Below are 214,405 nucleotides of genomic sequence, written 5' to 3'. Positions count from 1 at the left end.
GCCATTGAAACAGAAAGAACATGGTAGATTCCTCGTAAAGTTTTTGCAGGACCTGGTTGTTGGCATCTGGATAAAAATAGAGTAATGGGAGCCACAGAAACATCCCAAGGAGGAAGGCAGTCTGGCCAGCAGGATGGAGGGCATAGCGGAATGTGGTGGCGCCCTGTGGTCCTTCCCCCCCGGGGCGGGGGGCGTTCCCATCCCTGCGCGTTGGATGCTCTCCAACCCCGTCCATGCGTGTGGGCCAAGGGTTAAGCCTCTGTTTGGTCTGTTAAAGGTAATCAATGTTTCAGAGATAAAAGTTTGACTCCAGAGCCCTTCTTCTTCCTTTTTAAAATCTGATGCTGAAAAATTTTATGCTGAAAAAATGCTCTCAAATCCAGGAAGCCTGTCTTGGGGCCTCTTTAAAACCAGATTTTTCCTAATTGACTTCACATCTGAGATTAAAAACGCACAGTGGGGGCTTCCCTGGTGGCGCAGTGGTTGAGAGTCCGCCTGCCGATGCAGGGGATGCGGGTTCGTGCCCCAGTCCGGGAAGATCCCACATGCCGCAGAGCGGCTGGGCCCGTGAGCCATGGCCGCTGAGCCTGCGCGTCCAGAGCCTGTGCTCCGCAACGGGAGAGGCTACAACAGTGAGAGGCCCGCATACCTCAAAAAAAAAAAAAAAAAAAAAACGCACAGTGGGCAGAGCCAGACACTAGGCTGTTTGGAGGAAGGACCGGGGGAGCAGCTCATCGTGCTCTTGGGCTCGGTGGCTGGACCTGAACTCTGTGTCGGTGATGGTGCTGTTCTCCCAGGGGGCTTTGGGGCCAACGATGGAACTCCATCTTCTCCCTGGTGGTCAGGATTCTTTAACCTCCCAGGTTGGAAGTGGTTTTGGTAAACAATCCGGACAGCCAGGTCAGGTCACCATTTCTGTGTTTAGGACGCTGAGGTAGCCTTTCAAACTGGTGTTGTGAATTCCAGCTTCCTAGCAGAATGTGTTGAAGGACAGCTATTAGGATGTGTGGGTTTTAATGTTTACATTCATTTAAACTGTTGACTGTCATTGTCTTAAGTACTCACATGGCTTCTCATCTCATCTTGTAGAGCCCTTGTCACCGTCCAGGATCAGGTGTGATACCCTAGAGACCATTTAATGTCTAGCTTCCCTTTTTTTTTTTTTTTGCAGTGGGAACCATTTAATCTGCATACGGAGACTTGTATTTACTGTGATTGTTTCTACCAGAGGAACAAAGGGGGCCCTGCAGGAAGGGCTTCTTTTTTAAAAAAGATTTATTATTTTTTTTTATACAGCAGGTTCTCATTAGTTATCCATTTTATACATATTAGTGTATACATGTCAATCCCAATCGCCCAGTTCATCCCACCCCCCCACCCTAATGTCTAGCTTCTTAGTTGCTTCTTATTTATATCTAAATTTAACTTGTACATGGTTTTCTTTCTTGGCCTTGCAAAGACTATTAACAGACAATCCACCATCAACTTTTTGCCTCCTTCCCAAGTTCCTGTACCTTTACAATAATACTGTAGGTCTTTAGCAGCAAGTGGTGGCCTGTCATTTGCGTTTTCATTAAATCCAGGCTCGCTTTTTGCCTGTTTCCTGCTGACCATTAAGGCTGCGGGCTTCAGTCCCCATCGGTAAAGAAAACAAACGTTGCCGCTAGAGGGAGCTGTCAGCCATTGGTCAGCTGGCCATACGGAGGCTGGAGATGGCCTGGACAAGGAGCCCACCTAGGCCTCTGTCAGCATCCAGGGATGCTGGAGACAGGGCGCTGTGGTCAGCTCCAGGTGTGCCAGTCAGACTGGCAACGGTGCATCCACCTGGTGTGTTTGACTATCAGTGGCGATGGTTTGGGCTTTCTGTCATTTCCACTGTCTGTGATGGCTCAGGATGGGTAGTGAGAGTTCTGCATTGGAGATACTCTTAACAAAAACTCAGTCATTTCTGTGTGTGATTTTTAAAGCAGTACATGCTTATTTTAAGAAAATTAAAGGAATATATGACTTAGAACAAGAACCCTTAGTCACTGATTTTGTGGTTCTGGAAAATCAGCTCTCAGATAGATCTGTTTCCAGGACAGGTAGACATGAAAATGAAAAGATTCTCCAATTCTAGGATTGATTTTATTTTGTGAAGACAGGTAGTTCTGTTTCCATCTGTCCCCCGATAGGCGTTGGGGGCAGACACCACTGTATCCTCTGAGGCCCCAGATTAGAACTGAGGACTTAGGAAAGGGGAGACGGGTCGGTGAACTGCCTCTTGAGGTGCCTTGGTGTTTGAAAAATCGGATCCTGGAAGTAGCTGGCCAGAGAGGACATGGGGGTGGTGGGGTCCCGGCTGCCGCTCCTGGGGTCCCTGTGACAGGCGGGTCCTCACCCTTCTGGGCACTCAGGTTTCTGCCCGACAGATGGCGAGAGGACCGAGGGACGTGGGACGGTGATTATTAAAGCGTCTGGTAGTTGTTTCCCTTAGATTTCGTTGAGGCCATGTCGTGGTTAAGGCAGCAGGCTTTGATGTTGGAGCTCTGAGTTCACCTTCTGGCTGGGCCACTGGCTAGCAGTGTAGCTCTGAGGGCGTATTTAACCTGAGCCTGTGTCCTCTAAGATGGGCGGATAGCGCTTCCCTCGGGGCCCCTGCGTGAGGAGGGCGAGAGGCGTGTCTACAGCAGGCGAAGCAGTAACTCTTAGCATGCAGCCTGTCTCTAAGGGTTGTAAATCCAGAAGGCAGGACCACGATCGTATCCCTCACAGTCACACTGGGACAAAGCAGAAACTGTCGGCACCGGAAACCATCTTACCCGGCAGTCCCCGGGCAGGTTTCCCTTAACAGCGTTCTTCCTGCTGTGGGTCCTGCCCAGGGCTCCAGAGAGGAAGGTCCCAGGGCTTCCACCGATCACCCGCTCCTGGGAGTTTCTCATAAACCCTGCTAACTGCTTTTAAAATTGTGTGACCAGTTCACCCATGTAGGAAATGATCCTGAAGTCCACCGCCGCGGAATCCCTGTGGATGCTGTGATGCTGTCTCGTCCAGTATTTTTCTAAAATGCACGTGTGTGTTTGTTTTATAAAACTGGTGTTCAACTGTATGTGTGGTTTCTATCCAGCCCTTTTCACTTAATATGTGAACTTCTGTATCATTAAATATTTTTGAGAATGTGAATTTAATTGTGTGATTTTGTTACGTACATAGATAGACCATTTTATTCTCGGAAATTATTTAAATGTTTAGGAGAAGTTATGGGGAAAACATCGAAAGGGGGTAGTGAAATCTGGGCGCCATAGTGGGGAAGACAGGAAACCCCAGCAAGTGCCCTGCACCTTTTCTCTGTTTCAGTATTGAGCGGGATAAACTCCAGTGGGAGTTCATCTTCATTTTTCCTTTTGGGCCCATGTATGTAAGTTAAATGGTTTCTGGACTATCTTTGAGAGTATATTAGCAGGGAAAAGAATTTTGCTCCCAGAAGAGTTCAAATAGAAAGAAAGCTAGCCAGCAAGCCGGGGGTCTGTGTCTGTAACCGCCTCTCCGAGAGCGAGAGCTCAGCCCCTCGGCCCTCGCTCCCAGGGTGGGGCCTGGTAGAGGCAACGAGACTTGGCTGACAGGCCAAGCCTGAACAGTGGCTAAAATAAATATGGGGGCCATCTGTGCAGTAGGGGAAGAGCCACGTGAGGTAGGGCCTCCAGAAAGCCTTGGCTGAGTTAAAGTTATTTCCAGGGCTTTGCCAGGAAAAGAATGGGGCAGAGGGTGGGCCGCGGGGTGAGGGAGCAGTCTGAAAGGAGCCGCACTTGGAGTTGAGGGGCAGCAGGTCCAATCTGGAGATCCCGGGAGCTGAGTAAGCAGTCTTGGGAATCGGCAAACAGCCGAGCCGGGCAGACAATGTGTTGGGCTGGGAAGCCAAGGGTTGCCATGGCGACTGGCCCCGATGCTGCTGGCTGCTCGGCGGACTGTGGCGTGGGTTTTTCTAATGCTTCGGACCTGGGCTTGTCTCCGGGCTGTGAATGTCGGCCGGGCGGGAAGAAGCCACCAAACTTGCAGGCCTTCCTCCTGACCGAGGAGTCCAGCCGGGGGCTGCTGCTGGCTGTTGGCATTGCAGAGACGAGGGTCTTCGTGGCACTGCTTTCTGGGAAAGGAGGGAAGGCACCCTCTGAGGCAGCCAGCGGTGTGAGAAGTGCGTGCCAGGGAGCATATGGGTACTTGGGGGTGGAAAATCCAAGGGGAGGAAACCACCAGCAAGGAAACAGTGCAAACCGCGGCCACAGAGTCCATACGTTAAAATATACAGCGCCCAGGGGGCCTGTGTCGGAGAAGAGAATTGGCAGGGCTGAGAGCTCGGTGGTTTTCTGTGCAGACGATTCAGCTGGAGAAATTAAGGTTGGGGCTGAGTCTGGGAGAAGCCCTCCAGTGTTGGGACTGCAGCTGGGCAGAGAGGGACAGGGACTGTGGGTCAAGCACGTGGCTCAAGGGCCAGGCAAGGTGCCACCACCCCAGAGGTCAAACATGAATTCAGTCCTGACAAAATACGGGTCTCCACCTCGCGGCTGGCTCAGCCTTCGTCCAGGAAGCGGTGAGTATGTTTTCTTCCTCTTCGGTCCAGAAAGGAGGGTGGACGGCAGAGTGAGAAGAGGAGATTTTTGTGGGTCTTGGAGGGGCTGCTTGCTGAATTCGCCTGGGCCCTTTAAGAACCCCTCCTGCAGGCTGGCCACATTTTCTCCTTCACAGTGATTTAATGAATTTGAGAGCGTGGAAGACAGGGGTCGCCTGGTGAGCGTTAGCCATCATCTCTGATCTAGGTGCAGATGGTGGTGTCCTGTCTTCTGAGAAGGCAGAGGAAGGAGGCTTTCGGTTTCAGCCTTCCAAGCCCTGAAAGAAGAAAGAACAGGGTCCCGTGTGAAGAGCTATTCCCCTGGCAGCTGCCGCGGAGGGGCCAGTGGCGGGGTCGGGGGTGGGGGGAAGCTGCTCCCCAGCTTCCTCTCCTGCGAGGTGGAAGGTCGGGGTGGGGGAAAGGGGTCCCTAGACCTTGAAACCTTCAGTTTTGTGCATTAAAGTTGTGTCCCCCTCGCCAGGATGGTCAGGGATAGGTTCCCAACCGTGCCTTTGTACCTCTCTCAAGAAGGGCTGTGAAATTCCTCCTAAACCGTCAATATTTGTAAGTTCACTTTTGATTCGTGCCATGACGCGTTTTGGCAGAGGGGGTCAGGAATGGCGTTCATGGAATCAAACAGCCTTCCAGCGCCCCAGAATCAGAGCCCTGGCCTGGAAAACACCCCATTCCTGGCCAGAGAGGAACGGCCTGAGGGTGTGTTAGCCACTGACCCCTCTGCGCTCCCATAAGAGCCCTCATTCCGACCTTCATCTGTCTCCCCCTCCCCCCCAGCCCCACGGTTGGCCCAAGACAGAGTTAGGAAGCAGTGAGTCACACACAACTCCTAGCACCCACCCAGGCCTCACTGCAGGGTTGTCTCCACCCCAGGAAGGGTCTGAGCTGCTGGTGTAGCCCTCCTCTGGCTCACACCCCCAAGTGAAGCTTAACTACCACGCTGGGGTCTCCGCCTTGAGTGGCCAGAGAGTAAGACGAACGTGTGCCATTCACTTTAGCGGGCCTGTCACCCTAATACACGAACCCCAGTGACCGATGTCCAGTTAACTCAAGGTCCATCACTGCTCACTCGCCCCAGGGAGATTGTTTCCAGGCTTGGGTGAAAGATGGGCTCTAGGCCTTTTGGGGGGGTCCCCAAAATCATGGCTACCACATGGACATCAGAGAATGGCCATCTGTGCTGCTTCAGCCTGATTGTGTCATTTAAAAAATTTTGGGGGGGGCCACACCATGCGGCTTGTGGGATCTTAGTTCCCTGACCAGGGATCGAACCCTGGCCCATGGCAGTGGAAGTGCAGAGTCCTCACCATTGGACAACCGGGGAATTCCCTGATTGTGCCTTTAAGCCCTTTATTATTATTTTTCTTTCTTTCTTCCTTTCTTTTTTTCTTTTCTTTGACAGTAAAAGGACAACTAGTGGGAATTCCCTGGCGGTCCAGTGGCTAAGACTCTGCACTTTCACTGCTGAGGGACCAGGTTCAATCCCTGGTCGGGGAACTAAGATTCCACAAGCCTTGCTGCTCAGCCAAAAAAAAAAAAAAACTAGTTTTGCTTGTGCTGTATTTCCAAGTTTTAAAGTTTAATAAGCTTCAGTGTGTCATAGTTCCTCATGTAATCAATGTCCAAATAGTTATTGAACACATTAATCACTGGGCCTTGTGCCAGGGGCTGGGGAGATGGCCGGGAGCAAGATACACGCCCATCCTTCTAGAATCTCACTAATGAGTGACACAGACGTGTCAGCAGGAAATTGAAAAGTAGTTTGATGTGTGTTAAATAGAGCAATTGCGGGTTAATGGGTTCACACGTAAGATTCCTCTTACGACACCACCAATCTTGGGGATTTTCTGAAGTGACATCACCTGAAGGATAAACTGGAGTCAGCTGGGTAAAGAGTAGGGTTAGAAAGGTCATTTCAGGAAGAGAGGAAAACAGGGGCTAGAAACGCCATTTCGTGCAGCCTGACTGGGACAGTCAGTGGGATGACTGAGGGGTGGGAGAGCGTTGTAGGAGCTGCTGGAGGGGAGAGCTCTAAAGAGACGGGGCAGAGGTCAATCCGTAGAGAGGATGGTCGAGCATCTTGCGGACTTCAGATGTCATCCTTGGGGTGATGAGCATTTAAGCATTTTTAGCAGGGTAGGTAGCATTTTCGGACTTGCATTTTAAGAAAATCCTTTTCGATAGCAGTTTGGAGAGTGGGTTTGGGGGAGTTTGAGAAGGAGAAAATGGCAAATAAAGAGCCGAAGAATCAGGAGGCTTTTACAACAATGCAGGTGAAAGGTGATTGTTTAAGCCCTTTAAATGAGCATATGAATATATATATATACATATGCACACACATGTATGCCTGTGCTTACTTTGTTCTGCTTATACAAATAATACATTTTCATTCTCAAACAGTACACAAATAATGAAGATACAAGTCCTGATTTTCTGTTATTTCCAGTTGCATTTCAGATTTTTTTCTATGAATATGTACACAATGCACATACCGAAATATGTGTCTATGTAAAAATGTTGAAATGAAATCGAAGAAAATATGCATTTTTTGCAATTGCTTTTGCCAATTAATACTATATTTTGGACATTAAAAATGCCAATACATGAAAATCTACCTCCTTCTTTTTAATGGCTTCATGGTTCATATGGATATACCTTACTTTTTTTTTTTTTAATAAATTAATTTATTTATTGGCTATGTTGGGTCTTCGTTGCGGTGCACGGGCTTTCTCTAGTTGTGGTGAGCGGGGGCTACTCTTTGCTGCAGAGCAGAGGCTCTAGGAGCGCTGGCTTCAGTAGTTGTGGCACATGGGCTCAGTAGTTGTGGCTCGTGGGCTCTAGAGCACAGGCTCAGTAGTTGTCACGCACTGGCTTAGTTGCTCCGTGGCATGTGGGATCTTCCCGGACCAGGGCTCGGACCCATGTCCCCTGCATTGGCAGGCGGATTCTTAACCACTGCACTGCCAGAGAAGTCCCTATACCTTAATTTTTAAACTAGCCCTTGAGTTTCCTGGTTGCCTAGTGGTTAGGATTCCGGGCTTTCACTGCTGTGGCCTGGGTTCAATCGCTGGTCGGGAATCTATCCTGCAAGCCACGTGGCGAGGCCAAAAAGAAAAAGACTCTCTCTTTAGGGAATTCCCTCCAGTCCAGTGGTTAGGACTCGCTGCTTTCACTGCTGAGGGCACGGGTTCAATCCCTGGTCAGGGAATTAAGATCCCACAAGCCGCATGGCAAAAAAAAAAAATTAATTAAATAAAATAAATAAAATAAAAGGTGCACTTAATCCAAAAAAAATTTTTTAATAAAAAATAAATAAATAAACCAGCTCTCTATGAGTGGACATCTGGGGTTGTTTCCAGTTTTTTACTCCTGTAAATGATGCGGTAGTGAGCATCCTTATACCTGTATCTCTGTGGACTTGCGAAAGAGTATCTATAGAATAAATTTCTGGAAGTAGAATTGTTGGGTGGAAGGGGCTGAGCATTTTGCATTTTAACGGCCATTTCCAAGTTGTCATCCAGAAAAGCCAATTATTCCCCCATCAGCAGAGTATTTCAGTCCTTCTTTCTATGTCTCCTGGTCATCATTTTTCATGAGCCTGTCCCTGACACATGAGGGTGGGTGGCTGGGCAGGTGTCCCCTTACATGGTCTCAGGCACTTCTCTTCTCTGTCCACCCCTATTACTGAAATGCTGTGGCTCTTGGCCAAGGTGCAAGGGCAGCTGCCGGCTCTGACATCATGCCTCTAGAACTTCCATGGGACAGCACTCTATGGTCCTCCTAAGGACCCTCTTGTGTAGTAAGTTTTTAACAGCACAGATTACAGAAGCAACTGACCTATATTCAATCACAACTCTCTTACTTACTAGCTGGATGATTGTAGGCAAGTCACTAGCCTTCTGAGCTTTAATTTCATTATCTTTCAAGTGGAGTCAACAGCCGTATCTACCACCCAGGGTTTTGTGGAGCTCAGAGGAGTCAGTGTTTGAGTCTGTGTCTGGTAATTCAAGTACCTTAAGTCTCTGTGTTTCTGTTGGTTCTCAGACACGGGGTCTTAGTTACTTGTGTGCCTGGTTATCTTTGACTGTGTGTTGGACATTGTATTTTTAAACTTATTTGCAAGAAAAATTTGAGGCCTAGGATGACACAGGATGTTCATATGCTTCTGTCATATGCTTGGAAACGCTACCACAGTCTGGGATGACTTCGATCCAAACTCAGGCCTGAGGTTCCCTGGACTGATTTTTTCCCCTAGCTCCGTAAAGCTGTTAGAAGTGAAGCTGTTTCCCACCTCTTTCTTCAGAATGCATAAATACCCTGAGAGCAAAACCATCTGTTTATCTCCCTAGATCCTCCTCTTTTGTGTTTCGTGGGGTTTGATGTTTTTAAGATTAAAAACAATTTTTTTTTATCCAGCTTTTTTGGTTGTCCCAAGAGGGAAGTTTGGTCTGATTTACCTAATCCACGATTGTAGGAAGGAGAGTCTCCACTGAAGGAGCTAAATGTTCAAAGCATTTAGCATATTGTCTCTTTATACCTGTTGTTTCCAAAACCATGGTGTTTTTTTTTTTTTTGCTGTACACGGGCCTCTCACTGTCGTGGCCTCTCCCGTTGCGGAGCACAGGTTCCGGACGCGCAGGCTCAGCGGCCATGGCTCAGGGGCCCAGCCGCTCCACAGCATGTGGGATCTTCCCGGACCGGGGCACGAACCCGTGTCCCCTGCATCGGCAGGCGGACTCTCAACCACTGCGCCACCAGGGAAGCCCAATGGTGTGTTTTTATGAGTTTTTTTGTAAACTATTTGTATGAACTATATCTTTTTTTTTTTTGGCCGTGCCAGCTGGTATGCAGGATCTCAGTTCCCTGACCAGGGATCGAACCTGTCTCCACTACAGTGCAAGCATGGAGTCCTAACCACTGGACCACCAGGGAATTCCCCATGATGTGTTTTTAAATATTTGTTTATTTATTTGGTTGCGCCAGGTCTTTGTTGCGGCATGCGGGCTCCTTAGTTGTGGCAGGCAAACTCTTAGTTGCAGCACGCATGTGGGATCTAGTTCCCTGACCAAGGATTGAATCCAGGCCCCCTGCATCGGGAGTGTGGAGCCTTACCCACTGCGCCACCAGGGAAGTCCCCATTGTGTGTTTTTTTTTTTTTTTTTTTTTGCGGTACGCGGGCCTCTCACTGTCATGGCCTCTCCCGCCGCGGAGCACAGGCTCCGGGCGCGCAGGCTCAGCGGCCACGGCTCATGGGCCCAGCTGCTCCGCGGCATGTGGGATCCTCCCGGACCGGGGCACGAACCCGTGTCCCCTGCATCGGCAGGCGGACTCTCAACCACTGTGCCACCAGGGAAGTCCCCATCGTGTGTTTTTAAAGCACAGGAAACTAAAGTTTGTTAGAATCATAATGAGGTAAGGCAGAGGCTTTCTGTGGCCAACTCAGAGCCACAACAGGATCGGGAGGTCCCTCGTACCCTCGTAGAATCCCCTCATGTTCATAAGCTCCTCGCATTTCACCTGGGATAACAGCCTCTTAAAATCTAAGTCAGATCATGTTCCTCCTCTGTTAAAAAAAAACTCCGATGGGACTTCCCTGGTGGTCCAGTGGTAAAGAATCCACCTTACAATGCAGGGGACGCGGGTTCGATCCCTGGCTGGTGAACTAAGATCCCACATGCCGCGGGGCAACTGAGCCCGCTTGCTGCAAACTACAGAGCCCACGTGCTATGGAACCCACACGCCACAACTAGAGAGAGAAAACCGGCACGCCACAACTAGAGAGAAGCCCGAGCGCCTCAGGGAAGATCCCATGTGCCGCAGCTAAGACCCGACGCAGCCAAAAATAAATAAAACAAAAAACAGAAACAAAACCCCCACAAATCCGATGGTCCCGTCTCCCTCAGAATGAAAGGCAAAGTCCTCACAGGACTGTGCAGGACCCGATGCTCTGTCGCCTCTCTGACTTTATCTCCGCCCCGTGCTTACCCTGCGCCAGCCACAGTCGCCTCCTTGAAGTCTCTTCGCTAGGGTGACTGACTTATCCTGGTTTTAAAACTAACAGTCCTGTGTCCCGGAAATCCTCTTAGTCGGGGCGAGGCAAATCGCATCAGTTGGTCACCTTAACTAGAACACAATATATGTCCCTACCTCAGGGCCTTTGCACTTGCTGTTTTCTCAAATATCTGCATGGCTAGCTCCCTCACATCATTCCAGTCTCTGCTGAAAGTCACCTTCCTCAGAGAGAAGTATCTAAAATAATGTGCACACACATACACGCACGCACGCACACACGCATGGTCACTCTCTGTCCACTACCTGCTTTATTTTTCTGAGATACAAATGAACAGGACCCAGGCAACACCTCTCCAGGCCCAATGGGAGGCTCACCAGCATCTACTACAAAGCCATGACAGGCTAAGACCCAGCGGCTGCCCTGCCCAGAAACTGCCTCTGTAGGCTGGGCCTACATCCTGGGCTTGGGAGAAGGAGGGGTCTCTGGCCTCCGAGGGCCAACAGGGAGACAAAACCTGTCCCAGGCAACCTGGGTCTCTGCTGGGGGTGTCCAAGGGGACAGCAACAATAGTTTCCAACCATTGGGATTGGTGTTCCAACAATGGGTTAGATATTTTGAAATTCCAGCTGTCCTGGAAGGCTGGCCAGTCTTTTCTGCGGTTGGGAGCCTGGCTCAGAAGCCTTTGTTCCTTGGACAGACTTGGCCCTCGAGAAGGCCCAGCCTCTCAGACTGTCTGGCCAGGTTTAAAAGTCTGCAGTGGCCAGCGGCTGGCAGCAAGACTGGAACGTGGCCATCCTGCCATCACCACAGACAGTCCTGGGGATACAGGCAAGCCCCCACTTCCTCCTCTCCCCCCTCCCCAGGCTGGGAAAACCCTGGCGCACCAGCTGACAGAGTGCCTGGGTCTAGCGGGGTCTCTGCTCCTCCCGTGGGGTGGTCAGATCTGACCCCAGGCCAGGTGTCCAGGCCTGTGGGCTGCCCTCTGAGCTGGGATCCTCCCTGCCACCTTTACTGGACTGAGTTTTGAGGTATTCAGAAGTTGACCCTGCGAGAGATGGTTGGTTATGGACTGATCCAAGTTCAAGTCGATGAACATTCTCCTGGCACCTGCTCTGGGCGAGGCTGGCCTGGGCCCTGTGTTCAGGGGAGAATTAAGCCAGTAGCTGCTTCAAGGGGCTCCCAGTCCAGATGGATCCAGGCTGCACCTTTCCGTGTGGTCACCTGCAGCAGAGGCAGAACCAAAGGGCGGCCTGGCTCTGTGGCTGGGGGATGGCGCCATCAGTCCGCCAGGGAGCTGTGGGTGGAGGCAGGTCCGGGAAGGTCTGAGCAGCCATGACAGGGAGGGTGGCCTTGCCCCACAGTGGGTGGGGAGCAGATTTTTAATTACAGCAGGGACATTTTCAGATTTGCTTTTTTTTTTTTTGGCCATGCCACGTGGTTTGCGGGATCCTAGTTCCCTGACCCAGAGATCGAACCCAGGCCCTCAGCAGTGAAAGCGCGGAACCCTAACCACTGGACTACCAGGGAAGTCCCTTGCTTTGTACTCTTTTTTTTTTTTTTAAATTTTATTCATTTATTTTTTGGCTGCATTGGGTGTTTGTTGCAGTGCGCGGGCTTCTCTCTAGTTGTGGCATACGGCTTTCCTCTCTTTAGTTGTGGCGTGAGGGCTCCAGGGTGCATGGGCTCTGTAGTTTGTGGCACACGGGCTTAGTTGCCCCATGGCATGTGGGATCTTAGTTCCCTGATCGGGGATCGAACCCACGTCCCCTGCGTTGGAAGGCGGGTTCTTTACCACTGGACCACCAGGGAGGTCCCCGTGCTTTGTATTCTTGCCATGATTGTCAGTCACCGTCCGTGGAGCTCCCACCAGGGGCCTGAGTGTGGAGGCCGCTCTTCCGGATTAAGTCGTTTAATCCCCACAGCAACCCTGGGAGGTGGTCCTGTGAGTACCCTCACTGGATAGACGAGGGAACTGAGGCCCAGAGAGGCTAAGCAACTTGCCCAAGGCCGCACAGCCAGCAGGAGCTGGGATCTGAACCCAGGTGCCAGGCTGCATTCTGGAGGCTTACTTGGAGGGACAAGAGCGAGGCAGGGGCCCCAGACATGGTGGTGGTCGCCTGAGCGGGGGCCAGGGCATTCTAGTGGCAGAGCTGAGAATGGCGTGGGCGGCTGGTCTGTGGCCAGCCCGCCCCAGGGTGTGCTTGTCCCCAGGCCGTGGTGGGTAGATGGGTGGGTGAGGATGGCCAGGCCAGATGCTGGGCAGTGACTAGGCCTCCCACCCCTTTGCCTCTGGGGAGTTGCCTGGGTCTGAGGGGCCTGTTGTCTGGCTGCCTCCCCCCTCCCCGCCCCCCCCCCCGCCACATACACACTCAGGGGAGCCCAGGAGGGGGCCCATTTACTTCCAGGATCGTGATCAGTGGGCTCAAAGGTCAGGGAGGGGCTTCCCTGGTGGCGCAGTGGTTGAGAATCCGCCTGCCGATGCAGGGGACACGGGTTCGTGCCCCGGTCTGGGAGGATCCCACATGCCGCGGAGCAACTAAGCCTGTGAACCATGGCCGCTGAGCCTGCGTGTCCGGAGCCTGTTCTCCGCAACAGGAGAGGCCACAACAGTGAGAGGTCCATGTACCGCAAAAAAAAAAAAAGGTCAGGGAGGCTTGTTTAAGCCTGAAGGGCCCCCAGAGTCCTGAAGCAGGGGTGCATTTGGGGAAGGGAGGGTCACTGTGATGGGCCCCCGAGATGGGCCCCCTGAGCCCCTGTGGCTCAGTTCGGGAGGCTGGCGGAGACGGGCAGGGAGGGCTATTTGTTGACTGGATCCTCGTGGCACGTGGAACTTGAATATCTTGGCCACAGAGGGAACCGAGGGTGGCATGGAGTTGGGGGGTGGTGAGGAGACTCTGGCAGTAGCACCCGCCCACTTCCCGGCTGACCTGGTCAGGTTTGTAGGCCCCCCTGCGCCTCAGCTTCCTGCTCTGGACGATGCGGGGATAGTAACACGATGACAGCATCATTAGCCAGCTTAAAGGAGCTCCATGTCGAAGGCTCTGGGTCCAGGGCCTGGCACACAAGGGGACTTGGCTAATGTCAGTGTCCCTCCTGTGTGCCCAGCCAGCAGCTGGAGAACCAGGACTGAGACAGGGTCCCTGGCCGAGTGGGAGCCTCTGCTTCTGAGGGGTTCGTGTTGGAGTGCCAGGGTGTAAGCAGCACCGGGTCCCCGCCCAGGGCCGCAGGGACCCAGCCTCTTCAATGCCGGGCACAGGGCTCCCTGCCGGCAGAGCTCTGTCCCCTGGTGGTGGTGACGGTGTTGGCTCACACACATCCACACTCCGAGCGCTGGCACAGCGCAGCTGTGGGGGGCACTGCCGAGGAGCTACCCGTGGTGCCCACCCTGGGGATGGGGAAGAAGCCCACCGTGGGGCCCTGCCCGCCTCAGTCCTGGGCTCTGCACACCCCTCCTGAGCCCTGGGCCCTGTTATGTCCGACATCTCACAAGTCTCAGTCTCAGCCCCTGGGGCCCCCGAGGGTTTGAGAAAGGGCTATGTGGGCCCTGCAGGGGTGTGGGGAGACCCACGCTGTGACAGGCCCCTCCGGGCATGGCGCACGCAGCCTGCTCTGGTGGGCGGTGGGCCGCAGTAGCTGGGGGCCGTGAGGCGGTGTCATGGGAGAGGGCCTGGGGCAGCGGCCTGGCAGAGGCTTAAGGGCCAGGCTGGCTCTCAACCAGGTGACCTCGGCCCAGGTTTACACCAGCACCTTCCAAACTGATGGACCCACAGGCGGCTGAGGCTTCAGGCCTGTGTATCCAGCCTTCAGAACGGTTTGGTCTGTGTGTGTGTGTCAGGCGGCTGGGGGTCTGTGCCGCCCATGCCAGGCCCCACTGTTCACCCCTCTTGCAGGTGCCAGCCCCAGGTGCGTGCCTGCTGCCTGGGGGTGGCCTCCACCCCACAGGGCCCCTACCAGGCTGTGGCCCTGGAAGGTCCTTGGTGCGTGCCCTGGCAGGTGGGAGCAGATCCTTTTCACCTGGAGCCGGAGGTCTGGTGTGCTATGTGCATGGGGCGGGTGGACGGGGGTCAGTGGGACACGTCTCCTCTCAGACTTGGCCAGTGGGGCAGCGGCTGGGGAGCTGGGGAGCCGGGGTTAGGGGTGGCTAGTGCCTGCCCTGTGCCACGTTATATAACGGGCCTCTGGCTGGCCGGCCAGACATAATTCCTAACAGGCTCTGCAGTCTGACCTGGGAGCACTTCAGCACAGCACAGCCCGTGCGGCCGCTTCTCACACAAGCTGCAGAGCTGGCACTGGGCACCGCCCTGCCGTGTCGGCTCTGTTACACGCCACCCCCCTCCCCCCCAAAGATGGTGCTCCCAGTCTGACCTGGGGGTCCAGACAGTCCTCCCCAGACTCCGGAAGGTGGAGGAAAGATGTGGTCACCTGCTACTGGGGGAGCTCAGGGCACCACAGAGGGTCACGGAGGACCTTACCTGGTGCGGGGGAGGGGCAGGGCCTCTTAGCAGAAGGCAGGGACCCCCCAGGTCTTCATCCCTGTGGGGCAAGCACTTGCTCTCTGCCTAGCCCCAGGTGAGTGGGATCTTTTGGAGACAATACCGTGGTCGGGGGGTGGGGGCGGCCTCTCTCCTTACCCCATTTCACAGATGTGGAAACTGAGGCTTCAGGAAGTGTCAAGCCCGGGGCTACCCAGCTAGTGGGCCAGAGGCAGGAACCTGGACCACTCTACTCCTCAGGGAGCTGCCCTGAGTCATCCTGGTGGGAAAGGGGTCAGCCAGGGCTGAAGGGGGAAGGGGCATCTAGGGGGCCCAGGGACCCCTGGTTGGTGAACTCAGGAAGGGAAGGTTCCCCCCAAGGCCAAGGTCTCTGTCGGCCGTGGCTGGCTGGGAGGCAGCTGGCGTGGGGGTTGATGGCCGGCTTGGGCCACCAGCCCCTCTTCCTCTCTTAGCCCCTCACTCCGTGGGCCTCTCGGGGCTCCTGCTTGGCCTCCACATGGCACTTCCGCTCTCAAGGAAACAGCTGCAGTTTGCGGAGGGCTCGACCCCCTCCCCATGTCCAAGGCCATTGCCAGGAACTGGATGAAGCTGCCTCGGGTCTCCAGCTCCCCGGCCCTCTGCCCGTCCTAGCCCTGGCCCCTGGCCAGTGGGGGCTCATGACAGTGGGGACAAACCTTTGGGTTTGGGGTCGGACATGCCGAGAGGAGGGCACGAGCCATTGGTCTCCTGGCTCCCCGGGATGGTCCCGTGCAGAGGTCATGAGCTTCCAGGAGGAGCCAGGCAGGAGAGGTGGGCCTGGGACTGTGGGAGGCTGCGCTTCCAGCTCGGGGCCGCCCTGCCTCCCTCTGGGCGCTGCGTCCCCATCTGTACCCGGTGACTGACTGCGTCCCCATCTGTACCCGGTGACTGCGTCCCCATCTGTACCCGGTGACTGCGTCCCCATCTGTACCCGGTGACTGCGTCCCCATCTGTACCCGGTGACGACTGCGTCCCCATCTGTACCCGGTGACTGCGTCCCCATCTGTACCCGGTGATGACTGCGTCCCCATCTGTACCCGGTGACTGCGTCCCCATCTGTACCCGGTGACTGCGTCCCCATCTGTACCCGGTGACTGCGTCCCCATCTGTACCCGGTGACTGCGTCCCCATCTGTACCCGGTGACTGCGTCCCCATCTGTACCCGGTGACTGACTGCGTCCCCATCTGTACCCGGTGACTGCGTCCCCATCTGTACCCGGTGACTGCGTCCCCATCTGTACCCGGTGACTGCGTCCCCATCTGTACCCGGTGACTGCGTCCCCATCTGTACCCGGTGACTGACTGCGTCCCCATCTGTACCCGGTGACTGCGTCCCCATCTGTACCCGGTGACTGGGTCCCCATCTGTACCCGGTGACTGCGTCCCCATCTGTACCCGGTGACTGACTGCGTCCCCATCTGTACCCGGTGACTGACTGCGTCCCCATCTGTACCCGGTGACTGGGTCCCCATCTGTACCCGGTGACTGCGTCCCCATCTGTACCCGGTGACTGCGTCCCCATCTGTACCCGGTGACTGACTGCGTCCCCATCTGTACCCGGTGACTGCGTCCCCATCTGTACCCGGTGACTGCGTCCCCATCTGTACCCGGTGACTGCGTCCCCATCTGTACCCGGTGACTGCGTCCCCATCTGTACCCGGTGACTGCGTCCCCATCTGTACCCGGTGACTGCGTCCCCATCTGTACCCGGTGACTGACTGCGTCCCCATCTGTACCCGGTGACTGCGTCCCCATCTGTACCCGGTGACTGCGTCCCCATCTGTACCCGGTGACTGCGTCCCCATCTGTACCCGGTGACTGCGTCCCCATCTGTACCCGGTGACTGACTGCGTCCCCATCTGTACCCGGTGACTGCGTCCCCATCTGTACCCGGTGACTGGGTCCCCATCTGTACCCGGTGACTGCGTCCCCATCTGTACCCGGTGACTGACTGCGTCCCCATCTGTACCCGGTGACTGACTGCGTCCCCATCTGTACCCGGTGACTGGGTCCCCATCTGTACCCGGTGACTGCGTCCCCATCTGTACCCGGTGACTGCGTCCCCATCTGTACCCGGTGACTGCGTCCCCATCTGTACCCGGTGACTGCGTCCCCATCTGTACCCGGTGACTGCGTCCCCATCTGTACCCGGTGACTGCGTCCCCATCTGTACCCGGTGACTGGGTCCCCATCTGTACCCGGTGACTGCGTCCCCATCTGTACCCGGTGACTGCGTCCCCATCTGTACCCGGTGACTGACTGCGTCCCCATCTGTACCCGGTGACTGACTGCGTCCCCATCTGTACCCGGTGACTGCGTCCCCATCTGTACCCGGTGACTGCGTCCCCATCTGTACCCGGTGACTGCGTCCCCATCTGTACCCGGTGACTGCGTCCCCATCTGTACCCGGTGACTGCGTCCCCATCTGTACCCGGTGACTGGGTCCCCATCTGTACCCGGTGACTGCGTCCCCATCTGTACCCGGTGACTGCGTCCCCATCTGTACCCGGTGACTGACTGCGTCCCCATCTGTACCCGGTGACTGCGTCCCCATCTGTACCCGGTGACTGACTGCGTCCCCATCTGTACCCGGTGACTGCGTCCCCATCTGTACCCGGTGACTGCGTCCCCATCTGTACCCGGTGACTGCGTCCCCATCTGTACCCGGTGACTGCGTCCCCATCTGTACCCGGTGACTGACTGCGTCCCCATCTGTACCCGGTGACTGTGTCCCCATCTGTACCCGGTGACTGCGTCCCCATCTGTACCCGGTGACTGCGTCCCCATCTGTACCCGGTGACTGCGTCCCCATCTGTACCCGGTGACTGCGTCCCCATCTGTACCCGGTGACGACTGCGTCCCCATCTGTACCCGGTGACTGCGTCCCCATCTGTACCCGGTGACTGCGTCCCCATCTGTACCCGGTGACGACTGCGTCATCAAGGGCCAGAGAGTGTAGCCTAGCAGTGAGAGCACAGCTCTGGAGTTCACCCTGGTTTGCCCCCTGCCCACTCTGGGTGGCCCTGGGCAAGTAAGTGGCCCCTGGCCTCAGCTTCTCCATCTCGGATGTGGGGCTGATGTGAGGCTTAAAGGAGCTAACGTAGGAATGGTGCTCAGTGTGGCATCTGGTCCACAGTAACTGTCATCACTCTGTCCACCTGGGGCTGGGAGCACAGCAGCATACACGACGGCCATGCCGCACCCCAGCTCCCTCAGAGGCGGTGAAGAGCCCTCTCCCCACGTTTGTAAGCGGCATCACTAGTTGGCTAGCTTCCTGGTTTCCCCCAGACCCAGTAAAAGGCCCAGGTGTGTCCACCTGCCTTTGACACCTGCAGCATGGTGATGAGGGCTGCTGGACCCCCCTGGGACACCCTGGGGGCCCTTTTACCAGCCCGGGTGGGCCTGCCCGGACCCCCTTGCTCTCCTGCACAGGGAGGATGGAGGCAAGGTCGGGGATGCGGGCCTCTAGCCTGGACAGGAGGAGGGTGGGTGACTCTCCGTGGGAGCCAGAGGAGGACACCAGGCATCAGGACTGCCACAAGCCAAGGCAGGGTGGTAGGAGGCAGAAGGCACATTTGAGGACAGAGAGAACCTCTGGGAGGAGGCTGTATGTGCCCCGGGGTGGGGGTGGGGGCGGGAGGGAGGGGCACAGCCAGGCTCAGCTCTGCAGCATCCGGGGCTTGAGCACAAGCGGACACTGAGTAGGGCTTCCGCAGGTGTGTGTGTGTGGTCGGGGGGCTTCTTGTGTTCACCCAAAGCAGGGGTCAGGAAGAATCTCCCACCAGCCTCCGGGCGGGGTGGGTTTGGGGCTTGCAGTTTTGAAACCACAGCCAAGTGTAGCCCCTCCAGGCCTAGACGCAGAGGCATCTGGACTAGGTAACTGCTCGGGGAGCACTGCTCACTCTGCAGCCCTGGCCCCTCCCAGTGGGCGCCGAGACCAGCCATGGCTGCCGGGGACAAACCATCTCGCTCCCCAGAGATTGGTCGGCACCCACACACTGGCCACTTGCCTGTAAACACGAGCCAGGGTGCCCCCCACCTCGTGTGGGCCCAGGCTACATGGGTGCCAGTGATTAAGGACCAGAGGGCCCGGCCGCATTCGTCTGGCCCTGGCCCTGGCCCTGGCCCTGGGCCGGAGGAGGAGGGTGGGCAGGCGGGCAGGCAGGCAGGCGTCTGGTTTGAATCACTTGAGCTGCCTCTTGGCACCTTAGCCCTCAGCTGGGGGTGTGCAGGCTGCCTGGTCGGCTACCCCTACCGGCCTCCACCCCGCCACAGCCCTGGGGTGCCCCCCACCCAGAAAGTCGAGCCTTCTGCTGCCAATTCCCCTTGTCTGGGCCTCGTGCCTCTCTGTCGCCAGGCAACTGGTCGGGCCAGGGTGGGGGGCGGCCAGCTCTGCCCCCACCCAGGCTAGCTCCTTCGGGACCCCGGAAGGTTGGGGAGCCGTGGCAGGGTCACACAGAGGGCGCTCAGCAACGTGGCAGAGGCAGGCTGGGAGGACGAGCAAGGTGCCCTTCCCCCATCCGGGCTGGATTCCCACAGGGCCACCCCTTTGCCCTCCGACCACCAGGCCTTCTCCCCCAGGTAGCTGTTTGGGTCCCCAAGCTGGCTTGGAGACTAGATAGTCCTGGGTTCAAATTCAAGCCCTGCTGCTTGTCAGCTGAGCCAGTGTCTTCCTCTGTGCCTCATCTGTGCCCTGCACCAGCTGGCCCCTCCAGCCCCCGGCCTTCTGACCTCCCTGCCCGCACCCCACCCTCTGCCCACTGAGCTGGGGGCTGTGAAGCTCTGTGACGATGCCCGAGGCCTTTGAGGCCTGCCCAGGGCTTCATGTGTGGTGCAGCCGTTGGTGTAGGTGACACAGTCTGGGGAGGGAGGCGGGGTGGGTGGGTAGCCTGGGGAAGCTTGGCCAGCCCAGCGAGGGAGGGCCCTTGGTGAGAGCCCAGAGGGCAGATGCGGGGCCTCACTGACAGCTGAGGCTGAGGCCTGGCCCGCAGCTCCTGCCCTCTGACCCTTGGAGGCCTCCCTGGGGCCTTTGCTCTGGGGAGCTGGGAGCCACGCCTTGTGCTTCCTGGGGAGGGGGCCCAGCCAGGCAGCTGAAAACAGCTCTGGGGTCATTCCACAGCACCCCATGGGTGCTTCCACTCCCCACTGAGAAATCCTGCAGGGCCCCGCCTGGGGCTGGGGGCTGGGGTCAGAGGTCAGGAGTGGGGGGCTGGAACTGCTCCTGGAGCAGCACATTTTTCTCCTCTGAAAACTTATCTTAGCACAGAGATCACGGAACAATCGGACTCTTTTCCGGGCCTCTGCCGTCCCCAGACGGCCAGCCCATCCCCTTGGGGGGGAGCTCCGAGGGGGCCGGGAAGTTGAAATTTGTAAAATGTCTGTAGGAGGGGAAGAAAGGCGCTTTGTGTGGGGCTGGGGCCCTGGCCATTGGTCAGCTCTGAGGCCCCCGGCCGCTCCCAGCATGCTCCCCTCCCCAGGGAGGGCCGTGCTCGCCGGCCTGTGGCCAGCCCCAGGGTCTCTACAGCCCCTCTGCAGTCCCTGCACCCACTGTGTCCAGGCCTCGGGGACCCGGGTCCCCGGGGCCGCCCAGCCTCTGAGGGCACGGGCCCGGCGGGGCGGCTTCCCCGGCCCTCAGCATGTTTCTCTACTGGAAGAAGCGGGGTGCCTATGCGCTGGAGGCCCTGCCCGGTGCCCTGGCCGAGCTGGAGCTGGGGGCCGTGGAGCGCTTCTCCTGGAGTTCCACCCTGGACATCATCAAGGACTTCGGGGGTAGGTGCGGTTCCACTTTCCCGGGAGGGCTCGCAGGAGGTCCGGACAGCTGGTCTACCCGGCCGCCTCCCTCTGGCCGGAGCCTGCGGCCTGCTCACCATGCACATGCTACTGCCCGTCACATCAGCAGCGGTGGGGGGACAAGGCCCCTCCTGAGAGCCGCTGCTGGTGGAGGAGAGGGTCCTGAGCACGAGGACCCTGGGGGCCTCGGGGGCAGACAGGGCAGGCCGAGCCAGGCAGCGTGGGCCCGGCAGCTGGGCTGGGAGCAGGGCAGCAGGGTCTGGCTCTGGGCTTCAGGCCTGGTCTCTGCCTCGGTCCTCTGCCTCCAAGATCAGGGCCAGGTGGTGGGACGAATCTTTCTGGAATGTTCATGTTCGAGGCCCCAGGACATGTGCCCTTTCTCGTATTATCCCCATTGCAGGTAAGGGAACAGAAACACAGAGAGATTAAGCCCCCCGAGAGGCAGCACAGATGGTGCGGGGTGCTGAGCCCGGCGGCCGGGGTTTGGAAGCTGACCTGGCCGTGTCAGTGGGGATAAAGATACAGGTGGTGTCGTGCGGTGGCTGAGAGGACTTGCTGGGGTGACACATGGAGCCCTTCAAACCCCGCACGCCACAGAACAAGGGTGTGGTCCATGCTGGCTGTTATCATTGCTGTTTTATCATAGCTCCGCTAATGAGTGGCCCAGCAGAACGTTCAGCCTTGGGTTGGCGACTCCGCTTCTGTCAGGACACCAGTGCCAGTGATGGAAGCCCAGGTCTGGCTGGCGGAAGCCAGCAGGGCGCGGCGTCTCGGGCCTCATTTCTCTCCTCTGTTGGCCTCATCTGGGGCCCCAGGCTCTGGCATGCCCCCACCCCAGGCCGCAGGCCTAGAGAAGCAGGAGCCTCTCAGGGACACAACTTCCCAGCCTGGCGTGGTCCTTCCCTGACCCCTCCCTGCAACCAGAGGGCACGGAAAGTGATGGCTAGGCCTGGGATCCACCACAGAAAGAGACCACGTCGGGCACGGGTTCCACAAAGCAGGGCAGGCAATGCTGCTCTCAAGGGGGAGAATGGATGCCTGGTGGGCATAAACGACAGCTGTCGAACCTGAGAGGGGGCCCCTCTGGGCAATCTGTCCCGTTGGCCAAAGTGGACGGAGGGATGTGGCTGCTTGGAGGGGTGGGGTGGGCACAGCGCCCACCTGTGCAGGAGGCTGGGCAGGGCGTGGAGCAGGGGGAAGCGCGAGGACGGCATGGGGCAGGCGCGGGCCAGCCTGGCAGAAAGCTCCCCCTCTCTTTCAGCCGGGCACTGTTCTGGAACCAGAGGGTGGGTTGGGGGAGTGGCCTGGGGGGCAGACTGAGTCCTGTCTGCTTGTACAGCTTCACCTGGCAGGTTCCTGTCTACTGAGGGAGGGAAGGTGGCTGAGGTCCGGCATGAGGTCACGCAGCCAGTCCCAGACACAAGCCAGGGAGGCCAAGCAGGGGTCTGTCCCCCTCTTGCTATTTGTCCTCTTCATCTCAGTCACTGCAAAGTGCCAAGCTTTCCTGCTGCTGGGCCCTCACCCATCCCCGGGGCTTTGGGGCAACCCCTGTGAAGCGCGCTCCCGCTCCCCTGCCCCCAGCCTCTCCAGGCAAGCAGTCCCTGCCATCTGTGGGGCCTCACAGCTCACAGTTAGTGGGCACTTGCCCCGTGCCAAGACTTCCCTTGGCTCCTAGCATCTTCACGCCCACCTTTGGAGGCAGGGACCATTCTTGGTGGCCGCTTCCTTTGCTCTGGAAGGGAAGGCAAGGCTCAGTGGGGTGGTGAGCGGTGGTACCCAGATCCACAGTTCCCGCCCTCCGCCTCGGAGCCACAGGACCAGGCCCACCATCACGACCCCGTGCCTCTTGGCCCCGGCTGGGAAAGAGGTCCCAGCACACGGTGCGTGGGTCACGGCGCGTGAGCCGGCCTCGGGGGCGAGCTGAGGCAGGCGGGTGGGAGAGCGGGCACACAGCTGTCTATGTGGGCTCTGTCCTCTGCACCCTGCCAGCCCCTGGCCTGGGCCCAGCATGGGTGGGTGGTGGGTCCCAGCGCGATGGGGTGGGGCTCGTGCCCGGACCGTGATTGTCCCGAACGGGAATCTCGCCCCTTTCCGCAGTCCTGCCCTTGCTTTTCTCACAGCCACTCTCTGTTCCTCCGAGGAGCCTGGGGGGAAGCCCGTGGCAGTGGGCAAATGGGCAGGTGCCCACAGCAGCCTCGGCCAGAGGAAGTGGCTGGCGGGCTCCAGGCCTGTGGGCAGGAACTGTGTGGATGGTTTCTCGGGCCCCGGAAAGGGACTCTGAATGTGTCCTCCCACCTCTTCTTACTGAGTCCGAGGCGTGTGGGTGGGCGGGGCAGTGCTCAGGGGTCTCTAGGCTCCAGGGGACGATGACATCTTTAGTCTGGGCTGCAGGCAGGGACAGCATCAGAGACCGTGGTCCGGGCTCCTTCCTCCAGCTGGGTCCCCACTTGACGGCCCTACCCCACAATGCTACATGGGGCTTTGGGAAGGGGACCACATTTCTTTCCCAGGCCACCTGTGATGCTCTGACCAGAGTCTGGGGTAGGGAGAGGTGGATGGTTCCTGGGGTCAGCAGCCATTTGCCCAGGACACACCCCTCTGGCTCTCGGGCAGGTTTGGGTCAAATCTTGCCCTTCTGCAAGCTGCCCTGATGACGGGGTTCAGCCCTAGCACAGGCCGCAGCCGCTGCCCAACCGTAGATAGGCTCCCAGGAGGGCTGGGTTTGCGTGGGAGGGGGCATTCAAGGCCAGAGCTGCTTCCTGGGAGGGGCAGCCTTTGCCTGGCCAGGCCTGGGGTTGGGAGGTGATGGGCAGGGAAGCTCTGTCTTCTTGAGGTTCATCATGCCAGGGGGTGCTCAGAGGTGAGGGGCTCCCCTGAGGAGTGACAAGGGTGGTACGCTTGTCTCAGCCTGCAGCCAGCTGGGAAAGGGGGTCTTATGTGACAATGGGGGGATCATTTTATGTGTGCCAAGCACCTAACCACGTCAGGAACCATGGGGGCGCCATAGGGGCAGTGTGGCCTGTTGGTTGGGAGCACAGACTTGGGAGTCTTCCAGTCCTAGGCTCAAGTCCCAGCCTCATCACTCACTAGCTGCATGACCTTGGGCAAGTCGCCCAACCCTCTGGGCCTCAGTTTCCTCATCTGCAAAATGGGCAACAATCAACATACTTTCTTCTCTCAGTTGTTTAGAACAGTGCTATCCCCTAGAACTTTCATCATTTAAATTTTTTTACTAGCCACATTAAAAACGAAAAGCAAAAAAACAAAAAAACCTAAAAACAAGCAAGTGAAATGAATTTTAAGAGTATATTAAATCAATCCAGTCTATTTCAAAAACATTACCATTTCAACTTGTAATCCATATTAAAAAATCCTCAATGAGATTTTATTTTATTTTACTTTTTGGCCGTGCCGCACGGCATGTGAGATCTTGATTCCCCAACCAGGGATTGAACCCACGCCCCTTGCAGTGGAAGCACGGAGTCTTAACCACTGGACCGTCAGGGAAGTCCGCATCAATGTGATTTTACATTCTGTTGTTTTTTTTTTTTTTTCTTGCACGAAATCTTCAAAATCTGCTGTGTATTTCACATGTATAGCACATCTCAATTTGGATGAGCCCCATCGCACATGCTCAGTAGCTACAATGGCCAGCAGCTGTCCTTTGGGGTTAGCCCATGCTGCAGAGGGTTTGACAGTGAAATGAGACCATGTGTGAAAAGCACAGGGTGCCCAGCAGGTGCTGAGTAGGTCAGAGCTATGGGTATAGGCAGGTGTCTCTGGAGCAGTCTGGTGGGGAAGATAGGTCCAAAATAACAGGTCAATTCAAAGGCCCATCCCAGGACAGTGGGATCTAGGAGGGAGCAACTCATCTGGAATTTGGATATTCTGAGATCAAGAGGCCTTCCGGAAGGTCGCTGCATTCAACTTGGGCCTTAGAGAGTGGGCAGGATGTCAGTTGACAGTAGACAGCGATGGGAAGGATGTGGCAGAGGCAGAGGAACAGAACCAGGAAGGGCTGGGCCGCGGTCAGAAGCTCAGTTCCGTCCCAGGGGAGGTAGTGAGTAACAGAGGGAGGGGGCTGGAGTGAGGCGATAGGGAGTGGTGGGGACTGTGGAGGGTGGAAGGGTGTGTGCCAGTCTAAGGCAGACACAACTGGGGAGCTGGAGCCATCAGGAATATGGGTCCAGAGCTGCCAGGCTCCTCTGGTTTGTCCATGGAAGCCAGAAATCTGGATTTTTATGTGAAATCTGACTTTTCAAAGTTGGCAACCAATTCAAATTCTTTTGAAGCACTGTGCTTTGCCAAGCAAAGCATGTCTGCCGGCCGGCTTCTGCCCAGGCGCCCTGTCGGCCAGTTGTCGTAGAGATCGTGTTGGAGAAGGAAAAACGGCACCGTGTGACTAAGATAGAGGGTGGGGGACGCTGGCATGTGGGCTTGTCTGCCTGGCTGAGGGGCCCTGGCTTTCCCCAGGATGCTGGGAGCCGCAGGGGCCCGAGGAGGCCAGGAGGGCAGCTGGGCTGCTTCAGACCCGGAGAGACAACATCTGGCACCCTGGGGGTGGGCAATTTCCAGGTTCCAGGTCTGCCTGGGGCTGGCCAAGGGCCAGCAGCCAGAGGGGTACCCCGGGGCGGGGACCGTGGGGGGAGCGAGGGCAGGTGGTAGAGGCGGCCCCTGGGAGCGTACCCACTCGGACTGACTTTCTGTGACCTCAGGGCTCCAGGGCCCAATAGGAGTTGCCCGTCTCAATTCAAATTCTCAAGAGAGCAAGTCTAATTGAACAGACTGGCCCAGGCGGCCACTTCTGGCCCAATCAACTATGCCCAGGGTATGTACCACCTGGTACGACATCTCCCCCTTACCACGCCCACCCATTCTGCAGGGCTGCAAACCGGGCAACTTGTCAGAGGGGAGCCCATGGCAGGCCTGGGGTGGGGACAGCCCGTCCCGATGCCTGATTCCTCCCTGGCCCCCAGAGGCCCGTCTCTGGGCCCTGAGAGCTAGCAGGGTCCTCAGCGACGTTCCTGTGTTTGGAGTCTCTGGGGAGAGAAGCATACCTAGGGGCTCTAGGAGGCTGTAGCTTTCATGTGGAGTGCAGGGAAACTAGATTCCAGAGGGGCTGGGCCTGAGCAGTCCGCAGAGGGGGCGTCTAGAAAGCAGACTGAGCACCTTGAGGGAACTGAAAATGGAGGGGGGGCTGGGGGAGGGTGGGAGGGCGGCGGGGTGGGGGGGATGCTAGAGGCCAGAGAGGTTAGCCAGGTAGAACTCCAGTGCTTGGAAGAACCAGGACAAAGAACTCCAGACCCCACGACCACCCCACGGTGGCCGAGGGGAGTCTGGCCCTGCAGTGGCTGTGGCCTGGGGCGGTCATGGCAGGACCCAGAGGGCTGGCAAGGCAGCTCCAGGACCCTGTGGTGGCGTAAGTAGCCCAGAGCCTGCTGAATTTAGGACCAGAATCCAGAAGTCTTGGGACAAACGGTGTTAGAACCCAACCCCCAGGCCCTGAGTTGTGAGAACCCAGGGACTCAGGGTTACAAGCAGACCTCATTTGGCTGAGTTCCCCAGATTCAGGCAGGGTGCATGGGAAACTCCCCCAAAGCTGGCTGCCGTCTCCAGGTCCCTGGAAACCCAGATGGCAGAGGAGCTGCTGCTGGGTGGTGGAGAAGAGCCCTGCTTCCCACCCGACCCTTGAGCCAGCTACGGCTTGACAGGCAGGGCTGGGGCAGGGCCAGCAGGATCGCTGACCCCAGGGACCCCGTCAGGGTCCTCACAGGGCTGTTTTCCCCCTCAGCTGCCCCTGCCTCCGGGCTAGAGGCAGGACAGGCATCCCTGGCCCTTCAGACAGCTGAGATTCCGAGAGGGAAATCAGAACTGTGTGATTCTGTGAACTGAGTGAGGCAGGGCCCGCCTGAGAGTCCTGAGAATTAACAGGGGCCCTTCTCAGAACGCCAGGTTCCCACTGCACAAACAGCAGACTGGGGGACACTGGGGGACACTGTGCTGTCGCTTCCCTCTCAGCCTGGAAGCTTCGGAACACTGAGCAAGGCCTCTTGTGCAGCTGCTCCCTCAGCCTCCTCGCCCCGGCCGTGCTGGGCCCTACATGAGGCCCTCAAGACTTGTCAGGGTCACCAATGGGTCCCCAGTGCCCAGCTTGAGGCTAGATACATGGTGAGCCCTCAGAGGACCCTTGCTGTATGTTTGCTGAGTGAATCCAGAGAACCCAGAAGACTTGGGATCCATCACAGTTCCCTCTGTCACAAGTCCCTGAGGGCAGGGATGGGGTTCTGGTCACCCCTGAATCCCCAGGGCCAGCTCATGAAATAGATGCATGTAGAAAGGCAGGCACCCTACTCTGGCTGGGGAAGGGGCCAGGGGACACTTTGGGAGAGAGACCCGGGTCCCATGGGAAACTGGGTCTTCCATACCTGGATCTCATCTACCCGGAGCCTCCCAGCACCAACCTGCAGGTGGGATGGGGTCTACGCAGGCTCAGGAGAACTCTGAGTCCCTTGGGAGAGTCTTGGCCACCTCCCCCAGGCTCCATTTCTGAAGTGAAAAGTGTTTTGTAAACACTAAAATGTTGTCCAAGTATCTCGCGGTGCCATTTACATAAAGTACAAGACCAGGCAAAACTAATTGAAACAGAGGTCAGGACAGCATCCCCTGGGGGGTGGGGAGTGGCTGGCAGCTCCCATGAGGGAGACTTCTGCAGGGGGGCTGGTGGTGCTCTGCTTCTTAACCTGCGTGCTGGTTATTTTGTAAAAATACGTTTTGTGAAAATTTTCTGAGCTGTGTACTCACGAGAGCTGCATTGTTCTGTACATATTTATTTTATACTTCCATAAAGTTTTTAAAATGCTAACCAACACAGAGATGATAGTAATAAAACAACGGTAGCCACCAAGCCCACTCCATTTATGGAACCCTGACCCCCACAGCCGACAGCATCTCTAAATGAGGGGAGGGTCCTCTGCTGGGGGTGGAGGACAAAGGGTGCAGAGATCTGTCCTGACCTGCATGCCTATCTACAAGAAGGCACCGTTTCCACTTAGACGGTACCTTTGGGGCCAGGAGAAATAGCAGAGTTGTCTAAAATGCCTTCATTCCCACTTTCCAGGGGATTGAGAAAATGTCTCCAGACCACATCAAAAACAGAGGTGTTTTCTTTTGAGGTGGCTGGGAGGCTGAGGGAGTTGAGGGGCGGAGGGATGGCCTTTGGTCACACCCACGACTTTTCAGAGAGGAGGGGAAGGCTCCCGTTGTGGGGAGGGAGGATGGGTCGCGTCCTCCCCGCAGATGCCCCGCACCCGGGGGCAGGCTCTGCCCAGCGGGGGTCCAGGCTGAGGGGCGCAGGGGGCGGGGCACGGAGTCCCGCCCTCCGAAGGCGGGGCCGCCGCTCGGCTCCTCCCACCGCCCACCTGCCCCGCCCCGCCTCTAGCCGCAGAGGGTCCCGCGGCCGCGGCGCTCCGGCCTCTCCCCCGGCGCTCGGCCGGCGTCCGCCCCACGCCGCCGTTGCGCTCGCCCCCGGCCGGCCCGCGGCGCCCCCCGCACCGCCCGCGTTCCCGGCCTCCCGGCGCCTCTTCCATGGGTGAGTGCGGGGGCCCCCGGCCGGGCCTCGCCATGCAGGCCGGCGGGCCTGGCCGCCTCCGCCCCGGCTCGGGGAGGGGCGCGGGCGAGGGGCATCGCGGGCAGGCCGGGGAGTTTGGGGCGGGGGAGGATCAATGGGAGGGCAGGGCCAGCTCCTTCCCCTCGGCAGGCGGGGGCTCAGCCTGCCGTCTCCTTCGGGGAAGGCCTGCTCGCGGTGGGAGGTAGACGCCGGTCTCGGAATCAGGGATGCGGGGGTCCAAACTGTGCCCCGTGTCGGGGCGCGCTTCATCACCCCTTCCCCTGGCCCTGCAAGCTGACCGGGGCGGGCAGCCTCTTTTCCCCCCTTCCTTGTCCCCTCCGCTGCTGCGCCCCAGGAGGAGAGGCAGCTAGCTTGGAGGAGACCAAATGCTGGGTCAAAGACGGACAGCGGGTGAGGGGGACCACCCCAGGATTTTGCGGGGGAGACCATCAATAGAGGCAGCGATGTGGAGGACAGGGGTAGGAAGGGATCTTGGGCCCCTGGCATCCCCCTTCCCCCCGTAGTCTTGCAGGGATCCCCCAGGAACCCTGGGGCCCCAAGGTCACTGAGCCACCCCCCTCCCCAGACTAGTGGTACAGAGAGAGGGAGCTGCTCATTTCCAAAGACGTTTTCTCCCCCTGGAATCTGGATACTTTCCCTGGGGAGCTGCTACAAGAAAAGGGCTCTGCTAACAGATTCCCGTGCAGATAAGTTGGCATTTAAAAGAGAAAGGGACACTGCCCTCCTTTGAAGGGTGCATTGAGGAGACAGCCCCACCCATCCTCTGGTCAGGAGGCTCCTGGGGCCCCGGGGAGCCTGGGTGCCCCAGCCTGGGGCGCACCCTCCCAGGGCCCCGCCCGACTAGTAACCCTCTTCTCTCCTTTGCAGAAGACCGGAGCCTGGCTGAAGAGAAGGGACTGTGCTGTCAGAACCCCGACTGCATGGACAAGGGGCGGGCGGCTAAGGTAGGGTGGCCGGAGGGCCTGGGAGCAGCTGGGGGCAGAGGGGACAGGGCTCTAACTGCACTCTCTGTCCAGGCCTGGAAATCCACAGGGCCCTGGCAGGGGTGCAGCTGGCCTGGCTACAGGGTCGTGTGGGTTCAGGGGTGGGCAGGGCCACAGGGTGGCTGGCTTAGGAGGCAGAGGGGCTGACCCCAGTTCAGAAACAGTGGAGCGGGGGGGGGGGGAATTCTGCAAGGGCAGCTGGAGCAGGGGTGCCCCAGAGCCCTTTCCTGCACTGCAGTCCTTACAGCCCTGAGGTGACAGGAGCTGCCGCTCTATGTCACAGATGAGGAAACTGAGAATCAGCAAGAAGGGACACCCCCCCCTCCCGCCCTCCACCAAGGTTCCATTCCAGTGCCCAACGGGCACTCTTCCTGGGGCACCAGGCCACTCTTCAGGCCTGGGCATGGGTCAGGGACACTTTGGGACTTTGTGATAGTGACTATGGGCCTGGGGATGACAAAGGGAAGAAGGGACCAACTGGTCGTGGAGTGTCAGGACTTGGGAGCTACGAGTGGACAAAACAAGAGGGATAAGGATGGCAGTGATGGCGGGGCACTTCTGCCTGGTTTGTGCTGGGCTCTGTGCCTTCTGTGCTGTGGCAGCTCTGCTGGGAAGGTGTCGGTCATTGCCCTGTTTTCCAGATGAAGATACCAAGGTTCAGAGAGGTCCTGTGACTTGGAGGAGGCCCCACAGCTCAGGAGAGACCGAGCAAGGGTTTGAACCCAGGTTTGGCCCTTCCCAGCACGCATTTGAGTGACAATAGTTGTAACTGCCACAACTCACTGTGGGCACTGAGGACTCTGTCTCCTCCCTCTGGCCTTCTGACATCTGTCCTGTCATTATTCTCATTTATAGTTGAGAGGTAGCAGCCCACCTAAGAACACATCGCTAGGATGTGGTAGAGCTGAGATTGGAACCCAGAACCCAGATCTGTATGGTGCCAGAGCCCTGTTTCTAACCACTGTGTAGCTCAGCTCTGCCAGCTGCAGGAAATTAAAAATGCCACCCTGTTACCCCCCTCCATCCAGACACACGCGCTTACATTCTGCACAGGAAGACCACAGTTAGAAGGAACGTGGAGGACTGTTCCGCGGGCGGGGAGAGGAGGGGGAGGCTTCCAGTTGCCGTGGTCACCAGGCAAGGGGGTGGCTGTGATGTCAGATGCAATCTGCTGGCACGGATGGTGCCTGGCATCGGGGCTCTGGTGTTGGCTGGTTGCCTCTCCCCCATATGGGGGCTCCTGGCAACAAACTGGCCTCAGTTACATCCTGCCAGGGGCCTGCGAAGCCTTGGGCCCTCTGCCTGACCCGCAGGGATGACAAAGGGGGCCAGGCCACACTGTTGCAGCCTCTCCTGTGGGCAGCTGCTCCTCCTGGGGCGGGCCCACAAGCTGCCGCAGGAAGGGCGAGGGGTGAGGCCTGTGCGATGAGAGCTGGTGTCAGAGCATGTGTGGGCCCTCTGCAGCTTCCAGGTCCCAGCCCTGGGCTGCCTGCAACTCAGCATGGCTGACATTGGCATCAGCAGCCAGAGGGTCACCCAGCCTGCAGGGGGAGAGCCCAAGTCCTATCACTGGTGGGACCCACCCTGGGACAAATGACACAGACTTGGGGGACAAGGATGCCTGAGCCATCAGAGGGAGAAGGGCTAGTCAGGGAGGACATCCCGGAGGAGGTGACCTCTGGTGGAAGTGAAAACGTGGATAGGCAGAGCAGAAGGCAAGGGCCCTCCAGCAAGGGGGGACTGCCACAGGCAGAAGTGCAGAGGCAGGAAAGAAGGGGTGGGAGGCAGGTCTTGCCAAGGGTATGAGCAGGCTGGAGCAGAGGGTGAGAGGAGGTGAATGACACCCAGGTTTGGTGAGAAGGAGGAGAGAAGAATATCCTATTGTTGTCTTCTATTTTCTGGCCACACGGTGTGGCACGTAGGATCTTAGTTCCCCGACCAGAGATCGAACCCGTGCCCCCTGCAGTGGAAGCGCGGTGTCCCAACCACTGGACCCCCAGGGAAGTTCCAGAATATCCTATTGTTAGTGATAATAATAACCAGCAGGCAGGTTGTTGGGCCCTCATGCTTGTCTCACTGAACCCTCGAGGGAACCTCAGAAGAAATGCATTATTATTATTCCCACGTGAAACATAAGGAAACTGAGGCTCAGAGAGAGGGAAGAACTTGCCCACATCACACAGCATGACTGGCACAGCTCGGCCTGGAGTGAGACGGAGAGCATCGTTCTCCCTCTCCTCCCCAGCCATTCGAGGAACGGCTAGCAGGATGTGACTAGCTTTCTGAAGGAGATGACGTCATTTATTCATTGACCAAATCAGCTTTAAGCACCTGCTGTGCCAGGCCTGGTTCTAGGCCCTGGAGATCTCCAGGGAACAAAGGTTCTGCCCTCCTGGAGCTGCATCCCAGCCCCACTGGAAGGAGGAGGGAAGTGAGGACTTGGGTTTGTCAAACTGGCCCCCCAGGCTACCCTGAAGGGCCACCTTCCAACAGGGCTGGACCCTTCCACTTCCGGGACCACCCTTGAGGGTTTTTTTGTTTGTTTGTTCGTTTATTTATTTATATTTTTGGCTGCGTTGGGTCTTTGTTGCGTGCGCACGGGCTTTCTCTAGTTGAGGTGAGCAGGGGCTACTCCTCATTGCGGTGCGCAGGCTTCTTATTGCGGTGGCTTCTCTTGTTGCGGAACCTGGGCTCTAGGTGCGTGGGCTTCAGCAGTTGTGGCACGTGGGCTCAGTAGTTGTGGCTCGCGGGCTCTAGAACTCAGGCTCAGTAGTTGTGGCGCACGGGCTTAGTTGCTCCATGGCATGTAGGATCTTCCCGGACCAGGGCTCAAACCCGTGTCCCCTGCATTGGCAGGCGGATTCTTAACCACTGCACCACCAGGGAAGCCCTACCCTTGAGGTTTTATTTGAGCCTCTCCTGGGTGCTGGGGCTTTTGAGATAAATCAGCCACCTCACCCCTACCTCCTGTCCCTGGAGTTCACTCTAGAGGGATGGGGATAACCAGGATGGGCTTCCTGGAGGAGGCTGCTGGTGTCCAGAGAAATGAGGGGGTATTGAGCTGGAAGAAAGCTGAGTGAGCCAGGAGGCTTTCTGAGGATGTAAGGAGCGAGCAGGGCTGAGGAGGGGCTGGGGAAAGGGAGGCAAAGCTGAAGAGGGAACACCCTGATGTCCAGGTGAGGTGTCTGGATTACCTGCCTTGGGGATGACCGGAGGGAAGGTGTGTCCCTACCCTTCCCGAGGATGAAGATGTATAGAGTAGCCCACACCTGGGAGCTCCAGGGTCACAGCCCGCCCCTTTCCCGCTGCATGACCCTGGGCAAGTCACTACACCTCTTTGAGCCTCAGTTTCCTCATCTGGAAACTGAGGCTTCTCAAACTGCAGCAAGGGTGAAAGAGGGCTTCCGTGCCAACTGCGTAGCACAGTGTGGCTTCCTGCAGGTGTTCAGGAGGGTGCTATCTGCAACCACGTGTCCATCTTCCTTGCAGGGGGAGAGAAACCCCTAGACTTCGAGCGTGTCCTCCTTCCCCTCCCTGAGATCTGAGACCTTGGGTTCCATCCCAGACCCCAGCCAACCCCACCCAGCCAGACAAATGCTTATTGCACGTCTGTCCGGTTCCCAGGGCAGGTGTCCTGTCGGGGAGACGGAGGAAGTGTTTGCTCCCTCTGTCCCAGGGTGCCGGGTGATGACACGGTGGGTGACCCCGCCCTGCTGCAAGTTAACCACGGGGCAGAGTCTGGGCTCCCTTGAGCTGGGCACTCTGATGAAAGTCTGTACAGGGCGCCTCGGGTCACAAGGGGACATGGAGGAGGGCTGACACTGGCCTAGGGGACCACATTTGAGGGGACAGAAGACTTGGGGGTGTTTATCCTGGAGATGGGACCCTAGGGCATCATCCTTAAATGTATTAGTTCTAGCAGCCGCCATTTACTCAGCACCTACTGTGTGCCAGGCCCTGCTTTAGTGCCTCACCACAGGGACCTCATCTAGTCCTCACCCGCACCCTGTGCAGTAGGGACCACCCCATCTCCATTTTAGAGACAAGGCACTGAGAAACAGGGAGGTGCGATGACTTGCCCAGGCCAGGCCAGAACTCAACCAGGTCTGTCTGTCCTCAGAGCCTACCATGTCTAAGGAACTGTCAGGAGGAAAGGGAGGTGAGTTTTTCTGCGTGGGTCCCAAGGGGCCTGGCAGGGAGGTGAGCTTTGGTTCAGTATAGGCAAGAGTTTCCAACGGCTGAAGCTGTTCCCTGATGTATATAGACAGTGAGTACCCCACCCCTAGAAGTATTTAAGCGGAGAGAGTGGAGATTCAAGTTGATGACTTCAGAGCTCTCTTCCAGCTTAACAGTGGGCTGTGAGGTGGCAGGGATGAGTCGGGAGGGTGGTGTGTGTGTCTAGGGGAGGGGTTGTCAGATGAAGACCAGTGGCCACAGGGCAGAGGAAGGGGTGGATCTGAGGTCCTTGTGGAGAAAGAATGGGCAGGATGTAGTGAATAATGGGATAGGGAGTGACCTATTCTCCTGGGCAATGCTTTGGGGGGTAGGAGGTGGGAGGCCAGCCAGGGTGCCCTTGAGAATGGCCAGATTCTGGGGATCTCTGGAGGTGGCTGGTCTGTGGAGATGCTAGTCAGCTGTAGACAGGGGGCAGTCCAGTGTGTAGCTGGAGAGCGGGGCAGGACCAGAGGAGCGACGCAAGGGGAATTTGGGGGCGTTGGCTAAGTAATTTGGAGGGGAGAAGGTGAAGGCCTGGTGTGCGCAAGAGGCAGAGACAGAGGACCCACCTCGTGCTACCTGGCGGACATGAGCTGCTCTGGTGTGGACCAGCCCCAGAAAGGTCAGTGCTGACAAGGAGGGTAGCTCCCATTAGGAGGGGGCTCCAGCAGCCTGGAGGCCCAGGCCTGGTGAGGGGCCTGACGGAGGTGGTCTAGAATTGGCAAAATGCAGGTAGGCCTTAACCCAGAGGCTCCCGCGGGGGTCCCAGTCCAACCACGCCCATCTGCTAGTAGGGAAGCGGGGAGGTGTGCCTGGGGCTGGGTGGCCTGCCTTCTCAGTGGGATCCCTGTGTCCCCGGACACTATCTCCACCTCCAGTCCAGAGGGCAGAGTTATTCTAAACTCAAGATGCTGGGAACCACCAAAGGGCGGAATGGCCCCCTTTTTCAGGACCTGCTAGGCGTGGGCCAGGAAAAAAGAGGGAGGCACGGAGCAAGGCGGGCCCGTTTCTCAGGCGCCGTGGAGGGCGCCGTTCAGAATCCAGCGGAAGCGAGCCTGGCTTGGGGCGATTCCCGGGACGGGCTGGGCCTGCGGGTCCCCCCCACCCCCGCCTGGACCCCGGGGGGCAGCGTCCCACCGCGGGCCCTAGGCGGGGGTGGGCGAGCTCGGGTCTCAAGCCCAGGTTAAAGACTACAGACTTTGAACTTTCCGCAGGTCTGTAAAGGGCAGCCCCCTCGGAAACGGTGACAAGCGCCTCCTCCCCTCTGTCCACAGCGCGGACCCTAGATTAGCTCCAAGCGCCGGCCGGCCCTCCTGCCACCCGCCTGGGCCGCCGGGTGGGGCGCCGGGCCCTTCCCGGGACTGCAGACCCTCCCCCGTCCCAGCCGGGCGCGCCGATGGTACGTCCCGGCCCGCCCAGGTGGTAGCGCCCGCGCCGGCCTACCGTAATTCCCCTACGCCCAGCGCCCCTAGCCGGCGCAGAGCGGACCGAGCCCGCCGGGCGGCTCCGGTCCCCCTCTGCCTGCGGGCCCGTCGGACTCTGGCAGCCTTGGCCCGAGCCCCAGCCACTGGGGAGGAGAACCTTGTCCCTAGGTGAGTCTCACGGGGAAGCTGGGGTCCGGACGGGGGTGGGTCCGGGCGCCAAGACTCTCCCTGAATGAATGGACAGAACCCTGGGTGGAGGGTCCCGCACAGTCCTTGGCCAGCAGGTGGGTGTCGATGGGCGCCACTGGCCCTGCCTCCGCTTACTTGAGGGTGGAATGGGCTCCAGCGCCCTCCTCCACAGTGACTCTAGGGTGCGGTCGGCTGGGAGACGTGGTCGTGAGGAGTCTGCAGGGCCCCAGCCCTGGTGTGAGGGCTGCTGGTGGGGCGAGGGCATCTGAAGGGGCTTTGGCGCGGCTTGGTTGGGCGGTTTCGGCGACCTTGCCCCATCTGGGCGTCCGAGTCGGTCCCAGGCGGAAAGCCCTCTCGAGGCCGGCAGGGGGCGCGAGAGTCTGCACCTCAGGCAGCCTGGGCCAAGCCTGGCCCCCGCTAGGGGGAAGGGCAGAGGGACAGGACCCATGAAGCCAGGAGAGGCCCTGGCCCACCTTGATGAAAGACTGAGCACTTGGAGGCCCAGGGGGCCCGGGGCCCCACAGATTCCTCCATTGCCTTCCCCAGGTTTGGGGGGCTCTAGGAGGATCTCACTATTTCTCTGCCCCTTTGCCAGAGTCCAGACACACAATGGGACCCAGCAGCCATCCCTAGATAGAAAATTCTAGAGAACTGGCCAGTGCCCTCTTCACACAGGTGGGGAAGGGCAGAGGGGTAGATGGGCCCCAGAAGCAGGTCTCCCGCAGCCCAGGCCTGTGCTTTCTGCCCCACTCCTTCCCAAGGAGCCTTTTGTGTGGCTCTGAAGAAAGAGGCGCCAGGAGAAGGGCACAGGCTGCCACGCCGGGGTCCTGGCTCCAGGATCTGGCACATCTGTGCAGGGACTGGGCAGGAGGTGAAGTTCATGAACCACAGCCTTTCCTTCTCCCCCTAGCACTGACCAGTCCCAGCTGTTCGGCTCCCTGGGGAGGAAGGGGCCTTGCTGGCTTCTGCAGCTGGTGCAGTAGGGCTGGCCTGCAGAGAGGTGCTCTACACCCCTGCCGTCTGCCCTGCATAGGGCAGGGCCTTAGGGCAGGCTCTGCATCCGGGTGGACCCCAGAACCCGAGGATGAGGGGTGAGGCCGAGGCCTAGGGGAAGGGAGGAGCCAGTTGGGCTGCTGGGAGCAGGAGAGCAGCCTGGCAGAGCTGGCTCCCCACTAGCCGACGTGCCCACGTGTGCGGCCTCCGCCCCTGGATTTCCAAGGTACCAGATGGGGCCCTGGGGCTGGTAGTCTCCCAGGGGAGCTTAGCTCGGATAGGGAGACCCTGGGCAGGGGTATCCCCCTGGACAGGGAGCCCCAACTCCTGGTTCTAGGCCAGTCTTCTGTGGACAGAGCACAGAACTGGCTCCAGACCTTGGCCCAGACCTGTGACCTCTCCTAGACAAGGAGCTCCCTCTCCCACTGCAGACCAGGCTGGGGCCCCAGCCCACTGTGGGGGAGGGGATGCCCACAGGCCTCTGCTTTTCTGGGGCTGGGGAGGTGGTGCTGGGCGGGAGTGGGAGGGGGGCTCCTGCCTTGGCGACTCCATTATTCATCAGCCCCAGCATCTGGTTTCTGGGTATCAGTTTCAACAAGCCAGTCCTGACTCATGAGCCTGGAGCTGCGGCTGGGCTGGGGAGGGGCCCCCTCCCCAGGGAGTCAGGGGCCGGGACCTTTTGGGCCTGCGCATGGGCCATTTCAGCTCTCTTGTGTAGAGAGGAGGTGGGGACCTCAGAGACTGCTGAGGCCTCCTCCCTCCCCTGGTGCAAGGGCCTGGGGTGCCTTTCCTCCCCTGCTCTGCAGGTTCCTTGACCCTGCACTCTTGGCTCTGGGGCAACAGGGCCCTGGCTTTCTAAGGAGCAGCCCCAGCCCTGGATGGAGGACCCAAGCAGGAGCATGATTCAGGGTGGCCAGAACCTGGTCACTCAGGTGACCTCTGGTGACCTGTCCTGGCCGAGCCCTGATGGTCTCCACTTGATGCAACCTGGTTACCCCAGGCCAGTGGGCTTGGGGATCTGCCCTGTCCCCAAGGGGGTGGACCTCAAGGCCCTGCTGCCCAAACCACCACTTGGCTGGCCTTCATGTCCCCATGCCTTCCCTGTGCCTGAGGCACATGGGTAGTGGTTCAGTGGGCATCTGCTGTTAGTACAAGTCACTTTACCTTTCCGAACCTCAGTTTCTTTGTCTGTTGAATGGGGGTAGTACCAGTGTTTCCTCCTTATGGTCTTTTAGAAGAGTGAACAGGACTTGGCACAGGCCTGGGCACTTGGGACTGCTCAGTGGCTGGCCACGGGGGGCAGCAGTAGGGGCAGGGGGCATGTGCAACTCCTCCAAGCTTTGAGGTGGAAACGGACCTGCCTGGGGCCAGCAAGCCAAGGTCATGGATGCTAGGAGGAAGGAGAGAACCTGTGGACAGGCAGTGGGGAAAGCTTTGTTGACTGTTGGCCACAGAAAGGGACATCCTGGCCAAGACCTTTCAGGCCCCGGTGGCCTTCTCTGGCACGAAGCCCCTTCCTCCGCTTTCATTCATCCATTTATCATCTAGTCTGCACGGAGCACCTACGGTGGCCAGGACTATTCTAAGTGCCGAGGATGAAGCATGGGCCAGACAGCCAAGACTCCTGGCCACTGGAGAGGATAGTCTAGCAGGGAAAAGTGATAATCAAGAAGTGAACAAAGAAATAAAATAATTTCAGGTAGCAATAGCTGCTTCGGAGGAAATAATTCAATGTAAGGGGTTTGAGAGTTCCAGGGTAAGGGGCTATTTATTTTGAGAGAAGGGTGAAGGCCTCCTTGGGAGGTAGCAGTTAAGGTGGGGCCCAGTGCCAGCTGTTGGAAGATCAGGGGCACATTGTGTCCCAGACAGAGAATGCAGAGGTGCAGGCTCTGAGCTTGGTGGGTTGTAGGGATGGAGGAATCCAGCACGGCGGACCACCCTGTGGAACTGGCCAGACGGCACGGTAGGAGCCAGGCCACGGTTGGGATTTTATTTTAAGCAAGATGGGAAGCCACAGGAGGGTTTGTGGGGGAGTGAAATGATCAGGCTTTAGTTTACAAGAGATCTGCCAGTGGTGTGGACAGGGGGATGGCTCAGGATTTGGGAGCAGAGGGGGTCCTGGAAAGCTCCTGGCCCGAATAAATTGCTGCTCTCCCACCCTCTTTCCACCCAGAACCAGATTGAGGGGGAGCTGACTAGGGGATGGGGGGGCTGATGACAGCATGTCCCCCTCCCCCATGGGTCCTGGGGAGTTCCCCAGGGAGGCCATTCCAGAACCTCAGGGTCAAAAGTCTGGGTGTCAGTCCTGCCTGTGGACTTTTCCCTCGCTTTATCCGCCACGCGATGGATGAAGATAACAGTGCCCGCCTCCGCCTCCCGGGAATGAGTGTAAAAGCGCTTTGACAACCTACAGTGGGGACCCCGGCACCCCAGTCCTGGTCGGCGTCCTCGCCAGTCTCCGATGAGCGCCCCCTGGCGGTAGGGCACCCGGAAGCTCCCGCGCGGCCCCTGGGCCGGAGGGACCAGCCCGCAGCAGCAGGGAGGGGCCTCACAGAAAGCTGAGTTGGGCTGCGGGGTTTTCCGCGACACCCCCGTCTCACTGTGCTCCTGGAGGCTCCCCAAGGACTACCCTCTCCGCCCCGCGCGCCTGCCTTCCGCCCGCCGCCTCCACCTGTGGTCACTGGCGCCCCTCTGCTCCTCTGCCAGCACCACTGGCCTGGGCAGTGGGAGCGGGGGTCCCCCGGGCTCAGGCTCTGAGCCGGGGATCGCTTGGATTGTGGGCGGGCACTAAGAGGACCCTCAGGAGGGCCTCTGAGCGCCGGCTGTGGCTGAGGCGGGGAAGTCAGTGGTCAGAACAGAGACAGATGTCCTCGGGGCTGGACAGGGAGCGGGCGTCTGAGGACCCGGAGAGGGATGTGTCCCTGGTCCGGTCCCCCCTTTTCTGCCGCCAGCATTAAGGGAGCTCCCTCAGGGGAGGGGGAAGAGGTCCCCCGGGCTGAGGCTCTGGGGCGGGGGTCCCCAGGGCTGGGGGGAAGGGACCGAGATGCCCTTTCGGCCGGGAGGGATCTCCTGTGCCCCAGCCGTTTGCGTTGGGGTCGGGATGGAGGTCTGAGCAGAGTGGGGCGCCCGCGGGACTGGGCGGGGGGCCGGGATTCCGCAGTCAAGGCGAGGGCGTTTGTCGCCGGCGGGCCCCCTGCCCCCAGCATCCAAGGAGTTCCCCTGGAGGAAGGAGGAGGTCCGGGAGGGACCCTCTGAGCCCGGGACCTTTGGGCCGGGGGTCAGAGCCGGGCTGCGGGCGGGAGGGTGGGTGTTCCCCGCCCCCGGGGTCCCGGCGCGCTCAGCGGGCGGGCGCGGCCGCACAATGGCAGGAAGCGGGGCTCCGCGCTTTGTCCGGCGGGCGGCGCAGACCGCCGCTTCCTCCGGCCGCCATGGGGACGGGACCCGGCGTCTCCGGGCGCCGCGCGGCCTCCCTGCCGAGCCCCGGGCTGCCCTCCCGGGACTCCGAGCCCGGCTGGGCGGGGGGTCGCGGCCGCCACGGGGAAGACCAGGTAGGGGAGCGGGGGGCCGGGCGGGGAGGCCGGGGCGGGTGCGCGCGCCCTCGTCCGCGCGCGTCTCTAAGCGGATGGGCAGGAGGCGGCCGAGACCCCTGCCCCGGGTGCACACCGCGGGGGTGCGGGGGGCGATGAGGGGCTGGGAGCCTGGGATGTGTCCCCCACCCCGGCACCAAGGGTGCCGGCAGCGGAGGAGACCGCCAGCGCCTGGCCTTTTGTGTCTGGGGCTGACTCCGGACACACCTGTGGGTCCCAGGCCCTGGACTGGGCCACCCCTCCCCCTTTCCTTCCTCTGCCCAGGCCCTGCCCACACCCCTCCTACTCCTGCCTCTGGCCAACACCCTGGTGTGACTGGGAAGACTGACTTCTTGTGCCCCCATCCCTGTGGGGATCAGCCTAGACCATGATCCCCAAAGGGCTCGGCCCCCCGTTATTTGTAAAATTGTGGTCCATTCTTTGCCTGTGGAGATGCAGCGTGACCTGGCTGTTCCATCTGGTGGGCTCGCCCCTCTCTGGCTGAGTCCTGGGGACTTTTGGTCCTGGATCCTGCTATCCGTCTCTGGCTGGCCGGGGTGCTGTTACCCTCAGAGGGTGGGCGTGGTGGGCAGCAAGGAGGTGGGGAGTAGACCCTGGGTCTGAGAGGAGAGGCCCAAGAATCTGGCTTTGGGAAGGGGCTGCCCTGCTATAGTGCTGGGGAGACCCCCAACCCTGGAGGGGATGGAGGTGAGAGAAGGGGTGGGGAGCAAACAGTGTGGGCTCTGCCCGCCCGAGGGGGGTTCTCGGAACTTCATCCTCAACCACACCTGCTGAATACTCACCTGCTTCAGATCCTGGGCCTGACTCACATCGCCCCTGGTGTCCCTGAGCCTGGGGACTGCTGGGAGGATGGGAGCAGAGAGGGTCAGCCATCAGCTGGGTTCCCGTCGTTATTATTAGCATTAGTGTCTGGTAGTAATAGTAGTAGCAAGAGGAGAAGGAGAAGCTGTGGCGGAGTTAAACAAGGCCCACCACGGTGCTGGGAAATGAATATTCCCGAGTCTCTCCAGCCCAGTGTCTTTGCAGGGCAGGGTACATAGTAGGTGCTTGATAAATATTTGTTGAATGCTAAATCTGCCTTAAAGAGTGAATCTTTGTGAAATCTGCCATCTATATACTGGATTGGTTTAAAAACGAAATTGTGGCACAGAACCAGGGACTTGGGCTGGAAGGGTCCCAGAGACCGCCCCCCCCGCCCCAAACCCTTACAACCTAGCATGGCTCCTGCCATGTCCAGGCAGGAGACCAGGGCCTGGGCAGCTGGTAGGTCCGCAGTCCCACTGCCCAATGCCAAGCCTGGAACCAGAAGAATGAAGCTGTCAGGGAAATGGCGAGAGGCCTGGAAGGGGTCAGGGGGGCACCTGTGCCAGCCTGGCTGCCAGGCTGGACACAGAGGGTAAGAGGGCTGCCGAGCTAGCAGGCTGTGGGACTCCTGGGAGGAAAAGACAAGTGCTTTCCCCAGATTTGTTGTCAAGAGGTGATGCTCACGGCCGTGGGTCCCAGCATCTGCAAAGCTAGGCCCTGTGTCAGAAGTGCCCCGGGGATGCCAGAGGGTGGGGGGCAGAGCCATGGAGGAGAATAGGGGTTTTCACACTTTTTAAAAAATGTTTTGGGGGCTTTCCTGGTGGCGCAGTGGTTGAGAGTCCGCCTGCCGATGCCGGGGACACGGGTTCGTGCCCCGGTCCGGGAAGATCCCACATGCCGCGGAGCGGCTGGGCCCGTGAGCCATGGCCGCTGGGCCTGCGCGTCCGGAGCCTGTGCTCCGCAGCGGGAGAGGCCACAACGGTGAGAGGCCCGTGTACCGCAAAAAAAAAAAAAAAAAGTTTTGGTTTGTTTGTTTAGTCTTTTGGCCACACCACGCAGCGTGCAGGATCTTACTTCCCCGACCAGGGATTGAACCCGTGCCCCCGGCAGTGGAAGCGCGGAGTCTTAATCACTGGATCGCCAGGGGAGTCCTCACACTTTAGCAGTAGATCAAGTGAAGATAGAAACAGCTGCTCTGCTTAGAGTGCCCCTCACCCTGGCCTCCAGCCCCGAGAACACACTTGAAGACCCCTCAAGAAGGGTGTGGAAGTGTGGGGTGCCTGGTGCTCAGGCTGCCATCGGGAATATGGGCCATAATGCCCAGGGTCCAGCCCCCCAGAAACCAGACCCCCCTGGAGCAAGTGGCTTCTGTAGTGCGCCTCCTGCCAGCTGTCATTTCTGTGTCCGTGTTCCCTTTCTGTGTGATGGAGGAGTGGAAGGGACACAAGAGCCAAAACATCAACCGTAAAGCTATTCAACGTAACTGATTTCCTCTTGTCTCCTTAGCCCCCCAGGCTGGCCCGAAGCCAGCCTCCCCCACTCCTCGCTCCCTTCTCCACTACCCAAGAGACGGTGTGAATGTGGTGAAAACGTGGGCTCTGAAGCTACATACCCTGACTCCACTGGCTGTGTGACCTTAGACAAGTTACTTAACCACTCTGAGCCTCACTTTCCTCATCTGTAAAGTACAGACAATCGTAGCCCCCACCTTCTGGGATGAGGATTCCCCCAGTGCAGCCCCAGGCACATGAGGACCATGTTATCAATGATCAGACTTTTTCAGCTCCCTCTTTCCTCCTCTCTCGGGCCACTTTCTCTGCTGTCTAACCCATCCTCACCCTGTCTGTCATCTTGAAAATCTCTGATCGGACTCTCTCCAGCCAAGATCTCCAGTGATCCTCCATCACGCTACTTAATAATTGAACCAGTATTTATTGAGCGGCTAGGACTGGCGACCAGGCAGCCAGCCCGATGGGCCAAAATTGCTGTCCTTGTAGTGCTGGCGGTGTGGAGGCAACAAAGTGAAGCGCGCGGACTGTCCACCAGTGGGAAGCCTGCAGGAGAGAAAGGCGGCGGGGTGGAGGAGGTGACCGGGAGTGCAGAGGAATGAAACCTTAGAAGGGTGAGACGAGGACTTGTGAGTGAAGGTCTGCAGGAAGGGAGGCGGCTGGTTGGTTATCTCAGCATCTGAGGAAAAGCATTTCAGGCTGGGGGATTAGCAGAAGCCCAGGCTCAGCGGTGGAGCATGTCCGAAGAAGCACATCGGAAGGCGGGAGGCTGGTGGGCGCGGTGGACAGAGCCAGGATGGGAGAGCAGGACCAGAGGCCCCTGAGGTCACCAGCCTCGGCAGGAGATGGGCAGCCGCTGCGGGGTTTTGAGGAGGTACGTGTGACTCCTCTTTGACCTGGGTCCACTGTGGCCGCTCACGGAGAGCAGACTGGGGTCAAGGGCGGGAGCAGGGAGAACAGCTCTGAGGCCTTGTCACCCCGCTAAGAGGCCCTGGGGGCTGGGGCCTGAGGTAGCCTGGAGAGGGTGGCCGGGTTGAAGCTACGGATTTCATATCTGCGGGTGGAGCCCGGAGAAGTGTTTACCCGAGTGGGGGAGTAACAGAAAGATCATGGGTGTCCCCAAGGTGTTTGGCCTGATGTATTCTTTTCCTGGGGCTGCCGTAACAGATCAGGGTGGCTTTAGAGCAACAGAAGCTTGTTCTCTCAGTTCTGAGGCCAGAAGTCTGAAATTAAGGCGTGGGCAGGCCGTGCTCCCGCTGAAGGCTCCAGGGTAGGATCCGCCCTTGCTTCTTACAGCTTCTGGCACGTCTAGGAGCTCCTCAGTATTCCTTGGCTTGTAGGTGCATCAGTCTCGTTGCTGCCTCCATTGTCACATGGCCTCCTCCCTGGGTGTCCCATCTCTGTGTCTCTTCTCTTCTTTTAAGGACAGTAGTCATACGGTTACTCCATACTCTATGCTGTATGACTGCATACCCCAGTTTGACCTCAACTTAACGAATGACATCTGCAATGCCCATCTTTCCAATAAGGTCACGTTCTGTGGTGCTGGGGGTTAGGACTGAACCTGTCTTTTTGAGGGACACAATTCAACCCATAACATCACCACCCCCGGAAGGCGTTGCTAGTAATTGAGATGGACGGTGCTGCGTGGAAAAAAGTTCAGGAGCTCATGCAGACGTTTTATGTTTTTAATAAATGTATTTATTTTTGTCTGGGTTGGGTTTTCGTTGCTGTGCATGGGCTTCCTCTAGTTCTACGCGAGCGGGAGCTACTCCTTGTTGCAGTGTGCGAGCTTCTCATCGCGGTGGTTTCTCTTGTTGCGGAGCATGGGCTCTAGGCGTGTGGGCTTCAGTAGTTGTGGCTTGCGGGCTCAGTAGTTGTGGCTCGTGGGCTCTAGAGCGCAGGCTCAGTAGTTGTGGCGCATGGGCTTAGTTGCTCCGAGGCGCGTGGGATCCTCCTGGACCGGGTCTCCATTGGCAGGTGGATTCTTAACCACTGCGCCACTAGGGAAGTCCCTGTGCAGACGTTTTAAGTTTGAGATGCTTGGTCCCGACTGGAGAGTTCACTGTGGGAGCCCTCCCCATGAGAGTGACTGAGTCACTGGAGGGTGGATGTGGATAAAATGAGAAGGGGTCCACGGATGGTGTGAGAGCAGGAAGCAGGCAAGGGGACTGAGAGGGGAGGGAACCAGCAGAGCACGGGTCCTGGGGGCCGAGGAAGAAATGGTTCCCAAGAGACCACCTGTGTCAAATGCTGGGTCCTGGGAGAACAGACGAGAGGACTCAGAAACGTGGACATCATTGGGGACCTGAGAAGAGTGAGTTGGGGAGGGGGCCAAAGCTTGATGGGAGAGGGTCTGAGGGAAAATGGAAGAATTAGAAAATCTCCAATTGCAGCCATCGTAGTAGTAATTGATTTAGGCAAAAGCCATCAACAAGGGCTAAAGCCCTGGAGTGTGCGATTGCTGGGGAGCAGGGTATCTCAAAGTGTCACCCCAAGATGACTTCCTCATTACAAAGAGAGAATGCGACTTTACAAAGTACAGCAAGATCCCCAGGTGACCTGACACCAGGGCACGCTGAGGAGGACACAGTCCACCCTCTGGCGTCCTGGCCCAAATGCTCAGCCTGAAACTACCCCAGACCTCCAGACAAGTCCACGTGGAGGACCTTTCTGCCAGCTGGCCTGGCTGCTTCAAATATATCAGTGTCATGAAAGACAGGGGAAAAAAACTAGGGCGTTCATTCTTTTTTTAAAAATATTTATTTATTTATTTATTTTTGGCTCATCGGGTCTCAGTTGTGGCATGCCGGCTTAGTTGCTCTGCAGCATGTGGGATCTTAGTTCCCTGACCAGGGATCGAACCCGCGTCCCCTGCATTGGAAGGCGGATTCTCAACCACTAGACCACCAGGGAAGTCCTGGGCATTCATTCTTTTTTTTTTTTTTTTTTTTTTTTTTTTTTAATGTTTATTTATTTTGCACCGGGGCTTAGTTGTGGCAGGTGGACTCTTTAGTTGCGGCTTGCCAGCTCCTTAGTTGCAGCACGTGGGCTCCTTAGTTGTGGCGGGCAGGCTCCTTAGTTGCGGCATACAGGCTCTTTAGTTGTGGCATGCGAAGTCCTAGGTGAGGCATGCATGTGGGATCTAGTTCCCTGACCAGGGATCAAACCCGGGCCCCCTGCATTGGGAGCGTGGAGTCTTATCCACTGCACCACCAGGGAAGTCCCCGGGCATTCATTCTTAAAGGGATAAACAGACAAAACCAAATGTACATGTGAACCTTGATTGGATCCCATGTGGGAAAAAAAATCTATAAAGGACATTATTTAGACAGTTGGGAAAATGCCAAGGTAGACTCTAGGTGGGCTAAGTATCATTGCTCAGTTTCCCAAGTGTGACAGTTGTGTTGTGGTTTTGCATGAGCAGGTCTGTGTTCTCAGGTGGTGTCATGATTTCCTCCCCAGGGGAAGGGGGGTCATGAGCCAGTGTGGCAAATGTGAACAACTGGGGAAGCCAGAAGGGTGTGTGGATGTCATTGTACTATTCTTATGACTTTCTGTAGGTTTGAAATATTTTGAAACAAAAATTCAGGGAGAAAGAAACTAGAGGGTAATGGGAGGAAAGACCAGGAAGGGGTGAGTTTAGCTGTAAAGGGAAGGAGAGAAACAGGTTAGTTTGCCCGTGGGAATGATCCAGTGAGAGGGATGAATGCTGAGCGGGGTCCTGGTTCTTAGGCTGGAGAGGGGGGTTTCGGTGGAAAACTGGCCTGGGATTGGAGCAGGGCAAAGCCCCTGTAGCCCGGGGCAGGGGGATGGATGTGGTGGTAGGAGCTCATGGACCGCCTTCTGATGGCTTCTGTTTCCCTAGAAAAGTAGGCAGTAGGGTTGGTGGGGAATCAGTTAGGGAGGGTTGGGGGATGGAGAAGATAGGACCGTCATCCATGGTGGCGGGGATGAGAGTAGCCTGGGGCGATTGGGTAAGTCTGGGATCCTGTCACTAAGCGACGGGCCTTGGGTACCACATAGGCACCCAGAAGCCAACAGCATCCCTGAATCCTCCATAGCTCCCTTCACACCCTAACTTAGAAATCCAGGTGGGGTCAGCTGTTCGGGGGCCACACAGGTCATAGAATCGAGGGCAGAGGCCCTGGGCAGGGAGGGGGGGAGGTATTCTGTTTCAGACACTGAGTTGGGCAAACCAGCTGCCAGCCCCAGCTCCACTTTTTGGTGCCCTTTCTGCGTGCGCTCCGGAAGAGGCCCTGGGAGCACCCGCCTCGTGGTTACCTACTTGAAGTCTCCCCTTTGGCATCGCGTTGCTTGCGGGCAGGGCTTTGCTTTCTCTGTATCTCCCAGAATGGACACCTAGTAGGCGCTCGGGAAGCGTTTGACGGGCACTCTGTGGGGCGTGGATGGTCGGACCTGAAGAGTCGCCCCCATAGGGGCCAGGAGCCCTGTGTACTGCAGTGGTCTGGGTCCACCCCACCCCCCCATCCTTCCCCTCACAGATATGCCACCACGCCGACTGCCAGCAGCTGCACCGCCGGGGCCCCCTCAGCCTCTGCGAGGCCTGTGACAGCAAGTTCCACGGTGCCATGCATTATGATGGGCACGTCCGCTTCGACCTGCCCCCCCAAGGTGAGCACGGGGAGGGCGCCCAGCCCCTAGAGCTCCCTGCCTGGGGGCACAGTGGCCTGCTAACTGTCGGCATCACGACAGGGCCATCAGAAGGACACGAGTTGACTGTAAACGATGAAACCCAAGTCCACTGCCGTCCCTTTTGTTCCACAAGTTTTTTAACAAGAGAAAAAGTTGGGGACCGGCCCAGCTCGAAGGCAGGTCTGTCTCCACCAGGTGCCGGGTCCTTCTCGATGGGTCTGCACCTCTCACAGCTGCCCCCGCCTCTGTCCCTGCCCTCTTGTCCTCAGGGCAGGGGATCTCTGGGCAGATTCTCCAGCCAGGCAGCCAGTGAGCAGAGGGGTGGAGTGGGGATGGGCAGGTCGGAAGGAACTTGCAGCAGGAAACAAGAAACCCCTCCTGCTGAAAAGGGACCTGGCCCCGGCCTACTGCCAACTGACTGTGCTGGGGTGGCTCTGGTCTACTTTCCCAGCTGGTCAGAGGGACCAAAGGACTCGTCCCCTCTGCCAGGGCCTCCTGGGACTTTGGGTGTGGTGGGGGAGGGGACGCCTGCAAGAAAGAGCCATGGACTTTTGTTCCTTCCTGCAACAATCCCAGAGGCAGGGCTTCTTTATCCCTGTTTAATAGATGGGTAAACGGAGGCAGACTTGTACTGGGGGCAGGGCATCACCTGGGGTGTCATCCCAGGGCCCTTGTGTCTTTTTGAGTCTGGGGGTGGATAATGATAAGCAGTGACTGAGTCCCTCCCCTCACAGAACTGAGGGGCCCTGGCTAGTTTGGGGTGGGGTCCGAAGGTCGGTAGCAGGCCCTGGTCCCTCTGGAGTCGGTTGTGTTGGGAGGCTAAGGAGGGGGCCAGGGAGGGAGCGGGCACAACCCCACTCCCACTTTACACCGAAGGCTCTGTCCTGGCTCGGAATGTGTCCACCCGGTCATGCCCCCCACGCACCAGCCCTGCAGTGGACATAGAGGAGGAGGAAGAGAGCTCTGTGGATGGCAAGGGGTAGGTGAGGGGTTGGTGGGCACGGCAGACACCCGGGGGGTCCCAAGGCTGGGTCTCAGATCACAGAGCCAGGGACCAGAGGCTTCAGCAGAGCTGACTGGAGACCCCGCCTGGCCCCTGCTGCTGCCCGGATTCCTGGAGGGTGAGCCTCCAGGGCTTCTGGGATCAGACTCTACCTGACGAGGTACCGCTGGGTGTGACTCCCAGGTCGGCCACCAGAGGGCGAACAGCCCCTCGTGAGTCCTGGCTTGCCTGAGCGAACCTGAGTTACCTGGTTGTCCTAGGGCCAGCAAGGGGTGGGCAGCCAGCTGGGGCCCGCCCATATCCCGCCCTGGTGAGCGCCCACCCACGCCTCCAACCTCTGCCCTCACCGGCTTCCTTGCAGGGACCGGAAGAGCACAGGCCTGAAGCTCTCCAAGAAGAAAGCCTGGAGGAGACACACAGATGTAAGGAGCCCCCAGGCTGGCAGAGCAGGCGCCCACAGCCTCTGCCCGTCCCGGGCCCTTTCCTCCGTTCCCGAGGCTGGGCCCGGCTGCTCTAAGTTCCAGGACCAGGGAGGGAACTTGTCCCTGGTTCACTCACCAGGGAGTGAACGTGTCCCTCCCTTGCCACCCAGCCCTGTAGCCCAGCCCTGCTTACCTTAGCCCAGGTGGGGGATGCTCCAGCAGCCCCTGCCTCCACGGAGGGATGCTGGGTGCCTCCCTGGGACGGAAGAGGGCTGGGAGATCCCTGCGTTCACTTCCCTGCTGGGGCTCCCATCCGGAACCCTGGGGTGGGGAGGCTAGGGGGCGAGGGGTGCAGAACTGAGACCCCCTGTCCTGTCAGGACCCAAGCAAGGAGTGTTTCACGCTGAAATTTGACCTGAACGTGGATATTGAGACAGAGATCGTACCAGCCATGAAGAAGAAGTCGCTGGGGTAGGGCTTGGTGGGGAGAATGGGGCTGGGGGGCAGGTGTGGCCTCCTGCAGGTGTGACTGTGTGTGTCTGTGTGGTGGCCTGTGAACAAGCATGTTCCCCACCTGTGGGCACCCCACCCGTGTGCAGTGAGGGCCTGGGTGCCGTGTTTGTGTCCCAGCCCCTGCGCGTGGCCTAGTCCTGCGGGGGTGAACGGGTGTCGACGGACACGCAACGGTGTCTGTCTGCCCTGGTGTGCAGACGTGAACGTGTGAGGGCAGTGGCGTGTTGTCTCGTGTGTAGACACACGCAGGAGCGTGAACCTCTGTGGACAGGTGTGTGTGTGCGCACGGACCTGTGTGTGATCCCCTGGGTGTCTCCCTTTCCCTTTGGGCGGGCGGGGTGGCACTGGGGACAGGGTGGAGGTTCACGTGACTGCCCCCAGCACACGCGCACCTCCGGTCCCGGGCAGGGAGGTGCTGCTGCCAGTGTTTGAAAGGAAGGGCATTGCGCTGGGCAAAGTGGATATCTACCTGGACCAGTCCAACACGCCCCTGTCCCTCACCTTTGAGGCCTACAGGTTCGGGGGACACTACCTGCGGGTCAAAGGTGAGCAGATGACTAGATGGGCCGGGTAGCTGGGGCATGGCTGGGTCCCTTGGGGAGGGTGGTTCTTCCCAGGCTCAGGTTCCCATTGGCCATGGCCTCTTGAGCAAGCTCATTACCATACAGGTGTCTCTGCTGGGCGGCAGTGCCAGGCGTTGGCAGGGCGGGGCTTCAGGGGAGGGCAGCCAGGCTTTGGTTTGGATCCTTGGGGGAGAGGGTACTGGGGCCCCCTTCTCCACTGGGCCTGGGCGTTGAGGACCTCTACTTGTCCCTAATGCCACCCCAGCCAAGCCAGGGGACGAGGGGAAGGTGGAGCAGGGGGTGAAGGACTCCAAGTCCCTGAGTCTGCCAATCCTGCGGCCAGCCGGGGCCGGGCCCCCCACCCAGGAGCGTGTGGACCCGCAGAGCCGCCGGGAGAGCCTGGACATCCTGGTGAGGAGGGGCTGTGTCTGGGCTGGGGACGGCGAGGGGCCAGGGGGAGGTCACCTAGGCGCCTCGCTGCTCCCTCTGGGGGCTTTACTTTCCGCTTCTGGGAAATGGGGCTGGCTTTGAGGATACGGGGCCCTCCCTGGATCTAACCCTACCCCTCGGTGATGGGCCTCGTCTCTGAGAGTCTGCTTGTGCCCAAGGAGTCTGTGTATGTGTGTGTGTCTAAGCAGACATCGCGTGGGGAGCGCGACTTTGTGTGTCACTGGCTGTGTTCATGAGTGTGTGTCGGGGATCCACTTGGACCTGGGCTGCTGAGTGCGTCTGAGTGTGTGTGTGTGTGCCTCTGTGTGTTCTCCCCACCTGCTTCATGCTGCTGGCTGGGGCGGCAGGCGGGAGGGGGATCCGGCTGCGTCTGTCTGGACCTTCCGGCCCCCAGAGCACGTGTAGGTCTCAGGAGAGGCGGCGTCCCCGGGTGCGGGGGTGTGCAGAGACCCTCCTGCCTCCCAGGCTGGCGGAGGTCCTGGAAACCCACCATGGGGTGGGGCTGTGGGGGTCTGACCCTGACGCCCGCTCCCTGACCAGGCCCCTGGCCGCCGACGCAAGAACATGTCGGAGTTCCTGGGGGAGGCGAGCATCCCTGGGCAGGAGCCCCCAGCACCCTCCAGCTGCTCTCTGCCCAGCGGCAGCAGTAGCGGCAGCAGCAGCAGTGGCGGCAGTGACAGCTGGAAGAACCGGGCGGCCAGTCGCTTCAGCGGCTTCTTCAGCTCAGGCCCCAGCACCAGCGCCTTCGGCCGGGTATGTGGGCCCGTGGGTCCTGGGGCAGGGCAGCTGGCTGGCCTTGACCCCTGACCCTGACCACAGGCCTCCTTTCAGGAGGTGGCCAAGCTGGAGCAGCTGGAGGGCAAGCTGCACGCCTACAGCCTCTTCGGGCTGCCCAGGCTGCCCCGGAGGCTGTGCTTTGACCATGACTCATGGGAGGAGGAAGGTGACGAAGAGGAGTACGAGGATGACGCCTGCCTGCGGCTGGAGGATAGCTGGCGAGAGCTCATCGATGGCCACGAGGTGGGTGCCGCCCGAGGCCTTCCCCTCCCTCCTCAGGGAAAGGGGCACGTTGTTCCCCTGCTCCACGGGGCCCCTCCTAGGGCGACAGGATGTTCCACGGGACAGCCCTGCCAGGCTGCTCTCACCGTTAACCCGCTTTGGAGGAACTCAGGCAAGGTGAAACTGTGCCTGGCCCAGAACTTGGGGGACCTCTGTGTCTCAGCTGGGAAAAAGGTTGCGTGCAGGGCCGTTCACCCTTCTCCCCCTGCTCCGGCCATCCCGGCACACGTGGGGGCTCCTGGAGATACCCTGCCCTTCCCACAGAAGCTGACCCGGCGGCAGTGCCACCAGCAGGAGGCGGTGTGGGAGCTCCTGCACACAGAGGCCTCCTACATTAAGAAACTGAGGGTGATCACCAATGTGAGTATGGGGTGGGCCCAGAGCCACTCCGCCTACCCGCCCCCCCCCCCCGTGGCCTCCTCTGGGTGCCCCTGAGCAGAGTTTGGGCCTTTGCAGAAGGAGGAGGTGCCGAGCGACAGAGGGGAAGGAAAGTGGGAGAAGGGCCACACCCTGGGGTGGAAATGATTCCCAGGGGCCCCGGGGAACCTGCGAGGGGGCTTGGAGCGAGTTTGCCAGGTTGAGCTGATTAATACAGACCTCATCCTTTGACTCATCCTTTCGTCAGCTGTTTCTAAACACCTGCTATGTGCCAGGTGCCCAGCAGCCCACACCCTAGACGAGGAGGCAGAATGGGTAGGCACTGGGGGCTGTGTGTAGGGACTTCGACACACACAGGTGCTTGGGGGAGCACCTGTCCTGGGCTTGTGGGTTCAAGGAAGGCACCCTCCGGGCAGAAACTCCAGACTGAGCCAGGGCACAGGTGGAGAGAGTTCCGGGTGTGGCTGCAAGGGCAGTGTCCCAGAGCTTCCCTCCAGGAGGGGCCTGGGCAGGGGCACCCCCAGGTGGGCCGTGGGGAACGTCTTTTCTCAAAGCGTGAACCCTCTCTGTCCCATGCTGCCTCAGGCACTCCCAGGATGGGGAAGGGGTAGAGGGGAGCCTAAGAGTCTGGGTGGGGCGTCGGGACTGGGACCCCCCCCACCAGCTGCAGTGCTCCCTGCCCCCCACAGCTGTTCCTGTGCTGCCTCCTGAATCTGCAAGAGTCAGGGCTGCTGTGTGAGGTGCGACAGGGCCTGGGGGTGGGGGGGACAGTACCGGAAAGTAGCGGGGAGGGGGGAGGGGCTGGAGCAAGGGAGGGGACAGACGGGCGGGGGCTGACTGGTGGAGTAGGTGAGGGGTGGGGCCTGGCCTCAGGGGGTGGGGCTGGGGCTGCAGAAAGGGTGGGGCGGCCGGGGGGCGGAGCCAACGACGGCATACGTGAGGGGGCGGGGCCTGGAACCAGGGGGTGGGGATGGGGGCGTGCTGAAGAAAGGTGGGAGCGGGGCCTACGGATGGTGGAAGGGGAGGGGAGGGGGATGGTTAGGGGCGGGGCCCGGTAGAGGGGCGGGGCCGAACGTACCTCCCACCCACCCACAGGTGGAGGCGGAGCGCCTGTTCAGCAATGTCCCGGAGATCGCGCGGCTGCACCGCGGGCTGTGGGGCAGCGTGATGGCGCCGGTGCTGGAGAAGGCGCGGCGCACGCGGGCGCTGCTGCAGCCCGGGGATTTCCTCAAAGGCTTTAAGATGGTACGGGCCGGGTCGGACGCAGGCAGGGACGCTGAGGCGGGGCTGGGGAGTCGATGCTATCTGCCCACCACCCCAGCCTCCCCCTGACCTATGGCCCGAATGACCCTTAGTGGTCAGAGGCGTGGAAATTCAGAATCGGTTGCCCTGGTGTGAACCCCACCTGGCCGTGTACCGTTGCTACCTGGCCGAGGGTGATCGCTTTCGCTGAGGCTCAGTTTCCTCACGTGGAAAACAGGGATAATAAGCTTGCCCCCTGCGGTGGTCGCGAAAGGCAGTAAGGAAGAGCGAGTGCCTGCCGGGCCCAGCCCGCGGGGAGTGCGCGGTAACGGGTGCTGTGCTTGTTCGCCCTGCGCCAGTTCGGCTCCCTCTTCAAGCCCTACATCCGATACTGCATGGAGGAGGAGGGCTGCATGGAGTACATGCGGGGCCTACTACGCGACAACGACCTCTTCCGGGCCTACGTCACGGTGAGGGCGGGTGGGGCTCGCTGCTGGGCCCGGGCACCGGACGGTGGGCCCACCTGGGCGGCAGGTGCAGGGGGGGGCTGGCGCTGGGCGTGGCCTGCCATGAGCCCCGCCCCCGCCTCCCCGCCGCAGTGGGCCGAGAAGCACCAGCAGTGCCAGCGGCTGAAGCTGAGCGACATGCTGGCCAAGCCCCACCAGCGGCTCACCAAGTACCCGCTGCTGCTCAAGTCGGTGCTAAGGAAGACCGACGAGCCGCGCGCCAAGGAGGCCGTCGTCACCATGGTAACTGGGGCGGCGGGCAGGGGCCTTCCCTGGCTTGCGGCCCCTCCCGGCCCTGTACCTGAACTGCCCTGGCCCACCCGTAGATCGGCTCGGTGGAGCGCTTCATCCACCACGTGAACGCGTGCATGCGGCAGCGACAGGAGAGGCAGCGGCTGGCGGCCGTGGTGAGCCGCATCGACGCCTACGAGGTGGTGGAGGGCAGCAACGACGAGGTGGACAAGGTGGGCGCCTCCGTCTGTGCGGGGGTCGCTGGCCCTGCTGGGAGCGAGGAAGGGCCAAACTGGCAGACAGACGGGAGGCTACGCTGGGAATCTCTCTGGAGGACTCCCCGCTGAGATGAGGAGGCAGACTCTGACCTCTCCTGCACCTGCCCCCCCCAAACCCCCAGCTCCTGAAGGAATTTCTACATCTGGACCTGACAGCACCCATCCCTGGTGCCTCCCCTGAGGAGACACGCCAGCTGCTGCTGGAAGGGAGCCTGAGGATGAAGGAGGGGAAGGACAGCAAGGTGACTCCACCCCACACCCAGGGCCCTCGCCCCACCCCCTCTCACCCTGTGGGTTTCGAACACTCCTTCCTTGGGACCGCTTGTGATTCTTAGCTGCCCAGTCACCTGGGTGGCAGTTTAAGAACTGGTGACTTTTGTGATCGTCTGAGGGATGATTATCTGGCTGCAGTTTACTCTTTACAAATACAACCGCCGGGTCCCAGCCCATCAGGTGCCATTCTAGCCCACTTGCCAGTGCCACATGTGTTCCTGGTGGGAAGGAGGGGGCACCTTCCGTGAGCAGCACAGGGACAGCCCAGCGTCTTGCTACTGAGCTATGAATGTTTCAGGCACTGTGTAACCCGGAGCCTACAAAGCGTGATTTTAAAACCACCTTTCTGGGCTTCCCTGGTGGCGCAGTGGTTGGGAGAGGCCACAACAGTGAGAGGCCCGCATACAGAAAAAAAAAAAAAAAAAAAAACCACCTTTCTTTTCCTCTTTAATGTAAACTTTTAACGGGCATAAATCACAAGTATATAGCCTGATGAAAGAAAATCGGCTCGCCCTTCATTTGAAGTTTACTCTCAGATTCGTGGGGAGTGGGGGAAGGGAGGTGTTTGACACCAGCACCCCCAGGAGAGGGTGTGGCCCGCAGACAGGCTGAGGGTCCCTGCCCTGGCCCTGACCTCTGGCTTCTGATCCCGCGGCCTCCCATCCCCCAGATGGACGTGTACTGCTTCCTCTTCACCGACCTGCTCTTGGTGACCAAGGCAGTGAAGAAGGCAGAGAGGACCAAGGTGATCAGGCCACCACTGCTGGTGGAAAAGATCGTGTGCCGGGAGCTTCGGGACCCTGGTGAGGAGCCCGGCCCCGCCGGCCCTGGGCAGGGCCTGGGACGGGCGGGGGCCGTGGTCTCAGCCAGCACTGAGGCAAGCCCTTCCTAACCAGGGTCCTTCCTTCTCATCTACCTGAACGAGTTCCACAGTGCTGTGGGGGCCTACACGTTCCAGGCCAGCGGCCAGGCTTTGTGCCGTGGCTGGGTGGACGCCATCTACGATGCCCAGGTGAGAGCAGAGCGGTGGGCAGGCTGGCAGGGCAGCCTGGCGGGGACCACTGCTCACAGCCCGCTGGGGCCCTGCGCACCCACCCCCGCAGAGCCAGCTTCAGCAGCTGCGTGTGCAGGAGCACCCAGGCAGCCAGCAGCACCTGCAGAGCCTGGAAGAGGAGGAGGACGGGCAGGAGGACGAGGACGAAGAAGGAGGGGAGAGCAGCGCGTCGGCTGCCAGTTCCCCTACCGCCCTGCGCAAAAGCAGCAGCAGCCTCGACTCGCAGCGCTGGTACGTTCGCCCAGGACCCCCCAGCAAGCCAGAGCAGGGCAGGTACTCCAGCCAGGACTCTGGACCCCGAGGCCATTAGCACTGGACAGGGCTGGTCACACCCGTTTCCTCTGAATGGCTTTATGATGTGAACCCAGTGTGGGTGGGGACGGGGGCTCTGTCTCCCACCAGAGTCCACGGGAGGATGGCAAACGGTTTTCAACTTGAGTGCCAAATCTCATAACATCAGTGGTAGCTGCCTGGAGCTGAGCTCGAGATTCTTAGACTGTATCCAACAGGAGATGCTGTGGTCGCGACAGACACCATTACTGATACCTGTGTTGTGGGCTCAGGTGCCACCTGCTCGCCACCTCTTGAGCCTTGAGCTCCAGGAGGGCAGAGGCTGTAGACTTCTGCAGTGCCCAGCATGGGCTGCATCAGGCCATCGCGGTTTCCTTTGGCTGGGCTGACTCTCCTCTCGGCTCCACAGTGTCTCGGATGGCTCCACGGAGACCCTGGCCGTGGTGGTGGTGGAGCCTGGGGGGATGCTGTCCTCTCCCGAGTTCGAGGGCGGCCCCTTCAGCTCCCAGTCAGACGAGACCTCTCTCGGCACCACCGCCTCGTCTGTTACGCCCACCAGCGAGCTGCTGCCCCTGGGCCCGGTGGATGGCCGCTCCTGCTCTATAGACTCCGCCTACGGCACCCTCTCCCCGACCTCCCTGCAAGAATTTATGGCCCCGGCCCCTACGGTGGAGCCAGCACTCCGGCCCCCAGAGTCATCGCGAGCCCCGTCACCCCCACCCTCGCCCCGCCTCCGCCGACGCACTCCTGTCCAGCTGCTGCCCTGTCTGCCCCACCTGCTCAAGTCCAAATCTGAGGCCAGTCTCCTCCAGCTGCTGTCGGGGGCCACCACCCGTGGAGCGCCCCCAGCCCCTAGCCGCAGCCTGTCGGAACTCTGCTTGGCTGCTACCGTCCCTGGCACCAGGACTCAGGGCTCCCCTCAGGAAGCTGGGCCCAGCTGGGATTGCCAGGGGGCACCAGGCCCTGGCAGTGGCCCCAAGCTGTCAGAGCTGGAGGGTGGAGCCGGCTGCCCAGCTGGGGAGCCCAAAGGACCCACCAGGAGGAGCAGAGAGCTGTCCTCGGGGGCCTCGCCCAGGGTCCAGCCTGAGCCCCCCCCAGGGACCTCTGCCCAGCACAGGAAGCTGACGTTGGCCCAGCTCTACCGAATCAGGACCACCCTGCTGCTAAACTCCACCCTCACTGCCTCGTGAGTGGCCTGGCCTGGGACAGGTGGCCCAGTGTGCTGGGGGCACTGTCATGGCGGGGAGCAGATGGCATTTGGGGACGGGTGTGGGAGAGGGAGCCTGAGACCAGCCTCAGCACCTGGTGAGGATGAAACAGTGGGCAGTGGTGAAGAAGAGGCCTGAGGATTCCGGTCGGGAGGAGAGGGTGGTTGGAGCCCCTCCAAATGCCTTCAGCCAAGGAAGGACCATCTCTCCCCTCCTCTCCACTGCAGGGAGGTCTGAGCAGAGGGAGGCTCCCAGGGGTGCCACTGACCAAGGGACAGCAGACAGCACGCCTCCAGGGGTGTGCCGGCCCCTGCTCCAGCTGCTGCCTTATGTGTGCCCCAGCCAGAGTGCTGGGCAGGACCCCTGCCACCGCCCCCAGGGCCCAATTTGCACTTTGCCAGACTGGCTGGAAGTGGAGGAGGGCTCAGCAGAGGCCCAGGCCCAGGCTGCAGGGCCCTGTTACAGCCACCACTGTCACTAACCAGCCTGCGCCTCCGCCCCCCAGCCTAGGCAAGGTCCCTTGCCCAATACCCCCGGAGTCACCAGCTCCAAGCCTCTGGGCTGGGCTCCGGGGCTGGGATCCTAGGCAGCCCTTCCCACCTCCACCCTCATCTGGCCCCAAATGGGACAGTTCCCCTGCCCTCGCCTCCCTCCCTCCCTCCCTCCCTCACTCACTCCCACCCACCCACCCTCCCACCTACCCACCCACCCAGACCTTGGGTTGGGCTCTGTGTAAAGTTGCATATTTATTGAGCTTTTGATTCTTTTATAAAGACTTGTATATACTCCACCGGAAAGAGTCCTTTGCTTCTGGAACGCCCCCCTTTCCGGACTCAGCTGCACTTGGGCGCCTCCCTGGGCTCCCGCCCCCTCCCTCTGGTGGGGCCCCGCTGGAAGAGACTGTGGGAGCAGAAGTGAAAGTCGGGCAGAGATCGCCTGACCAGTACTCCCAAGATCAACCCCTGTCCCCTGCCGCAGACATGAGGCCCACCACTAGAGCCCCCCACGAGGTGCCCTCCCCCACGTGGTACCTTAGAGAGCCCTGCCCTGAGCCACCCGTCTGAGCTTATGCCAGGGTGGGCCATGGTCTCAGGCTCTGCTGAAAGTGCCCCCTAGGACTCCCCTCCAGGGCGGGGGGACGCCACGCAGTACGTGGGGAGGGTGGCTGAAGGCGGGCTCTGAGGCCCAGAGAGGGGAGGTCGCCTCCCTAGGAAGCGGTGGTCTCAGGGTTGAAGCTAGAACCCAGGCGTGGGACCTGGCTGCAGCCCTGTGCTGTGTGCACCTTGCCCACCAACCGCCTCAGGTGAGCTCAGGTGCGGGCTTCGGCCTGGGGGCTCGCTTCCTGGTACCGGCGGCCCCGCCCTGCGCCCGCCCCCTCCCCTCCCCCTCCCCTCCCCTCCCCCTCCCCTCCCCTCCCCCTCCCCCTAGGCGGGCTCTTCGGGCGGCGCGGGGTGGGCGGGGCGGGCCTGCGGGCGCCGGCCTGGGCCCCACCCGCGGCGGGCGGAGCGGGGAAGCCCGGGTCGGGTCGAGGGCCCAGCGTGGCGCCCAGGGCCATGGAGCCGCGGCCCGGGGCGTGTGCGGCGGCGCTGGCTGCGGTGAGTGGGGTCGCGGGGGCACGACCTCGAGCCTGGCCGGGACCTGAGTCCCCGAGGCGGCGGAGGAAGGGGACGCGGGGATGGGGTGGGGGTGGGGATAGGAGCCTCCGATCCTGCCTCGCTGGGGGCTGGGCCGGCCCCTCTTCCGACCTAAGTTAGAGGTTCAGCCGGGGTGGGGGCCCTTCCGCCGAGAGGAAACACCCTCTCGGGGCGGGAGGGATCTGGGGTCCCCAGGCAGAGAAAGATCAGGGCCCCCCACCTTAGCAAGGGCGTGGGTGGGGGTGGGGACCGCCTGCTGCCTAGTCTTGAGGGAGGGGCTGGCGGGCGCCCTCTTCTCTGCCCCTCCCAAGCCTGGTCTGTGCACGGGGGGAAGGAAGTTAGTCCAGAGCCCCACCGATGGGCACCCCTTTGGGGCAAGAACCTGAGAAGTGGGCTGCTCTGTGGGCAAGTGCTGGGGCCCCTGAAGGCTGGGGAGACCGGGTAGAGAGAGCCCCCCGCCTGGGCAGCCAGGCTGGGAGCCAGCAGCCCCTGTCCCCCAGGCCCTCCTCCTGCTGCTGGGTGCCCAGGGCCAGGGCAGCACTCCCAGCCCCAGGTGTGACTGTGTGCACAGCTTCCAGATGAGGAGTGGTCTGGTCTGCTGCGGGGGCTGCCCAGCAGGTGAGCGGCTGAAGGAGTGGGAGGGACGTGGCAGGAAGTGAGGACCGATGGGGCAGGCGGGGGTCAGGAGGGCTGGGGAGTGATGGTAGGCAGGCCAGGGATGGGGCGAGGGGAGGCTGGGAGGGAAGTAGAGAGCCCGGGATAGGGAGGTGGCAGCCCTCTTTGACCCCAGGCTGGGTTCCACAGGGCACTACTTGAAGGCCCCCTGCACAAAGCCCTGTGGCATCTCCACCTGTCTCCCGTGCCCCCGGGGCACCTTCCTGGCCTGGGAGAACCACCACAAGACCCGCTGTGCCCGCTGCCAGGCCTGTGATGAGGAAGGTACGGGGCTGCCTGGTGCTTGGGGGCAGGGCGGCTCTGGAGGACAGGCCCTGGCCGGGGTCCTTCTGAAGAAAGTGGCTGGCTCGAGCCCAGCCCTTGGCTGGGAGAGCCCTGTGCACACCCCACCCTGGGGCCCTCTACCCTGATCCTGCCTCCGGATGCCTTTGTGCCCTCTCATCCTGGTGACCTTCCAGCCTCTGCTCTGTGGTGATCTCCACATTTCTCTCACTTTGGGGGTGGCCCTGTCTCTGGTCTCCTCATCTCCATTCTCCAGGGGACCTGTCCTGCCTCTCTGTGGGGCTCTTTGGCTCTGACAGCCTCTGCTCTCCCCCGTCTCCCCTGCCAGCCTCCCAGGTGGCCCTGAAGAACTGCTCGGCGGTGGCGGACACCCACTGCGGCTGCAAGCCAGGCTGGTTCATGGACTGCGTCGTCAGCCAGTGTCCCCACAGCTCTCCCTTTCGCTGCCACCCGTGCCCAGACTGTGAGGCCCTGCACCGCCGCACACAGGCCCCCTGTGGGTACCCCCGATCCGGGCCGTCTACTCCCACACCCCCTTCCCCTGCCTCCTCCTCTCCCGTCCTGACCCACACCATCTCCCGGACCGCAGGTTACAGCGGAGACACTCACTGTGGGACCTGCCTGCCCGGCTTCTATGAATACGGCAACAGCTGCATGTCCTGTCCCACGTAACTTCCTGGCTGCCCTGGGCTGGGAGAAGGGAGGCTGGGAGCAGAGTGGGGATCGAGGGTAAGGGAGGAGGGGGCTTGACCCTATGGTGAGTGGGTCCCACCTCAGGCAAACACTGGATGGTAAAGAGAAATCTGAATTCACCTTACGTCGGATACATAAAGGGGCATATCTTCACTTTATGTCATACTTTGCTTTAGTAATCCTTCCAGCCCTACGTTAAGGATAGGATGGTGTCACTTACAGAGAGAGTCGCCTTAATATAGTTTCAAAACTTGGGCTGAGACTCAAGATCTGCCCCTTGTTCTCCTTGTTCTCGGAGGGATCTTGGGCGAGTTACTTCCCCTCTCCAATCTGTGGGCTCCCCCTCTGAACATGGGAGTGTTAGTGGCTCTCCCCAGGGCTCGGATTAAGGGCTGACTAACTTTACTCACGCATCTGCTCCGCAAGTGTTTCTGGAGCTTCTGTCATTTCCAGACACCGTTCTAGGTGCTGGGGAAACAACAGGGAACAAAACAGGCAAATCCCAGAGTTGACATTCTGGTGACCCTCAGTCTAGTCTAGAAGAAGCTCAGTAAGTAGTGTTTGTTGTTACTGTTATGGACACCAGTGACGTTTCAGCAGTACTTGGGGAACATTCTTGGGTAGAGTGAGGCTCTCAGCAGGGAAGGGCCTCCAGGATGGAGAAGATGTCAGGTGGTCCGGAGCAGTCCCACCCCCTCCCCCCGGCGTGTACTCCCTCACCCTCCACCGCGTCCCCTCCCCTTGCAGGAGCACCCTTGGGGGCTGTCCTGGGCCCTGTGTGGCTGTCTGTGGCTGGAGGCAGGGTAGGTGGTGAAATGGACACACCAGTGGGAGAGCTGGGATGGGCCGAGGGGAGGGTGGGGGATGGCTACCACCCGCCACCCACCATCTGCTCTTTCAGTGTTCTGGGTCCAGGTGCTCCTGGCAGCCCTGGTGGTCCCACTCCTGCTTGGTGCCACCCTGGCCTACACATACCGCCGCTGCCAGCTTTGCAAGGCCATAGTTCCTGGTAAGCGCACGTGCGCGCGCCGCGCCCACGTTCCTAGAGGCCTGGGGTCAGGATGGGTAGCCCAGAGCCCATTCAGCCTGATCCAGTGGGGGAAAACTGAGGCAGGGAGCGCTGGGAGTGGGTGCTGAGGGACGCAGGTTCCGGAGCCTTGCCTGGTTGCCGGTTGCCGATTAAACTCTCTTGGTGTCTCTCAGCAGGTGAAGCTGGGGTGGAGGCCCTGACCCCGCTGCAGGTAAGATTCTCAGTAGTGTTCCAGGATGAGAGTGAACAAGCCTTCCGGAGCTGAGCGGTAGGGCCTTATTATAACTCGTGATCCCAGCGCGGTGCCTGGTAGCTGGCACGGAGTAGACCTCACGAACACATGTGCTGAGTTATCAGTGAGTGAGAGCAGCTCAGGGCCCGTCCTCAGGTGGCTCTGAGTCTACGGGGGTCCAGACAGGTAAACAGGAACGAACAGCTCAGTAGGAAGAGTGTCACCACGGTGAGGCCTCTACCAGGATTGGCGGAACAAGGAGAGGGCAGCAGGGGCAGGGCGTTCCAGGCAGGATAGCTCCTCTACTGGGTCACAGTGAGAGAGCATGGCCACCGGGGGATGTTTGCTGACTGAGCCAGGGATGCCCACCCCCGGCCAGAGACCCCAGAGTCAGGCAAGTGGGGCTGACCTGGGGCCTCTCTTGGCTTCCAGGCCACCCACCTCTCACCCCGGGACAGCAGCCCCACCCTTCTGGTAACACCCAGCAGCAGTGAGAAGGTCTGCACCGTCCAGCTGATAGGCAGCAGCTGGACCTCTGGCTCTCCCCAGGCCCAGGAGGCGCCCTGCCCAGAGGTGACGTGGTCCTGGGACCAGCTGCCCAGCAGAGCTCTTGGTAAGGGATTTCAGGGGCCTGAGGCCTTGACCCCATTCTCCTGAGTCCGAGGTGATAAGCTGTGCTTTCCTGAGGCCACTTGCCCACTTCCCGTCCCCTAACTGACCAGGCAGACCTCCCTGCCCGGCGGGGCCCCTGCCCGCGTTCCCCATTGGCTCTCTCTGGCCGCAGGCCCACCGCCCCCGCCCTCGCCGGCGCCCCCTGCAGGCTCGGCGGCCGCCATGCTCCAGCCGGGCCCGCAGCTCTACGACGTGATGGACGCGGTGCCCGCGCGGCGCTGGAAGGAGTTCGTGCGCACGCTGGGGCTGCGCGAGGCGGAGATCGAGGCGGTGGAGGTGGAGGTCGGGCGCTTCCGCGACCAGCAGTACGAGATGCTCAAGCGCTGGCGCCAGCAGCAGCCCGCGGGCTTGGGCGCCGTCTACGCCGCCCTGGAGCGCATGGGGCTGGACGGCTGCGCCGAGGACCTGCGGAGCCGCCTGCAGCGTGGCCCGTGACTCCGGGGCCCACCCGCCACTTCGAGGCTCTGGTGGCCCTTGCAGAAGCCCTAAGTACGGTTACTTATGCGTGTAGACATTTAATGTCACTTATTAAGCCCCTGGCACGGCCCTGCGTAGCAGAGCCAGCCAGCCTCACCCCTGCGCGCCCCCAAGGTTCCGGTTAAGGCGAGGAAGCGCCAACGACCATCAGCTGTTTCTCGGCCTGTGTTTGGCTGAGGCCTTGGTATTATTAAAAATCTATGAAGAAAAGCTGCTGCTTGGTGTTTCCGCGGGACTGGGGATGTTAAGCGGCCCAGGCTGGGTTTTCCCAGGGGCGTCGAAAGGGCCAGAAGTCTTGCCACCCACGGCGGAGGCCAGTGTGGCCCTTAGCCCAAGCCTGCCCCTCCGGCTCCGCCGTGGCCCAGTTACCCCGAGGAGAGGAAGTCGCGGTGACGACGAGTTAGAGTGAGCATGAGCCCCGGGCGGCCGAGAGAGCTTTAATGCGGGTGTGAGATGGCAGGGACCGGGGAGGCAGCAGTTGGAGACACAGCTTCAGGATCCCTCGTCCTCCACTCACTCCACCAGGACCGTGAAAGCGTCCGGGGAGTGTGGGGCCTGGCTGGGGACGGCGCGCAGACTTGGAGGTGGGGCGCCGGGAGCGGCAACGCTGTCCCGACGGGCAGTTTGCAGTTTTCATCGTTTCTGGTAAACAAATGACTGAGAGGAAACCCTCGGCGGGGATGGGAAATGCGGCCGGGGCTAGGCCGGGCCCTGATCTGGGTCAGGGAGAGAGGAAAACCCCTTCCCCGAGCGCGGGGCCTGCCTCCGCCCAGGATGCGCCAGCGACGCGGGTTCCGGGGTGCAGGGGAGGGGGCGGCAGCAGGGCGCGCGACCCGCAGGAAACCAAGGTCACCACCCACGGGGCTGGGGAGAGCTCTGCACACTTTGACATTCAACGAACATGCAAATATATGTAAGTAGGCATGCAAATAAGCAGCGTCTTTTTGCGTCAACAGCTTGGGCACTTTCTCTGGGCGACTGCGGCGGCGGGCGCGCTCCAGCGTCGCCCGGGGCTGGGGATGCGGGTGCGGGGGAAGGGGGGGTGCCCGGGGTAGGGGTCAAGGAGGGGTTCCAGCGCGGGAGGGGAGGGCGGCGCGGCTCCCAGCCTTCGGCCCGGGCCTGGCAGGCTGGGGCGGGGTCTGGGGGCGGCCCCAAGCTCGCGAGGCTGCGAGCAGGAGGGCGGCGTCTAGTACTTAGCGATGTCCCCCTTCTTCAGGATGATCTGTCGCTGCCAGGGCGCCAGCTTGCTCTCGTCGTAGCCGAGCGTCCGCAGCTTCTCCGACTGCTCTTTCTCCCGCTGCATCTCCTCCTGCTTCTGTCGTTCCTCCTCTTTCCTGGGCATGGGGTGGGGGGCACAGTCCCGGGCAAGGGTGAGAGGGTGGGCCAGGCCCCATTTGGGGGGGGGGTCACCGGTGACAAGGAGTGGGTTACTGAGGGCAGGGGCTGGGTTGCTGGGGACAGAGGCACTCATGAATGGTAGGCAGGGCAGTGGGTTGTAGGGGTAGAAGGTGACTGGGGACAGGGGGTGGGTTAGGCGGCATGTGGGCGGGATTGCTGGGGACAGAGGAGCTTGACTGGGGGCAGACTGGGGTCACTGGGGGACACACAGGAGCTGGGAAAGCGAGAGGCTGTAGCTGGGTTATCGCTGGCTGGGGGTGTTACTGGAAACAGAGGTGCCGGGTCACAGTGTGACGGAGAGCGAGGAGGGCGTGGTGCAGGGGCTAGGACCCAAGTTCGTGGGGACTGGGGTTGGGCTGCTGGGGAATAGAGGGGCCACATCATTGGGAGACAGGGGCTGGGTGATTAGGGACAGGTTATTAGACCATGGCTAGATCTGCACTGGTGATGAGGTAGCCGCTAAGTACGTGTGGCCGTTTGATGAGCGCACGAACTGTTGGCACTGAGATGCCCTGTAGGTGCAAATGCTCATCGCATCTCGCAGACTTACTTTTAAAAAAGAGTGTAAGACATCTCAATGATTTTCATAATTATTATTATTGGGTTAAGTAAGATAGACTAATTAAGTTCACTCATCTTTTTATTTTTTCACCGTGGCGGCTAGGAATTTAATATTACATATGTGGCTCAACTTATACATCTATCAGACAGCACTCGGCTAGATTACTAAGGGCAGAAACTAAAGATCTGAGGGACAGATGCTCTAGGTTATCGATACTGAGGTTGGGTTAACTGCAAGGCAGAAAGGCTAGGTTAACGGGAGATGGGGGCTGGGTAATTGGGGACAGGACATTACAGCGTAAGAGCAAGACTTTGAGGTGCAGTGGGTAAGTTCCTGGGGGAGAGGGGTCTGGCGGCATTACTGGGAGCAAAGACACTGTGCTAACAGGGCTGAGTGACAAGGGGATGTGCTCAAGATTGGGGCTGGAGGAAGGGGCCAAAGGACTGTGACTGGGTGGGGGGAGGGGACACAGGTTGGGCCCAGCCCCACACTCACCGCTTCTGCTCCCTGGAAGAAAAGAGATGGCGTTAGTTGGTGCCACCACCTCAGGGACATGCTCAAAACACCCTGCCAAGCCCCGCATCTTCCTCAGCTCACCTCTCCTCTTCCAGCTTCTTCCGCAGGATGTCCCGCCTCCAGGCGGGCATGCTGGCCAGCCAGGCCTCCTCCTCCTTCTCCTGAAACACAGCACAAGGCTTCAGGGCCAGCATGGGCTGGGACACGGGGGTCAGCGGGGGTGGTCCCCCACCCAGGGGAGCTGCATGAGTCAGGGACAACGGGACACAGATGGGGTCGCAGGAAGAGACTCTTTTGATGTCCTTCTATAGGGCAAATGGATGAGGACTCAGGCCCCCGTGTCCCAGAGGCGGCGCCAGAGAGGTCAGAGCTGAGTGTAGGAGGCGTAGGAGAGGAGCAGAGGGGGAGACTCCCCAAGGTGCGGGGGTGGGGGGCAGGGTGGGGTGGATAAGATGGCTCCAGGCCCCTGGCCCAGAATCTCTGGGCAGACTCATACGTGGGCCTCCACAGATCCTGTCTGCTCAGAGAGGCTCAGGCCGGTCCCTGGTTCCACTGTGAAGGACCTTCTCTTCCATGCCTGTCCTATTCTGAGAGCGGGTAGACGCTAGCTCTACAACCGTGTGGCTGCAATGACATGGGGGTGGGGGCATCCAACACAGGCAGCTTACAGCAAAGTGTTTTATTACTTGCACGTTACAGAGGAGAAAGGGTCTGGACACGTCACACGAACACTGCACATGTGGCTCCCTTGACCTCAGCCAAAGAGGTAGCTATGAACTCTAGTGAAAAACCAAAGAAAGAGAGAGAGCCACACTGCCCCAAGGGGGACCCACAGTCCCGCACTCGGAGGGGCTGCTGCTTCCACCTGGCTCCACACGGAGCCAGGCATCGCTGGAGAGCCAGAGGGGGACACCTGGTTGGCTCTGTGCCATGCCCTGCCCATTCCGGCCAACACCCCACAACCGGCCACCGTGGGATCTCAAAGGCTGAGGCAGCCTGGTTCTGGGCACTCTGGCTTTTCCAAGGCCACTCGTCCTGTCCTGGTTTCTTCCTGCCGTATTCTGACCTCTGGAGGGCATCAGACAGGCATCCAGGCCGGGTTAAGACGCTTGAGGGTAAATTCCGAATTCTGCGGCTCAGATGTCAAAAAGCTCTGCCTCCTTCTCCTTCCAGAAGGAGAAGCTGCGGTCGATGTACCGGCAGATGTCCTCATTGCTGAACTCGCCCATCTCAGATACCAGCTCCAGGGGTTCTTCGGCGGGGGCTTCGGAACTAGGAGGGTCCGACGTCGGGGGAGGCGCGGCTGGCGGGGGTGGGGACGGGGGCTGCGGCTCAGGGGCCGGCGCCTCTGGCTGCCCTTCTGGCCAGTCGCCCGTCTGAGCTGGAGCGGCCTCTTCGGTCGGCTCCCTCTCTTCCTTATCTGTCCCTTTCTTTTGCTCTTTCTCCACCTCTTCTTCCCGGGCCGGCTCAGCCTCCGGGGTGTCTCCGAAGAACTGGCGCCTGAGGTCCTCGAAGCCGTCGCTCCAGCCGCGCCGGCCGGCCTCCACCTCCTCGAGTACCACGCGGTGGAAGAGACGGATGAGCTCCCAAGGGTGGCTGCCCAGCCGGTCGAACATCTCGTAGCACAGCAGGTGGCGAAACTTGCGCTCCTCGCGGCTCAGGCCCATTTCGAGCAGCTGGAAGTAGCCGAGCATGAAGAGGTCGAGCGTGAGGCTGTCGTAGCGCCGGGGCGCGCCGCCGTCGAGGGGCGGCAAGAAGTGCTCGGGCCAGTATAAGCCGTGTGACAGGCCCGGGCCGCGAGGCGGGCGCGCCGGCACCTGCCGCAGCAGGCTCCGCCAGTGGCCCAGCAGCTTGCCCACCACCTGCCGCTGCTTCAGCAGGCGCAGCAGCCGCTCGTCCGGGCCATCGCCCGCCGGCGGCTGGGAGGCGTCGGCTGCCTCCGGGCCGGGGTCGGCGCCGGCGGCCACCACGCGGGGCAGCAGTCTGCGCAGGCGCACCTGGGCGTGGCGCCCGGGGCCGCGGAAGGTCCACTTGCGCCAGTGCTCCAGGAAAAGGTAGACGATGCGCTCCTTGCGCATGTCGATATAGTCCTGGACGCCGCGCAGCTCGGTGGAGGGTGGCGGCCTGCGCGCCAACTGCTCGGGCTCGGGCAGCGCCGCCTGGCGTCCTGGCGCCTCGGGTGGGCCCAGGACGCCCAGGGGCTCCCCCGCGGCCGGCAGGCCGTTGGCGGCGGCGGCGCTTGGCTCGCCGGTACCGGCCACCACGTAGTCCTCCTCGAGGATGGGCTCGCGGCGCGGGGCGCCGGCGGGCAGAGAGAGCTTTCGGGGCGGGCCGCGCGCCGGCGCCGAGCCCTGGGCGCGCCGCTCGTAGGTGGCGCGGAGGTGCCGCACCGAGACGCCGCACTCGAGGATCTCGCGCGCCACGGCCTCGCGGCACCAGCTGAGCGAATGCGAGCGGCCCAAGCAGAGCGGGCCCGGCCGCCAGGGGGCGTCGGTCAGCGGCGGCAGCGGCTGGCCTGTGTCGGCGGCAAGTAGCTCGGCCAGGTACGCGGGCCGTCCGCCCAGCGCGGCCAGCAGCGTGGCCATGCTCTTGAGCAGCTTGGAGATCTTGCTGCACCAGGCAGGCAGGCTGGCTGCGCGGCCGTGCATGCGGCGCGGGTCGACGGTGAAGCGCGGCGCCGACAGGGCGGCCGAGATGGGCAGCAGCTGCTCCAGCTCCAACTCCAGCTGCTCCAGGCGCGCCTCCAGCTTCTGCGCCTTGTGCAACACTTGCAGGTTCTCGATTTGCTGCTCGATGCGGAGGATGTCGGCCTCGGTCATGAGCTCGCCGAAGGGCCCGAGGATGCCGTTGTACTCGCGGGAGTACCTCCAGCCCTCGCGGGGGTAGCAGCACGAGCTGGCGGCCGTCAGCTAAGGCGGGGAAGACAAGAGAGGGGAGGGAGGCGCGTCTCCCTCTGGCCCGGCTCCCGCAGCGGCCGCCGGGGGCGCCTTTTGCATGTCCCGGGTGGTGTAATGGCTCCGCGGGGCTGCGTTTGCAGGGACGGGCCGCGCCTGGCCGGCGGGCAATTACACTGGGACGAAGCTTCGGCCCAGGCCGCCGCTCCAGGCGCTGGGCAGTGTCCACTCTGGTCGCTGGCAGGGACACAGCCGGTCGTTGGGCGCTGTTGCAGAGGCAGGGCCGGCAGATGGGGTCTCCACACCTGGCTTGGTCGCTCATTACACCACCAAAGGAACATGCAAAAGGCGTTGAAGCTGCGACAGACGGCAGCCCTCTCCCTCCCCATCCAAGGTCTGCGATTTCGAGGCCAGATCCCAGCGAGGCCGCACCTCACCCCAGGCAGATGACCCCTAATCAAACTCCCCTGAGGCCCAAGACCTCCCTGTGCGTGCTGTCACTTTTACTGCTGAATGAGAGGCCCTTAAAGTGGCTGAAGCTGTGGCTTTCACCCCTCTTCCCACCCTCTCTGACTCCTGGAATAATACTACAGCTTTCAGAGCTAGGCTTGCCAGGCACTCATTGTCTCATCTGTTCCTCATTTTAGTGCCGGGTTTTTCCAGCCCAGGTGGAGGGGAGGGGCTGCCGCCACCTCCTCACAGGCCTCCCAGTTCATCCCGGCCCACCACCGCCCCCCACACAAAGATGTTTCCCAAATACAAATATGACGATGCCAACTTCTCGGCTTAACCCCACTCCCAGGCTCTCCACTACTCCAGGAGAAAGTCCATTGTCTTCAAGGCCAGGCCTTAGTTATCTGGCCACTCCTGACATCTCCACTCCACCCCCTTCAGTGGTAGTGTCTTGGAGCTACCACACCCACTCTGACCGTCAGGCCTCCCCGGTCCTTCCTGCTCGCTCTTTGACCCACTTCTTCCCCTGTCCAATTCTTCCTCACCTTCCCAGTCTACCTGAGACATCACTCTCTCCTCCCCTACCACCACCCCAAACCCAAACAGGATGGTCGGTTTAGGGCTGCCCCAGCCCTCCGCCCTCCCCATCAGAGCACCTGCACACCTGCTCACTCTCACATTGCCCTGTTTTGTCTCCTTGGGGGCACTTATCACCCGACTAACGTGCTGTGCTTGCTTGTTGGTTGACACCCACCCCCGCCCCAGCCCCCCGGCCCTGACATATTCACCGTGAATCCCCAGAGGCGACAACAGTGTGTAACACATAGACGGCGCCGGGGGGGATGTTTGTTGAGCAGATCAATGGCAAACTATCCTGCCAGCCAGGGATGATCAACCCATCCGACAGATGAGAAACCCGAGGCTGGATGAGGCTCAGCATCAGTGGAAAGTGGTAGTTCAGGGAAAGAGCCCAGGCCAGTCTGACTACGACCAAAAGCCTCTTGGCTACTCATGGGGTCCCTTGGATGAGACAACCTCACCCGGGAGCTTGTCAGAAGCGCAGAATCCCATCCCCACCCAGAGCACCTGAATCAGAAAAAGCATTTTAATAAGATCACGGGCGATTTGAGGGCATCTTAGACTTTGATAAACACTGCCGTCGCATTAAAGGACAGGCTGTTGTGGGGTGGTGCTGGCGGTGGAGACTGGGAACCATCCCAGGAGAGGGGTGGTGGTCCGATCGTGCTTTTTCCCCGAAGGTAATGGGAGCCGTCTGAGGCTGAAAGGCCCCGGGCAGATTGGGGGATGATGTGGGGCATGGGCTGCGGACCCAGCTGCGGACCCCAGGGCCCTCTGGGAGCCCAACCCCGCCCACCTTCCGCCTCTGCTCCTCCTCCTCCCGCATCTTCAGCTGCAGCTTGCGCACCATGACCTGGCGCTTCCACTCGGGGATGGGCCGGCCCTGCTCGTCGTGCGTGGGGATGAGCGCCTCCACGTCGAGCTGCACGCCCGGCGCAGGGGTGGCAGGCGGCGCCGGCGCCACGCTGCCGTTGAGCAGTGGCTGGGACCCCGCGGCCGGCGGGGTGGGGCTCCGGGCCCGTGACGGTGCCGGCGAGGCCGGCGGCAGCGGCGAGTCGGGCTGCGGGGGAGAAGCGGCGGGGCTGAGTGCCGGGTGGTTGGGGTCGAGGGGCTGGGGCGTCTGTCGCATCGCCTACCTGGGAGGCCGGCTGCCCACTGCCCGAGAACACCGTGGTCAGCCCCTTGCTCTGCGGCGTCGGCTTCAGACTCTTGCCCGCCTTGATCTCAGCCAGTAGCTCTGAGTTGTCGCCCGTCGGGGACATCATGTTGAAAGACTTGGTGCCTGCGCGGAGGCAGGAGAGGAGACGCTGGCCTGGTGTGAGGCCCGCGTCCCCGCCACCCCCTACCTGCCCTCCGCTGCCCCCTTCCCCAAGTCAGCGCAGGCCGGGGCCTTCCCTTGGGCTCAGAGGGCAGCTCTCCAGGTCCCGGGTCCCGCAGGCAGCTCTCCGGGACCCCAGAGGCGGGTCCTCGGCTGGCAGCCCGCGCAGCCCCTCCATCCTCCCGACCCTACTCACGGGGTGTGGAGCCCCCGCCTGGAGGCCCCTGGGAGTTCATGATAGCTCCTGGGCCGGCCCTGGGGCCTCTAGCGTATATCTCTGCCCAGCGCACTGAGTGCCGAGCTCCAGAACACTACCTGGGGCCAGCCACCCGACCTTTGTCCCGGCTTCCCCGGCCCGGCCCCGCCAGGGTGGAGCCTCTCTCTGGCCATCTCTCTGCACCAGCAAACCCCAGCGACCCTTGGACTGAGTCACCTGGGGCTTCCATGGCTATAGAGTCGGGACCCTGGATGCCAGAAGCCAGCTGGCCCCCTTCCCCCCACCCCCACCCCCACAGACAGACACGCGCGCAGACGCACTGGTTGCAAGCCCAGACGGAGCACACTTATGGCAAAGCGCAGCGCAGCTCCGGTGGACCCGGGAAAGCCGAGACCTTACTAAGGATATAGGGTCGGGGCACTCAGGACGAGGGGCCAGGCGGACGACACGCAAATGCGAGGCGCGGAGTTTGCATTTTCCGACGAGGCCGGCGGAGGTGAATGGAGTTGGGGGAGGGTTGTCTTTAGAGACTGAGGAAGGGGTCAGGGCTGGGTGAGGGGGAAGAAGGGGGCCAACAGCTTCTGGGTTCCCCGGGCTGGGGATCCCAGAGCGCGGTAGTGGGAGGGGAGAAAGGGAAAAGTGCCGGTGGGCGCCGGCTGCGGGCTCATTTCTTTAGGCAAAACCGTCTGCCCGGCACAGAATGCGGGTAGAACCTGTAGCGTCCAGGACCCCTCGCCTGCCGGCCCCTGGTCCCGTCCTTTCCTCAAGACCCCAGCCCGTCAGCCTGGCTTTTCCTGAGCGTGCCCTGTGCCCCGCCCCCGCGCCTCAGCCAGGAGCCGCGCACGCAGCTACTCACTCTTCCTGTGTCTCAGCACTCTCACTTCTAGGGGCCGACGGGAGAGAAGTGACAGCGCAGTTAGGAGAGGGAGGGGGCCGGGGTGAGGCTAGGACATCACAGAGAGCAAGAGAGGGCCAGGGAGGACAGGAGGAGGGGAGATGCGCGGGGGCAGGCGGGGCGGGGGGGTGGTGGTGAGAGGAGGAACTTGCCGGTCCGTCTGACCCTGGCTCAGGCTGCTCTGGGGCTCCACAAGGGTGGTCCGCTCAGTTCCCAGCTTTGTTGGTGCCCCTGAGGGCTGGGATGGGCTGCCATTGGCCCTGGCCCCCTAGCAAGGGCCTCAATCTTGGCATTGGGATGGGATAGGGCACCCAGCCCAGGCTCTGCTGCGAAGGGGTGTCTGGAGAAGCCCAGAGTCCATTTTTCTTCTGTTCCTAGTTTCAGCCTTGCTCCAGGCTGCCAAGAGAAGGCACTGACCTCAAAGCTGGGGGCCTTTCTGGATGCTCAGCTAACGGTGGACATGCTACCATGGGCTGTGGTCTGCAGGGGCTGCAGCTCCATAGGTACCCCAAGGAGCCCAGGCTGGCCCTACCCTGGACGCTACTGCAGCCTTGCATCCCTAGCCAGGGAAATGAAGCTTTGGATGATATCACTAAGCATGGTCCCCAAACCGAGTGGCTGCGTGAGGGGAGCAGCTCGGCCACCCCCTGCCGGGCTGGAACGGGGGCATCAGCGCCCAGATACCGCCTCCTGGGCCTCCCAGGAGCCCCGGCGTGCAGGAGGCTGTCCCGCATTTCAGAAGAGAAGCCCAGGAATCCCGGTCACCAGTCTAGCTCTTAAAAAGGATGCTCGGGGATTCAGCAGGAGGGGGAGGGCAGCGCACGGTGGGTCACTGGCCTGGACCCTATAGCCAGGCCTGGGGCCGTGGCTAGCTTGGGAGAACAAGGGAAAGCAGCCAGGAGTGGAAGAGTGACTCAGGATAGATGTGGGGCAGGAAGAAGGTTGGCCAGCAACCCTGCCTCCTTGAAGCTAATTCTACTTCTCTGAGTTTCCCCCTAGCACCACCAGCTCATCAGAAACAGCAGCCAACAGAGCTGGGAGGCCTTCCCTACTGGGTGGAAGGCAGGGCCGGAGAGGGAAGGGGACTTGCCCCAGGTCACACAGCCCTGTCCTGCTCTGGCAGGACCTAAAGCAACCCCAAGCCTCCCCTTAGGGTCAAGTCCTCATTGGGGTGGGGCTGCAGAGAGAGCAAAAGAGGAAGCACCAGGGCAGTGGCAGCTGTCCGGGGCGGTGGCGGGGGCGGGGGGGGGGGGGGGAGGAGGGGGTCTTGGTTTCCCTCCCCCTTCAGGGATAGCGCCGCCCCCCATCCCTCAACCCGCCCCTACTCACTGCCAGTAGACGAGGAGGAGCGACGCTGCCCGCAGCCAGGGCCAGAGCCCTCGAAGGGCAGAGGAGGAGCGGGCGGCGGCGAGCTCAGGGCCTCGGGCAGGGGCGGCGGCGGCGGGGGCGGCGGGGGCAGCTCCCTGGACGTCTTGGGGTCCGCGCCGCAGCCGTTGTGCACGTGGTTCCCGGGGAGCAGCGCCGCCTGCGGGGGAGCGGAGGGGCCAGCGAGTGAGACGCGGGCGGCCCGGCCGGGTCCCGGGCGGCCGGCGGGTGCGGGCTGGCGGGCACGCACCTCCTCGCTGTGCGCCATGCCCGGGCGCGCGGCCAGCGGCTCCCCGGGGTAGCGGCCCAGCTGGCGGTAGTAGTCCCCCGTGCTGGGCTGCTTGCTGAAGGCGCGGGGCTTGCGGCTGGAGTCCTGCCTCCGCAGCCCGTTGCGGCCGTCGCGGGAGCTCAGCTGCGGGAAGACAGCGGGCGAAGTGAGCTTCGGGCACTTGTCCCTTCCGCCTCCCACATCCCTCTCCCCGCCTCCCCAACTCTTAACCTTCCGGGGGCTCGTGGCGAGCCGCGGTCCCAGACCCTCCTGTTCTCAGAGCGGGGATGGGGCGAGGGTCCTGCGGGCCTCGGTGAAAGGGCACTCTCGGTCGGCCCCACAGGGAGGGGCTCTGGGCGCGGGCCAAGGGGCGTAGGGGCCCCCACTGTGGCTAGAAGGGGCGGGCCGAGGGGCGGGGTGGCCCAGCCCAAACGCCAGGGGGAGCTGGAGAAGGGGTAGCTCGCAGCTTAGGCAGCGCTAAGGCCTCAGCCGTACCCCACTCCCGGCGACCAGACGGTCCCACGCGAAACCAAGGCTTCGCGCAACCCTCCTTTGCGGGAGTTTCGCCCCGAGGAAGTCCACTGCTTGCCCAGGGCCCTCAGCCGCCCGGCCCCGGCCTGGGGCTGCTCCTACCTGCGACCGTGCCGGTGGCCCCCGCTGTGCACCTGGCAGCGGGGGCGGCATGGACTCGACACCTGCGCTACCTGATCCTTCCTCTCAGGTTACAGCCCAGCCCGCCCGCCCGCGCCTATGAGCGCCTGAGAGCTCTGTCGGCCTGACATCACCCAGGGCCTGCCAATCCCGGGCCGAAACCCCCAGCAGCCGGGAATGCCACGGGGGCGCCCACTGCTCCGCCAACACCTGGCTGCTGCGCCGCGCCTACCCCACAGGCCAGATGTGGCCCCACCCCCCTGCGCCTCTCTCCCTCCGTCTGGGCTGAGCACCCCAGGCTTCATCCCCCCACTCACTCCCTCCATCCGCCAGAGACAGAATTTGGGCCTCACCACGGGCAGTGGAGCCCCCCACGTCTGGCCCCCCGGGTTCCGGGTCACGCCCCCGCCCTTTCCCTCCCGCATCTGGAAACCATCGCCGGCTGCGTAAGGGACACCGACACCCGCGCCCAAGCCTCGGGTTTCAGGGGCGGCAGGCCGGGCTCGGGTGACAGCGCGGGCAGCCCACTCCGTCGCATCTGCCCCCCACTAAGCCCAGCCCGGGAAGAAAGACAGGAGGCGCAAGGGCCAAAGGCCAAGTCACCTGGCAGGGGCTGTCCCCTGCCCCACCCCCAGTCCGAGCGTCCCCACGGTGGCCCCGGACCCTCCAAGCCCCACCCGGCCGGGCTCACGTTGCAAGGAAACGCGACACCGCGGGATTTGTTTTCTGGGCCAGCCTGCCCCCTCGGCGCCCCCTGCATCCCCGAGGCGCGGACGCCGCGACCCTGCTCCTGCCCGCGGTCCGGAAAAAGCCGGGGAGTGGTGGGGGGGGGCGCGGGGCACACAAAGGGCCCTTGTGGAGCGGCCCAGCGCCTGCCGCCGGGCACGCACACAACGGGAGAGGCACGGCACCTCGCAGTCCTGGTGTTCTGGCTCAGGGGAGGGGCCGCCTGTCCTGTGGCTTGGGGCAGGGCCCACTCGCCTGGCCTGCAAAGTCCGCTGGCCCTAGGCCCCCTGCAGGCCTCTCCTGGGCCGCCTTCACTTTCTGGAGATGAAAGAGGAACCCACTGAGAGCCTGGTCTGAGGTAGCAAGAAGACTTGCAGTGGAGCTGTGTCCTCCCCTTCCCCCAGCCGGTGGCCCTGAGATGTGGGTCACCTGTGGGAACTGTTTACTGAGCTTGGCCCTGGAGCAGCTTGCCTTGGGCTCGAGAGAGAACTACAAAGTCAGGGTTCCCACAGGACCCTAGGGGGGCTCTATCCCACACTCAGCCGCCTGGGGCCTCAGGCTGCCCTCCCCTGCGGCCTCAGACCGGCCTCCCTCTGTCCTCTTGACTAGAACCCCAGGGCTTCCTCTGGGCCTCCTTGCCCAGGACTCTCAGAGCTGTGCAGACCAGCCCTCTGCCCCCTCCCCTGCTCCAAAGCCTCGGCCAGGAACCCACAGGCCCTGCACCCGGGCACCCCACACTCAAAGTGCCCGCACCGGATTCGGCCCCTTCTTACAAGCATGCTTCTCCCCAGGGCGCCCATCTCAGGACTGGCTTGTCTACCCACGTGGGAGCTGAAGCCCCAAACTGAGGAGCCAGCCTCCATGTTACCCCCGCGTCCAGCCCCCAGTGCTGAGAGGGTGCTGAGTCCTGCGGGTGCCCCCTCCCCTGGCCTCCACCCTCCTCCCAGCCCTCACCTTCACACTGCCTGCATCTCCCACCTGAAGACACTCCCTTGGGACCCTTTCTCCACCTGAGCCCGGAGCTGGGCACGAGTGCGCCTGTGGAGACGCAGTTTGCACATATGCTCTGCCGATTCCATGAGCTCCCTGCCACTCTGTGCAAGAGGTGATGAGGACCCAGCTCCCGGGGAGGCATGGCTATCTGGGTATATGTTCCTTCCCCCCGCCCTGCCCCCCAAGTTCCCAAAGGGTGCTGGCTTTGTCTTCCTCATCTCTCTGTCCCCAGTGCTCAGCCCTGAGTCGCCATGGGGCTGACCGGAAGCTTTGACTCCTGAACAGGCCATTGGACCAGGGACCACCTCCCCCTGCCCCCGCCGCCCGCCCTGTACCCACGAGCCGGGCCACCCGTTGGCCTCTGCTGCCCCCCCCCCCCATCAGCCCACTCCCGGGGCCGGAGGGCAGGCAGGTTGGGGAGGGTTCACTACCTCCTTCTTGAAGGCCTCGGTCTCCACATGGCGGAGTTTGTTCTTCGTCTGCATGTAGATGTCAGCTGCTTGTAGCCCCGCGGGGGGCTTGGGAGCTGGGTAGCCTGGCGGGGGTGGGGGCATCTGGGTGCCTGGGGGTGAGAATGGTGGAGGGAAGCTAGGTGGTGGCGGTGGTGCTTTGGGTCTCTCCATCCTGCTCCGGGGCAGGCCCGGCTCTGGGCTCAGCATGTCCATGTAGCTCTGTATGTCTGCAGCTCTCGTGCTGGGAAGCCCTGGGACAGAGGGAAGGCTGGGTTTGCGAGTTTGCAAAGAGGCTGCCCCCAGGCCCAAGACCCCCTCCTGCCCGGAAAAAACCTGCCACGGGAGCAGGCAGGCTCCGGGTGCAGACTGACACGGCCCCACCGTGGGCCCCGCAGGACCGGGCCCACGCTCGCCCTGGCCCTGCCCACCTGCAGCCCTGCACTCGTTGGGGAAAGGCCTGTGCTCAGGTTTGAGCGGAACTGGCAGGGGGCCGCGGGCTCCAAGACAGGGCTGTGGAGCACAGCCACCTGGAGGGTGGAGGGGTGGCTCCTCGGGGCAGATGTGGCCGGGCAGGCGGCGCGGGTACCGACGGCCACACCGCATCTTTGCAGGGGCCCAGCAGCTCTGCAGGCCGCCACCTGGCGGCGTAAAGCAGGCATCGCAGGTGGACAGACACCTAAGCTCAGGGCGTGGTCAGCATGTGTGAACATGTGTGCCTGGCTTCTGCCTGAGTGTGCATTCGTGTATGTTCCTGAATGTGTGTACGTGCTTCTTTGTACTTATTTTTTATTTTTATTTTTTTTGCGGTACGCGGGCCTCTCACTGTTGTGGCCTCTCCCGTTGCGGAGCACAGGCTCCGGACGCGCAGGCTCAGCGGCCATGGCTCACGGGCCCAGCCGCTCCGCGGCATGTGGGATCCTCCCGGACCGGGGCACGAACCCGTGTCCCCTGCATCGGCAGGCGGACTCTCAACCACTGCGCCACCAGGGAAGCCCTTCTTTGTACTTGTGAATGTGTTTGCATTGGTCTGTGGACCTGGGGTGCAGGAGCGCGCACATGTAGCGTAGGTGTCTGTATGGTTCTGTACATGTGGTCGTGCATTCATACCTGTGTGTTGTGTGTACACGTGTGTAGGTGTGCACTCGAGTGTGGGCAGGTGTGTGACGTCTGGGGAACATTTCGTGTGTGAGTGAGGATACTGAATTGCGTGTGGGCTGCATGCAGCTTTTGTTGGCGGGAGGGTACCTGTGGATGTACGGGCATGTCTGTGATGGACACCCACAAGCCTGAGTGTCACCTGTCCTCCACAGAACCAGCCCTCCTGGTGACCTGGGCAGCCTCCAGTGTCAGCTGCGGGCAGAGTGGGCTCAGGGATGGTCCTCAGGGCGCAGTGGTCTGGCTCCAGTTGGCTCTCCCTCCCCCCTCTCCCCAGGCCCACTCACCACGCGGGGGGCGCCGGCCCTTGATGCTGGAGTGGCTGGAGGAGCAGGACCCGTAGTTGGACAGGGTGCTGGCCGGCGAGCTGAGGTCAAAGTTCGGTGGCTGGACCGACGTGGTGGTGTTGGGTGAGGACATGCCCGAGTCAGGCTGCTTGGTCTCCAGGTCAGCGGATGGATCCCGTGACAGCACACGGTGCTCCACGCTCTGAGCGGGAGAGGGGGCTGTGAGGGCAACCCCGCTCCAAAGACCAGCACACCCTGGGCCAGGGTCCTGCTCAGGCACACCCTCGCTGTGTGACCTCGGTCAAGCCACTTCCCTCTCTGGGCTCCCTTCCCCATCATCTCTCAGGTTCTTCCCAGGCTAAGATTCAAACCCAGCCCCGCAGCGGCAGGACCACGGATTCCTGGGAAACTCCCAGCCCTGGCTGGTCTCTGCTCAGCGGGGTTGAGAGGCTCTGCTCAGAAGAGAGAGAGCACGCTGGGCTGGACCCCAAGCGAGGGCGGCCACAGCACCAGCCTTACTCCTTTCTCATCAATGGGCAGAGGGCCAGGCTCCACCGTGGCGAGGAGGCACCGGCGCTGCTGCAGCGGGTGGGAGCATTTGCAGCAGCTGGGGATAGGGGAGGGGTGCACGGCACCTCCAACTTGCAGGAAAGACTGAACTCCCGACCTGGCCAGCAACCACGCTGTCTCTCCTTGCCGGAGAGACGGCAAGGAATCCCAACGGGAGCCTAGCCCCCGTCTCCTGATGGGGCCTTTGGGGAAAGGATGGGGCCCGGGGTGGCCCAGCTGAGCTGGGGCGGGGGCAACCTGAGCTCAGCCATCCCCCACCACTGCCTCTCCCCTGCCCACAGGCCTGACCCTCCCTCCTGGGAGCGGGCTGGGGTGGGGGCCATGCTTACGTTGCCCATGCTGGCCCTGCTGCCGGCAAGGCTGCGGCTCGCCTGCTTGCTGCCTGCTGCCCAGGCCAGCTCCTCCCTGCCTGAGAACTGTCACAGGTCTCCCGGGAACGGAAGGCAGGCCTGGCACCAGGTAACGGCTGGTAAGCGGCCATGCTCATTGGCCCCGTAATTAGGGGCTCTGCGGGAGTGTTTGCCTTTTCTGGGCCAGTGTCCTCCATGGCTTGAATCCGTCACTGCCGCAGCTGGGCCCGCCTTGTGAGGGGGCCAGGTGCTCCACACTCCACCCAGTTCGGGGGGGCCAGGCCCTGCTGCCTAACCCCTGAGACAAGGGGAGCCATAGGAGCTGGGCTTGGGCGGGGGGCAGCCTGAACATGCTCTCTCCTTGGCTGGCTGAGGTGGGTACTTGCCCAGCCCTAACAGAGGTTAGGGGCAAAGGCTTTGCAGCCTGGGGGGATGGCTTCAAATTTCATCTCCTCCACTTACTAGCTACATGACCTTTCCATCACTTGTCCTTTCTGTCTGTACCTGAGTTTCTTCATCTGTTAATGCGTATAACCGTACTGCCTGCCCCGTTAGGTTATAACAAAGATTTTCAAAGTTAGTGAAGTGCCAGGGCATGGTAGCCAGTAAATGCCTGGCTATGTGTCAGCTGTTAGTGTTAATTCACTGTGAAGATGAACTGAGATTACATCGTAAAGCACTAGGCAGGGTAGGGTACCTTACCGGGGTCAGAATTCAAGGAATGGTGCTTGTTTGCTCATTGCCTGAAGCTAAAGCCTCCATCAGGGGGCGCCAGAGGGCGCTGGGGCTCTGTGGACCCCTACTTTCTCCGGATGGCCCTTTCTGGAGGGAGTTCTTCCTTGGGGCCAGATGCCATCTCTGATCCCTGGGCCTTGCTGTGCTCTGGAGTCCCCAGAACCAGGGTGCCCCCGTATGCTCGACGACAGGGCAGACAATGCTCTGGGCAGGGGGTCATCGGCCTTCTCTCCTCCAGCCTCATTCCGCAGCCCCTCTCGTGGCCAGGCTGCCCCACTTCTGAAGATGCCTGTGAAGCCAGCCCTCTTTCCTCCCTCCTGCGCCAAAGCAGACGTTGCGCCAGAGGAACCAGAGCCCAGGACCCACATCTGCGCTCAAGTCCTAGTGGGTTCCTTCATGGCTTTGTAACCATAATAAAATAATTTGAAAACACTAACACAGGTTTTCAATCATGAAGTAGCCACGCGGTGAGCAAACATACAGAGTAGTGGTGAAGAGAGGTAGCTCCAGGCCCGGACACCAGGGCTCCACCATTTAATGACTGGGTCTCCCCGAGACTCCGTTTACTCACCTGTGAAATGGGGATACGAGCACTCCCTACCTCAGAGTGTGGTGGTGAGAGTTAAATGAGCTAGTTAATACCTGTGGGCAGGTGAATGCACTTTACTGTTCCCACTGGTGTGTAAGTGTCGTTGTTTCTCCGAGCCTTGGTTCTCATCAGGACGAGGCTGGTCCTCCTTCCCTCGATATTTCTGCCTGCACACCCTCACTCCCCAATGGTCAGTGGTTCTGGCCTGAGAGGTCACGTGGGGTAGTGGTCTAGGGCACTTACTCCTGTGACCCCGGGCAAGGGGCTTCATTCACTTCCCTGAACCTCAGCTTCCTCCGTGGTAAAAAGGGTAACAACACCTACCCCTGCGGGGAGGTGGGGGCAAGCTGTGGGGGGAATGCAGTAACGCGGGGGAGCAGCGCCCGGGGCGTACCAGGTTCTCCACGGTGCGCAGGTAGCGGGTGCAGTGGCTGTGGCCGTTGTAGTCCGCGAGGTCGGCGGCCGTGTACCCGTCGCGGTCGCGGACGTCCAGCTCCGCGCCGTTCACTACCAGGATCTGGCAGCACTGCAGGGGCGCGCAGTGAGGACCCCCGGCCGACAGCCGGGACCCCGGCGCCTGGGCAGCGCTGTGCTGAGAGCGCGGCGCCAGCAGAGGGCGCCCGCCCCTCCCGCGCTCGCCCGGCCTCCCGGCCACGCCCCCGGCCCGCCCTCACCTCCAGCTCCCCGTTCTCGGCGGCGTCATGCAGCGGGGTCCCGCCCCACAGGTCGGCCGAGATCTCGCCGCCGTGCAGCAGGAGCCAGCTGAGCACTTTGGCGTGACCGCGGCTCGCCGCGAAATGCATGGCCGTGGCGCCGTCCTTGTCCTGCTCCGACAGGCTTACGTCGGTGCAGCTCACCTGGGGGGAGGGGACGGAGCACAGAGGGGCGGGGGCTGGGCGCCAGGCCCCTCTTGGCCCCGCCCCCGTCCCGTACAGGCCCCGCCTCTCCCGGGCCCCAACCCCGACCTGTCCCCGAGCTCACCAGCCACACGATGACCGGGCTGTGGCCCATCTGCGCCGCGGCGTGCAGCGGGGTCATGCCGTCGTGGGCGCTCAGGTGCGGGTCCGCGCCGCACTCCTGCACCAGGTACTGCGTCACCTCCAGGTGGCCCTCCTGGCACGCCAGGTACAGGGGCGTGGCACCGTTCTTGGTTTGGGCATTCACTCCCCTGCGGAAGACGCAGCACCCACCGCGGGATTTCAGTGCCCGTCCCCCTCCAAAGCTTTCTTCACCCCTCACCCGCTTCCGGGGAGCTCTGGAGGGCTGGGAGGGTGGGTTGGAGAAAAATCTAGTGGCTGGACCCGGCTGCCCAACTCCCTCTGGACTCAGTCTTGTGCCAGCCTCCCTGGGTGTGGGGGGGGGCCCTCTGGCTTGCTCCCCACCTCCCCCCGGCAGCCTTCTTTCTGCAATGCACATCCGACTGAGCTAGTCTCTGCCCTCAGTAAATAGCCCACCTTTTTACCAAGATCTACAGGGATGCGGTGACCTGGCCTCCCCCTACCTTTTCAGCCACACTGACCCACAGTCAGTGTGAGTCCTCACACCTGCTGTCGGACCTCTGTACCTTTGATCATGTCCCCCCTCTGTCTGGAATGCCCTTCCCGTCTCTCTTGAAGACTCGGTACAGATCCCTCCTTCATGAGGCCTGCCCTGATTTCTCCAGCAGAACAGGCCTTTCCCACCTCTGTGCCTCATACTCTGCCCTGGGCTCACTCCGTGGGCCACCTGTCATGCTCGATCATAACTTATTTTGGCCTCTGCCGCCCCCAGAAGACTGAATTCCCAGAAGGCAGAGTGGTAGTGTCACCAGGTAAAACACAGGATGCCCAGTTACGATCTGAATTTCAGATAAACAACAAATAATTTTCTAGTGTAAGTCTACCCCCAATGTGGCATGGGATGTGCATACACTAAACCATTATTCGTTGTTTATCTGAAATTAAAATTCAGTGGAATATTCTGGTTGTGGTTGAAATCAGCCTGGTAACACGACAGGTGCCGCCGTCCACTGAGCACCTCCCCTGCGCTACGACACTAGCACACTGCATGTCCTAACATGCAGTGCATGTTAGGTCCTCACTGCATGTCCTAACTTAGGTCCTACTGTCATCCCCATTTTGCAGTGGGACAGTTGAGGCCCAGGGGCTGTGACTTGCCAAAGGTCACACAGCTGGTAAGTGGCACCGGAGCACAATCCGTCTGTGTGATGCAGGCCCGGACGCACAGCAGGAACGAGGGGAGCGAGGAGAGGGATTGGGGGAAGGGCCATTCCATGTCTTCACTCCTTCAGCCTTCCCTCGGGCCTAGCTTGCAGCTGTCACTGCCCCCCATCCCTGCTCCCCAGCTCCCACAGAAGGGTCCTAACTGGGGAATCAGTCCCATGAAGTAGAGTGCTGTTGGGAAATAGGGAAGCTGTTCCTGCCACTGGCTCAGCCTCAGTTTTTCTGACTTCACAATGGGTGTGGATGCCAGGGTGCAGTTACCAGATCCAGACACTAGGTGGAGCCACAATCTAGGCCCAGGCAGAGGAGCTCGCAGCGGGTCTGGGACACAGAGGGTGCGGGGTAGGGAGTCGGAGCTGAGTCCCTCTGGGCTGGATCAGCCCTCTGGGCCCCAGGAAGCGCAGTTCTTCGTCCGACTTCATATCCTCCCACCCACCCGCCTCTCCCATCTATTTGCTCACGACCTCGATCACACGCTCCACCCCCACCACCCACGCCCTCCCTCCCTCATCTGTCAGCCGCGTGTACGGTAACGTGGGCACCAGGCCACCCACTCCTCCTCCATCTGCCCCCTCACCCACCCTCTTGTCAGCCACCCACGACTTGGCCCCTCGCTCGCACACACCCCTCGGACCCTCCCGTCTGACCTCTCCCTGTCCCTAAAACCCCATCCCTGTCCACTTGCCTGACCCCTGACCCCTGACCCCAGGCGGCTTGCAGCGCCCACCAGGCACGCAGCCCCGGCTCTCTTCGTCCTCCTGACGTGGGAACAGCCCCTCCTCAGGCACAGAGCTGCCACTTCGGGGCTGACACCGAGTCTGGGACGGTGCCCGGCTGCCTGCCAATACCCCACCCGTGTCGGGGGCGCAGTGGTGTGCCGAGCACAGCGCACAGAGGCAGACAGGGTCGCGCCCACACGCCGCACCTCAGGAACGCGCTGGCTCTCGGCCACCGGCCTCCACGCCCCGGTGCCAGCACTGCCCCCCTCCCACTTTCACAAGCTGGTGCGTCAGGAACGGCCCGTTTAATATTTCATGACCGACACTCGATGGCCTGAATTATTCACCCCGTAACCAAGGCGCAGCGAGTGCTGGGGTCCTGGGGCTTGGAGACTGGAGGGGCCACCTCCCAGGGCCCACCGGGCTGTCTCGGGGGAGGCCTGAGGCAGTGTTCGTAGCTCAGGGCGCCGGATCTGCCGGCAGCCCTGTTCTCCCAGTCCACCCTGCCCAGCCAGCCTGAGGAGGTCTCAGGAGGTCTGATGCGCTGGCACAGAGCAGGAGCCGGGCAGGAGGGGGAAGCTGTGCTCACAGCCTCCTGCCAGGCCACTGGCTGACAACCCCAGCTGGCGTCCCTGGTACGGAGGGAGCGCTCAGTAACCCATACGGGAGTCACAGCCCCCAGCCTGGGAGACCCCAGAATACGGGGCAGATGCGCTGATGAGCCGGTGTGGGAAAGGGGGTCCTGGTCTTGTTCCTTTCTTCTGTGTCGACCTGGAGGCAAGAAGAATGGGCACCCTCATACGCACTGGGGTAAACTCTAAAAATATGGAGGAGGGGCTTCCTTGGCGGTCCAGGGGTTAAGACTCCATGCTTCCAATGCAGGGAGTGCAGGTTCAATCCGTGGTTGGGGAACTAAGATCCCGTATGCTGTGCAGTGTGGCCAAAAGATAACAAACATATATATATATATATATGCACAGGAACAAAGTAAATGAATGAATTTCGTCCTTTTCTTTCTTTTTTTTTGGCGGCGCTTGTGGGATCCTAGTTCCCTGACCAGGGATCGAACCCGGGCCCTGGCTGTGAAAGCGCCAAGTCCTAACCACTGGACCGCCAGGCAATTCCCAACACTAGTCTTTAAATCAATGAATTTAGATGGAGAGAGAGTGAATTTATATAGTAGTAGAGATGACGATAACGGATAACAGTGACAGTGGGTACCATCTGCTGAACAAACTGCTCTGTGCCAAGCACTGGGATGCGCGAAGTACACGTGGTCTCTATCTACTCCTCCTAAAGGCCTTACCCGGTAGGTGTCAGAATCGTTCCCCTTTTACAGATGAGGAAACTGAGGCACAGAGGGCTAGGATCACTTGAGAGGCAGAGGGGGACCCAGTGTGAGAAGGACCTGGCGTGTGTGCCACCCACAAGTGGTGTCTTGCCTCCCATCTCTGTTCACAAAGCCGTCCACGCGTGGGGATAATGATCGTTGCTGAGACACGCTTGCAGAGCCCTCAGCAAGGCCTGGCGCCGTCGCTGTATTTTAGGATCCCTCCTCCCTGTGCCTCTGTGGGAGCACTGCTGACCTGGGGTGTCCAGGCCCCAACAAGCATGGGTCAGGCCGGGCAGCATTTCTGCTGTGGAGAGTCGCTGCCTAGAGCAGAGGGATGGGGTCTCGGGAGACCTCTGGCCTCAGGACCCGCCCGGCTCCAACCCATCGAGTTCTAGCCATAGTGACGCCATGGGTGACCGGTCCAGCCCCAGCCCCTAGTCTTGGCCCTGGCCTCCACCCACCACCCCAACTCTGTGGCTCAATGTGCAGGGCCCCGGGGCGTTCTCTAGCACCACCACCCCCAGCCTCAGTTTCCACATATGGCAAATGGGCATCACAACTGTTGCCTCTGCAAGCCTCTTGTGAGAGACAGAAGAGGAATCTTTGAAAATTGCAGGGTTCCTCCCAGGGAAAGCAGGGCTTGGCTTCCTGGTACCGCTGCCACAGCCTGACCCGCCAGCCCCCTCACCCGTCCCTCGGGCCTCAACACCGTCACCTCCACGCTACCGGCCTCGAGACTGCCGTGGCCACGCCCTAACAGGCGCCCCTCACCCCACCGAACACCTGCTCCTCTTGGCTATGGACAAGCACACACCAGGCCTTCTCAGCCTCCCTTGATGGGCCCTCGACCCTTGCCCAATCTCCAAATGTTGGGGTGCCCCAGGACCTCCTTTCTAAACACACTCTGCCCCTGGTGAGGTCATCTACTTCCCAGGGTTATAGGTCACCTGTTCCCAATGCCGCTCACCCCCCAGCTTGGACCTGGAGTACCTGCGGCCCCTACATCAGCTCACAGCTCACTCATCCATCTGTGCACTGAGCAGCTTCTTGAATTTTACTTGCCTTTTTTTTTTTTTAAATTAAAAAAACTTTTTGGGGCTTCCCTGGTGGCGCAGTGGTTGAGAGTCCGCCTACCAATGCAGGGGACACGGGTTCATGCCCCAGTTCGGAAAGATCCCACATGCCGCGGAGCTGCTGGGCCCGCAAGCCATGGCCGCTGAGCCTGTGCGTCCGGAGCCTGTGCTCCGCAACGGGAGAGGCCACAACAGTGAGAGGCCCGCATACCGCAAAAAAAAAAAAAAAAAAAAAAAACTTTTTGGCCATGCCACCCAGCTTTCGGGGTCTTAGTTCCCCGACCAGGGATCGACCTGTGCCCTTGGCAGTGAAAGCAAGGCGTCCTAACCACTGGACCGCCAGGGAATTTCCCCTTTACCTGCCTTTACATGGAGCAAATCTCTCCACACTCTCCCTCAAACTACCTTCCCCCCTTACTGTCCCCATTTCAGTAAAGGACACCAGGCCACCCTCCCTTGAGTCCAAGCTCTAGGAGTCTTTGGCAACACTTGACCCTTGAGTTCTTTACAAGTCTGCGTCTCCCTAGCAACCATCACATAATGATACTTTCCTTCCTCTTGGGAACAAAGATGATATGGACAAACTGTAACTATTAAGCAAGTCACCCTGATGACACAAAAGAAACATGGAATGCTTGTAAGGGTTTGATAGAAATCTCCGTCCAAGATTGGTGCCACCTTACTGTGACCGTCGCCACGAGGAACAAGGAGTGATCTGCCCACAGAAGCAGACTCCGGTCAGAGAACAGCATTTCCAGTGGCCCTCCCCACTGGCAATCATTTCTGCCCCAAGGGAGGTCTGGTAGGGGATGATCTCCACAAGGATTAGATCTGGCTGTGAGGTAAGTCCGCTCTGAACAAAGACTCGGAGGCTTTGGCGGTTCTACCTCCCTTATCCTCTAATCACGCCTCCTGACTTATTTGAAATGAACCCAAATGAGGCCTGGCCCAGTGAAGCAATGCAGCCCTGATTTGAGGAAGATTCTAGAACAGCCAGCTTTACACCCAATCCATCAGCCAGCCTGGAATATCCCCAGAAGCCTTCACTCTGGTCTGCAATTCTCCCAGCCTTCCAGGCCCTCCTGGCTCGCGATGAAGCCAAGCGGGATCCCCCCTCAGGCCTCTGCCCCGGCCAGTTCCACCTGCAACGCTCCCAGGCCAGGTCTTGGCATGGCTGGTCCTCTCCCATTCAGCTCTCACCTCCTCAGTGGGGCCTTCCTGGACCCCCTCAATTTAAAGAAACCCCCCAACCACTTCCTACGAATACCCCGTTTCACTTCGTAGCACTTGTCCCCTTTGAATTGCCTTGGCACTTTTTTTATGCATTCCAGGGACACATGTCATGAGGCTGCCACACACCAGGGCGGGGCAGAGCTTGAAAACAGTGGAGACCTGCCCTCTCAAGCTTGGTTCCACCAGGGCTGCCGGACACACCCCGACACACTGGAAAATAAGCAAGAACGTCTCTGCGTGTACATGTGCCCTTGACCTGGCTCCTTCTTTGCCCCTGGGAGCCCCCCAAGTTGTCTCCATGAAGCCGTGAGGACTCACTACATCCCTAACGCTAGCGGGGCTGGGTACTTAGGGTACACGTGGATGCTAATTGTTGACTGGATAAATGTGGGAGTGAGCGAGATGGGCAGCCAGGCCCGGAGCTCTGTGATGCCTCCTCGCACGTGGCCTCAGCTGGTCCGTTTGCCAGACGGGCCCTGGGAGGCCCAGAAGGGAGTTCCGTCTGAGGTCACGGGCAGTGAGCTGCTTGCAGGGCCGGACAAGACCCAGGGATCCCAGACTCCTCAGTCCTTCAGCGAGTATTTACTGAGTATCAGGCACTGGGCATACAGGATGTGGAAGAAGAAGAGATGTTCTCATTGCCCGGGAAGACAGACGGTAAGAGGATGTGCTGAGATGCACAGAAAGTAATGCCAGGTAACGATGAGGGTGCGGTGTGGGGGAAAGGAGGCGGGAGAGGAAGCCTGGGAGGGAGGGCGTGTGTCTTCTTGGGGCAGGTGCTGATCTGAAGGAGGCCTGGGGCCGGCCTTACTGAGAAGCGGAGATGGAGCAAAGCCTTGAAGGGGAGGAGGGAGCGGCTGTGAGCTCTCTGGGGAAGAGAGTGAGGCAGTGGGAATGGCCTGTACAAAGGCCAAAGGTCGGAGGGCAGGAGCAACAGGAAGCCCAGGAGGTAGCATAGAGGAGGTGGAGGTCAGGTACGGGGGTGCCAGAGCGAGGAGGGCCTCTGGGCTGCTGTGAGGAAGCAGCTTTCCCTGTCCGTGAGAGAGAAGCCTGTGGCCGGTCTGGGGATCTGACTTGTGGTCTCCAAGGTGGGCACAGCCAGACAGGAAGCGGGCAGGGGGAGGGCAGAGAGGCCAGCTGGAGCCCCAGTGACATGACAGGCTTGGACCAGGAGTTACCGGTGGAGGTGAAGGCTGTCCCCACTGAGAGGGGCTTCTCATGACTCCACCAGGCCCCTCCTTTCTCAGAGCCCCCACCTGGGTTAGGGTCCCCGCTGTGCCAGTGTGGCTCCCCCCAGGCCCTGCTGCCCAGAACACCAACAAGTGCCCAGCAGGGAAGGGCAGCCCCAGGCCCAGGCCTTCTAAGGGGGAGCTGAGCCATAGGCCTGGGGCTCCCTAATAGGTGAGCAGCTAAGGTTTCCTGTTCAAGGCAGGGGCTGCCTGAACCCTTCCAGCTGGACGGGGCCCCAGGAGGAGCCAGGCTCCATGAAGCTTGGCAGTAAGGAAGGAAAAGGGGGCCACCCAGGTGAACTGGAAAAGGCCCTCAGAGGTGAGCGCCTGGCCCAGGAATGGGAGACAGACCCAGAGAGGAGGTGCAGTTTGGCCAAGGCCACACAGGGAGCTGGTGGGACCCCGGGTGGTCAGTTAGCCTCTCGGAGACACCATTTCTGTATCTGCAGCACCATGAGGCAGGGACATTTGTCTGTTTGGTTCACCGATGTATCCCCTGACACTTGGAATATTGCCTGGCCCAGAGCAGGTGCTCAAGAAACATTAGTTAGATGAGTCAATCTGTAAAACGGGCTGATTACAGAGCTACTGCCTAGTAGCAGGTGAGGCTCAGACTACTGCTTGGTGTCAGACCCCTAGGAGGCATTCAGCAGGTGGGAGCTGGTCCGAAACCTTTGCGCAGACTGGTTTTCCAGCTCTCTATGACTGGTAGACCACGGTGGGCCCTGCCCCCAGCCCTCCCCAGCCTCAGTGCTCAGGCCTAAGGGTCCCAGCTGAGCCCAGGGCTCTCCTCTGCTTACTGAGGCCCCCAGCAAGCACATGGTCGAGGCGTGAGATGGTTCCTGGGCCCCAGGACCCTGCTGGCAGGATGGTCAGGAGCTCTGAGGGCTACCTGCTCCTGTCCCTTCTGAGCCCCAAATGGGGACGTGGACTCGTGGCTCTGCTCCTCCAGCCACTAGTGCCCCTGGCCAGGAGGGCTGACCCTCCTGACTCTACCTCCCTCAGACCCAGGGCCTGAAACAGCCCCAGCCCAGTTCCTGCCGGCCCCGTGCCTCTAGATGGACTCTTTTCCGCAGGGGGCTCAGAGGGAGGGTCCCATGGGGCAGCAGCCCCTGAGGTCGCGGTGGCAATTCCTCTGCCTCTGGGAAGACTTGCCCGGTGGACTGGGAGAGACTGGAGGAGGGGTGAGTGGGTACAGGCCGTTCCTGCAGCCCTTTCTAATTCCCCAAGGTACAGCCCACCACTAGCTGGGCCTCCCCGGAGGCCGCCCAGCCCTCCTGCGCCTCTGTAGCTTGTCATGGCCATGGCTCATGGCTGCCCACAGCCTCCCGGGCAGGATCGGGTTTCCCAGCGGTAGGAGCTCTCCCTCCATCACCTGCCGCCAGGGAGAGCTGAGCCCTTGTGAATAATTCACCGTGTTTCACAGCAGGCCAGGGAGGCTCAGGAGAGCAGGGCAACGGAGGCCTCTAAAGCTAGGCTGCCTGGGTCCCCTGATTGCACCCTGTGGCCTGGGGCAGCCTGCACCTCTGCCCCTCCCCAGCTCCCAGCCCTGGGGTCCCCAGCCTTGGAGGGCATGAGTCTCTACTTCCGAGTTAGGGTGTGGGCACTGGCCCCCAAAGCCCCCCGCCAGCAGGCCCTACCTCAATGCCCAGCACCCCCTCCTGCCTGAGCCCAGCCTGGCAATCACACAAAAGCGCCTCCTTATCAGCCAGGTCACGCGTCGTCACTGTGGGAACGGAGCCCCAGGCCTCCTGTCCGCTTCCCTGAGATTCACGGGGGGCTGGTGGCCACAGAGTTGGTGCCAGGGCCCAATCACGGCCAGCACCACAGCCTGGCCTGGGAGCACCAGGGTCCCCCCGGCCCTGAGCCTTCGAGGGTGTCCCCAGCACAGCCAGAGCCTTCCTAAGGCTGGAACCCCAGCCCATGGAGGCTCATCCTAGGCCCCAGACTTCTCAGGGAGGAGGGGCTCAGGGGCCAGGCTGGGGCTTCACCCCTGCCCCCCACCAGCACTTCCCGGGGCGGGGCAGAGCCCCCTCAGTTCACACCATTGGAGCTAAGTTGGCATGGCCACCAGCCTGACCTCCTGGGGCCCATCATGCGTGATGGGGGAGGCCGGCGGGTGCGAGAGGATGACTACCGCCCGTCTCTCTCCTCTTAGGGCCCCAGTGTCCTCCGTGATAAGTGATAAGTGAGGGGGTGGTGTCAGAACCACCTGGGTGGGGGGTGGGGACACGCACAGGGGCAGCGCCCCAGCCCCTACCTGGGGAGTCTACGTCGAGTCTGCGACCAGACCCCCAGGGTGCTGATGGCTGCAGGTTGGGAGCCCGCACTCGAAGGTGTTTGGGGCCTCCTCCTTGAAATCCCACTGATTTTGGTGTGACCCAGACCTTAGCTTGTCCAGGAGCAGAGGGTTCACGCCAGAGTGGTGCCCAGTGGCCTCTGGCAGGGATGGCTGTGAGGAGACCCCCGGCTGGTCTCACACGAATCAAACCAGGGAACCCCTTGCTTAGCAAGAACGAGCCAGGCTCAGCCGTCCTGGTCCCGGCCTGGGGGCTTTGAGCTGCTCTGTATCCACACCAGCATGCCTGCACCCAAGGGGCTGCCAGACGCAGCCACGCTGCCAGCGGGCCACGGGGCCAGGCTGGCCTCCTGCTGCTCCCTGGTGCCCAGTGGCCGGGCAGGCGTCCTTAGGAGTGGAGCCAGGGGTAAGGACAGACCCTCCCGCCTTGTGACTGCTCTCCTCCTGAGGCTGGGTCCTCTGTCACCACTTATTTCCCAGGTACCCCCTTGAACTGACGAAGGTCACCAGGCAGAGCCCCGGTCTGTTGGGTCCCCAGGGCCACTGATGTCCCACTCCCTCAGACAGGGTCTGGGTGGCTTTCCCCCAGGACCCCTGCCTCCCTCTGGGTGCACCTGGCTCCCTCCCTCCCCCAGGACCCCGTCCCCACGACTCCCGTGCTCTTCAGTGAACCCCATTCTTCTGCATACCCCACCCCACCCTGGGGCTCAGCTGCGTTCTCAGACCAGCCGCTCTCCTCGCGAGGGCCGGGGAGGTTCGGGAGCCCCATCCCCCTGGCGAGTGGGAATGAGCTGGCTGGCCACAGGACAGGACAAGCTGCCCTCTGACGGGCGGGGGCTGAGGGCCCAGGAGGCAGGGTGGGGGTCTGGCAGGGGGCGTCTCCCATCACTGCTGGGTAACTGACATGGCTCCCCCTCCTTCCTGACTGGGGCTTGAGGAGACGCTCTTCACCCCTACGTCCCACTTAGGACAGTCTTGCAGATTGGCACAGATCAGAGCCGGAGGGCCGCCTGCTGCGGGCTGGAAGCACCCTGGAGACGAACAAAGGGTCTGCGTGCACAGCCGCTGCGGCTCGAGTGCAGCTCGTACCGGGGGAGTGTCTGCTTGCAGGGCTCTGGGGCCTGTGTCTGCCCACCAGGAGGGGAGAACTTTCAGCTTCGGTGGGAGCTGTCTCTGGCCAGGCCCCTGGCCACGGGGATGGCCCAGAAGCACTAATTCCCCTGGCGTGCTGGAGGGGCACGGCCGACTACAGGCACCCCCCAGAGCCCTGGCCCGCCCCACCCAGAGGCCCCCCGAAGCGGAGGGTCCTTACTCAGGGTGGTGGCCGACGAGGAGCCTCAGGGAGGGGAAGTCTCCTTTGGCGGCGGCGTAGTGAAGAGGCAGGGCGCCTGTGTCTGTGGCCACGGTGGGGTCCCCACCGCCGTGACGCAGCAGCCAGTTCACCACCTCGGGGTGGCCGAAGCGGGCAGCCAGGTGCAGGACTGTGGCACCAGAATTGTCTCTGTCCTGTGGGAGGAGAGCCCATTAGTCCTAAGGCCTGGTCCTGCCCCCACCCCCCGCTCGGACCGCGTCCTGCATCCCACCAGCCACTGGGGCAGTTCTGTCCTCGGGCACCTAACTGGCCCTCTTTGAAGCTCAGTCCATAGCGGCAGCACGGTGCCATCCATGCTGGGCTTTCTGAGGCCCGCAGGGCACGCTGTCATCGCCCCAGCAGGAGCACCTGCCTGTCACCCAGGTGCTCAGGGGACACCTGAGGGAGCCGCTGGGCCAGGAAGAGTGGGCTGTTGGGCCCTGCTGTCAGGGGTCGGGGGAGCAGCCCCTGCGCCCAACCCCTGCCTCCTCCCTCTCTTCCTCCCCAGGTCTCACAAAGGGAGAGGCCTCCGGGTTGACGCATGTCCAATGACCCAATCTCAGTGCAGAGAACTGCCCCACCACCAGCAGGCTCCCTGCTCCCAGCTCCCCGCCCCGAACAGGCTATGTCCTTGCCGCTGGCTACTGGTGGGCAGGGCCGGGGCAGTCAGCCAGTGGTGGTACGTGTGGGATGGAGGCAGCCCCTGGGAAGGGTTTGGGCAAGACCCCTCCCAGGCACCCCAAAGGGGATGATGGTTTAGGCCCAGAAGTGTTGAATGAGTCTTCCGTGAACATCCAGGTATGTGTGTCTCTTGTGGGAGGGGCTTGGCAAATGCTGTTTATGTGACCTGCAGGCCAAGACGGACAGACATCCAGAAGGCTGGACTCAGAGGCTGGGAGTTTGGGACAGTGGGCACCGGTTCTAGAACAGAATGAGCTCCCAGCACCAAGCACGTGGGGGGACGGAGAGGTGGGCAGGGAGCTGGGCAGGGGCTCGGGGAAGGGGGTGGGGCAGCCGTGGAGGCTGGCACGGGTTACCGGCGTCAGAGGAGGGAAGCTGCTCTGCACGCCCACCTCCGCCCCCGCCCAGAGAGAGGGCATTTGGGAACAGGTGTGGCCGAGGCAGGGGGTGCTGGAGAGACCCTGAGCTTAAGGAAGGTGAATCTCAGTAGCATGAGAACCTCTGAAGCTCCTCTAAGAAATGCAGGGAAAAGAGGGGACAGAGGGAACGGGGCCCAGGGGCACGACGGGGAGGTCACAGTTAGGGGCTATGGGGTGGGGGGCAAACAGACCGGCTGTTGGGCAAGAAGAGAGGCAGGGAGGAAGGGGGGGCAGAGAAAACAGTCCAGAGGAAGCGGAGGACAATGCTGAGACTCCTCTGTGTGTGGAATGCCTGGGGAAGACCAGAGACAGCTGCAGCTTGTCCTCCTGAGCCCAGGGGACAAGGCTGGCTAGAGGTGACCCAGACAGGCCCATAGTGAAGTATGCCCTGCGCCCCAGCTCTTGAGAAAGGCCCTCACTTCCCACTGGCCTTGGGGATTGTGGGTCTGAGGCTCCAGGGAGTCCTGATGGCTCTGCGCCTCTGGGTGAGGGTGGCAGTAAGGAGAGAATCACAGGCCTATGACCTGTCTCGAAGCTCCAACAGCTACGTGGGCCCCAGGAGCCTCACGTGCTATGGCCCGTACCCTAAAGCTGCTTATCTCCCTGAGCTGAGCAGGGCCCCGGATCTGGGTCATCCTCCCCCTACACACACACTGGGGCAAGAGGGTGGGAGACTTGATAAGCCGGGCACAAGGCCGCCTGCTCCTTGGGCGGGGGAGGCTTCTGGCCAAGGCTGGACACCGGGATCGGGGAGGCGTGCCACCTCCCAAAAGAGTGGGCAGGGACCATGTGCCAGGAACTCCTGATAACAGAGCTAGCCCGGAGATAAGGAGCCGGGCCACCTCCCAGGAAGGGTGGGATGGGAGGCCTGGCCATCCTGAGGCCAGGAGGTGGGGGGATGGGGTCTGGGCACCGCCAGGACACAGCCAGCCAGCTCAGAGTCAGCCCTGCTTCCTCGCCTTCTGTATCCAGTTAACACCGTGGTCCTTGTAAGTGGGAAATCAGTTCCGTTCCTCCCTCCACTGGCTTTGCCCTACAACCACAGTATCGGGCAAATTCCTAACGCTAGCCTATGAGACCCTCTAGGACCTGGCCCTGCGGTTTTCTCCCTCCCTCAGCCCGCTGCAGACATGCTCGCCTCCCTGCTGTCCTTGCTACAGGACAAGATGCGACCCCCTCAGGGCTTTGTACTCCCTGCTCCTTGGGCTTGGAGTTCTCTGGTCGCCACCTGGCCACTTCCCTCCCATCAGCCAAGACTCCCTTCAGAGGTCACTCCTCAGAGGGGCCTTCCCAGGCCACCTTGCCCACGCAGCTCCCGTCGCTCCCCACCACGTGGCCTAGCAGTACCTGGCGTTACGTGGTTTACTTTCTAGACCGTGTGCTTGCTGTTCACTGCCCCCGTGGACTGGCGGCTCCCGGAGATCAGGGGCGCACCTGAATCCCCGGGCCTGGAACCTGCTAGATGCTCTGCGTCCAGCAGGATTCAGCAGGAGAGCTACACGTGAGGGCCCGAGCTGCCTTCTCCAGCTCAGGAGAGGCCAGGTTGGCTAACACCAGCCTGGTGGCCATTGACTGAGACCTACTGGGGTCTCAGGGCAGGAAGACTCGGGCTGTCCTGAAGCAGCTGGGAGGCCAGAAGGTGCCGATGTCCTGGGATCAGCTCAGGTCCTTGGGAGGCCCCCCCATTACCAGCCCCCACCCTCCCCTCGCCTTAGGGACACAGGCACCTCAGCCTGGGGTGGGCTGTAGGATTTTGTGCAAACCGCCCCCACCCCACCCCGGCCCCCTGCCACTTCCCAGACCTGATCCTGGAGGACATGGGCTTCTGACTCCAGGCCCTTTGTCCCCCTCCCCTGCCCACTCTCCAGGACTCCCTGGATCACTGTGCTTCCCCCACCCCCCAGTTGAGCCCCATTCCATTCTGGTTTCCTATCACCCAGATGCTCTTCTAGGCAGTGGCCAGGGCTTGCCAGGGCATCTGCCCGGGGAACTCTCAACCCGGGGAGCCCACCCCGCCCCAAGCCCTCTGGAGGGAGCTCCCAAGCCCATCCCCCCCTTAAGACCCGAGGGCTCCAGACCAGAACTCTCTCCTGGGGAGGAAGCCCCCCCGGGTGCCCCGTGCGCGGCGCGGACTCACCTGCACTCTGCAGCCTCCCTGAGAGAGCAGCCACATCAGGCAGCTGAGGTGGCCGGTGGCGGCGGCGTCGTGGGCCGGCGTGGCGCCGTTGCGCGCGCTGGCCGCGGCGGGCAGACCGGCCTCCTCCACCAGGAAGCGCAGACAGTGCAGCTTGCCGGCGCGGGCCGCGTGGTGCACTGGCAGCGCGTCCAGCGGGTCGCGCAGCGAGGGCCCCAGCAGGCGGGCGGCGTGCAGGGACCTCAGCACGTCCAGGTCGCCCTGGCGCGCCGCCTGAAGCGTCTGCTCCAGGGCCATGGTGCCGCCCGCGGCGCCGCGACCCGGGGCTCAGCGCGGCTCCCGGGGCGCCATGCGTCTGTCCTCGGGCGCCGGGAGAGCCCGCGGCGCGACCGTCGGGGCCTGCGAGTGGGGAGGCGGAGCAGCTGCCGGCCCGGCCTCGGCCCCGCGCTGCCTCGCCCGCTCCGCTCCGCCTCCGCCGAGCTCTGGGGCTGGGGGCCCCCGCGGCGCCCAGCCTAAGCCTCGGGCCCGCCCCCCGCGCCGCCTCCTCCCGGCCCCGCCCGCCGCTGTCCGAGTCCCCCGCCCGCCCGCCGCCCGCCAGCCGCAGCAGCGCCGAGGGCCGGACTCCGGTGACAGAGGCGGTGCGCCCAGGGACTTCTCTCCATATTTACCTCCGGTCGAAAAGCAGACCCCGGGACTTCCCTTGGTCGTCCAGTGGTCAAGAATCCGCGCTCCCAATGCATGGGGCGCGGGTTCGATCCCTACTCGGAGAACTAAGATCCCACAGGCTGCGCCGTGCAGCCAAAATATTAAAAAAAAAAAAAAGCAGACCCCGGTGATCAGAGCCGTCCAGGCGCTGGCGGGCAGAGCCCCCAGACGAACTGATTCATCCACCCAGTGCCAGTTCCTAGGCACTGGGGGACACGAGCCAGCAAACGATGACCGCAGTTCCAGAGAGTGACAAGTGTGATCAGAGCAGGAAAACGGGGACTTAGTAAGTTATAGGGGCTACGTGGGCAGTCGGGGAAAGGGGAGGTGCGGTGGGCTGGGCTTTATTCAAAGGCGCGTACGTAGTCGCATTCCAGGTGTGGGAGACTTCGAGGGCAAAGGCCGTGCGCTAGGAACAGGCCTAACAAGTCCCTCAGGGGCTCTGGGTCTATGCCCTGGCAGGTGGCCACGGGTGCTGGGCGCTCAGCCCTCCTCGGTCCCTCCAGACCTCCAAGAACTGCTCACGTAGCCTCCCCGAGGCAGGGAGGGAGAGAAGGGGAAAAGGAGAGTAATGCCTGGTGGGCTCTGGTTTCCAGATCTAGAGACCCTGGCCTCAGAGAGCACCCAGAGCTGCCGCTGGCTGGCTGTCTGAGGTGGGGCAGTCAATCGTGAGCTTGAGGGCCCGGGGCTGCCCAATGGAGAGAGACGGGAAAGCAAGGGCTGGGGGGCAATGGGGAGGTGCGCCAGAGCAGTTGCCCGGAGAGCAGGGCCAGGACCCCTCCCCAAGGGGGCAGGATGGCCCTGGGAGGGCAGCGGGCCAGGAGAGCACACGTGCGCCAAACCACCTGCCTGCTTGGCCGGAAGCCCTTCGTGGGAGCTGGAGGGAGGCACAGCAGGCTGGACAGGAGGAAGAACTGCTAGAAGATGGGAGCTGTGTAGCTGTGGGAGCACAGTCAGCACATCGGCAACTTTGAAACATCCTGTGCCCTTCCTGCCCGCCCTCCCCGTCACCCCCACCTCCCCGCTGAAGCCCCGTGAGGGCTGTGCACTGGGCTATTTCACCCAGCGGGTAGCGGGACAGGTACAGGATGGTGCTGGAAATGCTTCAGAGGGAAGCGGCTTCCAGGAACAGTGGGAATCCAAGTCCCTGGGACCAACACCAGGTGGCGCCACGTGCAATGGGCTCCAGCGCTCCGTGGCACCCTCCTAAACTGGAGCCTCTGGACCTGAGTGGCCAGGTGGGTTTCCAGCCACTTTCACCACGCCAGACCTGCCTCACTCTCCCATGGGACCTATGACGGCTGGGGTCTGGGACCCCTACCCAAGGGGACAAGGGGAGGGAGGCGTCTTATCCTGTCAGCCTCAGTGCTTCGACTGGCTCTTGGTGCCTGCCAGAGCCGCCCTCCTCTAGCCCACCGAGCGGAGCTGTACCCTGAGGCCTGCGAGTGGCAGGGGTGCTTTGATGACAAAGAGCTAAATGGCTTATCTTGAGGGCCCCTCCCTTGTGCTTCCTCCATGAAAAAAAAAAAAAAATCCCTGCACTCCCATGTTGGCTCCCCTGGTCCTGGACACCCTCAACTGTCACATGGTTTTGTCATTTTGGGGTCCAGATCGGGGTGATGTGCTGTTGCTATGGCACTGGGCAAGGCCGGAGAGACAACCCTGAGCCGCTCCCGCTGCTGATAGAGACATCTCCATAAAAGTCACGTGTGAGCACTCATCCTTGCTGACCATCTTGTCAGACTCGTTTCTGAGGATGCCACTCAAAGTCAGGCTGAGATCCAGGCCTTCTCTGTCCTTTCTGGGCCGCACTGGGTCCACGGGGTCCTGCTCAGCATCTCTAGCGAACCCACGCCAGCAAGAACATATTTTGGGAAGCCCTACTGCTTACCAGGCACCATGCCAGGCTTCACCTGCATATTTAGCCCCATAGGGATGCTATGAGAGAGGTACAACACTATACCCATTTTACAGCTGGGGAAACTGAGGCACAGGGAGGTTTTTGTTTGTTTGTTTGTTTGTTTGTTTTTTTAATTTGTTTGGTTTTATTTATGGTTTCCTTTGCTGTGCAAAAGCTTTTAAGTTTAATCAGATCCCATTTGTTTATTTTTTGTTTTTATTTTCATTACTCTAGGAGGTGCATCAAAAAAATCTTGCTGTGCTTTATGTCAGAGGGTGTTCTGCTGATGCTTTCCTCTAAGAGTTTTATAGTATCCAGTCTTACATTTAGGTCTTTAATCCATTTTGAGCTTATCTTTGTGTATGGTGTTAGAGAATGTTCTAATTTCATTCTTTTAAATTGTTTGTTTGGTTTGGTTTTTTAATGTATCTTGTCCACAGTGGCACAAATAGAAAGGGGCAACGCTCAGGGGCTGACACTCACAGAGGCTGACCTTGCTGTGCCCTTCTTCCCTCTGCACCTGAAGTTCCCCTTTCCCAGAGCACCCACAATGTCTCCCACACTCCAGATGTCAGTTGAGGGGCTCCCTCCCCCACCAGGATGCTTCCTCTCATTCTTCTGCTGGGATCAGGCCATCTGCCCACCTGTTGTGTGGAAAACACCTGTTCAGACCTCTCCCCCCACCCAAGAGCAGGCACCCAGGTGGAGTGTGTCCCCACTGTACCCTAAGTGGTTCCAGCTTCCCTAAAACCTGCACCCCCATACCCTGTCCGCTCGGTTGTCTTACCTAAGTTCCCCTGGTTATAATTGACTTCTTCCTCCAGGTAACCAGCAAAACCCCCAGAATCCTTTGGTTGAAAGGAACAGCAATAGGAGAAGACAAGAGAGACTTAAGATCTGGGGTAACTGAAAATGGAGTCTGCTTCCCCACCCTCCAGGCTTCAAACCGTGGTCCACAGGCATGGAGGGGGATGTTCTAGAAAGAATCTTCCTCCCCAGGAGCTAGTTTCAGGGTATCTCAGCAAGGATGTAGATGTTGGTGCAGGGGGGCCTGTCGGCACAGAGCTGAGTGAGCCAGTGTGTGTGGCCAGGGGTGGCATGTGGGGCATCAGTTAAGGATCCATGAAGTCCTTTTCTTGAGCCCCTAAAGAATAATTAATGAGGTAATTCTATGGTGGTCCAGTGGTTAGGACTCCGCGCTTTCACTGCCAAGTACACGGGCTCAGTCCCTAGTCGGGGAACTAAGATCGCAAGCCAGGCCGTGTGGCAGAGAGAGAGAGAGAGAGAGAGAGAGAGAGAGAGAGAGAGAGAGAGAGAGAGGACATTTAATAACCTTGGAGGAGGCCGGCCCATAGGTACCCTGAGCTCAGCGATTCAATTTGAGGAGACAGTGGCTCAGGCATGCCCAGGCTCTGCTCCGCTAGATATGTTGACTTATTCTCGTAGTTAGGACTGTTAGGGGGATAATGGAAAGGAGGGCCAAAAGGCGCTTGACATACAGCATGTGCTCCATAAGTGGTGGCCAGTCAGGTACGGGTGGCGTGAGCTCCCACTCGCCCGGATGCTCCGGGCTCCTTCCTGATGGGCGCGCTGGTCTTCTCAAGCCCTGCTTGGGGAGCACGCGGCCGAGGGGACTTAGGCGGAGCGTCGAAGGTGGGGCGCGGAGATGGGGTTTGCGCGGCGGAGGGGAGGGGCCCCGTCCAGCACCCAGGACAGCGCCGGTCGGCTCCGCCCTGTGGTTCCTCCTCCCGGCCCGGCTAGGTGGGTCCAGCCCGCCATCCGCCCGCGGGTCGGCCCGGCAGTCCGCCGTGCTGGCCGTTGCCCCGCCAGCCGGTTGACGGAGGGCAGTCCCGAGCAGATGGGCGGGGGACGCCCAGCCAGTTTGCGGCAGCACCATCTACGCGGCGAGGAGGCGGGCCCGGAGGGAGGAGATGGGCAGCAAAGAGCTGGCGCCCAGGACTGCCCCGCCCTGCCCGTCACGTGAGCTCCGCCGGTCCTGTAGGTGGGAGCCCGGAGCTGGAGACAGTGAAATGAAAATGAGCTCCGGGCGCTCCTGGGTCGCCTCGTTTTCTCTGGGCCTCAGTTTCCCCGTTCAAAACCGAGGACAGGGGAACCAGGTGGTCCCTAACTCGGTGAGGGCCGGAGAATTCTATGGAGCCACCGGGGTCCTAGTTCTGCCTGGCCAGTTTCCAGTCGTTAGAGCCGGAGCAAGTTGAGGTCTCTTTCCGGGCCTCAGTCTCCCCTTACAGCCCCGCAGAACAACTGGTGGGCCGAGTCCCTCCCCATAGTAGAAACCCGAGTGGTAGCTCCCTGAGGCCCGGGACTTGGGGGTCCTGCCGCCGCTGGGTAACCTGCCCAAGCCCAGGGCGGGGCTCAGAGGAGGCGCTGATCCCGAATGAGGGAAGAAGGGCGGCGTTGGACAAGAAGGGACAAGGGCCTGGCGCCACCCGCTCGCCTCCTGCCCGAGGGTCAGGGCAGCGAGGGCTTCGATGGCGCCCACACGCACCCCTGCAGGTGCTCTGGGAGGAGGGCGCCCCGGGCTCGCAGCAGATGGGACTCGAAGGCCTGGAGCGGGAACCCGGGGCCTCCGCCGTGCCCCCTTCCGCCCCAACCCCGCGCAGGAACAAAGGTGGAGGTGGGACCCACAGGCGGCCTGGCTCCGCGGGGCGGCACGGGGCGGAGCGGGCTCGCTGCCTCCTTAAAGCCGGGCTGCGGGCGTGGCGCGCGCTCCACTGGCGCCCGCTCGCGCCGCGCACCAGACCTCTCTGCGGGCCTCGGTCTGCGCTCGGTGTCTGGGCGGGCACCAGTCTCCCACGCGCGGGCCCGGCAGCGGCGCCGCTTTCCCGCCGAGCATGGGGCTGCCTCGGAGGGCAGGGGACCCGGCGGAGCTGCGCAAGGTAGGAGCTGGGGCCTGGCGGCAGGGCGCAGAGCGGCGGGGGCGGGGGCCTGGACGGCGACCCTTGTAACCGCGGCCTTCGCGCCCGCCTGCAGAGCCTGAAGCCACTGCTGGAGAAGCGCCGCCGCGCGCGCATCAACGAGAGCCTGAGCCAGCTCAAGGGCCTCATCCTGTCGCTGCTGGGCAGGGAGGTGAGTGCCGGGGCGCTCGGGTACAGGCCGGGCGCACTGGGGCTGGGAGTAGGGGGCTCCCGGGGCGCGGGGCGAGGAGGCCTGGCGGGCCGAGATGCCCTTGCCGGAGAAGCCGACGAGGGGACAACGCGCGGCGCCCAAGGCTGAGCTCGGGTAGGACAGGCTCGGCGGAGCCGACCCACCGCGGGCTACGGCAGGCCCGACACCAGCTCCTGGGAGCGTGGTACTCACGGCAGCCTGCCGGAGCTCTGTCTTGTTTGTCCCTTTCTCTGTCCCTCTCCTTCGTGGCCGGGCGCAGAGCTCCCACTTCTCGAAGCTGGAGAAAGCGGACATCCTGGAAATGACCGTGCGCTTCCTGCAGGAGCTGCCTGCGTCCTCCTGCCCGACGGCAGCGCCCAGTGAGTGACCCTGCCCCGCCCCGGCCCGGCTCCGCGCCCCGCGCCCCTCACTCCACCCCGCGCCTCACGCCGCTCTCCGTCCGCAGCGCCCTCCGACAGCTACCGCGAGGGCTACCGAGCCTGCCTGGCGCGCCTGTCCCGCGTGCTACACACCCGCCGCGTCCTGGAGCCCGCCGCGAGCGCTCGCCTGCTGGAGCACTTGCGCCGGAGGGCGGCCAGCGCCACCCCCGACAGCGGGCGCGCGGGGGACTCCTGCGGCCCGCCCGCGCCCTCCCCGCCGCCCGCGCCCTTGCCACCTGCACCTCCTCGGGACCCAGGCCTCTGGCGGCCCTGGTAGTCCCCTGGCTGGCCCACGGGACCCTGCTGACAGCGTGGGACCAGGAATGCTGGACAGACTGAGGAAGCTCTTGGTGGCGGCTTTCCTTCCCACCACGGGGGACCAGCCTGGTACCTACAACCTGGCCAGACCTGGATGTTTGTGAGCTGTGTGGCAGACTGACCTCCATGGAGGCTCGGGAAATGAGAGGAGAGGCCCACTCTCAGCCCCAACTTGGAGTGTCTGGGCTAGAGATGAAGGGGCAGGTGGCTGCAGGGAGAAGAAAAAGAGCTGGGCCAGCCACTGCTGCCTGGGCAGCCCACACACCTGCCCCAGCGCTGGCACCAGCCCAAGGGCTGGGCCAGGAGCTCACCTGAGCCAGGTGCAGCATTCTGCTCTGACTGGTCACCACCCTCCCAGCCCTGCTTGAACCTGCCTTCTCGCCAGCTCAGCTTGGTAACCTCTGGGCACACAGCAGCAATGGTCTGAGGGGCTTTGAAGGCTGGGGAGCCATGACCTCCACTCCTGGGCTCCCTGCCTAAAGCTTCTAATTATAGGGACAGGATGCAGCCAGGGCTCTGTGTCCCTGGGGGTGGGGGCTTCCTTAGGTAGTCTTGGGGAGGATTTATTTCCCCAAGCATTAAGTTAACACCTGTGTACCACACACCGGGCCAGGTGGTCTTGGGGTGTGAAGAAGGGGGTGGGACAAGAATGAGGGTACCCTGTGGCCTTAAGGAAGCTTGCCACCCTGAAGGGCCCAGGTCCAGCACAGAGCTGGTGCTAGTGTGAGGTGAGCAGGTCCCATGTCCTGGAGCAGCAGAAATTCAAGGGGTGATACGGCAGGTTAAGGAACAGGAATCCGCCTTTCTCATTTTCTCTTTTGAACTGCTCTCTGCCACTGTCAGGACAGATAACTGGAAGCAACTTGTTCTTAAGACTTTTCTTTCTTCCCCATGGAAGCCAGAGAGCCTTCAAAGGTCCAGTGGTGGTGGTGGGGTGCTGTGGATCCCAGCAGTGGTGGGGTGCTGTGGATCCCAGGAGAAGGCCGGAGCATCTGTGGCCCACTCTCAGTCGTGTTCCCAGCATCTCATGGGGATTCGCTGAGCATTTGTGGGAGGTTGCGAGTCCTCCCCCCGGTCCCCGGTCCAACAGCCTGTGCACTAGGACCAGGGCACTAGGAGCAAGAAGATAGAGCTGATGGGGGGGGGGGGTCACTAAACTGAGCTATGCCACATAAACCCATGATGACCATGGCACTGATTCTGGTGGCAGGATGTGGGGAAGCGGTGGGCGTTACTGAAGAAGTCAATGTGAAGACAGCAGGGTGAGCCCCCAGCAAGGTGGGCTGTCCTACTGCCTGTCTGGGCCCAGCTGGCTGGACTGTAAGCTCCTGCGGGGCAGGGCTAGGGCTGAGTGTACCGCTCTGTCCCCAAGGAACTCGGCACGTCGTGGGTCCTCAATAAACATCGTGAACCAACGAAAGGGTGATGTGATGGGCCCACACTCTACTGAACCCCGACAGACTGGCTGTTGTCTCAACTCCTATCCCCCGAGCCCTAATATCACTTTGAAAAGCTGCCACACCAGAGCATGAGCTCCCTGGGACAAATGTGGGGAAGGGTGTGGAGAGTAGGGAGGGCCGTTCCTGGGAACGCAAGCCTGCTTTCCTGAGCTGCCAGGAACGAGTGGAGGGGGCCACGTAACCCACAAGCCCACGCTCACCGCGAGAGTTCAAGTTTCCCCCTCGGGTCAAGGACTCCCATCCATCGGCACAAACTGGGCAGACTCCTTGTCCCTTTAAATAAGAACTTGCAGTATGTGTCGAAATTCGGTAAAAACTGACCAACCAGAGGCCCCTCTCCTCCTTTCCACCACTGCTTGCTTCTGAGCCCCATCTGGGTCCCCAACTCTGTGACTCTCGTTGATCTGACCCCAATCAAGCCACAATACAAGCAGTCAGGGACGGGGCGTGTAGGTAGGCCAGTGACACACAGGGTCAGGCATTCTGGGGATCTGAGCCAGAGGCCAGCCAGGCCTTGGCAAGGAGCTGAGACATGCCTGGGTGGGTGAGGCTCTGAGCCTGAGGCGAGAAGCCAATTTCCCAGCAGGGACGTGCAAGAGCTGCCTAGAAGGTCTCAGCTGGTCCTCTGAGTTGGGCCTGTGAAACAGGGACGCCCACATCCCTCCCCTACAGGGCCCCTGCAGGCGCCTCCCCCTGGCAGCTCCCCAGGTATTCCCAGAGCCCCGTCTCATGGCCAAAGGTGAGTCGAGGGCAGAGCAGGCTTCTTCTGCGTGGGTGGGAAGCCGCCTCACTCGGGGGCATTTAAGGATCCTTATAAGGCTCACAGAGTGCCCAGTGAACAGCTCTTGCAATGTCCTCTCTGTTCTGGTCCCATGACTGAGTCTAACTCTGGTTATCACGCTTGGTTAGAGGCAAGGCTCCCATGTCTCATAAACCAGTGGGTGACATCGTCCAATGACCCAAGGACCATCAGAGCACTGAGCTGTCGGGGAAGTTCAGGCTGGGGCCAGGCCCCACCTGTCCCCTCGCAGCAGTTGATGTGGAGAGGGCAGATCTCGTTTCCATGAGGATAAAGAGCAGGTTGCCAAGGAGGACTCCTCTAATAAACATTTACAAATTACTCTGCTCCACCTGTGAAGCCCAGACTCTCAGGATGAGTCTTCCACTGGTTTATCTGGAATAGGATCAGGATGAACATAGCCTGCGGGGAACGTCTGGAAAAATCTGTGGCTTTGAAGAATCCTTGCCACTGTGCTTTGGGGTGACCACTCTGGAGACAGCGGCAGCACGTCCCCATCATGTGCAGGCAGCCACCTCCTACTCGAAACATCAATAAGCAGCCATATTTACTTCTTATTTTTTTTTAATTTTTTTTTTTTTGGCCTTGTCGCAAGGCATGTGGGATCTTAGTTCCTTGACCAGGGATCGAACCCGTGCGCCCTGCATTGGCAGTGCAGAGTCTTAACCACTGGACCGCCAGGGAAGTCTCCATATTTAATTTTTTTTTTTTTTTTTTTTTGCGGTACGCGGGCATCTCACTGCTATGGCCTCTCCCGTTGCGGAGCACAGGCTCCGGACGCGCAGGCTCAGCGGCCATGGCTCACAGGCCTAGCCGCTCCGCGGCATGTGGGATCTTCCCGGACCGGGGCACGAACCCGTGTCCCCTGAATTGGCAGGCAGGCTCTCAGCTACTGCGCCACCAGAGAAGCCCTAATTTTTTTTTTAATTAATTAATTTTTGGTTGCGTTGGGTCTTCGTTGCTGTGCACGGGCCTTCTCTAGTTGCAGCGAGTGTGGGCTACTCTTCGTTGCGGTGTGCGGGCTTCTCACTGCAGTGGCTTCTCTTGTTGTGGAGCACAGGCTCTAGGCGTTCTGGCTTCAGTAGTTGTTGCACACGGGCTCAGCAGCTGTGGCTTGTGGGCTCCAGAGCGCAGGCTCAGTAGTTGTGGCAAACGGACTTAGCTGCTCTGTGGCACATGGGATCTTCCCGGAACAGGGCTCGAACCCGTGTCCCCTGCATTGGTAGGCAGATTCTTAAACACTGAGCCACCAGGGAAGTCCCCCATATTTACTTTTTAAAAACACACCAGGGTGGGACTTCTCTGGTGGTCCAGTAGTTAAGACTCTGTGGTTCCAATTCAGGGGGCGCCGGTTCGATCCCTGGTTGGGGAACGAAGATCCCACATGCCACGCGGCACAGCCAAAAAATTAAAAATAAAGTGACGAGAGATTGTTAAAGCAATAATTGGTTATTTAAAACACACACACACACACACACACACACACACACACACACCAGCTTGCTATAGCCGGTCCAGAGAACTAACCCACCCAATGGTGTTATTTCCCTTGGTTTTACTTTTTGCCTGGCCCCCTTCCCCGTGTGGGTGCATCTCTGGGGTGCTGGGTGCCTGCGTGCGCGTGTGCGTTCCTGTGCAGCCAGGTGGCCACGCTGCAGAGAGCTGCTCGGGCATTCGATGTTGGGGAGAAGGCAGCCACCCACTGAGTGTTCCCAGTGAGGAACTGGTTTCACTCTGGGTTTTGAGAGGCCCTGGCAAAAGCCCCAGCCACTTAAAGCAGCTGTAATAAAACTCTGAATGGTTTCAGGAGCGTGAGAAGGGCGCTAGAGGGCACACCCTAGGTGCACACGTGGTGTCTTGTCACCAAAGGGCCATTGGGGGGCAGTAGGGAGCAAGGGCTGGTGGCTGGTCCCACCACCGCGCTTTGTGAGCCAGGGGTTCCCTGGCCTGGGGGCTAAGGAAGGAGATTTCCAGCTGAACATATGCCTGCCGCTGGTTCTGTTTGGAGGGAGGGCCCGAGAGCCGCCTGTCTTGGTGCTCGGTGAATTAAAAACCTCGGGGAACACAGGACAAAGTTCTTAAAGAACAAAGAACCATTCTGGACCTCAGAAATCAGAGACAGATTCAGGTTTTATGGGGACTACATTTTGAGGCCCTAAGTAAGAAAACATGTAAAATTATGAGTATAGATTTAGGATGGAAGTGAATATTTATTCAGAAGGAAAAAATGAGTCACTTCAAACTAGTGGTGCCTGCAGGTTGATGTCCCATCCCTTTTGGTTTCTCCTTAAGCAATTTACCAACATGCTTCCATAAATATGCTTCCTGGTGACAATTCTGGCCTCCCCCTGCTCCTAGAATTTTTTAAATTTAATCCTGGACCCTCGGCAGTAAAAGCACAGAGTCCTAACCACTGGACTGTGAGGGAACTCCCTCCTAGAACATTCTACTACCTGTCCTTGCTTGTGGGCGATCCAAGCTTAAGCCTCAGCAGCCTCATGGTAAATCCACCTCTACCCAGAATGGGCTCTGGGTCTCCTTCAATGACGATAACAAGACAAATGCCTTCCATTTGCTTCCTCCACCCGTTTCAGGCTAAATATTACAAGGTATAGACTCACACAAACATTGACATCATTCACGGCAATTTTTTGCACCACCTGGAAAGCTTGTGAAATGCAGATTTCTGAGTCCCACCTCCAAGGGTTCTGATTCCCTGTGTTTGAGTCAATAGCCTCATACCTTTCACCTGATGGGGGGGGTCAATCTGCTTGAGCGGAAACTCCTTGGCGGTCCAGTGGTTAGAACTCGCCACTTTCACTGCCGAGCGCATGGTGCTCAATCTCTGGTCGGGGAACTAAGATCCCATGGTGAGGCAAAAAAAAAAAAAAAAAGATATATATATATATATATATACTTCAGCAAAGAGGCCACTCCTGAGTATGGGGGCAGCTGGGGGCTGGGCTGGGCGGGGGTGGGAATGGGAAGTTAGCATTCAGCTGGGTACAGAGTGTCCGTTTTGCAGGATAAGAAGAGTTCTGGAGATGGAATGGTGGTCATGGTTGCACAGCACTGTGAATGTACTTAATACCTCTGAACTGCATGTGTAAAAATTGTTGAGATGCTAAATTTTATGTGTATTTTACCACCAAACAGTAAACTAAAAGATACCTTATCTGGAATTGGGGCAGCTACTCAACTGGGTCCTCTGGGATCCATCTGGTTTCTCAGGAACCAGACTGGTCAAGTGAATGAAGCTGCGATGCATCCTTTAGGTCTTTTAAGTCTGGCATTAATTCTTGCCACTCTAGGAATCTACATTGTTTTGATTTACTGTCTTGGTTGGGGGCAATTTGGAAGTTTGCACTTTTTTTAAAACAATGTGTTAGTAATTTATTTTTATTTATTTATTTATTTTTGGCTGCGTTAGTCTTCGGTGCTGCGTGCGGGCTTTCTCTAGTTGTGGCGAGTGGGGGCTACTCTTCACTGAGGCGCGCGGGCTTCTCATTGTGGTGGCTTCTCTTGTTGTGGAGCATGGGCTCTAGGCGTGCGGGCTTCAATAGTTGTGGCATGCAGGCTCAGTAGTTGTGGCTCGCGGGCTCTAGAGTGCAGGCTCAGTAGTTGTGGCACACGGGCTTAGTTGCTCCGCGGCATGTGGGATCTTCCCAGACCAGGGATCGAACCCATGTCTCCTGCATTGGCAGGCGGATTCTCAACCTCTGCGCCACCAGGGAAGTCCTGGGACCTAGCTATTTAATCCGGAACCACTCAGTCTAGGAATTTAGTCCAGCAGGTGGTCAGAGCCAGGTTTTTTGTGTCCTGGATTTGTCCCCCAATCAGATTTTGAGCTTTCTGAAGAACAGAATGGGGACTTCCCTGGTGGTCCAGTGGTTAAGACTCCACGCTCCCAATGCAGGGAACTAGATCCAGCATGCCACAACTAAAAGATCCCACATGCCGCAACTAAAGTTCCCACACGCTACAATGAAAATTCCGAGTGCCACAATTAAGACCCGGTACAGCCAAATAAATAAATATTAGAAAAAGAAAAGAACAGAATGTCTCCAACTCTCCTGGTGATGTGCCCACCTATACAAGTAGGGCAGGGCCTCAGGAAATCCTCATTCCATTGCACTGTCTGGGAAGGGTTGTTTAGAGAGAAAGAATGAGCAGGGAAGGTGACCACAGAGAGGAAGAGAGGCCCTAACTTATTCGTGTGCTGGGCCCCTTACTTTCATTATCTCACTTAATCTTCCTAAAGGTCTGGAAGGTGAGTATTATTACACCCATTTAACAGATAAAGAATTCGCCTTGCCTAAGGCTCCAAAGCTGGCTGTTGCTCCCGGGTCCCATCATAAGAAATCCATCCATTTCAGGACCCATACTGCGAAGACATGGTGGTTAAATAGGGTTGGTGACCCTAGACGCTTGCACACTAGAAAACGAAACTTTTAGTGTAATAATCTTGAAATGATAGACATGATCGGTCAGCTCCCTCTGTTCCTGGGACTTAGAGATGTGTGGTGGGCCGCCTCGCTGGTCTGGTAATGCAAGAGTAACCAGGATGAGTTATTTCAGTATAAATGGGCGAGCTTGAGTTCCACGGGTTTTGATTTTTAAAAATCTGACTACAGAAGCAATTTATGTATATTGTAAAAAATTGGGAGAAAGTCAAGTCTCATACGGAGTAATGGCTCTCTGAAATTACAGCACATTGAGACTTCCCTGGTGGTGCACTGGTTAAGAATCCCCCTGCCAACGTAGGGGACACGGGCTCCAGCCCTGCTCTGGGAAGATCCCATATGCCACAGAGCAACTAAGCCCGTGCGCCACAACTACCGAGCCCACGTGCCACAACTACTGAAGCCCCCATGCCTAGAGCCCGTGCTCCACAACAAAGAGAAGCCACCTTAATGAGAAGCCCGTGCACCGCATCGAAGAGTAGTTCCCGCTCGCCGCAACTGGAGAAAGCCCGCGCGCAGCAGGGAAAACCCAACTCAGCCCCAAAATAAATAAGTAAATAATTTTAAAAAATTAGAGCACATAGATGTGATCACGTTTCCCCTCTTTTCTGGGTGGATTTTGTGACACCGACTTGGCCTGGACTCCACTGCTGGGCACAGGGTGTGCAACGGAACAGAGCAGCATCTTTACAGCTCCTCACTGCAGTACACGCACCCCCAAGCAAACGCTCAGCACTCTCAGGAAGTCTTTTTGGAACAACCCAGAGGTGGTGTACAGCGGACGGTGTAGACGGACCCCAGGTCCTGGCTTCTCTCCTGCAGCTGCGTGTTCCTGCAGCAAGAGACACTCGCTGAGGCCTGATGGTTCCTGGCTCCCCGTTTTGTGCACCCACGTGCCTCCCAGCTCGGCCATGAATGCTCCTTTACGGGAAACCGCCCCCAATTTCCTCTCAGGGCTGATCTGAGAAGGCGGGTACCGGTCGCGGCCTCCCGAACTGCCGGGCGCGGGCAGGGGGAAGGCCGCATACAAACACGCGCCACGCGGGGCGAGGCTGACCCTCGAGGTCGCCCAGTCCCGCGCCGGCTCCGCCCAACCGCCGCCGAACCTTCTGGAAGCGGCGCCCCACCGCGGCCCCGCCGCCGCCAGAACCGGACGCCTGGGGAGCCGGCGCCGGCCCGGGGGCGGGACGAGGGCGGGTGCGAGGGGCGGGGCTTCTCAGGAGGCTGCGTTCGATTCGCCGCCGGCGCACAGACCCCGCCTCTCCGGCGCAATGGCTCCGCCTCTCCCCTCCCCCTCCACGGCACCGCCCGGGCTAATTCATTCAGCGCTGGGCCTGCCAGACACCTGCGCGCTCCCTCAGGCTCCCGCCGCCGCCGCCACCATGTCGGGCCCCGCCGCCGAGACCCCGTCCGCCATCCAGATCTGCCGGTAAGAGGGGCGCGCGGAGGGCGCGCGGCCAGGACTCCGAGTCGCCGCCCGGGCCTGGCCGACCCCCACCGGCCCCGCGCCTTCCCTTCCCCAGTCGCCGCCCCCGCCGGGCCGGTCGCCTCCGGACCCCGCCCGCCCGCCCGCTCGCCGCGGCCGGGATGCGCCTCGGCTGCCGCAGATCCGGCAGCTTCCCCGCGCGCCACCGCGCCGGCCTCCGGCGCATCTGCGGGGCGGCGCCGAGGTCACGCAGGCCGTTTGCGCGAGGAAGCGGCGCGGCGCCCTTCCCCGGGCGGGGGTCGGAGCACAGCCCCACCACGTCCCGCCCCGCCCGTTGCCCGAGCGCCCCGGAGCCCCAGCCCAGGTCCCAGTGAGCCCCCTAATTCGGGGTCGTTATCCGGGCGGTGGTTCAAAGCCAACCGGATCCCCCGACATGTGCGGCGCAGGTAACCCGCTCGCTGGGCGGCGGCCGGAGCCGGTTGAGCCCATCGGTGGGCGCCCGAGTGGGCGGGGGCTGCACATATGCGGTCCCTTCAGTGCCCTGCCACGGTTTTGGGCGGGAGGCGGCTGAAAACAGGAAGAACGGTAAATATCTTTCCCCTCTAACAGTTCACGGCTAAGAACAGAGGATGGTCCATTGAGCCCGGAAGCATCTCACACAAAGGGGGCAAGGGGTTGTTCTTGTCAGGGGACCATCCCTGCCTTCCGCCACCGGCACCGGTATATAGAGGGCCCCGAGGATGCCGGAGATCACGAGCCGGCTCATTTCCGACAGATGCGGGAGGGCAGCCTCAAGGTTACTTTCCATTCCGTCGTTAAGAACGGAAGCAGGCATGGTGGCATTGGAGCCTGAGCTAAGGAAGAGCGAGGAGTCTGGCAAGGCCGAACAGGCGCTGGGGCCTTGCAACGGGGCCTGTGCTGCTTGATGCACTGTTGACAGTGACCCCGCCTTCCTGTTTGGGGCCCGGTGCCTCAGATTTGGAGACCGGGCGTCACACTGACCTTGGGTCCAAGCCAGGTTAGTTTCCTGTGGATGGTGACATCTCCTCGGAACAGGCAAAGGCTCGGCAGACAGTGCTGGATCGTGGGGTGCCCTGAACCCACCCCCACTTCTGACTGAGTCAAAGTCCTTTCCTGACCTCAAGGTCAGTTTTGACTTTTCTAGGGAGAAGAAATCTTTGGGGGAGCCTTACGCCATTGATTTGTCATTGGCTGTGTGGCCATCTTGGCGCCACCCACTCCAGGTTCCGAGGGCAAAAATAATAGAAGTAACTGATATCGGGAGGCAGACGGGCCTGGAATCAGGTGCTTGGATCGGTCTCTGCCTCATATTGGCCGGGTGACCTTGCAGTTCGTGATTTGCTAAGGGCTCATAACATCTCTCATCTCGCTTGGTTTGCCCAGCACCCCTGGGAGGGAGGATGGCAGGGAGCCCACCACTCTTGTCAGGGAAGAGGAAACTGAGGTCCCGGGAGACCCATTGCCTCTGTAAGGTCATCCGGGCACGAGAGCCCAGGGCTGGGGGCGGGGAAGCACAGCTCCTCATGGGTCTTCTGCCTCCAGACCCACTTTCTTTCCACTGCGTTCCCCACAAAAGAAAATACTGATTTCAATCTACTCGTGGAAGGCTGGGCTTTTATTTACTTCACCAGGATGATGAATAGCCCGTCTATACATACTACCTTTTTAAAAACCAGCCTCTAACATAGTTAATAGGCTTTTGGATAGCCTGGACACTTCCACATGTATGCACACACTTCTTACCCACGGTGCTTGCTTGCCGGGCTGCCGCTCATACATTCACAATGGCATATTGTCTCTGCCTGGGGACACGTGGGCAGGATACCTGGCTGAGGTGAGCCTCAGGTGGCCAACACAACTGCCCAGGGGAGTTGGAGGGGTTGTGATGAGGCCCGTGGTCACAGCGACTTGGCCCTGAGAAACCCCAGGACACTGGAGTGGATGTAGCAGGGTGGGGAGCCCTTTAAGGACATCTGAGCTGACACCCCATGTTGAAAGAGGAGCCTCCTGGCCTAGGGCAACCCAGCCCATGAATTTAACAGGCTTCACTGGACGCCTCCATGGGGTGAAGTGCCCTGAGGGAGGGACACGGACATGGAAAATTCAGTCCCCAGCTTGGCAGGGAGAGGATGCCACACCCACCGCCATCCTAGATGATTAAGAGGGTCCCATGCTCTCGCTCAGAAGGAGGTGTTGAAGGGCTAGGGGCCCTAAAGTCTGGGGAGGGCAGTGGTCAGAGCCAGCTGTCCCGTCCCAGGCCTGGGTGTGAATGTGGCCTCTGCCCCTCGGAAGCTGCCTAACTTTCTGTGGCCCTTTTCATCATGGGCTGTTCTGAGTGCTAAAGAAAGTGCATCTGGAGCTTGGCACAATGGCTGGCACCTTGTAAGTGAGCGGAAGCTCCTTTTGTCTGAAAAGTGGGACCCAGGCTCAGGAAGCCAAGGGCCTAGGTTCGAATCCCAGCTCTGCCTCCTGCAGGCGTGGGCTTTAGGCCTCAGTATTCTTGTCTGTGAATCGGAGGTAATAACAGTGCCTGTTTCATGGTGGCTGCGAGGATTAAAACCTTTGGCACAGTGCTGGGCAGTTGAAAACAGAGGGGGGTGTTTACCCCCGAGAACCCAAACTTTGGACAGCCAGACCACTGCGGTGTGCTGTACCCTCCTGTGCCCCCTGCAGTGGAAGCGTGGAGTCCTCACTGCTGGACTGTGGGGAATTCCCATGTCCCTCCTTCTTTCCATCGAGCCCTACAGATGCAGGCTCTGGGACAGCATTTAAAGTCTCAGAAGAGCATTTTTCTTTTGGTTTATTCTGAATGATGTTAGTTCACATTTTGTTAGCAAATTGCTTTTTTCCTTGTTGGAGTCAGAGTTCTAGAATGTCAGAATCAGAATGACCCCTAGGAGCCCCCAGCCCAACTCTGTTATTTTACCGATGGGGGAAAATGAGGCTCTCAGAGGGTAAAGACTTGGCCTAGGGTGGCCTTGGACCCTGACAGCCAAGGGAGCGAAGGCAGCTGGTGTGTTGTTCCCTGTCCGGTGTTCCATTGTCGTGCTTTTCCTTTGCTCAGCCTCACATTCACATCCGGTTGTGAGGCTGGATCATGGCATCAGTGTGGGCCCCTAGTAGGAGCCCCTGGGTGTTGGTCGCAGTGAAATTGAAGGACATGTCCCGTACCAGGTTGGTGGAGAGTACAACGTCCACTAGAACTTTCTGCAGTGATGGAGATGCTCCGCGTCTGCGCTGTCCAGTACTCTAGGCACTAGCCGCAAGTGGCCAATGAGTGCCTGAAATGCAGTCAGACATGGAGGAACTGAATTTTTAATTGCATTCATTTAAATTTATTTAAATGCATACGGGCTGGCCTCCTGTGGCTGGTGGCTACCTTGTGGCACAGTGCAATAAGTAGAGGAATTTAAAAACCAGAATTCCTGGTAGGCCTCTAAGGGGCAGGGTTTCCTAAGGGAAGCTTGGAAGCTTTCTGGGGACTGTAGGCAGCTCTCCCAACAACAGAGCTAACAGAGGGGGACCTTGGAAGGTACGTGGCCCAGGGTAGATGCCCTGGAGTCCTTTGTAGGGAGATGTGTGAGGTCTGCAGAGTTTCCTTTTGCTTGCCCTGCTTGTAGGTGTAGATCCGCTAGGAAGTGTCTTCAGCTCAGGGATTGCTTTGTTCACGGCTGTACCATGAATCCCCAGCAAAGTGCCTGGCATCTGGTAGATGTGCCAATAAAGATTAGTGGAATGGACTTGAATTTTTGTACAAGCACACCCTCGTTTTCTTGCGGCTCACTTTATTGCACTTTGAATATATTGCTTTTTTTTTTTTTTTTTAACAAATTGAAGGTTTGTGGCAACTTTGTGTTGCCAGGTGATGGTTAGCATGTTTTGGCGGTAAAGTTTTTCTAACTAAAGAATTTTTTTTTTTATTGACTTATAGTTGCTACACAGTGTTACATAAGTTACAGGTGTACAATGTAGTGATTCACAATTTTTAAAGGTTATGCTCCATTTATAGTTATTAGAAAATATTGGCTGTAGTCCTCGTGTCATAGGTATAAAATAAAGTGTTTTTAAAATTATTACACATTTGATAGTGTAAACATAACTTTTATATGCACTGGGAAGCCAGAATAGTCATGTGACTTGCTTTATCTTCGAGGTATGCCCGTTTGGAATTTTTTCTCTTTGGGGCTTTGTCTTTGGGTTTACAGGGAAGGCAGTGAAAACATAGAATCTGAGTTACAGAAACCGCACTCGGAGTTAGTATTCTGGGACATTCCATAATGCGATGCCCAGTGCTGGCTCCCTTCCTGCGGGGATGCAGGAGCTGTGGGTGAAGATGCAGTCTTTGCAGCCCAGGGAGCCTGTGGTGGGCCAGGCTGTGCTCACCCACCATCCAGCCTCCCCGTCAGTGGGCCAGGCAGCCTGGCATCGCCCTCGTCTTGGCACCACTGCTTCCCAGCTCCCTGGTTTCAGTCAGGCCAGGAGTTGCTTCCTCCTGTAGGTGGCGCTTCTCTGGATGGGGCCCAGCCTGGGGTGACTATGCCCTGTGCTTCCCGGTCCACTTTCTTTCACTCTCGGAGGTATCTTGAGGAGGAAGGTAAATTATATGGTCACCCCGCCTGCGGGCTACCTACATCTGAATAACTGAGGAAGCTTATTATAAATACTGATTTTCTGCATGCAAATTATGCTTCAGTAGAAAAGTCAACAACATGCAGATTTTAAAAAAAAGAAAATTATTTATTTATTTGGTTGCACTGGGTCTTAGTTGTGGAAGGCGGGCTCCTTATTTGTGGCTCACGGGCTCCTTAGTTGCGGCAGGTGGGCTCCTCAGTTGTGGCACGCGAACTCTCAGTTGCGGCATGCATGTGGGATCCAGTTTCCTGACCAGGGATTGAACCTGGGTCGCCCGCACTGGGAGTGCGGAGTCCCGTCCACTGAGCCACCAGGGAAGTCCCCAAAATGCAGATTTTAAAACATTTATGAGATACTTGGGGAAACGTGAATAGTCCCTTGACAGTTAGGGATACTAAGGAATTTCTGGTGGTTTTTTTGGCCCTGCCACGAGGCCTGCAGGACCCTAGTGATCTCGGAGAGGCAGCAGCAGTGAGTGGTGGCTTGAAGCGAGATCTTATTGCCCTCCCAGGAATTGAACCTGGGCAGCCTGGATGAAAACCAGGAATCCTAGCCACTAGTTCACCAGGGGCTAGAGTCTAGAAGCAAAGTTCCCCTGGCTCTTACCCCCACTGAAAAATGCATTTCTCAAGGAGGCAAAAAGTGTAAAAACAGGTACAGAGTTTATCATTAGAGACATAACACAACACGTGGGAGAGCTCACAGAGAAACTGTTTAGTTAAGACAGAAGCAGGGCAGAGATGCACACCCGGAGAGGAAGGGTGTGGGCGTCCCGCCTAATGAGGAGGAACGTTGAAGAGGGGTTAAGTCATTTATATGGGGCAGTTCTTCCGGGTCTTTGTTTACCTTTGGCCAATTATCTGGTTTCTTTTTCCACACCTGACCTGCCCTAGGACCCTCCCCAGCCTGTGTGTACAACTTTTCTCCAAGATGGATTCCGGCCCAGAGGCCTAAGGGGGGCCTTGGCATCACCTATTCTGGGTGATTTTTGACCCCCAAGGAGCCTTTCTGCACAGGTGCAATGTCTCCCTTGCCCCAAGGATGGGAAATATAAGACCTCTTGATCTTTTACTCAAGCAAGGTTTAGCCCCTCTCTGTTCCTGCCATGACTGTTATCATAAAGTGTCCACAGGAGACAAAGTCCAGCTATTTACCCTGTTTCTCTTGTTATTTCTATCTCGAAGGGCAGACAGGAGGCTGGTCATAAATATCTAACCTGGAGCCCACCTATCTCCTGTCTCAGGAAATGCAAACAGGAGGCTAGTTGTAAGTATCCAGCCTGAAGCCCACCTTTTTCCTGCCCCAAGAAATGTAAACAGGAGGCCAGTTGTAAATGCCTAGCCTGGAGCCCATCTATCTCCTGCCTCACTAGTTCCCCGACCAGCGTTCTAGGTATCGAACCCAGGCCCCCTGCAGTGGAAGCGAGAAGTCCTAACCACTGGACCCCCAGATAATTACCACCCCCCTCCCCCGGCCTTTTTGGTTTGTTTGTTTGTTTTTTGTTTTGCGGTATGCGGACCTCTCACTGCTGTGACCTCTCCCGTTGCGGAGCACAGGCTCCGGATGCGCAGGCCCAGCGGCCATGGCTCACGGGCCCAGCCGCTCTGCGGCATGTGGGATCCTCCCGGACCGGGGCACAAACCTGTGTCCCCTGCATCGGCAGGCGGACTCTCAACCACTGCGCCACCAGGGAAGCTCCCCCCACCCCGCTTTTTTTTTTAAGGTGAGGTAATTATATTGTAGTTATGCTTTTTTTGAAAACAACCTTTACTGAGGTATAATGTATGTGCCATAAAATGTACCTATTTTTAATGTACGGTTCACTTTTGACAAATGTGTACACCTGTGTAATGATCACAGTTGTGACATAGAACTTTTCCACCACCTCAAAAAGTGCCTTCCTGGGGACTTCTCTGGGGGCACAGTGGTTAAGAATCCACCTGCCAATGCAGGAGACACAGGTTTGATCCCTGTTCCGGGAAGATCCCACATATCGTGGAGCAACTAAGCCCATGTACCACAACTACTGAGCCTGCGCTCTAGAGCCCTAGAGCCACAACTACTGAGCCCGCATGTCACATTACTGCAGCCTGAGAGCCTAGAGCCCGTGCTCCACAAAAAGAGAAGCCACTGCAATGAGAAGCCCACGCACCACACTGAAGAGTAGCCCCCGCTCACGGCAACTAGAGAAAGCCCACGTGCAGCAACCAAGACCCAACACAGCCAAAAATAAAAAAGTGATAAATTAATTACATTTCTAAAACAAAAAATAGTGCCTTCCTGCCCCTTTGCACTTGGTTTCCTCCCAGCTCTGGCCCCTGGCAAACGGGTATGCTTCCTATCACTAGTTTTGCCTTTTCTAGAATTTCTCATCAATGGAGTCATAGACTCAGCACAATGCTTGTGAGTTTCACACGCGCGTGTGTGTGTGTGTGTGTGTGTGTGTGTGTGTGTGTGTTGGTGATTCTTGCTGTTGTTGCCTAGTAATCTTCATTATCTCTTTATCAGACAGTGAACATTTGAGCTCTTTCCAGCTTTGGGCAGTTATGAAAACAGTTCACAATTGCAGATTTCAAAACATTTAGGACGTAGCTGAGGAAACTTGAACGCTTACTTGATATTTAATGATATTAAACTGGGCTTCCCTGGTTGCTCAGTGGTTAAGAATCCGCCTGCCAATGCAGGGGACACAGGTTCGAGCCCTGGTCTGGGAAGATCCCACATGCCATGGAGCAACTAAACCCATGCACCACAACTACTGAGCCTGCGCTCTACAGCCCACGAGCCACAACTACTGAGCCCACATGCCACAACTACTGAAGCCCGCGCGCCTAGAGCTCGTGCTCCACAACAAGAGAAGCCACCACAATGAGAAGCCCGTGCACCGCAGCGAAGTATAGGCCCCGCTCACCGCAACTAGAGAAAGCTGTGCACAGCAACGACGACCCAAAGCAGCCAAAAATAAATAAATTTATTTTTTTTAAAAAAAATGTTAGTTTAAAAAAAAAGAAAAAGAGGAGCTCCTTTCTGCTTGCTAGATGGGATGCTGCCCGATTCACGAATTGGTGAATAAAGCCAATTAGAAAAAAGTTATATTAAGGAGTTCGTATTTTAGGTGGAATAATTGTTTTGTGATTCTGTTTTTATTTTTATTTTTTGGCCACACCATCTGGCTTGTGGGATCTTAGTTCCCTGACCAGGGATCGAACCCAGGGCCCCCGGCAGTGAGAGCACTGACTCCTAACCACTGGACTGCCAGGGAATTCCTGTGGTTCTGTTTTCAAACGGAGTCTTTATCTTTCCGAGGGAATGCTGAGATATTTACATGTCGTGATCTGAGCGCAGGTTGGAAAAGAATTTCCAGACACAAGGCAGAATGTAAGGAAGACAGAGTTTATTAAAGAGAAGTGTTGCTGCAAGAACAGCTGGCCGACTTCCTGGTAGCCAGGGAAAGTAGACAATGAGCATGGGTTGCTTGTCTGTTTGTATAGCCAGGGAACCTGCGAGTCATCTGCTAACTGGTCAGAGTATGTATACTTCCAGCGTGCTGAGTGGGAGGAAAACTGGGCAAATGTCTTTCCTTATATGGGATGGGAAAGGGACAGGGCATGCTGCTTGGGAGGGCTCTGGGCCATGGCAGTGGTCGCATTGTGACAGAGTGACGGGAGTCCTGTAACTGTTTGTTCCGGCAATGTCTTCCCTTTGAGTTTATCTTCTTCTTTGTCCTTGGAGCACACTACGTTCCCCCCTCTCTTTATTTACAGGGCCAATTCTTTGGCCCTATTGGATACCCTACTCACGTCTACCTACCTGCCTAGCTCCTTCTCAGGCGTTCAGGAACCCTTTTTGTAAGGAGAAGGGGGTGACAATCTCTCTGGCTACTTCCTGCTGGACAGGGGCATTGTGGGGCCCTGGGTCCCAATGCCCACTCTCTATCAGGGTATATTTACGGAGGGAGATGAGATCCTGCACAATGATTAGGCAGCTTGTTCCAGTGTATTCCGTGTGCCAACTGGCTGGTACTCTTGTTGTAGCACCACCTGGAACTGAATCTTTTGAACCTGTCGGGAGATGAATTGAGATAACGTGTTAATAATGCAGGGGCCAAACAACAAAACAAAGGCTATCAGGATTAATGGTCCCAGCAGGGCAATAGCCATGTCCATATCTGGATCCCCATAGAGGAGAGGAGGTTGGAAAGCCAGCTTGGGGCCCTGTCCTGCTCTCTCTTTTAAATCTTCTATTAATTTGATGTTTTTCTTTAGAATCTGAAGGTCTTCTTCAGCCTGGCCAGAGGTATTAATATAGAAGCAGCATGTCTCATTTAGCAGGGCACAGATACCCCCGCTTCAGCTGTTATAACATTAAGGGCCGTCCTATTTTGTAAAACCCCCTCAGCCAGGGAGCCTGGGGCTGACTGCTGTTCCTCAATGGCTGCTACTGTAGCCTTCCAAGGTTCCTGGACCGTGATGGTGAGAGGGAGAACGCTCCTGTCTAAGAGGGGTATGCCTGCAAACCAGAAGAGCCCTCTAAAGACACTACATATTATTTCAGGCTGATCAAGAACTGGGTTATCATAAGCATGTCCCCACCAAGCAGCAGTTCATTTTTGTCTCTCCAGGACAGGTCTTATGGCCTCTTCAAGGAAGGATCCAAGGCTGGGACTGCCTCCTGAGGAAGCTAAATCCTTTGTAGTCATAATGGTCGCCTCTGGGACCACAGCAGTAATTGTGCAGGAGCCCCTCCAAAGTGTGGGAAGATCCAGATAGACCCCTTTACCACATAGAGATGAAAATCCGGTGCCCCTCAAGGATACCCCTGCTGTGGGTCCCCAGAGCCAGGCTCTGACCTTTTGGGAGTTTTCCTCTGGAAATAGACTGGGGTCCCATGGCCTAGGATTAGATTGGGAAGGCCAAACTCCGAGGAAGTAATCATCTATAGGGGAGAATCCGGGCTCTGACTGAGTGTGACGGGGCACTGGCGTAACAAATTTCCAAATGTTAGCCGAATTATGTTATATTTTGGAGGAGAGTCTTGCCGGGAGGTTAAACTAAGTAAGTGTCTGGTGGTCACACCGATGCCCACATATTTAGTTCCCAGGACCGAGCTGTTAATGGGGATACGGTCTTCATTAATATATTTCTCAGTCACAGTTTTCCTTGAATTTCCCCAACACAAAGTGAAATTACCTTCATGTACCTTATATTTATTTTCCTCGGACCAGGGATCCCACTCCAGGCTAGTCTGATTAAAATTGAGGGTGTAGTTACAAAGAGAGTCATTTAGCCAGCCCAAATGGGTCCCCAACCATCCAGGTTTTGGAAACAGAGCTGTGCCTCGTCTACCCAAGCTTGGGCTGATGCCCATATCCTGTTTTTCTCTTCATGAGTACAACAAGTGGTCAGGACTACATGAATGTCTTGCCGGGTCAGGTCAAAGGCTATGGTGAGGGCCTGAAATTCCTTAATAAAAGTGGTGGGATCCTGACCGAAGGAACCTAACTTGTTTTGAATTTGGAAAATGTCCGACATGGGAAAGGGAACATGGACTCTAATAGTGCCCATGTCTCCATTTGCTACTTCCCTTAAGGGAAGCATATTAGGATCTGTTTCCTGGCATTGGGCAGTCCTTGATCTTGTGTGGGGAGGGAAGAGGGGGCTTTTGCCCTGATAATGGGGTGGCTCTTGGGAGCTGTGGGTTGAGGCGGGGGCAGGGGCTGAAGCAGGGGAGGTTGATGTGGTGGGGGACAGGAAAGGTCGAGTAGAGGGTCGCCTAGGAGATCTGATGGAGAGGGAGGCAGAGGGGGTGAGGGGGATAAGGTGGCAACAGAAAAACATGGTGGCATGAGCCCCTCAGCTCCAGATTCTGACTAAGGGCCATAAAGCTCTGGATGTAAGGAACCTCTGAGTCCTTTCCTTGTTTCCGGCAAAAGAGATCAAGTTGGAGGATCGTGTTATAATTTAGTGTGCCGTTAGGAGGCCATTGTTCTCGGTCCCCCAGTTAATACTGGGGCCAAGCCGTATTACAAAAGAAAATGAGCCTCTTCTTTTTGAGGTTCTCAGGGTGAAAATTTTCCAGTTCCTGAGGATACAACCACGGGGTGAGTCTGGGGAGGCTCCTGAGACATTCCAGAACCCATTCTTAGCCTATGTGCCATAGAATGGGGGTACTGAGAGTCACCGGCTGACAGAAAGGTGTCCCCTTTGATCTCTCCGTGCGACTGAGGCACAAAATGGGTCGACCGTCTCAACAATCGCGTCTGACCGTGAGAGGTGACCCCTGAGCGTGCAACTAAGGCACCTTGTGACTCGGGCAGGGAAAGAAAGAAAAGAGAGAGAGATTCCCGGGACCCACTGGGTGACCCCTGGCTTGGCGATGCCCTGAAACGTGAAAGGCACTCCGGGGACGGCTCAGAGGCAACGCCTAGGCTCCTGTAAGTCAATCCGGACGGAGAAAAAGGTGAAAGTGTAACAGAGAAGACCGGCTGAGGAATTGGCCTCCTAGCCCTGCCGGGAAGGCGGCGGCCAAGGGGAGGAGGCTCAGTGTTCTGCTTGAACCAATACGCGCCTCACGGTGCACGGAAGCTGTCTTGCTGGGGACAGACGCTCTAACAGCCTGGTCCGTTCCGTGACCCTCTTATGCTTTCACGGGAGTCTTCAAGCGGCAGGCACCCTAATGGCTTTTAAATGCCTGATCTGTGCCCGCACGATGCCAATTGGCCTAGTCTGCAGTCAGGAGGAAGACAGAGGGACCCTCACCCGTTCTGGGCGGCAGTTACTGGGGCGAAGTGAGCATGGAGCCTTTGGAACACACCAGGGTGTGGCCCTGGCCAGAGTTCTCTGTTGCTTCCATGGCAACTTGCCTGTTCCCAGAGAGTCCCAAGGAATGAGGAGAGGAGGTGGGGAAAGAGATCCCCCAAGAGATATCCCTGTACGGGCCACCACAATGCTGTGATCCGAGCGTGGGTTGGAAAAGAATTTCCAGACACAAGGCAGAATGTAAGGAAGACAGTTTATTAAAGAGAAGGGTTGCTGCAAGAACAGCTGGCCGACTTCCTGGTAGCCAGGGAAAGTCGATAATGAGCATGGGTTGCTTGTCTGTTTTTATAGCCAGGGAACCTGCGAGTCATCTGCTAACTGGTCAGAGTATGTATACTTCCAGCGTGCTGAGTGGGAGGAAAACTGGGCAAATGTCTTTCCTTATATGGGATGGGAAAGGGACAGGGCATGCTGCTTGGGAGGGCTCTGGGCCATGGCAGTGGTCGCATTGTGACAGAGTGAAGGGAGTCCTGTAACTCTTTGTTCCGGCAATGTTGGTCCTTTAAGTTTATCTTCTTTGTTCTTAGAGCCTACCACCCTGACTCCAGGCGCTAGTTCCCCTCTCAAGGGCAACGAAAGCTTTCAGTTTCCCTGGCCTCCCTCCAGGGATGGTCTACACGGGGCCTGCAGGTGTAGTCACCTGGTTCCCATTATTCTGCGCTTTGCCTCTTTTCATCTAATGGTGCTTCTCCTAGACCGTTCCTCCCTCTTGCTTGGGGCTGTGCACTCTTGTGTTGTGTGGATATAAGTTAATCTGAGTCCCTTATTGGTGGACATTTAGGACACGGCCAGTCTTTGCATGATAAACAGCTTTGCAGTGAGTAACCTTGAACACACTTGGTTTAATCATGTGTGAAAACATCTGTAGGGTGAATTTCTCTCAGTGGAATGGCTGGCTCAGAGCAGCCTATGCATCTGGAGTTTGGACAGATAACGATAACACCAGGTTGCCCTCCAGGAGGTTGTATCCACTCATGCTCCCCGTTCATCGATGAGCCCCTCGGGACAGGTGGGCACAGGCAGGGTGGTGGGAAGGTCTGGGTGTGCCTGGCCAGCAGCGCTGGTCTGGGCAGGTGCAGCTTGGAGCCCTGCAGGACAGTGGGAGATCAGGCGAGAAAAGTTCCGGATCCCTGAGGGCTTCGAACGCCTCACTAGGAAGTTGAATCTTTTGTTTTCCTGGCCACCCCGCACAGCATGCAGGATCTTAGTTCCCTGACCAGGGATCAAACCCACTCCCCCTGCGGTGGAAGCGCGAGAGTCACTGGATCATGGGGGAAAGTCCTGGGAGTTGGATGTTGAATCTTTATTCCATAGGAGGGGCCCTGGAGGGTCTGAGCAGGGGAGTGCACTCCTGCTTAAGAAGAGGGACTCTTGGGGCAGTGGGGTAGGCAGTGGGTTAGGGCTGGGAGGCAAGAGGCAGACAAAGAAGCCCCCCCACCCCTGGTCCCCAAGTGACTCCCCACATACCAGCCCTGCCTTGGTCTCCCAGAAGCCACCCCACCCCCCAGGACAAGTCCAGACGCCGTCCCCAGCCAGCCCCAGGCCCTTGTGACAAGCTCCTGGCTCCATCGTCCCGCTTCCCTCTTCACCCCCGTCTCCCCACAGGCTGCTGGCCAGCGTTGAGGGGTTGTAATTTGTTTCTGGATCCACCGAGCTCTCCCAGCACTGGGGCCTTCCCCCGAGATGCGCCCTCTTCTTGGAACATCCCCTGCCCCCTGTCCCTGGCTCAGCCCTGCTCCCCCTCCGGGACTTGGCCCAGGTGTCACGTCCTCTGCGAAGTTTTCCCCGGCGTCCAGGTGAGTGGCTGCCCCTTCTGGGAGTGACTCCTTGACCCGGGTCTGTGCAGCTTCCTTCGCGCTCCTGTCATCAGCTTTGTGTCTGCTCCGGAGGGGAGCAGAGTCCGGGTGGTGTCTACTTTGGTTAGCCATGAGCCCAGCCCTGGCCATCTCATCCTGTGCTCTGGGACAGGAGCAGCTGGAGTAGAAGGGGAGGGGCAGTGGTTGACATGGTGACATTCAGACGCCACTGCTGGGAGGGCGGGGGGAGTGGAGGATGGTGAAGAGGATGCGCGGGGTGTGGGCCTGCTCACCAGAGGCAGTGTCTGTGCCACCGGCTGGCTGAGAGGACCTGAGGGGTGGGAAGCCGGCAGGGCTCCCTGGGCTGACCTTCCACTTTCCTCTGAAGTTTCTGGGGTCCAAGGAGCGAGGGAGTCACAGGTTGGCATGGGCAGAGGGGCAGAGAGAGGTGGGAGGGAGAATGGGTCACACAGAGTCTCCCCCCAGGACTGGGTCAGGCCCGCCACCTGCTCTGCCCCCCGCCCCCCGAGCTGCCCTGCGTGGGGTTGAAGCATTTCAGTCGGGCGTGGCCAGTCAAATATCAGGAGATGTCGCGTTAGACTCTGGATTTTGCCAGCTTCTCTTGAAAACCCAGAGCTTCGGCATCCTGGTCTCAGACACCTGCACAGCCGCAGCCGGCCAGCGTGCAAGCCCAGTATCGCCCTGTTGCGTCCCTGCTCAGACCCCCGTGGGCAGTGCCGCATGGCATCGTGCTTCGTCTGCTGGGCTGTCTTTTCTTCTTTTTTAATAGTGAAGCACTTTTCACACCCATGTCTTTACTAAAAGCGGGAAAACAGAAGCTCCACAGAGGGGCCGCATGTTCTTCTGGCGGCCCTCCTTCCTCCCAGTCCTGCCTGGAGGTGACACGCGTAGGGGGAGCTCTAGGGAAAGTGGGTTGAGGAGGACCCTGCCCAGCAGCTCCTGAGCCCTTTGGAGGGAGGGAGGGCAGGTGTGGGATCATAGCTCAGCATGTGGATGGAGGCCAGGAAGGAACCACAGTGAGGCCATGGGGAAGGAGTCTTGATTTGGGGCCACAGGAAAGGGGTGAGTGAGCTGGGCTCTTGCTCCCCTGTGTCTGCGGGAACTGCAGAGCCGAGTCAGGGTCAGGTCCTGGGGGAAGGTTTGTGTCTGCGCTGCCTGCCTGGGTGGCCAGCCGGCCTCGGGGGTTAGGATGGTCCTTGGGGCAGGACCCAGGGTGACCAGGTCGGGAGGGGGCTGGAGAGTATGCAGTCTGGAGCGCCTGGCATTTACTCCTAAGTGCCCAGGGATCCCGGGGGCAGTGGGATGTTGATGGCGTGGGGTCCCCAGGGACCCCCAGTGTGGCAGGGTGGCGCAGGCGCCATCCCCTGTTCTCCTATTTCAGAGGCCACCTCCTTATCAGTCCCTTCCTCCTCAGGGCCCTGCCGGATGCAAGCACTTCCTCCTGCACCCTGGGGCCCTCTGTCTGCACTTCTCCCCCTGGCCCTGCATCCCTCTGCACCAGCCTGGTGTGGGCAGCCCCACTTTACAGACCGGGAAAGGCAAACCCACAGAAAGGAACCAGGCTCTGCCAGAGGCAGGCTCTGGTACTCCTGGTGTCAAAACGTTTTGGTCCTCACCTGTCTGGAACCCCCATCCAGCCCTTACCCCACCTCGGCATCCACCAGGCACTGGTTCCCACACGCAGAGATGCACCATCTGGTCTTTACTAAGTTGAAAACAAATACAAAGGAAAGAGTCTGATACAGCAGTTTTGTTATTTGAATTGGCTACCTCTTAAGCTTAAAAAAAACCCCACAACTCTGGTATAAGCTTGAATTTTTTAAACTTAAAGTTTAAAAAATTTTTAATTATTTTTTATTTTCAGTTTTATGGGTATATGATTGACATATAAAACCGTACAACATGGTGACTTGGCATACGTGTGTGTGGTGAAATGATCACCACGGTAAGTTCAGTTAACACCCATCATCTCACATCGCTATAATTTCTTTTTCTTGTGATGAGAACTTTTGAGATCTGCTCTCTCCGTAACTTTCAAATATATGACATGGTGTTGTTAACTTTAGTCACCGTGCTGTACGTTACATCCCCATGAGTTATTTTATAACTGGAAGTTTGTACCTTTTGACCCCCTTCACCTGTTTTAACCCATCCCCCCGGAACCCCTCCGGCCTCTGGCAACCACCAGTCTGTTCTCTGTATCTGTGTGTTTGAGCTTTCTAGATTCCACGTATAAGGAAAATGAAGTAGTTTTTGTCTTCTTCTGTCTGACTTATCTAATGGATCTTAACTGCCTTCAAGGTCTATCCGTGTTGTTGCAAATGGCAGGATTTCCTTCTTTTTTATGGCTGAATTGTACACACACACACACGCACCATGTCTGCTTCATCCATTCATCCATCAGTGGACACTTAGGTTGTTCCATGTCTTGGCTGCTGTAAATAATGCTACGGTGAACGTGGGGCTGCAGATATCTCTTCAAGAGAGTGATTTCATTTCCTTCAGATTAATACCCAGAAGTGAGATTGCTGGATCATATGATAGTTCTAGTCTTAATTTTTTGAGGAAACTCCAGGCTGTCTTCCACAGTGGCTGTGCCAGTTTACACTCCCATCAGCAGTGCACAAGGGTTCCCTTTTCTCCACATCCTTGCCGGCACTTGTTTCTTGTCTTTTTGATAATAGCCATTCTAACAGGTGTGAGGTGAGATCTCATTGTGTTGGTTTTTTTTTTTTAATGTTTTTATTTTTTGGCCGCACCACACGGCGTATGGAATCTTGAGTTGCCTGGCCAGGGATCGAAGCCACGCACCCTGCTTTGGAAGCGAGGAGTCTTAACCGCTGGACCACCAGGGAAGTCCCCTCATTGTGGTTTTGATTTGCATTTCCCTGCTGGTTAATGATGTTGAGTAGCTTTTCATGTGCCTGTTTGGAAAAATGTCCATTCAGATCCTCTGCCCATTTTTTAATTGGATTGTTTGTTTGTTTGGCTATTCTGTGAGTTTTATGAGTTCTTTATGTATTCTGGATATTAATGTTTTCTCCCATCCCACGGGTTATCTTTTCATTTGATGGCTTCCTTTGCTGTGCAGAAGCTTTTTAGTTTGATGTAGTCTCACTTGTCTATTTTTGCTTCTATTGCCTTTGTTTTTGGTGTCAAATCTAAAAAAATCATCGCTAAGGCCTATGTTTTCTCCTAGGAGTTTTATGGTTTCGGGTCTGTGTTCAAGTTTTTAATCTATTTTGAGTTGATTTAAAGATCTTTTAAAGTGAACATTTGAGAAGCCAAGTGACGCTTCTTTCCTGTGCTCCGGGGGTTCCCCGGGTCACTGCTTGGGGACCGTCGCGGCTGCCCCTGAGCCAGTGATGCAGGTGAGAAGCAGGCGGCCTGAATGCCCGCACCCCAGGATGAGGGGGTGACATTTGGGGGTGGGCGACAGGTACAGACAGCTGTCAGTCACCCCAGGATGTCGGTGCTCATTTGCTCCAGAAAGTGGCAGCTACGGCTCTTTCTTGGAGCCTCCAGCCTTCCTGCGGTCAGTTGGCTGACACTCAGAGAAGAGGGGAGAAGTGCTGGTGAACGTTTATGTCTGACTGTGTGCCAGGCACAGCCACGGAGCTTGTCATTTGCATTGTCTCGAGGGATTCAGTCTTCCCCACCGTCAAATGCGGTGCTGTTCTTCCTCTTTTACAGACAAGGAAGCGGAGAAGTGAGGGTTTTGGCAGCTTTGTTCAGGTCACCCAGCCAGTAAGAGTGGGAGCCAGGAACGATCTCTGAGTCTGCCTGAAAGGAGCCAGACCCGGAGGGCAGTGGAGCTCCGTGGCCCAGAGTGGGGGGTCCGGCCTCGGAGGCCACGCTAGCCAGTGGGTTGGAACAGGCTGGGTGGGCCCAGGGATGCTGGGCACCTAGGAACCGCACACTCGCTCATTGCCTGGTACCTGTCTCTGGGCCTGAGGCTGGTGCAGGCAGATTTCATCAGCCAGACTGGAGTCTGGGAAAGTGCCAACCTCTCTGGGGTTGCCCAAGGTAGGAGCACGAGGCTGGCCTGTTGGGACTCCGTGGATTTCACGGCGCTTCCCCACTGCCCACGGCAAGGAAATGGGGTGGCATTTCAGGCCTTCCTGACCTTGGGGAGCTCCCAGCTCTCAATCCCAGGGAATCGGGCCCCTCTGGTGCTCTCTCAGAGCCCAGGGGCAGGTGGCAAGCGGGCATTCACCTGCTGATGGGTCTGGATGCTGCGACTTGTTTCCAGTTCTCAGAACATCTGTGGCCGCACGAGGCCAGCTCCCCTGGGACTCCTGATGGAGGTGGTGGTCCTGGGAATTTGTCCATTTTCCAAGGGGTCGGAGCCCGTGTCCTTGTGCTCATTCAGCTCTGCTGGTCGTTGGCAGTCCTGGAAACCAGGAGGGGCAGGTGCGCTGGGCGCCCCACAGCCGGGTCGCCTTGCTGCCACGCTCACGGCCTTTGCGGAAAGTCCCCGCCACCCGCCCTTCCTGGTACCTGCCAGGCCGGGTGCCTGCGGCCCTAGGGCAGGAAGGTGGAGACACGTGGAAACACGACCTTGCAGCCCCTTGTCTGGCTGTCAGATCAGCACCCACCCTGAGCAAACACGCGGGAAGTTCTTTTTCCTTCTCTGGGAGCCGTCGGGCCCTTTGGAGGGCCTTCTGCCCCTCCCAGGGGTTGCTGCTGTTCACAAGCGACGTCCTTCCCGAGGCTCACCCTGCTGCTTCTCCCCTCCCGCCCAGGATCATGCGGCCGGATGACGCCAATGTGGCCGGCAACGTCCACGGAGGAACCATCCTGAAGATGATCGAGGAGGCAGGGGCCATCATCAGCACCCGGCACTGCAACAGCCAGAACGGGGTGAGCGTCACGTGGAAGACCCCGGGCCCTGGGGGCCTGGCGTCCCCTCTGGCGGTGCCGCACCCCTGTCCACTGTCGGGTCAGGAAGGGAGTTTGGGTGGAGGCCAGGCCTGGAGCCTTCCCCGCCCCGGTCCCTGGGCCTTGGGGGGTTTTGGGAAGCTCCGGCTCTGGACTGGGGACCCCTTGCGTTGGCAGTTGGTTTGGGGCTCAGCGAGGAGGGGTGGGGACCTCCAGAAACTCAGCTGAGAGCTGCCAGCTGACAGAGCCACCTTTCCAGCCCTCCCGCTGTGTTCAGGGAGAGTCAGCTTCCTGAGCCCCCGGGGGCCCAGCCCCCCCGGAGCCTCCATGGGCGGCAGTTAATCCTGGGTGTCACACCGCCTGGACCCGGACGCCTCCCCTGCTCCACTGACCCTGGGTCCACATGCAAGTCTGGGCTCTCCCCTTGGTGGCTTCCGGGCCGCAGAGGCCCGCACAGACTCCTGCGATGTTGCCGGCTCTCCTCCCGCCGCCCAGACAGGGCCAGGCTGGTGGCTTCAGGCTTCAGGGCAGCTGCGGGGAATTCAGCCCATCATCTCCTGCCCGGCCCCCAGCCCTGCGGGACCTGTCGTTCTCTCTGAAGCCCCCCTCGGGTGCTGGGGGAAGGAGTCAGTCTTGTACCCCAACTGCCAACTCGGCACCGGGCGGGCGCGGAAGCGACTCCGAGGAAGCCTGAGGCCTTGTGCACCTGGGGGCCCCGGCGAGCCACTTGCTGTGCCATTGTCCTCCAGGCCCAGAGGCCGATTCCACGCCCGCGCAGACTGTGCATGTGTGCATGCGTGTGCACGTGTGTAGACTGAACCGAGCCGGGGTGAGTGTGTGTGGGTGGACGTGAGCCTGGGGGCCTTCGCCTGGGGAGGAGTGAGAGTGGGTTGGGCTGGGGGCCCTCCATATGAGGAAGGGGCTCTCCCGCCTGCTAAGAGTTCGCCCTTGAAGTTCTGGGGCAAACCCGGCCACGTTCAGAGAGCGCCCTCTGGTGGCTGTAAGGACCGGCCTGAGCCCGAGGGGCCGGGGCTGAGGTGGGGGCCAGGCCCCTGGTAGACCCTCCGAGAGGGGGACGGTGAGGGTCCCAGCCAGGCCTGGCAAGAGAGGCTGGACGCTGGGAAGGAAGAGCCCCAGGACTGGGGAGGGAGGGAGGCCAAGTGGGTGACAATGCCCTGGTAACCGCCAGAGTTCAGTGACCACCTAGGGTTTTGCAAAGCTCTGTAGCATTTAGCTTGTGTCGTCCTCACGACACCCCTTAGAGGTCGAGGTGGTTATTGTATTATCCCCACTGCACAGATGAGGGAGCTGAGGTCCAGAGAGCTTGGATACTTGCCTGAGACTTGTTTGTTCTCACTCCTTCCCCAGAGTGAGCCTGGGGTGCAGGTCTGGCCTGTTGGCCGGGAGATGCCTCTGGGCTGGTGGCCCCAAGATAGCGATCTGGAATCCCAGGCTCAGGAAGGGGGCATGAGCCCCAGGCAGCTCCAGGGGGCTGAGGCTGGCCTCTGAATGGCTCTGCTGGGGCTCTGGGTGCGCCGGGAGCACTGCCACCCACACTCCCTTGGTGGTCTCATCCAGCCTGTGGCTCTAGTACCACGACACAGCCCCGAGGTCCTCTGTCCAGCTGGTGCCTCTTAGCTGGCTCCCCCTGGATGCTTAATCCACCCTCGACCTGGATGGGCCCCAAAACACACTTGGGGCCCGCTCCCAGGCTGCTTCTCCCATGGCCTCCCTCTGCTCAGTAAATGGCCTCTGGATCCTCCGTTGACCCCCTCTTCCTCCCACCCGTGGACCCTGGCATCCAGTCCCATTGGCTTCACCTTGTGGATAGTTCCAGGTCCGAACACTGCACACCAGCCCCACCACCATCTGGGCCGAGCCACTGCCGCTTCCTGCCCAGATTGCCTAACAGCTTCCTAACAGGCCTCCCTGCCCCTGGTCTGCTGTCCAGTAGCAGCCAGAGAAACCCATCCTGTGTGAAGTCAGGGCACGGCTCCTACTCCTTCCCCTCGTCACGCCCCTGGGCCACGCCAGCATTCCTGCCCCAGGGCCTTTGCACTGGACCTTTCCCCTGCCTGGACCACTCTTCCCCCAGAGACCCACGTGTCTCCCCCTTCCTTCCAGTCTCTGCGTAAATACGATCTCCACGTCCCCGACAACCGGCTCCCTCACTGCTCCCAGCTCTTGTCCACAGCACTGCCCCTCCTGGCACGCTGCGTTTTGCTCATTTAGCTCTGGGCTGCTTCCCCCACTAGAACGTAAGCCCCACCAGAGCAAGGACTTTTGCCCGTCACTTCCCTGCTGGATTCCCTTAGCACCTAGGCCAAGGTCTGGAACGCAGTGGGCTCCCATTAGCTGTGTGTCTGGAGTAGTTGTCTGCGGAGAGCTTCTGTTTAATGCACACTTACGATGCATCAGTGGCCACACTGCGTGCTTGACCTTCCTTACCTGGGGAATCTCCTTAACCCCACTTTGCAGGTGAGGAAACGGAGGCCCGGAAAAGTCATGTGGCTCCCAAAGGTCACAGAGCTGCATCCTCTGAGTGGGCATCAGCCGAGAGGACCTGGGTGGGTGAGGGGGCAGGTGCAGGTCACATAACAAGAGCAGTAGGAGTTCACTCTTTCTGGACCTTGATCCCTACGTTTCTGTGAGAGCAGGGCAGCCCACCCCTCCTCTCCACACAGCATCCACTTGAATCCTGACGGCAGTCACTGGTACCATTTATTATCTGTATTTTGCAGAGAGACCAGGTCAAGAGCTAGTGCCAGAGCTGGGATTTGAGTCCAGGGCGCAGACCTGTTTCCTCTGGCTCTGCTTCTGAAGCTGCTGTCCCGGCTCAAAGCCCCGTGGCCCCTCAGGAGCTCAGGCCCGTGGTTTTCCAGGCATCTGTGCCCAATGGGCAGTGCGACTCAGGCTGCCTTCGGGAGCATGGCAGAGGGTGCTTCTTGGGCTAGATGCTGATCAGACCCTCACGGCTGCTTCCCGGGTCGGGGCCGCTCCTCCTAGTTTACGCCCCGAAGCAGGGACTTCCGGGTGTGTCTGAGCCGCTGGGAGCCACAGACACCTACAGCTCGGAGACGCTCACACTGAATGAACATTTGTCAGCCTGTGTTTTGAATTTCTGGGTCACACAGGTCTTTATGGAGTGCCTGGGGTGGCCCGCTAGGTCTTGGGAAACGGCAGCTCCCAGTCAAGTTGGAGCTGCCTGGGTCCCAGCCTGTGCCGTCCACACCCAGCTGGACATGTATTCAGCAGCAGCCTTCAGTTCCCCCGGGGTCGCCCTGCCCTCCCCTCTGCCTGGGGTGTCTGCACCCCACCCCTTCTCCTGCCTGACACCTCAGCATCCAGGTCTCAGCCCCTCACCTGCAGCTGCCCCGCCCACATCGGCACCTGAACCCCACTTCCCACCCCCCACACCTCACGCTGCCCTCTCCGGAGCACCTGCTACGTGCTTATCTGTCATCCGTCCCCCAACCAGACCCCAGGCCAGGGGCAGGCACCGAGTGCAGGGCCTGGCTCCATAGATGCCACCACAAGTGAAGGAATGCCTCTGTAGCCTTAAAAAGGCTGGGGTCCATCTAAGGCTCAGATGTTTAAAGGCAGAAGAAACGAGCTGCATTTCCATTTAAAATATTAACTAACGTATAGGAGTGTTACCTGTGTGCGGACATATTCATTCCATAGTTTAGCCACCCTTCAACAAAGACAGCTGCTTTATTTCGTTTTGGGTCTTGCAGGCGGAGCTTGGGTAGTTCCAGAAGTGGCCCAGAGGCTGGCCCCGCGTTCTTGCCCCCCTCACTTCGCACTTGCCTTTCCAGCTTTCCGCCAGTGGGTGGCGCTGTAGCCACACAAATGTACTCGGGGTGACGCCCAGCAATTCCCTCGCATTGTTTTAGCGTCAGGGGTGACACGTCTGTGTGGGGCGGGGGTCGGGGGACAGGGCCCCGGCAAGGCAGAGGGGGGACGCCACAAGCTGCACTTGCCTGCTCAGCTCGTGCTCTGCTGCTTTGAGAGCTGATTCCAGGACATTTATAGGAACAGAAACCATCAGGGGACCCCCGTGTGTCTGAGAATCTCGGGGGAAGGTGTGAAGATGGAGGTCCCCAGGCGTCCCTCCAAAGAGGCGGGTTCTGTGGGTTTGGGGCGGGTCAGGGAATTTGCATGTTTGCCAGGTGTCAGGTGAGTTCTCGCGCAGGTGGGAGAGGTGCTTTGGTGCCACAGGTGGTGGCAGGTGGCTGGTGGGAAGAGTGCAGACATGCCAGAGCTTGAACTGACTGTCACTTACAAGCTTAATATCTCCAACCCCTGCAGAAGGGGTGCTGTGGGGACCAGCTGGAAAAGTGAAGTCCAGCGCTGGCACGGCACCGACAGGCCCTCGAGAGTGGGCCCATCTGCTCCCTGCTCCCCACCCAGCTCAGGGGTACCCATGCTGTCCAGTGTCCTAAAAACCCTGATTGGTTTCTGGTAGAAAGTCCAAAAAGTGCCAGGTGCTGTGTTTGGCCGTGAAGATCCACGGTCCTGTGGCTCACACGTAAGATTGTCTTTTGTGTCATTCGGTTAGCATGGATGAAAAGGAAGCTGATTCCATAATATATGAAGAATTCATAAAACTCAACAACAAAAAAATAAACAACCCGATTAAAAAATGGGCAGAGGAACTGAATAGACATTTTTCCAAAGAAGATATACAGATGGCCAACAGGCACATGAAAAGATGTTCAACATCACTAATCATCAGGGAAATGCAGATCGGAACCACAATGAGATCTCCCCTCACACCTGCCAGAATGGCTGTTATTAAAAAGACAACAGATAACCAGTGTTGGTGAAGATGTGGAGAAAAAGGGGACCTCATGCACTGTTGGTGGGAATGTAAACTGGTGCGGCCACTGTGGAAAACAGCCTGGAGGTTCCTCAAAAACTAAAAATAGAGTTGCCATATGATCCAGCTATTCCACTTCTGAGTATGTATCCAAAGAAAATGAAAACACTAATACGAAGTGGTATCTGCACCCTGTGTTCATGGCAGCATTGTTTACAGCAGCCAAGACATGGAGCAACCTAAGGGCCCATTGATGGATGAGTGGATAAATAAATAATGGTATACACACACACAAACACACAATGGAATGTTACTCAGAGGTAAAAAAAAGATGAAATCTTGCCATTTGTGACTACATGGGTGGTCCTTGAGGGAATGATGCTAAGTGAAATAAGTCAGATGGAGAAAAACAAATACCTGATGATTTTGTTCATAGGTAGACTATAAAAGACAAAAAATAAATGAACAAACCAAAAATACATAGATAGAACAAGGCAGTGGTTAGCAGAGGGGGGTGGGGGAGTGGCCCAGGGGCAAAATGGGTAAAGGAATCGACTGTCTGGTGATGGATGGAAACTATACTCTTGGTGGTGAGCACGCTGTAGGGTATACAGTAGAAATATAATGTTGTTACACAGGAAACTTACACAATGATATAAACCAATGTTACCTCAATAAAAACTAAACGTAAAAAAAAGCTGATTTTCAGTGCTGGTGTGGGAGTGCTGGGGCCACGTCAAGCACTCTGCCCTTCTGCGAAGCACTTTGGGAACACCCTGGAAACAATCCCCAATACTGAAAATGACTTAACTAAAAGGACCTTCATCACAGGGTTATTTATAATAAGAGACAACTGAGGTTGATACAAACCTGACAACGGAAGAATATTTTATTTGGCCGTCTAGAAATATCTTTGCAATGGAGTATCGTGAAGTGGAAGTCGTAGAAAGTGTCAAGAAAAGAAATGAGGAAGTAAGTGCCTCACTTTCATAGAATGTGAGCTCCCCAGTGGATCCCACTGGACCCCACCTGCACGTGCTGACTGGCTGCGTCCATCCAGTTACCCAGGGGTCCTGGGTGGCCGGGGACATACACCCTTTTGTTCCTTTTGAATTTTGAGTCATGAGAATGGGTTGCCTATTTGAAGGATAAATAACATTTAAAAAGAAGAACTGTGATTTCTAAGAGCTTGTCACAACACGGGCAGGTTATTTTTTCTCCTGTTGAGTGAAAAAAGCAGATTGTGAAAGTGTATATTTAGTGCTTGCACGACTACGTAAGACTATATATGACAGCTATACATGACTGTAAGTGACAACTGTCTATGACTAAAACTGCAAAACAAGGAGCCAGACAGCCAAACAAGTGAACCAGTAGAACCCCTGTTCTTGGGGCAAAAAGCCTGGAAAGAAAGATGCCCAAATAGAAACCATGGTTATCTCTGGATGGGAGGAGGGATCTTCCCTCCTCCGCCTCCTTTTCTGTACTTCCCAAATTTTCCATAATAAGTATGTATGGGGCTTCCCTGGTGGCGCAGTGGTTGAGAGTCTGCCTGCCAATGCAGGGGACACGGGTTCGAGCCCTGGTCTGGGAAGATCCCACGTGCCACGGAGCAGCTGGGCCCGTGAGCTACAGATACTGAGCTCTGCGCGTCTGGAGCCTGTGCTCCGCAGCAAGAGAGGCCGCGACAGTGAGAGGCCCGCGCACCGCGATGAAGAGTGGCCCCCGCTTGCCACCACTGGAGAAAGCCCTCGCACAGAAACGAAGACCCAACACAGCCAAAAATAAATAAATGAATAAATAAATTTATAAAAAAAAAAAAAAAAAAAAAAAATAAGTATGTATGCCTTTTTCCACGTTTCATTGCACAAGTAATACGTATCTTTTGTAGAAAAGTCAGAAAAAAGAAACAGGCTGCTCGGAACCCCACCACTCAGAATCGCCTGTATCAGCTGCTTTGCCGGGTTGCCCTCGGGCAGTGCCTCATCTCCTGGTTTTGCACGTAGGAGTGTGTGGTGGCAATAACTTGCGCTACTTTAACAGTGGGGAAAAAACCAAGGGCCTTTTTGGGGGAGCGTGTCCAGGGTGGGGCCTCGTGGGAGGCTGACCCGCCTCTGGTCTTTGCAGGAGTGCTGTGTGGCCGCCCTGGCCCAGGTGGAGCGCACGGACTTCCTGTCGCCCATGTGCATCGGCGAGGTGGCCCACGTCAGTGCGGAGATCACCTACACCTCCAAGCATTCAGTGGAGGTTCAGGTCCATGTGATGTCCGAAAACATCCTCACAGGTAACTTCCACTTGCTGAGCCCGCGTGCGGGGCTGGGAACAACGGTGACAGTAGAAATAAGGCAGCAGCCGCAGCCCACGTCCATTGAGGGCTGACTGCCCCTGGATGGTCCTAACACTGTCTGTGGGTGACCTCCCTGCATTTCTGCCTCCACCTGTGAGCAGGGACTTCTGCCGTCCTCGCTTCGTTTGCAGACGGGGAAACGGGGGCGCAGACGAGTTAGGCAACGAGCCCAGGGTACGGCCCCCCTGCCTTCCTGGGGAAGAAGGGGCCTGGCGGCCAGCTGGTCCGGGCAGAAGGGTGGGAACGGGCTGGGAGGGCGCATGCCGCCCTCCGGCCCCCCTGCCGTCTCCCCAGCCCCCACCTTGCCCTTCCCTGCACGGTGGAGCTGCTACCCCTTGGAAGCTGCTGCCCCTTGGAAGGCGCTGCCCTGGCTTCTGCTCTGCTCCCCTGGGCCCCACAAGCCAGGCCTAGGCTGGAGCTCCCTGGGCGAACCTTTGACTCTGCTTTGATCTGAATATTCTCTTCCTCGGAGTGGTAACCATGGAAACCCCTTCTCACCCTCCCACTGGGCACTGCAGGGGAGTGTGGCTTCGGTTCACAGTCGCTGCTTTTTATAACGGAGATGCTGAGGCAGGCAGGCCCCTTGGGCCCCTCACTGCCCACTGCCTCGTCCCAGGCCACCCACTGTCGCACCCAGAGGAGAGTCCGTGCTCATTCTAGAGGAAGGAGCTGCCTGGGTCCTTGTGCCTCCTGCCGGTGCCCTCTCCTCAGCCATGGCTGCCTGCAGAGCGCTGTGCTCAGAGGTCTTTAACGGGCTCCAGGCTTCTCCCCGACACGGGCCAGGAGCTCAGTTATTCATCTGGAGCATTGCGGTGACCGCAGCAGGCCCAGCCACTGCACAGTGAACGATTAAGCCGAGCCACGGCCTGGGGCGGGGGTGGGGGTGGGGAGCGGTCAGTGGGCTTGTGCCCCATGTCCTGCGTCTGTGGCCTGAGCCTGGTCTTTGGCAGAAAGCTCTGGCATCTAAGGGACCTTGGATGCTGGTCTCGGGCTGTGGCACAGAAAGGGGTCCTCTGGCCCTGACTCCCCACATTGGGGCTGGCAGCCCACTGGGAGGAGGCCCAGGGCGGGGCGGGCCACTCCCTCCATCCCCCCTCCCCCCCCCTCCACGTGACCCAGCCCTGCTCTCCTGGGCTGTGCTGGGGGTTGAGCCTCCCTGCTCCTGACACAAGAGGGGAAAGGTCCGTGCTTTCTTGTTGGCTCACAACAGCCGCGGACTCAGTCACTGATGAGTGAATGAATGAAGGAGTGGATGAGTCAGGAAGATTTGGGCCTCTGCGCTGAGGGGAAGCGGGCAGAGGGCCTTGTCTACAAGGACGTGCCCCACCCCACTTTCTGTGGGATCCCCCCTCTGGGGGCAGGAGCGGGCAGGAGGCAGGCAGCGCTTGCCCAGAGCTGTGGTGGCAAGATGACAGCCCCCACCCCGCAGTCAGGATGCTCTGCACCCGCCAGTGTCCCCAGCCGCCCTGACCCTGAAGGATGGACACGCAGAGCCTGAGCTGCCCCGAGAAGGAGAGAAGTGACTGAGGAGCACGGGCTCCCGGGACAGCGGGCCGGGCGTTGTGCTCGTGAGAGGGACCAAGCTCAGAGCACAGGGGCGCCGGCCAGCATTGCCCAGCCTTTCGAGATGGGGTGCGGGGGGCGAGGCCCCGGGAAGACCCCAGGGCCGGATCACAGGATGGGGACGGCGAGACCTGGAGCCCTGGGGCTGTGCCTTCTCTACACGTCTCAGTCACCTTGCCCGCCTTGCCCTGGAGCCCCTGCTGAAGGGCCGGGCGCCCCCTCCCTTACTCTCACCTCCGGGTGCCCCTCTCTGGGTCTCAGCACCGTGTCTGTGCATCTCTCAAACTCTCTCCGTCTTTCCATGTTTGGATCTGTGTGAGTCTCTTTTACTCTGGAACCCTGTGTCTTGAGGCCTTCCTGTCTTGATGAATCTCTGCCCGCGTGTCCACGAGGATGGGAGCCCTGCGAGGGCAGGCCATGTGGCTGCCTGGTCTGGGGCAGGGCCACCCAGCAGGTGCTCTGTGAACACGGGCCAGGTGGGCGGGTGGACTCGGACAGGTGGGGAGACCGGGCTGGGCGGACAAACAGGCAACCAGGCTGAACCCTGAAGCTGTTCGTGTGCCCCAGGGGGCAGAGCCCCCGTTCTGTGCATCCCCCTCGCTCGGGGCCTTGCCGCCTGCCGTGAGGCAGCCGGGCGAGCATGCACCCAGGCAGACAACCAGCAAACCTTTGCTCATTCATCCCCGGCACCTGTCAAAATATTAAGCTAACTGGGGCGTGATTGCTGCGAATCACTCCAGAAAATAGCTGGGAGCTCTCAAGATTTCAGAATAGATGTTTTTAGCACCGCACTTGTCTTTTGATGGTTTTATTAAATGATAAAGTACAATTAGCGTGTTTTGCCTTATTTGCTCCACGGTGTTCATTTGGGTCTGGAGGAGGGCCACTTGGGGTTTCCACGGAAACCAGCTTGTCAGGCTGGCTCTAGCTGAGTCAAACAGGAAATCTTTATTCCCCAAAACAGGTTGTCAGATTCACTCTGTCAAAGTGCAGTGAAGATATTTTTCCGTGTTATTTGCCTGTGGTCCTGGTGGTGCCGTGGGGCCCGGGCGGAGCGGCGGACATCCTGGCACGAGGAGCAGGCCTGGGGCGCCAGGGGCCTCACCCTCTTTCTAATTGACCCGCCAGGGCTTGGCTTGGTCCTTGGGGCTACGTTTAAGGGGAGGAAACTGAAGGCCCAGGTTCGCCTTGGGAAGGCAGGTCAGAAGGAACTGGTAGGAAGTGAGTTACTGAGGGGGACTTCAGGGCAAACCCCCGCCCCCGGGCTGCTCCTTGCTTCTCCACTTCCTCTCTCTGTCCTGCAGTTCTCCTGATAGCCACCACATTGGGAATCGTCCATGTTGAAGAGGCAACTTCTAAAAGGCCTCCTTGAAAACACTTCTCTGAAATTACTGGGACCTGGGAGGTCCGGGTCTGTACTCAGAATGGCGTCGAGTTGCTGTGTGAGCCTAGGCAATCCCCTTGACCTCTCTGGGCTTCAAGCTCCTCCTGTACAAGTGAGGGGTGTGGACCAAGTGATCTCCAGGCTCCTTTGGCCCATGGTTTTCAGCCTAGACAGGCCTCCCGCCCTGACGGCACCACTCTGCCCTGAGGCTGGGCTCAGAGCCCCAGAGAAGGTTCTGTTTCCTGTCCTTCAGCCCAGAGCAGAAGCCAGCAGCCCACCGCCCTCTCTCAGCCCCCATTTGGAAGCTTCTGCATTGGAGCGCTGAGTCACCAGCAGCAAAAGTGGCTGGTGTGGCGCCTCCCACCTGGAAGGAGGTGGCCCTGGGGAAGGGAGGGGCCGTGGGGGCGGGAGCTGTGATGAGCCCACCCCATGGCTGTGCTCTGGGCTGCGGCCCCGCTGCCTGGGTGGGCTCTGCCTCCACCGCCCCTCCGCCTCGGGTCCATGAGCTGCTTCCTGTCCAGCCGGAGCTCTTCTTGGTGGCCAGTCTGCCCCTCCCCACAGCCCTTCCCTCCCTCTCGCTCCGGAGGCTCCCGGGAGGCCTGCCTGGAGTCAGTGCCCTCCAGATGCGGGCCTTCCGAGTTAGAAAGTGCTAGAAAGCCGACAGGCCCAGGCCCCCCAGGCTTAGACCGCGTGACCTGCAGTCTTTCCAGCAGCCTCAGGGTGGGGGCAGGCTGGAGGCCATGCCTCTCCCCGGTCTGTGCCCACACATGCACCTCACGGCTGAAGAAGGCCTTGGTGGTGGGGGCCACAGGTGGCATCGGCCCTGCCTGCCCTGTGCCCGGCGCCCTGCCGGCTCCCAGCCATCACTCACGTGTTTGTCTTCTCTGAAGGTACCAAAAAGCTGACCAATAAGGCCACCCTGTGGTATGTGCCCCTGTCGCTGAAGAACGTGGACAAGGTCCTGGAGGTGCCTCCGGTGGTGGTAAGGAGTCCCCTCCCACTTCTCCCGGGTGGGTGGCAGGGGCCCGGGTCCTAGGAGAGCAGCATCGGGCAGGGCTGGGCTGTAGCAGGAGGCTCAATGGGAAGGGGCGTCCCTCCTGGGATCCTTCATGCTGGGAATGCCAGTGGGGGCTGGCCTGGGCCCCGCGGACACCCCACCCAGAGGATCCTGGCCGGAGGGAAGGCGGGTGATGGGGCTGTGCCAGGCGTCCAGTCCTGGGGGCACAGGCTGGGACGTCTCTGCTTCAGCCCCGCTCTCTCCCCCTGCTGTGTCTGCTTCCTGCCTTGGTTCCTCTCATTTTGGTTTTGCTGTGGACAGAGGCGTCTCTGGGGGAAGAGACTTGGCCATGTTCACTCCCGGGGGCCCCGCTGCAGGCAGGCTCGGGGGGCAGGCGTTTGGAGGGGGCACATGGGGCTGATAGAGGGACTTAGCTCCTTCCCTAACGGCACCCCACTCCTCCTCGTGTGGCTCCCCTGGCCCAGGATGTCCCGAGGACACGCCTGAGCGGCTCTCCCCGGAGGCCTGGTGCTCTGCTCTAACCCCTGTGAGGGAGGGCCGTTCCCAGAGGGCCGGGGCCTGGCTTAGCAGTGTCTGCCCTCAGGGAGCATTTTTCTGTGGTCTGTAGAAGAAACTTTTAAGAATAATAAAACTGGGAACCAGACAGTTAGGAGCTGTATAGAGCAGTAAAAGGTCCCCAGCCTTTTTGGCACCAGGGACTGTTTCGTGGTAGACAATTTTTCCATGGAAGGGGGGATGGATGGATAGCTCAGGCGGTAATGCGAGCGATGGGGGGCGGCAGATGAAGCTTCGCTCTCTCACCCGCCGCTCGCCTCCTGCTGCGCGGCCTGGCTCTTAACAGGGGGTTGGGGACCCCTGGTATAGAGCACACGGAGGAACGGTCCCTGTCCCCTCCCCCCCACTGCAAGCCCTTCCCATCCCACCTCCCCCCCTGCGCACCTTCCTGTGGGCCTGGGTCACTTGGGGTGATGGGGGCCTTGCTTGTTGTGCTGCTGCGGATGTCAGCCCGGGGGCGTTCCCTGCCCTCTCCCTGTGCCAGCTCACATCTGACCTGGGACCCTGCCTGGGCCTCTATGGATGCAGTCCAGGCTCCGGCGGGGCGTTTTCCTGGGGGGTGACCAGCTGCTGGGCTCCAGCTGCCGTTTAGTCTAGACTTTAGAAAAGAATCTTGGTAGCAGGAGCTCTCTCCATGCAGAACAGGAAGTGTGCTTAGACCTTGGTCTGCATCAGGTTGGTGGTCCAGGGTTTGGTACCCTGAGGGCAGGGCGGTAGTGCCAGGAGCACCAGGCCAGCATCGTTGGCACCTGTCCCTCCACGTGTGAGGAGAGAGGGGCGCTCAGGACCAGGGTGTGAGCCGGATGGTTCCCACGCTTCCCACCTGTTTGAGTTTTCTGGGGCTGCTGTGACACAGTCTGGGGAGCTTCAACAACCGAGTTCATTCTCTCCCAGTTCTGAGGCCAGAAGTCCACAATCAAGGCATGGGCAGGGCTGGGCTCCCACTGGAGGCTCTGCGGGGGATCCTTCCTGCCTCTTCCAGCTCCTGGGGGCTGCAGGCATTCCTTGGCTTGTGGCTGCATCACTCTAACCTCTGCTTCTCTTGTCATCTGGCTGAGTTCCCGTGTGTGTGTGTCTGTCTGTCTGTCTGTGTGCGTGCGCACGTGTCTTAACTAATTACACGTGCACAGACCCTAGTTCTCAAAAAGGTCACATGCACAGGTCCCACGTGGACAGGAATTTTGACAGGACGCCGTTCAACCCAGAACATTGGCCTTCAGTCCAGCCCACCTCTGTCTTTCTCTCTCTCTCTCTCTCTCTCTCTCTCTCCAGCTCTCTCTCCATCTCTGTCTCTCTGTGTTCCCCCCACCCTGCCCCCATTCTTCCTGGAGCTGCTCTCCTCTCTGCTGCTGGCAAGATGGAAATTGCATCATTTTCAAGCAGCACTGAGGGGTTTTCAAACCCAAGAAGCAGGCGTGAGTCTGAGGCGCAGCGACGGTTCCCTTTAGAGATTACAAGCATGCTAACCCCTGCTTTCATCTTTCCCACTAAGCACTTGGTGTTAAATTAGCCACATCACATGTAAACACTCAGGCACATTATTTAACTGATCTAATTTTCAGATGCTACACGGTTTAGAAATCTCTAGCAGGCCTTATCTCTGGTTTCAGCACCACATGGTGGATCTTAAGGGGTTGCTGCTGAAGGGAGATTCCTGGGCCAAACACATTAGCTTTTGTTTCCTTCTGGCTTCTCAGGGGCCCGAGTGCTGAGAGCCAGTGGGTTTTCAGCCAGTGGGGGGGAGTGAGGAGGGGCGGGTGGGCAGTGTAAGTCTCCGCTGTCCCTGCAGGGACAGGGCAGCTCTCTGTATCACCCCTCTCATCCCCTGCCCTCCGTCCCACCTTCTGGCGGAGACCCCGGTAGCTTTCCCATTCCCTTTGTTTAGCCGAGTTCGATAAGACGTAAATACCCACTCTGCCCGTGTTAGAGGCGAGTGTCGGAAGCATCCCATCGGGTGCAGAGCGCTCCAGACGGGAGAAGCCACACGGCTCCCAGCCGCAGCCATTGCTAATGTTTATTTGCACTTTCTTCCCCCCACACATGCTAGGCCCACGTATAAGCCTTCAGTTGATTTGAACTGTTTTCGTTTCATCATTTCATTTGAAATGTTTCATTCTGCTCTTTTCATTGGCACGGCCCAGCTGAGTCATGCGATATCGGGTCCTGGAAAGCTCGGGTCTGGCTCTCATGGGCATTTATGCTCAGGTGCTGGTAGCTCGACCATCCGACTTCCTTATGTCCTGCCAGCATCCCCCTGCCAACCCTTACACAGGTAGCAGTCACTTATTAAGAACACATACGTCTCTCTGTCTACGTGTGTCTCTTACGTCTCACACATGCACATATACTACACACAGGTTGATCATACGTATATCTCACACGTACACATACATAGGTATCTTACACACAGAACACGCATCTCACACACACACACACACACACACACACCCGCTGTCACACATACATGTGCGTGTGTGGACCGACCACATGTGTGTGTCTCCCTGGGGGAAACCCACCTCCCCCCCTTCAGTGTCACTCAGTGAGGACTTTGTCACTTTGCTCCACCTCTTCCCCCAGGGAACAGTGACCTCGGTGGCCCTGTGATGGAAAAAGAGACCCCTGCGGTGGCCGGGGACAGCTGTGGCCCCCGAGAGGCTGGGGGCCATCGGAGAGTGGACACTGGTTTTTATTGGTGTCTAAACATGAGCTTGAGTTAAAAGGCTCGCACTGACTGTTGCCTTGGACGTTTGAGCTGAGCTGTCTCCTGCTTCAAAACAGCTGAGTTTGATGAGTCCGTGGGGGTGAGAGTTGAGTGCCAGCCCATCGTCAGGATGTTCCCGTGATGTTGTCCCCAGATTTAAAGCCAGCAGGAGGCGTTTGTTTGTGAACAGGCTGCGTTTTCTTGGTCCTCGTCGCCCGTGTCAGGACCGGGGCCCTCGTTGGTCACCGTGTGACTGCAGAGGTCTGAGGAGTGTGCTGGGCACGAGGACTTATTAGACTGGGGAGGTTGGCTCGCTTTTCAAAAATCCCTTAAAAAGGCATTTCTTGAGGACACGTAAGACATCCTTGAGTTTTACTAGAAAGGCACAGCACAAACTCTACACTTAGAGGCATTGCTCTGTGTGGTGGGACGTGGGGGAACCATCTGTTTATGGAGGAAGAGGCTTTGTCCACGGCGACTTGAATACTCACCATGCTTTGTTTCTTTTGAACAAACCGCTCAGCTCCTTTCACAGCCTCCTTTAGAGACGGGGTCGCAAGCCCAAGATAATGGTAATTAAGCCACGGAATGTGTTCAGACCTGGGCAGTTTTGGAGCAGAGCCACGAGCAGGAAAAGCAAGATGTTTAAAAGTGGCTTTTGGAAGAAGGTCTGAAATTGCAGGGGGCAGAGAGGAGCACACGGGGCCCTGAGCCTGGCGGCTATTCCGCAGGCTCAGCGGGAGATGCAGGTAGAATGGATGGAAGGGCAGCAGTCAGAGCCCATCAGAAGGAGAGCGGCCAGGCAGGGGTCAGCAGGGAGGGCGAGGCTGGTCAGGGGGCCTGTGGACCCCGGGCCCGTCTGATGGATCCCAGGGTAGGGGGTGTTCCCTACACTGGGCCCCAGGACGGTGGGCACCAGAGGGCCCGACATTCTCCATTGTGCCAACCTTGATTGTCACCTTTATTTTTAACTTCTTGGGTCAGAACCCCCGTGATCCATTAGGAAAGCGTCAGGGGGGCTGTTTTAGCTTTGGTGGGTGTCAGCTGGCCAGGAGTCAGCAGAGTGAGGCTGCCCAGTGTTAGGGGCACACGGGGACCTGTTCCCTCCTCTCCCTGTTTGTGGGAGAGGGGGTGCAGCCTTCCTGGGGCTCCCTGACTCTGTAGTTCTATGTCCAGGAAAGAATCCCAGGAAGGAATGGGGTAGGTATAACATGGTAAGTGGCTGAGATTGTCAGTATGATTTTTTTTTATATGCATTTATTTATGTATTTATTTTTGGCTGCGTTGGGTCTTCGTTGCTGCGCGCGGGCTTTCTCTAGTTGCAGCGAGCGGGGGCTACTCTTCATTGCGTTGCGCGGGCTTCTCATTGCGGTGGCTTCCCTTGTTGCGAAGCATGGGCTCTAGGCGCGTGGGCTTCAGTAGTTGCAGCACGCAGGCTCAGTAGTTGTGGCTCGCGGGCTCTAGAGCGCAGACTCAGTAGTTGTGGCGCACGGGCTTAGTTGCTCCGCAGCGTGTGGGATCTTCCCAGACCAGGGCTCAAACCCGTGTCCCCTGCATTAGCAGGCGGATTCTTAACGACTGCGCCACCAGGGAAGTCCCTGATATTGTTTTTTTTTTTGCGGTACGCGGGCCTCTCACTGCTGTGGCCTCCCCCGCTGCGGAGCACAGGCTCCGGATGCGCAGGCCCAGCAGCCATGGCCCACGGGCCCAGCCACTCCGCGGCATGTGGGATCTTCCCGGACCAGGGCACGAACCCGTGTCCCCTGCATCGGCAGGCGGATTCTCAACCACTGTGCCACCAGGGAAGCCCCCTGATATTGTTTTAATGGTCAAAAATTGGGAGCAAACTAAAGGCCCAGATATGATGGATCCATCACATAAATTATGGTAGGAGGATACAGTGAGAGGAGGAAATACCATGCCTTTGAACTTCACATACAGCATGGCAGTACCTTTTATTTATGCACAGGCATGAAAATAATTCTAGGGAGGACGTAACGCAAACATTTGACCCAGGCACTCTTGCAGGGGGAGGAATACATGATGTGTTCCCCTTCTCTGTGTTTTCGTTATTTATATTAAACATATGCTGTCAGAGAAAGAACAGATAGTTCCAGTCACAGAAAGGCAGCGTGCACAGCAGCCGAGCCTGGGGCCCGGACCTGACCCTCTCCCGTGCCCCCCGCAGTACTCCCGGCAGGGGCAGGAGGAGGAGGGCCGCAAGCGCTACGAGGCCCAGAAGCTGGAGCGCATGGAGACCACGTGGCGGAACGGGGACATCGTCCAGCCCGTCCTGAACCCAGGTAGGAGCTGGGGTGTGGGCCGGGGCCGAGGCAGCGCAGCCACTTCACGAGCGTCCTCTTCCTGGGCCGGTGCGTCCCCTGGTGCTGTCTCCTGGGACAGGCCCTGGGGTCCCGGGAGCACTGTCCCCTTGGCCCTGCACCTTGCAAGCCCCTTCCCAGTCGCACAGCCGACCATGGGGATGGGGGGACAACCCCGCAGGCCTTGGTGAGTCTGCTCCCGTAGAGTGCTGACCCAGAGGCCCCCGTGGGGAGAGGCCCTGCTGCCCAGGCAGAGGGACGCACGCCTGGCCACGGAGAATCTGTCCCCCAAGTTCGCCTGAGAGTGTGTTCTGGACGGGATTTCCAGCTCATGAAAAAGACAGAAGGGCAGCAGCGTTTCCCACATTGTTGTTCCCCGGCCCGCCGCCCAGACGTGGCCTCAAGTTAGACAGACTCTGAGCGCCCGGGGCTGCTGCCTTCCAGTCTTCATCCTTGTGCCTGTAAGTCCGGGCTGTTGGCTTTAACAGGACGCACCTCCACAGTCCAAACAGGTGAGGGAGGGTTCCCGAGTCCCTGCCAGAAGACCGTGCAGGGCTGCGCCTGGGGGCCTTGGGGCCTGGTGGCGCACATCACCCTCCTCTGCACACACAGTGACCACGTCTTACCGTGTGGAAAGCGGGCTGCATGCCCTCAGCCTCCCCATGTTGGCCGGGCTCCTGTGATGAGTGTCCACGTTCCATGTTGGATCCCGGAGCGACTCCTCAGGGGCCCTGCACGCGGGTGCTGTGGCTCCTGATCTGGTCCTGGACTGCCGTCTGAGCACTGGCCCCAGGGCGTCCCTCTGCTGCTCCACGTACCCTGGGCTCTGCCCGCTTGCCGCTAAGGAGGAGCGTGGTGAGCTCTAGCGCGGGGGCTGGAGAAGCTCCGCCTGCCCGCCCGCCTGCCTTCCTGGCTGTAGCCCACCTTTGGCATCAGGGTGGGTGTAGGGGGTCGGGACTGGTGAACACCTCGCAGGCGTGCAGACTAGGACAGGACTTTCTGGGTTTCGGATTCTGTCGTTTATCGGGGGTGCGCTTGACGCCTCTGGCAGTGTCTGTGCGGCTTGTGTAGGGCTCCCCTCATGCTCATCCTTCCTGAGTTCCACCCGCACCTGCCCACAGTGAAGGCCAGGGCACTGGAGGTTGGTGTCCTTACTGTTCTGCTTTTTTATTTATTTATTTTTGGTTGCATTGGGTCTTCGCTGATGCACGCGGGCTTTCTCTAGTTGCGGCCAGCGGGGGCTTACTCTTTGTCGTCGTGCGCGGGCTTCTCACTGCGGTGGCTTGTCTTGTTGCGGAGCACGGGCTCTAGGCGTGTGGGCTTCAGTAGTTGTGGCACGCGGGCTCAGTAGTTGTGGCTCGTGGGCTCTAGAGCGCAGGCTCAGTAGTTGTGGCGCACGGGCTTAGTGGCTCCGCGGCGTGTGGGACCTTCCCGGACCAGGGCTCGAACCCGTGTCCCCTGCATTGGCAGGTAGATTCTTAACCACTGTGCCACCAGGGAAGGCCACTGTTCTGCATTTTCAACAAACACCAAAAAAAAAAAAAAAAAAACCTATCGGTATAATAAAATGTTGCTGTTTTGATGAAACCTGATAAAGTTGTATCTTTTAACAATAGAATGTAAATAGACGGTAACCCACAGGCCTGCGGGCTCTTGTGTTGACTCAAGTGTATCCAGGCCCTGGGACACATGCCACCATCAGGCAGCAACCTCAGGCCCCGCCTCTGCTTTCAGGAGGCAGGTCAAAGGCACGGAGGACTGCAGAGGGACGCAGAGGGGCCGAGAGGTCTCGGGAAAGGCACAGACTCGGTGCCGGGCGCGTTCCTGGGAGAGAGGCTGGAGCGGGCCAAAGGCAGCACTCCTCACCCTGGAAGACAGGTCCACGCCCAGTCCCTGGGCCCTGTGACTGTGACCTTATTCGCAGAAGGGGCCTTTGCAGGTGGAATCAAGTTAAGGACCTCAAGATGAGGTCGTCCTGTGTTACCCACAAACGTGGGGAGGGTCCCAAATCCAACGAGGGCCCCAAATTCTGTAAGAGACAGAAGGGTAGAGACAGTGTCAGCCCAAAAGCAGCAAAGAGGGGAGCTCGGAAGAGGCGCTGGCTGGCATCTGGGGGCTGGACCCACCTGTCCTTGGGTGGTTACTGGCCAGTGCTGGATGGAGGCTGGGGCCGGCTCAGGCTTGAGCTTTGAGAGGCATGAGGTTCATCCTGGTTTACTCCTTTGACTGACTGTCTGGGGAACTAAGATTACTCAGGGTTTTCAGTCAGTTTAAGTTCCTTCACTCCTGAGATAATTTTCTGTTTGCCATCCTCTGATTGTAAATCTGATCCATAATATTTTTCAGGATCTGTTATTCTCTAATGATATTAATGGAAAGTGGCATTCTAAATCTCAAGATTTCTTGATAGATTTTTACAAGCTTTTATTTTTTCCTTTTCTGGCCCTAATAAAAACGCATCTTTGGGCTTCCCTGGTGGCACAGTGTTTGAGAGTCCGCCTGCCGATGCAGGGGACACGGGTTCGTGCCCCGGTCCGGGAAGATCCCACATGCCGCGGAGTGGCTGGGCCTGTGAGCCATGGCCGCTGAGCCTGCGCGTCCGGAGCCTGTGTTCCGCAACGGGAGAGGCCCGCGTACCGCAAAACAAACAAACAAACAAACAAAAAAAAACCGCATCTTTCTCAGCAATAGGGACTGGCTTTTAACCACTTCTTAAGGAAGTCACATATCCATTCTCTGGTCTTTTTGAATACTGCGGTGTGCTGTTGTCACTGGGGTCTTCTAACACTCTCCCCCTTCCTGGGAGGACCCCCGCCCCGCCCTGATGAGGCAGGCTTGGCCCGAGAGTTGCCACCCGCCCCGCGCCGGCAAGGCCCTCTGGACCTGCCGCTCCCTGTTACTTTTGAAACCAGAATCACATTTCAGCCTCTGTGGCTGTTGCCTAGCAATCCCCACAAGGGGCCAACCTCCTCTTTCAGGTGTCTTTTCAGAGAGTCTGGGAGTTCTTTACAGGCCCAATTTTTCTTATTGTTTTCTCCATCTGATTAGACAAAATACAATTACCTTGAATTCTTCAACCCATGGCCATTAGTTGTCCAGCTTTAACTGTGTAGGGACTGTTTGGCCACGTGACCCACCTTCTTTCTGGGAGCTGTTGGGTTTATGACAAAATCAGCCCTGGAACTTCCCTGGTAGTCCAGTGGTAAAGAATCCGCCTTCCAATGCAGGGCACGCAGGTTTGATCCCTGGTCAGGGAACTAAGATCCAACATGCCACGGGGCAACTAAGGCCGCGCGCCACAACTACTGAGCTCGCGCGCCTCAGCTAGGGCCCGCGTCCCGTAAACTATAGAGCCCACGCGCTCTTGGACCCGCGTGCCGTTGACTAGAGAAGAGAAAACCCGCACGCCACAACTAGAGAAAAGCCCGCGCACCACAACGAAGAGCCCGCATGCCTCAACAAAGGTCCTGTGTGCTGCAACTAAAACCCGACGCAGCCAAAAGTAAATAAAATAAATAAGTAAATAAAAAATAAATCTTAAAAAACCAGCCCTGCCTCTTCCCCGGCCTTTGTGTTTGAAGCAGTGTTCACCTCTAAGTCCGGTCCCCACTACCGGGACAGCCGGGGGTCTTGGTGAGTCACAGCCACCTCTCATTCCTGCTCAGACCCTGGACCCTGCCTCCCTGAGGTCAGCCAGTGCCCGGCCACTCCCGCAGGCTGATCAGCCCGGAGCCGCCCCTAAGAGTGCTTGGTGCCCGTTAGGGGCTTGCGCTGGGTGGGAGAGCCTTCTCCCCAGGGTCTGGCCAGGCCCCGTCCCCCCGCTCCCAGCAGCACTTGACCTGGGGGGGCGTTGGGGGAGGCAGGAGGAGGAATACAGGGTCTGGAGCCGGACCTCTGGGCTTGGATCCCAGCTCTGCGCCATGGGGACTTAGCCCTTCTGTGCCTCAGGTTCGTCGGCTGCAAGCACGGAAGAGGGAGTTCTGTGCTCGTCTCTGGCTGCCCTGGAGACCTAACTCAGGTTCTGGGCCTCATTTTGAAATCGCAGGTTCAAAGATTAGGCACTGCATTAGTCAAGGTCATTGTAGCTGCTTACACTCTAAAATCCTAGCTCCTAATAACTCAGTAGAGGTTTATTTCCTGTGGACTCCTAATCGGGGGATCTCCTCCAGGAGGTGGGGACTCGGGATTCAGGCCCTTTGGTCCTGTAGCTCCGCACCTTTTATCAGGTAGCTCTCGGGAGGGGAGAGAGCAGGGAGGCCCCCCTCCCGGGGGTTTTGACGGCTTGGGCCTGGATGCAGCACTTCCACTCGCTCTCCTGTGGCAGGAGAGCAGCCGTGCAGTGGAGGCTGGGAAACGCGCTCCAGCCGTGCACGGGGGAGGCTGAGGAGAGGGGCTGCCCAGTCCTGCCTTCTGGTCACACGTGGTACACCTCACCCTCAAGGACAGCGACCTGGAATCCTGTCCAGCCCCACCATCTGTTCGTTAAGGCAGCGCTGGCAGCGATCACAGATAAGCCCCAGGTGTCTGTGCCTTGCCCTTGAACTTCGAAGATCCTCTTCACGTTTCCCTGTAGTTCCCCTAAGAAACAGGACGTGAAGAACGGGTGAAAGGCCACTGAGGACAGGAAGTGCCTGATCCAGGGGCTGTGAACCCACAGACACGGTCCCACCCTGCAGAGCCCCGTTGAGTTACAGGCCACGGCCCAGGGAAGGAGGACCTGGGTGTTGGGTGCCTGGGTGTATTTTTTTGTCCCATCAGAATTGTGGTGTTTTCTCTCGTTGGAAGCTCATCAGTGCCAGTTCCAAGCACACTGAATCATTAGACGCGGCTTAACTGATACTTTAAACATGACTGCAGAACGGTGGGGGGCATCTCTTTGACCAGGTTGTTATAGTCATTTCAAGTGGCTTGTCATTCGAATAAGTAGATAGTTGACATGACAAAGATTTTTGTATGCTATTTCCATTGTTTGAAAATTTTAAAAACTCTTTTGTCATTGTGCACACACAAACCTCTTAGCTGGTCGGAGCAGCTCCTGAGAGCAGGCCAGGCTTGAGGCTTTTCATTTGCATTCGTGCTGTAAAGTAGCTACTTGGATGTCTTCTATGAGTGAGACCCAAAGCAAAGAAAGCATAGGAGGGCACCCCGTGGCTCTCGGGGCCTGTTTATTCTTTGAAGAGAGAGGCCCAAGGGAGACAGTCCTTGGAGATCAGGGGTGTCGTGGGCTGGCAGCGCTGGCCTGGAGTGTTTCTCTGATGGCTGTGGTGGCAGAGGGACTTCGCTGGCATCCTCTGTGGCCCTTGGGCTGTGCCCCTCCACCCCGTCTCCCCAGGCCATCTGAAGCCCAGAGGCCAGAGTAGGCGTGGCCCTGGGTGCACCCTTGACCGGCCGGGGCTGTTACCCGCACTTCCTGAGCACAAGGAGGGTTTCGGGTGCGTCTTCTCCACTTGGAGGGAAATTAGGAACCGGGCAGGGCAGAGTTCTGGACGCCTTCTCAGGGCCTCCCTTCTCATCCCGCGCAGCGTGTCCGGCCACATTACCCGAGGCCCAGATGGTCTCGGATGGTCCAGGCCATTCTGGACGCCCCGGGGCCTGGGAGGCAGCTGCGAGAGGAAGCATCTCCTCCCTCCGGTCATCTGCACTGACCGGTCGTCTGTATCCCCAGGGATGCCGGGGGACCCTGGAGCTCCCCTCCCAGAGCCTTTGGAGTCATCCGTGTCATCTGTTGGCTGGTTTTAGATAGCATCCTTGCACACCTGCTCCCACGGGGCCCACAGGCGGGTGGGTGGGCTGGATGGCTGAGTCCTCAGACTGTGGCCTCTCGGGACGGAGTTCTCCACTCGGCTGCTGACCACCAGCTCCTGACGCCGCGACAGGCTACTGCTTCCGACGTCCCCGGCTTGAGGGTTCACCCGAGGGGGGAGCTGGGACCTCCCGTGGTGGCTGGCGCCTGCCTCTGCCAGTCACACTGAGCCATGGAAGCAGGCCGGTCGCCAGAACCCCCGGAGGTGGGAACTGACTGTGGATAATAATGAGAGACCCCTTCCCCCATCCCACCTCGCACCCCAGGCTGCAGCCACTTCATTGCTTCTGACACAGCCGAGGGCCCTTCCAGCTGAGAGCATCCCGAGATGCTTGAGTCCTTCCCGTAGGGACCTCTCAGAGCAGATGGCACTTCACACACGAGCTCAAAAGTTGAGTCTAAATCTCTCTAAGCCGTGAGGCTTGAGAACAAATAGAAAATATCTTGAGTTTGGAAGTCAATCCTTAAGGCCCCAGCTCACCGGAACTCCAGTTTTTCCTACTTCGTGACCCCTTCAGGCAACCACACGGTCTGAGATCCCACGTGGAGGAGCATCAGAAAAAGTCTCGGAGGCAACTGTCGGCGCTTAAGAGACCCAGGCCCCGACCTCTGGGTTGGCGTCCCTTCTGGCTCCTGAGCAGCGTTACTTCCTGCACAGACTTTTCTGTCTACCGCCAGAGACAGGAAGGACCTTTCTTCACCTGCAGGCTGTCCCAGCCGTTCGGGGGCCCGGTAGGCTGGCTTCCTCGGCAGCTTGGTCTTGCTGGGGCAGGAAGGGGCTACCCTTTCTGAGTGCCAGCTGTCCGGGCAGGAAACAAATGGGCGTCATCCCTCCCGGAAGGCTTTGGGAAGGTGGAAGCAGGCACAGCAGTGGGGTCTGCTCAGAAGACCCACCCCGTTGGAAGAGTCTGTGTCGAGGGGTAGTATCGATTTCTGGAGACGGGGCTTTATTTCATCTTTTTTTTTTTTTTTTTTTTTTTTGCGGTACGCGGGCCTCTCACTGCTGTGGCCTCTCCCGTTGCGGAGCACAGGCTCAGCGGCCATGGCTCACGGACCCAGCCGCTCGGCGGCATGTGGGATCATCCCGGACCGGGGCATGAACCCGTGTCCCCTGCATCGGCAGGCGGACTCTCAACCACTGCACCACCAGGGAAGCCCTCATCTTTCTTTTGAAGTGCAGCTTCTTACAGATATTTCAGCAGCAGCAGTGCCGCGTGGGTGAGGGATGCTCCCAGAGACTTGGTGCTCTGGGAAGATGAACGGGAGACACTGGAGGAAAGGCCAGCACACCTTTCGGTGCAGTGTCTCTGGGGCCGGGCCGGGACTGAGGGCTGGCAGGAGTCCCAGGGTGAGGTCTAGGGATGCATGTCTGTGGCGTCTCTGTCCAGTTCTGTGTCTCCACCTACCGTTGTGTTTAATGAAGTCGAAATTTAAACTTTTGAGAAGTTGCATAATAAATTGCTAAAATATTGTCAGTGCCTGTTTACAAACTTGAGAATGAAAGTCAGGTGGGTGACTGTCTCCTAAGTGAGGGTCATACCAACCCTGGGGGCTTATAGGCAGGAGGTGTTCAGTGGCTGCTCAGGAGTCAGGGCAGGGCCTCGCTGGGGACACTGGTGTCCCCAGGGAGTAGTGTCATGACCCACTAGCAGAGTGGCTAATTAATCCTCGAAAGCCTTCCCCCCATCACGGACTGGAGCGTTTTGAGAGCACGGTTTTCCTTAGAGAAATCCCACCTAAGGTGATGAGAGCGGCAAGCCTTCGGTGACCCTGCGAACATCAGGGCGCTGTCGCCACTGTTGGGCCCTTTGGCCATGGGAGTCGATCGGTCCCGTGGCCTAATCTCTCTCCTTTGTGATTCCAGAGCCGAACACGGTCAGCTACAGCCAGTCCAGCTTGATCCACCTGGTGGGGCCTTCCGACTGCACCCTGCACGGCTTTGTGCACGGAGGTAAGGACCCGTGACTTGCTGTCCCCTTCCCGCTCCTGGTTCCTTGTTAATCCCCCCAGGAGGCCATGCTGCCATCTGACCCAGTTTAGGCTCTTGTGTTTAATGAAGTGTACATTTAAACTTTTAAGAGGTTGCATAAAAAATTGCTGAAATCCTGTCGACGCCTGTTTTCAAAATTGGGAATGCAAGTCAGATGGGTGACAGTCCTAAGGGAGGGTCACACGCAGCCCTGGGAGCTCATGGCCACGAGATGTTTAGTGACGGCCCGTGGGTCAGGGCAGGGCCCTGTGGGGGACAGTGAAGTCACCAGGGAGTGACAGTGTGGCCCGCTGAGAAGGAGGCTTAGTTCAGCACGTTTTTGCCTCTGGCGTTTGCATGTGTTTCTTCCTTTAATCAGATTCCACCTCAGAAAATACAGGCCTTGAAGTTCCCAGCCTGGGAACCACGGCTGGGACACAAGAGGACTTAGCTCCAGGCTCACAGAGGGACACTTTTTACTTTAACAGTGTGTAATTATTTTTTTGTGTGATTTAGGGAAAATATAAGTAGCACATCAAACCCGTAACTTAATGGAGATTATCATCTCAGATGAGGTCAAAGTAAACTTTAAAAAACAAGTCGTTTTAAAGAAAAACGTAAGGGGAAATGTTCTTAAATAGTGTAGACGTTAGCAGAAGTTGTGTGGGCGGTGGAGTCCGGGCACCGCTCCTCTGGGGGCACCGAGCAATTCATCGTCCCCCAGGCATGACTGGAACTTGCACGTGCCGTTCGTCTGCACTCTTCGTTTCCAGTGGCCTGGAATGCCAAGTTCTCCTTGCTTCTCCACTCTTGAAAATTCCTATTGATCCTTCAAAACCCAGTTCCAGTGGTACCACTCTGCAGGATTACACTGATACTTCTACCAGGGGATGCCTCAGGAGCAGGGCTCAGTCTTATTCTTTGTGTTGGCTCCAGGGTTTCACACAGAGCCAGGGAGGTGCTTTGCAGAAGCTTGTTCCGTGAACAAGAGGCACAGGTCAGGCTTGGGTTGAAAAGCTTGGGATGAGGGGCCCTGGACCTGTCAGAATCAGAGAATGGGCCCTGATCTGAGATTTTTTTTTTTTCCTTTGCCATACGCGGGCCTCCCACTGCTGTGGCTTCTCCCGTTGCGGAGCACAGGCTCCGGATGCGCAGGTCCAGTGACCATGGCTCACGGGCCCAGCCGCTCCGCGGCATGTGGGATCTTCCCGGACCGGGGCACAAACCCGCGTCCCCTGCATTGGCAGGCGGACTCTCAACCACTGTGCCACCAGGGAAGCCCCTGAGATATATTTTTCAAGTTTGTTTCTTTTTTTAACTAATCCTCTTCTGTGTATTTCTTTTTTCAATTTCATGATTATTTTCCTCTTTCAACTAAACACTGCTCGCGACGCCCTTAGATATGATTAACTTAGTCCTACCTAAGAGAAGCTCTACTTTACAACAAAGGGTGCTTTCCAGCCCCGTGAATGTTGTGACAATCAGGGTATCTTTCTTCTCTGAGAGCAGCCGTGGCCTTACCAGCCTTCTTGTTCTTTGCCAGCCCTTGCCAGCCAAAGGCCGGCCTTCTGTAACTGCTAAGAACCGTCTTTGAGCCTCATAGAGCTCCGCTCTACCTGAAATTTGTGAAACTCTATGCTAGAAATTTTGCTTATTTCATCCAGATGTTGGAAGTTCACTAAATGTGGCATTTCCATCACCACTGTCTCCTTGGCAAAAAGTTTATACTCTTCAGTCCGATCTTTCCTCACATGCTGAGAGGCGTCCGTGAAATGCAGGAAGCGAGGGAATTGTTGGAGTCCCCTAGAAACCTACAGCACATCGTGCTCACTTACGGAGGCTGTGCGGCTGCATTTAAAACAAGCGCGTTTTTTAACGTGTGTTAAAGAAGTGTCTACAGTGGCTTTACAATGTTTAGTGCCTATTTTAGTAGGGGTTTTGTGCTCATGATTTGAAAACCATGCCTAATAATCTTACCAAACCTAATCACTTCTCATAGTGCCTCATAACTCACCAGGCGTGGAGGAACAAAATAAATACCGTACTGGAAACACTGAGCCCTGGGATTTTATTGTATTTTCCTATAGAGAGAATACTGTCGTCGAGAATGGTGTCTAAGTCATTTGAATGAAAGTCTCCTGTAAACTGTAAATCAGTAGATGCCAATCGCAGGAGTAAACGGTGAACTGAGATGGATGCTAATTTGGCTTTTATTCAGTAATTCTGCACTGCGTATGGGTCTTTGAAAACCTCCTCCCTGTCTTGTTTTCTGTGATTTTCACACATGGGATAGTCTTCATCTTGAGGACTGGCTCCTACCCTGCCACTTAAAAAACACACACACAACACAGATCTTGGCAACGCTGAACTGGTGAGAGATGTAGTAGGAAGGGTTGGAAATCACAGATGGAATCCAGGACTCCTGTCAGACGCTGGGTCTTCCCTCCTTTCCTGGCTGCAGGGACAGAGCCTCCGATAATTCATCGAGGGGATAGAAAAGACGCAGGGAGAGAGCAGAGGACCCTCGTTTTGCTGTGTGGGAAGGCGGGCTGGCTGCTTCTCCGTGGTTCTGAATTTCAGGGCCTCTGTGCAGAAGCGCTGGCCGGGCTTTTGGCTTCTGCCTTCTGAGTCCTGCATGAATCAATGTGCAGTCCTCTCTTTCTCCTCTTGGTAGTTCTGGGATCTCAGCCCAGAAAAGGCCGTTTCCCCTCCGCTCTCCCCTCCCCCGTGGTCGGCTGAAAGGGGTGACCCAGCAGCTATCTGCGGGGCTGTTTAGGTTCTTGCCACAGTCACTCACCTGGACACCCATCCTTGATGAAAACACTCGGAGTAGGAATTGATTTTACTTCCCGAACATGATAAAAGCCCTAGAGTGAGCATCTTACTCAGAAGGGAGCCCAGAGGATCGTCCCCTGAGGTTAGGAGTAAGGCGAAGGACCCTAGTTAACGTTGTTTTGGAGATTTTAGCCACTGCAGTAAAACAGGAGGAAGAAAATAAAGGCACAGGAAGTGGCAGAAAAGAAGTAAAGCTATCTGGCTTTGCAGATGGTGCAGTAACATACCTGGAGAACCCAAGAGATTCAGTGAGAAAAGTAACTCAAAGAATTAAAAATTCAGTAAGGTAGCAGCATATAAAATGAATAATAATAAAAAAGGCTTGCCTGAAATAGAAAAACTTCTTGTCATTGTTTTTGTTTGCGGGTCTGTTTGTTTTCTAAGGTGTGTTTTGTGTCAGTGAATTTTAACTCGGATCATGAAACATGACTTTTTCATAATTTGATGAAAAGGGGGCGTTGGTTTTGTGTCTGCGCCTTTGATTCATCTTCTTGAAGATGGCGTTGCCTTCTCCCGTGTTGGCTCCTGAGATGTCCTTTGCTCTGATTTCTTTCCTGGGGGACTCTCCTCGCCCGGCCCTCTGTCGGCTGTTTCCGCGTGGGTTTCCCAGCCCGAGAGGGGGTGTTGCTGCCACAACCGGTCGGATGTGAAAGGAGTCATGCTCCCCAAAGCCGGGGCCACTGTGCTTTGCCAAGACCCATCTGGCCGTGAGGGCCAGAGCAGAGGGGGAGACCCCCGTGATGGGGGCACCCCAGCTCTGCCCGTGGTGTGCGTGGCTCTTAGCCGTGGGCCCCTGCTGCCTCGCGGCTCACGGCTCCCTGCGCTCAGCCTGTGCCTTTCTTCCCCTCAACGCGCCTCTTGCTCTCCTGCCTCGGTGTCTTTGTTCACCCTGCTCTTCCCACCTGGCGCCGTCCGCCTGCCCATCCCAAGTCCCACGCCCTCCTGGTGCCCCCTGAACCCCTCCCTCCCAGGCAGCTGCACGCCCTTCACCCCGCTCCACGCCACGGCCTCTCTCGTCCTGCCCCCCGTGCTGGTTGTGGTTTTCTCAGGCGCTCGTCTCCTGGATGTCCCCCTGTCCCTTGCCTGTCTCCCGTGGTGCTCTGCAGAGAAGGAGCTCGGTGAACGGCCATTGAGCGAACGAAAGAAATCTTTTGGAAAGACGGTTTGAGTTGACGCTGCCCGGTGGCCATGTCCTGAGCCATTGGCAGCTTTTCTCTGTTAGAGTCACGGGCCGTAAATCCAACTGGGCATGTGGCTCCCATGTCCTCAGACTGAGCTGCCGGGTTGGGCCCACTCGTAGGACAGGCTCTGCCCCGTGCTTCACGGCGCCCTGTGGTGCCCACGTTCCTGCAGGGGACGCGTGTCTGTCTGCCTGACCCCCTCTCCCCACCCCCAGCACCGCGCTTTCTGCTCGGCGCCCTGGGGTGTCTGCACTCCATCCCTCCCGTCCCCCGAGTCCAGTCCCTCTCAGGGTCCTCCCTGGAGCCTGCTGCAACCCGTGCCTCCTGTCAAGGTCATTTCTGACCCGAAACCGGTGGGCGGGTCTGGCCCTCACAGTTCAGCCGGCTCCCCTCCACCCTGCCACCTCCTTCCCAAGGCCCAGGATCGCCCTTCCCTGCTCTCCTCCGCCCGCTGCCACCCCTTCAGTCCCTGTGCCGTTCCGCCTTCCTTCCTGTCCTGCCCAGCATCGGGTACCCGGGGCCCCATCCTCGCCCCTGCACTCCCCCCCCCGCCCACCCCGGGACTCCTGTGTCTCACAACAGCCTAGGCCAGCGGCTCCTGACTCTAGCTGCTTCTTTGGGACGGGCCTCTCTGACTTGATGTCCGGCCCGGAGCTCCACTGCTCCCCCTGTGGTGGCGGCCAGGCCACCCTTCTGCTTGTCGAGCCAGAATCCCTGCGGTCCTCCGGGACTCAGTCTCACTCTCTGTCTCATCTGTCAGCCAGTCCTTCGGGCTCTACGTTCAAAACGTCAGAACCTGAGTTCACGCCACCTCCACCATCGCCTCCGGGACGTGCGCGTTACCGTGGAAGTGGCCTCACACCTGGTCCGAGTTCCGTGACCAGGAGCAGCCCAGCAGCCTCCCTGGTCCACTCAGAGCCAAAGGCAGGTCAAGCCGGGCCTGCTCGGCCCCCTCTCTGGCTCCCGTCTGACTCCAAGCAGAAGCCCAGCCTTCCGCTCCTGCCGCTTCTCCGCTACCAAGGCCTCCAGGACCCGTCTCGCCACACGCCTCCCGCCCCACCGTGTCAGCTGCCGGGCTCTGCTCCTCGGGTTCCTGGGACGCGGCGGCGGGAGGGCACCTCCACCTGCGGGCCCTCCGCCTGCTCGTCCCTCTGCTGGGGTTGTGGTCCCCAAACAGCTGCGCAGATCCCTCTCTGTGTCTTCTGCTCTCTGGAGAAAAGGAGAGGGCTTTCCTGACCACCGCCTGTAAAACGGCCCCCACCCCGGCCTGCTTGCCCCCCGGGCCTGGACGGATCCCTTCCCTGCGGTGTAGACGGGCCACGTGCTGAGTGAAGGGACCAGAGAGAGTGAAGATGAGAGAGAGAAGACGGTCCCTGAGTGAGCAGAGGGGCCCCAGAACTGAAGGGGGCAACAGCAGGTCAGCGCCCCCAGCCCCCCAGAGGACACGTGAGGACAGCCCCTGACTCGGTGAGCATCTGGCAGCCCCTCCCGTGTGCCAGCCCCGTGGGGGGCTCGGGGGCGCAGTCACTGCGCCACCTGAGACGCCCAGAGACAGAAGTGCTCCTGCAGCACGTCCTGCACACGAGCGTCCAGCCGCCAAGGGGACACACACGGCTGCCCCAGGATCCCGAGGCCGGGGGACCTCGCAGGACCTGAAGGAAGAGGGGGAGGCAGAAACGGTAGCCCCGGGGTGGCAGGGGGCACGCGGGCCGAGAGGAGCCCCTGCCAAGCGAAGGAGTTCTGGGAGGCGAGGCGAGGCGTGCGACCCCTGCACAGATGCTCGTGTCTGCTCGGGTTTCGTGGGGCAGTTATGAAAAAGCGGTCCTCTGCACCTGGAGGAGGAACTGATTTCACAGAAAAATGCAGAAGGAGGCACAGATACTCCTCTTCAGCTCTGTGACCTCATTTCGTTGGAGCCCCTGCTGCGTGCTAGAGTGGGTGTCCAACCTGTGGCCCGGGACGAAGCAAGGAGGCCAGGAAGCCGTGTTTCCTCCTTTCGAGGAGATTCTGGTCTCATGGGGTCAAGAGGTGAGGGCGTGAAGGCCGGTGTGGGCCCCCGTTTCTTCATCGCGAGGCTGAGTTGTGTTAGGCGATGGCCCCCGTTCCTTCCAGTTCTCACTTTCCAAGAATCCTTGTTTCTGAATATACCGTTCTCTGCCGCGAAGGCTCCAGAGAGCAGCTTCCTGTCTGTCCATCTGGATGGAAGGGCAGGAGCTGGGGTCTGGTTACAGCCCTGAAGCCCCAGGCGCTATGAGCTGCCTGTGAGCTTGCTGCCTCCCCGCCCAAAGGGCCTGCTGACACCCATCCCGGAACTGGTTTCCTCCTGCCCGCACTGGTCCCCTGAGCAGCTGGGGACGTGTGAGGCTCCTGGCCCCTCTTCTTCCTGAGCTGCAAAGCATCTCACCTGAGAAACCCAGCTGGCTCTACAGCCTGCGCACGTCCTTCCCTACGAACAGACCGGTGCTTGGGGTTGTGGTGCCCCGTTAGTCAGCTTTTGCTTCCCCTTTGGTTGCGATCACTAGGGGCACACACGGCAGACGTCCCCTAACGGTGTCTTTCCTGCTCAGCGTCAGGAGCGTGAATTCTTCTGTGTTAGCCTCACCCCTGCCTGCAGCCTGGACTCCTGGGAGGAAACTGACACCCTCCAGAGTGGTTGTGGGCCGTCAAAGGCGTGACCTTGCCTCGTGTGGACTCCGGCGAGGCCACCACGTCCCACTGGGAGGGGCTCGTGCATAACCACTGCCACCTTTCCCTGCTCTCCATGGCATTTGGGGCAGGAACACGTGTGCCCTACTTCCCCTGTTGCCTGTTCAAAACAGGGAAGGCATTGATTCTCAAACAGCAGTAAGCAAACTTAATTGTGACCTTCTCCAGTTCCCTGATACAGAAGTAAGACGTGGCCTCGTGGCCTGGCAGCCCCCTGCGCTGCCCCGGGGCGGGGGGAGCCGCATCCAGCTGTGCCTGAGGCCTCCGCCAGATCCCACCTTTGACATTTGTCATTAGAAACCAATCGTCTTCACTCACTGTGCATTAATTTCCAAAAACAACCTTTATTAGCTACCTTAATTAATATTCCTCTGCCCTTGGTCCGGTTCCCAGAGACCTGCAAGTACATTTGGAACCTGAAGGGGGAGAAGCCAGACAAGTCTCGGGAGGCTGTCGCTCAACCGGCTCTTAGAATAACTCCCCCTGTAATTTCCAAACGGTGGGCTAGTTAAAATAAGATGAACTTACTATCGTTTTCTTAATATAGGAGGCCGGCACCCACACCCCTTCAGCTGGGACTAAATATAGAAATGGGGGCATCACGAATCGCCCCCCACAGCGTAGTCGGTGGCGCCGGGCTCTGAGCTGCCAACGGCTGCTTTGGGTTTGCAGCAGGCGTGCTACACAGTCAGCCAGGCAGGCCCGGGAAAAGAAAATTCAGCCTCTATTTTTAAGCCGGTCAACGTGTTGTCGGTACTTTAAAAACAAAAGCAAACGCAAACCTGTAAGCAGTTAAGTGTTAGATTCCAAAATGTCTCCGGTACCCGATGTTTATCTGTATGTTAGTGGCCAAGCAAGTCTTACTTTTTTCCTTCCCATAATTCCTGAAATGAACGCAGTATCCAAGGGCAGCAGATCCTACTGTTTTGTTGTCATCTTTTAAATGGCGAATCTCAGGTAATAAGAGCAGCTCACGACAGACTAATTTGCCAAAGTTCTTTTCCCATCGTCAGCGGCACCTATTGTATCTAAATAGGAATGAATTGATGAGGTTTTTCAGTGGGAACCTGGAAAGAGGCTTTTTTTTTTTTTCGGTACGCGGGCCTCTCACTGTTGTGGCCTCTCCTGCCGCGGAGCACAGGCTCCGGACGCGCAGGCTCAGCGGCCATGGCTCACGGGCCCAGCCGCCCCGCGGCACATGGGATCCTCGCGGACCGGGGCACGAACCTGTGTCCCCTGCATCGGCAGGCGGACTCTCAACCACTGCGCCACTAGGGAAGCCCGAGGCATTTTTGAGAAAACTCAGATACTTGATATTTTTAATTAAAGCATAAAAAAGTGAAGGGGAGAAGGTGACTTCCAGTGTCAGAAAGGGCTGGTGGCTCCCTCTGGCAGGACAGAGGGCCCGGCTGGGCAAAGTAAGAGGAAGGGCAGTTACAAACCAGGCAGCTGGGTTTCTGGTTGTTTTTGTTTTTAAACAAAATTTATTTTTCTCGGTGGACACATTGATTGTACTGTCTCGTGTCTACCATCATAGATAAGGATATTTTGTGCTAACAGTCTTTCTTTACAAATGTCATAACGGGATGAGATGATGTGGATTTTATCGTCTGTTTTCTGCAAGGGCCATTTTCTCTTAGCAACAGAGAACAAGAATGTCTCAGCCCAGACCCATGCAGCGATGGGTCCAGGGTTGTTCCTCACCGGGACGAGGGAAGAGGGAAGAGGGCTCATAACCGACACTTTATTGTCCAGGCAGACCTTGTTTTATTGAGCTTCACTTTGTTACACTTCACAGATTTGATTTTATTTTTTTAAGCAAATTGAAGGCTCGTGGCAACTCTGCATTGAGCATCTCTGTGCAGCACCCGTTTCCCAACAGTATTTGCTCCCTTCATGTCTCCGTGTCACATTTTGGTAATTCTTGGAATATTTCAAATTTTTTCATTATTCTTGTATTTGTTATGGTGACCCGAGATCAGTGACTTTGGTTGCAACAGTTGCTGTTGCAAAAGGATTACAACTCACTGAAAGCCCAGATGATGGTTAGCATTTTTTAGCAATAAATTCTTTTTTATTTAAGGTACGTACATTGCTTTTTTAGACATAATGCTATTGCACACGTAATAGATGACGGTGTAGTAGAAACATAACTTTTATATGCACTGGGAAACCAAAAAATTCGTTTGACCAACTCTATTTCTAAATTCCCTGTATTGCAGGGATCTGGAACCAAGCTCACAATGTCTCTGAGGTGCCTGTAATCTCAGTTTTAAGAGATCAGTTCCTTTCCCTCTAAGTAGCCGCCAGAGTCCACTTTGCGCACAGGACCCCAGAGGGCCCGGTTGTGCTTCACGCTTCTCCGTCGCGTTTGTGAGAACAGACTCGGGGCCGCCGGGAGCCGCGGGCACAGATTTCTGCTTCCAGCGCTGACCCCGTGCTACCCGCACGCAAAGCGGGGGTCCGGGAGCCCCGCCTGTAGAAGGCCAAACACTTGAGTTCTGCACAAGTCTGTTTTTCCCCCAGAAAGTTTTTCCGTGTAGTGAGCCCTAAAATCTACCTTGCTGTCACTTCCCACTGACCCCACCGTGGTCCCCGGGAGGTAGAGATAACGGAGGTGGGCGGAGATGGTCCAGGTGGGACCCGTCTGGAGCGCCTCTCCTTGTGGAGCAGACCTCCTGTCCCTCAGTGCTGGGATTCCTCCTCAGCCTTGTCACCAGCTGCCCGTATATCACTGTCCCAGTACCTGGGATCAGCCCCGATTTGGGCTATCATCTGATAGTAGACTCGTGTGGTGGGGTCATGTCTGCCTCCTGACGTGGGCCCTGGAGCCGTCACTGTAACCACTTGTTTCCTATGGGTCTCAGCCAATCGCAGTTCTCTCCCTGGTCTCCCAGTTCAGATTTGTTGCTGGCTCTTGGGGTCAGCAGGGCGCTGTCTCTTCACGTGTGAGATGAATAGTGATTTTGTCATCAGACACGTCCCCTAGCAGCTCACCTGGCTTTTCCTGGCCTCACCTGGACTAACTGTGATTGTTACCCAAGTTTGGGCCCTGTGACTCACTATTGGAGCTGCTTCCTGGGGTCGATTCAGCGTTCCTTTGGTCCCCGATTCACTTACTCACTTGCAGCCCTTTCTGAGTGCTGTGTGTCAGGTTCTGAATTGGTCAGGACACGGGGACTGTAAGGCGTGTCCCCGCCGTGTGCCAGCTTCCGTGTCACGTGATGTGATGGTCTGGGGGTGCCACACCGGGCTGACGGGGCAGCAGGAGCTCAGCCAGCTGCTCACGTTCCCCCACCCCACCCCGTGTGCCCTGGGCTCAGAGCCCATCCTGGCTAGCACATGCTTTGGATCCTGCAGTATATTTAGTAACAGTGAAGTCCCTCGTGGAACCTCTACCTGCATTTTAAAATTATTTTCTATTTTTGGCTGCGTTGGGTCTTGGTTGTGGTGCGCGGGCTTCTCATCGCGGTGGCTTCTCTTGTTGCGGAGCCCAGGTCTAGGCGCGCGGGCTCAGTAGTTGTGGTTTGCGGGCTCTAGAGCACAGGCTCAGCAGTTGTGGCACGTGGGCTCAGTAGTTGTGGCACACGGGCTTAGTTGCTCCGCGGCATGTGGGATCTTCCTGGACCAGCGATCGAACCCGGGTCCTCCGCGTTGCCAGGCAGATTCTTAACCACTGCGCCACCAGGGAAGTCCCTGCATTTTGGATAAATGGGGCAAAACGCTGGTTGAAGGAGCTGATTATTACTTGTTCCATTTAGTCTTCCATTCTTAGCTTCTGCCTTTCAGGACCTACAAATAAGGGATTAATTGTAGGTACCTTCTGTGTTCTAAACATTAATCCCAATATAAATTCTTTCTTTCCGAACTCCAAGCCACCCCTCCGCGATGACACCACCCGGTGACTTGGGAGCTCTGGATCCGGGACCCCCACCCTGCACACATGGATGTCGCTGCCACCGCCACCTCTCAGCAGGAACTTGAGCTGTCTTCTCCACAGTCCTGTCTTAGTCTCAGTACCGTGGGATCTGGGTCGAGAGGCAGCGTGGCCTCTGGTGGCCTGTGGTCAGGAGCTGGTCCCCGCCTCTGCCTGAGGGCGTGAGCCAGCGTGAGACACGGATACGTGCCTCTGCTTCCTGCTTTGTAAAACGGAGACAATAAGGGCCCCTCCCCCTCCGAGGCTGCTGTCCAGGGAGGGCCAGCACTCGTTCATTCGTTTGTTCATTCATTTGTTCTTACACTCAGTATGTGCTAAGAGCCTACCATGGGGCTGGCCCCAGGGGGCATTAGTGAACAAGGACAGTGTCCTTCCAGCCTGAGGGGCTCTGAGCCACGCGCTGGAGCATTGCCTGCGCCTGGACCTCCATAAACGCCCGCTGTTTTTCGTCTAGTTCTCTGCTCCCACCACCATCCTGCACCAGACTCCAGTGTCGCCTTTCTTTGTTTTTCTCTCAAAAAAAATCTCTGGCTATCTCTGTCTCATCTGTTCCCAGAAGGACCCTGATGTGGCTGAGTTCGCTGGTGTCTCCATCGAAAAACAGGACAGCCGCACGTAGTACACATTCCATCATAAATTTCTAACATCCTCTGGTTAAAATGCCTGCAAACCCCCCTCCCCCGTGACACACGCATACAGTTTCTACCAGAATCCCCTCTGTCTCTTCATCCTTCTTGCATTCAACTGTTTCAAGACTCTGGATCGGCCTTTGCTTAATGTAATAAATTATCGTCTTTGCAGCTGTGTTTCATGGCAAATGCAGCCGACCCCAGACACCGAATGAGTTTTGCTGGTCACTTATCGCACTTGGAGTAAGTCTACGGGAAACACCTTCTGAATTCAAGCCTCCAGCTCACACCGAGTCCTTTCGAGAGTGGGACCACTTGTCCAGCTGCTCTAACGACGTGAATTTTATGAGGCAGGTCAGCCTAGGAGCACTCAGTCTGGGCTCTCTCACTCCCTCTCGGAAACAAACACACGCACGTGCACACACACACACGCAGGCGCAGACGCGCACACTGACCCACGGCCTCATCCGCAGGTGGTGTGTGTCGCCCTTGCCCAGCGTGTTTCCTGGTGTTCTGAGACATTTCCCTCATCTTTCTCTTTCTGTTGACATTTACCCTCTAGACCACAGCTCTCTACCCAAAGTCCCGAATTAAACCAGGGTGGAGGTCAGGGTGCTCACGAGCCCCTGAGTCTCTGAGCTGCAGCCGCTCAGCTCCTGTTCGCTCTGCACGGCCACCTGCGTGTCCCTGCTGCCATCTCTTCTAATTTGCAGATGCAGAGCCCAAAGCTCGGAGGATGATCTGCCTGCTCAGGGTCCCCAGCCAGGCGGGGGCAGGGGGCGCTCAGGCCCAGGCCCTCCCAGCTCTGAACCACCCTGTGGGAGGGACAGTGCCCTCCCCCGCCAGGTGACCTGTATGCTGGCCTGTGTTTTCACCTCTTTGGAGCCCCAGGCCGGTGAGGGACTTGGCTGCTAAGCCAGCACTTGCCCTGCCTTCATCAAGGCCCCTCCCTCACCGTGGGTAGAAAGGCCAGGAAGGACTCGTGCTGGGCTTAGGCATGGCTTCCCGGGTCCATTTCCAATATGACTTAACCCCCCAGAGGCTCCTCGCAAAGCCAGGTGTTACCCCTTGTCTCAGACCTTGAGCGCCAAGCTGCTTGAAGCCCGGAGCCGCCCTGCCCTGCCAGCCGCCCAGGGTTAACACCTTGGCACCGGTGTTTCTGTTTTCTGCCGAAGAGCCTTTCCCCAGCCTCTCATTTGCACTCTCTTTAGAATTGGACCTTGTGTGACTTTGAGCCTCCGTTGGCGCAGTATCTTTGAAAACGCTTTGAGAGTGGCAGGTGCCCGCTAACTCTGCCCCATTGTCTCCATGCTTCATCGTCATCGTCAGGATCTTGCATGAGAAAAGTCATGGTAATAGAAGCATAATTTTAAAATCAACAACCCCAATGTTTTCTTTAAAAAAACTTTTTTATTATGGACGTGCTCAAATATACACAAAGGTAGAGAGAAGAGTATACCAACCCCCCAGGTATGCCTCTCCCAGACAGAGGGCCCCTCCCTGTCTCCCACGTTCCTTATAACTAGTGTCTTCTGCTGTAGTATCTGTACGAGGCCTCTGGTCCATTACATACGGGGCTTCTGTCCTGTTTTTAGTTTATTGTATTTTGTTTCCCCTTCACGGTAAAGAGAGTTTTAATTAATCACCAATGTTTAAAAATTGGTAGATTCTTCATAAACTTGTAGGTTCCAGGCTTCTCTTAAAATATCGTTAGTCTGGTCGTGCTGGGCCCTTGTTCCTGGGGCTGAGGGACAGTAGGAGGGGCTGAGCAGCAGCTGTCCTGTAGAAAGGTCCCCGCCAGCTCTCCTCGCCGTCAGCTGTCCGGCGTCACCTGCCTGGCCCTGCAGGCACTGAAGTTCACGAGCCCCACCTGAAACATGACTCCCCGGGAGCCAGGGTTTTATGAGCCTGCCTCTCTCTGCATTTTTAGAAATCATTCTGTGTCCTTGGGTGAATGTACATAACTTTTTGTTGTTGTTGTTTGCTTTTGGCTGTGTTGGGTCTTCGTTGCTGCGTGGAGGCTTTCTCTAGTTGTGGCGAGTGGGGGCTACTCTTCATTGCAGTGCGCGGGCTTCTCATTGCGGTGGCTTCTCTTGTTGCGGAGCACGGGCTCTAGACGCGCTGGCTTCCATAGTTGTGGCTCACGGGCTCTAGAGCGCAGGCTCAGTAGCTGTGGCTCACGAGCTTAGTTGCTCCGCGGCACGTGGGATCTTCCCGGAACAGGGCTCGAACCCGTGTCCCCTGTATTGGCAGGCGGGCTCTTAACCACTGCGCCACCAGGGAAGTCCACATAAGTTTTAAGATTTCTGATAGTTGTCAGGTAGATCAATATCATTTTGCTGCTTTTATAGGTCAAAACGGTTGAATATTGGCCATTTCATGTAGTTTGACCTAATAAAAGATATGGTTTAAGGTTTTAAATATAAGATAAGAAGAATATTGTGTTGCCCTTGGTGGGGCAGGAACGGGGGGGTAGGGGGTTAGCAGCAGGTATGCCGTCCTGATCCCGTCAATTAAGGGAGCGCCAGCAGAAGAAAACGTCTACGGCCTGAGGTTTTAGACACCTTGGCCCGACAGTGTTCTCTCAGTCAGCCCACTTGTCTAGTTTTGTTTGTTTTCTTATATAACAGCTTTATTGAGATGTAATTCACATGCCGTACAGCTCACCCATTACAAGTCATTGATTTTTAGTCTGTTCAGAGTTACACAACTGTCACCGCAATCAATTTCAGAACATTTCCATCACCCCGAAGAGAAGCCTCGTAACCACATCGGCAGCCATTCCCCACTTCTCCCACATCCCCTATCCCTAGGCAGCCATTCGTCTACTTTCTGTACCTATGGATTTGCCTATTCTGGAGATTTCATATAAGTGGAATCCTCCAAGATGTGGTCTTTTGTGTCTGGCTTCTTTTGTTTTTCTTTTGTTTGCGGTACGTGGGCCTCTCACTGCTGTGGCCTCTCCCGTTGCAGAGCACAGGCTCCGGACGCGCAGGCTCAGCGGCCATGGCTCACGGGCCCAGCCACTGCGCGGCATGTGGGATCTTCCCGGACCGGGGCACGAACCCGCGTACCCTGCGTCGGCAGGCGGACTCTCAACCGCTGCGCCACCAGGGAAGCCCTGTGTCTGGCTTCTTTCACTCAGCGTAATGTGTTAAGGTTCATCCATTTTGTAGCCTATGTCAGTGCTTTGTTTCTTTTTACTGCTAAATACTATCCCATTGTATGGCTATGCCACATTTTCCTTGTGCATTTATTGGTTGGTGCACATTTGGGTTGCTTCCATCTTGGGGCTATTATGAGTAATGCTCTCATGGGATCAAAAACTCGTGTACAGGTCTTTGCGTGAACGCCTGTTTTTATTTCTCTCCGGTGCACACCTAGGAGTGGAATTGCTGAGTCACGTAGCAGCTCTGTGTTTAGGCTTTCAAGACCCTCCCGACTGTTTCCAAAGCGGCTGCACCATTTCCATCCCCAGCAGCCGTGTAGAGGGTTCCAATTTCTCCACATTCTCACCGGCGCTTGGCATCTGGCTTTCTGATTGCGGCCATCCTGGTGGAGAGTGTGACAAAGCTTTCCTGGCAGGATAGGATGCCTGTAGAGGTTAGGAGAATGGTCGTCACTTTGTCAGTGGCCTAGAACCTCAGCCACAGTCATCTTCCAAAGCTCTCAGGGAAGCCAGGTTTGCGGCCCTGCGGGTGGGAATGGGGGCATTGTTTCCCATAACTTGTTTCCAGGACAGGCAATAGGCTCCCCTTCCCCATGTCTAACCTGCCGCCTGCCCTTCTCTGCAGGGGTCACCATGAAGCTCATGGACGAGGTGGCCGGGATCGTGGCCGCGCGTCACTGCAAGACCAACATCGTCACAGCTTCTGTGGACGCCATTAACTTTTACGACAAGATCCGAAAAGGTAAGAGAGCTCCACCAACAAAGAGGGGCGCTGCCTTGGCTGCTTGGGTCCCGTGTACAGTTTGCTTTTGGTTCACCCTGCCTGTCCCGGGCCCTGGCCCCTGCCCATCTGCCAGGACATAGGAGCCAGAGCCTCGAGTCTGCCTTTGGTGATGCATCTGTGAAGTTACGGTTTGCCGGTTTGACTTTTCAGTCTGGTAAATTCTGTAACTCAGTTGAGATTGGGGCCTTTATCCTGCTGAAGAGCCACATAAACTCGTCCTCTTAAACTGCCTCAGGCACGGAGCCCTGCGAAGACCCTACACACACAGTTGCTGCGACCACTGCCACCAGATCCCGTGGCGGCACGTAACCTCTCTCTGGGGGCACGGGTCCCCCGTGCCGTACGCAGTGGCGGGGGCAGAGCAGAGAAGCCTCCGGCCCTCTCCTCGGCCGGCCAGCCTGCCTGCACCATCCAGGGCAGCGCTGGTGTTGGTGGTTTTCCCGACACTGAGGTCTAGTCCCAGCCCCGCCCAGAAACAAGATGGTTCCCGTGCTTGTTTCACATAAATGCTCATCTGAAGAGGTACAGTGACTGTCCCCTCCTGGCACGTGGTGACTTCTGTCTGTCGTGTCTTCTGAGATGAGGCCATGTGGCACCAGAAAGCAGCCCTTCACCGTGGGGTCGGGGGTGTCCGGGCTGCGAGAGCCTGACTGGTTCTGAAGGAGCCTCACCAGGAAGGCAGCCGTTGGAAAAGCTGAGTCAGACCCGTCCCCAGGCCGTGGGGGGGACAGAGGAGAAGGAAGGGAGGCTGACTCCTTGGCACCAGCCTCGAGGGGCACCGCTGAGTGGAGCAGTGCTGGGTCCAGAGCCACAGAGACCTCATCCGGGCTCCGAGGCCCCGACCTGGTCCCAGCCCGGCTGCGCGCTCTCTCCTGCAGACACGCCTGTCAGTTGAATGCCTGAGTGCTGGGGACAGGCGTCCCGAGATCGGAAGGGTGAAGGGGTGCCTCCCCTTCCTGGCCTAACTGAGAGCACGTCAGTCTGACCCACACTGGATTTGGGGTGCTTTTAGGGGAAGGGTGGTCTGCAGCGCTGCTTTGTAGAATCCCTTCCCAGCTAGTAGGCGATTGCCTCAGACACAGAGCACAGTATCATTTTAGGATTTGCCCAGAACAAGTGGGTCTTGTCTGTCTTGGCTGGTCCCCCCCGGGCCTTGGTGCCGTGTGTGGTGGTGGTGGTGTGGACGTTTGGAAAAGGAAGGCTCCTCTTGTGCCACGATTCCTGGCCTCTCCTTTTCTGGAACTGCTCCCTGGGTAAGTCACTGTGATCACAGCTCCACTGTTAAACATGACTTCAAAACCCACTGTGCAAAATGCACTTACGTTCCACAGAGCTCACTTGTTCAGGGTCTCCCGGTTGCCCTTTGAGCATCGCCAGCTAAGAAGCAAAGTGGGCCTTCCTCAAGAGCCTGCCAGACTTCTCAAGGTCAGCCCTGTTGGCGAAGGTGCTTTGCAGTTGAGGGAAGCTCCCAAACAATGAAAGTTGACCTTCCTTCGTTAGAAAAAAGGAGCCGATGAAAGAGCCCTCACCCCCGACACTTCACCCTCAGTCCCTCATGTGACCAGAATTACCTTTCAAAGAGGTCAAGGAGGGGCTGCGTTGGTTCGTTTTGAGCGGAGACAATGAACCCCGGATGGAGGAGAGCACTTTTTCTAGGGGTACGTTGAGGGGCCTGGGGGACGTCAGGGCTACGTGGGTGCAGAGAGGACTTTGTTTCTAAAATGTTACTCGTATTCCAAAGCACAGAAAGGGACCTCCATTTTCACCAGCCGTACTTTCTGGCAGAACATTCCACCATGGATGGAGTGAGAGTGCAGGGCGGGCTGTGGGCTGACTGGCTACCGCCTATGGTGCTGAGCCCTCCGCAGGCCCCCCATGCACCTCGTGCCGTCACAGCCTTGGCCTTGGGCCTGTGCGGCCCCGGGCCCCAGAGCTGGGCCTCCTGGCCTGGGGAGCCCCCCAGAGAGCAGAGAGATTGCTTCCATTTTCTCAGGTCACATCTTGTTTTGTGTATAGAGGAATTTGGGCCAAACTGAAATAACAGTTATGGAGTCCCCTGGGGCCGGTGCAAGAAATGTTTAACAAAGACCTAGAAGAATTAAAGAACAAACAAACAGAGATGAACAATACAATAACTGAAATGAAAACTACACTAGAAGGAATGAATAGCAGAATAACTGAGGCAGAAGAACGGATAAGTGACCTGGAAGACAGCATGGTGGAATTCACTGCTGCAGAACAGACTAAAGAAAAAAGAATGAAAAGAAATGAAGACAGCCTGAGAGATCTCTGGGACAACATTAAACGCAACAACATTCGCATATATTATAGGGGTCCCAGAAGGAGAAGAGAGAGGGAAAGGACCAGAGAAAATACTTGAAGGGATTATAGTCGAAAACTTCCCTAACATGGGAAAGGAACTAGCCACCCAAGTCCAGGAAGCGCAGTGGGTCCCATACAGGATAAACCCAAGGAGAAACACGCCGAGACACATAGTAATCGAATTGGCAAAAGTTAAAGACAAAGAAAAAGTATTGAAAGCAGCAAGGGGAAAATGACAAATAACATACAAGGGAACTCCCATAAGGTTAACAGCTGACTTCTCAGCAGAAACTCTACAAGCCATAAGGGAGTAGCATGATATACTTACAGTGATGAAAGGAAAGAACCTAAAACCAAGATTACTCTACCTGGCAAGGATCTCATTCAGATTCAATGGAGAAATCAAAAGCTTTACAGACAAGCAAAAGCTAAGAGAATTCAGCACCACCAAACCAGCTCTACAATAAATGCTAAAGGAACTTCTCTAAGTGGGAAACACAAGAGAAGAAAAGGACCTACAAAAACAAACCTAAAACAATTAAGAAAATGGTCACAGGAACATACATATCAATAATTACCTTAAACGTGAATGGATTAAATGCTCCAACCAAAAGACACAGGCTTGCTGAATGGACACAAAAACAAGACCCATATATATGCTGTCTACAAGAGACCTACTTCAGACGTAGGGACACACACCGCCTGAAAGTGAGGGGATGGAAAAAGATATTCCATGAAAATGGAAATCAAAAGAAAGCTGGACTAGCTATACTCATATCAGGTAAAATAGACTTCAAAATAAAGAATGTTACAAGAGACAAGGAAGGACACTACATAATGATCAAGGGATCAATCCAAGAAGAAGATATAACAATTATAAATATATATGCACCCAACATAGGAGCACCTCAATACATAAGGCAACTGCTAACAGCTATAAAACAGAAAATTGACAGTAACACAATAATAGTGGGGGACTTTAACACCTCACTTACACCAATGGACAGATCATCCAAAATGAAAATAAATAAGAAACACAAGCTTTAAATGACACAATAGGCGAGATAGATTTAATTGATATTTATAGGACATTCCATCCAAAAACAGCAGATTACACTTTCTTCTCAAGTGCGCATGGAACATTCTCAAGGGTAGATCACATTGTGGGTCACAAATCAAGCCTCAGTAAATGTAAGACAATTGAAATCATATCAAGCATCTTTTCTGACCACAACGCTATGAGATTAGAAATGAATTACAGGGGAAAAAGACGTAAAAAACACAAACACACGGAGGCTAAACAATACGTTACTAAATAACCAAGAGATCACTGAAGAAATCAAAGAGGAAATCAAAAAATATCTAGAGACAAAGAAAACACAATGATCCAAAAACTATGGGATGCAGCAAAAGCAGTTCTAAGAGGGAAGTTTATAGCTATACAAGCCTACCTCAAGAAACAAGAAAACTCTCAAGTAAACAATCTAACCTTACACCTAAGGGAACTAGAGAAAGAAGAACAAACAAAACCCAAAGTTAGCAGAAGGAAAGAAATCATAAAGATCAGAGCAGAAATAAATGAAATAGAAACAAAGAAAATAATAGCAAAGATCAATAAAACTAAAAGCTGGTTCTTTGAGAAGATAAACAAAATTGATAAACCTTTAGCCAGACTCATCAAGAAAAAGAGGGAGAGGACTCAAATCAATAAAATTAGAAATGAAAAAGAAGTTACAACAGACACCGCAGAAACACAAAGCATCCTAAGAGACTACTACAAGCAACTCTATGCAAATAAATTGGACAACCTGGAAGAAATGGACAAATTCTTAGAAAGGTATAACCTTCCAAGACTGAACCAGGAAGAAACAGAAAATATGAATAGGCCAATCACAAGTAATGAAATTGAAACTGTGATTAAAAATCTTCCAACAAGGGGCTTCCCTGGTGGCGCAGTGGTTGAGAGTCCAACTGCCAATGCAGGGGACACGGGTTCGTGCCCCGGTCTGGGAAGATCCCACATGCCGCAGAGCGGCTGGGCCTGTGAGCCATGGCCACTGAGCCTGCGCATCTGGAGCCTGTGCTTCGCAACGGGAGAGGCCACAACAGCGAGAGGCCCGCATACCACACACACACACACACACACACACACACACACACACACACACAAATCTTCCAACAAACAAAAGTCCAGGACCAGATGGCTTCACAGGTGAATTCTATCAAACATTTAGAGAAGAGCTAACACCCATCCTTCTCAAACTCTTCCAAAAAATTGCAGAGGAAGGAACACTCCCAAACTCATTCTATGAGGCCACCATCACCCTGATACTAAAACCAGACAAAGATACCACAAAAAAAGAAAATTACAGACCAATATCACTGATGAATATAGATGCAAAAATCCTCAGCAAAATACTAGCAAACAGAATCCAACAACACATTAAAAGGATCATACACCACGATCAAGTGGGATTTATCCCAGGGATGCAAGGATTCTTCAGTATACACAAATCAATCAATGTGAGACACCATATTAACAAATTGAAGAATAAAAACCATATGATCATCTCAGTTGATGCAGAAAAAGCTTTTGACAAAATTCAACACCCGTTTATGATAAAAGCTCTCCAGAAAGTGGGCATAGAGGGAACCTACCTCAACATAATAAAGGCCATGTACAACAAACCCACAGCAAACATCATTCTCAATGGTGAAAAACTGAAAGCATTTCCTCTAAGATCAGGAACGAGACAAGGATGTCCACCCTCACCACTATTATTCAGCATAGTTTTGGAAGTCCTAGCCATGACAATCAGAGAAGAAAAAGAAATAAAAGGAATACAAATTGGAAAAGAAGAAGTAAAACTGTTACTGTTTACGGATGACATGATACTATACACAGAGAATCCTAAAAACGCCACCAGAAAACTACTAGAGCTAATCAATGAGTTTGGTAAAGATGCAGGATACAAAATTAATGCACAGAAATCTCTTGCATTCCTGTACACTAATGATGAAAAATCTGAACGTGAAATCAAGAAAACACTCCCATTTACCATTGCAACAAAAAGAATAAAATATCTAGGAATAAACGTACCTAAGGAGACAAAAGACCTGTATGCAGAAAATTATAAGACACTGATGAAAGAAATTAAAGATGATACAAATAGATGGAGAGATATACCATGTTCTTGGATTGGAAGAATCAACATTGTGAAAATGACTCTACTACCCAAAGCAACCTACAGATTCAATGCAATCCCTATCAAACTACCAATGGCATTTTTCACAGAACTAGAACAAAAAATTTCACAATTTGTATGGAAACACAAAAGACCCCGAATAGCCAAAGCAATCTTGAGGATGAAAAACGGAGCTGGAGGAATCAGGCTCCCTGACTTCAGACTATACTACGAAGCTACAGTAATCAAGACAGTATGGTACTGGCACAAAAACAGAAAGATAGATCAATGGAACAGGATAGAAAGCCCAGAGATAAACCCATGCACATATGGTCACCTTATCTTTGATAAAGGAGGCACGAATGTACAGTGGAGAAAGGACAGCCTCTTCAGTAAGTGGTGCTGGGAAAACTGGACAGGTACATGTAAAAGTATGAGATTAGATCACTCCCTGACACCATACACAAAATGGATTAAAGACCTAAAGATAAGGCCAGAAACTATCAAACTCTTAGAGGAAAACACAGGCAGGACACTCTATGACATAAATCACAGCAAGATCCTTTTTGACCCACCCCCTAGAGAAATGGAAATAAAACAAAAATAAACAAATGGGACCTAATGAAGCTTTTGCACAGCAAAGGAAACCATAAACAAGACCAAAATACAACCCTCAGAATGAGAGAAAATATTTGCAAATGAAGCAACTGACAAAGGATTAATTTCCAAAATTTACAAGCAGCTCATGCAGCTCAATAACAAAAAAACAAACAACCCAATCCAAAAATGGGCAGAAGACCTAAATAGACATTTCTCCAAAGAAGATATACAGACTGCCAACAAACACATGAAAGAATGCTCAACATCATTAATCATTAGAGAAATGCAAATCAAAACTACAATGAGATATCATCTCACACCAGTCAGAATGGCCATCATCAAAAAATCTACAAACAATAAATGCTGGAGAGGGTGTGGAGAAAAGGGAACACTCCTGCACTGCTGGTGGGAATGTGAATTGGTACAGCCACTATGGAGAACAGTATGGAGGTTCCTTAAAATACTACAAATAGAACTACCACATGACCCAGCAATCCCACTACTGGGCATATACCCTGAGAAAACCATAATTCAAAAAGAGTCATGTACCAAAATGTTCATGGCAGCTCTATTTACAATAGCCCGGAGATGGAAACAACCTAAGTGCCCATCATCGGACGAATGGATAAAGAAGATGTGGCACATATATACAATGGAATATTACTCAGCCATAAAAAGAAACGAAATTGAGCTATTTGTAATGAGGTGGATAGAAGTAGAGTCTGTCATACCGAGTGAAGTAAGTCAGAAAGAGAAAGACAAATATCGTATGCTAACACATATATATGGAATTTAAGAAAAAAAAATGTCATGAAGAACCTGGGGTAAGACAGGATTAAAGACACAGACCTACTGGAGAACGGACTTGAGGATATGGGGTGGGGGAAGGGTGAGCTGTGACAAAGCGAGAGAGAGGCATGGACATATATACACTACCAAACGTAAGGTAGATAGCTAGTGGGAAGCAGCCGCATAGCACAAGGATATCAGCTCGGTGCTTTGTGACCGCCTGGAGAGGTGGGATAGGGAGGGTGGGAGGGAGGGAGACGCAAGAGGGAAGAGATATGGGAACATATGTATATGTATAACTGATTCACTTTGTTATAAAGCAGAAACTAACACACCATTGTAAAGCAATTATACCCCAATAAAGATGTTAAAAAAGAAAGAAAGAAAGAAATTAAAGATGATGCCAACAGATGGAGAGATATACCATGTTCTTGGATTGGAAGAATCAATATTGTGAAAATGACTGTACTACCCAAAGCAATCTACAGATTCAATGCAATCCCTATCAAATTACCAATGACATTTTTTACGGAACTAGAACAAATCATCTTAAAATTTGTATAGAGACACAAAAGACCCCAAATAGCCAAAGCAGTCTTGAGGGAAAAAGCAGAGCTGGAGGAATCAGACTCCCTGACTTCAGACTATACTACAAAGCTACAGTAATCAAGACAATATGGTACTGGCACAAAAACAGAAACATAAATCAATGGAACAAGATAGAAAGTCCAGAGATAAACCCACACACCTATGGTCAACTACTTTATGACAGAGGAGGCAAAGATATACAATGGAGAAAAGATAGTCTCTTCAATAAGTGGTGCTGGGAAAACTGAACAGCTACATGTAAAAGAATGAAATTAGAACACTCCCTAACACCATACACAAAAATAAACTCAAAATGGACTCGAGACCAGACACTATCAAACTCTTAGAGGAAAACATAGGAAGAACACTCTTTGACATAAATCACAGCAAGATCTTTTTTGATCCACCTCCTAGAGTAATGGGAGTAAAAACAAAAATAAACAAATGGGACCTAATGAAACTTCAAAACTTTTGCACTGCAAAGGAAACAATAAACAAGATGAAAAGACAACCCTCAGAATGGGAGAAAATATTTGCGAACGAATCAACGGACAAAGGATTAATCTCCAAAATATATAAACAGCTCATGCCACTTAATATTAAAGAAACAACCAACCCAATCCAAAAATGGGCAGAAGACCTAAATAGACATTTCTCCGAAGAAGACATACAGATGGCCAGGAAGCACATGAAAAGCTGCTCAACATCACTAATTATTAGAGAAATGCAAATCAAAACTACAATGAGGTATCACCTTAAACCAGTCAGAATGACCATCATCAAAAAATCTACAAACAATAAATGCTGGAGAGGGTGTGGAGAAAAGGGAACCCTCTTGCACTGTTGGTGGGAATGTAAATTGATGCAGCCACTATGGAGAACAGTATGGAGATTCCTTAAAAAACTAAAAATAGAATTACCATATGATCCAGCAGTCCCACTACTGGGCATATACCCAGAGAAAACCATAATTCAAAAAGACACACGCACCCCAATGTTCACTGCAGCACTATTTACAATAGCCAGGTCATGGAAGCAACCTAAATGCCCATCGACAGAGGAATGGATAAAGAAGATGTGGTACATATATACAATGGAATATTACTCAGCCATGAAAAGGAATGAAATTGAGTCATTTGTTGAGACGTGGATGGATCTAGAGACTGTCATACAGAGTGAAGTAAGTCAGAAAGAGAAAAACAAACATCGTATATTAATGCACATATGTGGAACCTAGTAAAATGGAACAGATGAACCGGTTTGCAGGGCACAAGTTTGAGACACAGATGTAGAGAACAAACGTATGGACACCAAGGGGGGAAAACCACGGTGGGGTGGGGATGGTGGTGTGCTGAATTGGGCGATTGGGATTGACATGTATACACTGATATGTATAAAATTGATGACTAATAAGAACCTGCAGGGGCTTCCCTGGTGGCGCAGTTGTTAAGAATCCACTTGCCAATGCAGGGGACAAGGGTTCAAGCCCTGGTCTGGGAAGTTCCCACATGCTGCGGAGCAACGAAGCCCTTGCGCCACAACTACTGAGCCTGCACTCTAGAGCCCGCGAGCCACAGCTACGGATGCCCACGTGCCTAGAGCCCGTGCTCCGCAACAAGAGAAGCTACCGCAATGAGAAGCCCTTGCACCGCAATGAAGAGTACCCCCCGCTCACCACAACTAGAGAAAGCACGCATGCAGCAAGGAAGACCCAACGCAGCCAAAAATAAATAAATAAAATTAATTAATTAAAAAAAAATTTTTTTAAAGAAACTGCAATATAAACAAACAAACAAACAAACAAAAAACAACTAATACTAAACTTTCTTTGGGTTATTTATATGAAAATATGTTAATATAAATGTTTCAGACATTACATGAAGTTTCTAAAAATCTTATATGTTCTGATATAATGTTATAAGTCATAATTCTAGTTGTTACTTTAAAATGTATATCTCAGAAATAAGTAGAAAAAAATTTTAAATAAATTAGTAAAAGTAAAAAAAGAAATACCAAAGTTACTTTGTTGATTCCATGTTTTTCTTAAGGACATTCACTGCCCCAGCTCTCTGGAGCTTAAACGCTGAGCTGTTCTTAAAGTTTGCAACACTTGACAACGTGGCCTTGGGAAGAACAGTGTTTCATTATTCTGTTTTCTTTTCCAAATCCCTGTCCTCTTTCTGTAATCTGTCCTGGAAGAGGCCCCGGGTGCTGGGGGAGTTGGTGGGGCACCTGCCAGCCCTCCTGGGTTGTGCCACTCCAGGCAGCTCGACCATGATTTAGAAACAGAGATGAGCTCACAGCTCTGCTCACTGCAGGCGCTCCATCTATTTAAATTTAACTCTGGCAAACGCTGCTCACTTTCGAGTGCCAGACATTGTGCTAATAAAGTGCTTTTTACGATTACCCCTCACTTGGGGGTTTGAGACAAGAGCTCTTGTTATCCCCGTTTTTCCGATCTGGAAACTGCTGATGGAGGGGTTTATTAAACTGCCCACGGCCGCAGGGCTGGTCCATGGTGGAGCCTGGCAGGGAGGCTGGACTCCAGGGCCAGAGCTCTCAGCCCCAAGCCCTGGTGCCTTCCCACCACCGCCCGGGCTTGAACCACATGGCGTCCGCTGCGAGGGCCCGGGGGCGTCAGCCTCGGTGGGTGGTGCTGATGAGTGCAGTGCCACCCATCTTAGGCGCCCGCACTGGACCGCCAGAGCCGCCGCCGTTCCCCCTCCCCCCCCCACCCCCCCCTGCAGTTGTGTGTGAAACTCCTGCCTTCATCAAGCAGCTTGAAACAGGGCTGAGGGTTCTCGCAGTCAGGGGCGTCCAGTCCAAGGAAGGCCCGGCTCTGCTCGCGTCACCCCCTCATCGGTCTCAGCCCAGGGGCCCCCTTTCCTGCTGAATTCGGACACCCAGAGGCAGACAGTTCAGTCTCTGCTCCCAGCAGTTCTGTCCTCTGGTTACGTCAGATTTGCCTGCAAGAGCCCCTCAACGCCAATGCCGCCTACCACAACGGCCAGTAGCCACACGTGGCTGTTTCCATTATAATTAAAAGTAAATAAAATGAAAATGCTGTTCCTTGGTCAGCAGGGCTGCGTTCCTTCTGGAGGCTCTAGGAGAGAATCGTGTTTTGCCATTTCCAGCTTCTAGAGGCAACGTGCATTCGCTGGCTTGTGGCCCATCCGCCATCCTCAAAGCAGGCAGCCTCTCCCTGACCCTGCGTCTGTTGCCACGGCTCCTGGCTCTCCCGTCCTCTTGTGAGGACCACTGTGATGACCTGGGGCCCACCTGGTGATCCAGGCTAAGCTCCCACCTCAAAATCCTTAATCACATCACACCTGTGAGGTCCCTCTGCATGTGAGGTAACAGTTTCACAGGTTCTGGGATTAGGATATGGACGTCTTTGGGGGCCCCCGTTCCACCTGCCACAGTAAATTCCAGCTGACACGGAGAGGCAGGTAGGGCTCCAGCCCACTTCTGCGCTCTGCCTTTTCCCTGCCCTGTGTCTTACCCTGTGAGCCCTGTGGACAGGACGCTGGCAGAAAACTCGGAAGAACAAGGGGCCCCTCAGCTCTTGGGGTTTCAAGGCAGCATGAAAAGAAGTGCCTCTCCCTCTGTCCCAAGCCTCCCAGCCGAGGACATGGCATCTCTGAGGTTCGGGGATTAGGGGTGAGCGTGGAGGCAGCAGGCTCGTCCCTGCCCCTCGTAGAGCGTTTGCACTGGAGCTGGGGTCCCCGTGAGCGCAGCTGAGTACCCGCCTCTCAGGCAGGCTCACATGCTGGGGATGCTGAGCTGTGACCCAGGCCTTCTTCCCCTGTGGGCCGCCACGGAGGTGGTCGCACCTCAGTGTCGGATCTGCACAACTGCTAATGTCCTGGGGACCCAGGGAGGAGGGGCAGGGGTTCGTTGCCGTGTTCTTCACCAGCTGAAGAGCTGGAACTCCCTCGCGGAGACAGTCGCCCATTTTATTCATTTAGGCAGCGTTAGAAGCAGCTTCTTGCCCAGTGTAAATGTGCCTGCTGCAGAAACAGAAAAAGGAAGGGAGGGCTTTGTTTTAAATGTCACTGCTTATTATTACCTTGTTGGAACGATTCTTTTTTTCTTTTTGATATTTCCACTTTTAATTTATTAGGCTTATATTGACAAAGAAACCATAAGCTCGTTATTTATTTAATTTATTTATTTTTGGCTGCATTGGGTCTTCATTGCTGCGTGCAGGCCTTCTCTAGTTGCAGCCAGTGGGGGCTACTCTTCGTTGCGGTGCGTGGGCTTCTTCTCATTGCGGTGACTTCTCCTGTTGCAGAGCACAGGCTCTAGGCGTGTTGGCTTCAGTAGTTGTGGCACACGGGCTCAGTAGTTGTGGCACGCGGGCTCAGTAGTTGTGGCACACGGGCTCTAGAGCGCAGGCTCAGTAGTTGTGGTGCATGGGCTTAGTTGCTCTGCGGCATGTGGGATCTTCCTGGACCAGGGCTCAGACCTGTGTCCTCTGCATTGGCAGGTGGATTCTTAACCACTGGGCCACCATGGAAGCCCTGGAACGATTCTTTTCACCCCCTGCAGACACAACAGGGAGTTCTGAGGGCAAACTCTCCCTTTGGGTTTGAGACGCCTTTCCCTGGAGGGCTGTTGCAGAAGGGCACTCAGACCCCACCAGAAATGACTGTCCTGGGCTTCTGTCCAGACAACCTAATATGCGGGAGTGACCTCCCCCGAGAGACGGCCACCCCTGCACCCATTTGCAGATGAGGAGAACGAGGCACAGCAGGTTCCTGGCTTGCCCCTGCCCACGTTCAAGCCCAGGCCTGTTGGACCCCAGAGCTCGAGGACCCCAAGGCTCCTCCCCAGGGCCCAGTAGCCTGAGGGAACTGGGGGCCCCGGGGGGCTGCTCCGGGCTCAGAGAGCCTGCCTGTCGTGGAGACACTCATGGGGACTGTCTGGTTGTGTCAGGGCTAATCTGTCCCTGCTTCAGAGGCTCAGAGGAAAACTGGGTGGTCCCTTCCTGGCCTCCTTCCTGGATCCGGAGTGGCCCCAACACCCCACCCCTGTCCAAGGTGGCACATGGCACCCAGTGCCACCAGGAGATGCTGTTTCTCCCCTTGAGCAGGTCACCCCACTCTTTTATATATATATATATATATATATAATTTATTTATTCATTTTTGGCTGCGATGGGTCTTCGTTGCTGCACGCAGGCTTTCTCTAGTTGCAGTAAGCGGGGGCTACTCTTCATTGCAGCGTGCGGGGCTCCTCCTTGCGGTGGCTTCTTGTTGCAGAGCACGGGCTCTAGGCACGCGGGCTTCAGTAGTTGTGGCACGTGGGCTCAGTAGTTGTGGCTCGCGGTCTCTAGAGCGCAGGCTCAGTAGCTGTGGCTCACGGGCTTAGTGGCTCCGTGGCATGCGGGATCTTCCCAGACCAGGGCTTGAACCCTTGTCCCCTGCATTGGCAGGCGGATTCTTAACCACTGCGCCACAAGGGAAGCCCCAGTCACCCCACTCTTAAATAAACTAGTCACCCTGTGGGCGGATGTGGATGTGTGGCCTAGTGGAAAGTCCCCAGGCAGCGTCGCGGCACTTCGGAGCACGCGGTCAGGGCGGAACGCATCTCACCACCGGCCCTCGTGGCAGGTCGGGCCTGCTCTGGCAGTTTCTGAGACAAAGGGAGCAGCAACCAAGCTAGACTCGAGCTGGGGTCGCCCCCTGCTCAGATGGGCCCCAGTGTCCCGGCTCGGACCTCTGTGCCTAGGGGAGGGTGGAAAGAGCCCGGCCTTGCTGGGTTGCTCGGGCTGAGGGCGGCCACGATGCTAGTTGAGGCGAAGTGTCTACACAAGTGTCCCCGTCCGGCTGGAGTCTGCAGTGGCCCGCTGTCCACATGGGGCTACGTTGGTTCAGGCGTGATGGGGCACCCGCTCTCGTGGGGCTCCCCAGCTGGGAGGGAGGCAAACATCAGACAGGCCATCAGATGGGTTGGATACCCTGAAGGAGAGGAGCTCTGTTCTAGAAAGAGAGCGACGGGGGGCACCCGAGCTGCCGTGAGAGGGTGGACCGGGCTGGGCAATGGGGCAGGGGCGGCGTGGGCTCTGTGGGGTGGAGGTGTCTGTTCCCACAAAGCTGGGACCCATTGCTGGGGACCCTCCACCACTGTGGACTGGCCGCTCTACACTCTTGGATGTTGGGGGAGCCTAGTGATGTTGCAGTGGGTGGTGGGAGCAGACGAGGCGCAGGAGGTGAGGGATTTGGTGGGAGCCTTCCCAGCATCTGGGAGCTGACGAACCGTGGACATGGCTGGGGCTGCCCTGAGGTGCTTCTGACCACCCCATCCCCAGCGAATGACCACAGACCCCAGAGTGCACTTTCTGAGCCAAGGGTCAGGGAAGGGGAGGCCCTCAGCAGCACGGGGGTCTGTCCTTGTCAGTTTCAAATTAGGTCCCAGGCCCTCAATGACCTAGTCCGTCTTCCAGCTTTCAAGCACCTTCCCGTGGTGGCCAGCCAGTGGTAAATAAAGACTGTGGGCTGTGAGAATAAAGATGTCACCATCTCTGAGAGGTGAAGAGGCTGGTGTTTTGGCTATAATTGAAGTTTTCACGACTTTTAAGAAGTGACCAGGGACTTCCCTGGTGGTCCAGTGGCTCAGAAACCACCTGCCAATGCAGGGGACAGAGATTCGATCCCTGGTCTGGGAAGATCCCACCTGCTGTGGGGCAGCTAAGCCTGTGCGCCGCAACTGCTGAGCCCACGTGCCACAACTACTGAAGTCCGCGCGCCTAGAGCCCGCACTCTGCAACAAGAGAAGCCCCCCCTCGCCGCAACAAGAGAAAGTCCGCGCGCAGCAACGAAGGCCCAACGCAGCCAAAAAATTTAAAAATTTAAAAAGGAAGCGGTCACTCTGTCTCCTACCATGAGTGACACTCAGGATGGCGTCCTCTTGTGTCTAATGCTCATAATCAACTTCTTTGTTGTTTGAAACCACTTTTGATTAGAAGTTTCTTCGGATTTCTACCCGAAATGAGACGTGATTAGCCACGTGGTTGGTGGGGGGGCTTGCACAGGAGACAAAGCAAGGGTGTGTTTCCATCTGTTCTTTTTTTTTTTTTTTTTGGCGGTACGCGGGCCTCTCACTGTTGTGGCCTCTCCCGTTGCGGAGCACAGGCTCCGGACGCGCAGGCTCAGCGGCCATGGCTCATGGGCCCAGCCACTCCGCGGCATGTGGGATCCTCCCAGACCGGGGCACGAACCCGTGTCCCCTGCATCAGCAGGCGGACTCTCAACCACTGCGCCACCAGGGAAGCCCTCCATTTGTTCTTTGAACAAACGGTCAGTGTTGCAATGCCCTGAATTCACTGCCCCCGCATCCCTGCCCCTTAGCCAGGGAGTTCTGGCGGGTTTCCTCTTGATGGGGGGTCTTGTCCCTCCCTGCCTCTCGGCTCATGGACCCCAAGTCTTCTGTCTGGTCGTGGGTGAGAGGGTGCTGGCTGGCACTGGGGCTGGCATGATGGGGACAGGCAGGGACGCCTGGAGACCCTCGGGGATGCCCACCTCCCCTTCCTGCTCCCCTGGAAGCGGCCCGTGTGGGCCGTGTGGGGGCTGTTCCCAGGGTGGGCCCAGGCACTTTGCATGCCATGGATAACCGCTCCCGCTTCTGCCTGCCCACGCGCTCACCACCCTAACAGCCACACACTGCCCCAACTTGTCTGTCTTCCTGGTCTCTAAACATCTTTTGTGGGGGCCTGTCTCCATGGAGCTGGGACATTGGGGTTCCCGGGGTGTTCAAAGGTCCCTGCAGTCAGCGCCGGTCAGGCCTGGCCAGGGATTTCCTTGAGCTCAGCCCAGAACCAGGCTGCATTTGGGATGGTGGTCCTGACCACGTCAGTGGAAAGGAATAGTGCTGCGTCAGGGTCCAAAACAGCACTGCTGGCGGTAATGACTGCACTGCATGCCTCCTGCCACCAGGCAGGAGCCTCGGCACCTGGCTCGTTTCATGCCAGCCCCATGGTTACCCCGTGAGGCAGCTTGTTTATACGAGAAAAGCTGGGCTCCACGAGATGAAGTCGAGGACGGGAGGCCAAGGCCAGTGGTAGTTGGGAGCCCGTGACCAGGAGGGCGGGGGCAGAAGGGATGCTCTAGGGTAGATGTTCAGGACTCAGGGGCATGGGGAGTGCAGAGAGGTTGGGGCAGGGTGGAGGGAGAGCAGGACCCCCACGACAGTGTTACAGGAACGTGTGACTGTCTACAAGGGAAACTGCTGGTGTGGGAGGTGGGGAGCACCTGGAGGCTCTGACCATGGGCAGGGCCGCGGGGATGTTGTCGGAGGGCAGATCCACAGCTCAGAGGAGAGCGCTGGCCCAGTGGGCGACACTGACCGGGAGGGGAGCCTGACGGGACGGACGCAGTCCCACCTGCACAGAGGGTAGGGGGACGTGGGCTGAAGTGCAGACAGTGGCTCCAGGGGCACTTAGGGCCACGGTCAGCGCAGCAGCTTGGCCTGATGGTGCATGTGACGCTGCCCTCTGACCAGCATCGGCAACGCTGGAGCCAGGGAGCTGGGGGGTGGGGGGGTGGGGCCGGGGAGGGTGGAGGAAGGTTCTTTAGCAGGGCTCAGAGCAACTTGGTGGGGCAGCTGTGTGGCTCCAGTGGCACAAGTAAGGCCAAAGCATGGACAGTGCAGATTTGTCCTTAACCTGCGGAGGGATCTGAAAGCAGGTTGGGGGCGGGCCCCGAGGGGCAGGACTCACTGGAAGCATCCTTCCAGCAGACGCTGCCTCTCCCGGGGAATAGAGACCCACGCTTGGGTGGCCACCAAGCTCCCTTCGGCTCTAAATGTTTCCGTGAGTGAAGGAAACGCCCCCTCACTAGCTAGAAAGGTGAACACTCAGGGGGCTCCGATGTGCTGTCGTTGTGATGTCCTGGCAGTTAGCAGGATGGTCTGTGCTGTCTAACCAAGTGTCTTCCAGCATCCTCGGTACTGCTGATTTCTGCACCCTCCCTGCCCAGCCCGACCCGGCCGCCTGGCCGCCCTGGGTCGAGGCTTCCCTAACCCGTTGTCTGTGCTCCGCAGGCTGTGTCATCACCATCTCTGGGCGCGTGACCTTCACCAGCAATAAGTCCATGGAGATCGAGGTCTTGGTGGATTCCGACCCCGTGGTGGACAATTCCCAGAAGCGCTACCGGGCCGCCAGTGCCTTCTTCACCTATGTGTCCCTGAGCCAGGAGGGCAAGTCTCTGCCTGTGCCCCAGCTCGTGGTGAGTGGCCCCTCTGGCCCGTGTGTCCCTGGGGGCAGCTGGCCCGCTGCTGGGCCAGCCCCCTCGGCGCTTGCTGGGCTCCCAGGAGAAACGGAGCTACAATGAATCCATTCTGGGCAGCTGGGTCTGCTCAGCTCCTGAGGGGCCAGCGACCTTGGCTGCGGGGCAGGTCAAACGTGAGGCCCCGTCCCCGTGGACTGTGGGGGAGGGACTGGGCAGACAAGGTGAGAGGCGCCCCTCACGAGCTCCTTGCCGTGGGATAAGCACGCCGCCTTGCTGGTCCTGGCACCGTGTACAAGCTCTAGAGTGGGGGTGAGGACCCTCCCAGGGTGGGCTCTTGGGGAGGCCCTGGCCTGCAAGTCCTTCATCATGGGGCCAAGCTAGAGCCCTGCACCTCGGGGCTGGGCGTCTGGGCCTCGTGGCCTTTCCCCGCCCTGGCTCCCCAGCCAGGCTCTGCCCTGGGTGTGCAGAGAGCAGCGGCAGGTTGGCAGCCGCCACCAGGAGCAGAGCTGGGGGCTCTGGCCCAGGCGTGGATCCTGGCAGGTCTCAGCCACCAGCAGGGTTTGCTTGGCTGCCGTCCTGGGCTCCACAACCCAAGAGGCTGCTATTGGAGCTGCGGAGGCGGGGGCGGTGGCGGGGGGCACAGGTGAGTCACTAGCATTTTCTTAATTTGGAAAAGAGAAGGTTGGATTCACTGAACATGCAAGGGTTTCCCTCCCTCTCGCCCCCGGCCCCCTCCTCAGCTCTCGACGCCCGCGGGCCCCCAGCGCTCAAGGCCACAATCCCCGGAGACTTCCGGGGCTCCCACCCACTCACACCCGCCGCACGCCAGACCCCCATCCACGGTCTGGCCTCGTCCCTGCCCTGCCTTTCTCCAAAGCACCAGCCCCCCGGCTTGTGGGAGCTGCTCATTTGCCGGTTGTCCCTCCCCCACTGGACTGAGCTTCACGAACTGGAACACATGTGCTCCTAGTGGCTCACTGGGGCTGGAACAGTCTTGGCACTTAGTGGGTGTGGTTGGGAAAATACATGAATCCTGCTGTGTGCAAGGCCTGAAGCCAATCCCAGGAGGAGAGGCAGGCGGCGTGGACGCTCGGGGGAGCCAGGGGAGCGCGCTGGGCCGGTGGCCTCCACCTGGGGTGGACGTGAAGTGGTGCCTGGGGAGTGGGCAGGAGCCCCCAGGAAGGCCAGTGGGGCAGGGGGCCGTGTTGGGCGGTCGTGGGAGCTGTAATCCCAACACCTTGGCGCGTGCTAGTTGTCGGGGAGACTGGGAGTCGGGGAGCCTGAGGCGGCCAGCGTCAAGGCGGGGCGCGGGGAGGGCAGGGTGGCGAGGAGGCCCAGCTCAGAGGCACTGGGCGACTGTGTGTTGGATGCAGGAATGAACGAGTGAATGAATGAACGATGCCTCCAGATTCCCCTTGAGGCTGATGACAGCTTTACGAGCCTCACACATTCCTTACCTATGCCGGTCGGGGTAAGTGCCCCCGCCTGGAGGGCGGCCCTGTGCCCGCCGGTTCTGAGTCCTCTGCCTGCTTCTCTCGGCCACCCTCAGCCCAGCAAGGCTGAGGCACTTGGGGAAGGTCACACGGCCGGTCCGCGGGAGCCTGGGTGCAGAGGAAAGCCTCCGTTCAGGCTGCTCCTGGTTTGTCTTGAGCCAGTCTGTCACTAGGGGGCCAGGAAGAAGCCAGAACCCTGGGCGGTGGTTGAGGTGTGGGTGCGGAGCCGAGAAGCCTGGGGAGGGGCCGGGGGTTAGGGTCTCGAGCACCTGACGCTTGTGTGGAAGCGACTGGCAGGCGACTCAGGCCCCCCGCCAGCCTCCCAGGGCCCCTGCTCCCATGCAGCTCCTGTGCCTCCTGGCAAAGAGCACGTACTGGAAGCCTCCGTAAGGATAAACATACTGCATTTCGGAGCACTTCCTCATCCAGGCGGGCGCGAGGCCCCTGCTCGCTCGCCCGGCCTGCCACCACGGAGATGCTAACCCCCCAGCCGGAGATGCTAACCCCCCAGCCGCGGAGATGCTAACCCCCCAGCCCCGCTCCTCTCTGGGGCCTCGCGGGCCCACAGGGGCAGCGCCTAGGTTTGGTGGGGGAGACATCTGGCATCGTCAAGGCCCCTGCCGTGGCCAGAGGAGCCTCAGCTGCCCGCTGGGCCCTCTCCTGTCCCTCCCCCATCCTCTGCGGGCCACCCCCTACTCGCTCTTCGCTGGCATTGGGTCCCCACGCTGGGGCTCCAGTGAGTCGGGTGGGGGGCATGGGGGGAGGCTGCACAGGGCAGGGTTGGTGAACGTGGCCTTAAAGGATGGGGGGCTTCACCGTGTGGAAGGAAGGAAAGGGGAGCCAGGGTGGGCACCGTCCTCAGGTAGGCTCTGCACCGTCGCCTCCCCATGTACCACCCCAGGCTGCTGGGGAGGGGTGGAGGGTCCGGCAGCCTCGGCCTCTCCCTCCCGAGTCCCCAGTGCTGTAGCCCCCGGCCTTGCGTCCCTCCTCCTCCCCACCTTCCACCACTGCCCCCCCAGGAGGGGCCCTGGGCCACGAGGACCGGGGTGCCATCCCGCCCTCCATCCTGATGGCTCAGCAGGGTGGCTTCCAGCCACCTCAGCCCCTTGGCTGACGCACGCGCGTCCCCCCGACCTCTGTCCACGGCCTGACCTCCTCCTGCCTTGACCTTCGCAACCACGTGTCCCTGGGTCTCAGACCCCTTCCTCTGGGAACCTTGCCTGCTCCTCTTGGCCCCCAGATGCAGGCTTGCCCCCCTTCTCCCCCAGACCCTTGTTCCATCTCACTCCATATTGCCACAGGACCCCCGGGGGACATCTCCCTCCTGGAAGCTGAAGTCCCGCCCCACACAGGCGAGCCCTTGACCTCTGTGCCCCCCGCCTGCCCAGCCTCCAGGCTCCAGCAGGGTGGCCAGATCCAGGAACACTCCTCTCCCTGGCGCCTCCTTGAGGCTGAGTATGCAGATGGCCACCCCATGGCCCCGAAACACGGGGCTCTGACAGGTCCCAACCTGCACCCTGCCCTCCCTGGGTGGTTGGGACCGGGCCCCGGGCCTCCTTGCTTTACTCTCCCATATGGGCTGCCTCTCTCCACAGGGTCTCAGCAGGCATTTCAAATGTAACATTCCGAACTGAACCGTTGTCTCCCAGCCGCCTCCCCCCAAAACTCCCACTCCTCCTGGTGGATTCCCTCCCGGTGAGCCTGGGAACCGGGCTGGCCCCTCCCTCCCGCTCAGCCCCAAGCTGTATGCCCTCCCCCATTCCTGCTGCCCTCACCCTGACTCTGCGCTGCATCCCGCAAGTTTTTCAGAACAGAATTGCGTTGGCTGCCTCCCGCCTGACCCACTCAGCAGCTCAGCTGCCCTGGGCACGGGGTCCAGCCAGGCCGGCCGCCTCTGTTCCTCAAATCCCAAACTCAGTCCCGCCTCAGGGCCTTTGCACTTGCTGTTCCTCTGCCTGGACACCTTCCCTCAGATGGTCACGACAGCAGCTCCTTCCACCGTTTCTCAGATATTTCCTCCTTTGATGACCTTCCCTCCCCTCTCTGGATAAAGCCTTACTCCCCACGCCCACCCCATGACCCAGAGACTCTTTGCCGTTGCCTGGAAACCGGCCTGGAGTTGGTGGGAGAGAGAGCAAAAGGAACTGAGAGGGCTGGGGGCCGAGCTGGCCTCTTGTAGCGGGAGAGGAGGGGCAGGGACACACCTGAGGCCCCCCGCCCCCCCCACTGCTAGAGGGCAGGCCCGGCCCAGGACAGCCTTACGGCTGTCCGAGCCCTTTCCTCTACCGTCAGCTGAGGGAGAGTGGGGCCTGCGGGCCACCCCAAATGGCCCTGAGACCAAGGATAGCCAAGGAGTCGGGACCATCTTCATTTTGAAAAGGCTCCCACAGAGTACATGCAGGTGGACAGGGTGTCCCGGCAAGGTCTGCATTCCGGCCGTAGCCGGCTGTAGTGTGCACCCGCCCAGGAGCCCAGGAGCTGCCTCGGGCCTGATTGGAGCTCTCTATGGCTACCCCCTCTGCCCCGCCCACACCCCAGAGCTCAGGCTGCTGGGGAGACCAGTGCCGCAGCCAGGGTGGAGGGGCAGCAGTCTGGGCTCAGGGAGGAGAGCCTCTGGCCCCGGGCTCCAGTCTGCATGGAGAGCTCTTTGTGGAGGAGCCCGTGACCTTCCCAGAGCTGGGACACTCTCATGGTGCCGGGCTGGTCTGTGAACCCTGGGGGCTGTCTGTGCCCTTTCCAGAAACACAGGGACCTGGGGCTCGGGGGGTCGGTGCAGGAGGGGCTGCAGGGGGTTAAGGGAAAGTCACCTGCTTGAATGAAGGGGAAGGGAGGGTAACTGAATTCCCAGGTCTGAGGGGCCGGTGGTTGGCAGTGGCCACATCTTCCCACTGGCCGGCTGCATGTCGATCCAGGCTATTGTTGCTAATTAAAGATGGGCTTTGATTCTTCACTGGGGTGTCCTGGGGCCCACCAATATGGATAAAAATAGCCTCTGGGGGGTGGGGCAGACTCCCTAGCCTCCAGCCCAGCCTCTGCGGCGCTTGCTTGGGAACCACCGACACCACAGTTGTCTGCCTCTCAGCCCACGTGTGCCCGCGTCGGGGCTCAGCCCTCCCCACCCCTGCTGTCAGCACTTATCCTCCTGTCTATTTTTAGCTCCCATCCCCAGGGCCCGGCTGACATGGAAGGCAGCGTAGCTGTTGGAGTTCTTCTTGATGAATATTTTATGCTGGGGAGGGCCTACTGCACCGCGCCCGCCCGGCAGCTGCGGGCACTTCCAGGCTGCTTATTAGAGGAGGCAAGCGCGGGACGCAGAACCAGCCAGGCCCAGGCCCTGCCTCCTTCTAAACGCCTCCCTGTGGCCGTGCCCTCTGACCTCGGGGGTGGCAGACAGACCCACAGCACCTTCCAGCTCTGGAGAGGTGGTACGGAGGGACGTGGGGGAACACCCCGAGGTGGCTCCCTGGGACCCGACCCCAGATTGGCCCCAGCACCTCCCATGGGCGACTTTCCAGCCCGGGTGTGGGAAGCCTTTTCAGTCTCCAGAAGCGTGAGAACCCGATGGACAGACCGTGTTGAAGCCAGAGCAAGCCCGTCCTGGGCGCAAGGCCGGCCTCCGTTCTCTCTGGTTCACATGTGGGCGCTGCAGCCCCCGAGGCCCCAGGAGACTCGCGTGCGGGAGAGGTCGCACCCTCGACAAGGGAGAAGCCTGGGCTCCATCGCAAGCACGCAGGCGATGTGGGTTTTGAGAGAGCACGTTCACAGCTGCTTCTGTGGGTCATTTGGAATAGGAATGCTTTCCCCAGCGAGCCGAGCGGCATGGCCACGGCGCGTGGAGGCAGCGGAGCAGGGTCTTTCCGAAGCCGGTTTGCTTGGCTCCCAGAAAACCCAAACCACAGAGCGGCCTGCGGCGCGGGGGTCTTGGCCACTGCTTGTAGACACTCGCCTCCCGGTCCACGCGGACAGCTGGCGTGCAGAGGACAGGGGCCTGGACCCTGGGGCCTCCGTCGTCAGCCACTGAAGTGACAAGTCGGGATGAAAGCGGCGGCAGTGAGGAGGTCGGGGAGGCAGCCGGCCTTCCCTCTCGCAGCCGGTGGAGCTCCGCCAGGAACACGGCAAAACGTGTGCTTCTGCCCTTTCTCAGCTGTGAGTGCTTCCACTGTGCGTCACACCCGGACCTCAGGGCACCCTCGGGGGCCAGTCGCCGCCAGGTTTCCTGAGCGCCCACTCCCTAGGGCCAGGTGCCCGCCGAGGCCACTCTCTGTCTACTGGGAGGGAGCCGGCAGGGTGGATGCCCCCGGTGCCCACAGCAGCGATGGTCCCAGGGGAGGCGGCTGAGCGTTCACAAGATGCCGACCCGCCTCCCTGGTGGGTGTCAGGGTGGGTTGTCCGAGCCCACAGACAGGCCACAGTGACAGTGATGGGCAGGGACTCGCCCAGAGTCCAGTGGCCGGCCCTGCCATGGAGTCGACCTGGAGCAGACCCTGAGCCCCTTGGCCATGGCAGCCCCTTCTGGTCTCTGAGCCTCCGTTTCCCCACTAGAGCCACCCCAGGCCGGCAGGTCCTCTGTGGTCTCGGCACCATCTCCGTGATCTAACCAGAGAGCTCCTCGCTGCTTTGCACCGAAGAGGAAGCATGGGGCCAAGGCTTCCGGCAGTGGGCAGCTCCTCGATCCTGGGACCCGAGCCTGGAGGTGAAGGGGCAGCCACCACCTCCCTGCAACCATGGCCAGGCCTGCTCTTTACAGCCTGATATGGTGAAAGGAACATACATCCCACCCCCAGGGAAGGGAAGAGGGCCCTCACATGGGGCTTGTTTTGGGCTGGGGGCCCCAGGTGGCCCTACGGCTTGGGGAGACACACCTGTCCCAGACATTCGGTGTGCTGGAATGATTTCTCCTTGCTCCCTGATTTACGAAACTCAGACTGGAGCACAGCAGGACTGACTCGTCTGTTCCAGGAAGGGTCCGGGGAGCCACGTCAGTGAGGGAGGCTGTGCCCTTGCTGCCCGTCCGCAGGAGCGAGTCGGGGACTAGAACATACGTGACGTTTCTTGAGCCCGTGTCCTCTCTCCCTCCCTCGGCTCTGGGTGCTTAGCAGGGAGTCTACCTGTCGTGGGGAAATGCCCGAATCCTGAAGCTGCTCCTGTCCCCTGAATGGGTGGCGTCTGGGAACTTGTAGTGGCCTGTGAGTCCCACCTGCCCCTGGAACCAGGGGTGTGGGTACCACAGGGCGTGTGGATGATGGGGTGCTGCCCCCGCCAGCCTGGCTCTCACCTCTGCTCTGCCATGAGCCCAGACTCTTCCTCTGACCTTCTTAACCCGTCCCGTCTTCATGTCTCCTGAAGATCCCGTGTCCCTGACGGCTCTGGGCTGGCCTCTTTGTGGAACAGTAGTGCTCTGGAGAACATTCAGTTCAAGTTCAACAGTCAGCTCTCCAGAAGAGCGCCCAATGCACCGACGACACACTTTTTCTCGTTAAAACGTTGGTAGGTTCTACCTCTGGAACATCAGCTTCTTGTTGCTTCAGTGCTGTGTCTCCAAATCCAGGTGACCCCAGCTGTTGTGATTTCTATAGAAGGTGAAGGCCCGAGGCAGGCTCTCAAGGGCACTGTTAGGCCTGACCCCAGATGGGGCCGGAAACACGGCTGCAGGAAGAGAGGCCCGTGGGCAGAGGGTGCGGCGGAAAGAGGAGCATCCCAGCTAGAGTCGGGACAGCCTTGATTCACTGTGGCCCCCCTGGAAGGTGACTTCGAAGCTGGGGAGAGGACTGTGAAGGTCATTGGGCCCAGGCAAGGGCCACGGCCGCAGGACCCGAGAGGGTCTTTCAGGAGGGTGAGCTCGTGCCTGGCGTGTCCTGGGGTGGACCACAAGGCCGCCCCACCATGTGAGAGCCGTGGCTTCTTGGCAGCCTTGTGCTTTCTCTGTGAGGTGGCGTGGAGTCCCCTGGCAAAGGCCTGCCAGGGACAGGGACACTTCTGAACCCCGAGCTCAAAGATGCAAGGAAGAAACAGACCCCGGAGCCCCGCAGTGGGAGGAAGCACGCAGCAGGATCTCCCCACTCACGTGCACACACAGAATCGGAGAACGGCATGCCGGCCCTGCCAGCAGGAGAGGAGAGGCTTCATCGGGGCGGGAGGCGGTGTGCCACCCCTAGGTGTGCCAGACGCCCCACCTTGTGCCTCTGTCACCAGCGCAGGCGCCTGCCGAGCCCCTGGGTGCTCTGAGCCTTCTGGAGCTGCTTGGGGACGGAGGTAGCCTGAATGTGTCCATCGAGCAGACTAACACACGTCACACTGATGCGGCCTTCTCGCCGCAGTCTCCGTTGGTTTGCTCGTTCACTCAGCAGACGCCTTCTGGGCCCCGCCGTGTCTCAGGCCCTGTGCTGGGAAGGGAAGACGCCGACACGAGTGAGCACACGCAGGGCCAGAGGCTTGCAGTGAGGACGCTGCCCCTGGCCGGGGCCCAGCCCGTGGGAAGGGCTCAGAAAAAGGCGGTGAGGACCTTATAGCTGTCGTCTGGTGGGGACAGCCGTGTCCACAGAGCTGGTACAGGGGCCAGTGCTGTGAGCAGGGCCTGTGTCCCCTCTCCCAGCGGAGACTGGTACCCGTCGCTGCCCTTTCCCAGGCAGCGCCCGAGCTCCCTGCCTCTTCCATAGCCTCCTCTTGGCCCTTCTGCAGGGGAATTTCGTGACCGCACACGAGGGCAGTGATTTCAGGGGCTGAGCTGGTGCTGTGGGGTGAGGGGAGCCCCTGGCAAGGGTGTCTACAACTCCCCATGGCGGTCCCATCATTGGAGGCTTGGGGCTGCGTGTGCTGGCGGCGGTGGCGGTGAGACCCAGCCTGCGGCCGCTGGGAACTAAACCCCCGGACGGCGGCTTCCCGGGTGCCCAGCCCAGCACCCCTGGGGTCGGGGTCTGCAGGTGGAGCTGCCCTTGGGGGACACAGCTGCCTGTGGGGCTGGGGACTCCTGGACACCACCATGCACAGAGCCCCTCGCCACGCCACACCGAAGGGCCCCAGTAGTTGGAGGATGTCTTAATTGCCTTCGTGATTGTCCCACAATCCCTCTCGTCTCCTGTTATGAAGACCGGAGAGGCTGTGCCGCATGGCTTCCTAATAAAGAAGGTCTGCCGTCCCTCAGGCTCACAGGAAGTTGTTATATCACCACTGGAAACCCTCTTCGCACCAGACGTTCGTTAATTACAAAAAGGACAAGCTCTTGATTTTACTGAGGGTGGAACTTAGTCACTCACCCTCCCTGCCAAGTTCCAAATGTGTGTTCTGGAAGCACAGAAAATGCAAAATGGAAAACATTTGGTTTGCACTGACGGGAGCCCGGAAGACAGCGTTGGCAGGAAGCGCGGTGGTGGGGGGGAGGGGGGGAGAGGGGGAGAAGATGCACATCGGAGGCCCGGGGGCCCGGAGCCAGCCGGCGGGTGGGAGCCAGCGGGGTGCCCGGAGCACAGAGGGGCCGGCCCTGGGACCCTCCCCTCACCCCCACGTCCCTGGGGCTGTGTGACGTTCCAAAGGCCCAGCTGCCTTAAGGTGACGCCCAGGGCCATTCGCCCTCCTCCCAGCGCAGTGGCTATGGGTCGGCAGACAGGAGCGCAGTTGGTCTCTAAGGCCATTCGTGATGACAGTAGTTCACGAGCGTGCACGTGCACGCGCACACGCGGTGTGACTGCCGTGCGCGGACAGCGGCCCGCACTGGCACTGCAGGACACCCTTTGCCACGTCACCTCCTTGAGAACCCCATTTTACAGGTGGGAGGACCTGGCCCTGGGGAGGCGGGCAGCGTCTCTTGAGGCCACACAGCAGGTCCCTGTGAGCCTGTGGTCCTCACCACCCCTCCACTGTCCCTTCCACCAGGCAGGTAAACAGGGGTCACCACGCCTTGAGCGGCCTGTGGGCCCCTTTGCTGTCACCTCTCCTTTTTCATACCCACAGGGGGCCACTTGCGGGGGGGTCGTGAGCCCTCCTCCCTGCCAACAGCTTCAGGCGCTTGAGGGAAAATGTGATTTCCCATGGAGGAGCCTTGTCCTCCCCTTCTCCCCGTCACCTCCAACCCCCATTAAAAACAGCAACAGCCAACAACTTACGTATTTATTTACTTTGCCGGATGGAGGGAGACGGACTGCGAGGAGGTGAGGAGGCGGCCGCTGGGCCGTGGGCGGGGCCGCGTGCCGGGAGCCATCTGTCTCGTTCTATCAGCTCCGTGCCCAGCAGGGAAGTGGTGGACCCTCTTAGTCACTTGGCCAGGAAGAGCTGTTTATCAGAGCTCGTGGCCCTGGGGAGGCTGAGTGTCCACCAGCCAGCAGGGCAGGGCGCCCACCTCCGCAGAGAGGCTGCTCTGCTCATCTCTGGCTCTGTTTCCCCCTAGGGTGGCGGCCAGGGCCTGTCTTCTTAAACGTGTGCCCTCGCTGGGCACCTTCCAGGGCAGGCCAGTGAGGAGGACCGTCAGCATTTGCGGTAGCAGCACCGAATCCTCAGAGCCGTCCCCAGAGGCAAGAAGAGGGATGAGCCCTCGTCTGGCTCCTTCCCCCCCAGGCCTGGCAAATGGCTTGGCCACGCTCTCCAGCTGGCCAGCTGCCTGTACATCCACCATCAGGCGGCGTGAGGTCTGTCTGAGGGCAGCTCCTGGCTGATGAGTTAGCTGCAGAACACTGAACGTCAGAGACTCAGGGCAGCAGCTCTGAGGCCCAGGGCTGGGCGCGGGCCCCTCCCTCCACTGAGCAGAGACTAGAATGTACCCTGTCTTGTACCTGCACCTTGGCCTCGGCCCCTCCTCAGGTCATGCTTTGAGAGAATTCATAGCCTTTGGTGCACCCGTTCTGGACACGTGGTGGCTCGTTGGCTGCTGAGGGGGTGAGTAGCTGCAGTCATCTAGGGTGACACACATCAGGGCCTGGTGGGACAAGGGGAAGCAGACGAGGTGCCCACCCTGTGCGGGCACGACCCGGAAGTGGCCACCCTGCCCGCTGCCCGAGAACCGGCCCTGATGAGGACCCAACGTGGTCCTCCCCTGGCTTCTAGATGCTGTGCTCCCCCCAGACATTCACCCCTCACTCCCAGAGCTTATGACCTAGAGAGGGCATTCCTCGTGAGTGTGCGGAGAGCATGGGGGTCGTGGCCCCAAATGTGATGGAAGGGCCGGCATTTTTGTTCGTGTGTGTGGCGATCCGGAGGGCGCTCGGGCAGCTGCATGTGGCCCGCTGGCACTCACAGGACCTGGCAGAAGGGGGAGGCGCAGTGCCCGTCTGCTCTTCGCCTCTAGTGCCCAGGCAGCTTCTCGGGGACGCGCCTGGCTCCAAGGCTGGGACAGGAACGCACCCCTGCCCCGGCTTGTCCCCTCCCGGATGGAGAAGAGCCAGGGGGGCTGGGCCGCTGCAGGCCCAGGGGGCTCCAGGCTCATTCTGGAGGGTCACCAGGGTGACACGGGAGGGCCACTGCGTGCCCTGCTGCCCACCGACAGGGCCGCCCCGAGAGCCCATCAACACAGGCTGGTCTGGAGGGCAGCAGCAGCTCAGACTGCGGCTCTGCCACTTAGCGGCTGTCGCTAGCTCAGCCTCAGCCTCTGCCCCGCGTCCTCATTGGTGGGAGGGGAGCATGACAGCTCTGAACCCCTCCTGGGTTGCTACACAGACTCTCGTGGGCTGGGTGGTGCCCGCACGCCTTCCCAGGAACCCTCTCCAGGACCTGGCCCTCGAGACCACCTCACTCTGCTCTCCTTTGTCTTTGGTCCCTGCCGTTGTCACGTTCCTAGTGCTGCGTCGGCTGCCTCTTTTCCCGTGTGTGGTCAGCTAGCGGGTCAGCTCCCCAAGGCAGGGTCCCGCAGGGGGTGGTCTGTGTGCTCGTGGAGAGTGCACGCATCCAGGCCCGGGCGCCACGGCAGGGCAAGTGCGTGGTTTAATTCAGAGCGCATCACCCCGGCCCTGGTGCCCCTCCGTCATGTGCCCGGATTTGGGTGGGGCACCGCCCCGCTGAACCTTCCCTTTGACTTTCTGTGAACTAGGATGGCACTTGTACCTCTGGGGTGCTTTTCAGATATAATTACACGCCGTACAGTTCCCCTGCTTAAAATGTATAACCTGGGCTTCCCTGGTGGCGCAGTGGTTAAGAATCCGCCTGCCAATGCAGGGGACACGGGTCTGAGCCCTGGTCTGGGAAGATCCCACATGACGCGGAGCAACTAGGCCCGCGCGCCACAAATACTGAGCCTGCGCTCTAGAGCCCGTGAGCCAAAACTGCTGAACCCCACAAGCCGCGACTGCTGAAGCCCGCACTCCTAGAGCTCGTACTCCGCGACAAGAGAAGCTGCTGCAATGAGAAGCCCACGCACCGCAACGAGGAGTGGCCCCCCCCACCACAACTAGAGAAAGCCCGCACGCAGCAATGAAGACCCAACGTGGCCAAAAATGAATACACAAATAAATTATTTAAAAAGAAAAAGCAAGAAAGAAATGCTTGCATTTCTTTAAAAAAAAACCCAAAAGACACAGCACACCGCCAGTCTTCATCCCTCCCCCAACCCCTGGCCACCACTAATCTGTGTTCTCTGTCGAGTTGCCTGTTCTGGACGTTTGTGTAACTGAGCTCGCACGTGAGGTGGGCCTTTGTGCCGGCTTCTCTCTCCCGGGGCTGTCGGCCAGCTCTGAGGGCGTGCCACAAGCTGACCTCAGGAGAAGGTGGGCCGCGCTTCCCATTCGGCCACCCCCGAGACGGGAGTAAGGTTCCTGAGGAAGAGGGGTCCCTGGCTAAATCATTGCGGGACAGCCCTCATTAAACGCCATTAAACAGGTTTATTCGACTTCAAGGTTTTGACCTGTGTGCATCATTAGCTGCAAGAGGCTAATTAGCGTTCAGGTTTCCAGACCCGTTTGGCCACAATCATCAAGAAGGCTTCATCTCCCTTTTGGAGCTGGGAGACAGAGACCCGGGATGCAGGAGGCCACAGAGCCCGCACTCCTGCTGCAAGTTTGCAGGCAGTGGTGTCAACGCAAACTGGACGGTGGTGTGCGTCCTTGAGGGAAAGAACCCAAGTGCGCGGTGTGGGCGGCCCCAAGGGGTCAATGGCTAGGTGCCCACAGAGGGTGGGCTGCTCCCCAGGCGTCTCCCGGGCCCAGCAGCCCTTCCTCAGTCCCAGTGCCAGCACCCCCCACCCAGGCCCCGGCCTCACGTGGACCATCCTTGCCTGACAGATGGGACGCCAGCTCCTGAGCTCACGCCAGCAGCTCCAGGGGGCCGTTTGCCACCCTCCCTGGGTCCCCTCCCTGCTCCCTGGAGCCCCAGGAGCACTTGGCTGATGACCCTGGCACTTAGGGACCCAGGTGTCACCCGAATCCCATATCTGCTGGTTTCCAAGACTACTGATGGGCTGGAGAAACAGGAAGCCCGTCTCGCGAGGCAGGCCGTGGCTCCAGGGGGCTCTGCAGAGGGCCTGGTAGCCGCCACCTCTTGGTCCTGCTGCCTTACCCAGGCCAAGCTCACACTCTCTTGCTTCTGAGAAATCGTTTTCTTTCTAATAAGCCCTTGCCTTCTTTCCCCTGCCCCCGAGATGGCGACTCCACCAGCTAGAAGGAGGGCCTGCTCCAGAGCCCCAGCAGAGAGGGGCGGGTTTCTAGAGCTGGCAGGAACCTTGGAACGTGGTCCAGACCCCCCACTGCCCTCCTCCAGCTCTCCTCTCAGCCAGCCCCACCGGGCCCCGACTCCCCGGTTCCCAGCTCTGGGACCCCATAGGCACTGATGGGGTCGTCTGCGAGGCAGGCAGGAAGCCCGGCTACACCCCTCCTCCCACTAAGGAAGGGCTGTGCCTTCGGGCTGCAGGTGGATGGGAGCCACAGGTCTCCTCAGCCATGCCAAGCAAATTCCATATAGGGGAGGGGGAGGAAAAAGCCCCCACTGTTCTAGCCTGGTGGCCTTGACCTTGCATTCTTGGCCGCTTTGGCTGTCCCCCGTTTGGAACAGGGATAGAGATGGGGAGGAGCCAGGGTCCTGCTACCCAAAGTGCTCTGCGGGCAGCAGCATCGCATCACCTGGACCCGTGTTAGAAACGGGTCTCAGGACTTCCCTGGTGGCGCAGTAATTAAGAATCCGCCTGCCAGTGCAGGGGACACAGGTTCGAGCCCTGGTCCGGGAAGATCCCACGTGCCACAGAGCAACTAAGCCCGTGCGCCACAACTACGGAGCCTGCGCTCTCGAGCCCGCAAGCCACAACTACTGAGCCCGCGTGCCACAACTGCTGAAGCCCGCGTGCCTAGATCCTGTGCTCCGCAACAAGAGAAGCCACCGCGATGAGAAGCCTGCGCACCGCAACAAAGAGAAGCCCCCGCTCGCCGCAACTAGAGAAAGCCTGCGCGCAGCAACGAAGACCCAACGCAGCCAAAAATAAATAAATAAATTTATTAAAAAGAAAAGAAAAAAAAAGAAACAGGTCTCAGCCTCTGACCCCCAGACCCACCAGGTCAGAATCCACATTTACAAGATCCTCAAGTGATTCGTGCGAAGGCAAAACGACATTCTGCCTGGATGTGTGCAGAAACCTTGGGCTGGGCCCAGCAGGATGTGGACTTGTGTTCGTGGGGTGCCTTGGGCAGCAGGGGCTGGAGGACTCGGGGGTCTTGCCCGCTTAGAACTGCCTGCTGAAACTGAGATAGAACAGTTTATCTCCCTGTGCTGTTTCAAGTCAAATTGAGTAGCCTCAAATTTTATTTTTAAAAAGTCAGCCAGAGGTGAAACCAGAGCAGGCCTCCAACAAAGTGTCTTGGAAAAGCCACCATTTTCCATGTTTGCCCTGAGACTCTTCAGACAGGAACCGGAACCACTATAAGGACCACGATCCTAGTGCTTCAGACACCCGAACTTTCTACTGGCTCTGAGCCGCAAGGTTTGACAGTTTACACCTGGTGACGTTTAGAGAACAATTGCTGAGAAGGCTGAAGGGGAGGAAGTACTCTGTACGACCTGACATTCCATCCTCAGGCTGATCGTTCTCTCTTTTGCCAATATACCATTTGTCTGTAAAACCCTTGGGCCAAAAATAGCTGCTAGGGCTTGGTGTCATTGTGGATGAAGGGCAACTGCCCCATTTCTTTGGCTTTCAGACACCTTCATAGTGCCGCAAGGCAGTGTCGTCCCAGAGGAATTCGCACAGCTCTTTAAGCCCGAATCGCTGGCCCTGGGGGGCAAGAGATGGGGCCTTGGGAAGTGACCCCCCAATGCTGCCACAGTGGACCTCCCTGGCCAGGGCCACACCACTTAGCGGCCAGGCCAGGCCACTCTCAAGAGTGAGAGGGGGCACCGTTCGCCGTCCTGCTGGGTCGGCAGGCACAAGCCGGGACTGCCCTGGGCAAAACCCAGCCCTTGGCCAAGTCCCCTGGTCACTCGGGGACCTGGCTTCTTAGGTTGCTCGGAGGAAGGAAGCAGCAGAGAAGAGGTGAAGAGGACACCAGGTGCCACTTCCTAGGCATCTGTGCTGGCCAGGACTTGCTGCCCAGTGTGGTCACTCACTCCTGGTAAAGTGGCCTTCTCAAGGTCACCCAGCCAGCACGGTGCTGGTCCCCACTTCCCTTCGGGGCAGAGACGGACAGCAGCTGGCATTCCCTGGGAGTGGCGCAAACGTGGGGGGTCCCCCTTTTCCTTGCCCTGGCTCGGCTCTGCTTTAGGCCTCCCCTCCCGCGTTTCATCATCAACTGCGTTTTCAGCTGAAGTTCATTACCCAAAGGGCGCTGGGCTCAGGATTTGGCCTGCTGTGGAAGGTGACGCGGGGAGGGATGCTCGCTGTGGGCTGTCAGGAAGATGGGGCCGGGGCGGGGCAGGGCCCAGGCTCCGCTGCAGTCACAGGTTCTCTAACCTGCCTGCTTCTCTGTGTGTGGTCCGCAGCCCGAGACTGAGGACGAGAAGAAGCGCTTTGAGGAAGGCAAAGGGCGGTACCTGCAGATGAAGGCAAAACGACAGGGTCAAGCGGAGCCTCAGCCCTAGACGCCCCCTCCTACCGCTGGGGCCTGGAGCAGCCCCCAGCGTCTCATCATTTAGAAGTTACCCCTTGGCCAAAACCCCAGTTCACGTTGACAGCTGGTGTTGTGTGAAGTATTCGTCTCGCAGTGTTAACCTGTGTTAACCTCTCCTGGAAACCTATACACCAAAGCTTTATTTATATCATCCCAGTGTAAATGCTACACAGTATTGTCCCGACGCCCCAAGGCATTCCCTGGAAACCCTGGGGAATACTGGGGCGCACGCTGTATGGTATGGAAAGAGCCCAGCATCACTAATAAAGCTGCTGTTTGGCTGGACCTTGGTCTGGGTGGTTGCTTGTCTTGGGCGGCTGCTCTCCCCGGGGTGTTGGGGGCGGTGGGCTCCCACGGATCCCCCCTTCCTCAGGGCCACCCCCCCCCCACCCCGGTGCCTGTACCTGCACGTACCCCAGAGCCTTGGGCACAGCGGCACGCACTTGTGTTTGCCCGACGGCTTGCTGGACAGAGAGAGAGCACCCCTTCCTCCCTTCCCACCCTCCGACCCCCTCCTGGGCCCTGGTTCCGTGTCCTGGCTCTGAGGCCCCAACCAGTGTCCCACTGGCCTTCCTGTCGATGGGGCTGGGGTGCTTTTGTGAGGACTCAGGCAAGGAGGTGGGCAGAAAGAGCCGGGCTCAGCCAGACCAGACCACAGCTCAGCATGGGGCAGGCCTGCCCTGGGCCTGGCCTCTGCTCCCTGGAGGCAGCTGAGACACCTCGGAGCAAGAGGCAGGGATCCTGCTGGAGGGAGCCTCCCCAGCTGGTGCCAGGGCCCCTGTGCCCGATGTGGGAACCCCCAGCCACTCGGGCAGGGGCGTTATTGGGAAGGCTCGTGGTGTGGGGGTCCGAGGGGCAGTGTGTGTGTGTGTGTGTGTGTGTGTGCGTGCACGCGTGTGCACGTGTGTCGGCATCCCTGTCTCTGCACACGTGTGTGTGCACATGTGAAGTAGAGGCTGTGTGCATGCACCTGGTCCAGCAGCCTCAGGGCAGATACGCTGCCAAGGCCACTCCAGCCCCCCAGCCCCAGCCCCAGCTGAGAAAGGCCCCTGCACCAAGCACTGGCGGTCACCATCGCCTAGAAGAACACTCCTGACCCAGGCTGGTCCCCGAAGCCTGGGGATGAGACTGGCCACCAACAACTACGGCCTCATGCAAGGCTCCCTCGGGCCCCGACGGAGAGAACGTGGCTCCAGATGTGCAGGAATGCCCGCCAGGACCTCCGGAATCCGTCTCGGGCCCCAGTCCTGGCTGACGGGGTTATTTCCTGCCTGGGAGCAGTCGGGGGGGAACAGACCACAGGAGTCCACGGCAGCCCCACCCTGCCCCCTGGCCCCCTGGAGGCTGCCTCAGCCTCCCCAGCTCCACCCACACCCTGTGCCAACTTCCTGAAGGCTATAGGCGGTGCCCTGGGCAGGGAGTGGTGCAGAGGCGAGCCAGCCCAGGCCGGCCAAAGCCTTGGTCTGAGAAACCAGAGTCGGCCACGCCGGCCCCAAAGTGCCTGGGCCCTGGGGCTCCCCACGGTGGCCATCGGAAGCTAATCTCCCACCTGCCCCCAGAGCAAGCTAAGCCAGGGGCAGGGCCACTAGTACAGGCGGCCATGGTGAGCTGGGCTCGCTCGTGGAGGTGCACTTGGGGCCACAGGCGTGGGGCAGGCTGCCTTCTGCCAGCTGGGCAGCGGCCTGGCCCATGCTCTGGATGGCTGGATTGCCTGTTTGCCTTAGAAATGCCACACTTGACTACCAGCTACCCTGTGCCAGCCTCCTACTGCTGATGCCCTGTTTACAACCAGGGTCACATGGGCAGGGAGCTGGCCTATCCACGGAGAGCTCATCAGGGCCCTGACCACCCAGAAGCCACACACAGGGAGCGCATGGCCCAGGACTCGCCATTCACCAGCTCTGCTTCATTGTGGAACCTTTGCTATACAAACACTTTGACTTTTGTCTGAGACTGATCCTGGGGACTTCCCTGGCAGTCTAGTGGTTAAGACTCCACGCTTCCAATGCAGTGGGTGCGGGTTTGATCCCCGGTCGGGGAACTAAGATCCCACGTGCCGTGCAGTGCGGTCAAAAAAAAAAAAAAAAAACCTGATCCCAAGACTCACTCTGGGCCCCCTAAAAGCTGCTTCTAACGCCCCAGCTGTTTCTGGGGTGTGGAGGAGACGGTGTGGGTGGGCACAGAAGCCAGGCTATGGAGTGGTACAGGCAGCACTGGCTGCATTTGGTTGAGTCCAGTCCCAAGCAGATGCCCGCCTTCCTCCAGACACAGGGCTGGGCACTCGTGGGTGCTCCCGGTTGTGGGGCAGGACAGTGCCCTGCGGGGCAGCCCAGAGCGACTCCAGAGGCCTTTCGCCCGGGGTGTGTGTGGTCCCTGGCTTTCTAGAAGAGGCAGGCAGGATCCTCTGACTGGATGGGGGGCCAGGATGCCACAGGCCACTCTCTCTTGTGACTTGGGTCTCCAGAGAACCCCATCACGGGGACTAATGGGTTTCCCCACCTAGCCTAGAGGTGACAGCCTGTGCCCTGCTAGGAGTGCTAAGTGGAGGGCAAGCTCCTGAGGGAGGGAAGAGAGAGGGCCAGGGGTGTCAGGTCGCAGGTCCTGGCCTCTCCCAGCTGCCTGGTCGTGGTCTCAGCTTCACAGAGAACACTTTCGGAGCCCATGGGGGGAGGGACAACCACCCGGCAGGCGGCCCAGTGGTGCATTCACTTGGTTCCCGCGGTGGAACCCCCGCCCCCCCAAAGGCCCGAGGGTAAGTCTGAATCCTTAGCTGACCCAACCTCACCTCTTCCTGCCCTGGCTCCCCCCTATAAACGACTCCCCAATTTCTAGAGGCCACCAGCCCTCGGGGCCCCCAAGTCCTCCTTACGCCCCGCCTCTATAGTTCACCTTAGATGTGACTTCCTTCAGGAAGGCCTCACTGAGCCCCCCACCGCCGGCCCTAAGTCCCCACTGTCCATTCCTGCCCCAGGCCCCCCTGGCCTAGGTCTTCCCCAGGAGGCTCGCAGCCAGCGTCGGGAGTATGGACAGACCCGAGTCGGCAGCGAGAGGCCCAAGCTTGATCCAGGCGTCGCGGGAGGCGCCGCCCTCCCTAGGGCTCTTCGGCCGGGAGGCGCGGATGCGGAGGGCGCGCCCCCGCGGGTACGAGACAAACGCGCGGCACGGCAGACACACAAACACACGCGGCGGGCCGCGTCTCCGAGGGGAGGGCTGGGCGGTCCGAGAGGCGGTGTGGAGACGCCCTCGGAGGCCTGCGCCCTGCTCCGCCCTCCGCCCCCGGCCGCTCGGGCGCAGCCAGCCGAGCGGCGGGATCGGAGCGCGGCTGCGGCGGCGGCGCGAAGGGAGGAGAGAGGGAGGGAGGGAGAGAGAGAGAGGGACGGAGGGAGGGAGGGGCGGCGGGGCCGAGCCGAGACGAGCGGAACGCGCAGGCCACGGGCGGCCGCCGCCAGGATGCCCCGGCCCGCTGGCCGCTCCGCCGCCGGCCACCCACGCGGTCCCCGGCGGCCCGCGCTCGGCCCGGGGGCGCGGGAGCTGCAGCCGGAGCCGGAGGCGGGAGCAGCGAGCTGGAGCCCCGGGCGCCCGAATGCAGGGTGAGCGCCGCCGCCCTAGCCCGGGGGCGGCAGGGCAGGGGACCCCCGGCGGGAGGACTTCGGGCGGGGAGGGGCTGTCCGTGGTCGGTCGGTCACGGGGTCTGTCCGATGGCCGCGGGCTCCGCTTAAGGCTGCGCACCCCTCCCCCCAACTTGGGGACCTTCGGGGTAACTTCCCCGGGGTCCGCCCCTTCTTCTGAGCCTGGCAGCGCCGCCCCGGGGGGCTTGCTTTCAGGGGGCGGGGATGGCCGCTCTGGGGGTCCTGGGCCCACCCCTGCCCAGCGTAACTCGGGAGGCGTCCGGGACCGCAGTCCCGTCAGCGTTTGGCTCGCGGCCGACGCTCGGACGCGCCCTCGGGGCTGGGCAGAGCTGGGGGCCCCGCTGGGGCAGGACCGCGCGCCTGGCCGGGCGGGGGATCGGAGGACAGAGGAGCGGGGACCGCGAGGGTGGAGGGCGGGCGTGGCGGAGATGTGGAGGCTACTCGCCGAGAGCTCCGCCCTGGGCGGCGGCCGAGCGGGGCCCTGCGGGACTGATGGGTAGCAGCGCCGGCGGAGAGCAGCCTGGGGGCGGCAGCCTGAGCCCGGGAATCCTTTCAAGTTCTGGGTTCTCTTTGTTGCGCAATAGAGCCCGGGGGCCGTGGGGCCTCATTGGCCCGGGGCCGCGACGTCACGCCGGAGCCCCGCCCGCAGACCCTGCGGAGAGAGTCCGGTGGGTCCCAGGTCCGCCACACCTGCAGCCTGCACTGCGGTGTCCTGGGGGGGCGCGGGGGGTGGCAGGGAGCGTCTCCGGGATCCAGGCGCAGCGGGAAGCCCAGTCCTGAAATGCTGCGGAGCCTGAGTGGGCTGCGGGAGAAACTTCCCAATAGGGCGCGGTAACACCCCTGGAGTGTTGGGGCCTGGACCCTAGTGTCCCCTGCTCCCTGTGATTGAGAATGAACAGAAGGTGTCACCAGCCTGGAAGAAGGGGGTCTCCTTGTTTCCGCAGAGCCGGCCCCCTCTCACTCTGCATTAGGAGACCTTGCTCTCCACCCCACCCCGGTGACACTCCTCTCCCGTCGCAGGACCACCACGCTCCGGAGTCCGTAAAGCCAGCCTCCATGCACTGGGCTCTGAGCCTGTGTTCCCATCTGCATTGTGGGGACAGTAGGACCCATCTCGCAGGGGCAGGAGGCCCAGAAAGACCACCTCAGCTCAAGGAACAAAAACATGCCAAGTTTCTGACCATTTTAATGTTTCAGACATCAGGATTTTGATGTCAGGAGGGTGGAGTTTGGATCCTGGCTCGGGAACCTAAGAGCTTGGTTACCTCCCCTTAACCATCTGTAAAATGGGAGCAATGGCAGTCCTTCATACAAGATCACTGGGGGTGCGAACTGAGGGGAGTGTGCCTGTTCGAAGGAGGGTTGCCTCCTCCCTCTACTTGTGGGGTACATTCTCCTGCCCACACAGACCTAGGGCCTCGCCCTGCAGTGAGACACTGCTCGGCTAGACTCAGGGAAGAACCGGCACCAGGAAGGGTTGGACCAGTGGCAGCCTGTGGCACCTTCCCTACCACTCTGGACCAGCAATCAACAGGTGGGCAGTGTGGGCTGGGCCAGGCGCAGGGTCACAAGAGTCAGACAGCCTGCCTGCTTGGGCTTCTGAGGGAAGGCCTCCCAATCTGACGGCCAAGGCGGCGCGATGAGAGTAGAAATGGATGGCAGCCCACCACTTGCCTGCCGAGTCCGGTTTTCCATTTGACAATGTAAGCCTCTGCCCGCTCTGGACCCCTGGTGGGCTGCCGGACACCCCACCTGGCTGTGTGCAGCCCTGTGGCCTCATTACCCTCCAAGCTGGGCTGTCCCAGGCTCTGGCTGGGGTGACTGTGCGTCTGCCCGCAGGTCTGAGGCTCACGCACACCTCTGAGCTCAGTGTTTTGAAGAGACAGCATAGCTCAGTGAGCAGGGAGGTCTTTGGTACAGACGTCTATGTGGCAAGCATTTATCGAGCACTTACTGTGTGCCTGGCTCCATTCTAAGCGCTTTCCCTGGCATAGCTTACCGACTACCCACACGCTTCTCGAGGCAGATAGAGACTACCATGTCTACGTACAGATGAGAAAACCGAGGCCCAGCTGAGTCACGTGACTGGCTGGGGAGCTAAAGCTGGAGTCTAACAGCTCCTCACCCCATACCGAGTGGCCTCTGTATGCTGAAGTCAAGGAGGCTTGCCGGACAGCAGAACGGCTGGTGGAGGGTTCAGCGGGGCCACCTCACCCCCCACGCTGGGTCTGGGGTGGGGAAGGGGAGGCAGCTTTGTGAGCAGAAGCCCAATGCTTGGGAAGGAAGTTCCCTGGCCCCAGGAGTCCCCCAGCCCCTGCTAAAAGGCCCTCAGTGGGCACTGGTGTGGTCCAGATTGGACTCCTCCTGTGGGTCAGGGGCCTGGACAGGCCCACTGCAGGGGCACAGAGATGAATGACACCCATCAGGACTCAAGAGATCCTTCGGTGTCCGTGGGGCTCAGGCCACACCCCGCACGAGACAAGCAGGGGAGCCTGGCAGCAGGCTGGGAGGTGTCACTTCCCCTGTCCTGAGCGCCAGGGGCCTGCAATGGCCTGTCCACCCCAAGCTGGAGACAGTCCCTGAAGGATCACGTGGCTGTGTCTGGTTCAGTGGTGCCCATAAGTGTTGGGGGCAACAGACTTGCAGCCGATGAGATTACACAGGCTGGAGGGTGAGAAGGCCCGAGTGTAGGCAGCGTACATAGCAGACCTGCACTGAGCGCTGCACTTGTCCCCCACGCCACCTGCTCCAGGCTGTGGCCAGAGGGGCCTGCTGTGGGGGGCCTCACGTCAGAGGGACTGGCCAGTGCTCTGTGCAGGGACGCGCCGAGCTGGGAAGCGGGGGGACTCACTGCCAGGCCCACTGGCAGGATGGGGCGGCTCCCCAACACGTGCCTCCTGCCCCACGTCCTAGGTCCCTGGTTCCTACCTATCCACAGGCCGTCCTTGGGGGCAGGTTCTGGTCCCTGGACCAGCTACAGTCCCATGCTGCCTGCGGCATCCAGGGCAGCCACCGTGTGTGAGACCGGGCCCGCCCCAGGCGCTAGAGATGCGGCGTCTGTCCACCCCAGCCTCCCCCTGGAGGAAGCCTCATCGTCCCTGTTTGAGTAGGACGTGGGTGCAGGGACTTTGCTGGGGCCACATGACTAGTACACTAGAGCTTAGTGTACCCCCCAGCCCGGGGTAGTGCCGGGGCCTGCCAGGCGTGCACGGCCATGGAAGGCCTGCTGGGGGCTGACCTGGGTAAAGCAGGCCGCCCTTTCCCAAGGTGGGCACGAGAGTGGTCCCCAGAGCATCCCTTCCTTACAGGGGAGGTTCAGGGCACTCATCCTCCAGGCATGTCCTCATTGGCCAAAGGAAGTGGAAACCAATGAAAGTGAGGGCCCCCAGCATGCACTGGGGGAGCCTCGCATGGGCTGTGTGAGGATTTGGGGAGTTTGACGGTGAGAGGGCCGGTTCTGGGACGGGACCAGGTACACACGCGGCACAGCGCCCACCTGGGCCCGGCCTGGCGGCTTCCCTGAGGATGCAGGCGGCCTGGAAGGAAGCCTAGGTGCCGCACCTTGACCAGGAGTAGGTGGAGGTGAGGGGATGTGCACTTATTGAGCACCCCTGTATACATCCCCTGGGAGCCAGGAGGTTCCATAGAGGGCAGAGGAGGGCGAAGCGGCCCAGCCCGAGCCAGGACCAGACAGGCAATGGAGCATGAGGGGACCCCCTCTATCTCGCACTCCCAAGAGCCCCAGGAGCTTCATGGCCGGAGCCCAAGGGAGAGTCCCTGAGAGCTCTTTGGCTCCCCCCCAAACCCACTGCAGATGCTCACGGTCCCTGGTGTCCCCAGGCCGCCACGTGTGAGGGCTGCTGCTCGGAGCTGAGGCCTGGCTGGAGGAGGATGTCCCAGCCGCCGGCCAGCTCCCATCTGCACCATGAGTGATGAGCGGCGGCTGCCCGGCAGCGCGGTGGGCTGGCTGGCCTGTGGAGGCCTCTCCCTGCTGGCCAACGCGTGGGGCATCCTCAGCATGGGGGCCAAGCAGAAGAAGTGGAAGCCCCTGGAGTTCCTGCTGTGTACGCTCGCGGCCACCCACATGCTCAACGTGGCCGTGCCCATCGCCACCTACGCTGTGGTGCAGCTGCGGCGCCAGCGCCCCGACGACGAATGGAACGAGGGCCTCTGCAAGGTCTTCGTCTCCACCTTCTACACCCTTACCCTGGCCACCTGCTTCTCCGTCACCTCCCTCTCCTACCACCGCATGTGGATGGTCCGCTGGCCCGTCAACTACCGGTGAGTTCCTGGGCGTGTGCCCGCGTGCACCTGAACATCTGGTGTCCTGGGAGAGGGGGACGTGGGTGCCTGAGCGCGCAGGTACCCTCGGTGTGGGGACAGGGTCCCTGTGCGGCGTGCCGCACCCATGCTGTGCTGGGGTTGCAGGGACGAGCGCGTGTAGGTGTACGTGGGTGCGTACGGTGTCCAGTGCAGAAGGGCTCTGTGAGAAGGACACGTGACGATGTGCTGACTGCGGGGCTGGGGCAGTTGAGGACCCTCTGCCGGTCCCCAGGGGCCTCTGGAGAGACCCTGTGAGTGACGCCAGGTCCCTCTGTCCTGCCCCCGCCCCATGCCAGGCTAAGCAACGCCAAGAAGCAGGCGGTGCACACGGTCATGGGCATCTGGATGGCGTCCTTCATCCTGTCGGCGCTGCCTGCCGTCGGCTGGCACGACACGAGCGAGCGCTTCTACACCCACGGCTGCCACTTCATCGTGGCTGAGATTGGCCTGGGCTTCGGCGTCTGCTTCCTGCTGCTGGTGGGCGGCAGCGTGGCCATGGGCGTGGTCTGCACGGCCATCGCCCTCTTCCAGACGCTGGCGGGGCAGGTGGGGCGCCGGGCCGACTGCCACGCCTTCACCGTGCCCACCATCGTGGTGGAGGACGCACAGGGCAAGCGCCGCTCCTCCATCGACGGCTCCGAGCCCGCCAGGACCTCGCTGCAGATCACCGGCCTGGTGGCCACCATCGTCATCATATACGACTGCCTCATGGGCTTCCCTGTGCTGGTGGGTGAGCCTGTCAGGTGGTAGGAGCCTGGCGGGGGGACGTGGGCTCTGGGACAGCCGTGCTCCAGGCGTGCTCCAGGCATTAGGTGGTTGAATCCTCACACCCGGTCTTTTCAGGAGGCATCGTCATCATCCCCATTTTACAGAGGTGGAAACTGAACTTCAGAGAGGCCACATGGCCCGCCTAAAGTCCGGGCATCCATGGTGGGGTCTGAACCCATGTCAGGTGGCTGCAGAGACCAGGGTCTTTTGTCACACGGCAGGGGACTTTCCTGACCTGAGTGAGACCCATTTGATGCAGAGGGTATGGAAGGTGGGGTGACATGCCACAGGCCTTCTGGTGGGTCCAGGTCCCAGGATGGACAGAGGAGGGATCTAGTGTGGCAGAATCGGCTTTGATCCTGAATCGGGAGGCAGGGCAGGCCTTGAATGTGTGCTGGGGAGTTGGACTGGATCCCAGGAGCTGAGGAAGGTCAAGGTGAGGGCTGGTCTGAAGACCCTGCCAGCAAGGGTCCAAGGTCCACCGAGGCTGCCTGGGGTCCTGTCTGTGAGGCTATGCCCCAGGCCTAGCCCAAGAATGACGTCTGGACTCAAAGACAAGCCCTCCCACTGATAGGGCTCCAGCCCTGCCCCTGAAGGCTATGGAGCTGGACAGGGAAGGGTCTAGGGGCAAGGACCAGATAGAGGCTTCATCCCTGGGCAGGGAGTCATCGCAGGACCCAAGCTCCAGAAGGTGACAGGTGGTGTGGCAGCCTCGTAAGTCAGGGGTGACCTTCTGCCCCACCCTCAGTGGGCCAGAGTAGAGTCCTCCTGTGTGCAGTGGGGCCTGGTGTCCCCAGTCCCTTGATGATAGAGGGAAGGTGTGTGTGTGAAATTGCAGAGCCAGATGGGAACAGCAGTGGAGGAAGGGCCCCCCAGCTTCTCTTCAGGGCCGTTTGTGGAACCCACTCCATGCTGCGGGCCTGGTATGGTGTCTGGAATCTTTACCTCACCCTGTGGGGTGTTCTTGGCCCATTTCACAGATGAGGAAACTGAGCCCCAGAGAGGTTTAGCATCTTTCTGAGGGTCACACAGCTCGCATGGAAGAACCAGCATGATGTCTGCATCAGGCCCACTTCTGCTCTGAAAGAGGAATAGTGATGTCACTCAGTGGGGGAGCAGGGGAATGAGGCGTCCCTAGGCGGTGACCCAAAGGCCACCTGGCTGGATCCTCTGACCCCCAGAAACTACTTTGATTCTAGATCTCTGGGGTCTGAGGTCTAGACCCTCAGAGTAGGGGGAGGGCCAAGGAGGCCACTAGCCATGGAGCAGCAGGGATGGTAGAAAGGTCCCTGAACTGGGAGACTTGAGACCCGGCTCTCAAAAAAGGGGCCGGTAATCCACGCCTTCTCCTCCTTGGGCGGTCACGGGTGAAATGAGGGAGGCCGTGCCCAGTGCTACCTGGTGCACTGTGAAGGGCTCTGCACACACGGGGCTGTGACTGTTCATCTTGGCACCAGCGGCTGTCGGTGGGCAGGGACTTCTCCCCTCACACTCTGTCTCTTTCCTGCCCAAAACCCCAGTGCTTTGTCCGCCTCCCCCTCCCCCTCTATCTCCCCCTCCCCCGCCTCCGGCAGGTGGGCAGTCAGACCTGCCCCACAGGTGGGAGGACTGAGGCCGGGAAGGGAAGCTGGGTGATGGGGGTCCTGCCGGGTGCCAGGCCCAGCCCTGTGCCCACAGGTGGTGAGCTTCAGCAGCCTGTGGGCTGACGCCTCGGCGCCCTGGATGGCACTGTGTGTGCTCTGGTGCTCAGTGACCCAGGCCCTGCTGCTGCCCGTATTCCTCTGGGCCTGCGACCGCTACCGCGCTGACCTCAAGGCTGTCTGGGAGAAGTGCGTGGCCCTCATGGCCAACGACGAGGACTCGGGTGATGGTGAGGACGGTCTGAGCATGCCCCCCAGGGAGAGTGGCGCCTGGGTGAGGTCACTGGGGGTCCGCGGGATAACAGCTGTCAGAGCCCCCTTGTTCTACCCCAAAGGTTCTTCAACCCCTCAAGGACTCAAGCCTGGTGTCACACGGGGCATTCCCCTGTATGGCTTGGCCGCCCCCAGGGTTCCAGTTAATCAGACGTTCTGGTTAACAGAGTGGCTGTGGACTGCAGCCTGAACGTGTTTCTTGGAGCTTCCAACCTTAGGGGTCCTGGCGAACTGCCCCGGGGCTCCTGTGGACCGGTCCTGTCTCCCTGCCAGCAGTAATAATGTGACCCTGGGCTGAGCCCTTGCCACCTGGCAGGCAGTGTCAGCTCCTTGTGTCTATTTAGTTCTCACCCCCATAGAGGAGGAAACTGGCTCAGGGTCTGTGACTTCCCCAGGCCCTCAACTACAAGGTGGCAGAGTCAGGATCTGAATAGAGGACCCCACCCTTCTCCTTTTCTGTTAACCAGCCCACCAGCCCTGCGTGTGTCTCTGGGGGTCCCTGGGACCCATTCCTGGATGCCCCCAAGTTTCCACGGCCCTAAGCTTCTGCCCCGCCCTGCAGAAACCAGCCTGGAAGGTGGCATCCCCCCAGACCTAGTGTTGGACCGCTCCCTGGACTACAGCTATGGGGGTGACTTTGTGGCCCTGGACAGGACGGCCAAGTATGAGCTCTCTGCCCTGGAGGGGGACCTGCCCCAGTTCTACCCTCTGCGGCCCGTGCAGGAGGACAAGATGCAGTACCTGCAGGTAGGGACAGCCAGGGCTGGAGATGCAAATATGCCTCTCCAAGGCCTTTCCTCTCTGAGCCCATCTCACGCCTGCCACAGCTCCTGGGGCTGGCTTTCATCCTCCCAAGACGGGCTGGCCCCAGGTCACAGAGCCTGTGCAGGTGGACCCATGGGCGGCACCCCAGCCCCTGTGCCCAAGTTCGCTGGTGCTCCAGGAGGATGGTCCATTTGGTGCCTGTGTTGTTTCCTTGGGGCTCAGGACCCTACTCAAAGGGACTTCTCCCCAGCTGACCCAAGCTACAGATGACAACACTTGCCCCAAATCTCACAGCTCTAAACCAGGGTGCCCTGGACCAGGCCTGGTCCCTGACCCCAGGCGGCCCTGCCCGGTGAGGGGAGGCTAGGTCCCCCTTTTCCAGGAGGGCAGCCCGGGTTAACCCCTTGGTCCTGACAGGTCCCGCCCACGCGACGCTTCTCCCACGACGACGCGGACGTGTGGGCCGCCATTCCGCTGCCCACGTTCCTACCGCGCTGGGGCTCTGGAGAGGACCTGGCCGCCCTGGTGCTGCCTGGCGGGCCCGACCGGCGCCGCGGCGGCCTGCTGGCGGAGGACGCGCCCCCCTTCCGCCCGCGCCGTCGCTCGGCCGAGAGCCTGCTGTCGCTGCGTCCCCCGGCCCTGGACAACGGCCCGCGCCTCGCCCCTGGCTCGCCCCCCGGCAGCCCGCGCCGCCGCGCCGGGCCCGGCGCCCGCTGCGCCTCGGCCTCGCTGCTTCCCGACGCCTTCGCGCTGACCGCCTTCGAGCGGGAGCCACAGGCCCTGCGCCGCCAGCCCGCCTCACCGGGGCCCTTCCCCGTCCGCGCCCTGCCCCACGACGGCGCCCAGCCCGGCGGGGACGCGGCGCCCCCTGGCGGCGGCGGCGCGCAACGGAGCCCCGGGCCGCGCCCGGCCGCACACGCGCATTCCAGGACCCTGCGGACCGGCCTGAGCGCGTCGTGGGGCGAACCCGGGGGCCTGCGCGCGGCGGGCGGCGGCGGCGGCGGCGGCGGCGGCAGCATCAGCAGCTTCTTGAGCTCGCCCTCGGAGTCGTCGGGCTACATCACGCTGCACTCGGACTCGATGGGTTCGGCGTCTTAGGGCCCGCCGGCGCCTCCCCAAGTCTCCAGGCGGGCCGGGCCACCCACGGGGCCAAAGCACCAAAGATGCCATCCTAACCCGGCCCAGGCTCGGGGCAGGCTACGCTGAGGCCGCCGGCGGCGCCTGAACTTGCGCTAGCCCTGACGGGGCGGCGGCTGTGCGCCGCCCCGGAAGCGGCCATTGCCTGGAGGGGCAAAGCCCGCCCCGGACGACCACACTGGGCGCGGACCAGCCTCTGGGCAGGGCATCTCTGGGCAGAGTGAGGCTGGGGCTTGGGAAAAGGCGGGCTCCGCACGGGGCAGCTGGCTACCGCCGGACGGAACAAAGCCCAGCCCTGCAGGAGCCACCAGACTGCAGCCGCTTCCCACTCTGCACCGTAATTGTCACACCTCAGGGGGTGGGGTACAGACAGGGTCTGTGAGCACAGGGGTCTTCAGAGCCCAAACCAAGTTCTCTGAGCAGCTCTCCCTGCTGACTTGTTCTGCCTTGGTTTCCGCATCTGTGAGGAGCAGGTGACCATGTTAGCTCTCAGGACTGTCTGGACAAGTCTCCTGGTCTGTGTGCCCCGGCCGCCACCGAGGGGACAGGGAGTGAGTAGTGGAGGACCCTCCATGGGTCCTCTGTGGGGCTCAGTTTTCAGGGGCCTGGCGTGGCCCCCAAGCCTGAGGCCTCCCACACTTAGTGCCCCTGGCCCCCTTGAGAACTCTCCCCAGCCAAGCTAAAGCACAACACTTTCGCACCATCACCATTGGCACACACCCACCTTGGCCGCTGTTAGCATCCCACTCTCATCACTGTGCCTCCATTGCCTATGCACAACATGTCAGCCACCTCTCTGACTCCCCACGAAGGTCGTGGGTACGTGGTGGAGAAAACTGAAGCAAAGGGGGAGCGGGCTTCCTTCTCCTGGTGCCAATCCCCAACCTGTGCAGGTCTGGCCAGGAAGGGATCTTGCCTTAGAGGCCTTGCAGCTTCTGGGTTCAAGGCCTGGTCCCTGGTAAGAGTCTTCCTCCACCCTGGGGCAGGGGTCTTCTTTTGCTCTCCATGCTGGGCAGACCTCTTGCAGGCCTGGGCTTGGCCATGAGCCCTTGGGAGGGCCTGCTGGGTCTTGCATGGAGGAAGACCCTCGACTCAGGCTAAGGAGAAGCCCAGGAATAGCTGTGGACTTTGAGCTGGAGGGGCTGGGATGAATGCAAAGACTGTCTCATTCCATCCCCTGCCTCCATGCAGTGGCCCCTCCATGTGAAGATCTGGAGGGGGTTCCAGGGCCTGCAAGGAGCTGGTCTACCCCCTCTCCCCTCCTACTCTGCAACCTGGAATTGCAGCACTGCCTCTGCCCCTCAGGTGGCCAAGCCTGTCTCCTCACCCTCCAGACGGGGTCCCAGCTCCAGAGAGGCCTCTGGGAGCCGGGAGAACAGGGGGGACTACGCAGCTCTGTCTCACCTTCAGAGGCCCCTTCAGTCTCTGGCTGGGGGGTAACTTGGGGGGAGGAGCTGGCCACAGGTGAGTAAGGCAGGAGGCTCCAGTCCAGCCTCAGCCATGGGAGGCCTGCCTCGCCAACGCTGCTGTACCTTCAAGGACCCACATGTGATGTGGGGGCGGAGGTAGCCGGTTAGCCACTGTTCCCCACCCCCCGCCGGCCGATTTGTCACCTTGGGTTTTTATATCCAATCTGTGTATTTCATATCCAACGGCAATACTTGCAAGGAGGCGTGGTCCCCTGAAGTCCCTCCAGTCCTGGTTTTTACAAAACTATTAAAGAAGAGGGAGGACCCCAGGCAGAGGCCCCCGGAGCGTGGGGCTCCCCCTCTCACCTTGTCTTGCCTCCAGGCCTGTTTGCTGCCCTGATGAGCAGCTTGGCCCTGGGTTCACTGTGGAGGGAGCTCTGTCTTCATACCACCACCCAGCCCAGAGCCAGGGATCCGTTTGTAGTTTTTTTTGACAACTGAGCATTTATCTTCTGTACAGAATCTAATAAAAACTTCCTATGATTTGCACCAGGCAATCCGAGGCCGATTTCATGGAAACACTTAGAACCTAACAGCACCGCTGGCCAGCTGCCCCTAAACGTCTCTCCCTCTGGGTCCTGAATTCCTCCGCTAGTGCACCCTTCCTTTGGGTTGGACTTGCCCCTTTCTCTAGGCAAATCCAGCGGCCCCACCCAGCGAGTGAGTCAGACCTGGGGCAGCAGCAGGATGGAGCGGCCTGGTGGGTTCCAAAGCCCTAATAAAGGGCGGAGATGACCTACGAGTGCAGATGGCAGCCCCTGCCCAGGTTTGGCTTCAGGGACCACTAATCCCAGTGAGGCTGATTCCGGAGGGCGAGAAAGGCAGAGCAGTTGGAGCCGTGCCTAGGGGAGGAGGACCCATTGTGCCGGTTGACCCGCCCACCAGCCTGGGTTGGAATTCCGAGGACGTGCCCTGGGTCCGCGATGTAAGATCGCCACCTGGTGGCCGGCAGGAGCCTGGTGGCCTGCAGAAGGATTAGTGTCGGGAAGTTGAGACCCGAGAGGCCGCCCCGGGACCACCACTGCAGGAGCCCCGCCCCAGCACCGGAGAGCCCGCTGGGTGGTGCGGTAGGGGAGCCGGGTCGCCCTCTCCCCGCGGTCTGACCAGGACGGGTTTAGCACACGGCAAGGCAGGGGCAGCCCAAAATGAGAAACGTTTTATACAAAGTTGATGTTGGTAGTTCAAAAAGATTCACCTAAGTAGGCATCACAGGAGCAATTAGAACCTTCGTGGCCTCTTTATACCCATTTCAGAAGTTCAAACTGTCCTTATTTTGAATTTCAAGCTGGTGGGAGGAGGTGCTAGGATCTCTTCCTGGGCTCAGGGCAGGGTCCCTGTCCTCCACCCCCAGGCTTCCCCTCGAGGGCCGGGAGCCCCGGGTTCGAGTCCGGGCACAGCAATGACCTCATTTTCGGACGAGTAAACCGTCGCACAGCACTCCCAGGGTTGTCAAGGGTGGTGGGCTCCCTGGAGGCCCCAGAGGTCCAGAGTCGGGGGCTCTGCGGGGCCGGGGTCTTTTCCAAGTGGGGAGAAGTGAACTCTCCCTTGAGAGGAGCCGGGGTGTGCCCTAGCAGCCCCCAAGTTGGTGCGACAGTGCGCGGGGTCCCTACCAGAAGCCGCGCGGAGCCAAGCGTCGGGTGGCCGGGGCGGTAGGTGGAGCATCTTACCGGGCGGGGCCACAGCGCTGAGCGGCCGCTGGGCAGGGTCGCTAAGGAGGGGGCTTCCGAGAGGGCAGACTTAGGAGCGTGCGCCAGCGGGTGGGCCGCGCCGCGTGCGGAGGGGGTGGGGATCCCTGGAAGCCGAGTGGGTCCAGGATGGGGATGGGATGGGGGCCCCTTGCCGGGGGGGCGGGACCTGGCGCGCTTTGTGCCGGTGGGAACCGGGCGTCCCTGGCCGGCTGAATGGGCAGGGGCGGGGCAGCGATTCTCCTCGCTGCGAGGGGTCCGCTCT

At 58.6% G+C, this 214,405-nt stretch overlaps 6 protein-coding genes across 9 annotated transcripts; 5 read left to right on the top strand and 1 right to left on the bottom strand.

The window, feature by feature from the left end:
• Nucleotides 1-29,410: 29,410 nt before the first annotated feature.
• On the top strand, nt 29,411-56,350 carry PLEKHG5 (pleckstrin homology and RhoGEF domain containing G5). 2 transcript variants are annotated; one of them, XM_065877553.1, is made up of 20 exons: nt 29,411-29,482; nt 46,747-46,876; nt 47,774-47,876; nt 48,262-48,322; nt 48,702-48,793; nt 49,244-49,380; nt 49,658-49,809; nt 50,389-50,601; nt 50,680-50,868; nt 51,172-51,267; nt 51,975-52,025; nt 52,381-52,530; nt 52,887-52,997; nt 53,127-53,276; nt 53,360-53,497; nt 53,665-53,784; nt 54,486-54,618; nt 54,712-54,827; nt 54,919-55,100; nt 55,570-56,350. In XM_065877553.1, exons 1-20 carry the CDS (start codon nt 29,459-29,461, stop codon nt 56,348-56,350), a joined length of 3,129 nt encoding a protein of 1,042 aa, XP_065733625.1. In that variant the 5' UTR covers nt 29,411-29,458. The 2 variants fall into 2 exon arrangements, with proteins under 2 accessions (XP_065733625.1, XP_065733616.1); XM_065877544.1 differs by lacking the exon at nt 29,411-29,482 and adding an exon at nt 39,771-39,890.
• A 1,101-nt stretch (nt 56,351-57,451) lies between these two features.
• On the top strand, nt 57,452-62,021 carry TNFRSF25 (TNF receptor superfamily member 25). The gene is made up of 11 exons (XM_065890315.1): nt 57,452-57,473; nt 57,797-57,963; nt 58,503-58,620; nt 58,807-58,941; nt 59,288-59,455; nt 59,549-59,627; nt 60,400-60,455; nt 60,554-60,661; nt 60,856-60,893; nt 61,347-61,527; nt 61,699-62,021. Exons 1-11 carry the CDS (start codon nt 57,452-57,454, stop codon nt 62,019-62,021), a joined length of 1,395 nt encoding a protein of 464 aa, XP_065746387.1.
• A 1,228-nt stretch (nt 62,022-63,249) lies between these two features.
• ESPN (espin) lies at nt 63,250-94,026 on the bottom strand. 3 transcript variants are annotated; one of them, XM_065884783.1, is made up of 15 exons: nt 93,733-94,026; nt 90,457-90,650; nt 80,018-80,204; nt 79,711-79,893; nt 79,431-79,562; nt 76,793-76,994; nt 75,330-75,601; nt 72,511-72,672; nt 72,225-72,420; nt 70,857-70,883; nt 69,602-69,747; nt 69,262-69,525; nt 64,621-64,700; nt 64,519-64,530; nt 63,250-63,397 (listed from the first exon to the last, which is right to left on the bottom strand). In XM_065884783.1, the coding sequence occupies exons 1-15, from the start codon at nt 94,024-94,026 to the stop codon at nt 63,250-63,252; spliced, it is 2,499 nt and encodes an 832-aa protein (XP_065740855.1). The 3 variants fall into 3 exon arrangements, with proteins under 3 accessions (XP_065740855.1, XP_065740865.1, XP_065740846.1); XM_065884793.1 differs by lacking the exon at nt 70,857-70,883; XM_065884774.1 differs by lacking the exon at nt 70,857-70,883 and having other exon boundaries at nt 72,225-72,672.
• Nucleotides 94,027-99,186: 5,160 nt separating this feature from the next.
• Nucleotides 99,187-100,156, top strand: HES2 (hes family bHLH transcription factor 2). The gene is made up of 4 exons (XM_065896834.1): nt 99,187-99,231; nt 99,326-99,421; nt 99,720-99,819; nt 99,906-100,156. The coding sequence occupies exons 1-4, from the start codon at nt 99,187-99,189 to the stop codon at nt 100,154-100,156; spliced, it is 492 nt and encodes a 163-aa protein (XP_065752906.1).
• An 8,018-nt stretch (nt 100,157-108,174) lies between these two features.
• Nucleotides 108,175-198,736, top strand: ACOT7 (acyl-CoA thioesterase 7). The gene is made up of 9 exons (XM_065880705.1): nt 108,175-108,348; nt 126,379-126,496; nt 133,464-133,620; nt 137,521-137,612; nt 143,093-143,207; nt 150,893-150,979; nt 166,080-166,196; nt 182,765-182,949; nt 198,324-198,736. The coding sequence occupies exons 1-9, from the start codon at nt 108,191-108,193 to the stop codon at nt 198,420-198,422; spliced, it is 1,128 nt and encodes a 375-aa protein (XP_065736777.1). The 5' UTR covers nt 108,175-108,190; the 3' UTR covers nt 198,423-198,736.
• A 7,269-nt stretch (nt 198,737-206,005) lies between these two features.
• GPR153 (G protein-coupled receptor 153) lies at nt 206,006-210,947 on the top strand. Its single transcript, XM_065895098.1, has 5 exons — nt 206,006-206,361; nt 206,700-207,129; nt 208,849-209,041; nt 209,647-209,831; nt 210,267-210,947. The coding sequence occupies exons 1-5, from the start codon at nt 206,006-206,008 to the stop codon at nt 210,945-210,947; spliced, it is 1,845 nt and encodes a 614-aa protein (XP_065751170.1).
• Nucleotides 210,948-214,405: the final 3,458 nt, after the last annotated feature.

This window comes from Phocoena phocoena, chromosome 1 (genome assembly GCF_963924675.1).
Source record: "Phocoena phocoena chromosome 1, mPhoPho1.1, whole genome shotgun sequence".
NCBI lineage: Eukaryota > Metazoa > Chordata > Mammalia > Artiodactyla > Phocoenidae > Phocoena > Phocoena phocoena.
This window is presented reverse-complemented; position numbering and strand designations above follow the sequence as displayed.

Coding starts and splice junctions, on each gene's coding strand:
- TNFRSF25 (XM_065890315.1), top strand. CDS start 57,452: ATGGTCTCAGGCTCTGCTGAAA. Junction 57,964..58,502: donor GTGCGGCGGCGCTGGCTGCG/GTGAGTGGGGTC, acceptor CCTGTCCCCCAG/GCCCTCCTCCTGCTGCTGGG. Junction 60,456..60,553: donor TGTCTGTGGCTGGAGGCAGG/GTAGGTGGTGAA, acceptor CTGCTCTTTCAG/TGTTCTGGGTCCAGGTGCTC.
- ESPN (XM_065884774.1), bottom strand. CDS start 94,026: ATGGCCCTGGAGCAGACGCTTCAGGCGGCGCGCCAGGGCGACCTGGAC. Junction 69,748..72,224: donor CTCCTCCTCGTCTACTGGCA/GTGAGTAGGGGC, acceptor GCCTCCGCGCAG/GCACCAAGTCTTTCAACATG. Junction 69,526..69,601: donor GTGGGCAGCCGGCCTCCCAG/GTAGGCGATGCG, acceptor TCTCCCCCGCAG/CCCGACTCGCCGCTGCCGCC.
- GPR153 (XM_065895098.1), top strand. CDS start 206,006: ATGAGTGATGAGCGGCGGCTGCCCGGCAGCGCGGTGGGCTGGCTGGCC. Junction 207,130..208,848: donor TCATGGGCTTCCCTGTGCTG/GTGGGTGAGCCT, acceptor CTGTGCCCACAG/GTGGTGAGCTTCAGCAGCCT. Junction 209,042..209,646: donor CGACGAGGACTCGGGTGATG/GTGAGGACGGTC, acceptor CCCGCCCTGCAG/AAACCAGCCTGGAAGGTGGC.
- HES2 (XM_065896834.1), top strand. CDS start 99,187: ATGGGGCTGCCTCGGAGGGCAGGGGACCCGGCGGAGCTGCGCAAG. Junction 99,232..99,325: donor ACCCGGCGGAGCTGCGCAAG/GTAGGAGCTGGG, acceptor GCCCGCCTGCAG/AGCCTGAAGCCACTGCTGGA. Junction 99,820..99,905: donor CTGCCCGACGGCAGCGCCCA/GTGAGTGACCCT, acceptor CTCCGTCCGCAG/CGCCCTCCGACAGCTACCGC.
- PLEKHG5 (XM_065877544.1), top strand. CDS start 39,771: ATGGGGACGGGACCCGGCGTCTCCGGGCGCCGCGCGGCCTCCCTGCCG. Junction 53,498..53,664: donor GCAACGACGAGGTGGACAAG/GTGGGCGCCTCC, acceptor CCAAACCCCCAG/CTCCTGAAGGAATTTCTACA. Junction 54,828..54,918: donor ACGCCATCTACGATGCCCAG/GTGAGAGCAGAG, acceptor CCACCCCCGCAG/AGCCAGCTTCAGCAGCTGCG.
- ACOT7 (XM_065880705.1), top strand. CDS start 108,191: ATGGCTCCGCCTCTCCCCTCCCCCTCCACGGCACCGCCCGGGCTAATT. Junction 126,497..133,463: donor ACTGCAACAGCCAGAACGGG/GTGAGCGTCACG, acceptor TGGTCTTTGCAG/GAGTGCTGTGTGGCCGCCCT. Junction 137,613..143,092: donor TGGAGGTGCCTCCGGTGGTG/GTAAGGAGTCCC, acceptor TGCCCCCCGCAG/TACTCCCGGCAGGGGCAGGA.